This window comes from Pelobates fuscus, chromosome 5 (genome assembly GCF_036172605.1).
Source record: "Pelobates fuscus isolate aPelFus1 chromosome 5, aPelFus1.pri, whole genome shotgun sequence".
In the NCBI taxonomy this organism is placed as follows: domain Eukaryota; kingdom Metazoa; phylum Chordata; class Amphibia; order Anura; family Pelobatidae; genus Pelobates; species Pelobates fuscus.
Window position 1 is genome coordinate 313,913,633 of NC_086321.1, and position 288,358 is coordinate 314,201,990.

The 288,358-nt window shown below is 44.1% G+C and overlaps 1 protein-coding gene across 2 annotated transcripts; it reads right to left on the bottom strand.

The window, feature by feature from the left end:
* Nucleotides 1-34,890: 34,890 nt before the first annotated feature.
* LOC134611553 (calcium/calmodulin-dependent protein kinase type IV-like) lies at nucleotides 34,891-166,151 on the bottom strand. 2 transcript variants are annotated; one of them, XM_063455537.1, is made up of 12 exons: nucleotides 165,892-166,151; nucleotides 165,388-165,554; nucleotides 153,902-153,980; nucleotides 146,543-146,605; nucleotides 144,893-144,975; nucleotides 128,445-128,517; nucleotides 127,461-127,551; nucleotides 126,627-126,701; nucleotides 118,798-118,873; nucleotides 62,148-62,274; nucleotides 35,841-35,993; nucleotides 34,891-35,707 (listed from the first exon to the last, which is right to left on the bottom strand). In XM_063455537.1, the coding sequence occupies exons 2-12, from the start codon at nucleotides 165,489-165,491 to the stop codon at nucleotides 35,537-35,539; spliced, it is 1,095 nt and encodes a 364-aa protein (XP_063311607.1). In that variant the 5' UTR covers nucleotides 165,492-165,554; nucleotides 165,892-166,151; the 3' UTR covers nucleotides 34,891-35,536. The 2 variants fall into 2 exon arrangements, with proteins under 2 accessions (XP_063311607.1, XP_063311606.1); XM_063455536.1 differs by having other exon boundaries at nucleotides 62,130-62,274.
* Between the last annotated feature and the right edge of the window lie 122,207 nt (nucleotides 166,152-288,358).

The following is a 288,358-nucleotide window of genomic DNA, read 5'->3' on the forward strand; positions in this document are numbered from 1 at the left end:
AAAGTCTGTTTCTGTGTCCAGGGAGTAAAGAGTTTAGCAATGTTGGTTTTGGAGGTTCAGAGGTTTGGTACACAGCTTGGTATCACAGGGAGCTCAGAGGGCACTTAGTAACAAAATTAACCAAATTTACTGAGCACTTGAGATTACCTGCAGCTTCCTTGCAACACATGTGAGGGTGACATCAGAAGCATAGGCGGGCCTGATCAGTGAACCAGGAAGTGCTGCAGAGTGTATCTGCCGATCAGTAATCATAACAGTTCATCAGTTGTTTCAAACTGTCTAGACAGAGCATCTGCTGTGGTGTTGCGGTCACCAGGTCTTTAGGTGATGACATAATCGAAGCGTGATAAAAACTGAGACCACCTAGCCTGTCTAGAAGACAACCTCTTAGCTTTGCTTAACTAAGAAAGATTCTTATGATCCGTTAAAAATGATAACGGGATCCTTAGAACCCTCCAGAAGAGGTCTCCACTCTTTGAGTGCTACGATGATGGCAAGTAGTTCCAATATCGTAGTTCCTTTCAGCCCTAGACATTTGCTTTGAATAAAATCCACAAAATGCAATGGTTTGTCAGGGGACTCTCTTTGGGACAGAGCTGCTCCCATTCAACCTCCAGTACAAAAGACAAGGAAGGGATAGGAAGCTGAGGAATAGGAGCAGAAGCAAATACGGTCTTAAGAAAATTACATTAACATTCTTTTTAGTCAATCTGGCAATGGGTGCAATAATAGTTTGCAAAGCCAATAAATTGCTAGAGGGCTTTCAAACCATGTGGTAATGGCCAGTCTATAACTGCAGAAAGCTTTTTGGGATCCATACGAAAGCCATTAGCAGAAACTAGATAGCCCAGGAATTGCACTTCAGCTTGGTCAAACAGACACTTCTCGAGTTTACAGTAGAGGCAGTTGACAAGAAGAGTCTGAAACACTGCTGGGAATTACAGAGACCAAAGGGCATCACGGTGTACTCATAGTGACCACTCCTGGTGTTAAAGGTAGTCTTCCACTCACTTTAATACACACTAGATTGTAGGCACCCAGGAGATCCAGCGTAGTAAATACTGTAGCCTGTTTAAGTCTATCAAACAATTCCGTTATCAATGGAATGGGATAGGCACTTTTGATTGTGATTTTATTAAGAGTTCTGTAGTTGATACATGGTCTTAAATCACCCTCTTTCTTAGATACAAAAAAGGCTGCTCCAGCCAGAGAACATGATCTCCTGATAAACCCTTTCTGTAATGAATCCTTGATGTACTCCTCCATGACAAGGTTTTCTTGGGGAGACAAAGGATAAACTCTCCCCTTAGGAGGTATAGAGCCAGGTAGTAAATCTATTGTACAATGGTACTGTCTATATGGTGGTAACTTCTCTTTTGTCAAATACCGCTCTTAATGACATATACTGAGAAGGTATAACAGTAGACAAAGGAGGAGCTGTTGGTACATTAATAGAATTCAAAGGAGTTACTTTGGTGATACAAGACTCATGACATTTGGTACTCCATGATTCTACTTGACCTGACTCCCATTTAAGAGTGGGATTGTGTAAAAGAAACCAAGGATAATCTAATACGATTTGAGAAGAAGATGAAGAAATTACCTGGAACTTAATCATTTCGGTATGCAACAGCCCTGTAGATATATGCAGGAGTTCTGTTTCATGAGTAATCACTGGGAAACATAATGGATTACCATCTATGGCCTCAACGGCCAAGGGCGTTTCTTTCTCATGTATCTTGTATGTCTTTACAAAGTTGAAATAAATAAAGTTCTCAGCCGCAGCGGAGTCAACCAGGGTTAGAACATTCCCTATATCTATGAAATTGTCGTAACGCAGGGAAACTGGGAGATGCAGTCTATTTAGAGGCAAATGTGGGGACTCTGGTGTCACACCCAAGGCCGGTCCCCTGTGCGGTCTTAGGTGCAGGAGTTTTCTGGTTAAACGGGACATTCTCTTTGCATGTGGCCTTTTTTGCCACAGTAAAGACAGAGTCCTTCCTTCCTCCTATATAGTTTTTCTTCATCAGTAAGCTTGGTAACCCCTAACTGCATGGGTTAGGGCATATGTCAATATGGTGTCTATTTCTATTCCTGGTGTACTGTCTATCACGATTCCTATTGTCTATATCAATGAGGTAGTCGATAAGATCCTCCATGGCTACAGGGAGGTCTCTGGCCGCTACCTCATGCAATATAGCATCAGATAGACCTTCCATAAATGCTGTAATAAGCCCGCTGTTTGTCCAGTCTACCTCAGAAGCCAAGGTAAAAAACTGGATAGCGTAGTCAGCAACCGACCTGGATCCCTGTTTGATTCTCATTAATGCTTTGGCGACATTTTTAGCCCTGCTGGTAGTGTGAAAAGCTATAAGGAAACCTTGGAAATCATGAACCAGAGGACCATTAGCCTCCTATATGGGATTAGCCCACTTAAGTGCCTTATCAGTGAGCTGATGCATTAAGAACCCCCATCTTTGGCCTGTCGGTGGGAAAGGATCCAACATACATCTCGAAGTGGAATTCCACTTGATTTAGAAACACCTTACAAGTCTCAGCATCTCCTCCATATCTAGGAGAAGGAGTCAGGTGTGCTGATTCATCTCGTATGAGAGGTACAGGTTGAGATGGTATGGATGCCGGTGTCACAGGGACCAAATAAGCGGTTCCGGACAAAACTGTCTGAAGCGCCTGGGCCATCTGGTCCATATGGTAATTCTCCTCTTCAAACCTCGCCTCATAGATAGCCATTTGCTGTCCTAAACATGCATGGTCCATGGCCCTATCATAATGTCACAGTGTAATACCTCAACACGCAGAATTTAGGAGAGCAAGGGGCAAGATAAAGATATAACATTTTACCGGTGCTATGTTTCCGGAATGTGAGACAAAATGGAGGAACACAACTGCAGAATTAATAGGTACTATACCTTTAATAAAAGCAAAAAGCATTTACTTAGGATTTCTTGAGAGATTGAGAGATTTTATTTTATCTATAGTGAAATTAAGTTGAAGACAATTATTATCACTTAATTGCAGTTTGTCATGTAGTAAAAAAAATACTTTTGCCTAAATATTCTGGTTGCAACAAAAAAAGAAAAAAATAACAATTATGTAAGTAGTAGCAGAAGTTCTTAATAAATGTAACAATTCTGTAAATAGTAGCAGAAGTTCTTAATAACTTGACTAGTAGATGATAATTGGCACATAGAATTAGATTTAGCCGTATGTGCAGAGTTGCAGCAATATTAGTTTTGATAAGTGGCACATAGAATTAGATTTAGCCTTATATGCAGAGTTGCAGCAATAATTAGAATTGATAAGTGGCACATAGAATTTGATTTAGCCTTATATGCAGAGTTGCAACAAAAGGTAAATTGATAGAAGATATTTAGTGATACTTATGGTTTCTCTTGAATTTCCTGAAGATGAAGTTGAAGTTATTTGTAGAATTTGAAGGGATATTAGAAGATGATGACAGCATGGGATTGTATTCTAACAGGCGAGAGAAAAACTCAGTGAGGAGAACGAGGTCTTGGAAGCCTAATGAAGTAAGAGGTAGCTCAGCGTGGAGTCCGAGGTTGGTACAAAATCACTCAGCAATTTTGAGTTTGGCTCGGCTTCCCTATAAGGCAGGTGAGTAGAGCGTCATCTGAATGGGAGGAGCTTACTTCCAAACGCGGAAGTAACCTCGGTGGAACGGAGTCACGGTAAGTTATGACAACCGGGCCTTAGAATGGCCGGACTAAATGTCAGACAAAGCATAATCAGAGTTGAGACGAGGTCAGGGTAATGGAGACACAGCGAAAACGAGAACTAGCCAGAGTCAGGTACACAGGAATCAGTCAGACGGACAAACAACACAGGAAAGGATTAAAGATAAACTCAGAGTTAGGAACAAAGCCAAGGTCAATACCAGAATAAACACAATAGATCAAGAAACGCACTAAAGGGTACAGAAACAGAAACCACAATAGGGCCAGGGAAGTTTAAATAGCCTTTAAGTAACATTTAAATGGCCCACGTCATTCCTACACCCCCAAAACGTGCGTGTGTGGGGGTGCCATAATGACGTGGTCCAATGGGAGCCTGCTTCCAGTGCAAGGCGGCTGCGTAACCGCTCATTGTGGTCAGTGCACACGGCCCGCTCAGAAGAGGTGAACGCGCCGCAAGTGGCTCAAGCTGAGGACCCCGGCCGACCTCCGGATAAGATAAGTACCGCCACAAGAGAACAGGAATTTGGAATATACCGGGTAGTTTCGCTAATTGTTTGTTTGTTTAATTTTTGGTGGGATTATCAGTTTCTCTAACGATGTCTTGTAAAGAATCCATCACAAAGTTCATATCTCCTCCAATAATCAATCTGTCCTGGACATTTTTGCAAATGTTTGTGATAATTATTTTTAGTAACCAGTATTGCCCAAAGTTAGAGAAGTATATGTTTGCCAGAGTATAACCCACATCACCAATAGTTAATACAGGAAAAAGGGGAGCAGGTTTAGTGCTAATTAATCAAAATGAAGGCAACAAACCAAAAGAAGGGGATCCCTCTAAATCCTTCAAGAGATCAACAAGAACAACAAAGAAAATATGGCTGTGCCACAAAAGTGCAGGAATGACAATAAAGTGCTATTTTCAATAATATACAGAAGGTGTGGGTAAATAAAATAGTCCAAAGCAATCTTAAAAATAGTCTATAAATGAGGTGTGTCCAGGACGTAGACCGGAGCAGTTTCATGCTGTAGCTGCTCTTACCCAAATAGGCCATAAAATGGCGTAATTGGCTCAGGAAACCGGCCAGAACCGCCAATGTCGCAATCTAAAAGCAAACGGGTAACGGAGAGGGAGGAGAAAGGAATTTTTTTGGCTCTAAGGTGACTTTAGGCAGAAATTTGCAGCAGGCCAAGATCAGCTAAGATGGCACCAGAGGGGACTCGGACCTGTCCCAGGGCCCCACAGAACTTGATCTTGCACTTACCAGAGCATTGCTCCAAAAGCTGCTGGACAAAATTACATCCAAACTGATGGCAAACTTCCAGTCTGTGGTGAAAGGCCTCAGGAAGGATCTACAAGAGCTGGGCACCAGAACCTCTACTAATGAGGATAAAATTGTAGAACTTGCGAATGCCTATAATGATATGGCGGGAAAAATGGAGGGCCTTATTGCACGTATGGACCTCTATGAAATTAAACAGGCAGACAGCGAGGACCACGCCCGCAGAACGAGCTGACTGGGTATGTTACTGACTTCCTGCAAGCCCTGGCTTCAGACTTACCGAGAGATATGTTCCTGATTGACCGCTGATATTGCACTTTTAAGCCACAGCTCTGGACACTCACCGCATGCCATATCGCTGGGGGTACCCGATGAAGCTTCTGGTGCACAGGAACGGAAAGGTCGCCACGATAATATCACCAGCAGATGGCCTGAAGATGCTGAGGGGTTGGGGCCTGGAGCTTCCCGAGTTATCCTGGACCTCGCAAGCGGCAAGCAGACTATCGTCTGACTGGACAAAGACCCACAGACAGGACAGTTAAGAAACAGAGCAACCTGCAAACAACCGACCAATAAATCCAACTCTGCATGTATCCTTAACGCTACACTCCGCATGAATGGAGGATAGAGACTGCACAACGCAGACCATATAAGGTTGTATAGACTGTTATGAGGCTCATAGTATATATATGTGTTAGTTTGGGGAGTGGGGCTGGGGTGACGAGAGGGGAGATCAGATTTGGGCCTGGAGGCGCGAGGGGGTGGGGGAGGGGATGATGCTCTCTTTCATAGACTCAGCGGTCACATAGGGCATACTGGGATTACAGGTCACCACGCTTTGTCATCGGGGATTGGGGATCAGAGCCCGGCCATATAGCCCTGCTGATAATCAGGGACAGACACATATCCGTCCCTAGATAAAATAGAGCAATCCTCACGCTAGAGGAAACTCCCCTTGATTTCTTTGCAAATGTTGAGTGGTATTGAGTTTAATAAACTGTTGACATTACATGAGGTATACAATGTTCTTGATATGTATGAGAAGTACATCAGAATTCATTTTTTTTTTACTTTAAATAACATTCTTCCTTTGTGAGGCATATTTAGGCCCCTCACGTTAAGCGAGAAGCGTTTTAACACCATGTTAACAGCGCTATGGAATTTGCTGGGGCTACATAAATAATAAAATAATAATAATAATGTTAAGTGGTTATAAAGGAAAGGTGAATCAAAGAATAAGCTTGAGGAGCACCAAACACACCAGACAGTAAGAGATGAAACATTAAGTTGTGTGTAAAGAAAAAGATAATCATAATCCGTCTGACCGAAACAATGAATTACCAATAATAATAATAAATTTAAACAATAGAAATAGGAATGTAAACTTGGGTAAAAGTCCCATAAAAAGAAAAAAAACTAAAGAATTAAAGAGGTATATACAAAAAGATTGGCTTTAAGAGGGAAATTAAAAATGGTCCCTCTTTAACCCCTTAAGGACCAAACCTCTGGAATAAAAGGGAAACATGACATGTCACACATGTCATGTGTCCTTAAGGGGTTAAAATTGCACAGGCCCATTGAGGGAGAAAGAGTAGTGATAGGGGCGTGGCTTGAGCTCTGACCGGCATGGACGCTTGATTTGAGAGCTCCGACCCGCCAGCGCCCTAAACAGCCTGATAACCAGCCATAAACAGAATTCATGGGGCGCCACCGACGCACCGATAACCCCCACACCCCGAGGGGCACGCAAATGGGTCATCCGCACGGCCCCATGGACGGATTCCTCCAAACTCCGTCTGAAGCGTGCGAGGAGGCCGGCGGCTCCAATATGGCGCCGACGGCATCATCCCCCAGGGAACCGCATGGCGCTTCACTGGAGAGGATAGGGGAAGAACTCCGCAATATGGCAGCAGCTATGGCTACTAAAGCGGACCTGCTGGTACTCACCACCACCATACAGGACGCCCTACGTGCTGAGATGGCGGGACTCCGGACGGAGGTAACAGCGCAAGCAGGCCGCATCCAGGAACTGGAAATCACACAAGAGGCCCATGCTGCAAGGCACCAAGCAACTGATACAGCCCTCGCACGCTGCTACTGCACATGAGGAGGTCAGTTGAAGATTTAGACAATAGGGGGCGCAGTTGTAACATCAGGGTCTGCGGGGTCCCCAAAACGGAGGATGGGGGGGAAGATGCAGCAGGCATTTTAACAGACCTGTTCCGCCTAATATTGGGAGAGGCCGCACCCCAGACCCTCAAATTCGAAAGAGCACATAGAGCCCTGCGCCCCCGGTCCTTAGAAGACGGCCCGAGGGACTTAATTTGCTGCCTCCACTCTTTTACAGATAAGGACGCTATAATGAGGGCGGCCCGGTCCCGCCCGACTTGGGAGTTTAGGGGGACTTCTGTCTCCATATACAGCGACCTCTCCCCCATTACACTGGAGGCCAGGAGAGCCTTAAGACCCATTACCGCAGCCTTACAGGAGAGGAACATCCCTTATAGATGGGGCTTCCCCTTTGCCTTGTCAGCCCGCAACCAGAATGGATGGGTGTCGATCCGCTGGCCTGAGGAAATCCCGAGATTTCTCGAGGAGTTGGACTTACCCCCGATATCCGTCCAGGATTGGGTCTTGGGCCCCCTGGGAGGAAGACCCCGCCAACAACGGCCGCCCCGCAGACGCGGAGACAATCTGCCCAGAGGCCTGGCTCTTCACAGACGCATCAATCCGGAGGCACCTGAGTAAATGGTAGCCCCTCCGCGAACCCTCCCTCCCTCCCCCCCACCTATATTGGGCATCCTACTAGACACTTTACACTACACAGATGCCATGGCGGAGGTTTTTGTCACCCCCATACTCCCCTATACCCCCTCTGGATATGTCAACCCCACAGCTTATTCCCGGCTATGGCCTTACGCTCCTCCCAGAATGCTCTATACCCACGAGATGATTTGGATGGGGACGAGGAGCATTGTTTCTCCCCATAATGGACCGGAGACTACTGGACAGCTCACTTGCCTTACGTACTCCCTAAGTGTACGGCACCACGGAAGGCTCTTGGGGTGGGGGGCTTCTACTGGGTACTTTTGGCTTGGGGTGGGTCCTAAAACTAACTTCACGTTACAAGACTTCCATCTCCGGCACCAGAGGACTCTTTCACCCCTGATGGCACTGAACGCAACGGGACTACACCTACTCTCCTGCAGAACCCAGCTCTGGGTCTACGGTATGGGGTGATATCACCCGACATGCATCACTCATATCTCAACGGAAAGTTGCCTGACACGTTTCATATGTTTGTTACACACTATATACCGTACCTGTTCTACATGTTTTATGTAGCTGTTAAACTCATGATATGATGGTTACTGACTACCTCACCTACTGATTGCACACCTCCCTCCTAGACATACAGATTACTGAGACGACCTAAATCAACCTAGCACCTCATGACATGGGAGTTGACGTAACAGACAGGAAACCGCAGGCCTACTGACATAACTGACAGTGGGGAACATGTCTGTGGGTGGGGCTGAATGTAGACGGGAGCGATGCCAGGAGACCACATCCCCAGCCTTGTTCGGACACAGGACTTACTGTAGAGACCCTCAACCGAACTGCAGAATAAGGGGACACCTGGGGAGTTATACATTGGTTACCGCACACAAATGGAGGGGTGCATGGGGACGGGGGTGGAGGGGGTGGGCAGGGGGGCCATCAGTCATGGGCAGGATAGGACAGTCCAACTACATATGTATGCCTCATTGTTGTTGTTCTTGTATTATTATAATGTTGAAATGTTAATGTACCCATGTTACTACATACCACCCGTGCGGGTTGGCGCCCTGTGGTTTGGAAACTTCATATGGCACTAGGCTGGGGTGCTGGTGGGGGGGAACCTCTATTGGTATCAATCTCACTTTTCTCTTCTCCACCGGATAGGAGCGGAGCCACTGACTCCATCTACGGGTCGTGCAACCTTTTTAGACGACAGAACCCCTGGTGGACCACATCTCGGTCTGGTTCCTGGAGTGGCCCCGGCAGCTCTTGTCGTCGCACGACTACTACCTCCGTAGACTGAGGAGGTATTGAGGTGACCCTCTTCTTACCCTATTCCCCGTTTAACCCCTTAAGGACCAAACTTCTGCAATAAAATGGAATCATGACATGTCAGACATGTCATGTGTCCTTAAGGGGTTAAGGGGACACCTCCACTTGGGGTCTGGTCTTCGCGCCCCCATTTTTTTAACCTATCTCCCTTTACCCTCTACACCCAATACCACCTATACTTCCCTGGTGGCCCCTCACTGACTCTGTCACGGCCACGTGCCGCCTACACTTCAAGAGACCCAAGACTGGCGGGGGGAATAGCCCTTATACAGGACAACCCTAACATTAGTGACCTTGGCTTCGGAGCGGGGACGTACTGTCTGACCTTCCATTCCCGATACCACATTTCCACTAGCGCAGGACGGAGTACGCTAAAGGGTGGGATCCCCACGGGTATCAGCTGACTAGAGTGTGGAATTTGGGGATAGACGGAGAGGTCTCTGTGTGCCCTCGGGACCCTACCGGGATGTCCGCGCCCTACAGCAATGCTCCATTACGGGCCCTTACCCTTAACTGCAGGGGACTGAACGTTCCTGAACGCCGCACCCATCTACTACGTGACTTGAGGAAGTCGCAAATATCCGTTGCTATGCTTCAGGAGACTCACTTCTTAGAGGGATCCTCACCAAAGCTACGGAATCGGTACTTTCCCAAAAACTTCTTCAGCAACCATAACACTGCTCGTAAGGCTGGCGTTGCCATTATCTTGTCGGCTGACACAAACGAACGCAGCTTACTGACACGCAAACGGAACTGACAGACTCCCGACGCCAACTCAGGGACCTTATTACGCGGAAATATCACGATCCCTACAATACTCGAAAAATTTATTTTACACCCATGCCAACAAAGGGGGCAAATTCCTGGCACGTCTTCTGAAAGGCGATATCCTACACACGAGGGTATATAAGATCCGCCTCCTCTCGGGATCCACATCATCATTCCCTGAAGACATCGCGAATGAATTTCGCAAATACTATCTCACCCTATATAATCTTCCTACGCCAGATGGGGCGTCGCAAAACCACGCCGACCCCACACTGACTCAGACCTACCTTCTAGATAACGTACGCAGACGAATAAACTTAGACACGACAACCACACTGGACGAAATGATCAGCACAGAAGAAGTGGCCGCGGCCCTGAAGGCCACGAAGACGGGCAAAGCACCAGGCCCGGATGGATACCCGGCGGGATACTACAAACAATTCTCCTCCATACTCTTACCTTGGCTGACTAAGGCATTCAATAACATCACGGAAGGGGGATACTTTGGCGCGTAATCTCTGGCAGCCACTATCGCAGTCCTACTCAAACCCGGAAAGGACCCCGAGCAATGCGGCAGCTACCGGCCGATATCTTTACTAAACGTGGACTCAAAACTTCTTACGAAGGTGCTGGCCATCAGAATACGAGTACTACCGAGCATAATCCACGAGGACCAGACGGGATTCATCCCTGGTAGGGAGGCACGGGACAGCACACTTCGACTCTTTTCCATACAATATCGTGCACGGACCACACGGAAACGCCTTTTACTGCTATCCATGGATGCTGAAAAGGCCTTCGACCGGGTCAACTGGTCATACATGATACATACACTGAGGGCCATGGGCATGGGACCGAAGATAATGTCGTGGATATCTGCCTTGTACGATAAACCCACTGCAACGGTCAGAGTGAATGGGGCACTAACATCTAGCTTCGAGATTCACAACGGGACCAGACAGGGATGCCCCCTATCTCCCCTCCTGTTCGCCATGTCACTGGAACCGCTCTTGCAGGCCATAAGGCAGAACCCCGACATCCAGGGCTTCTCCTGGCAGGGGTCGGAACATAAAGTGGCTGCCTACGCGGACGACCTCCTCTTCTTCGTCTCCAATCCACGAATCACACTGCCCTGCTTGCTCCTAGAATTTGAACGATTCGGCAAACTCGCAGGATTCAAACTTAACCTGTCGAAGTGTGAGGTCCTCAATATTACCTTCCCACCGACTGAATATACAGCACTGAGCACCGCTTTCCCATTCCGCTGGTGCGAGGATAAAATGAAATATCTAGGCATCTGGGTGACGACCGATCCACGCGACCTTTACCAAAACAACTTTGCCACCATCTTACGACGGGTCACTTCGGATCTTGTCCGATGGGCATACCCACACATCACCTGGCACGGCAGGATAGCGGTCCTCAAGATGAACGTGCTACCGCGGATCTTATACTTGTTTCAAACTATTCCAATCTCACTACCGGCGGCCTTCTTCTCCAGCCTAAAATCAGCTATCATTCGATATGTTTGGAGAGGGGAAAGATCACGTCTCTGACATGAAACGCTCTGCCTCCCCAGGGCAAGAGGGGGCCTGGCTCTCCAAGACGTCAAAAAGTACCACCAAGCCACAACACTGCAACCCATATTGGAGTGGCATGCAGCCACGGACCCGAAACCATGGGTGACCCTGGACAGACGACACTCAGTGACCACGCTCAAGGCTGACGTGTGGAGGGAGGGGTCCGGATGGTGTGGGTCAGAAGAGGACGGCAACCCAGTAGCCCAGACACTGAAGACCTGGAAGTCGGCTAGAAGATTGGAGCAAGTCTCCCCGACCCCCAGCCCCATGCTCCCCACCACCCACAACCCCAACATCGGGGGAGGGCTCCCCTTTAGGACCTGGGCACATCTGGGGGAAAGGGGATATGTCCCACTATGCATGTTCCTGGAGGGAGGCCGAATCCGGTCCCTCAACTCATTGCTAGACGGCAGACCACAGACTCCCCTCTTGACCCTCCATTATTTACAACTGACACACTATTACGAATCCTTACCCCATAATGAACTTTTAAACAGAGATCTTACGTGGTTCGAAAGTATATGCCGCAGAGGTTCCAAACTCGAGAATGCGGTATCTACGCTCTACCAACACCTCCTGACAGGGAACACGTTGAACAATGATGTCTTCCAGAGGCGATGGGAGGTGCAACTTGGCATGCCTATTACGCCGACGCAATGGGGCACAGCGCTACTCTGGCAATATAAAAGCTCCTCTAGCTCCTATTACCAAGAGGTCAATTATAAACTGATCTCCATGTGGTACAGGACCCCGGTTGCACTGCAGAAGATTAGCCCAGAAGCGTCCTCACTCTGCTGGAGATGTCAGGAGGAGAGAGGTACCATACTACACTTATGGTGGGAATGCCAAGCCATCGCACAATACTGGGATCAAATCCACTCCGAGATAACAGAGATCCTAGGGGCCGACACAGAATGGTCTCGCGAATTAGCCTTACTACATATCACTTCACAATCTATTACCAGATATAAGAGATCAATTCTACGCCACCTGTTGGATGCTGCCAAATCTTTGATTCCAGTATACTGGAAGAAGTCAAATGTTCCCACACTGGCCGAGGATGTCTCCCCTTTGGTCTTCAGCCCGAGTGGGCTCTTCATGTGGTGTGGTATGTGTGCCTGATAAGGAGTGCCCACGGGGGACCTGCTCTTTTCCCACCCTTCTTTCCTCCGCTCACTTTCTCTTGCCAGTACATCTGGCTTCTCGAGGGGGTCAGCTGACTCGTCCCAGAGGCTGTCTAGTGCTGTAGCCAGGCGCTGTAGTGTGATCCCCAGTGCGGTCTGCTTTTTCTCACCAGTGAGCTGCGCATGTGGCTGCAGAGTGTCGGCCATCTTAGGGTGAACTGCCCGGTCCGTGTTCTGTCGCCTAGCAGTGCTTGGGCCCAGCTGGAAGCAGTTGTGGTCACTTGTGGGGACCGGGATAACCCCCACCGGTCCAAAGGGGGGGGGGACAGCTAGTCATCGGTCGGAGACCTGGGAGGGCAGCTGTCTCGTCCCAGCTCAAGCTCCGGTAGGCCTCGGGCCTCGATCGGGTGTCTGCGATGTCGTGCCAAGTCATATGTGGTATCTCTGTGTACCCTGTCTGCTGGAGAGTATTTTGGTCTCTGATGTGGGTCTGTGTCTGCTTGTGACTCTCCGTTAGTACCGATTTTCAGGCTCAGATGCGGGAGCTCAGACGAAGCACGTCTGATCTGATCAGTGATCAGACTGATGACGTAGGCGCCAGACGTCATGACGCAACGCAATCAACAGACGCTTAGAGATGACGAAAGCGGAAGATACAGGGGACGCCGACGAAAGGGCGCCAAATCCTAACATATTTAAAGAAGATTTCGGAGATGAGAAGATTAGACCACTTGAGAAAGGCTGTGAGTGCCGAAACGCATCGTGGTACACTGCTTTTAAGGACTTTTTACCTGTATTGGATTAAGAATTATTTTAACCAAATTATTTTATAATAAAGAAAATTTTATTTTGGATCTTGCCTTTTGGAGTAATTGGAAGAAGTATTTCCTAGTGCAGACCCAATATTATCGATACAGGACGTCCAAAGCTGAAGATTTTTCATCTCCAGACAAGCTTTAAGTCTGAGTCAGCTTGCTAAAGTGACTCAGAAATATGTGAGTTTTACCAGTCACATGCAATAATTTTATACCTTCTATAACAATATTACTCTATGTTTTTGTGTTTCATGTTTTACTGTTTTAGATACTCCCATCAGAACCAAGTCTGGTAAAATACTGCTTTTGCATGTTTTGAGTGCTCTCACCATAATTTTATCTTTCACTACATTGATTTCTTGTGTGTTGGAGTGGTTCACACTTGGTGATAGCAGCACCAAATTATACTTTGTATCCCAAATAACTTTTGACTTGTATAGTGATCAGGCTCCGCCTCCCCCCCCCCCCCCCCCATCGATCTAGACTTGTGTTCGGTATTTTTTTTAATTTTGTTAAAAAGACCACACATTTTTATTCACTCAAATAAAAACGAAACATCTATGTATTTAAATGTAGAATCATTAACGTTATCCAACACAAACATGTGAATACATGGATGTAATGTATGTTATGTATATGAATATATGAAGTTTATTAGGAATAAAACTATATTTGTATATTAAGTATTAATAAAGCTTATATATACAACAGAATAAATTATTATGTATGATTAGTGATGTTGCAAACATTAAATTTTCCGTTCGCAACGCCGAACGCGAACTACCGCAAATGTTCGCGAATGGGCGAACCCGGCGAACCGCCATAGACTTCAATAGGCAGGTGAATTTTAAAACCCACAGGGACTCTTTCTGGCCACAATAGTGATGGAAAAGTTGTTTCAAGGGGACTAACACCTCGCCTGTGGCATGCCGGAGGGGGATCCATGGCAAAACTCCCATGGAAAATTACATAGTTGATGCAGAGTCTGGTTTTAATCCATAAAGGGCATAAATCACCTAACATTCCTAAATTGTTTGTAATAACGTGCTTTAAAACATCAGGTATGATGTTGTATCGATCAGGTAGTGTAAGGGTTACGCCCGCTTCACAGTGACAGACCAAACTCCCTGTTTTACGCACCGCAAACAACTGCAAACAGTCCATTTGCACAACCGCAAACTCCTCATTTGCACAAGGTTGGATACCATGTCCCGTTCCTTGTCCTCACTGATGTCATTGAAGGTCTCTTCCTCCACCCAGCCACGTACAACACCAAGGGTCCTCGAAAGGTGACAACAAGCCCCCTGTATTTTATTTTTAAAATTTACACTACTGTTACACCAGATAATGTATAATAAACACAGGTTACTGGCTATGGGAGGATAATGTATAATAAACACAGGTTACTGGCTATGGGGGGATAATGTATAATAAACACAGGTTACTGGTTGTGGGGGGATAATGTATAATAAACACAGGTTACTGGCTATGGGAGGATAATGTATAATAAACACAGATTACTGGCTATGGGAGGATAATGTATAATAAACACAGGTTACTGGCTATGGGGGATAATGTATAATAAACACAGGTTACTGGATATGGGGGGATAATGTATAATAAACACAGGTTACTGGCTATGGGGGATACGGTATAATAAACACAGGTTACTGGCTATGGAGGATAATGTATAATAAACACAGGTTACTGGTTTTGGGGGGATAATGTATAATAAACACAGGTTACTGGTTGTGGGGGGATAATGTATAATAAACACAGGTTACTGGCTATGGAGGATAATGTATAATAAATACAGGTTACTGGTTTTGGGGGGATAATGTATAATAAACACAGGTTACTGGTTGTGGGGGGATAATGTATAATAAACACAGGTTACTGGCTATGGGGGGATAATGTATAATAAACACAGGTTACTGGCTATGGGGGGATAATGTATAATAAACACAGGTTACTGGTTGTGGGGGGATAATGTATAATAAACACAGGTTACTGGCTATGGGGAGGATAATGTATAATAAACACAGATTACTGGCTATGGGGGGATAATGTATAATAAACACAGGTTACTGTATATGGGGGGGATAATGTATAATAAACACAGGTTACTTGTTGTGGGGGGATAATGTATAATAAACACAGGTTACTGGCTATGGGGGGATAATGTATAATAAACACAGGTTACTGCCTATGGGGGGATAATGTATAATAAACACAGGTTACTGGTTGTGGGGGGATAATGTATAATAAACACAGGTTACTGGCTATGGGGAGGATAATGTATAATAAACACAGATTACTAGCTATAGGAGGATAATGTATAATAAACACAGGTTACTGGCTATGGGGGGATAATGTATAATAAACACAGGTTACTGGATATGGGGGGATAATGTATAATAAACACAGGTTACTGGCTATGGGGGATGATGTATAATAAACACAGGTTACTGGCTATGGAGGATAATGTATAATAAACACAAAAAAAAATGTATGCAGCTTCAGAATTAATCTAAATTGTATGCTGTCTAGGAGGTGGGAGGGTCTGGGAGGGAGGGTCTGCTGCTGATTGGCTGGAATGTGTCTGCTGACTGTGAGGTACAGGGTCAAAGTTTACTCAATGATGACGAATAGGGGGCGGACCGAACATCGCATATGTTCGCCATCCGTGGCGAACGCGAACACGCTATGTTCGCCAGGAACTATTTGCCGGCGAACCGTTCGGGACATCACTATGTATGATTATAAATTATAAACAAAAAAGCCCTTTTAAATATAGTATCCAACATAAAATATATTTGGGGGGGTGGGTCCGGGCCGCCGAGATGAGCGGTCGCAGGACAGCTCAGCTCCTGCAAACAGGGCCACAAATAGCCTACAAATCGCACTTTTGGGCAGAAATACCGGCAATTTCTTGCGACCCTCGATGTACCCGGGCTGCCCGAGCTGAGGAGAGGCTTGCTCTCGCAGTTCTAGTCCCTCGGACACGCGTGAAGAGCCTGCGGACCCGGTCCTGCTCCCCCCCACTGGACCGGGGGGGTGATCCCGGTCCAAACAAAGCCAAGCCAGACTCCACAGCTCTCTGAGACACCGCTGTCGTGTAGCCGGTGACCCGCACACAAGATGGCGGAGACCATGTGCGTACTACATGCAACCTCGAGCACAGGCCTACCAACTGCCTTCATTTATACCTGCACACGGGGTTATACCACACGGAGGCCCTCACACCCGGAGATACCCCTGGCATCTGGCACCCACCAACTACCACACCTGTGGATGCCACTGTCATGAGGCCCGCTCACTCTTCTTCTGAGCTGGGCGCTCGCAGGGAGGGAACCCCCCCCCCCCCCCCACAGCCTGCCATACACCCAGGGAGAAGCTTGGGACCCGGCGGAACCCTGGGCCCACGGACATGATGATGGGCCCAATGGCAAAAGGCAAGAGCACCTACACAGACCTCAGGCCGAAGACCAGCGCAGCCAACTGCAGATATCGACACTCTGAGGAGCGATGAACCCCTTGACTACTGGGTGTGCAGGATTGACCTGTGGCCTGAGCTATCACAATTTGTGATAGAACTTCTGGCCTGCCCCGCTTCAAGTGTCCTGTCAGAAAGGACCTTCAGTGCAGCAGGAGGTATTGTCACTGAGAAGAGAAGTCGCCTAGGTCAAAAAAGTCTAGATTACCTCACCTTTATTAAGATGAATGAGGGATGGATCCCGAAGGGACTGACACTGGGCGATACATTCGATTAAAAAAGGCCTGATGAGATGAGCTGCCTTGGGCTAAAAATGGTCCACACGCTGCTGTATTTTAGCTCTGAATGAGAAGACGCTTAGCTTAGTCAGGTTGCTACTTTGTTACTTAGAAGCTAGACTTAGGCTGGGATAGAACTTTTGATTTCCACTTTTATTTTGCGAAGTTTTACAGCCTAGTTAGGCATCTACTTTTCTACCAATACCTAGACTTAGGCTGAGCTCGTATTTTGTTTTGTTTTTAAAATACAAGGGGTTGGGAATAAGTGGGCATCTGAGTCCTGGCTGGATGGGAGACATTCCCTGCATCTGAGAGACAAGGGGCAGCTCCTGTGTCTCTGGGGAAAGCTCACAAACTAGCAACTTCATACTATTGTAACTTTGTATCTTTCCCTAATAGCACTACTCTGGGACCTTAGCGTTCTATCAATAAGCACTAACAGATCGTCCCAGCTACTTTGTCTACATTATTTTTGTATAAGCAATCCACTACCTTTGTAATTTGGGGCTGACTACTACTCAGTTAAATCGACCTACTTGGGTATCTTTACATACAGGGGGAAGTTTTCCAATTCTATTATGACTTCATTGTTTTTCCCCCACACTGTATGCCTTTGATCCCGATTTATCTCACCAGTGCAGTCAGCATCCCCACGGTTTACCATATACTCCAGGGAAGGACACCCTGGGGTCTAGGGTATCCCCCCCAGAATATACAGTTGGGCTACATTTTATGCAGACACTCTGACACTATAGGGTTGATCTGTGTTCTGGTGCTTTATACATTTAGGTAGATACTCTTTTACCGTATGCTAGTATGAGCAAATAGCCTCTAGGGGTTGTGGTACAGTACTCTCTACAGTGATCTGTCCAGTACCCCCCCCATCGTCAGTACAGCCATATGGACCAACCCCCACTCCTATACCCCATGAATTTTTTTTAGTCTCTGTACGTTTTTCTATTAAAGATTTATTATTTTCCTTACTCTGTACATCTATTACTCTGCACACCAAGGGAGTGAATACCCTATTGTGGGCACACCCTCAGTCGAGTGTGTTCTGGTAGATGGATTTTGCTTTCCTCTCCGAACACCTCAATTCTTGGGATTTATGCTATTTTCTAATACTTATTGCGTTGGGGTAAGCCCTTTAGTTGTTGCCCATTTAGTCCTTGCCTTGGCTCCAGAGCTGGACCTTTCTAGCTCTATAGCCATCTTCCTTTTCCTAATATAGCTCTGAATGACGTTTGACTTGCGTGACTTATCCGCCACCAACTAGGGTTCAAGCCGCCATGTTTTAGGGCACTTTCTGCCTGTGAAACAAACATCAATTTTTCTGGCCGCTGCTACAGCAGCGGCTGCAACAATACCAAATTTTGCAGGCATGTGTACATGCCTAATTTTTAGGTCCACTGGTGCAGCACTGTGGCTTCAAAAACCAAACCAAAAAAAAATCCTCCAAGATGGCACCAATATACCAGTGGTCTAAGCATCTTCCCACCTTGGCCTAAAAAGGGGAGGTGATTCCACAATTAAAAATCGCTGCCATATACACGTCCACTGATAGGAGACGCAGAAGGTATTAAACTGATATGAACAATACTAAACTCACCACTCCTATCTGGTGGCACATTAGCTTGCCCGCGCAGTGCCCCAAATTTAAAGTAAGAGGACCGACCAAGCATCTTCTTCCATCTCCCTGTTACATAAATCAATGCCATATCCATAGAAATTGTAGAGAATATCCAGGATAGTTTTACAGGGCCAAATCATGTCGCCTGTTGAAAGAGGTGACCTTACTCGGGTCCCAGGTGTGCGGTTCCTAAAATGGCTGCCATATACATGTCCACTGATAGGAGACGCGGAAGGTATTAAACTGATATGAACATTTACTAAACTCACCACTCCGAGTGCTGTTATTTATTAATTTTTTTTGTGGTGAGGCTTTACAGGACAGAGTGCTTCTCCACGGGACATGTTAACTCACGGGCAGCTGGCTCATCAAGGAACCAGAGCAGCTTGAACGAGGTGACCTTGCTCGGGTCCCAGGTGTGCGGTTCCTAAAATGGCTGCCATATACACGTCTACTGATAGGAGACGCGGAAGGTATTAAACTGATATGAACAATACTCCACTCCTATCAGTAGGTCCGTCCCATTGTGATTTATGCCCCCCACCCACCGCGCAGGGATGGGGGCCGGGGGGGAGGAAAGTCGGCCCCCCCATTGTGATTTATGGCCCCCACCAACCGCGCAGGGGTGGGGCCCGAGGGGGGGAGGACAGTAGGACGCCCATTGTGATTTATGGCCCCCACCCACCGCGCAGGGGTTGGGGAGGACAGTAGCTCCCCACAGTGTGTATCATGGGCTTTGAAGACAGGTGTCAATCCATACCTGCCAAGTGACCCTATGTAGGGGGAACAGTCCCTATTCTGCTCTGTGTCAGTGTGTATCATGGTCTCTGTGGACGGGGAACAGTCTCTATTCTGCTCTGTGTCAGTGTGTATCAGGGGCTTTGAGGACAGGTGTCAATCCATACCTGCCAAGTGACCCTATGTAGGGGGAACAGTCCTTATTCTGCTCTGTGTCAGTGTGTATCATGGTCTCTGTGGACGGGGAACAGTCTGTATTCTGCTCTGTGTCAGTGTGTATCATGGTCTCTGTGGACGGGGAACAGTCTCTATTCTGCTCTGTGTCAGTGTGTATCATGGTCTCTGTGGACAGGGAACAGTCTCTATTCTGCTCTGTGTCAGTGTGTATCAGGGGCTTTGAGGACAGGTGTCAATCCATACCTGCCAAGTGACCCTATGTAGGGGGAACAGTCTCTATTCTGCTCTGTGTCAGTGTGTATCATGGTCTCTGTGGACGGGGAACAGTCTCTATTCTGCTCTGTGTCAGTGTGTATCTTGGACTCTATGGACAGGGAACAGTCTCTATTCTGCTCTGTGTCAGTGTGTATCAGGGGCTTTGAGGACAGGTGTCAATCCATACCTGCCAAGTGACCCTATGTAGGGGGAACAGTCCCTATTCTGCTCTGTGTCAGTGTGTATCATGGTCTCTGTGGACGGAGAACAGTCTCTATTCTGCTCTGTCTCAGTGTGTATCATGGTCTCTGTGGACGGGGAACAGTCTCTATTCTGCTCTGTGTCAGTGTGTATCATGGACTCTGTGGACAGGGAACAGTCTCTATTCTGCTCTGTGTCAGTGTGTATCAGGGGCTTTGAGGACAGGTGTCAATCCATACCTGCCAAGTGACCCTATGTAGGGGGAACAGTCTCTATTCTGCTCTGTCTCAGTGTGTATCATGGACTCTGTGGACGGGGAACAGTCTCTATTCTGCTCTGTGTCAGTGTGTATCATGGTCTCTGTGGACAGGGAACAGTCTCTATTCTGCTCTGTGTCAGTGTGTATCAGGGGCTTTGAGGACAGGTGTCAATCCATACCTGCCAAGTGACCCTATGTAGGGGGAACAGTCTCTATTCTGCTCTGTGTCAGTGTGTATCAGGGGTTTTGAGGACAGGTGTCAATCCATATCTGCCAAGTGACCCTATGTAGGAGGAACAGTCCCTATTCTGCTCTGTGTCAGTGTGTATCAGGGGTTTTGAGGACAGGTGTCAATCCATATCTGCCAAGTGACCCTATGTAGGGGGAACAGTCCCTATTATGCTCTGTGTCAGTGTGTATCAGGGGCTTTGAGGACAGGTGTCAATCCATATCTGCCAAGTGACCCTATGTAGGGGGAATAGTCCCTATTCTGCTCTGTGTGAGGAGGAGGAACGGGAAATGAGTAGCTCGGCATCCAACCTTGTGCAAATGGGGTCTTTCATGCTGTCGTGCCTGTTGAGGGACCCTCGTATAAAAAGGCTGAAGGAGAACAACCTGTGCTGGGTGTCCACGCTACTAGACCCCCGGTCTCTATTCTGCTCTGTGTCAGTGTGTATCAGGGGTTTTGAGGACAGGTGTCAATCCATATCTGCCAAGTGACCCTATGTAGGAGGAACATTCCCTATTCTGCTCTGTGTCAGTGTGTATCAGGGGTTTTGAGGACAGGTGTCAATCCATATCTGCCAAGTGACCCTATGTAGGGGGAACAGTCCCTATTCTGCTCTGTGTCAGTGTGTATCAGGGATCATTAGGATAGGTGTCAATCCATATCTGCCAAGTGACCCTATGTAGGGGGAACAGTCCCTATTCTGCTCTGTGTCAGTGTCAGGATCGGGACAGGGATCCAACACGCAGCGTACAAACAGTAGCCAGATACGTATACCGGACCTTAGAATGGCCGGACTAACGTAAGTAGTACTGAGAGAATAGTCAAAGACAAGCCGAGGTCGAGGGTAACAGAAGGCAGGAGAGCGAGAGACAAGCCGAATCAAGGATACAGAGGTAAGCAGAGTAGAATAAGCAAGCCGGGTCAAAACCAAAGGGGATAAGCAGAACACAAGCACTGAGTGACTAGAACAAGCTAGAACCACGACAGGGCAATGAGCTGACGAGAGAAGCTCCGTTAAATACCCTGTTCCGAAAAGTAACCACGCCTCTGAGGCGTCCTGATTGGTCCTGCAGCATTTGACTGACAGGTCGTTCCGGTGGTGTCCTGACGTACTTCCGGACGTGATGCTGTAAAAGGAAGTCACTCCCTCGCGGCCGGCTTTGCACGACCGGATAGACCGCGAGGAAGGAAGCCATCAGGCCGTCCGGATGAAGGAACTGCTAAGTCTCTACCTCTTTCGGAGGTAGAGACCACAGGTACCCTGACAGTACCCCCCCTCTCAGATATGCCCACCGGGCGGAAGACACCAGGGCGAGAAGGGAAGCGAGAGTGGAACGCCCTGCGGAGACGGGGAGCATGCACCTCCTCCTGAGGTACCCAACTTCTCTCCTCAGGACCATAACCCTTCCAATCGACCAGATACTGCAGTCTCCCTCGGGAGACTCGAGAATCAACGATGGAATTGACCTCATACTCCTCCTGACCCTCCACTTGCACAGAGCGAGGAGGGGCGATCGCGGAGGAGAACCTGTTACATATTAGTGGTTTTAGCAAGGAAACATGAAATGAATTCGGAATGCGCAAGGCATTAGGCAACGCTAAACGATACGCAACTGGGTTAATTTGAGATAGTACCCTGTAAGGTCCAATATATCGAGGAGCAAACTTCATGGACGGCACCTTTAACCGAATGTTTCTAGTACTTAACCATACTCTATCGCCTGGAACAAACACCGGTGCTGCCCTTCTACGTTTGTCAGCGTGTTTTTTAACCAGCATGGAATTGTGCAGAAGGATTTGTCGAGTCTGATCCCACAACTTCCTTAAATTGGCAACATGAATATCCACCGACGGTACCCCTTGAGAAGAGGACTCCGAAGGAAGGATGGAAGGATGGAAGCCATAATTCAAGAAAAAAGGGCTAGACTGCGTAGAATCACAAATGAGATTGTTATGTGCAAACTCCGCCCAAGGAATCAAACCGACCCAATCGTCCTGGTGTTCAGAAACGAAACAACGTAAATATTGTTCAACTTTTTGGTTAGTACGTTCAGCAGCTCCATTGGACTGAGGATGATAGGCAGAGGAGAAATTCAATTTGATGCCTAGTTGGGAGCAGAAAGATTTCCAAAAACGGGAAACAAATTGGGAGCCTCTATCAGAGACAATTTGGGAAGGTATCCCATGCAAACGGAAAATCTCCCTAGCGAATATCTCCGCTAATTCAGGCGAAGATGGGAGTTTAGGTAAGGGAATGAAGTGAGCCATCTTAGTAAATCTGTCCACCACAGTGAGGATAACAGTCTGCTTTTTAGAGATAGGCAAATCAACAATGAAGTCCATAGCCAAACAGGACCATGGCTTTTCAGGGACCTCTAAAGGATGCAGAAATCCGCATGGAAGCGAATGAGGTTGCTTAGTCTTGGTACAAACCTCACATGCCCCTATGAATTCTTTAATATCCTTACGTAAGTCAGGCCACCAAAAATCTTTAGAGACCAGAGCATATGTTTTGCGGATGCCCGGATGCCCCGCCACTTTGCTGTTATGGAGACAGCGTAGCACCTCCAGTTGGAGAGTGGCAGGAACGAAGTGTCGATCCCCAGGAGTCTGTTTGGGTGCCAAATGCTGAGATTTTATGATCTCGGAAAGCAATGGAGAGTGAATCCTAAGATTCGTGTTTGCGATGATATTTCCCTTGGGAACTATGGAGGACAGGACTGGTTCAGTTATAGTGGATGGTTCATATTGACGAGACAAAGCATCGGCTTTAGAGTTCTTAGAACCAGGTCTATAAGTAAGTACATAATTAAAGTGAGTGAGGAACAAGGACCAGCGAGCCTGTCTGGCGGATAAGCGCTTAGCCTCCCCAATATAAGACAAGTTCTTATGATCCGTTAATATAGTAACAGGGTGTAATGTCCCTTCCAGTAAATGTCTCCACTCCTTTAAAGCCTTAATGACCGCTAATAGTTCCCTCTCCCCGATGTCAAATCTGCTCTCAGACCCAGATAATTTCTTAGAGAAGAAACCACAAGGGTGTAACGGTTTATCCACCCCTAACCTTTGAGATAGAACAGCCCCAACTCCTGTCTCAGAGGCATCGACCTCGAGCAAGAAAGGCAGAGTCGTATCAGGATGAACTAGAATGGGAGCCGAGGCAAAAAGTTCCTTGAGAGTTTTGAAAGCAACAAGAGCCTCCATAGACCAGACCTTAGTATCAGCCCCTTGTTTGGTCATATTGGTAATAGGTGCAATGATAGAGGAGTATCCCTTAATGAAGCGCCTATAGTAGTTGGAAAAACCAATAAACCTCTGGATAGCCTTGAGTCCTTTGGGCAAAGGCCAGTCTAAAATAGATTGGAGTTTTCCAGGGTCCATTTTAAAACCTTCCCCAGAAATCACGTACCCAAGAAAGTCTGTCTGAGACTGATCAAAACTGCATTTCTCCAATTTGCAGTATAGACCATGTTGCAGAAGTTTGTGTAATACCTTTCTGACCTGTATATGGTGAGTCTCAATCTCCTTAGAGTGTATTAGTATGTCGTCCAGGTAAACAATAACACAATCATGTTGAAACTCCCTAAGTACCTCATTAATCAAATCTTGAAATACTGCAGGAGCATTGCAAAGTCCAAATGGCATAACCGTGTATTCGTAGTGGCCATACCGGGTATTGAATGCCGTCATCCACTCGTGACCATGCTGGATTCTCACCAAATTGTATGCCCCTCTAAGATCTAACTTGGTGAAGATCTTGGAGCCCTTAAGACGATCAAATAACTCGGTAATCAGTGGGATAGGATAGGCATTTCTGACAGTTATTTTATTCAAGCCTCGGTAATCGATACAAGGTCTCAGCGTACCATCCTTTTTCTTAATGAAAAAGAACCCAGCCCCGGCCGGAGAAGAAGACCTCCTAATGAATCCTTTTTCTAAATTCTCCCGAATATACTCCTCCAGAACCGAGTTTTCCTGAACAGACAAAGGATATACATGGCCCCTCGGAGGCATCGTCCCTGGTAAAAGCTTAATCTTACAATCAAATGACCTGTGTGGCGGCAAAGAATCGGCATTCTTCTTGTCAAATACTGCCTTTAAGTCTAGGTAAAGGTCTGGTATTTGTCTTTCTGTGGACTGAGTAGGATTCTCCGGTATGTTAATATTAGCTAAGGGAGAAACCTTGCTTAAACACCTATCCTGGCAGCCCTGGCCCCACGAGAGTATCTCCCCTAACTCCCAATCAATAATAGGGTTATGTTTCTTCAACCATGAGTACCCTAGAACTATGGGAACGGAAGGGGACGAAATGAGCATAAGAGATAAATTCTCCACGTGTAGGATACCAACATTTAAATCAATGGGTATGGTTTCACGAAAGATAACAGGGTCTAGTAGTGGTCTACCATCTATGGCCTCAACGGCCAAGGGTGTCTCCCTTAGCTGGGTTGGGATGTTGTTTTTACTCGCAAAGGCCTGGTCGATAAAATTCTCCGCAGCACCGGAATCTATCAATGCCATAGCCCTTACTACTTCCCTCTCCCAAGTCAAGGAAACTGGTAGCAGAAGCCTGTGATCTTTATAATTAGGAGTAGAGGACAAAATCGAAACACCCAAGGCCTGTCCTCTAGAGAGACTTAGGTGCGAGCGTTTCCCGGACGGTTAGAACAGTTCGAGAGTAAATGACCTTTGGCTCCACAATACATACACAAACCCTCTCTTCTTCTGTACTGTCTTTCCTCCTCAGAGAGGCGGGTATACCCTATCTGCATAGGTTCAGGAAGCAAAGATACCGTGGAGTCAGGACTTGGAAAAGAGGGAGCTAACCTAAAAGAAGGTCTCCGATTCCTCTCTCGAGTGTTCTGTCTCTCTCTTAAACGTTCATCTATACGAGAGATGAACAAAATTAAATCTTCTAAATTCTCAGGGAGTTCTCTAGTAGCAACCTCATCAAGGATTACATCAGATAGGCCATTCAAAAATACATCCATATACGCCGGCTCGTTCCACTTGACTTCTGACGCCAGAGACCTGAACTCTAGTGCATAATCCACAAGTGTTCGGTTCTCCTGTCTCAGGCACAACAGTAATCTGGCTGCATTAACCTTTCTACCTGGAGGGTCAAATGTTCTTCTAAAAGCAGCTACAAATGCGTTATAGTTATATACTAATGGGTTATCGTTCTCCCATAGTGGATTGGCCCATCTCAGAGCCTTCTCAATAAGTAGGGTGATAATAAATCCTACCTTTGCCCTATCTGTAGGATAGGAGCGAGGTTGCAATTCAAAGTGGATACTAATTTGGTTTAAAAACCCACGACACTTCTCAGGCGCCCCACCATAGCGTACTGGGGGGGTAATGCGAGAAGAAGCACCCACTGTGGCTACCTCTAAACCTGAACTGACAGGAGAAATAGGGGTATTACGTATCTCCTCTGGTAGGTTATTGGCACGAGATAATAGTGCCTGTAGCACAAGTGCCATCTGATCCATTCTGTGATCCATGGCTTCAAACCTAGGATCAGGAGAAGCAAGCTGACTGTTTGTACTTGCAGGATCCATTGGCCCTGTCGTAATGTCAGGATCGGGACAGGGATCCAACACGCAGCGTACAAACAGTAGCCAGATACATATACCGGACCTTAGAATGGCCGGACTAACGTAAGTAGTACTGAGAGAATAGTCAAAGACAAGCCGAGGTCGAGGGTAACAGAAGGCAGGAGAGCGAGAGACAAGCCGAATCAAGGATACAGAGGTAAGCAGAGTAGAATAAGCAAGCCGGGTCAAAACCAAAGGGGATAAGCAGAACACAAGCACTGAGTGACTAGAACAAGCTAGAACCACGACAGGGCAATGAGCTGACGAGAGAAGCTCCGTTAAATACCCTGTTCCGAAAAGTAACCATGCCTCTGAGGCGTCCTGATTGGTCCTGCAGCATTTGACTGACAGGTCGTTCCGGTGGTGTCCTGACGTACTTCCGGACGTGATGCTGTAAAAGGCAGTCACTCCCTCGCGGCCGGCTTTGCACGACCGGATAGACCGCGAGGAAGGAAGCCATCAGGCCGTCCGGATGAAGGAACTGCTAAGTCTCTACCTCTTTCGGAGGTAGAGACCACAGGTACCCTGACAGTCAGTGTGTATCAGGGATTTGACTATCTTTATTCAGATTCAAAAATTACAATTCCAGGAAAAATTTAACAAACATTTACAAGAACATGTTATGCACATCATAGAAACAACGTGAACCTCTTTAAAGCCACAAACTTAAGACAAAAAATACGTACACACAATGTGTAAGGGTTTGAAAGAATATTCTGAATCCTTACATGTTTACTTTATCGTTTGTTTGATTTTTGTGAACCATATATAAACTACAAGCAGCGTGAAAACTATAAAAACTCAAGAGGCCATGCTGATCAATTTAAATAGTATGCTTTACACAGCGTATAAGGGTGATGTCACAGCACAACGGGAATCTAACAGGGGAAGAGGTGAAAGTCATCCTCCCACGACCCCGCCATATCTGCCAAGTGACCCTATGTAGGGGTAACAGTCTCTATTCTGCTCTGTGTCAGTGTGTATCATGGTCTCTGAGGAGGGGGAACAATCTCTATTCTGCTCTGTGTCAGTGTGTATCAGGGGCTTTGAGGACAGGTGTCAATGTTAGGTGATTTCTGCCCTTTATGGATTAAAAGCAGACTCTGCATCAACTGTGTAATTTTCCATGGGAGTTTTGCCATGGATCCCCCTCCGGCATGCCACAGTCCAGGTGTTAGTCCCCTTGAAACAACTTTTCCATCACTTTTGTGGCCAGAAAGAGTCCCTGTTGGTTTTAAAATTCGCCTGCCCATTGAAGTCAATGGCGGTTCGCACGGTTCGCCGGTTCGCGAACATTTGCGGGCGTTCGCGTTCGCCGTTCGCGAACCGAAAATTTCGGGTTTGCGACAACACTAGCATTAATATATCGGAAATGTAAATCACTGTTAATGCTGTATTAACCCTATATTGTTTACCACTCGTACATTTCCCTTTCTTTATTCTGTACCCACCTCGCATGCCTTAATAAAAGAAAGATTCACAAAAAAAATATATAACATTTATTGTATTAATTCTACTTTTCCCTTTTCTACTATTTATTGAAACACTAATGTGACTATAAAAAAAAATACATATAATATTTAACATTTTCATTGTGATGTCGATTGTTTTCTTTGCATTTTTCTTTGTGGCTGCGGAGTTGATGGTACTCTTGTTGGTGGACATTCCGGATTTTGTGGAGTTAGAGTATGTACTATTTCTAATTCTTCCTCTAGTGAGGTAATAAGGTAATTTTGGCCATTGTTGCAGAAAATAATTGTTTACTGGCAATCCCCAAAGATAGCAGATGTTACACTTGCTTTGTTCAGAGGTAAATTGCTGATATTCCTTGCGTTGTTAAATGGTATGGGATGAAAAGTCCTGAAAAACTTTGATGCAATGAAATAGGTAATGTAGTGTTTTGCAAATTAATCCTTTCATGTGGTAAAAGTGAATTTGTGCCATAATGTCATTAGGGACATCTTTTGGAATTGTGTCAGGTTGTGGGAGTCTGTTTATTCTGTCTATAGTTAATTCAGAGTCAGACAGATTTGGTTTCACTGATTTTATGATACCTTTTAGATAGTCTTCTAACTTATTCGGTTGTATAGTATAAGGAATCCTGTATATTCTAATGTTATTTCTATGAGTCCTGTCCTCTATGTTTGCCAATGTCTCGCTTGTGCTTTTTAGTTTATTTTTAGCCACACATAGTTACAGGAAGACAATCCCCCTCACACACAGCAGCAGGCAGCCAGTCACACACACAGTTACAGACAGACATACATACAGACAGGTACCTTTCTCCATTATGGTCTGGAGGGGGAAGAAGTGGAGGCCGTGCACTCCCTTCCTAGCTGTTGGGGAAACAGGGACTCCCTCCTGCCTCCCTCTCAGTGTGCAACGTTAAAAAAAGGGGAAAAAATGCTTTTTCAGTGGGTATTTGGCTAACAATGTTAAAGAGTCTCATTGGTGTTTGGGACACTGACAAAAGGAAATAACACAACACTCAGTGTTATAATCGTGACCACTTAGGAAAGTTAAAGTAACCAAAAGATTGCTCTGATCATTTGCCCATTCTCTAACTTTCCTATCCCTAAGCTAAACCTAAACACTAACCCTTAGGTCATAGACCTAAAGCTGTGAACTATACTGATAAATGTGACTGGTCTTCCAGAAAGGAACTTGACACAAACGTAACAAATTAAACGTTACTTAACTAGGATAACACAAAAGCTGTAAGCTAATTACAAAGACCAGAGATAATTTTTAGAATAGACATTGGATGGCGCTGTGATATATGTTTCTGCATATTGTTTTTAATACCCTCTCTTTAATAGACCTAAATCTGTGAACTATACTGATAAATGTGACTGGTCTTCCAGAAAGGAACTTGACACAAACGTAACAAATTAAATGTTACTTAACTAGGATAACACAAAAGCTGCAAGCTAATTACAAAGACCAGAGATAATTTTTAGAATAGACATTGGATGGCGCTGTGATATATGTTTCTGCATATTGTTTTTAATACCCTCTTTAAGGCCTCAGGAGGTGGTTTCCATAGTGTCAGGGTGTCATGTGGGAACAGCACTTGTTTGCTGCTGTGTGAATGCGAGGCCAATCATTAAGAAATGAATCTGACGCATCTGTTCCACATGGTCTTGTTAAGTGAAATATATCTATCTCCGTTATCTCTAAGTATTAAAGAAACACTACAAGGTATCAAAAGTAGGAAATGCATTAAAAGCATTTACCCCTTGGGTGTTACATCATCTTGAGAAGTTTGTGCACCAGGAAATTCAGATTACTCGTGGGGCACTGCCAGACATAGCACATAGGATAGCACATATTCCTCATGCTGCCATGGCAAATTCATTATATATTCGAAGGAAAATAAAATAGAGTAAGACATTTGGAGTAGAAAGAATGCAAAGGTAGGACCCTAGAAGGTGCCGCTCTGTAATACTAGATATCATATGTATGCAATCGTGAAGAAGATTCCCCATGGGCCACAGCACCGTGGCAACTGTGTGAAAGTTGCTTGTAATTTAAGCTATCTAGTAAGGCTGCTGACAATAATGAGGGAAATGAAAAACATCAAGTGGAGCCAAATACGTTTTGTGTGAGCACTGACTAAGGTCATTGTGAGTTAGGACAGAGATGAGGTAGATGATGTATTTATGACAATGAGTTGGGTATGCCATACAAGGTGAATATCTTTATCTATTGTTTTCCTCTCAGCCCTGTTTGTCTCATTCCCTAGAGAGCAGTGCTGTGTTGGTAATGAGCATATATTTAGTAATCTAAAGGCAGAGATTGTGTATAGAATCTGGCTGATAAAACCCCACTTTGAATGATGAAACACTGTATAAAGGAAATTTGTTTATCTTTTGGGTAGAAATCTTCCCTTAAGGACACAGCTTAAGGGAAGGGGGGGGGGGATAAAATATTTCACACATTTGGCAATAATAGCGTGTGCCTAATATGTCCAGCTTAGGAAAAGTAATTCAATAAATTCATTTATGTGTCTTGATTTATAGAGAACATAATATGTATAGGATTTCAGCTTATTTTGAATTTTACAGGTCACAAAATAAAAGAACTGAAATAAAATTTCAATGTGAAGCAATTTTAAAAGTTGGTATGTTAGTCTTGTAAGTTTAGTAGCCATCACAAAAAAAAATGCCACACAGAAGTATATATTTATATAAAGTAGACATCACAGGCGATTTACCTAAGGTTATTCTGACACTTTTTACGTAGCCGTTTCATTGCCAATCTCTGCTAAATATTGGAGTAAATTGTGTTTTTTCTCTATTTTGACATATACACATATAACAAGGTTTTTGTAACGTGTATTTCATAAAGCTGGTGTGTGCTATTCCTGCACAGAATTGTGTCCATCTACATCTGATGAGTATAACGATACCCCCATTGTATTCCTTTGGCACTATTCTGTGAAGCTACAATGGCACATAAGAGACAAGGCTATTTCAGGTTTTTTTGTTAGAATTTTTTCATAGATGGATTTGATGGGCCTGTCACATCCTGTTCAATTCTGCGGATATTTCTGGCCTTGGCTGATATCCAGTACTCTTTTTACAATACCTGTTTAGTTTTTCTTGGTTTTTCTGGTTTTCTATTCTGTCTGGTTTTCTTTATGCTGGGCTTTCTGGGCTCATTCCTTTATTCCGTTCCTGGAATTCCCAGACTACTGGATTCCTTTAAATGTTTGGTTTTTGTTGCCACACCCATTCCTTTTCCATTAATCCTTTTTTTTTGTCTGTTCCTGCAAGCAGTGGTCTCATTTCCTCTGCTCCTTTCTTTGCAGGTAAGTACTGTGTGTGTTTTATTGTTGTTTATTTAGTCATGCATATCTAGGCGGTTGCTTTCTGTCCTGCTCTGGTTCTGGGTTCTTCTAGTCTTGTCTTGTTTTCTTGTTTGGTGCCTGTCTTGCCTGTCTTACCTGTCTTACCTTGTTTCTAGTACTGGATATATATCAGAATATCATCTAGCTCCCGGCTTCCGCTGAGCTGCATCAGGGCTCTGGTATGTGACCGCACAAACCATAGTGCTCAACACCAGGAGGCGTGTGGTTACCCTGTACCAGACCCTGATTGTCCACTTCCACACTGAGACTCCTATCTTCATCATCAGGCACTCAGGGATCCCGGTCTTCGGACCGCCACCCGTGACAGGGCCTCTGTCTAATTTTTGGTGTATTATAGCAGTTTGACTGTTTAAATAACCCTTCAAAGGGCTTCCATTTGATAAAGCAGACACCCCAGAGTATCTTATATGGCGTATATTCTGCCTTAACTTGTCACCATTTTTTCACCAATTTATGCCAATGGTGAGAGGAAAAAAAATAATTTATTTTCTTTGGTTTTTACTGCATGTATTGAGGCTGATGTGTACTATGGCCGTTTCTGCCGCCCAAGAGTGACCAGAGTTTGAGTGCAGGACTTGTTTTTTTGTATTTGTATTCACTTTTTGTACCACACAGCTATGTTACAATGCTGCCGCCCATTCCATGTGTTCCGTATTAAGTGTTATTAAGTATGTAGGGGTGTATATAAAAACAATACCACTCTTTGCCTCTTAAGAGATATCTTTGCCAGAAGCTCAAGGAAGCAAGGTGAAAGGTTAGTGTAGGACCCACCTGAGAGTTTTGCCTTGACATGGCAGGAGGGCATTCCCTCCAATGGTCATTGGAATATTTAGAAAATTGTATGTGTGCTACGGCTGTATAATATTTCATATGCTGCTCAGCTATGTCGTCTGAGTACAACAATACCCCCGTATGTGTCTTTGCCAGGTATATGTAGATGTTGAGACGCAGCCATTCAGTTTTATTCTAACTTTGAAGTTTTACGCTGTGTCCATGTTCCATTTTAGAGTAGTTTAGCTGGTTTGGTATTCAAAGTACTCCACAAATGCATACTACTTTTAAAAGAATACACCCTGGGGTATTTCAAAAGGCATATGTTGAACCTTAGCATGGGATCATTTTTTCGCTAGTTTGTTCCAGGTGTAGTGGTAATGAGCATTTTTTTAAAGGTTTTTTTTACTCTTTTAAACTTTTTTTACTTTTTGAAACTTGTTTTTAAACTTTGTTTTAACTTATTTCTTTTTTTAACTTTTTTAACCCCTTAAGGACCAAACTTCTGGAATAAAAGGGAATCATGACATGTCACACATGTCATGTGTCCTTAAGGGGTTAAACTTTCTTAACTTGTTTTACATTTTAACATTTTTATAAACTTTTTTTACCTTTAACCTCTAACTAGCAGTAAGCATCACTAACAGTAAATTCTCCAATTTCCCATAACTTCCACCCACCCCAGCTAGCAAAATATATAATTTTAAAATATTTAAAAATATTTAAATGAATTAAATAAATTGAATCCCTGAGGGTTAAAAAGAAAATAAATGTTACCCCTCAGGGGTTAAAAAAAAAATCAGATCACAGTATAATACTGTGATCTGTATTTTGATCACTGTAGGCAGTGATCAACAGGCAGGAATTGGGGTTAATTTTTATTAGGACTGGGTAAAGGTGGGTGGGACTTTTTCTAAACGTTACTAAAACATTTTTGTAACTTTTTAAAGCTTTTTAAAAAAACTTTTTTAACGTTAACCCATAGCTAGCTAAACACCAAATTCCCCAGTTCCCCACTACCTTACACCCACCCCAGGTAGCTAAATATATCATTTTAAAATATTTAAATTAATTAATAAAATAAATTAAAAAAAAATCAGATCACAGTAAAATGTAGTCCCTGCCAACTGATCACTGTAGTCAGTGATCACTTGGCAGAGAAGGGGTTAATTTTATTAAAGCAGGGGAAAGGGGTGGGTGGGATTTAACTTTAACATTATAATTTATTTCTTTTGTACAGGAGAAGCAGATCAGCACTGATCCACTCCCTGCACTTTACACTGACCGCGGAAGCCCAGAAAGGCAGATCAGAAGTCCCTGCAGCACACAGGCTGTCAGAGCTATGACAGTCGCAGGGACAGTGCAATCGAGTGTTAGAATACCGCGATCTGGACTTAACTTTAGTAAATGACGGAAATTTTCCATCTTGCGTCCTTAACTGTAGGACAAGCATGACGGAAAATTTCTAACGTGTTTACAAAATTTCTAAATGTCTAGCGTTGTGAAGGGTTTACAATCAGAAAGACATTGGAGGATATCTTCGGAACCTCATGTAACCTTACAAATACTATTCCTCATTCTACAATTAAGAAGTAAAGATTAAATATAGACTTAGATAATTTCAACATAACAACAAAATACTAATTATATAATGTCTTTTAATTGTGAAAAGAGCGAGAAAAATATGAAATTTAAATTGAAATAGTAAGAAATGAAATATGATACTATAGGCTAATGGAAAGGGGTATTTTGTACATCTCAGAAATCAAACTAATTGAGGTTTTTTTTTTCTTTTCTTTTTTTCTCTTCTATTTATGTTATAATATGCACATATTCAATTTGTCCTACTACCTGTTGATAAAGGAAGTATTCTTTCTGGAGTAAATGGAACCATCTTCACATATAATACGCTATGTAAATACTGTTTAGATGTTGAAAATATGCTAGATATGATAACAACTATGAATAAACCATTTTAATTTTTGGATGTTATGTACCAATATATGTCTAAACTACTTGTTTAGTGTTTACAATAGTAGGGTTTACAATAATGCACAATACAATGAAAAACCAAAACGACAAATAAATTAAGTAGAAAAAAATAATATGGTAAATAAAATAAATAGCAATAAAATAAATAAACTTATGGTAAGATTTGCTTTGTACCGGATAAACATTTATTACATCATAATATACATGGTCTATGGGTTCCCACAGTATTTTGTTTTTGTAAGATTCATTTAGGATAAAGCTATAGTGGATTGTCACAGATGTTATAAGAGATGGGTCGACCTTGAGGTGGGTGGGGGAGGGAGGGGAATAGAGTTGTAAAACCACAATGTGTTAAGGCAGAGTAAACACCTGAATACCAGGGATGCCGGTACCTACTCTGCTAAAATGTACAGGGTCCACCAAGGATGAGTGGTGAGGTAGCTGTGAACAATATATGTATATGTCTGACAGTGAAAATCTAGTTTATGTGTGTCTAAGATTGTGTATTGTGTAGGTATATATTTGTGTGTGTCAGAAGGAGTTTGTCGCACAGATATATTTTTTAAGGGGCTCCTAGACTTCCGATGGCAGTGCTGTTTGAGAGTGTGTATGTAAGCGTGTGAGAGAGAAAATGTCTGTGTTTGATATAATGTATCAAACAAACAAAATTAAATATATTATTTATTTATTTATTTTGGGAGGTGGTAGGAGGTCCATGGGGGCACTGCAGGTGTAAGAGCCATGCGTGTTCTGTTCTCACACAGACACCCTGCATCCTGGGCATTGTGTTCATGGTATTACTGTGAGAGACACACAGTTGGAGAAAGTAGAGGGTGAGGAGTGTGTGACCCTGGATGTAATTGTGTGACTTATTAAAGTATTTCTGGCACACTTTTGCTTTTATGCCATAGATATATGACTGGAATGCCAGTACCACTCATCAAAAATATCCTATGCAAAAAAATTATTTATCAGAAACAGAAAAATGCCCAGATGAAAATGTTTTATTTATGTATGTTATAATTACATGTTCGACATTTTACATTTAACGTTATTATCTAATAAGATCTTGTTCTTTGACTAATGTCCACACCCTAGATGCAACACACAAACAAACTGATTTTTAAATCTTAAAATGCCATATATTTTATTACATGTCATTACATATGTTTGAAACTAATCAGTTTAAGCACGTGCACCAAATTATGTTGCATGAAAATGTAGCAATGTCAATATAATAAAGGATACCGCACTCTCCAGGTTCCCAGGGTGCAACCAGGCCTGAGGGTGGCTGAGCCTCGCTTAGACAGTTTGAAAACTCAACAATGATCGAGGCACTCAAGATAAACTCAGAAGTTGGTAGATTTATTGGACAAAATCAGCAGCAACGTTTCAACCCTTTCGGGTCAAGGGTAGAAAATTTGCTGTTGATTTTGCTCCAATATTTCTACCAACTTCTGAGTTCATCTTGAGTGCATGAAAATGAAGTTCATGCAGTTTTTATCCGAGATGACAATTTCCTTCAGTTTTTATTCACTGCTGACAGTTTGCAACATTACTTCCGTAAAGTTGCAAAAGAGGCTATTTCAGTGGAAGACCAAAGGATTGCATATTTAGCCCTTAACATGTCACTTGTGTGTTTAGTTATTCTGTCTGCTCAGTGTTGGATGATGTCAGAAGACTTTGTGGATCTGTTGACAAGCAGGAATCTTCTGGTCTCAAACCTAAACTCGCCGACTTTTGCACATTCCTTGGGTTTTCATGGTAAACATGATTTACCAAGCGACTTGATGCTACTACTGCTTTCATAGCTACCTATAAAGAAAACACAATTAAAAATACAAGTTGTGAAATGATACACAAAATGATTAAATGTTGTCTGTGAACATATCAAAAATGTTTTAATATTTATTGAGGAAATGGTATGTCTAATATAATTGCACATCACCTTTAATTTGCGCCGGGCATTGAATTCTAGAAGTTTCTTTTGTGTGCAATCCATATGGGAAAGCTTAGCTGCTTTTCCTTGCACCCATGGGTGCTGCAAAGCTTGCGAGACTGTCAATCTTTTTTGGGGGTCCAGCACAATCAGCTTCTGAACCTGTGTAAGAAGAGTGTTAGAGAGATTTAGAAAAACAGATCTTATGATTTCACACTTTTATATTCCAGTGTGACAAAACTGGCATATTTGCTAGTTATGGTCTCAGCTGCTTTGTATGTCCTAAGAAAAATAATTCCAAAGAATTGAGGCATTTCAACATGTGTAAAGTTTTTATTTGCATAGTAGTGGGGAGAACTATCATTTCCATTGGAATGTCTTGGGATAAGAAGAAAAGACCCCCCTGGGGATAATTAGCTAAAAAAAAAATTGCATCCCTCAGGCAGGAGGTCTCCCATCCCACATTGGTATTAACAAGTACAGCATAATTTCTGGCTCTCTATTTGGAAATAAATTTCCTTTGTGCTGTGGTCTTTAAGAAAGCTGGGAACTCCAGAATAAAGTTAGCTGCTGCTGCTTTATTCAAGAATGAAACTGGTTGTCTCTTCCTTGAGGTCTCACAAGATATCACTATTCATTGTCCTCTATAGAGTAATTACTAATACGAGTATTGACAGAAGAATAGATGGATAGAAGGTCATATAGTAACCAGATACTAGCGCAGTATAACCTGCATACGCCACCAAAGAGGAGTCCTAGCAAATAGTGGAAGAGTTAGTGGTGCAGGTTATTATTATTATTGTATTATTTATATAGCGCTATCAGATTCCGTAGCGGTGTACAATGGGTGGACTAACAGACATGTAATTGTAACCAGACAACTGGACATACAGGAACAGAGAGGTGGAGGGCCGTACTCATTGAGCTTACATTCTAGAGGATATGTAAAAAGAAACCCACAGACAATACCATTGCCTGAACTGGTACACCTTGCCAGAGACACCAGGGCCGCCGTGTCAGGTCCGGTAACAGACTTTATTGTCTGATTATTTATTTACTAAAAACTTTCAAACTCTTCTGTTCAGCAAAGCTTAGCAATTTACAGAGTAATTCCTCTTTCTATACCAGACTGTCTCTTTCTCACCTCACATAAAGTGCATGACAGGTGCATTGTCACCATCTGGGCAGGAGGAGAGACCCCTCACCACCCACACCCCACCATTTACCCCAAAATTCCAACCACTGAGTTATGGGTCAATATGTCCACAGCTTTATTGAACATTATGAAATATATATACAATGAAACATTTTAAAAGTCTTTGCCCGCCCCCACCCAACCATGCATCAACAATACATATCCCTTACATCATAAGTAATAAGGCCAAATTGTAAATATTCTTATAACAATATAACGACCTATAAATATACATATACAATTCAACATAAATATACACAAATCATATTTAACATAACTTAACGCCTCCTGGTAGGGGTATACCCGGATACCCTTTACCTTACCAAGGGCTCATAACACCAACATTATAACAACCAACTTAAACCACTCAGCCAAAACATCCTTAACTCCTCTGTAACTCCACCAGGGGCCCTTTTATCCCTATATTCCCCTAACTAACCCCGCCACAAGCTCAGACCTTAAGCTGTCTGAGCTCCACCACCCAGAAGAAACATGGCCCTGTGCAACCCCTCTTGCAGCCCCAGGCTGAAAATGTCCAACCCCACATCCGAAAGGTGAACCCCATCCTGTCTGTAATACCCAGGCAACCTATCATCCAGTGCCCTATGCCAAACCACCACTCCCCCCAATTTTTTTACAAACCAGGCCATCGACCCTTTGACCGTACCACGGCCGCATTGCATCGCGGTAGAAGCTCGTGCGTGCCACCACCGCAACCGAGGCACCATCTCTGACCACACCAGTTGCACCCCAGGGACTAGTGCCCGCAGCCTGTTCAAGTCCTGCTTCATCCACTTCACCAGTTGCCTTTGTAGGACGAGTCCCATGTCATTACCTCCAGCATGCAGTACTAACACATCCGGTCTCTTACCACTTCCCAGCATACCGAGGATCTCCCCACAAACGGCCTGCCACCTGTAACCCTGATATCCGATCCATTTCAACGCTATCTGGCCCTCAGGAAAGCCCAGCGGCTGACCCTTAAAACAAACTGCAGCCCTTCATTTGGCCCAGAAGATGGAGGAATGGCCCACAATCCACACCACTTGCCCTATGGAGACAAGAGGCAGTTAGGCTGCATCTTCAGAAACCCTAGACCCAGCCGCTTAAACCAGGCTCCCTAGCCACACTTAGGACCGGAACTGAACGGATTCCCACCTCCCAATTTTCTTAACGATCTCGTCACCTAAGCCCAATCTTGTCACCTCCGTAGCTGCACCTGTGCGAAAGGAGTGTGTCCCAAACTGGTTAGGCTGCAGTCCCAGCACCCCTAAGCCCATGTGAAAAACCCAGAAGAATTGGAAGCACAACAGTGAAAATCCACCCTAATGAACCAAGAAGGACACGTCACCCACCGGCCACTTCTCTAGGTAGCACTATGTCCACCCCCTTCCCCATGACATCTGTTTTTGACCGGGCCAGCCGCACCACCACTCTATCGGTTGACACCGAAACATCTCCCAGCCTCACGCCCCCTCTGCCACCCTTGTTGTCACTAACTAAGTCCCCGATGCAGAAAGGCACCAAAGATAGCCAAGACAAACACCAAACCGAACAACTGCGATTCGTATTTGTTGAAACAAATCCTGGGAAGCACCCACACCAAACCCACAGGTACGTGAAAGGAGATGGATCTCCTAGAGTCCTGCACCACGTGACCCTTCCGGAACCCCTTAAGAGCATGCCACACAATGAAACGTTTGGTAAGATCTTCCCAACCCCGAAGTTTGAACCAGAATGCCAATGCCGACATGTGCCTATAGTGCCAATAGTTGGCAGGTGTACCACAAGAATGCACCCAAGACTCCCACACCTTACAGTAAGCCGACCAGGTACCGGAAGCCAGCGATGACTTCACAAATCCAACAAGCACGTTGTCCCGAGCCGCTAGATCTCCTCCGAGCAGGCCTGCCCAGCTTCGTTCACCTCCGGCACCACCATCCGAAACCGAGACCCCTGCAAATGAGACAAGGCGTCAGCCACGACATTCAAGTTCCCCTGAAATGTGCCACGTTCAGAATACCACATTAAGAGACATACACAGCAGCACAAATTTGCTCATGAGGCATACCACCAGGGCGGAGACATTATTCACCGCATGTACCACAGCCATATTGTCCGAGTAAAATACCTTCTGGTCCCGGAGAAAATCACCCCACAATGCGAGAACCACCACCAATGGGAAGAGTTTCAAGAATGCAGTGTTACGGATTAGCGGGCTACGAGATCATGCCATCGGCCATGGCTCCGCACACCATCGCCCGAAATATGCCCCATATCCCACGTTCCCCGATGCATCGGTGTACAGCTCCAGCTTTTTGGCTGACACTGATGCCTTCCAGAAGATCACCGTGCCATTACAGAGTGTAAGGAATGCGTCCCACACTCCCAGGTCGGCCTTCATGTCAGCTGAAACCTGAATGAAGTAGTGTGGATCCCGCACCCCTACCATCGCCCGGGACAAGCTTTCCGATCAGAGACTGCAGCAGCCTCAGGGTAACCTTCTTAGCACCACACACCTTGCCCACTGCCCCCCGAAGCCCTGCCATCTTTTCCGGAGGAAGCCAACAGTCACCCTTGATCGAGTCAATCTCCAGTCATGAGAAGCTGAGACATTCGGGGGCCCCTCCGTTTTGCCCTCTGCCAATGGCACCCCAAATAGCCCCGCCAACCATTTGAGTGTCCGCAGGCACATGTGGGATCTGGCTGGTCCCACGCATAGAAAATCGTCGACCGATTCCCCACCTCCTATTGAACGACCCACTCCAAGAAGGTACTAAACTTCTTGAAATAGGAGCAAGAGATGGAGCAACGGTCCACAAAGTTCTGCCCTTCGAAGAAACAACCCAGCAAATGTTGACTATCTGGGTGCACCGGCAGCAGCCGAAATGCATTCAATGTCAACCTTCGCCATCAACGCAGCAGACCCGGCCTTCTTAACCAGCTTGACCGCCCGTTCGAATGATGCATAAGAGAATGAGCACAAATCTTTGTCAATGTCGTCATTGACTGACCCCCGTTTGGGAAACGAGAGGTGGTGGATGAGCTGGAATTTACCAACCTAGCGTCGATGGCCCCGCCATTCTTCCCAACTGAATCTCCTTTCTCAGCTTCTCCCGCACCACCTGAGGGAAATCTGCCACCGAGCGTAAATTGTGAAAATTCACAGGGAATTCCCGTTCCCAAAACGGTTTGATAAAAGCCTCAGAAAACCTGTCCCTCAACACTTCCGCGTTGGCTATATTACCATAGCGGTTTAGCCATGGAAGCATCGCGCCTAACCTCACTGGGGTTATGCCCCTGGGCAGCGGGTGCTGATCTGGCAGCAGCTGACCCTCTGGCAGTTCCGCTTTTTCTTTTATTGAAACACAGCTGAAGGGCATGGCTGCCCCTGCACCCGGAGCACTCGTGCTTAAACCTGCACGCTGCACCGCTGCACCCCTAATGGTACAACCAGCATATGCCTTTTATAACTGCGGCTGACGAAGAAGACCGCCCCCCAGCTTAAACCATAAGGGTAGGTCCATCCTGTTCCACCGCATCCCCGGGTTGGCCGCCAGCATCTGCCGGAACTGTTCGTCATACTTCCACCGTAGGCCTCCCAAATGCCGTCAAGATAGCAGAAAAGCTAGGAACAGATCCCTGGCATCTTCTCGCCAAGAACACTGGCCAATATGCAAAACGCCTGTAGCCAATTGACAAATGATTTTGGAATTTTCTTGTACCGCTTCTTTTTTTCCTCCTCCTTTTTGCCACCCCTCTTGTCATCCTCCTTAAGATCTATATACTCCTCCAGAAGCAGGAGGAAAACACCTCAACAAACTCACCCGTCAATATCTTATCCTTCACTTCCTGCTTTAGATGTACCCCCTACTGCCCAGAAAATGAGACGTAAACGTTTTGCCACGCCGCATCCGGAACACCACCTATCAGCACCGCCCTTTTCCTGTCACCGTCCACCGTTGATGCAGACCCGTCACCCCTTTCACCTCGGTGCCTGTGCCAACGACGCCAGACTTTTCGCCGTCCCAGCACCCAGACCTGACCCGCATCTGCGCTAGCCACCTTTCCTTTTCTCCACGTGTCAATCAGGTGTTGCAGTGTGTCAATTAAATGAATCCTTGTGTGGGTGTAGCAGGACCAGACTCACTGGCCAAACCCTCCGCTGCCGAAGGCATGTGGGCTGCTCCTCGAATCCTCTCCGGTCCGGCCTCTTCCATCACCATCCGGCGTAGCCACCCGGTACACCGACCTTACGGAATCAGGCCTGCCGCGGGACCTGGGGCAACAAGAAGGACTCCTGGGCAGCTTGTCATGTTCAGTCCCTGTACCTCCAACACTGCCCTGGGATCACTAGGGGATCACAGGCACAGGCCCCAGACCCACACTGATGATTGCAGCGGTCTGCCGTCCAAGCGCAGCACCCCACTGTCCGGGCTCTGCACTGCTGCCCGCCTTCGGGCCTCCAGGCCGCCGAATACCTTTCATGGCCTTCCCTCCTCCGTCCAGGACTGCCGCTGGCGCCGCAGAACCCCTGCCAGCCCCTCACTCCCCGGGTCCAAGATCGATCTTGCCGGGGGCCTCCTCTTCCTAGCCAGCCGGGCGGTCCCCATGGCTTCTTGACCAGCCACCATGAGCACCTTGCTGAGCCGCTCCTGCTTCCATGCAGACCCCTTGCTCACCACCGCTGCCACCCTGATCGCAGCGATCAGCGATTCCATCTGAAAGACACAAGAAGAAACCCCCACCAGGCCGAACCAGAGCAAAAAAACAACTCGAACTGGTCAGGAAATTAATGGTGACAGCAGCTAAAATGCCCTCAGCCCGCCTCCAAGCCCTGTCAGGGCCCTATTCCATTTATGCTGCTCAAGTTCCATGGGGCTACAATTTCACTGTCTTTTCTTTAAATTACTTTCTAACTCACTAAAGTGAAAATTGCCAGGAATTCAAAGTGAATTCAAAGAAAATTTCAAACTTAAGGTGCTTGCTGGTAAAATACTGCATAGAAAAAAGGGGAACTGGGAGCACACCAAGAACATACATTTCTCAGCAGTGGTGCTGTTGTAAAGACCAACATACAAAATACAGATAAAGGAACTGCACACAGACATAAAATACAGTTTTATATTTTACAAGGCCATTTCAAATCACCTATTTTAGCAAACAAGGGAGGAACTATACTTGTACATGCACAAATATGGCAAGTCTGCATTCTATACAGGCATCGTGGTCTGCGCCTTTTTTCTTTGTTTTTTCCATGGTCACATTTGTAACACAAAGTAATGTAACAAAACAGAATTCTAGTGAATCCAGTTAACAGACATAATACAGAATCGGTCGGAAGGTATAGATTCAATTCTTATGGTTGTACAATTGGTGTTGCATAACAGGGAAAAAGGGGTGGGGTAAGGGTCAGGTAGGTGGTGAGGGGGTCGCATAAGGACGGCACTTTAATAGCCCTAACGGCCTAGGTAGGTCAACCATGGCTGCCATGTTAGGGTGTATGTGGTATATTTATTTGAGTATGAGGCATCTAGTTCTTCCATGGTCCGTATGAATTCCACCTTCTGTATCCATTCTTAGCTTGCATTTAAAAACAAAAAATGTTTTTTCACTGTAATAGATTAATTAGCAGTTAGTTTTCTGCAAGCGTCTGTGTGTCAGGCCAACAGTGTGTACTCTGCCAACCCAACCTCGGCCAGTGCACATTGCCACTCATATCTGGTGTCACAATAGCGTGCATTTAAAACCAAAAAACTTTTTTCACTGTTATAGATTGAATAGCAGTTACTTGTCTTCAAGCGGGTGTGTCAGGCCTACAGCGTGTACTATGCCAACCTCTGCCAGTGCACATTGCCACTAATATCTGGTGTCACAATAGCGTGCATTTAAAACCCAAAAACTTTTTTCACTGTGATAGATTGAATAGCAGTTAGTTGTCTTCAAGCGGGTGTGTCAGGCCTACAGCGTGTACTCTGACAACCTCTGCCACTGCACAGTGCCACTCATATCTGGTCTCACAGTAGCTTGCATGCATAGTACCACTAATCCAAAAAAAAAAATGACAGGCAGAGGCAGGCCACCCCGCAGGGGCCATCGTGGTCGTGGTGCTGTGATTCCCTTTTGCCCTAGAATAATGCCCAGTTTTCAGAGGCCACGTACCCTGAACTTGAAAAGTTCTGAGGACATAGTTGACTGGCTAACACAGGACACCCGATCTTCTACAGCTTCCGCTCGGAACCTTGACGCACCATCCTCCTCCAGCTTAGCTTCGGGCACTTATCAAGATACCACTCACCCACCTGCAGCCACCACCAACACTAGCACCACACCGGCTTCACTTGGTATGTCAGAGGAGTTATTTACACATCCGTTTGAAGAAATTAGTGATGCGCAACCATTATTGCCAGAGGATGTAGATAACAGGGATATGTCTCAGGCAGGCAGCATTACACACATGGACGTACGGTGTGATGATGATGATGTTGTACCCGCTGCTGCTTCCTTTGCTGAGTTGTCAGATACAAGTGAAGCGGTTGATGATGACGATGCGTCCATGGATGTCACGTGGGTGCCCGCTCGGCAAGAAGAAGAACAGGGCGAAAGTTCAGATGGGGAGACAGAGAGGAGGAGGAGACGAGTTGGAAGCAGGGGGAGGTCGTCGCAAGGAGCTAGTGGCACAGTCAGACAGCATGCATCAGCACCCGGGGTCAGCCCGACAGCACGCCAATCAACGCATGCTATGTCCACCACCAGAATGCCGTCATCGCAGAGCTCAGCAGTGTGGCATTTTTTTTTGTGTGTCTGCCTCGGACAACAGTGATGCCATTTGCAACCTGTGCCAAAAGAAACTGAGTCGTGGAAAGTCCAACACCCACCTAGGTACAACTGCTTTGCGTAGGCACATGATCGCACATCACAAACGCCTATGGGATCAACACATGAGTACAAGCAGCACACAAACTCAAAGCCGCCATCCTCCTCTTGGTCCAGCATCTTCAGCCACATCAACCACTGCTGTCCTCCTTGCCCCCTCTCAACCATCAGCCACTCCGTCTCTCGCCTTGAGCAGTTCCCGCTCATCTGCCCACAGTCAGGTGTCTGTCAAGGACATGTTTGAGCGTAAGAAGCCAATGTCAGAAAGTCACGCCCTTGCCCAGCGTCTGACAGCTGGCTTGTCTGAACTATTAGCCCGCCAGCTTTTACCATACAAGCTGGTGGAGTCTGAGGCGTTCAAAAAATTTGTGGCTATTGGAATACTGCAGGGGAAGGTACCCAGACGAAATTTCTTTGCACAAAAGGCAATCCCCAACCTGTACTCGATTGTGAAAAAGGAAGTAATGGCATGTCTGGCACACAGAGTTGGGGCAAGGGTCCATCTGACCACTGATACCTGGTCTGCAAAGCATGGTCAGGGCAGGTATATCACCTACACTGCGCATTGGGTAAACCTGCTTATGGCTGCCAAGCATGGAATGCGTGGCTCTGCAGAGGAGTTGGTGACACCGCCACGATTTGCAGGCAGGCCTGCTGCCACCTCCTCTACTCCTCCTACTCCATCCTCTTCCATAACCTCCTCGGCTGAGTCCTCTTCTGCTGCTGCGTCTTGCTCCACATCAACGGTACCCCCCCAGCTCCCCAGGTACTATTCCACATCCCGGATAAGGCAGTGTCACGCCGTCTTGGGCTTGACTTGCTTAAAAACAGAGAGTCACACTGGACAAGCTCTCCTGTCCGCCCTGAACGCACAGGTGGAAAAGTGGCTGACTCCGCAGCAACTGGATATCGGCAAAGTGGTTTGTGACAATGGAACAAATTTGTTGGCGGCATTGAAGTTGGGTGTGTTGACACATGTGCCGTGCATGGCACATGTGTGTAATCTGATCATACAACGCTTTGTGCATAAGTACACAGGCTTACAGGACATCCTGAAGCAGGCCAGGAAGGTGTGTGGCCATTTCAGGCATTCCTACACGGCCATGGCGCACTTTGCAGATATCCAGCGGCGAAACAACATGCCAGTGAGGCGCTTGATTTGCGACAGCCCGACACATTGGAATTCAACACTCCTAATGTTCGACTGCCTGCTCCAACAAGAAAAAGCCGTTAATGAATATTTGTATGACCGGGGTGCTAGGACAGCCTCTGTGGAGCTGGGAATTGTTTTGCCACGTTACTGGACGCTCATGCGCAATGCCTGTAGGCTCATGCGTCCTTTTGAGGAGGTGACAAACCTAGTCAGTCGCACCGAAGGCGCCATCAGCGACATCGTACCATTTGTTTTCTTCCTGGAGCGTGCCCTGCGAAGAGTGCTGGATCAGGCCGTAGATGAGCGTGAAGAGGAAGAGGAAGAGTTGTGGTCACCATCACCACCTTATCAGCATCGCTCACTGGAAGAGGATTGTGAGGAAGAAGAGTCAGAGGAGGAATGTGGCTTTGAGGAGGAGGAGGAAGACCAACCACAACAGGCATCCTAGGGTGCTCGTTGTCACCTATCTGGTACCCGTGGTGTTGTACGTGGCTGGGGGAAGAACATACCTTCATTGAGATCACGGAGGAGGAGGAACGGGAAATGAGTAGCTCGGCATCCAACCTTGTGCAAATGGGGTCTTTCATGCTGTCGTGCCTGTTGAGGGACCCTCGTATAAAAAGGCTGAAGGAGAACGACCCGTCCACGCTACTAGACCCCCGGTATAAGCAAAAAATGGCTGAAATGTTACCAAATTACAACAAGTCGGAAAGGATGCAGCATTTGCAAAATAAATTAAAAAGTATGCTTTACACAGCGTATAAGGGTGATGTCACAGCACAACGGGAATCTAACAGGGGAAGAGGTGAAAGTAATCCTCCTCTTTCCACGACCACGCCGGCAAGGACAGGACGCTTTAAAGATGTGTTGTTGGAGGATATGCGGAGCTTTTTAAGTCCCTCAGAGAACGACTCAACTGACAGACTACCTCGCCTTAACTGCAGATATTGACACTCTGAGGAGCGATGAACCCCTTGACTACTGGGTGTGCAGGCTTGACCTGTGGCCTGAGCTATCCCAATTTGCGATAGAACTTCTGGCCTGCCCTGCTTCAAGTGTCCTGTCAGAAAGGACCTTCAGTGCAGCAGGAGGTATTGTCACTGAGAAGAGAAGTCACCTAGGTCAAAAAAGTCTAGATTACCTCACCTTTATTAAGATGAATGAGGGATGGATCCCGAAGGGACTGACAGTGGGCGATACATTCGACTAAAAAAGGCCTGATGAGATGAGCTGCCTTGGGCTAAAAATGGTGACCCTATGTAGGAGGAACAGTCCCTATTCTGCTCTGTGTCTGTGTGTATCAGGGTCCCTGAGGACAGGTGTCAATCCATATCTGCCAAGTGACCCTATGTAGGGGGAACAGTCCCTATTCTGCTCTGTGTCAGTGTGTATCAGGGATACTTAGGATAGGTGTCAATCCATATCTGCGAAGTGACCCTATGTAGGAGGAACAGTCCCTATTCTGCTCTGTGTCAGTGTGTATAAGGGTCCCTGAGGACAGGTGTCAATACCTATCGGCCAAGTGACCCTATGTAGGGGGAACAGTCCCTATTCTGCTCTGTGTCAGTGTATATCAGGGTCCCTGAGGACAGGTGTCAATCCATATCTGCCAAGTGACCCTATGTAGGGGGACAGTCCCTATTCTGCTCTGTGTCAGTGTGTATCAGGGTCTCTGAGGACAGGTGTCAATCCATATGTCAAGGTGTCAATATGTCATATGTCAGGTGTCAATCCATATCCATTGTGATTTAGGAATGTTAGGTGATTTATGCCCTTTATGGATTAAAACCAGACTCTGCATCAACTGTGTAATTTTCCATGGGAGTTTTGCCATGGATCCCCCTCCGGCATGCCACAGTCCAGGTGTTAGTCCCCTTGAAACAAATTTTCCATCACTATTGTGGCCAGAAAGAGTCCCTGTGGGTTTTAAAATTAGCCTGCCCATTGAAGTCAATGGCGGTTCGCCCGGTTCGCCGGTTTGCGAACGTTTGAGGAAGTTCGCGTTCGCCGTTCGTGAACCTGTAACCGCTGGCGGTTCCCTTATTTACCACTATAATGTCTTAAAGCATAGAACTTAGTAGGGCTAACCATACAGATATCTTAGCCATAATGTTATATAGTTAGTAAGAGATCCTCTATTTAACATATGTAAATAATTGAGAATACAATATAAAATAAGGATTGTCTTGGAAGCCATAGATTTTGTCTTTTAGATATTTATTATATAAAAATATAAATATAGACATATCAAATCCATTATAGCAGAGTTTATAAGATGAAATTAAATGCTTGCAAATACCATTAATAGGTTAACATACCCTTCTGAACATGTCATCATGTCAGCCTCTCAGTCATTTTAAGATGGAGCAGCGTCTGTCTCCAAGTCTCTCCTCTGTCTGTTAACATTTAAAAGTACACCTATTTATACCTTAAGTGTCGTCATTTTAGAGTCACCATAGTTCAAATATGAAAAAGTCCATAACTAAAAGCAAGTGCACACGTCATGGGAAACTCCCGGACCTGGGGAACTTCCATCAAGTTCAAGAGACAAGATGGCTTCCCAAAGTCTGAATAGCTTATCTGTTGTTTATACTAAGACGTAAGTGCACAGTCGTGGGAGATTCCGGATTTGGGGAAGTTCCATTAACTTGGGGTTACCACAGTATATTGTGTACTGAAAGAGTCGTAGTATAGCCTTGAAACTTGTTTATGCGTTATTGTTATTGTAATTCGTCTGGGACAAAATGGCGCAAACATATTATGCACTGAGGTTATTGCTTAAAGAAACATCTATGAAAAACAATATGTTCCATTTCTAACACCTTGTCAGTTTGCAATATCTCTTAAAGACAAAGTACACAGTTTAAGAAATACAACATTTCATTCTAAAACTTGTAATATTTGCATTTGCCCATAACACCCTCTCCATTAAACTGTGGACATTGTAGACCATTTCTTCCTTAAATTAGTGAACCAAAGTTCTCCAACAGTCTAGGTTTTTTTTGTGCTCCCAGCTTCTTTGATCATTGTTGTAACAGTAAAACATCCGTAGTGTGATCTTTGCCTGTAAAGGTGGTTGATTAAAATGAGCAAAGCTTTTGTCTAGGAAAGAATTGAAAAGAACACCAAGTTCCAGAGTAAGATATTCTCGGATGGATCCGGATACGAATTTTAATCCAAAGTTAAAAGTAGTAATTGTATTTGTAATCCAAAGTCTGTAAAGGCCTGTAGAAGTGTACATTCCTTAGATACATTGCTGGAGGTTATGTTTGTAGAATACCCGGGTATTTGTTTTAGAGTATAGATTGTAGAGTCCAGCTTTCCAAATATTTGGCTAGAATTGGTTGCAGATATTGAATCAGCATCATCTGTTATCACCGTGGTGATGGTGTTGGTATTTGTCTTTTGTTTTTTATTTAGTTTTTTTCATGAAACATTTTTACACCGTTTATGATGTGTATAGATTAGATACTCTCCAATATTCTTTTACGGAATAAATTAATTGACCGCATTTCCAAGACATTGTCTTAAGTGACATGGATCCCATTATAGTAAATGTTATGTTGATACAGCAATCGAAGTGGATTCTCAAGAATGCCTCTTTTTGCTGGATTGGAATCTTTGTAACATCTCAGTGATAGACATCTCAATGACATTAGGTGCTGTTGGGCTAAAAATGTTAACAGGTAAAATCTGTGGAAAAATCTTTACATTTGTTGTTATACTTTGTATAATAATGATGATAGATGAAATAGTAACAGTTAATCTTTATAGTGTTTTGTTTTAAAGATAAACCATTGTATATGATTTAGAGATATAAGGATAATATGAAACAGTATTTACCGCCTTTGTTCACAATGGTATGTAAAATTACATTCTCTTTAAATGATAAAAATACTCTTTTATTCAAAATGTCTCAATATATTTAGAATAGTTGATAATTGGAAATATGACATTATTCATCTTTCTTTGTCCTGTTAGGGAGAAGACAACTTATTCCCTAAGTTACGTTTTTTTAATATAATAACTACAGTTATTAGTGGCTTAAAATACCAGAAACACCCAAATATTGAATTTTTTTTTTATTTTTTTTTTTACCAAGATCTGACAGCCATTGTGGAAAGTCACGTTCGTAAGATTGGATGCTTAACAATGAGAATCTTAATTTTTTAAATATATTTACCAGCGGCTGTTGGGTGTAACTTAAGATGATTTGGATTTTTTATTATTTCTAAAAGTGAGTTAAGAAAGCACTTAGATGCAATATTGAAGGTATTTATATTTTAACTCTACCTTTGTATAGGTGGCTTTATGTACCTTTAACCATCAAAACCAAATAACATTTCCCTGGTATTTGAAAAACCGATAAAATATTTGATTACGTGTATTTTAATATATATACATAGAGTGGTATGGATGTTGAATTTATATCTTTGACATCTTTTCACCAGTTTGCAATAGGTGACCTAAATGATCAATTTCCAAACTCATCATGTTTATCAGCTGGACGGGTTAATCCATAATACTCTTTTACTTTCCATTGACTGGCCTTAGCTCTGGCAGACTGAATATGTTTATCATTATAAATAAACTTTATGATAGTTGATGTAAAGTTTCTGTCTGTCTTTCAGTTACATTTTAACTGTTGAAGTACTTCACTTATATTAATTATACCACTCTGCAAACTTAAACGAATATCGAGTAGTTTCTGATTTAATAAGAACACTTCACATTTTCTTCTAAAGTTTAAACGTTATTGCAGTTGTTATTGTAATCATATGATCTTTAACTATCAGGATTCAATTATTTATCTGGGTAATTAGCTGTTATGCTCTTATACTTTATCTAATATATTTGTTTGTAGGCCATACTGCAGCTGCATTTGGCATTTTAGCAATAATTTTCAATTGCGTTTCAGATATTCACAAAGTCTATCCACCTTTGTAATTAACACATTATGTGTTTATTTTATACCATTAGTTATAGTATCTGTATTATATTACACGTTGTCACTGACACATTTCTGATACAGGGAAAAAAGTAGCATGATTGCTTTAGTAATTATAATTTTTCTGTCCATGCACCACATTCCTGGAAGTCCAGAATATAGCAAAAATCCTTTGTCGTTTGATTCTATGGAGCCATTTAACGTTTTGATTGGTATAGTTATACCAAAAGAGCAAGGAGTACATCGGTAGATCACATCTGCAACAGAACCATTACAGATTCCTTGTTGTATCAATGTCTCTGTGTTTATGTTTACAGGAGTTCCTTGCTTTGCAGGTATGTACATAATATGTAGAGTTTAAGAAAAGCTGCAAATCGGGCTTTAGTACAAGTGTCCCATGATGTCAGGTTTCTGAAAGATTTTGCTGGCCTTTTATATTCCATTCTCTTTGCAGGGCATCTGCTCTTAGTAGGCCTGTGTTGTTATTATTTATTAATTGCATCGAGGTTTCTTTCGTTAATTGATATGTTTCTTCCGAATTCAAATTCATATGCCACCAAATGTCATTGTAAAGTTCATTGTTGCAGAATATTATTCCAGCATGGTTTTCACTCCAGTAGGAAATCTATATTCCTCTTCTTCTGCTCCTTCCTATTAACCACGTTTCCTGAGTTGTAGGCAACAATCTGTGTCTTGTACTGTGAGGCGCTTTGATAGTCAATCAGGTTTTCTCAGTACCATGTTCCATCTTGAGAAACAGCTGGGTGTTGACAATTATCAGCCTTTATTTCTTTTTCCGGTCATCTTCTGTCTGGATAATAGCAATGTCCAGAATTAACATAGCACTTCTTTTCAGCATAAGAAGGCTGTTTGCGGTAGTCATTCAATGATAAACTATATTGCATAGTCTTTTCTTACATCACCTTCATAGGTGCATCCAAAGTCTTTCACAAGCATCCGTCCCGTCTTTTTCTGTTTTCAGCATGCTTTGCCATCATCGTTGAGTCCATTATTAGGATTTGTAATAGTCCAATCACATCTTTCTCATGTATAATCGTTTTTTGGAATAATCTCAATAGGTTCCTTGTGAAATACCAGTGTAGGTCACATTAGCAATCATTGCACTGTGAGCGGTGTCTCTCCTTTTGAGATAGTTCTTGGAGGCAGTCCTCACGATCAAAGAACTTGTATAATGTGCAGTCCAAGTCAGTTCAGGTGCTTCCTGCTTGTTAACATAATCCCAATGCAGTTTTAAAACGACAGCTAGGGTTGATGTTATGATAATGCTGCAGATTGTAAGAAGGAGACACCATAACCAATTTTCTAGCATCCTTTTGCTTCCATCTTTGCATTTCTTTCTTACTGTATAAGATAATTCAGGTTCAGTCTGTTTTCTCCATAATGATGTTGATGATTCATTTTTCATACATTCCATATTAACTGTGAATGTATCACGTCTGTCGTTCATCCTTCTCCTTCACATTTGCAGGTTCAGATGTCAGATCATGATTCAGTCTGTTACGTGGCTATGATTCTAGTGGCTGTGTTCTGGTGGCATTTCTGTCATCCTCTGTTTGTTTTATCTTGTCATCTTTAACAGCATCCATTGTGTCAGTCAGTGGTTCTGTGAACGTCCTGTAAGTATTTAGCAGGTTGTAAAATATCAAAACTTACTGTTCTCGGTTGGCTCTGATTGTTCTCTGTAGTAAAAGTTCTCGGAGTCACCCTCTCCAGGACAAGCTGGCCAACAGTAAGAAAAAGTTGGTGGTGCAAGGTGAGGTGGGCTGAAAAAAAAATGCCCTAAATTTCTCTAATAGAACCAATGGTTCTAAGCTCTCCATGGTGCAGAAATATGATTGTCAGTGAAAAAACGTGTAACATTTCATATGGTGTCTCACCATTTGTATCATCAGGTATGTTGTGAATGCTCATCTGTACCATAGGAATAAATAGATACCACTGTGTGGGGCAAGCAACTGGTAACTTGGTTAATAATCATTTAACCTCAGCATTTTCCCAGACCACAACCCCACTACTTTGGGGGTGGTTGGGGCACTGAAATCCCAAAGTAACCCAAATGCGGTTGCCCAGTTTTAGGTTTCCTTTGCAGTAACTGCAGGACCACCATCCAAATGGATGGCCCTGGGATTATCAAATGCATACTAAGGAAGTGAGACTAGAAAACGTGGTATCAGAGGTGGCACTTCGCAGAGGATATATCCAAGTAAACCTGGTACATGCATCAACACATACAAAAACATATTTATAACCATGAGATGTTGGCAAACTTCCAATGTATAGTAATTCAAAAAGTACGTTAGATATTAATATTTCAATAAACAGTACATCAGTAATGTGGCAATAAGCAAATGCTTATGATTACTAAACACATGAATTACAGTATTTCCCATATTGGGCCACCAATATTCCTTTTCAGGAGTCAGAAGTACATTACCTCTCTCTATAAGAGCTTGTCCTAGCCATGAAAAAGCTTTTGGGCAAGTCTATCTTTCCTCTATAGGAAGAACAACCAACATATTACCTTCAATGGTTATTATGTAATTAACCCCTCTAAACGATAGATAGGAGTATTTATGTGGATACCAGGTGGATAAGGTCTGGATATCCTTGCAAGCATAAACTCTGCATCATGACTGAGAGATAGGGTATGCAATGTGATCCAGTGACCACAGACACATTGCATCAAAGTGCCTGTTGACGGCCAACTATATGAGGAGAGGGCCCATGCTTTGTTATAAGCATGTCCATACACGTATTACAATGCCAGGCTTTCAATTTGTTTCCACAAAGCAACATGCAGTTGTGGATATAAACACACGACGTAGCGTAAGAAAAACTATTTGAACACCAGACTGAGACTCGAGATCAGTGGACCAAAATAGATAAATTAAATCCTATCAATTAATATACTTTCAATATACTTTCTCTAAATTACTTTATCCTCTGTATTAACTATGAAATATTAAAGTTAAAACAATAACATTTAAAAGCCAACTTTTAGTGTGCATAGGAATTACAAGGCCGTTCGTAGCGTGAGATAAAGAACAGCTTTTTTAAAATCCGAATAGTCTGTGAACACAAAATGACCTTGCGCTGAATATTCACTTGCAGGGGAAAAAAACAAAACCTTTTTTTCTTTTCTTTAGTAAATTAATTATTTAATTAAACATAGTTAGAAACTCCCTCAAAGTCCCGATGACTTTGCAAGAAACATGTCTTCTTTAAATACTGGGTAAGTCTATTAAACAGTGAAATAGCATTTTTACCCTGTATATCATGTTGTCACAGCTATACTGTGCAGTATTACAAACTATTTTATGAGTGTTGTGCAAACTGTTCATTAAAAGCCAGTGGTCTAGCGAGCTATAGAACATTTATTTATTTATTCTTTAAAGCTCTGACCTCAATTGGCAAAGCAATATTGTAATGGTGTCCATTGCAATCTGCGATCTGTACTTGCTGCTCTCAAAAATTCTGAATATGTTCAGAGATTTCTCGGGCAATAATAAATCCCCCACTTTTCATTTATGCTAAACCTGCCTGTTGTAAATGGATTCGGTATATTTCTTGACATAAGTACTTGTACTTAAATCTGTTTAACAAAGCTGTTTATATTGTGGTAAAATATATATATTTTTTATTATTATTATTTATTTTATTTTTTAACATTGCTTAAATTTTTAAAAAGATACCTGCATATTTCATTAAATATCATTTATATGTCTTTAAGGCATAAAATATCTGCAAATTAAGATTATATACAAAAATGTTCTGGATATTCCCACAATACCTCTTCTATTATTATACATTTTTTTTATTTTATTTTTTGGTGTGAAATCTGATTCCTTTTAGGATGAGCACCCCAGTTTCAGAGGCTTCTTTGGAGGTGACCACAGAAAAGTATAGATTCTATAAAATAGATGTGAGGGGGCTTTGGACAGTAAAGTCACTTTAATTATACTTTTCATATAGCATATATGATATGTGATATTCAATGGAATTTACTATATCAGAGCATTATCACTTTAATTGACACTGCATTTTTTATGCATTCTTCTTTATGCATTATGATTTTTCTATTTTCTTAATTGTTAATGTCTGTTTAGAATATTGCAGGCTTTGCAATATCAAACTAATTTTGCATTATTATATTTACAATGCTCCTACAACTCATTATTATTATTATTATTATTAAAATTAGCCTCCTTCAGTATTAGCACTATCTACCACTGGAATTATTGCAAGATACACCAATATGTGGTGGAACTGAATCTCCATATATGAGATTTGAAACTGTATTTTTATTTCTACACTGTGCCCTAATCTGTATTTATATACACAATTGCGGCAGCATATAGCTTTTAAAGAAGCAATTATTGCACCCATCATGTGTGGTTGACTGTGGACTTTTTTTAAACCTATTCTTTATTTTTATTTTTTTATAAATCCGTTTCTGGCTCTGAGAGAGCAGGCTGCTGAATGCATGTAAATGCTCTTATTACCTGGTCTATGTACATTTATTTATAAACAACATTGGTGTATTTATTTTATTTTATTTTATGAAAACCTAGTTTATGAAATTTACTGAGATACATGTGTCTGATCTGATTACAGTCAGTAGTACAATATCATTGTTCTAATTTCCTTACTGCTAGCACTACAGGTACAGTGGGATAGTACCACTTATTTAAGTAAGCTTTCCCTTTTAAAATTGGTGGACTTTAATCCGTCCGCCATTGCAATAGACTAAAGACTGTACCTGAGTAAGCAAAGTCATTATGTGCAGGAATTGTGCACTTTAAATAGTAGAATACTTATGCTATTCTAGTGAATTGGGCTGGCTGCTTAACACATCATTTAGTATATTTTGGTCACATTTAAAGCTGTAAATGTATTTAACATTTTATTTAAATAAGCCTTTAATAATTTCAGTTTAAAAGTTATCAGAGATCCTGTATAGTTACAATTTTATTTTGCCCTGATTTATTTTACATATATATTATTTTTAATCATTTTATAAATATTTATTTTTGCAGAGCATTTAGAGAAGCAAAGGGTGTATAACCACCTGTTGCCCTTTTTTTCTAGGAGGGTAGTATAATTTCAACTCTGTTAAGGAAAAAATATGAGCTAGTTATCATATATTATATAAAATATATGCTGCAGTGTACTGCATTGTACTGCACTGAATGTATTTAAAGCCATGTCTTTTCTCTTTATGGCTGTAAGTAATAATGTTGTTCATAATTTGGAATATAAACCAACAACTTCTCAATTCCTTGGAATGTTTACATGTCTCCTATCTCCGCAACCTTGGCTGGAAATTCCAGACTCCAATAATAGTTATGCTGTTATAATTCCTGATTTTTAATGAACAGCTAGCGTAACTGACAATATGGAAATTATCGCTGTTTTATAAAACTTTTCTTATATAGTGGACATTAGAATCCAGAATGCAGTAATGCAATAATTAAAAATCCTGTCTGTCTGTCGCTTATGTGGCATGAATATTTTCATTAAGCCATAATGCAATTTTCTTTGCATTCTTGGAATTAGACTTCAAATTTCATCGCTCTCTGGCTTATCACTTTTCTTTTGACAACATTTTGCATTAATCTTTTTCCTGCGCATGCATACCAAGCAGCTACCAAGAGAACATATCCCCCTGCCTGCAATCCACTGTCCTGGAACGAATCCTGGGCAATGCTGTGCTGGTGTATTAGGCATATCAGGGAGTTTACCAAATATGTATATTTGTTCTCTTATGATATTAATTAAGATCCGCAAAATTTCAGCATTGTATGCTGATTACAATGTACCTGGCACCTGAACTTAAAGTGCCTTGTACAAGTTCACATTAAAATCATCTCTATTGATGAAGCTCTCTCTCTGAGTCTGGGCTACAAATAGCTCATTAGATTCTTGATATTTCAAGACTTGTGCCATGACAAAGTATTGTGTCTTCTCTTACGTATAAGAGGTTACATAGGTATTTGTTATTGTTTATTTAACGCTTCCAAGTACAAGTCCCTTCGTGGTCGCCAATTGTAACCGCTGGCGGTTCCCTTATTTACCACTATAATGTCTTAAAGCATAGAACTTAGTAGGGCTAACCATACAGATATCTTAGCCATAATGTTATATAGTTAGTAAGAGATCCTCTATTTAACATATGTAAATAATTGAGAATACAATATAAAATAAGGATTGTCTTGGAAGCCATAGATTTTGTCTTTTAGATATTTATTATATAAAAATATAAATATAGACATATCAAATCCATTATAGCAGAGTTTATAAGATGAAATTAAATGCTTGCAAATACCATTAATAGGTTAACATACCCTTCTGAACATGTCATCATGTCAGCCTCTCAGTCATTTTAAGATGGAGCAGCGTCTGTCTCCAAGTCTCTCCTCTGTCTGTTAACATTTAAAAGTACACCTATTTATACCTTAAGTGTCGTCATTTTAGAGTCACCATAGTTCAAATATGAAAAAGTCCATAACTAAAAGCAAGTGCACACGTCATGGGAAACTCCCGGACCTGGGGAACTTCCATCAAGTTCAAGAGACAAGATGGCTTCCCAAAGTCTGAATAGCTTATCTGTTGTTTATACTAAGACGTAAGTGCACAGTCGTGGGAGATTCCGGATTTGGGGAAGTTCCATTAACTTGGGGTTACCACAGTATATTGTGTACTGAAAGAGTCGTAGTATAGCCTTGAAACTTGTTTATGCGTTATTGTTATTGTAATTCGTCTGGGACAAAATGGCGCAAACATATTATGCACTGAGGTTATTGCTTAAAGAAACATCTATGAAAAACAATATGTTCCATTTCTAACACCTTGTCAGTTTGCAATATCTCTTAAAGACAAAGTACACAGTTTAAGAAATACAACATTTCATTCTAAAACTTGTAATATTTGCATTTGCCCATAACAAACCGAAAATTTAGTGTTCGCGACATCACTATTTGTAGGAGGTATAACACTTTAGGCAATGTATTCATCTTCAATATATTGCTCCTACAGAGGCAGCTAAAAACGGGTCTCTGCCAGCCTACAAGATCTTTTCATATCTCGGTTAGGAGTGGTAAAAAGTTTAGATCATAGGCATGCTTCAGATGCCTGGTTAGATGGACCCCTAAATAAGTGATGGACCTGTTAGCCCATGTGAAGGAGTATGCGGCTGTGAGCGTACTTTGTGTATGTCTGTCCAGTTGGAGGGGTAAGATTTCACTGTTTGTGTAATTGACCTTAAAGTTGGATAGTCTGGCATATGTCGTCAATTCGCCTAACAGCGGTGGTAGGGAGGTGAGCGGGTCGGTGATGGGAAATAATAAGTCATCCGCAAATGCAAAGACCTTAAACTCCTGTTGGTGAACTGTAAATCCGTGAACGGTGTTGTGGTCTCGTTCTCCCTGCAGGAGGGGTTCAAGAGAGAGGATAAAGAGTAGAGGGAGAGAGGGCACCCCTGTCTCGTGCCATTCCTAATGTGTGCTGGACCAGAAAGTTGGCAGTTTATTCTCAATTTTGCCGTTGGATTAGAGTATATGGCTCCCATCCATTTCATCCAATTTGGGCCGAAACCCATGGCCTGGAGGGTGGTGGTCAACATTGTCCAGTCTACTCTATCAAACTCTTTTTCAACATCTATAGATAATAGTAGGCTCTGCCTTTGCGTGGTTTGGGAGAGGTGGATGAGATTCAGTAGTGTTACGTTTGGCCTCACGTTTAGGGACAAAACCGGATTGATCTGGGTGAACTAAGGTGTGCAGTATAGGTTGTAGACGCATGGCTATGATTTTCGTGCATATCTTCAAATCTACATTGATGAGCGAGATTGGGCGGTAACTGCCACACTCAGTTGGGTCTTTACCTGGTTTTGGTAGCAGTGTGATGTGAGCTTTTAGTGCTGACGCTGACGAATGAGTGATAGCGTTAAATGCCCGTAGATATGGTTCTGCCAGAAGTGTGGAGAATCGTTTGTAGTATTTCGCCGTTAAGCCGTCAGGGCCAGGACTTTTGCCGAGTGGTGTGGATTTTATTGCACAGTTTAATTCTTCGGTGGTAATGGGAATATCTATGGAGTGGGCAACGGCTTCGGGGATTGTGTTTTTTAGCCTAGTTGAGAGAAACCTGGTTATTTCTGTTGTATCGGGGGGTAAGTCCCTGAGATTGTAGAGTTTAGTGTAGAAGTGTTGAAAGGTTTCTATGATGTCTGGAGGGTGTGGGATAAAGTGCCGGTTTGTGTCTTGATTTTGGAGATGTACGTGTTTTGCCTAGACTGTCGTAGGGTAGTGGCGAGTAATTTGCCACATTTGCCCCTCTTTGCATAGTATGAGTATCTGGTATGTAAGAGCTTTTTCTTGGCCTGTTGTTGCAGCAATTGCGTCAGTTCTGTGCGTTTGGCTATGAGGGTGTTGTAGGTCGTTAGAGAGCTGTCCCGGGTATGGGCGTGCTCAAGGATTCTAATTCCCGTGTGAGCGCGTCTATTCGTTGTGTTCTCCGTTTTTTGAGAGTGGCCGCGATTGCTAGGAATTCCCCCTATATGACGCATTTGTGTGCTTCCCAAGTGGTCATGGGGGAGATGGTTGGAAGCGTGTTCTCTTGGAAGTAATTGGTGAGTGCGGTTTCTACTCGTGTTACGACGGTGGGGTCATTAAGGAGAAAGTAATTGAACTTCCAATGCAAGGACGTTAATGGGAGTGTAGGGATTTGAATGGCAAGAGACAGGGGTGCATGATCCGACCAGGTGATTGGGTCGTAGGTGCAAGAGATGGCCAAATGTAAGTGATCTTGGGGAAGGTACATCATGTCTATTCTGGAGTATGAGCGTGAGGCCGAGGAGTAGAAAGAGTAGTCTCTACCTTGGGGGTGTGTAGTCCTCCAGCAGTCAAACAGTCTAGCCCGGTCAAGGAGGTGCGTTACCCGTTTCCTTGCCGCGGTCTGATATTGTGTGGATTGGGAGGTCGTGTCAAGGGTAGAGTCTAGGGACATATTTAGATCACCACCCATGATTAGCATGCCTTCCATAAAAGGTTCAATTATGTGGAGGTATTTCTTGAGGGCCTTACCTTGGTGTCGGTTGGGTAAATATAAGTTAACAAACATAAGTGTAGTCTGACCTATCTGGCCCTTCACTAGGAGCAGCCTGCCTTCATCAGTTTTATGATCCTTGTACGTGAAGGGTGTGTGTGCTGAGAAGAGTATGGCCACCCCCCTGGCCTTGGCCTCACAATAGTTACTGAAGAATCCTGAGGGGTATACCCTGCTCTTAAGAGTGGGTGCTTTGTCCTTTTTAAAGTGGGTCTCTTGTAGAAAGACCACGTCAGCTCATAGTTTGTGCATCTCTGTGAGGGCTATGGACCGCTTCTCAGGGGTATTAAGGCCCTTGACATTAAGGGTGACTATTCATACTGTAGCCATCAGGTGAGTATGTTTATGGGTGTGCCAAGAAAATTTGTTCTTTTATAGGGAAGAATGTCCTTGGAGAGGAGAGGGGGGGGAGGGTTTGGTTACTGAGAAGAGGGAGCAAAAAACACAACAATTAACTTACATACAAACAAGTATGCTATAAGTAAAACAAGTTAGTAACTATCCCCTGAGACTACGGGGAGGCGCAGGCTTAGCACCAGGCGTCGGCCGGTAGTCTGAGGGGAGAACCTCTGGTGTCGGACCCAGAGTGGAATGTCGCCACCTGGGGCTTTCGTGACACCGTGGTGTAGGTCGTATCGACCTAGTACAATAAAAGTCGTCAAATAATCATACGTTAATATGTAAATATTAGATATGGAGCGGAGGTGGTCTCGGGCAACTGAGGTCAACCAGTGACTCCCGTGGGAGAGCAGAAAGAGTATCAGTCATCAACAGTTGCCGCCAGAGCACACATCTGCATACATATTCCACAACACATCAAGTAGATAGACATAGTTGGAAGGGAGACTATAGAAACATAATAAACAACGTTATTCTATAATTTTTTTTCTTTTTTGGGTGACATGTTGATGGGTAGTCGGGCCAATAGGTAGGATCCCATTGATGCGCAACAACTATTTGCTGCCAGCTAAGTCATCAGGTCGGCATAGTGGGGGGAGAAAAGGGTGCATTAACTCAGGGCCGTATACCAGCTAACTATGCCACTATTGGGTATGGCCAGCGCTGTGAGAGGATAAGAGAGGTTGTTCGGTACAGTGACTTCCTCATAGAAATTAGTAAAATTAAGGTAGTTGGTCAGAAGATTAGCTTTTAGGGGATGGCTACTAGAACAGCGCTGCACTATATCATACCCCCGTAGAAATCATTATAAAGCGGTATAAGCGTAGCAGGTTATGGACACAGTCACCTGGGACATATAGGTGTCTTGAGAGCCTGAAGGAAAGGTGGCCCCGAGAGGTGTTACCAAGTCTCTAGCAGCATATTAGAGGTGTTCGGATCAGCAGGTCCCCTGAGCCATCTGGATTAAGCTTCGTTCAGCAGCTGGTTTCATGGAAGTGTCAGTAGAGGGTGAAATGATAGGCTTCAGAGCCCTAGCTGGCTGCATTGCGTGTTGTGTGCGCAGATTCGGGATTCGTTTAGCGTTGCGCCGGGTCCTGGCTGTCTGTTCTCTTTTTCTTGATTGTTTATTGCCATCGGGATCTCTGCGGCAGTTGAGGTGGAAGTGGCGTTTGCAGTGGTCCATACCAGTCCTGGATATGAGGGTCCGTTAAGTTGAGAGCCTGTGTGAAGAGTGGTATGTCTGCATGAGAATGTATTGTGTGCTGAGTGCCTTTATACGTGACACTTAGTGCTAGCGGGAATACCCACTGGTATCTTAGGTTTCTGGATCTCAATTGATCTGTTATTGGTTGTAGGATCCTTCTCGCTTGGAGGGTCAGCCATGAGAGATCAGGGTAAATGTTTATTGGAGCATCATGAAATAGTAGAGGTTGTGAGGTCTGTTTTAGCGTGTGTAGTATGTCTTCTCTGATAGTGGAGTCTGCAGATGACGCCTCTGGGTTTGTCAGTCGCTACACCTCTGGGTTTCAGTGCCCTGTGAGCTCTATCTAGTAAAATGTGGTTGTCTCTGGGCTTGCCCAATATTAAGTTGAAAAGTTTGTTTAATGTCAGGTAGACATCTTCTTGTTCATTTTCTGGGAGACCCCGGATCCTCAGATTGTTGCGGCGTCCCCTGTTGTCCAGGTCGTCAATAGACCTATGGAGTGTGGATAGGTAAGTGTTCTGATGCTCCACAGCTGCCTGCAAGGAGCTTATTTGTGTGTGCATGGTATCTCTATCCTCTTCCAGGGTGATTACCCTGTCAGTTACTTGGTGAATTTCTGTGCTAAATGCATCCATTTTGGCCTGGACTGAGGCCTCTAGCTGGGTCAGCATACCTGCAATGTCCTGTTTGGAGGGCAAATTCCGCAGGATGTCCCTTAGGTCTCCGTCTGTCAGAGGGCCTGAGATTTCTGAGTCTGCCGGGCTGAAGGGAGACATGCAGGGAGGTGATGAGTCCGCCGCCATATTGGGGCCTATCGCGCCTGCATTGCTGTCCGCCCGGTCGCGGAAATATTTGGTGAATATTTTGCTCAATTTCCCCGCCGGGGTCTTGCTGAAGGCTTGCTGCGAGGATGTTGCTCGTTTTGGGTGACCCATTGTGACTTAGTGGCCCGATCAGGTTAGATGTGTGTCTGGCGCGGTCGGAGCTGATTTAGAACGCGGCCATTCAGCAGCTCGGTCGGCTCCGCCTCTCTCTTTTATTACTTTCCTTATGTAGACCATTTCATTTCACGGGATACACAACATCCAAACATTTTTGCCTAGTTCACTTTTTAAACTTAGTAACTAAAGAAGCAGCGATCTGGTGTGTATAGATAAATGGTTATCTGCCAACACATTTCCTGATGATTTATCCAGTGAACACTGTCTTACTGTTGCTCTACCCTTAAAATTTAAAACTGATATGTTGATTAAGGTAGCTCAGTACTTCCTATTATAAAAAAGATAACATTATATACCATATATAATTTAAAATAAAATATAAATATTACATTTGAAATGTTCAAAAAAGACCTGTTAGCAAATCCATGAAAGCTAAATTTTGTTCATGGTTATGCATACCTTTATTTTAAAGCTTACCAAGTCCTTGGCATTCAGGGAGACATCATCCCACCATGGAGAAGTAAACTCGTAGTCACACTTCAATATCTTCCTGTACATGTACTGGTCTCCCCGGGGGTCAAAGAATGGTTCAAATCCACAAAGCCTAAAATAAGATATTTGTATAGGCATTTACAATTATTTAATATTTCACATTACTAAGGCTCTACAACATTCTACTCAACAGCAAGTCTAGTTAACCTAATAGCACAAATGCCAGGCCAGATGCACCGGGATTTGTACTATTAGGGTGAAAAGCTTTGATCTGCCCTTGTTCAATCTGCCCTTGTTCAATAAAAAGGATAATTTCATAAACATAATGCAAGCATGCAAGTTGAATTTAAATATTAAAAAACCAAAAAAACATTGCTTAAGATAACAGAGTTCTCAATAGCCAAGAGAATAAAAAACAATCGAAAATTGGCACTTTAAAAATAAACATAAGTAAACTTTAACCTTTAAACATAAGTAAACTTTAACCTTTAACTAAAGCTGCTTTAACCTGAAATAAATTAGTAACTCACACGGGTTAAAAAAAACAACAAATAATCAATATAGAGGGTGTTGCTACAAACAAATATATTATAAAAATGGTTAAAAAGACCCCCCCTCTCACCCACCCCCTCCTTCTCCCGGTTATCATCCACCTTCTTCCCAAGTTATCCACTGTAACCAAACCGCCATATCCAGAATATCTATACATTGACTAGAGGAAGGCCTGGCTATAATTTCCATACCTCTGACGCCATAACACTCCCTCTTCCCTACGAATGTAGATTCTGTATCATAATATGGCTATAATGTTGCCTTCTCTGTGGAATCTGGCTTAAGCATACCAATGTATAATGTTTATACTGTTTACTTGCTGTATATTTCTCCTTTGAGACACTGTGTAATACCAGTAAAGAAACAAATGATACGAAACAAAATATATATATATAAAAAAAAATTGGTAAAAAGTAAAATATAAATTTACATGCACCTGAGAGATATTTTTCACATATAGGGACATTGGTAATAAACCACTTATACCACTTAGGGGTTGCAATTTAATGCCGAAAAGAGAAAAAAGTAACTGATGCTCATATTGTAAAAGGCAACACTACGCCAAGCCAGATAATACAATTAGTAGACTTGGAGACTCATTTCGGGCCAAACTGCAATTCAGCTGAATCCGGGCTGCTTGAGTAAACAGCCAAAATTCTGATTTCCGAGTAGCCATGAAGGAGAATCTTCGCAAGCACAATCATGTTCAGTTCAGTTCTTGATTCAGAGTGCCGTTCCTGGCATCAGAAAAAAAAAAAGAGCAACGGAAAGAAGAGCTGTAGTGCTATATATGAGAACACTTACCCTTATGTTAAGGGGAATATAGTGATGCTAAAAATAGAGTTAATACAATATAGTGCATTAAATTATACAACTTACTGAGTAAGTACTAAATGATGAATGAACTCACATGAGACAGAGCCAAATAAGGATAGGCTCAAGTCACAACGTCAAGGGTACATAAGGTCACACCCGAACCTTTTATTTTCTTTAATCCTGAGGTACTTCAGAGAAGGGGATAAAGCAGAGTGGGAAGCAAGCCCCTAGTGTGATATTGTAAAGGCAATATATATACAGAATATGCAGTACAGGTTCTGCTAACCTATGTGAGAGCCAATGAACTGGGCTCTCAATAAAACAGCAAGTGTGCCACTATGAAGGGCACCTCCCTTCTTGGAACAAGCAAGTCTGTCTGGAAACTTAAGAGACTTGGTGTACTTTATTTTAACAATTCAACAAATTAAAATCTATAAAAAATAAATAAAATATTTCAAGATACCAAAGGTTGAATAATTGTCTAGAGTCTCTCCTGATCTCCAATCCAAAATGTGTTTCTCCGATATTGGCTTCCTCAGTTGGTAGCCTGCTTCTTCCAAGTGATGGTTTAAATGTCCCCCTCCTTCCTATCCACTGGAGGGTCAGTCTGAGATTTCTCCTATCAAGATCCTTCGTTTGGGGAAGGTTGTGCTTCACAGGTGTCTCTTGTTCCGCAATTACATGAAGTGGCACGGCAAAAATCTGCATCTTATCACTTCCGAAGTGCTGGCGGTCATCTTTGTTTTGGGCAGTGTTGAATTATAGTGTGTGATGCGGCCGTGTGCCCGCCTCATCATTTCCTGGTCGTCCAAACCTCTCCTTCCTATGATGTGGCGCGCACACTTGCCACATCACATCCGGATTGTGCCGGCTCAAAAAACAAAGTGTGCCCACATCTCCATTTCCATCCAAGAAATAACTCCTAAGGAGGTGGGGGATACATAGATACATAAGGTTATTCAGAGAGTAGGGACAACTCTTGATTATACAGAGATTAGTGTATATATATACATGCTTTGGCACACATATTATAATTGGTTACTAAAATGGGATCTAAATAAGGGTTAAAAAACTCTGATCGTAATAGTATACTATCTAATTAATATGCCAATTGGCTATCTTTTGTGAATACTTATTTCTTCAGAGTAAACCTTTTTTATTATAACCTTATATCTTGTTCCAAAACATGTAAATATGCACTTAAAACACATCTACCCTATACATAAATATAAATAAAAAAAAATAATAATTAAAAAAAAAAAAATATATATATATATATTATAAAAATTTAAAAAGTAAAATAAAAAATAAAAAAGTATAGTATATATATATACACAGTTGAGTGCAGGGCTTGTTTTTTTATTTTTATTCACTTTTGTATCACACAGCTATGTTACAATGCTGCCGCCCATCCCATGCGTTCCTTATTAGGGGTTAATAAGCATGTAGGGGTGTATATAAAAAATACCTCTTTCTGTCTCATTAGAGATATCTTTGCCAGAAGCTCAAGGAAGCAAGGTGAAAGGTTAGTGTAGGACCCACCTTAGAGGTTTGCCTTGATGTGGCAGGTGGACTAAAGTCTCTCATGGCCATTGGAGAAACTAAATAACCTTCATTAGTTTAAATATGCAGAGGGATTTGGGAAGAGCGCAGGTGACTTTTATCTTTGGTTATTACTGTATGCATTAGGGCTGATGTGTACTATGGTCATTGCTGCTGCCCAGGAATGTTGGGAGTTTGAGCGCAAGATTTGTTTTTTTGTTGAAAAGTTTCCATACCCTGGCAAAAAGTTTTAACATTTTGGCATTGATTTTGAAAATGTGACTGATCATGCAAAAAAAAATATTTTATTGAATGATAGTGATCATATGAAACCATTTATTATTACATCATTGTTTGGCTCCTTTTTAAATCATTATGATAACAGAAATCACCCAAATGGCCCTGATCAAAAGTTTACATACCCTTGAATTTTGGCCTTGTTACAGACACACAAAGTGACAGACACTGGTTAAAATAGCAATTCAAGTTTAATTTTCTATGCCTCTGGCTTTTTAAATTGCAATTAGTGTCTGTATAAATAGTCAATTAATTTATTAGCTCTCACGTGGATGCACTGAGCTGGCTAGATACTGAGTCATGGGAGCAGAAAAGCACTGTCAAGAGACCTGCGTAACAAGCAATGGGACTTTATAAATTTGGAAATGGATATAAAGGAGCACAATACAATGATACTTGAACAAAAAGGAGCTGCATGATTGAGTTGCCAGAAAGAAGCCTTTACTGCACCAATGCCACAAAAAAGCCAGGCTACAATATGCCTAACAACACCTTGACATATATCAAAGCTTCTGGCGCACTGTAATTTGGAGTGACAAGACCAAAATAGAGCTTTATGGTCATAACTAAACTGCTATGTTAGAGAGGGGTCAGCAAGACCTATAGTGAAAAGAATACCATTCCCACTGCGAAGCATGGTTGTGGATCACGGATGTTTTGGGGGTGTGCAAACTCTAAAGGGACGGGGAATCTTGTGATAATTGATGGCAAGATAAATGCAGCATGTTATCAGAAAATACTGGCAGACAGTTTGCATTCTTCTGCACGAAGGCTGTGCATGTGATTCTCTTGGTCTTTCTAGCATGGCAATGTCCCTAAGCACAAGGCCAAGTTAACCCTCCAATGGTTACTGCAGAAAAAGGTTAAGGTTCTGGAGTGGCCATCTGGAGTGGCCATCATCAAGCCACTCTGGAGAGATCTCAAACTTGCCGTTCATGCAAGACAACCAAAGACTTTGCATGACCTGGAGACATTTCGCCAAGATGAATGGGCAGCTATGCCACCTGCAAGAATTAGGGGCCTCATAAACAACTATTACAAAAGACTGCACGCTGTCATTGATGCTAAAGGGGGCAATACACAGTATTAAGAAGTAATGGTATGAAGACTTTTGAACAGGGGTCATTTAATTTTTTTCTTTGTTGCCATGCTTTGTTTTTATAATTGTGCTATTCTAATATGAATCCCATAAGAAAAAATATGAACCCCATAAGAAATAAAAGTAATGCGTTTTGCCTGCTCACTCATGTATTTTTTTTTTAAATGGTACATATATTACCAATTCTCCAAGGGTATGCAAACTTTCGAGTACAACTGTGTATATATGTATGTATATATATATATATATATATATATATATATATATATATATATATATATATATATATATATATATATATATATACACACACACATACACACATGTATGTATGTGTGTATGTATATATATATATATATACACATATATATATACATACACACATACATACATGTGTATATATATATATATATATATATATATATAAAATACATTCAATATATATATTTATCCATTAATTTTACATAATGATGTGATTATAATTATAATTTGAAGGACCTGTCTGACAACCCAGGCAGACAGTCCAGATAATTTAATTGCCAAGCCCTATATTTAACCCTGTAACATTCCAAAATACCATAAAACCTTTACAAGGGGGTACTGCTATACTCGGGAGACTTCTCTGAATACAAATATGAGTAGAACACAAGAAATAAGTATGGATATATATATATATATATATATATATATATATATATATATATATATACACAGTAAAACCGAATAGTGATAAAAATAACTTGGATATACTTAAAAATTCCCAGAGGAATAAAACAATGGTCTTTTTTCTATAAGCCTTTGAGGAGGTGATGCTTTAGTGTAGTTCAGTCAAAAGTCCTCCTTGGCGCTCAAATAAATTAGGTTTTGATTGAGGTAGGGAGTTCTTTTATTGGCATCTCATGTCAAATATAAGCAGAAAAGAAAAACCAATAGTGCAACCCAGTATGTTCAATATCTTTATAATGTGAAGAAAAATAATACACTCACAAGGATAGAGTCTCCAATCAGCTCTTAGATAAGGCTCTGAGTGGTATAATCCCCACTCAGGGATGAACCTGGAATTTTTCTCTTTGTGTGTTCACAGTGGAAGCAGCATATGAAAGAATAAAAACAGGATACAGTGCTCACTGTTTCAAACCAATAAAAGTGTGTGGAAAAGTATGAAAATTACTCACAATTTTAGGAGCACCTTATGCTCAATGATATCAGCTTAGGTGGAATGATCCCCACCAAGGATATATATGAGTAGAGGTAGAGGATGTTATTTTTCCCGGGCGAGGCTTCTTTACGATGATTGTGATGGATGGCCTGTTTTTTTTTGGCACAAGCCACAAGCTTGTGGCGCCATTTTTGTGGCCATTTCCATCTATCTTGATATCGCTATATTTTGTACCTGTATTATACATAAAGCAGTGTGTGTGTCTGTATATGCAGTTGTGGGTCGACAAAGGGGGGGGGGGCAGCAGCTCTATAAACTATACAGTATAGTTAGGTGTGAAATGTATTCTGTGGACTAATCAAGTTAAATGCTGCCATGTAAGTGACCACCTGCTGTGGGAGCCAGCAAGTCTATCTACTACAGCAAAGGGCTGTGTTCATGTAACCAGAGTTTGCTCTAAAGGGACAGTGGGTTCAATCAAAATAACCTTTTGTTGTCATGGTGTATTTTTTTAGAGATGGGAAATAATCATTTTCTATTTATTTGCTGTGGTTTCTGGTACAGTGGAGGTAATTGTTTTTTATAATTCACCATAATGTACACTCCACCAACCATTTCGCAGTATGACCTGGATCAAAGGAAAAAACATCTTTCTCTTTAAATGGGAGCCTATGATGGACGCAGGTCAATGGCAGTCATTACTCATTGGGTCTTTCTGGATGGAGGATCCTACTTAACTGTATGTTTTTTTTTTAATTCTTTATTTTTGTGGGCATATGATTCAGGTAGTCGCCATTGGTTACAAGTTACATGCATAAAGTCAAGGTTTGCATAGTTTACATACTTATCGTGTCCATTTTTGTAAATTAAACAAGAGAAAACCGTTTTGTGAGCTAACATAGATAAAACTGACTTTTTAAAATCTTGACAGGCAATTATGTTTACTAAAGCTGGGGTCAGCAGGAAAACATTCAAGTGTATCGATTAGTGGTAGTGTCAGTTTATGAACCCCCTACTGCGCTGTGTTCTGCTGAGTAAACACTTAGGTGTTAAAACGCGAGATGGGGAGGGAGGGGGTGTGTGGAGGGGACTTAGCTGAGCGTTGGGTGCATGGAAATGGTCTGGTGGGTGGACGATCCCTGAGTGCTAATCGCTTAAGGCGTTGAAGGTATGGCAGTGTGTAAAGGGTTAAGGGGCTGTTATCAGCTGTGTATGCGTGATAGTCATAGTCAAAACAAACAAAAAAAAACGAGAAAAATAAAGATCACAAGAACCAGTGGTAAGAGAGAGTAAGTCTCTGTGAAGTTAGGGACCTGGCTTTCAGCTCCTAGTCCATGTCACTTGTTCATGTCACTGCTCTGGATGACGATGGAGCCTGTGTAGATCGGGGGGTGAATTATTTGATCGCCACTGGATCTAGGCGAGAGTGAATAATTTTATAACAACATTTCTTAATTTCTCACACTTTTTTTTTTAGATTTTATTCATAGAAAATTATGTTTCATATATACATATTTTGATATAAAATTAAAGCCCTGTTTCTCCTGAACAAAATTGTATATGATAAGTGTGGGTGCACTTAATATGAAAGTTGAATTATGGTTGAACCACATATAGCGCAAATTCCAGGTTTTGATCAAATCGTGTACAATTACCTTCGTCCTTAATGCAATTGTATAATATATACAGGATAAACAGAAAATAAACAAAAAAACTGTGAAAAAATACTAAATTCAAACTGACCATATTGTCATAGAATAAACAACCAAAACAGCACATTCACCTTATAAAACAGTGCGGAAATTTAAAACGTTATTAAAACGTTAACCCCTTAAGGACTAAGCCAAATGTACACGTTGTGACCAAAACAAAACTTAAACAAAACCTGGAATTTGTTCTATATGTCTGTTGAACCATAATTCACCTCTTTCATATTAAGTACATTCACACCTTTTATATATCATTTTGTTCAGGGGAAATAGGGATTTCATTTTATAGGAAATATTTATATCTGAAACATAATTTAACATGAATAATATTAAAAACACTTTGAGAAATTAAGAAATGTTGTTATTTTTCAAGTCCTGCATGGCCTTTTAATTGTTAATATCATAATTTTGTTAGTTTTTACTGCAATAAATTACACATATTTGTATTCAGCGATGTCTCACAAGTACAAAAGTACCCCACATGTACAGATTTTATGGTGTTATGGAAAGTTACAGGTTTAAATATAGGGATTGTAAATTAAATTCAATGGACTTTCTGCCTGGGTTGTCAGGCAGGTCCCTTGAATTATAATGAAGACACTTAATTATTTAAATATAGTAGATAAATATACACGTTGTGTGTGTGCGCGTGTGTGTGTGTGCGTATATATATATATATATATATATATATATATATATATATATATATATATATATATATATTTGTGCTCGGAATTTAAATACGTAATGGATAGTAACTGTGAGCAAAGTTGGTTGTGGTGTGCCGAAACCAACGTACGAGTGGGCCTGTAAATAAAAGAGGGCCCACCGAGGAGAATGTAATTATAACAGGGTGTAGGTGGGTGGGAACAATCAGCTGAAAGGCAGAGGTGAGTAGGGGCTGGGAGTTTAAGTAGGGGACTTACTCCTCCCACAAATTCAGGCCTCCACAAGTTCAGGCCTTTTAACTTGTGCTCGGAATTTAAATACGTAATGGATAGTAACTGTGAGCAAAGTTGGTTGTGGTGTGCCGAAACCAACGTACGAGTGGGCCTGTAAATAAAAGAAGGCAAAAAGATAAATTCGAGAAATACACACTTAATTGCATTTTTTACAAAACCAAGTTGCTGAAAGCTTGGCGAAGCTCTTTCTCCGGCTGTGGAATATATGCAGTATATATGGAGGATTTCCACCGCCCCAGTCTCTTGATGATATGGACCGGTGTGTTAGTGCTAGAGGCTGCAGAGGCGGCTCTTATACGGAAGGAGTGCCTAGAGAATGCAATCGGGTTGTGTCCGAGCTTAGATAACAGAATTCTGATATGAACCATCAATTTTGCTGTGGTTAACGGGTGCCCTTGTAGTGTTAAGAGCGGAGAGTCCAGTAGGTGACCGTGCAGAGTTGACCGTAGGTGGTCTAGTACTTTTACCGGACACCAGGCATTATCAGTAGGGAAGAGAGGAATTATAGTAGGGTGTAGTGACCGGTTGGTTTTAGTTGTAGGGATCGAAAGTTGGTAGTGATCCTCTATTTTAGTGAGGTGTGATATTTTAAGTCTTAGCTTCGTATCTCCTTGAAAAATTACGGTGAACTCTCTAGGTCTGAGAAAACCGTAGAAAGCGAGATATAAAGCAGATTTGATCACCGTATTTGTGCCGATGTCGAATGGGGCTGTGTCAAGGAGATTGCTAAGTGACCTGAAGATAGGCCCATCTATAGGTAATCTAATGGTAGAGAGTGGAGGTGAAACCTTTGATATTCCTTTCAAAACCTTTTTGACGGGGTATGAAGACAGGAAAGGTGTGTTAGGAAAAAAAGGTGAGGCTGTGGTGCTGGACCCCCGTGAGATATAGTTTAATGGTGTTGTGAGATAGTTTAAGGTGTAGGTGGAAAAAAGAGGCAAAAGCCACCATGGTTTGAATAGAGAAGTCACCTTGTAAACCGAACTCTGCTGTGAATTTATTAAATATATTAAGAGCCCTATTGTAAGTGATAGCCGTGTTTGGTGAGTGAGTGCTCTAGCGTGGTTCAAGAGTGTGCTTAATCCAGGATTAGATCGTGGAACCGTGGTGTCCTGGATGGTTGTAGGTGAGCCGTTGGGAGTGCCTGAGAAAATGCCAGAAATTGAGAACGAGAAAGAGCGTCAGCGGCCGTGTTGTGAATACCCGGGATGTGAAAACAAACTAAGTGAAACTGGCCGGATGCTGCCAACCAGGTCAGCTTGCGAATCAGCCGCATGATGGTCAGGGAAGATGATCGCCCTTTGTTCACGATTTCGCAAGCTGCCGAGTTATCAGAGTAGCATTTGACTGCCTTGCCAGACCAGAGATGACCCCAGGTGTGTGCGGCCGCCACCATGGGATAAATTTCAAATAGTGCTGAGGTCTCTCTGAATCCTGGCAAGGCATCCGTATCAGTGGGCCAATGGCCCCTGAACCAGTGGTTCCCAAAAATGGCTGCAAAACCGGTATTGGCTGCTGCGTCTGTGTGGATGATGGGTGAAGAGGTGGAGAGAGGGGGAATAAACATGGAGATTCCATTCCAGTCCTTCAAAAACTTCCCCCACATAGCTAAGTCAGCCTTGGCGTGGGGGTCCAAAGAAACTGTGCCAGAGTCCGGAACTCCGTGCAGCAGGCAAAGGAGTCTGGATATGAAAGACCTTCCCTACGGAATGATGCGCATCGCAAAGTTCAGGGATCCGAGAAGGGACTGAAGTTCTTTTCTAGTGCAAACATCATTCCGCAGGAACAAGTCATCTCCCCTCTCAAACGTGACAGTTTGTCGTGGGGGAGGCTAGCTCTGAGGTTAACCGAGTCCAGTTCTATCCCCAGAAAGGTCAATTTAGTTGTGGGGCCTATAGTTTTGGCTGTGGACAAAGGGACTCCAAGTGTGGAAAATAGTGCAGTAGTGCTTCTGATTGCTGTGGGTGAAGGTGACCCTGGCTCTATTAGTAAAAAGTCGTCGAGGTAGTGGATAACGGAGTGACACCTGGTGACGTTCAGAAGCAGCCAGCATAGTGACTCTGCGAAAATGTCGAACAGTTTGGGGCTGCTTCGAGAACCGAAAGTGAGTCGTGTAGAGAAGTAATATTTCCCTCGCCATTTAACACCGTGTAAGTGCCAGAGTGAGGGGTGCATGGGTAGTAATTTAAACGCGTTTGTGATGTCCGTTTTGCTAAGCCAGGGTCGATTACCAGATGATATGATGGACTGTATGGCGTCGTCGATGGTTACGTACTGAAGTGAGAATTTGGAATGAGTGCGTTTATGCTTGGAACAAAAGAGGAGTGCGGTGCCGATAAATCAATAATTAGACTTTTTTTTTTTTTTTTATTAGAATATTTGTGAATAGCAATACCAATGGGGTTAGTGTGCCAGGAGGAGAATGGTGAAGAGGTGAAGGGGCCGATCATGAAACCGTTGGTGATTTCAGAGGCAATGAGAGTGTCTATGGAGACTGGGTCTAAACGTGCTGACTGGAGATTAGGGCATTCTAGTGTACCTGGGGGAATGGCTACAATACCCGTGAGAAACCCTTTAGTGAACCCTGTGGTGAGATAATCCACCAGATGATTAAGCCTGGGATCCCTTGTCTTGAGCACCACAGAGATATCACCATAATTGAATGCCTTGTTCTCAAGTACATCCTGTGAGGCTATGAGCAAGGACACCAGACACACATTCTTCCCGTCTAGGATCTCTTTCCTGATAGAGTCAGGGACGGAGTGTGCTGGTGACTCAAATGGTGTAATGGCTGTGCCCGGTGCTGGAGGGGGGAGTATAGGAGGGCATGTTGGTATAGTAGGTACAGCCGTGAAAGCGACTGGGACTACCGTGGTAGTACCTTGGGAGGAGATGGCGCTTTCCACCTTAGATAGCCTGCTATTGAGGGTCTGTAGATTGGCCAAGATCTCTGCCAGGGTATCCTGGGTGGCCGTGCTGTTGCTTGGTGGTTGTCCTTGAGAGCTAGTCCCTGGCCTGGGCTCGGGGGCTTGGTGAGTAAGTAGCCTATAAAGTTCAGCCTTCCTAGCTGTGGCCGGAAAGGGGATTCCCCTGAGCCTAAGCTCGGCCGTAATTTTGGGACTAGTCCATGCTCTCAAGGACGTGGGGGTTGAAAGAGTGAGTGATTCGCCTGGAGACCCGGGTCTGGTAGGCGTGAATGGAGTTTCTTCTGTCAATTCTTTGGTTGGAATAGGTTCTTGGGACATTCTAAAAGGAATGATTATGTGAAAGATATATTAGAAGGGGCGTAAGGTAAGTAGGCGGGGTATGTGGGGTGGTGTATATGGAAGAACTGGACTGTAATGCTAGATGCCAAAGCGAAAAACTTAACTGTTGAATGTTTGGATAGGTGAGGCCCTGCTAATGCCAAGTGGCGGTGAGAGGCTCTACCTATGATTTGGCTTATGACGTAGTTGCCACAGACGTGGTGGCGGGATGTTGGCCTCTCGGTGACAGTAGAGAGAAATCAAAACGTGTGGCCGTGACAGGTGAGGCCCTGACTAGCGCCCTCTAGTAGGGCATGCGAGGCTTGTAACTATGATTTGGGCGTGGGGCCGTACCTCTGTGTTGAGGTGGGGGGGGATGGAAGGCCTCGCTGGGACGAGTTTTCGGATAGGGTGCGCTAAGGCATTAGCCTAGACCCTGTAGCCAGTTCGATTGTATATTTAAGGATAAGGTGAGAGGACTGGAATGTTGTGTAGATACTAACCTTGACTTCTTGCGAATGGTATCTGGAACCTTCTGGTGGTAATAAGTGTGGTAAGTCTCGTCTTATGCGGTCCTTGAGGAAGAGTCCTGAGGCTTTAAGACAGATGTTGACGTATTTATGCGTATCGTGGTGGCGTATGATTTGAATTGGGAGTAGGTTGTTTGTTAGGGGCGCAACGTGAGATCCTGGGCTGAAATAGATATTTGTGAGAAGGCTGGATGAGGCCTTGGGGTGACGATTGGACGTATTTGGGTATAGACGTAAGTACCTGAAGGTATGGCTGAGTACCGGGTCAGGTTTTGGTGTTTTCCGGAGCCTGATGGCTGTATGACCGTATGTCTGAGTAGAAATAATAGTAAAGAATTAACGTACCGTGGGCGTAAGCCTGTGGAAAAGTAGTAATGAACTTGAGACCGTGATAGGTTTTATATGAGGTGTAGTAACAAACGAGTTGTGAACTATACCTTGGTTTGACATAAAGAAATTACGTTATGCGAAACGGTTTAACTGTGTAGAACCGGGGGAAGCCTAGAATAATACTGGAGCTAAGGGTTAACCGAAGAAAAATTCTATAGTTAACGACAGGTGTGGAGGTAAGTAATAAAACCCAATATGTAAACATTTTAGGCCTATGGCTTTATAATGCAAAGTGATAAAATACAATACCTGTTCCTGTAATAAAAGACCTTGAAATAAACAACTTTAGCGCAGAAAAAGCGAGAAACCGATGCAGTCTGTAAAGCCAAAAATATGTGACAGCGTGATTATATGGAAAATGAATAGTACAGACGTTTATGTGCCGGATATTGTGTTTATAAACAGTATTTATTAGTATATGTGACAAAATGAAGTGTTTAATAGGTAAATATGTGTTGTGGCAAGGTCATAGAGGCTTTCTATGTTAGTAATAGATTGGAGTGCTCTATTCCCAGCATGATGGGGTTAATTGGTGGGAGTCACCCCTTGAATGTTATATACCAGGTGAATGTAATTAACCAGCACTAGGGTTTTAAAAGGTTAGCCTCTGAAGACATCAGAGTCTAACAGCTGGGAGAGAGGAGGCAGTTAAGCCTGAGACAAAGGTACTGTGTGAAACCTGCTTAAAGTGCTGTATTTCATTTTGTTTAAAACTGGGAACTAGATTAGCTGGCCAGTTGGATAGTTAGTAACACTGTTGTTTAGTAAGTCTCCAAGTTGGAGTAGGATTTATTTTCTTTTTGTTTTATTTTGTGGGAGAGCACAACCTTGTATATATTGTGGAAAGTGACAATAAACTGCAGTACTATTTTATCCTGACTGTTGCATTTGAAGTTTGTGACGAGCCTGGCCATCCTGCCACAGTGTATAGAAACCGTACGTTTGATAGACGTGGATATTTTAAAAAGTAGTAAAACAAATTAACTGGTTAACATAGAAAGAAAATCACAAGGCAGATTTTTAAACAAGCTAATTATATCCCCAAACTGACAAAAAAGGTATCAGTAGCAATATGACCGAACAGGGAATATACGTAAAGAAAAGTAGAATTCGTGAAATAGAACTTAGTGCATACTGTAGCCTATTTGAATAAGAACTAGCCGAATATGGATTTAGAGCAAGGTGTTTTTGTGTTTTAATCGTACGAAATAGATTGGTCCTGGGTGACCAAACGGAAATAAGAGAATGCCCGTAATAATATTACTGTGTATATAAATAATAGATTCGGTAGCAGTGATAAAGTGCCGAGCGTTCGTCTGTTTTGGCGTGAACACTGAAATCGGTTAAAAAAGCGTGTATTTGTACGAATATGATAGAGGGAGCCTACCCCTACGTTTTTAGGCCCGAACGGCGGGAAATAGCGGGGCGCTATTTCCTACGCCTAACTTACGTGAACGTGCCGGTCTCGTGACCGAAAACCGGGTACCTTGACCGGGAACCGAGTGGAAGGCCTCAAACGGACGGAGGACTGGTCAGGACGTCTGACTGCTGGAAACAGGAAAAAATTCTGGAGGGAAGCTGGACAGGAAGTGCTGGTTGCTATGGGGACAAAACAATCAGCTGAAAGGCAGAGGTGAGTAGGGGCTGGGAGTTTAAGTAGGGGACTTACTCCTCCCACAAATTCAGGCCTCCACAAGTTCAGGCCTTTTAACATATATATATATATATATATATATATATATATGTATAAATATCAGAAAAAAGGATGCACTCACAGGTCTTTTCCGTGCAGTAATCGTGTTGTGTTTATTCCAAAATTACATAGTTCACAAAAATACAGTGATCGAAGTTTCGACCCCTTAGGGTCTTTCTCAAGATCAATGTGACCAAAATATAACAGTCTATATACAAGAAATATATATAAATTATGTGAAGTTTACTCACCAATGAAGAGTGCCTGTGTCCCTCGGATTGGTGCTAACCCGGAAGTGTGCAGAGAGTCATGTGACGTGATGTGAGAAACGCGATAGCGTGGTTGCTTGGTAGCAAAGTAAACAAAGTGCCGAAATTGATATCATATAACTAAAACACTGTGAAACATATACTGATTGCAATATAACATGGTATGAATGTGCTAGATTAATGTGAGGAGTAGTGATGTACCGAACGGTTCGCTGGCGAATAGTTCCTGGCGAACATAGCGTGTTCGCATTCGCCACGGCGGGCGAACACATGCGCGATTCGATCCGTCCCCTATTCGCCATCATTGAGTAAACTTTGACCCTGTACCTCACAGTCAGCAGACACATTCCAGCCAATCAGCAGCACACCCTCCCTAGCAGACCCTCCCACCTCCTGGACAGCATCCATTTTAGATTCATTTGGAAGCTGCATACATTTTTTTTTAAATGTATTTATTTATTTATTTTTTTAAATTCTTTATTTTTGTAGTGCATGGAGGTATAACAAATGAGCATGTGGTACCCCAACGGCATTCCTCATGCTTTTCAAGTAACAATTGTAACAATAGGGTATATGTTAATACCCTAGTCTGCGCGGAGCCCTCCATGGGTGAAGATGGATTAATTTTTTTTTTTGCTCTCGGGTTTTTTAGTCACCTTTGATGGGTTAGGAGGGGATTTTCATTTAGGGCCCCCACCCGCCGCTCAGGGGTGGGTGCCAGTGGGAGGACAGTAGGTCCCCCCCTCTTATTGTAACTTAGGACCCCCACCCGCCGCTCAGGGGTGGGGGCGGGTGGGAGGACAGTAGGTCCCCCCCCATTATTCTTTTATAGGGCCCCCACCCGCAGCTCAGGAGCCATGTTACTCTGTATATAGAGGGAGCCATGTTGACACTGTATATAGAGGGAGCCATGTTACTCTGTATATAGAGGGGAACCATGTTACTCTGTATATAGAGAGGAGCCATGTTTACACTGTATATAAAGGGAGCCATGTTACTCTGTATATAGAGAGGAGCCATGTTACTCTGTATATAGAGGGAGCCATGTTATTCTGTATATAGAGGGAGCCATGTTTACACGGTATATAGAGGGAAGCCATGTTACTCTGTATATAGAGAGGAGCCATGTTTACACCTTCTATAGAGGGAGCCATGTTACTCTGTATATAGAGGGAGCCATGTTACACTGTATATAGAGGGAGCCATGCTATTCTGTATATAGAGGGAGCCATGTTTAAACGGTATATAGAGGGAAGCCATGTTACTCTGTATATAGAGGGAGCCATGTTACTCTGTATATAGAGGCAGTGGCATACTAAGGGGGGGGCGGCGGGGGCGGTCCGCCCCGGGTACCACTCACTAGGGGGGTGCCCGGGGCGAACTTTCTCAGGGGCGGCGAAATGCCGCCCTGTGTCTTGTGTGATGGGACCGGCCGCTAATAAGACTATTTTACTGTTTAGAGAGGCCCAGTATTCTCCATGCTCGTTAATAAGACTATCTACCCGAGTTTCCCATCCAGCAGCAGCAGGGTACTCTGTTCTCGCGATCCGTGGGTTGCCATAGCAACGCTCTCGCGGATGGCGAGAACGTTGCCATAGCAACGCTCTCACGGATCGCGAGAACAGAGGACCCTGCTGCTGCTGGATGGGAAACTCGGGTAGATAGTCTTATTAACGAGCATGGAGAATACTGGGCCTCTCTAAACTGCCCAGTGATGCTGTGCCACTGGACCACCAGTCGAGGAGGATGGGAGGGACAGGTAAGTGGCAGCACTTATTCCACGCAACATACACACTACACACACTGCATACACTCTACAGACACTCTACACACTCTACAGACACTGCATACACTGCACACACTGCACACACACTATGCATACACTGCACACACTGCACACACACTATACACACACTGCATACACTTTACACACACTGCATACACTCTACACACACTTTACACACTCTACAGACACTGCATACACTCTACACACACTGCAAACACTGCACACACACTATACACACTATGCACACACTGCATACACACTGCACACAATATACACACACTACACACACTATACACACTGCACACACTATACACACTGCACACACTATACACACTGCACACACCACACACACTGCACACACCACACACTACATGCATTACACACACTGCATACACACTATACACACACTGCATACACCATGCACACACTATACACGCACTGCATACACTATGCACACACTGCACACTCTATACACACACACTCAATACACTATATACACTACACACACTGCATACACACTGCACACACTATGCACACTATACACACACTGCACTAACTATACGCACACTGCATACACCCTATACACACACACTGCATACACATTATACACACACTGTATACACACTATATACACACTATACACACTGCTTACACACTATACACACACTGCACACACTATACACACAATATACACACACACTGTACACACTACACACACTGCATACACTATGCACACACACTACACACACTGCATACACACTGCACACAATATACACACACTACACACACTTCATACACACTATACACACACTGTACACACTATGCACACACTGCACACACTATACACACACTGCACACACTACATGCACTACACACACTGCATACACACTATACACACACACTATACACACACTGCATACACTATACACACACTGCATACACTATACACACACTGCATACACTATGGACACACTGCACACTCTATACACACACTGCACACTATATAGAGGGAGCCATGTTTACACGGTATATAGAGGGAAGCCATGTTACTCTGTATATAGAGGGAGCCATGTTTACTCTGTATATAGAGGGAGCCATGTTACTATCTGAGGTGGTTAACTATGATTGGCCCTGGCATGTTTTTTAGTCTGGCCTGCATGGTTGTCTGGCATGAATAAAAGTAGCATGTTTCAACTATATTAGTAGTTAGACTTGTTTGCACTAAAACATGTGCAAATGGGGACTTTGCGGTTGTGCAAATGGACTGTTTGCGGTTGTTTGCGGTGCGTTAAACGGGGAGTTTGGTCTGTCACTGTGAAGCGGGCGGAACCCTTACACTACCTGATTGATACAACATCATACCTGATGTTTTAAAGCACGTTATTCCAAACAATTTAGGAATGTTAGGTGATTTATGCCCTTTATGGATTAAAACCAGACTCTGCATCAACTATGTAATTTTCCATGGGAGTTTTGCCATGGATCCCCCTCCGGCATGCCACAGTCCAGGTGTTAGTCCCCTTGAAACAACTTTTCCATCACTATTGTGGCCAGAAAGAGTCCCTGTGGGTTTTAAAAATCGCCTGCCCATTGAAGTCTATGGCGGTTCGCCCGTTCGCGAACATTTGCGGAAGTTCGCGTTCGCCGTTCGCAAACCGAATATTTTATGTTCGCGACATCACTAATCTTAGAACATAAAAATAACATCCGAAAAAAATATGACAAACACTCAGTCCCCATGCACTGTAATGCATGTCCTAATTTAATTGGAAACATTTCCACTATGTAGGTTTAGAAAAAAATAATCATTGGAGGGGTGGTAATCTTATTAAAAAACTAGCACAGCGAGAAACGTATTGGATAATTGTATTGAAAACCTTACAACCAGGAGGATTAAATGCAGACACTGATATGTGGTGCTTTTTGGAATAATCACTCCTTCCCTTTCTGCTTCTTATTTTCTTTTTCTCTGTCTTTTATTACGTATATTTCATTTATGTATATAAATTTGCCTATTTTTTCTACAACGATAGTGAACAAGCTAAGAGAAAGCAGTTTTTTCTGTAAAATATAGCCCCTAAAGGAGACTTATATATATATTTATAATTTAGTCTCTTAGGGGGATTGGGTATGTCCTAATTTATAATGTTCAATTTTTGATAGGTATTTGTACAATTAAAAGGAGATATAAGGAGATATTTTTTTTTATATTTTTATTTTAACACATAAATTATTTTAATATCTTTTTAGCATTTTGTATAATGTTTTTTTCATCCCTAATGGATTTGGTTTGAGCATGTTGGCTTGTACATATTATTCTATGCAGTGTGTCATTAAACAGACACACATGCATATAAGTATGTATCCATTTATGTTTCATCTTGGATGGTGTGTGTGCTTTTTTGTTTTTGTTAATAAAGCTTGTTTGTTACTATGGCTTAGTAACTCTTTTTAACTATTTTGTTACTCCCCCCTGTATATACCCCACCCATATTTCCATCTAGAAACAGCTTTTTTTGGACTTTATGCAAACATTTCAGCTTGCTGCCACTATATTTGCTAATAAAAACGAAGGTGGAATGCATGACGTCATCGTGCATGTCACGTGACGACATTGAGTGCCCGAAACCCGGAAGTAACTTGAATTGATCCAACAACGTGGAAGAACTATTGGGACTAATTGGGAGATGTATATAGGGAGGGTTTTTCTTTTTAGTATTGTATGCGTTTGTATCCAGCATTGTGTAAATGATTGTCCCTGAGGAAGTCCCTGACAGGGACGAAACGCGTTGGACCACTATTGAACATATTTTTCATTATCTGCTATTATTTACTTTGATGTAAGTAATAAATGCTGCTTTTTGTACTTTATCTACTCAGTTACTTCATTATTTTCTTGCATTGTTCTATCTTTTGTATGAGATTATCATCTATTCAGCATTGAAGCAAGAAGACACACACCAATATATTTCTGAAGGCACTTTATTTGATGTCAAAGTGTGAGTGACCACTTGGCATTTTATTTTATATCCAGTATTATTATACACAGTGTTGCTCTATGTTATATTTTTACTTTGCCTAGCTGGAATAGCCCTATACTTTACATGTGTTGAATTGAAGATAGGAGGAGATTTTCGGGCATATCCTATGCTATTGAGGGAAGTTGCTAATATTTATATTTTTCACTATAATCCCTTTTTTGGAGAAACAGTGTTATTGCATGTGGACACCAGAAACACTTTTTGTAAATTTGTGAGTTTGTGAGAGACACTATTTTATCAATTTCTTCGTATATAGCCTGTTATATTTTGGTCACATTGATCTTGAGAAAGACCCTGAGGGCTTGAAACATTGATCACTGTATTTTTTGTGAACTATGTCATTTTGGAACACAGTTACTGCACGGAAAAGACCTGTGAGTGCACCCTGGGAAGGCGGAGTTGTGCGAGGCGGAGTTGTGCGAGGGAATGATCCGGCCTATTTCAACTCAGACTTACCTCCATACCAGGCCGATGGTGATTGGTCACTTCTGCTTCCGATTTCCTAAGGACAGTCTCCCTCGTGGTCTACTTCCCTCGTGCAAACCAGGTTTTCCAGTGGGTCCTTGACCCAATCAAACGCCACCATGTTTTACCGCCACGTTCCTGGTACTTCTGCTGTACTTCCGGGTCAGCTGTCAAGCACCCGGAAACAATGAGTAAAACTTTACGAAACACTTTCAAACACATGAAATGCACCAACTCATCCGAACAGCTCTAATTACTTGAAAGAACAGTGCATACGAACGAACAAACTACACGAACTGTAAAAAAACCTCACGAAACGCCTTATTACACAAAATGACTTAAACTTCACGAAACGGCCAAACCACGTTTAACGGCTATTACACGAACGGCTAATACACGAACTGCAAAAAACTCATCAATGGCAAAACTCACGTACGGCCAACTCACTTAATAGGCCAATCACACGAACGGTTAGCTCACGGACGTTTATATGACACGAATAAAACCACATGAAAATTTCACCGCCATCTACTAGGAAAAATCATTCATTGCAACAACTACATAGGCAAACTAGAATAACTTCCTATACATGTTACGTTGAAATTGTCCTGTCAGGTTGAAATATCATGCTTATTTAAACAGTGTCTGTTTAGCGGGAACTTTTCTAATCATTCCAGCAGTTGTATTTCATGTTTACCCGCACCTGTTGCGCATGTTATTTTATGTTCTTCCAGATTTTTACTTCTACTCTCTGACTGTTAAGGCAAAGTTTCAAATTTCTATTCAGTAAAACGCGGTACATTATTAATAACAGTACGCTGGAAAATTACGGGGTCCTAATTGATATAAAGAGGAGGTACCATACCAACTTAATAACTGCTACGAGAAATACTCGGTCATGAGGTTCTAAATTTAGGCTGTCCCTATGTCGTGTCATTTCAGTTCGAAATTCTATCAATACAACTATTCCCACCCAGATGGGTATGCTAACTTCAACATACGCTTTCAATTCTACGACCAAACCCGTAAGTCACAGTCAATGCATCACAGATATGACCAATAATATAGAAACACCGTTAAAATTTCTACCATCATATGTTACTATCCTCTCATAAAACTCACAGCATAAAACATTAATATAAACGCGCCAACGGCTTATTAGGTCAAATAGTCAACTCTCATTTCAATCCCTCAATCCGCTAGGTCCAAGACACCAATAGTGTTACCACCCCTCAAGTGAAGGAGGTAGGTATGAAGGTAGGTATGAAAAAAAAGTGTATTTATCCTTTACATTTTATAAAAATACAATTCACTTTTAGGGTTCTACAGGCAATCGTGTCTATGTAGTCACATACTCTGTCACAGAATAAGACCCCTCATTAACTTTCAGGTATGCTCTCCTGTTACTTCATTTCAAACACGATTAACTGACAGGTAACCCCAAGCTCAGGCTAAATACTGTCACCTCGAGACCTACATCCATCCTCACACGAGGTATAAAATCATAGTCTTGCACACTCCACATGGGGTGCAGTTAAAACGGCACTTTTCGTATGTCATACCTGTCGGATCAAGGAGAGGACTTCTCATTGCCGGCTAGACCATTTACACCAACTGTAGCCCCAGCCAAAGGAGAAAACCTAGAGACGTCAAGCCCCTGTTCTATGAGGTCATGGACTATCCCAAAAATAGCCAATGAATTTAGGCCTAAAGGCGTTTCTTATCCAGCCACCGCCAGGAAGGCAGAGTTGTATAGACTGCTCATGGCCAACTCAGACAACCTCAACCATGGTCTAGCACGCAAGCCAACATCAGCGATACTTTAGCAGGGATTCAAGCCACTATGTCAGCAATACTGGCATCAATTAAAACTTAAACCAGAGAATGGAGAAGCTGGAATCCACAACCCCAGCTAACGTAACCTTCACAGAGCTCTCGGGAACCGTATCCACTGCACAAACTGCAGTCACACAGGGTAACGTCACCATCACGCCACCTTCACAGGGGTCAGATACGCACATCATCACTCCCGCACACATGGTCCCTCCCAACATCAAAAAGGATATTTTAGAGGGTAAAGACGTTAATTTTATGTCGCTACTGATAGCATCCCAGGAAATAATTGACAACAAAACGTACAATTACAGTGACTTGTCAGTTGTTCTTAAAGCCAAAGACCACAGATTAGATAAAACATTTTCCATCCCAGTAAACAAAAACAAGAGAGAGAGGAGAGTCTGTCACTCAAGATAGTAGATATAACTATGTGTGGTAGAGTAGGTAAGGCAGTTAAAAATAATACTTTATTAATACAAAAATGTATAGAGAATAAGCACAAACACATACATAATCATATAACCCTAACCATCGCTAACAGTCTAATATAGAGTATACGACCGTAATCAATAGAAGGGAAAGACAAATATAAGGGGGAGGGAAAAAGGGAGTAATAAAACTTGGCGATACAGAATTATCAATGCCTAGAGGAGTAAGTAGGAAAACTGTATACTAAGTAGACAAACGGTAATTACCTAGAAATATATCTGCGCAAAAGAAATGTATCCAAGAAATATATCAATCTCTAGTTACTGGTGAAACACTGGCAGTGTTCAGTCTGCTCATGATACTGAGAGTGTAACAATGTATGGCAGGTGGAATAGTAAACCTGCACCAGATACTATAAAGCAGCAGACAGGTTGATCTGATATAACCTAAAAATGTAGCTGCGCAAAAGAAATGTATCCAAGAAATGTATCAATCTCGAGTTACTGATGAGACACTGGCAGTGTTCAGTATGCTCATGAGACTGAGAGTGTAACAATGTATGGCAGGTGGAATAGTAAACCTGCACCAGATACTCTAAAGCAGCAGACAGGTTGATCTGATCCCAAGATCAGTCACTCTAGTAGGGGATAGTCAATTTCAATGTAACTTGCAAGTCAAATGTGACTTGCAAAAGTGCACAATCCGCACAGAAAGTAATAGTAGTATGAAAATATAACTGCTCGTGTGATACTAGGGACGGGGGCTACAATCATCAGTACCCATAGTCCCTAATTAGACATAATAACCTGACAATAATGAAAGGTTAGAGAGTGAGAAATAGATGGAATAGTGCCTTCATGGGCACTAGATATAGAGAAAAGCGTATGGAAAGGAGGTATTAGAGTAAGGTAGCTCTAAATAAATGCGTGATTATAAAGGAATCCTGGAGTAACAGAGTAGTCCAATGGCTAAGTCATAGGGATGACTGGGTTAACCATTAGAGATATAATGTCACAAGTGCTGATTGAAAGTTAAGCAATATATCAAAAAGCAAAAAGATGTGACAGAATCATAAAGAATGGTTAGAAGGGGAAACCATAGAAGCATTTTGTATTAGTAATTCACAATATAGTGAAAGAACTGCATATATTTAGAAAGAGTAACTGAATGAATATAGTACTCATGCCAATCTTAGAAGCAGTACACTAGTTGTGAGAATAGCCGGAACATAGATTATAAGGTATATTAATATTCATAATTAATGATAATAAGAGCAAACCCTAAAGTGATGGCTGGTTAATGTATAAATGCAGTGTAATTGAATTCCTCATTTAGACCAAGAGGAGCCAAGGTCTTAAATGAGAAAATCCATTGAGATTCTTTTTGTAAAAGGGACTTGTTAAAATCACCCTTCCTAGGACTGGGAAGTAATTTTTCAATTGCTTGAAATTTTAAACAGTCGGATTTGCCAGCATGGAAGTTCTGAATGTGTCTTGCCACTGGAGTAGGTGTAGTGATGTTGTTGATGGACGCTATGTGTTGTAAGATTCTGCGTCTGAACTGTTGATAAGTTTTTCCAATGTATTGGATTCCACAGTCACATGTGATTAAATAGATGATTCTAGTGGTGCTACAATTCACCAGAGCATTTGTAGTTATGGTGATGTGAATTTGTGTGGAGGTGGTTGACTTTGAAGGTAATATAAATTGGCAGGCCTTGCAATGACCGCATTTGTAGGTGCCCTTGATGTCTGATAGCCAGTTGGTGGCGGGTGAAGGAGATGATAGATAACTGTTAACCAGTTGGTCATGTAGATTGCGAGGTCTACGTGCTGTCACAGAGGGATAATCGGGTAGCACTTTGAATAGTACAGGATTGTGTAATAATATTGGCCAATTCCTCTTAAGAATCTTGGACATAGGTCCCCATCCTTGGTCAAAAGTAGCGATACAGCGTGGGGCCATTTGGTCCAATTTAGGCTTAATAGAGCGGAGACTTGAGTTTCTATCCACAGCACATACCCTCTGAAATGCCCTTTTAAAGACTCGGTTGGGGTAGCCAAGTTCCTTGAAACGCGATCTTAATATTTGGCATTCATTGTAGAAGGTTTGGTCAACTGAGCAGTTACGCCTCGCTCGTAAATACTGTCCATAGGGGTTGGAAGCTTTTAGTTTATACGGGTGATGGCTATCCCAGTGTAACAGACTGTTAGTGGAGGTGGCCTTCCTGAACAGTTCTGTTTGGATAGTTCCATCTTGTTGAATTGACCAATATTATTACACAATCCTGTACTATCCAAAGTGCTACCCGATTATCCCTCTGTGACAGCACGTAGACCTCGCAATCTACATGACCAACTGGTTAACAGTTATCTATCATCTCCTTCACCCGCCACCAACTGGCTATCAGACATCAAGGGCACCTACAAATGCGGTCATTGCAAGGCCTGCCAATTTATATTACCTTCAAAGTCAACCACCTCCACACAAACTCACATCACCATAACTACAAATGCTCTGGTGAATTGTAGCACCACTAGAATCATCTATTTAATCACATGTGACTGTGTATTGTTTCCAATACATTGGAAAAACTTATCAACAGTTCAGACGCAGAATCTTACAACACATAGCGTCCATCAACAACATCACTACACCTACTCCAGTGGCAAGACACATTCAGAACTTCCATGCTGGCAAATCCGACTGTTTAAAATTTCAAGCAATTGAAAAATTACTTCCCAGTCCTAGGAAGGGTGATTTTAACAAGTCCCTTTTACAAAAAGAATCTCAATGGATTTTCTCATTTAAGACCTTGGCTCCTCTTGGTCTAAATGAGGAATTCAATTACACTGCATTTATACATTAACCAGCCATCACTTTAGGGTTTGCTCTTATTATCATTAATTATGAATATTAATATACCTTATAATCTATGTTCCGGCTATTCTCACAACTAGTGTACTGCTTCTAAGATTGGCATGAGTACTATATTCATTCAGTTACTCTTTCTAAATATATGCAGTTCTTTCACTATATTGTGAATTACTAATACAAAATGCTTCTATGGTTTCCCCTTCTAACCATTCTTTATGATTCTGTCACATCTTTTTGCTTTTTGATATATTGCTTAACTTTCAATCAGCACTTGTGACATTATATCTCTAATGGTTAACCCAGTCATCCCTATGACTTAGCCATTGGACTACTCTGTTACTCCAGGATTCCTTTATAATCACGCATTTATTTAGAGCTACCTTACTCTAATACCTCCTTTCCATACGCTTTTCTCTATATCTAGTGCCCATGAAGGCACTATTCCATCTATTTCTCACTCTCTAACCTTTCATTATTGTCAGGTAATTATGTCTAATTAGGGACTATGGGTACCGATGATTGTAGCCCCCGTCCCTAGTATCACATGAGCAGTTTGCTGGAGGGAGTTTTATGTTGTTATATTTTCATACTACTATTACTTTCTGTGCGGATTGTGCACTTTTGCAAGTCACGTTTGACTTGCAAGTTACATTGAAATTGACTATCCCCTACTAGAGTGACTGATCTTGGGATCAGATCAACCTGTCTGCTGCTTTAGAGTATCTGGTGCAGGTTTACTATTCCACCTGCCATACATTGTTACACTCTCAGTCTCATGAGCATACTGAACACTGCCAGTGTCTCATCAGTAACTCGAGATTGATACATTTCTTGGATACATTTCTTTTGCGCAGCTACATTTTTAGGTTATATCAGATCAACCTGTCTGCTGCTTTATAGTATCTGGTGCAGGTTTACTATTCCACCTGCCATACATTGTTACACTCTCAGTATCATGAGCAGACTGAACACTGCCAGTGTTTCACCAGTAACTAGAGATTGATATATTTCTTGGATACATTTCTTTTGCGCAGATATATTTCTAGGTAATTACCGTTTGTCTACTTAGTATACAGTTTTCCTACTTACTCCTCTAGGCATTGATAATTCTGTATCGCCAAGTTTTATTACTCCATTTTTCCCTCCCCCTTATATTTGTCTTTCCCTTCTATTGATTACGGTCGTATACTCTATATTAGACTGTTAGCGATGGTTAGGGTTATATGATTATGTATGTGTTTGTGCTTATTCTCTATACATTTTTGTATTAATAAAGTATTACCTACTCTACCACACATAGTTATATCTACTATCTTGAGTGACAGACACTCCTCTCTCTCTTGTTTTTGCTTACTTACTTTATTAGGGTTACCCCCTTGTCTGTCCTCTTGGACATATCATTATCTGGCCAACTTTATCTTGTTTATATATTTTCCATCCCAGACTTCGTGTTAGCTTTCGGTCTGTACAGAGATGTCATTTGCCTCAACGTTCCACAGTGCAGAGAGGAATTAGACCTTTGTATGCACAAGTTGGTAGACCTGGGAAACAAGTACGGTGGCACAACTTTCTATGACTATCACAAGTCTTTCTCGGCCAAGGCGGCAGCAACTTTCGCTCTGTTTAACATCAGAATAAACTGGAGCCACATGGACACCGAACTGTTCTGCCGCCACTTCACTGCGCTATTTGCTCATACAATTCTCACACTACCAATTTGTGCTCCATCGAACCTAATTCAACCACCACTAGCTACAGTACTCCTAGCACTAGCACGTTTGAACAAGGAGGTTTAAAAGACAAACTGGGTAGACCGATAGTCTTCTTAGGGAAGGCTCAGGTATGCAACAACTTCGATGCAGGGGTTTGCAGTTTCAGTGCCAGTAGGTTGTTGCATGTCTGTGCCGTCTGTTTTAGAGCCCACGCCAAGACCATGTGCCATAATCGTCTCTTTCCTAAGAAATGACTAACGGAGGTACAAGTTGACATGCTAGCCTTTTACCTCCTCACACACCCATCCCAAGACCTAGTCAATTTCCTCATCACGGGCTTCACCGAAGGGTTCCACACAAGGTTAATTGCACTACCAATAGGTACGGTTGCATGTAATAACTTACAGTCAGCAACATCAGATCCCACTACAGTGGATACACTCCTCAGCAAGAAGGTAGAGAAAGGCTTCATGATCGGGTCATTACATACACCCCCATTCACTTGTTGGCGTACCAACCCTATAGGTATCGCTACTGGCAAGTACAACAATAAAAAACGGTTAATAATAGCTCTGTCGGCTCCTCATTCTGTCGTTACACCTAGCCTGAATGCACTCATACCTTCAGAAGAATTCTCCCTGCAGTATGCCACAGTAGACAATGCCATACAGGCGATATTGGAGGCAGGGGAAGTAGCTTGGTTGGGAAAAACTGACATTTCCAATGCCTTCAAACTGCTCCCAATATGCCCGTCGCTGTTGCATCTGCACGGAATAAAATTTAAAGGCTTATACTATTTTGCCGTCTGACTAACTTTTGAAGCAAAGAGCAGTGTAAAGTTATTCGATTTACTCGCAGAGACGCTGTGTTGGCTGTTGTTAAATATAAGTGGTTGTCCAGTTATCATCCACTATATAGACGACTTCCTGACCATAAAGAAACACAAGACCCTTCCACAAACCCATACAGTCCTCATCCTGGACTAAATTCACTCATGGCTCACGGCAGAATGCTAGCGCAATCGGCACTCTCTGCAAGTACCAGGCGTTACAACCGAGCCCTGACAATTTTCAACAGGTTAATCACAGAGTACAGAATCGCTAACCCGTAGTCATTAGATACCATGGTGGCATTTACATCTTTTTGCCACCTACACCTAAAACTGGCACACAATACGATAAAATTATACCTTACAGGTATACAATATCACCTCACTAACACGTATCCTAGTCACAGGACTTTCATGTCCACTAACCCCACCAAAAAAACTTTACATTAAAACAATACATTAAACAAACAATGCAAAACAAACAATACATTAAAAATGGCTATTTATCTAGCCTTTCTACGGGTTCTTGAGACCAAACGTGTTCACCACAGAACAAACCACTCATACCACCAACATACTGAAAATGGCGGACCTCAACAAAATAGGGGACCACTATGTTTTGACACGTCCACACTCCAAAACTAATCAAACAGGATCTCCCGACAAAATACCTCTATACCCCACAGGTAACAAATGGTGCCCAGTACAACTATTTAACCAATAAGATAAGAACGCCCCCCCCCCCTACTAAATTTACACGGTAACCTGCTGACAAAGTCCAAATTATGGTATACGTACAAACTCTTTTTACAAAAATAGGGTGTGACCCATCAGCTTTCACCGGTCATTAATTCCGCATAGGTGCAGCTATTGCCGCTTCAAGCCAGAACGTCCCAGCACACATTATTAAAAAACTAGGACGTTGGAAGTCGTCCTCTTTCAACCGGTACATACCCCAACCGGAAAAAGAAATGAGGAAACCATTTAAGGATTTAACTAAATAAGATGTACATATTGAACACAAATCTGGTATTCTACTGTTACGTATTAAAGATGTTTGCCCTTACCTTTTTGCCCTCTTTATTTTCCAGGCCTGCCCGTACATTCGGTTTCGACACACCACAACCGAATTTAGCTAATAACACAATCTACGCTTACTCTGCTAATTTCCCTGACAACAAATGGGATGGCGGAGCCTGGAGTTGTGGGAGGGGGTGATCCAGCTTATTTACACTCAGACGTACCTTCTGTGACAAACTGCCATTTGCCACTGGGCATTGGAGAGGACTTGCTAGCCTCCTGCCCTGTGACTATGGCCCTGCAGTTCAAACCTGTTATTTTCCCTGCCGAAAGGTTTATTTGTGCCTTTCTGCGGACTGTTAAAGCCATGCTACCCCAGATAGCTATGCCATGGAGCCCAGCCGTATACTGAAAGACTGTATGAAAGACTTTGGCTCCATGGCGATTGAACAGTATGTATTTTTATGTATTTTATTGTCCTTTGACTGCCATGTGGCTAATGGAGTTTTGCCTCTGTCCTTGGAGATAATTGGATTAATTCTCAATTATCTCCAGGATAGAAGACTCTAAAACTGGTTTGGGCCGGAAAGCCATGCTGGCAGTGGGTTTTAAAAATACTTTTGCTAACTTTTGAACCCCTGGTCTGATTCGTGCCATTTTTTAATATGTTGTTCCCCTCAATGGATTGATTATGAAAATGTATGTTTTATATTTGTGACATGTATATTTTAGAAGTTATAGAAATGTATAAAAATGTAAGTTTTAGAGCTTGAACTCAAACCTGAACAGACGCCATATTCCTGAGCTCTCCCTGAACGACCCTTAATCCACCTGATATCGCCTAAAATACTGTCGATCCGACCCTACAACTCGGAGAACCTAAACAAGCTAGCGGGGCTGAACCGGCTGATGCCTTTTTTCCAGCCGCAAAAGCAGCGCCGCCGAGTTGAGGCCTACTGCCCGTTGACAACCACGGACCTCGAGGCACTCCTGAGGAGCAGCTACGCAGGACACCCAGGAGCAGAAGTGCCGACACACGAACCGGCTATGGGCCGAAGGTCGCAGAAACCGGCTGCGGGGTCCGATACCAGAGATATCGGGACCATGCTCCAGCGGCCGGAGCAACACAAATCCCATGTATCATCGGAGGAAATCCAGAGTGAGGCCGAAACCAAGCCGCACAGCCAAGAGGCGGAGACAGCACCAGCCTCTCGGACATCAACGACCCTAATTGCGGATGACTCAGACGACACCGCTCCGTCCACTAAGGGTGATCTGAAAATTCTTCTAACCAATATCCACAAACTGCTAGAGGCGGACTCAGCAAAGCTCAAAACCGAGCTCAAGGAGGTTAGGGAGAAAGTGGGAGCGGTAGAAGATGGGGTAACAGAGGCACACAACAAGATCAACGTGGTGCAGGACACGGTCCTCCAGCTGCAACAAAACCAAAGAATCCTGATGGGACGGCTCGCAGTTATGGAGGACCGACACCGCCGGCTAAACATAAAAATCAAGGGGGATCCCGACCACAGTGTCCGCGGAGGAATTGCCCCACTATATAAGACGCCTCCTCGCAACTCTATTACCCCCAGCAGCAGCCCGCAAAATGACTCCGGACGGGGTATATCGCCTCCCCTCGACAACCCACACGAAACCTAACCTGATCCGAGATGTCATCCTGAGATGCCGCACAGTCCAGGAAAAGATTCAGGTCATGCAAGCCATAAGAGACAAAACGCCACTTACCTTCGAGGATTCCACCCTGTTGTTTTTTCAGGATCTTTCCAGGGCTACGCTGTTATGGAGAAAATCCTGCAGCCCCGTCACCATCCAATTATGATCATCTGGCCTACCATACAGGTGGGGAGCAGACAATTCTATCCAAGTCACGTGGGCTGGAACCACGCACGTCCTACAAGCCATGGACGAAGCTATGTCGTTCCTTCAAAAACTGGGACTGCCTACTACGACAACAACTCCAGGACTACCCACAAGCACCTGGGACCCGACCACAGTGACACCCTTTATGCTGCGTTCCAGAGCCACACCGCCACCAGACCCGTAGTATACCAAGCTGCCCCCTGCCCCCCCTCCCACAAAGGGGCACCTATCTAACCAGCCCACAGAGGGGAGACGGAAGGAGCACACACACACATAAACCCTAAGGTCCGACGACCGAACAACCACCCTTACAAGGGCATTACCTGGACCCATGCAACATATGGCATCAATACCTCCCTCCCCCGTAGCCCCCTTAGGTTAGGGGCACCGCACTTTCCCACATTAGTATTTTATTTTGTGAGATTGTTTTAATAGTCAACATGTCAGGTTAGCCCAAACACACTCACCACACTAAACGTCAACCTAAACTCCGCTTTAACCTGACGAATAGTACCCAGCGGCTACTAAGCTACAGAAATAATACTAGTTTAGCATGTTACAAACCGTTCTTTCCACATTGCAGCCTACATAATATGTCTCTAATATGCCTGCTGCCATCTCATTATCTGACTTGTTCCTGCTTGTTTGCTACCTTTTAAAAAAAATAAAAAGTGCAGTTTTTCCTATATGCCACAGTGCTATGCATCTTGAAGTGCTTGTATTTTATGTAATGACATAACAAGTCTGCCTGTCAAACTTTTGCACAACCAAAATAAAGAATATAAAAAAAAAGTTAGCTTGGAGATAATTGAGTAGATACAGTAGGAAACTCAATTATCTCTCAAGCAGAGGGGAGGCAATATGTGGGATGTAACCGATATGTGATTGGTTAATGCCTAATTGCCTGTGGGCGCCTCCCTTGCAGGGGAGCACTGCATAAAAGCAGAGTCCCTGTCATTAGACTTCTTCTTGACCCTCAATACGTAGCCTTGTCTAGTTATTGGAGGGAACTGCTATATCACACTGGGGATTGCTATGCTCTGCATACTCCCTTGAGCTTTAATCACTTAGTTCTTGTTCCTGATACCCTCTCCTGGAGGAGAGGTCTTTCCCACATGGTCCTGAATGCTGGAGGTTTATTCAGGGTGGAAGGAAGACGGCACGGCTCCAGTTAAGCTACGACGGTTGTGGAGTCTGCGGTGGTTGGGGTGTCGTCTGCAGTGCTGGGAGTCCTCAGGAAGCGCTAGGAGCATCCGTCAACGGAAGGTGTCCGTTACACCTTCATACCAGGCCGACGACGATTGGTCACCCCACCCACCGCTCCACATTTACACACATCTGCAAATTCAATACTTGGCGGGCCCTCTTTATTTTACAGGCCTGCCCGTACATTCAGTTTCGGCACACCACAACCGAATTTAGCTAATAACACAATCTACGCTTACTCAGCTAATTTCCCTGACCACAAATATATATATATATATATATATATATATATATATATATACCCCAACAAGGCAGATAACATTTGAAACAACAAGAAGGGTGAGTGCCAAATATTTGCAAATATATTTATATATTTTGATAGAATATATATATATATATATATATATCAAGATACGCTTATGACATTAAAACTTTTGCCATTTTTATTTTACGTATATTTTTTAATATATATATAATATATTATAAGTTAATTAAAACATCCGATTAGCATATTATACATATATAATACATATAATTTAATTCTAAGTGTATTTTGGTATTAATATATAGATTAATACCAAAATATAGTAAGAATTAAATTATATATGTATAATATGCTAATCGGGTGTTTTAATTAGCTTATAATATATTATACATGTATAAAACATGCATAATATATTATTTCAATGCGTGAGCTTAACCTTTTTTTTATTTCAGACACCAGGGCCCCCACTGCAGGCAGTCTCATAGACTGATTTGCAGCCATGTGATTGAGACGTCCCTTGCGATCACATGGTCCTGGAGGCAGGCCCCCGGACCAGGATTGACGCGGATCGACGATCCAGCTAAGTAAATTGCGGCCGGGTAGCTAGCGATCGTTAGGGCGCACTATGACGCCCTAACGGCGTTTAGGCTCATAAATGCGGGGTGGCATAGTACGCCCTAACGGCGTTAACTGGTTAAAATATTGTAGAAAACATAACGATTCCTCTGGAACTCCTCAAAATACAAATACAAGAACAGACTGTATCTACAAAATAAAAAAGACCGCGACCAAACATAGAATAGTATGTAAAGTACACTTGGCAACTGTAATTCAAGGTCACAAGTGTATAGTAAAATACCCGCCAATCACAAATTGTCAGTGGTATCGGTAGACAAGACTCTTCAGTTTTCTCAAAAGTACATATAAGAAAAGAGCAGTGGAAAAAGTATAGTGCAACAATAATGCTATAAAATACTGAACAAGGCTGCTTTATTATACACACTTACAAAATCAATGATGGTAAAAAGCCCATCAACAAAATCTCAGAGGTAGCTGGATCAACAGTAAAGTTCTAGTGCTCTGTACCTATGACCTTCCTTAACTCCAGATAAAATTGGTGACAAGGTGGCATTCAAGATTTAAAATAACAAAATAATAACAAAATATTGCAGTCAGTAAAGCACATATAACAAACCCTTTGCATTTTGTCTCATAAGAGACTTTCCAGGGGTATTAGTTGTCAATATGTCCACAGACAAAAGTCTGAATAAAAGTCTTTTAAAGGTATTAAGATCTGCCTCTGTATTGCCATAAGCCTATCCTGGCTTCTTTCAATCAGCTGTTCCTAGTTGAGTTTTGAAACCCTTTGGATTCCTCAATCGGATTGGACCAGTTCAATGGAATGCACGTGCATTACATTCGTATCCTTCTTACGCCATTGTGCGACTGAACAAGTTCATGGAATGCATATGCGTTCCACCTACGACGTCCGGCTTCCTCAGCATTCGGGTGGGCTTATGCTGGAAAGCAAATCAAATGCGTTTCAAATGTCTTTGTCCTCTTTCCCAGAGTCCCAGGGTAGCCACCAATAAAATGTCCAAATATCGTTTCACATAGCATATAGGAGGAAAAACATGCAATCTATGATCCCATATATATGAAGAATACATATAATCTGTATATGTATGTATGTATATATATATATATATATATATATATATGTATGGTAAAAGTGTCAGTCATGGAGGAGATAGCTTGAATGTAAAAAAGTAGAAATGGGTACGCTAAAAAATTGGAGTGCCTGTATACTTGATGTGATAAAACAATAATAGATAAGTAAAAATATAAACTGACTCATCAAACCAACATGTTAATATTAAGTGCATAATCAAATGTAAATAAAAATAAAAAGGAAATAATAATGAAATAAAAATGGAAATAAAACTATAGAAAAAATATATAAAATTAAATAAGATAAAATCAAAATTAAGTAAAAATAAATGTGAAAATAAATATAAATATAAGAGTAAATAAGAATAAATATATAAAAGAAAAATAACAAAGAAAGGGAGGAAAGATTAATATAAAAACTGGACAATGGTTGCAATGCACAGGAACTGAATGCAATGTTATGCATTTTATAATATTATTCTGGTGTTCCAGAAGTCTGACCTTGGCTTCTCTTCCCGTCCTCCCCACATACTGCGCACCACACTGACAAGGAAGGAGATACACAACGTGTGTTGAGGAGCAGGAGATATGACCCTTAATCTTAAAAATCTCTTTAGTGGAAGTGCTTTGGAACGACTGTGTGACTCTGGGTAAGAATTTGCAAGCCTTACAATGTCCACAAGCATAGAAACCCTCTTTGTCATATAAAGCAGGTAGGGTTCCTTGATTTTTACTCCGAAAAGTGCTGGGTGCTAGGTGGTTCATTAAATTTTTTCGCTTCCTGAAGATTACATTTGGGTTGGGTGGTAACACTGGACCCAAAATATTGTCCACTTGTAGTATAGGCCAATATTTTGCAATAATGTGTTTAATTTGGAATGCTCTCGAATTATACCTAGTGTTAAACGAAGATTCAAATCTCTTATTCTGTGCATTTGAGCGTCTCTTATCATTAGTTAGCAACAGTTCTTTTTTTTTTTTTCTATTCTTCTTATCTCTTCCACTTCAATTCTTAATGCATTGGCCGAGTAACCTATTTCTACAAATTTGGCTGTCAATACCGATGCCTGTTCCAAACATTGGGTTGTATCTGTGCAATTACTTCCAAGTCTGATGAATTTTCATCTGGGTACACCAGACAACCATCTGGGATGGTGGTCACTTGTGGCATCAATGAAACTATTAGTATCAGTTGGTTTGAAGTAAGTCATAGTTTTAACAGTTAGATTTTCTGTATAGATAGTCAGATCTAAAAAGTTAATCTTCTGTTTGTTATTTCTGGAGTAAAGATTTATGAGAGTGAGTTAATTAATATACTCAATACATGTTTTTTAAATGTTCCTTGGTGCCGTTCCAAATCACCAATATGTCATCAATATAGCGCCACCAGAGCACCAAATCCTCCCCATATGGATTATTATTCCAAATTGATGTTTTCTCCCAGTAATCCATAAAAATATTGGCATAACTTGGAGCGAATTTGGTGCTCATGGTAATGCCCTTGCTTTGTAAGGAAAAATCACCATTAAAACTAAAATAAATTATGATTAAGAATGAATTCAATAGCTCTGATTAAAAAGCTACCAAAGTCAACATCTAAATCAACATCTTGGTCTACACAGGTTTTAACTGCAGAAAGTCCTTATTGGTGAAAGAGAACTCACATCAAAAGTTGCCCACATATATTCTTCCTTCCATTCTATGATTCTAGTTCTTGCAGCAAATGTTTGGTATCCTTAAGATATGACTGGGCCAACTGAGCATATTTATGTACAAAAGAATCAATAAACTCTGATAGTTTGGCGCTTAGGGATTCGATTCCACTAATCGGCCGTCCCAGGGGATGTGTTCTTGATTTGTGTATCTTAGGGAGGAAGTAGAATGTAGCTATCCTTGGGAATTCTTGAAATAATAACAAAAATAAATCTTTATTGATAATTTGTTTATTTTTGGCCTCTTCTCACTGAAGTTTTAATGCTTCATTAAAGGTTTTATTGGGATTGAATGGAAGTCTCCCATATGTAGACATGTGCAATTCGTTTCGGTCCAAATGTGAATTTGGACGAATTTCGGGCAATTCGGACATTGGGGTACTTCCGAATGTCCAAATAGATGAATTGCCAAATTGTCGAAGTCCCGAAGTTCCGAAATTACAGAATTTCCGAAGTGCTGAAGTGCCGAAGTTCTGAAGTTGCCGAAGTGTCGAAGTGCCGAAGTACAGTATTGCCTAAGAACTAATATACTTACCCAGTGGAAGAATGAAGAATGTTACAATGTACACAATTTTAAATAAAAAGTATACAAACATAGCCAGGATTCAGCTGTAAGCATTTGCAACACTTACAACAATCAATTAACATACATTCATACAGTTGCAAGAAAAAGTATGTGAACCCTTTGGAATGATATCGATTTCTGCACAAATTGGTCATAAAATGTGATCTGATCATCATCTAAGTCACAACAATAGACAATCACAGTCTGCTTAAACTAATAACACACAAAGAATGAAATTTTGCCATGTTTTTATTGAACACACCATGTAAACATTCACAGTGCAGGTGTAAAAAGTATGTGAACCCTTGGATTTAATAACTGGTTGAACCTCCTTTGGCAGCAATAACTTCAAGCAAACGTTTCCTGTAGTTGCAGATCAGACGTGCACACAGGGCCACCATCAGGGGGTGACAACCGTGACAATTGTCACGGGCCCGGCGGCCCTGGGGGGCCCGGACTGCTCTGGCAGTCCTGGGCCCCACTTTCTTTCTCTGCACACATAGATAGCGAATATCGCTATCTATGTGTGCAGCCGCGGGCCCCCTGCTCCCTGTTACCGCAGAGGGGGCCCAGGCAGCACACAGCCTCTTCTCTTCTCCTCCCTGCTAATAACTCTCGCGAGACCCGGTTGCCATGGCAACGCTCCGCGGGTCTCGCGAGAGTTATTGTAGTAAAGAAGAGGAGAAGCTGTGTGCTGCCTGGGCCCCCTCTGCGGTAACAGGACGCCGGGGGGCCCCACCATGCCACCGGACCACCGGGGATGGAATCTCCCCCCTCCCTAGACACAGGTAAGCAGGGAGGGGGGAGAAACAATTTAATTAATTAAATTATTATTATTTTTTTTTAAATAATGTTAAAATGCCCCACCTCCCCCTCCTCGTTGGACATTTACACACACACACACTATATACACTGACACAACACACACACTATATACACTGACACAACACACACACTATATACACTGACACAACACACACACTATATACACTAACACAACACACACACTATATACACTAACTCAACACACACACTATATACACTAACACAACACACACACACTACATACACTGACAACACACACACACACACACTACATACACTGACACAACACACACACACTGCATACACTGACACAACACACACACACTGCATACACTGACACATCACACACACACACACACACTACCATACACTGACAACACACACTGCATACACTAACACAACACACACTGCATACACTAACACAACACACACTCTGCATACACTGACACAACACACACACACTGCATACACTGACACAACACACACACTGCATACACTAACACAACACACACACTGCATACACTGACACAACACACACCGCATACACTAACACAACACACACACTGCATACACTAACACAACACACACACACACTGCATGCACTAACACACACTGCATACACTAACACAACACACACTGCATACACTGACACAACACACACACTGCATACACTAACACAGCACACACTCTGCATACACTGACAAAACACACATACTGCATACACTAACACAACACACACACTGCATACACTAACACAACACACTCTCTGCATTCACTACACATTAACACTCTGCATTCACTACACTAACACAGACTCTGCATCCGCTACACACTAACACACTCTCTGCATTCACTACACATTAACACACTCTCTGCATTCACTACACTAACACACTCTCTGCATTCACTACACTAACACACTCTCTGCATTCACTACACTAACACACTCTCTGCATTCACTACACTAAGACACTCTCTGCATTCACTACACTAAGACACTCTCTGCATTCACTACACATTAACACACGCTCTGCATTCACTACACATTAACACACACTCTGCATTCACTACGAATTTACACACACACTACATTCATTACACTGACACACTCTGCATTCACTACACCCTAACACACACTCTGCATTTATTACACACTAACACACACTCTGCATTCACTAAACTATGCACACACTCGGGATTCACTATACTGACACACACTCTGCATTCACTACACTAACATACACTCTGCATCAACTGTACACACAGCATCCACTACACAAACATCCTGTATTCACAGTACACACACTACATCCACCACAAATTGAAACATTCTGCATTCACTATACACAGACACTGTGTCTAATACACACACTACATCCACTACAGACACTGCATCCACTAAACACATTTCATCTAGTACATACAAACACTACATCCACTACACAAACACACACTACATCACTGTACACACACTACATCCACTACTCAAACACTCTCTGCATTCACTACACATTAACACTCTGCATTCACTACACTAACACACACTCTGCATCCGCTACACACTAACACACCCTCTGCATTCACTACACATTAACACACCCTCTGCATTCACTACACATTAACACACACTCTGCATTCACTACACATTTACAAACACTCTGCATTCACTGCACTAACACACACACTACATTCATTACACTGACACACTGCATTCACTACACACTAACACACACTCTGCATTCATTACACACTAACACACACTCTGCATTCATTACACACTAACACACACTCTGCATTCACTAAACTATGCACACACTCTGGATTCACTATACTGACTCTGCATTAACTGTACACACAGCATCCACTACACAAACATCCTGTATTCACAGTACACACACTACATCCACCACAAATTGAAACACTCTGCATTCACTATACACAGACACTGCGTCTAATACACACACTACATCAACTACAGACACTGCATCCACTAAACACATTTCATCTAGTACATACAAACACTACATCCACTACACAAACACACACTACATCACTGTACACACACTACATCCACTACTCAAACACACTCTGCGTTCACTATACACACTGCATCCGCTACACTAACACACTCTGCATTCACTGCACAAACAGTATCTAATACACACAAACACTACATCCATTACACACATTCTAATTCACTTCCACTATACACACCACATTCAGTCCCGCATCATTGTCAGCGGACTAGGTAGGGCATGGGCGGGCCCGGGAGGGAGGGGTCGGGCGGGGTCGGGCGGGGTCGGGGGGGCCCAGACCTTGTGCTTTGTCAGGGGCCCCAAAATTTCTGATGGCAGCCCTGCGTGCACAACGGTCAGGAGTAATTCTTGACCATTCCTCTTTACAGAACTGTTTCAGTTCAACAATATTCTTGGGATGTCTGGTGTGAATTGCTTTCTTGAGGTCATGCCACAGCATCTCAATCGGGTTGAGGTCAGGACTCTGAAGTGGGCCACTTCAAAAGGCGTATTTTCTTCTGTTTAAGCCATTCCGTTGTTGATTTACTTCTATGCTTTGGGTCATTTTTCTGTTGCAACACCCATCTTCTGTTGAGCTTCAGCTGGTAGACAGATGGCCTTAAGTTCTCCTGCAAAATAACTTGATAAACTTGGGAATTCATTTTTCATTCAATGATAGCAATCCATCCAGGTCCTGATGCAGCAAAGCAGCCCCAAACTATGAGGCCCCCACCACCATACTTCACAGTTGGAATGAGATTTTGATGTTGGTGTGCTGTGCCTCTTTTTCGCCACACATAGTGTTGTGTGTTTCTTCCAAACAACTCAACTTTGGTTTCATCTGTCCACAAAATATTTGCCAGTACTGCTGTGGAACATCCAGGTGCTCTTGTGCAAACTGTAAACGTGCAGCAATGTTTTGTTTGGACAGCAGTGGCTTCCTCTGTGGTATCCTCCCATGAAATCCATTCTTGTTTAGTGTTTTACGTATTGTAGATTCGCTAACAGGGATGTTAGCATTTACCAGTGACTTTTGTAAGTCTTTAGCTGACACTCTAGGATTCTTCTTCACCTCACTGAGCAGGCTGCGCTGTGCTCTTGCAGTCATCTTTACAGGACAGCCACTCCTACGGAGAGTAGCAGCAGTGCTGAACTTTCTCCATTTATAGACAATTTGTCTTACCGTGGACTGATGAACAGCAAGGTTTTTGGAGATACTTTTATAACCCTTTCCAGCTTTATGCAAGTCAACAATTCTTAATCGTGGGTCTTCTGAGAGCTCTTTTGTGCGAGGCATCATTCACATCAGGCAATGCTTCTTGTGAAAAGCAAACCCAGAACTGGTGTGTGTTTTTTATAGGGCAGCTGTAACCAACACCTCCAATCTCATCTCATTGATTGGACTCCAGTTGGCTGACATCTCACTCCAATTAGCTCTTGGAGATGTCATTAGTCTAGGGGTTCACATACTTTTTCCACCTGCACTGTGAATGTTTACGTGGAGTGTTCAATAAAAACATGGCAACATTTCATTCTTTGTGTGTTATTAGTTTAAGCAGACTCACATTTTCAGATCACATTTTATGACCAATTTGTGCAGAAATCCATATCATTCCAAAGGGTTCACATACTTTTTCTTGCAACTGTATAAAATGTAAGTTACTTGGCCAGTCAATGTAATGACAGGAATGAATAAGTAGATAACTCCCTAATTTCCACCGTACTAGGGAGCTATCTACTGAAAGGCTGAAAGACCTAAATTGGTCTTTTAGACAAATTTACTAATACTAAGTAAAGATTACTTAGTATTAGTAAATTAAGCCCCTACTCGCTATACCGCGAGTAGGGGCATGTCTATTAAATCTCACTGTAAAAAAAAAAGTCCCCCCTCCTGAGCCCTAAGGTAAAATAATGGGGGGGACCTATTGTCCTCCCCCCCGGCCCCCACCCCTGAGCGGCAGGTGGGGGCCCTATATCAGAATAAGGGGGGGATCTAATGTCCTCCCCCCTGGCCCCCACGCCTGAGCGGTGGGTGGGGGTCCTAAATTATAATAAGGGGGGGACCTAATGTCCTCCCCCCTGGCCCCCACCCCTGAGCGGTGGATGGGGGCCCTAAATTAGAATAAGGGAGGGGCCTCCCCCCTGACCCCACCCCTGAGCGACGGGTAGGGACCCTAAAGTAAAATGATGGGGGGGGGACCTATTGTCCTCCCCCCGGCCCCCACCCACCGCCCTAAATTAGAATGTTCACATACTGAGTGGTGGCCCCCACCCCTGAGTGGTGGATGGAGGCCCTAAATACTAATAAGGGGGGGGGACCTAATGTCCTATCCTGCATTACAGAGGGGCAGACTAAGTATGTCACATAATACTGTGACACACAGCTACAGGCAGACAGTCACACAAACACACACACACTCAGTTACAGGCAGACAGTCACACACACACACTCAGTTAACTGTATACAGTCACACACACACAAGTACAGGCAAACAGTTACAGGCAGACAGTCACAAACACTCAGTTACAGGCAGTCACACACACACGCACACTGTTACAGGCAGAAAGTAATACATGCTCAGTTACAGGCAGACAGTCACAGAAATAAAAACACACAGTTACAGGTAGACAGTCACACACAGTTACAGGCAAACAGTCAAACACGCTCAGTTACAGGCACACGGTCATGAACAGTTACAGGCAGACAGTCACATACTCGGTTACAAACAGACAGTCACACACACTCGGTTACAGGCAGGCAGACACTCACGCACACAGATAGGCACACACACTCAGTTAAAGGCAGACAGTCACACACACAGTTGCAGTCACACACAGTTGCAGTCACACATAGAAGCACACACAAAGGCACAGATACAGCCACACACAGAGGCAGACACACACACTCACTCAATTACAGGCAGACAGTCACACACACACTCAGTTGCCTGTATACAGTCACACACACAGGTACAGGCAAACAGTCAAGCAGACAGTTAGACACGCTCAGTTACAGGCAGACAGTCAGAAACACTCAGTTACAGGCAGTCACACCCCCGCTGCCATCCTCTTTTCTTTCATAGTCCCGGGTGGAGCATAATTAATCCTCCATCTGGGTACCTGCTCAAGCTTTCCCCTGCACTCCTGTCTCCCGGCCATGTGTGAACTGTGTCGGCCGCATGGCACCCACTGCTCCATGGTGCCATGTGCGGCAGTACAGCTCACCCACCCACCCATAAGGCCGGCCCTGGATTCAGCCGATACTATATCTCATGGACACCACCCTCAAGCCCCTTTTATTCCAGAAGTTTGGTCCTTAAGGGGTTAAAGGAAAGCACCAAGCATCAGCGGGCTGTAGTGGTTAGAGTGCATGGAGTTCCCTACTGCCCTCACAGGATAAGTAGTCAAATCTTCTGAGACAAGGCACTTCTACCTGCGTGCTTGGAAGCTCCTGCATTGAGCTAAACCAGCAGTCCAGTGGGCACTAATATTAGGGAGTTCAATAATTAATGTTCTTATAACCAAGGCACATATTTGCTAAACATTTTCAGAGTTATTCACTACAGTATGACTTGAAAATTAATAAAAAAATTTAAGGAGAAAATAGCCAAATAGAAAGCATAGCTGACTTGGAGAATGTTTCCATTTCAGCCTTTTGGCCTCAGATGTAAAATTTACTTTGAATTCCCAGTGCATAACCCCAAAGGAAAACATACAGGTGATACTCGAAAAATGTGAAAATCATGCAGAAGTTCATTTAGTTCAGTAATTAGTGATGTCGCGAACATGACATTTTCCTTTTGCAAACGGCGAACGCGAACTTCCGCAAATGTTCGCGAACGAGCGAACCCGGCGAAACCGCCATAGACTTCAATAGGCAGGCGAATTTTAAAACCCACAGGGACTCTTTCTGGCCACAATAGTGATGGAAAAGTTGTTTCAAGGGGACTAACACCTGGACTGTGGCATGTCGGAGGGGGATCCATGGCAAAACTCCCATGGAAAATTACATAGTTGATGCAGAGTCTGGTTTTAATCCATAAAGGACATAAATCACCTAACATTCCTAAATTGTTTGGAATAACGTGCTTTAAAACATCAGTATGATGTTGTATCGATCAGGTAGTGTAAGGGTTCCGCCCGCTTCACAGTGACAGACCAAGCTCCCCGTTTAACGCACCGCAAACAACCGCAAACAGTCCATTTGCACAACCGCAAAATCCCCATTTGCACAAGGTTGGATACCAAGCTAGCCATGTCCCGTTCCTTGTCTCCACTGATGTCATTAAAGGTCTCTTCCTCCACCCAGCCACGGAAAACACCAAGGGACCCCGAAAGGTGACAACAAGCCCCCTGTATTTTTTTTTAAATTTACACTACTGTTACACCAGATAATGTATAATAAACACAGGTTACTGGCTATGGGGGGGGGGGGGGGGAGGATCAGGGGCGGCAGGGCCAGATTAAGAGCCCAGTGGGCCTGGTGCTGACAATTATGACGGGCCTAATTACAGAATCATATTGACCAAAAACACTAAAACACTCCCAAGCGTCATGTATCTGATGGAGATGGTGCTGAAGAGAAAGAAAACAGCAGCTATAAGAAAACACATACCCTAGGCTAATCTCTCACTAATTTATGTTTTCATCTTTCAAGTAAATCCATAACCCCTAACAGCAGTGTCCAGTCAAGCAGGAAGTCAATGGAAATGGTAAAAGGGTGGGCCACTGACACAAATCACGTAGCCTGCCAAAAGGGCCGAACATGTCCAAAAAGAGGATATGTCTGCCCAAAGAATTAGAAGGCCAGCCTGGCAGCTGGCCAACTAAGGGCATACTATGCATACTGCACCCTGAGCTTGGCATAATTGCATCTAATGATGCGCTCGCTCAACGCTTTTTAAGGACTGTCCCCTAGCACTCGCTGGTCCACTTGTCTCCTTACCTTCTTACTAGCAGGCAGAAGCTCCTGGTATATAGTCTGGGACAGAGAAAAGCTGTATGTAGTGAGTGTAGAAGAAAGGGGACATGCCATAGTGTTAGAGAGACCAAATCCTGCATTACCTTAAAGGATCACTATAGGGTTAGGAACACAAACATGAATTCATGACCCTAGAGTGTTAACACCACCATCTGGCCCCCTTGTGCCCCTCATGCCTCCATAAATATAGCAAAATCTTACTGTTTTAAAGCCTGAAGCTGTAACTCTGCATGCTGTTAGACTCAGAAAAACAAGCAGTCTGCTGACATCATTAGAAGTGGTGGCCTGATCCAATCACAGTGCTTCCCCATAGGATTGGCTGAGACTGACAAAGAGGCAGATCAGGGGCAGAGCCAGCATGATTCAAACACAGCCCTGGCCAATCAGCATCTCCTCATAGAGATGAATAGAATCAATGAATCTCTATAAGGAAAGTTCAGTGTCTGCATGCAGAGGGAGGAGACACTGAATGTTTGGATGCATTTTAGGCAGCCATGACCCAGGAAGGATCTCTAACAGCCATCTAAGGAGTGGCCAGTGAAGTTATCACTAGGCTGTAATGTAAAGACTGCAATTTCTCTGAAAAGACAGTGTTTACAGCAAAAAGCCTGACGGTAATGATTCTACTCACCAGAACAAATTCAATAAGCTGTAGTTGTTCTGGTGACTATAGTGTCCCTTTAACTATATTCATTGTCAGCCAGTCCACACAAGTTTTGTTCCCATACATCCCTCTTAAGTTTCCATACTTAAGTAAGAGTATGTGAAAAGTAGTTAGGGTTGACACCTTTCTTGGAAAAACATACCGGCCTTGCTAATTTGCATAATTAAATATGTATGGGTGACATCACCAAAAAACTACTTAGTTTGATTCTGCTGTATAGATGGATTCCTCCCAGTGCCCCCATGTGTCTATACTCCAGGTCTCCCAGTTATCCTATGTATCATAGTGTCTCAATGCCCCATGTGTCCCTGTGTCCCCATGTATCCCAGGGTCCCCATGTCACTAGGAAGATGGGGAGACCTGGGGACACAGGGAGACCTAGGGACACGGAGACACCAGTGACACTGGGAGACTAGGGGACTCTGGCTGGGACACATGGGGACACTGGGAAAATAGGGGACACTTGAAGACATGGGGACACAGACACCAGGGACACAGACACTAGAGACACTGGCTGGGGGACATGGGGACATTGAGACATAGGGGCACTGGGAGACATGGGGACACTGAGACACCAGGGCCACAGACACTAGGGACACTAGCTTGGAGACATGGGGACATTGAGACACTTGAGGCACTGGGAGACATGGAGGCACTAGGAGACATGGGGACAGTGAGACACTGGCAGACTGGGGGCACTGGGAGACTAGGGGGCACTGAGACACCAGGGACACTGGCTGGGAGACATGGGGACACTGAGAGACATGGGGACACTGTGTGCCCATGTGTCTGTGTCATAATGTCTCCCAATGCCCCTTAGTGTCACAGTGTATGTCTCATTGCAGCATTTTCCACCATCCCTTACTACCCTGAGCTGTAGGCTGTCTCTGCAGGGTGGAAGTTGCTGTCTGGACTCTCTGTAGCTGCACCCCTGCAGATCAGTGAGTATAGATAGGCAGGGAGGGATATGCTGGAACTTCCTATCCCTGCCTGTTTCCACACACAGTGACCCCTACTGGCCAGTGCTGGTATTGCATAGTAATCTCTTGTTTATACTGAGAAAAATATCAGCATTTGTATTGCCAGTATCACTGTAATATTGGTACCAGCCAGGCAGCCTCACATACTGGCTGTGCCGATAAAATAAAAGCCAGGTGGAATCCCTAAGAGTAGTGTGTGAAAAAAAAAATGTAAAAACATTTTTTTTTTGTTTTTCTTTTTTTAAATCAATGGGCCTATTCCATGGGCCTGGGCCTGGAGCTGCAGCTCCATCAGCCCCTATGTTAATCCGGCCCTGAGGGGCGGACTGACCACTAGGGCACTTCGGTCAAAGACCGAGGGCCCGTGGCAGTCAGGGGCCCGGGTGCAGTAGAAGTTATGGACCAAATGGTAAGATCAGCAGATCATCCCAGACAGCCCTGTATTTTTTTTAAAACTCCGTTATAAAATGCAGCCTGTCACAGTGTATGTGGATGGAGGCGGGGATAGGATTTTACATCATATCCCCGCCTCTGCCATGCGGAAAGGAGCCTGAACAGAAGGGAGGACAAGCAGTTTAAGGTAAGAAAAGGGAGTTAGAAGAAACAAATGGGGAAATTGTAAAAAAACTGTGTACTAACGCTGTAGGTCCAAATGCTGCCAGCTCCATACTCTGCCCAGCTCCCGGTGGCTTGCTCTCTCACTGCAGTCACAGTGCAAGCTGCTCCTAGAAGGCTGGCTGTGCTCCTCCTGTGATATCAGAGAACCCCAGGGATCAAGACTGCAACAGGTAAGTATAACTATTTTATTACAGGATAAACCGTGAGAGGACTTATTAGGAGGGTTAGCTAGGACTTTGGGACACCAGGACACTTCAAAAGGCAATATTAACCATTTTAGGGCCAGAGGATTAGGCATCCCCTAGCCCCTGGTATATAAAGAAGTTAACCCCTTCTTGATTTAATTACTTGGCAACTATAATATAATTAACTCCTTCTGGGCCAGGAATGTATGGGTTAACCCTATATAGGAACAATATCTGATATGCTAGTGGTTTGGGCCTTGTTTTTTGTTTTGTTTATTGAATGTGTGTATGTCTGTATGTGTAAGATTGTGTATTTAGGCAACATATTGTATATGTGTATAGGTCTGGGTATATGTGGTGTGTGCATCTCTGAGTATGTGTAACAGTTTGCATGTATATGTTGTGACAAAAGTACTCCTTTCCCTTTGGTACCTTGTCATGGGATTGAGATGTTACACACAGTCTTTTCAGGCTTTAGAGACACTTCACACGCTGGATGAGGTAAAACTGTGCATTTATTTTGGAACCACAATAAAAGACTTGCTCTTTTATTGTGGTTCCAAAATAAATGCACAGTAAGGTATAAAAGTAACAGAAATATATAAACCAAAATCCTTGCTCTTCTGAGCACTAACTAAACAAAATAATTAGCTAACTGGGTTGGATGGCTTGTCCATTTCCCAACATAAACAACCTTACTGTTTCAGGGTTTTCAGCTCTCTGTTTCCACTCACAGAAACCAAACACAATCTCCCTCCTTCCTTGGCAGGGGAGTACTTAATAGCACTGCGAATTGACAATACTTTTCAGGTGAGTTAGATTAGGTTTCAAACTCTGGAACTGGTCTTCTCACCTGTAGGTTACAAGCAACTTCCAAAATGTGGAGTGGAGCACTGGCCCTCCCTACTCTCCAAGTGCTCCACCCCAGGGCCCAAATATACACATATTTAAAGTGCAACATTCATTATAACATAACACATTTCCCTGGGGCTAATTACACAAAGTAAGAACCTTGCAAAATCTGGGGAGGTATATAGGTTCCTTCCAGCACAATTCCTTGCTTTCGGTCACACATCCTCCCCCCCAGCTCAGACCTATTGGGTCGAGCGACCATGGACATTAGCGAGTGCATCCGCGAAAGACCATCTGCATTTCCCTGTTTATTCCCAGCCCTATGCTCTATGGAGAAATTATACGGTTGCAAGCTAAGGAACCAGCGGGTTACTCTACTATTTTTCTCCCTGTTTTGGCTCATCCAAGTAAGGGGTGCATGGTCTGTCACTAGTCTGAATTTTCGTCCCAAGAGATAGTATTTAAGTGTGTCTACTGCCCACTTTATAGCCAGACACTCCTTCTCAACAATGGAATAGTTATTTTCTTGGGGATTAAGCTTCCTGCTTAAATATAATATGGGGTGCTCCTCACCCTGAATTTCTTGAGAGAGAACAGCACCAAGTCCTACATCAGATGCATCTGTCTGTAAAATAAATTCTTTAGAAAAATCAGGTGTTACCAACACTGGTTGGGCACAAATAGCTTCTTTAAGCTTTCTGAATGATTGTTCCATCCCTGGGGGGCCATTTTACCACTACTGGAGCATTAGCTTTAGTAAGGTCAGTTAATGGGCTTCCAATTGTAGCAAAATTGGATATGAATCTCCTGTAATAGCCAATGAGGCCAAGAAATGTTCTCACCTGTTTCTTAGTCAGTGGTCTCGGCCAATTTCGTGTGGCTTCAATTTTAGCAACTTGGGGTTTCACTAGTCCCCTACCAATAGAGTAGCCCAAATATTTTGCTTCCTCTAGGCCAATCGTACACTTATTAGGGTTAGCAGTTAAGCCAGCGTTTTGTATTGAGTTAAGGACAGCCTGTACTTTTGGAAGGTGAGATTCCCAATCCTCACTGTGTACTACAACATCATCCTAGTATGCAGCTGCATAGCGCACATGCGGCTTTATTATTCTGTCCATCATTCTTTGGAATGTGGCAGGGGCACCACTCAACTGAAATAGGCCATCAGGAGTAGAAAATGCTGTCTTTTCTTTTGCTCGCTCTGTGAGTGGTACTTGCCAATAACCTTTGGTTAAATCTAGTGTAGTGAGGTACCGAGCTCTCCCAAGTTGTTCTACTAGCTCATCAACTCTAGGCATGGGGTATGCATCAAACGTAGAAATAGCATTCAGTTTGCGATAATCATTACAAAACCGTACTGTATTATCAGGCTTTGGTACCAGCACAATTGGACTGCTCCAGTCACTTTGTGACTCCTCAATGACTCCAAGATCTAACATTTTCTTAACCTCTGCTCTGATAGCTTTTCTACGAGCCTCAGGTATTCTGTATGGTTTGAGATTGACCCTTTTTCCTGGTTCTGTTAAAATGTCATGTTTAATCATGCTAGTCCTTCCTGGGACTGGGGAGAATACCTCTTTATTTAATCTAATAAACTCCTTAACTTCCCTTGTCTGGTGTATTGACAGGGTCTCTGAGATATTTACTTCGGGGTCAATATTACACTTATCAGGGAAGGTTAAAGCCTCTGTAGTAACCAGAACTTCCCTTTCTTTCCATGGTTTTAGCAAATTGACATGGTATATTTGCACTTCCTTTCTTCTACCTGGTTGCCTTATTTTATAATTTACCTCTCCTACTCTTTCAATAATCTCATATGGCCCATGCCAAGTTGCCAGGAATTTGTTCTCTACTGTGGGAACCAGGACTAATACTCGGTCTCCTGGTTGAAATACTCATGCATGTCTCACAAAAACATTCTTGCACTCACTAACACAGTCCATACAAATATTCAATAACACTGCATCTGCACACATTATTATTACACACAACTATTCTTATGAATTCACACATCCCTAAATACATTGACGCTCTATACAAAATACAAAATCACTACTGTATTCCTACAATGCACACAAATACACATCTGGTCCATAAAGATATTTTTGTTTCACGCACAGTTTTTGTTTCACGCACAGTTTTTGTTTCACGCACACTTCCGCTACATGTAAATATAAACAGTGGCACTACTCACACAAACACAACCTTGGATTCACAAAACACAAAAATGAATTCTTTAGTGCACACACCCATGTATTTTTCTACATGTACCGTATATACTCGAGTGTAAGTCGAGTTTTTCAGCACATTTTTTGTGCTGAAAAACCCCAACTCGACTTATATTCGAGTTAATGTCTGTATTATGGCAGCTTACATTGCCATAATACAGACCAGGACCGCTGGGCTCATTACAAGCCCGGCGGTCCTGTTGGGGGCTGGCAGAGAGCTGTAACTTACCTTTACAGCAGCTCCTGTCGGCTCCCTTCCCTCACCTCCGGTCCGTGCAGCTCCCTTCTCCTCCACTGTAAGTCTAGCGAGAGCCGCGGGGTCAGAGCGTTGACCCGTGGCAACGCTCCGTGCAGCCGCAAGACTTACACTGGAGGAGAAGGGAGCTGCACGGACCGGAGGTGAGAGAAGGGAGCTGACAGGAGCTGCTGTAAAGGTAAGTAGCAGCTTCCTGCCAGCCCCCCTCCTACACAGCCCATCCACTGGACCACCAGGGAATGAGAGCCCCCCCTCCCTGGCCAGCTAACAAGCGGGGAGGGGGGACGAATACAAATTTAAATAATAATAAAATAATAAAATTAAAACATTTAATTAAATTAAAAATATAAATAATAATATAACAAAAAAAATATTAAAATAATAAAAATGCCCACCCCCCACCAAGGCTCTGCATCACACACACACTGCATTCATACACACACACACACTGCATTCATACACACACACACTGCATTCATACACACACACACACACACACACTGCACTCATACACACACACACACTGCATTCATACACACACACACACACTGCATTCATACACACACACACACACACTGCATTCACACACACACACACACACTGCATTCACACACACACACACACTGCATTCATACACACAAACACACACACACACACTGCATTCATTATATAGACACACTGTAAATAAATATTCAATTAATATAATTTTTTTGGGATATAATTTTATTTAGATATTTACCAGTAGCTGCTGCATTTCCCACCCTAGTCTTATACACGAGTCAATACGTTTTCCCAGTTTTATGGGGTAAAATTAGGGGTCTCGACTTATATTCGGTTCGACTTATACTCGAGTATATACGGTACATATTGGATTATAGAGGGTGCCCAGGGCCTAGGTTTGCCCGGGGACCCAGACTGATCTCAGTCCGCCCCTGGGGGGGATAATGTATAATAAACACAGGTTACTGGCTATGTGGGGGGATAATGTATAATAAGCACAGGTTACTGGCTAAGGGAGGATAATGTATAATAAACACAGGTTACTGGCTATGGGACGGATAATGTATAATAAACACAGGTTACTGGCTATGGAGGATAATGTATAATAAACACAGGTTACTGGCTATGGGTAGCATGGGTAGCATGGGTAGCCCCCCCCCCCCTTTATCCTTATTTACTGAATATTCCCCTGTATAACAATGCTTGGCATTTAGTGAATATTCCCTATTCTGCTCTGTGTCAGTGTGTATCAGGGTCTCTGAGGACAGGTGTCAATCCATATCTGCCAAGTGACCCTATGTAGGAGGAACAGTCCCTATTCTGCTCTGTGTCAGTGTGTATCAGAGTCCCTGAGGACAGGTGTCAATCCATATCTGCCAAGTGACTCTATGTAGGGGGAACAGTCCCTATTCTGATCTGTGTCAGTGTGTATCAGGGTCCCTGAGGACAGGTGTCAATCCATATCTGCCCAGTGACCCTATGTAGGGGGAACAGTCCCTATTCTGCTCTGTGTCAGTGTGTATCAGGGATCCTTAGCTTAGGTGTCAATCCATATCTTCCAAGTGACCCTATGTAGGGGGAACAGTCCCTATTCTGCTCTGTGTCAGTGTGTATCAGGGATCCTTAGGATAGGTGTCAATCCATATCTGCCAAGTGACCCTATGTAGGAGGAACAGTCCCTATTCTGCTCTGTGTCAGTGTGTATCAGAGTCCCTGAGGACAGGTGTCAATCCATATCTGCCAAGTGACCCTATGTAGGGGGAACAGTCCCTATTCTGATCTGTGTCAGTGTGTATCAGGGTCCCTGAGGACAGGTGTCAATCCATATCTGCCCAGTGACCCTATGTAGGGGGAACAGTCCCTATTCTGCTCTGTGTCAGTGTGTATCAGGGATCCTTAGCTTAGGTGTCAATCCATATCTGCCAAGTGACCCTATGTAGGGGGAACAGTCCCTATTCTGCTCTGTGTCAGTGTGTATCAGGGATCCTTAGGATAGGTGTCAATCCATATCTGCCAAGTGACCCTATGTAGGAGGAACAGTCCCTATTCTGCTCTGTGTCAGTGTGTATCAGGATCCCTGAGGACAGGTGTCAATCCATATCTGCCAAGTGACCCTATGTAAGGGGAACAGTCCCTATTCTGCTCTGTGTCAGTGTGTATCATGGTCTCTGAGGACAGGTATCAATCCATATCTGCCAAGTGACCCTATGTAGGGGGAACAGTCTCTATTCTGCTCTGTGTCAGTGTGTATCAGGTATCCTTAGGATAGGTGTCAATTCATATCTGCCAAGTGACCCTATGTAGGAGGAACAGTCCCTATTCTGCTCTGTGTCAGTGTGTATCAGGGATCCTTAGGATAGGTGTCAATCCATATCTGCCAAGTGACCCTATGTAAGGGGAACAGTCCCTATTCTGCTCTGTGTCAGTGTGTATCAGGGATCCTTAGGATAGGTGTCAATCCATATCTGCCAAGTGACCCTATGTAGGGGGAATAGTCCCTATTCTGCTCTGTGTCAGTGTGTATCAGGGTCTCTGAGGACAGGTGTCCATCCATATCTGCCAAGTGACCCTATGTAGGAGGAACAGTCCCTATTCTGCTCTGTGTCAGTGTGTATCAGGGTCCCTGAGGACAGGTGTCAATCCATATCTGCCCAGTGACCCTATGTAGGGGGAACAGTCCCTATTCTGCTCTGTGTCAGTGTGTATCAGGGATCCTTAGCTTAGGTGTCAATCCATATCTGCCAAGTGACCCTATGTAGGGGGAACAGTCCCTATTCTGCTCTTTGTCAGTGTGTATCAGGGATCCTTAGGATAGGTGTCAATCCATATCTGCCAAGTGACCCTATGTAGGAGGAACAGTCCCTATTCTGCTCTGTGTCAGTGTGTATCAGGATCCCTGAGGACAGGTGTCAATCCATATCTGCCAAGTGACCCTATGTAAGGGGAACAGTCCCTATTCTGCTCTGTGTCAGTGTGTATCAGGGATCCTTAGGTTAGGTGTCAATCAATATCTATCAAGTGACCCTATGTAGGGGGAACAGTCCCTATTCTGCTCTGTGTCAGTGTGTATCATGGTCTCTGAGGACAGGTGTCAATCCATATCTGCCAAGTGACCCTATGTAGGGGGAACAGTCTCTATTCTGCTCTGTGTCAGTGTGTATCAGGGATCCTTAGGATAGGTGTCAATCCATATCTGCCAAGTGACCCTATGTAGGAGGAACAGTCCCTATTCTGCTCTGTGTCAGTGTGTATCAGGGATCCTTAGGATAGGTGTCAATCCATATCTGCCAAGTGACCCTATGTAAGGGGAACAGTCCCTATTCTGCTCTGTGTCAGTGTGTATCAGGGATCCTTAGGATAGGTGTCAATCCATATCTGCCAAGTGACCCTATGTAGGGGGCATAGTCCCTATTCTGCTCTGTGTCAGTGTGTATCAGGGTCTCTGAGGACAGGTGTCAATCCATATGTCAAGGTGTCAATATGTCATATGTCAGGTGTCAATCCATATCCATTTTGATTTAGGAATGTTAGGTGATTTATGCCCTTTATGGATTAAAACCAGACTCTGCATCAACTGTGTAATTTTCCATGGGAATTTTGCCATGGATCCCCCTCCGGCATGCCACTGTCAAGGTGTTAGTCCCCTTGAAACAACTTTTCTATCACTTTTGTGGCCAGAAAGAGTCCCTGTGGGTTTTAAAATTCGCCTGCCCATTGAAGTCAATGGCGGTTCGCTCGGTTTGCAGGTTCGCGAACGTTTGGGAAAGTTACCATTCGCCGTTCGCGAACCGAAAATGTTGTGTTCGCGACATCACTAATAATGTATAAAAAACACAGGTTACTGCCTATGGGGAGGATAATGTATAATAAACACAGGTTACTGGCTATGGGAGGATAATGTATAATAAACACAGGTTACTGGCTATGGGGGATAATGTTTAATAAACACAGGTTACTGGCTATGGGGATAATGTATGCAGCTTCAGAATTAATCTAAATTGTATGCTGTCTAGGAGGTGGGAGGGTCTGGGAGGGAGGGTCTGCTGCTGATTGGCTGCGATGTGTCTGCTGACTGTGAGGTGCAGGGTCAAAGTTTACTCAATGATGACGAATAGGGGGCGGACCGAACATTGCATATGTTCGCCGTCCGTGGCAAAAGCGAACACGATATGTTCGCCAGGAACTATTCGACTGCGAACCGTTCGGGACATCACTATCAGTAATGCAACGTAAAAGGGGAAACTAATATATGAGATAGATGCACTACATGCAAAGCAAGATAGTTCAAGCCGTGATTTGTCATAAGTGCAATGATTATGGCTTACAGCTCATGAAAACCCCAAATCCACAATCTCAGTAAATTAGAATATTACATGCAATCAATAAAACAAGGAGTGTACATAGAACAATATAGTACCACTGAAAAGTATAAACATGCATATGGACTCAGTACTTGGTTTGGGTCCCTTTTGCAGCAACTACTGCCACAATGCGGCGTGGCATGGAAGCTATCAGCCTGTGGCACTGCTGAGGTGTTATGGAAGACCAGGTTGCTTCAATATCAGCCTTCAGCTCTTCTGCATTGTTCGGTCTCATGTCTCCTCTTTCTCTTGGCAATGCCCAATAGATTCTCTATGGGGTTCAGGTCAGGCGAGTTTGCTGGCCAATCAAGCACAGTAATCCCACGGTCATTGAACCAGGCTTTGGTGCTTTTGACAGTGTGGGCAGGTGCCAAGTGCTGCTGGAAAATGAAGTCAGCATCCCCATAAAGCTCATCTGAGGAAGGACACATGAAGTGCTCCAAAATCTCCTGGTAGACGGCTGCATTGACCCTGGACTTAATGAAGCACAGTGGACCAACACCAGCAGATGACATGGCTCCCAAATCAACACAGACTGTGGAAACTTCACACTGGACTTCAAGCATCTTGCAGTGTGTGCCTCTCCATTCTTCCTCCAGACTCTGAGTCCTTTGTTTCAAAATGAGATGCAAAAGTTGCTCTCATTAGAAAAGAGGACTTTGGACCACTGAGCAACCGACTAGGTCTGTTTTTCTTTAGCCCAGGTAAGACGCTTCTGACGTTGTTTGTTGTTCATGAGCGGCTTGACAAGAGGAATACATCTGAAGCCCATGTCCAGGATCCGTCTGTGTGTGGTGGCTCTTGATGCACTGACTCCAGCCTCAGTCCACTCCTTGTGAAAGTCCCCAACACTTTTGAATGGCCTTTTCCTGACAATCCTCTGCAGGCTGCGGTCATCCCTGCTGCTTGTGCACCTTTTTCTTCCACACTTTTCCCTTCCACATAACTTTCTATTAATGTGCTTCGAGCACTACAGCACTTTGGGAACATACAACTTCCTTCACAATTACCTTTTCAGGCTTTCCCTCCTTATGGAGGGTGTCAATGATGGTTTTCTGCACAACTGTCAGGTCAGCAGTCTTCCCCATGATTGTGATTCCTACTGAACCAGACTGAGAGACCATTAAAGGCTCAGAAACCCTTTGCAGGTGTTATGGCTTACTTAGCTGATTAGAGTCGGACACTGTGAGCCTAGAATATTGCGCCTTGCTTTTTAAATATTCTAATTTACTGAGATTGTGGATTGAACTATGAACTATCTTGCTCTGCATGTAATGCGTCTATCTCATATATTAGTTTCCCCTTTTATGTTGCATTACTGAAATAAATGAACTTTTGCACGATATTAATTTTTAGAGTATCACCTGTACTCACTTTCTGGCTGAGAAGCATCTTTTTTTATGAAATTATTATCAGAGCAAGGTGCCCCATATGTATGTGGAGTAGCAATGAAAATCATAAATGCTTCAGCCGAAATACCCTTAAGTTATGTACATAGCCGTTACTGTACTCAGAAAACATTTATGTTTATTGCTACTCTAAATAAATGTGGAATGAAACTAGTCCATCCATAATATGCTATTAGCACTTTTATCTATTTGTCCTTGCTTCATACTGTAAATTGCAATGCAAGAATCAAACATTGCTACTGCTAATGACTATTTGGCGGCAAAGGGGCAATTGTATTTTTCAGGTACCACATTCACCTACTCTATTTTTCATTTTGAATTGACATGTCAATTATTGTAATACATTTTTGAAATGTAAATTGCAAGGAGTGAATTATCATTTTAAAGTTGAGGGAACTATATGCAGGGCTGGCCCATCAATAGGTCCCGGTGGTACCATGGCTTCAGACGGCACCTGAACACACGCACACGTACAAATACTGCTGAATACACACACATACACACACAGACTGCTGAATACACACAAACGGGCTGCTAATTAAATGCAGAGACTGCTGAATACACACACATAGACGGTTGAATATACAAATATACAGACTGCTGAATACACACACAGACTGCTCAATAAACACAGACTGATGAATACACACACACAGACTGCTAAATACACACACAAACACAGACTGCTAAATACACACACAGAAGGCTGAATATACACACACACATACATGCAGACTGCTGAATACACACACACACACACACACACACACACAGACTGCTGAATGCACACACAGACTGCTAAATACACACACAAACACAGGCTTCTGAATACACACACACACACACACTGCTGAATACACACATAGACCCCATTTATCCTACCTAAAATGTAGTCTCCTGATACAGATTGGGAGCTGCTGCAGCATTTGCTCTGTGGCTCTGTGTATCTCCTCCCACCCACTCCTCCCATGAGAATTCTATCTGTGGAAAGGGCAGGGACATGCTGTGACTTGCTATCCCCGACATCTCGCCACAAACCTCACAGCTCAGGCACCAACAAGTCTTCCTTGCTCGGCCTGAGAACACACAACCTGGTGGCCAGTGCCAGTATTGCAGAAAATCTCCTGTCAGAAAAATACCTGCATTTGTAATGTCGGTATTTTTGCAATACTGACACCGTCCACACAGCCTCACATACCGGCTGTCACCCAGGGATCGTGTGAGCTGTGTCACCCACATGGCCCTGTCACCTAGGGATTGTGTGAGCTGTGTCACCCACCCCTGCTGCCATGGCACGCTGTGCAACCGCACAGCTCGCACACTCCTCAGACCGGTCCTGAACAGATCATACAGTGTTTGGAGTAGGAGAGCATCATTCTGAGGAATGACACAGCAAGTTTGCTTTATAAAAAAAAGGTGCTTGATGGAGCTGCATGTTCTCCAGAAAGTCACCAAGATGGCATAGTGTGCATTTAATGCTTACACTGACTCCTATCAAGTGCTGACATTTCAGTAAAAAATGTATACATAGGTATCCATATTCTGCATTTTTTTATTCTTTAAGAGCGTTTGTCCCAAGCACGTACACTAGAAAAATATTTTTGGTATTGGTTCATTCTACTGTAAAGTAGCATAATCATGAATTTGCAAACTTAGTATAACAAACAAATAAATCTGAGAACTGTATAAATCAAGTAACTTACAGGATGTATGTAATTACTCCAACAGACCACATGTCGACTTCTGGTCCATATGGGGATCCATGAAGAATTTCTGGTGCTAAAATCAAAATTGTGGTTAGATCATTTGCAAGATTCTTTCATTGCTATCACAGCTTTATCTTATTTTTCTGTTTTTGTGTTTGCTACTATGGACAATGAGTTCCACCAAAAGAAGACATACAGTTGTGCTCAAAAGTTTGCATATCTTGGCAGAAATTGTGAAATTTGGGCATTGATTTTGAAAAAATGACTCTGCAAAAATATGTATTTTATTGAAAGATAGTGATCATATGAAGCCATTTATTATCACATAGTCATTTGGCTCCTTTTTAAATCATAATAACAGAAATCACCCAAATGGCCCTGATAAAAAGTTTACATACCCTTGTATGTTTCACTTTGTTAATGACACTCAATGTGACACACACAGGTTAAAATGGCAATTAAAGGTTAATTTCCCACACCTGTGGCTTTTTAAATTGCAATTAGTGTCTGTGTATAAATAGTCATGAGTTTGTTAGCTCTCATGTGGATGCACTGAATAAGCTAGCTAGATAGTGAGCCGTGGGGAGCAGAAAAGAACCATTAAAAGAACTGCGTAACAAGGTAATGGAACTCTATAAAGATGGGAAAGGATATAATGATATATTCAAAGCCTTGAAAATGCCAGTCAGTACTGTTCAATCACTTATTAAGAAGTGGAAAATTTGGGGATCTCTTAATACCAAGGTCAGGTAGACCAAGAAAGATTTCAGCGACAACTGCCAGAATAATTTTTCGTGATACAAAGAAAAACCCACTGGTATACTTAGGAGAAATAAAGGCTGCTCTGGAAAAAGACAGTGTGATGTTTCAAGGAGCAGAATACGACGATACTTGAACAAAAATGACCGAATTGCCGGAAAGAAGCCCTGTTACAATATGCCTGACATGCCTCAAAGCTTCTGGCGCACTGTGATTTGGAATGACAACACCAAAGTAGAGCTTTATGGTCACAACCATAAGCGCTATGTTTGGAGTGGGGTCAACAAGGCCCCCACTGTGAAGCATGGTGGGGGCTCACTGATGTTTTGGGGGGGGGTGAGCTCTAAAGGCATGGGGAATCTTGTGAAAATTGATGGCAAGATTAATGCAGCATGTTATCAGAAAATACTGGCATCCAATTTGCATTCTTCTGCACGAAGGCTGCCCATGGGACGCTCTTGGACTTTCCATCATGACAATGACCCTAAGCACAAGGCCAAGTTGACCCTCCAGTGGTTACAGCAGAAAAAGGGGAAGGTTCTAGAGTGGCCATTACAGTCTCCTGATGTTAATATCATCGAGCCACTCTGGAGAGATCTTAAACTTGCTGCTCGCGCAAGATGACCTGGAGGCATTTTGCCAAGAAGGAGGCATTTTGCCAAGAAGGCGGTTCCAACGCTGGCCGCTGTGCTCTGCCCTCTTTTATGATGTGGCACAAGCTAGCCGACGTCATGATGCTAATTACGTCATCATGTCGCGTGCGAGCCGATGCCATGACACTGATGACGTCACAGCCCACCAAAATGTCCGGACTCAAAAGTTTGGGGTTTGGCTTCCAATTTAAAGAGCCAACCGATAAAAGGCTGGTTCACACATAGGACTTTGTCTTATTGTGGTTCTTTTGTTAGTTCCCAATAGTGCGTTATATCTGTTTGTTCTATTTAGTATTTTGACTTCGGCTAACTGATTACTCTCCATTCTCCTAATATTGATTTGGCTCATGTACCATTTTCGTGATTCCTGGCTCCCTCGACCATGGCTTGTTCTTGACTATTCTCTATCTTTTTAACGTAGTCCGGCCACTCTAAGGTCCGGTTTATGTTTTTCTATTACAACCTGCGTGTTGGGTCTCTTTGGACTCCTGACAGTATGCAGACTTGTGAACAGAGGTCATTTCATTTTTTTTTTGTTTGCTGCCATGTTTTGTTTTATGATTGTGACATTCTGTTATAACCTACAGTTGAATATGATTCCCGTAAGAAATAAAAGAAATGTGGTTTGCATGCTCAATCATGTTTTCTTTAAAAATGGTACACATATTACCAATTCTCCAAGGGTATGCACACTTTCAATCACAACTACAAGTCCTAAGTCATTAACAAAAAGAAACAATTGAAATAATCCACAACTGATATGGTCACCTGAATATTTTTCATTATTACTTGTCATGTTTTCTTTTAGTTTAACAGACTTTTAGGATTTGAATAATTATCTCTAAGTATCTCTTCTTTTTACAACAAAATACAGCAGGAACCCGCACACAAAAGAGTTTTCTATTCAGTTTGAGTTTTATTGTAGATAAATCTCTTATTCCGAACATTTTAAATTGTAGATTTAATTAGAACATACTTTTTATTTAATTATTTTGTTTGCCATTTGTAATAATGTAAGAAAAAAATTAAGAAAAAAGTGCCTTGTGTTGGTGACTGTGAAAAAACAAAAAGTGACAAAGCTAGAAGTAGCTATAAACTCAATAAGGTATAGATGGACACAACAGTGTAGAAACTAAACAGAAAATACTTATTATAGGATTAGTCTAAATATCAGAAATAATTAAGTAATCACTGATGTTAGACTGCCTGCAGGTTAGCCTAACTCCTTCATATAATACAATGTCCATAGAATCACCAACACATTTTAAATAGTCACTATGAAATATCGTGAGAAACCAGATTTCTCACTATATTTCATAGTGACATATATTTATTTTAATTCCTTAAGAGATTAGTGACCTCTTTCTCCTGTTTTGAGCTTTTTTTCAGTTTTTATTATCCTACTACCCTTATCAGTTTTTTTTTTGTTTGTTTTTTTAAATTCTTTATTTTGTCATGCTGCTTGTGATTAAAACAATTAATTACAATATTCTTTGTTTAAATGCGGTAACAGAAGAAAAAACAGGCAGCATGAGTTTTTTTTTTTAAAGAGAAAATGGCATGAATCAGACCAGGGGTTCAGAAGTTAGTAAAATATCTTTTGGGCCCTGACTGGCACATGGCTATCTGGCCCAGACCGGTTTCAGAGTCTTTTATCCTGGAGATAATTGAGAAGTAATTCAATTATCTCCCAGGACAGAGACAAGACTCCATTATGCACATGGTGAGCACAAAGCATTAAAATACTATAAAATACACAAAGTCACATTTTATACATAAAACACAGACATGTCACATATCCCCAGATAGCTGGGATCTGAGCGCACAAAACTACCAAATAGCGCTCAGATCCTATTCACACAGTTCAATTGCCATGGAGCCGAAGTCTTTAACTAGACGAATGGGCTCCATGGCATAGCTATCTGGGTTAACAAATTCACATAAAGTCGGGTCCATAGTCCAAAGGCAAGAGGCGGGCAAGCAGCCCCCTCCAAGGACACGTGGCGAGGTCAGTTTCGCCACAGTGACTGAATCTCATGATTTCAGAGTCAGCTTTGTGCTGCTGTTGTGGTTTAGGTGATGCTCCTTCACCCAGGTCGATAGTGAACTCCTCTGAGGAGTATGAGGAAAGGTCATCAGGCATCGCCATCTTACTCCATGTGGCCTGGAGGGCGCTCCACAGCAGATCTCCTATGTCTCTACTGGATGGCCCTTTTTCAATTTTCGATTTTTTGGTTTTTCGCCCTATGTGCATTGACTGGTGCAAGATGTGTGTCCAAATCTGAGCACAATTTCCACCTTAACACTCGTTTTCATCGCTGTATGCACGGAGCACAGAGAAATGCATCCTCTCTGTTCCCCTGTTAGCTCCGCCCCCCCTTATCAGTTTTTAACTTCACAAATAGCGTTTATTGTTGCACGTGCCATTTGGTGTTTTTTCTGGTATCCTTGTATTATAAATAAGGGCAAGGGCAATTCATAAAGGGCAATTAACAGAGCATAATGGGGAAAAAAATCATCAACAAAATGTTAGAACAAAAAGATCTATTGTCAACCAATAACACAGAGTATTTGTACAATTTGTCTCAATTTAATTGCTCAATTTAATTGCTGAAATAATTCCAAAAAGAAAACTAAGTTGTGCACAGAAAAGAGCAATTACAGTTGCATTGTAAAAATCCCCACAAAAACCAAAAGAAAAATCAGAAACTGCAAAATGTAGAAATCTCACCTGATTTTTGAGGAATGTGCACAATTGTACTGTGGTACCTATCCTGAAAAAAAACATCTCTTGACCCGTCTTCCCCCTCTAACTATCGTTCCTATATCCCTACTCCCTTTTTCCTCAAAGCTTCTGGAAAGACTTGTCTTTACCCGTGTGTCTCACTTCCTCAATTCCAACTCTCTCATTGACCCTCTTCAATCTGTCTTCTGCCCTCTCCACTCTACTGAGACTGCACTTATCAAAGTTACTAATGACCTACTCGCAGCTAAATCCAAAGGCCACTACTCCATACTAATTCTTCTTGACCTCTCTGCTGCCTTTGACACCGATGATCATACTCTCCTTCAAACTCTTCAATCACTTGGTCTCTGTGACTCTGTCCTCTCGTGGTTTTCCTCTTACCTCTCCCAACGCTCGTTTAGTGTCTCCTTTTCTAATAATACCTCCCCTCGTCCTGTCTCAGTTGGAGTCCCCCAAGGCTCTTTCCTTGGTCCCCTTCCATTTTCTCTTTATACTGCCTCTGTTGGCACACTTATTACCTCTTTTGGATTCCACTACTACCTTTATGCTGATGACACCCAGATATATCTCTCCTCCCCAGACTGCTCTCCTGACGTCCTGCAATGTGTCACTGCTTGCCTTTCTTCCATCTCTGACTGGATGTCCTCCCACTTTTTCCTTGTCTTTCCTCCTCCTAATACTGATCCTCCTCTTTCGCTCTTCCTTCAAGTTAGTGGTATCCACATAAGTCCATCCTTGCAAACTTGCTGTCTTGGCATCATACTTGATTCTGGCCGCACCTTTGAGACTCACATCCAGTATGTTGCCAAATCCTGTAGATTCCATCTTAAAAACTTAGCCCGCATCTGCCCCTTTCTTACGCAAGATGCTACCAAGGAGCTTGTCCATGCTCTAGTAATTTCCCGCATGGATTATTGTAACCCTCTCCTGATTGGTCTTCCCAAAAGCCATATTGCACCAATACAGTCTGTAATGAATGCTGCTGCCAGACTGATTTTCCGCTCTAGTAGGTTCTCTCACACCTCACCCCTCTGTCAGTCCTTATATTGGCTTCCTGTATTCTATAGGAGTCAATTCAAGGTACTAATTCACACCTATAAAGCATTAAACAATTCTAGCCCCTCTTATATCTCTTCACAGATCCATAGGGATGACCCTTCCCGGTCTCTCCACTCTGCCCGTGACCTTCTCCTGTCCATTGGTTGCACCCATACGGCCACCTCAAGCTTGCAAGACTTCTCACGGGCGGCTTCCTTCCTATGAAATAGCCTGCCTACCAACATTAGACTCTCCACTAGTCTTCAATCCTTTAAGAAGTACCTTAAAACTCATCTCTTTAGGAAAGCTTCCCAGAGTTAGTGAAGCTACTCTACTCTCTTCCAGCTCTGCTTCACTCTCATCTTGGTGGGCGAAAGCAAGCTTGAACAACTTCACCCCCCAAGTCCAAAGAACTTACGCTTTATCACGCACCCACAACTGCACTTACCTCTAAATTAGAGGCATCTTACTATGTGAGAACTTTTATTCTTGGGACTATATCCTTTATATCTTGATTTATACTTGTTATTTCAGATTGTCTCTTGTTATTGTGATTTTCTATGGCGCAGCCTTTCTCTCTGTTTTTTTTGTGTCATTTCTTTTAGATCTTTTATAGGGTTGAGAGGGATCCCCTTTTATTATCATGTTATTATGTTATACTTTATTTAGTGCTAACAAATTCCGCAGCGCTTTACAGTGGGTGGACGAACAGAAATGTAGTTGTAACCAGACAAGTTGGACACACAGAAACAGAGGGGTTGAGGGCCCTGCTCAATGAGCTTACATGCTAGAGGGAGTGGGGTAAAGTGACCCAAAAGGTAAGGATAGTATTAGACTAATGACAATTGTAAGAGAGGAATCAGTTGGGAGCTATTAACAGTTTAATTGATACGCTTTCATGGTTACCTTTTAGGGTTACTGCCTCCTTACAACTGTTTGGTTATTTATTTAGCACTGACCCATTTGTGTGTTTTGTAACAGTATACTGGATGAACAATCCTCTGTGCAGAAGATGAGCCATCTGTCAGTAGGTACAAAACCAGGTTTCCTGGTAGCAGCCAAATGTAAACACCAGCAGCTACACATGTGGGCCCAGCCCCAGACAGTTCTTCAACATCCTGCCGGTGTAAGCATCTGACTTTTGTGTGTATTCGTTCTGTATTGTTGTTTATATGACTATTGTAAATACTAGTAGAGTGTTCTTGCTTGGATCCATCACCTATCCTACACTTTATGATTAGGTTGGGCAGTTTAGTATATTGTTTTGAAACTCTTCTTTCTAGCAAGGACTGGAATCAGATAATAATGCTTGGGGCGAATTCATTAAACAAAACAAGCTTTAGTTATCCATCTTAGACGTAGGCCTCAATTAAATTAGAGTTTATCAAATCTTGTGGAGCACAGGACACAAAGTCACCAAACCAATAGAAACAATAAATAACATAGTAACACTCCCACATACAGTCAGCAAGCCCTCCCCTCTGCCTGTGATACAATTAACTAGCTAATGGAATAACTTAATTACCCACAGGCAGAAAAAACATAAATTTTTACAAACCCCAAAAAGTATCCCAAAATACAACACATCCCCATGTTATATCCCTAGATAATCCTGATCTGGGTGAACAACATATCCAAAAATCACCCAGATCAGAGCAGGGGTTCGAAAGTTCCATGGAAGTCACATTTGACGAACCGCACGCACATTTTCATGCCTAAAACAGTTCGAGAATTAGGCTGTGCGGCCGGTCTATTTCCAATGTTAAATTCCGTTCAAATAGATGAACAGCAACCGTTCGTGCAAACCGTCGAATTGTCGCGTATCCGATTTGAGTTCCATGAACTCGACGACCAAACACCGCTGAAAGGCATTTGACTAAACAAAATGGCCGCCGCATGTTCGTATGTCAAATGGCGGCCACTTCTACTACTTCGGCACTTCGGCTGCATTTGACATGCCACTTCAAAAGTGCAGAACTGTACCAGTACAATTTGAAGGGGCAGAAACAGTGCTCCAAAATACAACAGGCACAAATAGAGTTTTTAAAGGGCAATAAACCCTAGGGGCCATAGTCACAGGGCAAGAAACTGGCATGCAGGCCTTTCCAAAAGCCAGTGGCGAAGTTAAATTCGTCACAATGCTACATGCTACTGATTTTTATAGTACAAACATTAAAACATACTTTGTTCTTCATTTCATTGTTAATCTTAAAAAAAAAAAAAAAAGAATCAAAACACAAAATGAAAGCTATGGACAGTTCCTATCTATATATTTTCTTCCTCTTCATTCCTTAGAACCTGCACATTCCTTTCCCCTTTCCATTCCCCTTCACTCATTCCCCACCCCCACTCTTCTGTTAAACTCTCCATGAATGTTCACATGGCCATCTTAACAATAAGCAATGTGGTCTTATTTTGAAAGTCACTTTTTGATGACCTGTAGGGAACATTTACTGAATTATACAATATCAAATCATACTGTAAAGTTGTTTCTGTAATTAAATCTTGTAAAATTGAAAAGTTACTGTTTCTTGTTTCTAATTAAATCTTGTAAAATTGAAAAGTTGCAAATGAAGAGTTTATAAAAAGGAAACATTTTCTTTAATAAAGTGTCTGTTGATGGAACTTACCACAGTATCCTGGTGTACCACACACAGTCTTCATGGATACCTGGTCATCCACAATATTGGATAATCCAAAATCAGCTTTAAAAAAAAGAGATTAGTGATTGATATAATATATATATTTGTTACACAAATAAGTATGTTCATGAATAGCCTTTTATATCATTATCTGTTTATTAATAAAATACCAGTATATAAAGCAAAGCTGTACAACAGATAGGCAGGACATGCAAGTTACAGGATGAGACAACAAGCAAAACTCTTTCAACAAGTCTAGCGAGAGCTAGACAAGTGAGCTTATATTTAAGTGGAAGCTACATATATCAAATGTAAACACGCCATTTCAGTAAAAAAAACATTAAAATAGTTCAAATTTTTTTCTAAATGCCATATTCTCAGTCATTGCATCTTTGGTTACAATAGTGCTCTCTTACTGTATCATTTTAGAAATAAAATAGAATATATTGTCTCTGAATTTTATGGTATATGTCGTTAAACCCAGTGGCTACTGGATTCCATGCTCTTGCACAACTACAAAAGGCTGACAAAGCATAATGGGAGTTCTACTTCCTTGTCAAACCTTATTTAGGATTTAAAAAAAATCATTAACACAATATCACCCCTGGTCTTCATAACAAGAATCTATCAAGTTTCTACCGAATTGCATATTTCCTAAAAGCCCGTGAGAAACTCGTATATAAACAATGGAAGTTCTCTTTTGAAAATCAGACGTTGATATAAAATACATTTATTTTGCCCTTTCTACACGCTAGCTCTAACACAGGTTTCTGTTCTCACTTAGAGCGTTAAGCTAAGATAGAATGTATGACCCGTTATTACCAATTTTAAGAATGGAATCTGGGCTTTTTTCAGCATAGAGAAGATTTTCTGGCTTCAGGTCACGGTGAACAATGCCATTGCTATGTAAATACTTAAAATGAGAAAATAGAATATTAGTTTCCCATTAACATAAAAAAATTCAAACAATACTTGAATCCAAATTAGAATGTCAGAATACAAAGTGAATTTCAAAATTAAGTCAGCTATGCTTCCAGTTCATCTACATTGGCCTAAAATTAAAATTTCACTTTGAATTCTCACTTTAGTTAAATAACCCTGTCTGCGTTTGCAGAAACAGTGCTTGACTAAAAACCAGATTGTAAAATGTTTTATTAAAAAAGCAATCACTATTTTACATTATCATTTGTACAGCTGCACATTACATAGTCTTATAGATGCTGGTCAGCACAGATTGTTCCAAGCATCAGGTTCTTTTCCTAGCTATACCTTTGTTACCATAAAGTTTAGAATGCACAATAAGTTTTGTGTAACTTAATTAAATAATTAAATGTTTAGATAATAATAGCCGAATTTGAAGGGTTGCCCAGTCAACTATGTTTTCCAGTCAACTATTTTGGCTTTGAATATTTAAATATACCTTGAATCAAATTAGAATTCTTGACAATTAAAACATTAGTGAACTACCCTAACAGAGTAAGATTTACATTTCACTTGCATTTGTGTTAGCCGCCCAACAATAATTTCTTAGAAAACAATTTTGTTTAACAGTTTTTACAATGTAGAGCTACAAATATCACATAGCTGTAAATCAGAATACAAAATGTTGTTGGTTAATCGAGTCTGCCTGTAAGGTACCTCCAAAAGCATTGTGTTTTAACTAAACAGATGCAAAATACAAATCATGGAAGATTGTTTAGAAATATACAGGAAATAAAATTCATGAATTGTCAGAAGGATCTAGGTTATTAATATTACAAGTTGGGATAAGCCAATGTACTTCAGTTAGTATAATTATAAACTCACAAAGACTGCTTCCAGAATCTGTTGCACAACACAGGCTGCATCCTGCTCGCTGTAATACCCACGCTCAACTATCCTAGAGATTTCAACAGAAAACTAGTTTAGAGTTTTGCAAACATCTGGCATGTTAGAAAAATAAAAATAGTAAGTAGTCAACTGCACAAGAACGGTTGCACCGTCCTTTTATACCATTATATCATACTTAATATTATGATTAAAGAGAGTACTAACGCAGAATTGATACAATTAGCAAAAACAAAAGACATGACATTAACAGAGAAAATGTTAAAGGGAAAATCTAAGCACTGTATTGGTTATGGCACTTTAAATATAAAAGAGCCTGCTCTTTGTGTTTTTGTCTACCTATTTTATAAGATGTTTTGCAAAACAAAGGCCCTCTTGACCTAAATTTCCCTGTTACTCGGTTGCTACAGATAACAATTGTTATGGTGTACAGAGAATGTACTTTCTATGCATTCTCTGTACAAAATCTTTCAGTCTTGATTAGTGATGTACCGAACTGTCCGCCGGCGAACAGTTCCCGGCGAAATTAGCGTGTTCGCGTTCGCCGCGGCGGGCGGACACATGCGCAGTTCGATCCGCCCCCTATTCATCATCATTGGGCAAACTTTGACCCTGTGCCTCTCGGTCAGCAGACACATTACAGCCAATCAGCAGCACTCCCTCCCTTCCACACCCTCCAACCTCCCTCCCAGCATCCATTTTCGATTCATTCGGAAGATGCATGCTTAGTGAGAGGAGGGAAAGTTTAGCTGCTGCTGATTACATAGGGAAATTGATAGCTAGGCTAGGGTATTCAGTGTCCACTACAATCCTGAAGGACTCATCTGATCTCTGCTGTAAGGACAGCACCCCAAAAAGCCCTTTTTAGGGCTATAACATCAGGCTGCTTTTTTTTTTTTTAGAAGATCAGTTAGTTGTCTGCAAGCATCTGGGTGTCAGGCCTACTTCAGCGTGTGCTCTGCAGACCTGTGCCAGCGTGCTTTGACAGTTGCCAATCATATCTGGTGTCTCTTTAGCGTGCTTTTACAAAGAAAAAAGGTTTCCAGTGTAAGCTAATAGCAGACAGTCAGTGTCCTTCAAGCGGCTCTGTCAGGCCTTCCTTCAGCGTGTGCCCTGCACAACCCTGCCAGCGTACTTTGACAGTTGCCACTCATATCTGGTGTCTCTATAGCGTGCTTTTACAACCAAAATTTTGTTTCCACTGTAATAGAAGAGCAGTTGCCTGCCTGCCAGCTTCTGTGTGAGGTTCACATTGGATACTGTGCCTACTTGCCCAGTGCCACCACTCATATCTGTTTTAACAATTGGTTAAGCTTTACATTTAAAATAAATATTTTTTTTTCACTGTAATAGAAGAGCAGTTGCCTGCCTGCCAGCTTCTGTGTGAGGTTCACATTGGATACTGTGCCTACTTGCCCAGTGCCACCACTCATATCTGTTTTATCAATTGGTTAAGCTTTACATTTAAAATAAATATTTTTTTTTCACTGTAATAGAAGAGCAGTTAGTTGTCTGCAAGCGTCTGGGTGTCAGGCCTTCTTCAGCGTGTGCTCTGCAGACCTGTGCCAGCGTGCTTTGACAGTTGCCACTCATATCTTGTGTCTCTATAGCGTGCTTTTACAACCAAAATTTTGTTTCCACTGTAATAGAAGAGCAGTTGCCTGCCTGCCAGCTTCTGTGTGAGGTTCACATTGGATACTGTGCCTACTTGCCCAGTGCCACCACTCATATCAGTTTTAACAATTGGTTAAGCTTTACATTTAAAATAAAAAAAAAAATTCACTGTAATAGAAGAGCAGTTAGTTGTCTGCAAGCGTCTGGGTGTCAGGCCTACTTCAGCGTGTGCTCTGCAGACCTTTGCCAGCGTGCTTTGACAGTTGCCACTCATATCTGGTGTCTCTTTAGCGTGCTTTTACAAAGAAAAAAGGTTTCCAGTGTAAGCTAATAGCAGACAGTCAGTGTCCTTCAAGCGGCTCTGTCAGGCCTTCCTTCAGCGTGTGCCCTGCACAACCCTGCCAGCGTACTTTGACAGTTGCCACTCATATCTTGTGTCTCTATAGCGTGCTTTTACAACCAAAATTTTGTTTCCACTGTAATAGAAGAGCAGTTGCCTGCCTGCCAGCTTCTGTGTGAGGTTCACATTGGATACTGTGCCTACTTGCCCAGTGCCACCACTCATATCTGTTTTAACAATTGGTTAAGCTTTACATTTAAAATAAATATTTTTTTTTCACTGTAATAGAAGAGCAGTTGCCTGCCTGCCAGCTTCTGTGTGAGGTTCACATTGGATACTGTGCCTACTTGCCCAGTGCCACCACTCATATCTGTTTTAACAATTGGTTAAGCTTTAGATTTTAAAGAAATCATTTTTTTTCACTGTAATAGAAGATCAGTTAGTTGTCTGCAAGCGTCTGGGTGTCAGGCCTACTTCAGCGTGTGCTCTGCAGACCTGTGCCAGCGTGCTTTGACAGTTGCCAATCATATCTGGTGTCTCTTTAGCGTGCTTTTACAAAGAAAAAAGGTTTCCAGTGTAAGCTAATAGCAGACAGTCAGTGTCCTTCAAGCGGCTCTGTCAGGCCTTCCTTCAGCGTGTGCCCTGCACAACCCTGCCAGCGTACTTTGACAGTTGCCAATCATATTTGGTGTCTCTATAGCGTGCTTTTAAAACCAAAATTTGTTTTTCACTGTTATAGATTGAATAGCAGTTACTTGTCTTCAAGCGGCTCTGTCAGTCCTTCCTTCAGCGCGTGCTCTGCAGAACTGTTCCAGTGCACATTGCCAATCATATCTGGTCTCACAGTAGCTTGCACGCATAGTACCACTAATCCCCAAAAAAATGACAGGCAGAGGCAGGCCACCCCGCAGGGGCCGTCGTGGTCGTGGTGCTGTGATTCCCTTTTGCCCTAGAATAATGCCCAGTTTTCAGAAGCCACGTACCCTGAACTTGAAAAGTTCTGAGGACTTAGTTGACTGGCTAGCACAGGACACCCAATCTTGTACAGCCTCCGCTCGGAACCTTGACGCACCATCCTCCTCCAGCTTAGCTTCAGGCACCTCTCAAGATACCACCACCCGCCTGCCGCCACCACCAAAACTAGCACCACTGCCGCTTTACTTGGTATGTCAGAGGAGTTATTCACACACCCGTTTGAAGAAATGAGTGATGCGCAACCATTATTGCTAGAAGATGTAGATAACAGGGATATGTCTCAGGCAGGCAGCATTAACCCCTTAAGGACACATGACATGTGTGACATGTCATGATTCCATTTTATTCCAGAAGTTTGGTCCTTAAGGACATGGAGGTACGGTGTGATGATGATGATGTTGTACCCGCTGCTGCTTCCTTTTCTGAGTTGTCAGATACAAGCGAAGCGGTTGATGATGACGATGCGTCCATGGATGTCACGTGGGTGCCCGCTAGAAGAGAAGAAGAACAGGGCGAAAGTTCAGATGGGGAGACAGAGAGGAGGAGGAGACGAGTTGGAAGCAGGGGGGGGTCGTCGCAAGGAGCTAGTGGCACAGTCAGACAGCATGCATCGGCACCCGGGGTCAGCCCGACAGCACGCCAATCAACGCATGCTGTGTCCACCACCAGAATGCCGTCATTGCAGAGCACAGCAGTGTGGCATTTTTTTTGTGTGTCTGCCTCTGACAACAGCGATGCCATTTGCAACCTGTGCCAAAGGAAACTGAGTCGTGGGAGGTCCAACACCCACCTAGGTACAACTGCTTTGCATAGGCACATGATCTCACATCACAAACGCCTATGGGATCAACACATAAGTACAAGCAGCACGCCTAATCTAAGCCGCCATCCTCCTCCTGGTCCAGCATCTTCAGCCACGTCAACCACTGCTGTCCTTCTTGCCCCCTCTCAACCATCAGCCACTCCGTCTCCCGCCTTGAGCAGTTCCCGCTCATCTGCCCACAGTCATGTGTCTGTCAAGGACATGTTTGAGCGTAAGAAGCCAATGTCACCAAGTCACCCCCTTGCCCAGCGTCTGACAGCTGGCTTGTCCGAACTATTAGCCCGCCAGCTTTTACCATACAATCTGGTTGAGTCTGAGGCGTTCAAAAAATTTGTAGCTATTGGGACACCGCAGTGGAAGGTACCCGGCCGGAATTTCTATTCACAAAAGGCAATCCCCAACTTGTACTCGATTGTGCAAAAGGAAGTCATGGCATGTCTGGCACACAGTGTTGGGGCAAGGGTCCATCTGACCACTGATACCTGGTCTGCAAAGCATGGTCAGGGCAGGTATATCACCTACACTGCGCATTGGGTAAACCTGCTGACGGCTGACAAGCAAGGAATGCGTGGCATTGCAGAGGAGTTGGTGACACCGCCACGAATTGCAGGCAGTCCTGCTGCCACCTCCTCTACTCCTCCTACTCCATCCTCTTCCATAACCTCCTAGGCTGAGTCCTCTTGTGCCGCTGCTTCTTGCTCCACATCAATGGCACCCCCCCAGCTCCCCAGGTACTATTCCACATCCCGGATACGGCAGTGTCACGCCGTCTTGGGTTTGACTTGCTTGAAAGCAGAGAGTCACACCGGACAAGCACTCCTGTCCGCCCTGAACGCACAGGTGGAAAAGTGGCTGACTCCGCAGCAACTGGATATCGGCAAAGTGGTGTGTGACAACGGAAAAAATTTGATAGCGACATTGAAGTTGGGCAAGTTGACACATGTGCCGTGCATGGCACATGTGTGTAATCTGATCGTACAACGCTTTGTGCATAAGTACACAGGCTTACAGGACGTCCTGAAGCAGGCCAGGAAGGTGTGTGGCCATTTCAGGCGTTCCTACACGGCCATGGCTCACTTAGCCGAAATCCAGCGGCGAAACAACATGCCAGTGAGGCGCTTGATTTGCGACAGCCCTACACGTTGGAATTCAACACTCCTAATGTTCGACCGCCTGCTCCAACAAGAAAAAGCTGTTAATGAATATTTGTATGACCGGGGTGCTAGGACAGCCTCTGGGGAGCTGGGAATTTTTTTGCCACGTTACTGGACGCTCATGCGCAATGCCTGTAGGCTCATGCGTCCTTTTGAGGAGGTGACAAACCTAGTCAGTCGCAACGAAGGCACCATCAGCGACATCATACCATTTGTTTTCTTCATGGAGCGTGCCCTGCGAAGAGTGCTGGATCAGGCTGTAGATGAGCGTGAAGAGGAAGAGTTGTGGTCACCATCACCACCAGAAACAGCCTTATCAGCATCGTTTGCTGGACCTGCGGCAACGCTGGAAGAGGATTGTGAGGAAGAGGAGTCAGAGGAGGATTGTAGCTTTGAGGAGAAGGAGGAGGAGCAAGACCAAACACAACAGGCATCCCAGGGTGCTCGTTGTCACCTATCTGGTACCCGTGGTGTTGTACGTGGCTGGGGGGAAGAACATACCTTCAATGACATCAGTGAGGAGGAGGAACGGGAAATGAGTAGCTCGGCATCCAACCTTGTGCAAATGGGGTCTTTCATGCTGTCCTGCCTGTTGAGGGACCCTCGTATAAAAAGGCTGAAGGAGAACGACCTGTACTGGGTGTCCACGCTACTAGACCCCCGGTATAAGCAGAAAGTGGCGGAAATGTTACCGAATTACAACAAGTCGGAAAGGATGCAGCATTTGCAAAATAAATTAAAAAGTATGCTTTACACAGCGTATAAGGGTGATGTCACAGCACAACGGGAATCTAACAGGGGGAGAGGTGGAAGTCATCCTCCTCCTCCTCCTCCCACGACCACGCCGGCAAGGACAGGACGCTTTAAAGACGTGTTGTTGATGGAGGACATGCGGACCTTTTTAAGTCCTATGCATCGCCACAGCCCTTCGGGATCCACCCTCAGAGAGCGACTCGACCGACAGGTAGCAGACTACCTCGCCTTAACTGCAGATATCGACACTCTGAGGAGCGATGAACCCCTTGACTACTGGGTGTGCAGGCTTGACCTGTGGCCTGAGCTATCCCAATTTGCGATAGAACTTCTGGCCTGCCCCGCTTTAAGTGTCCTGTCAGAAAGGACCTTCAGTGCAGCAGGAGGTATTGTCACTGAGAAGAGAAGTCGCCTAGGTCAAAAAAGTCTAGATTACCTCACCTTTATTAAGATGAATGAGGGATGGATCCCGAAGGGACTGACACTGGGCGATGCATTCGATTAAAAAAGGCCTGATGAGATGAGCTGCCTTGGGCTAAAAATGGTCCACACGCTGCTGTATTTTAGCTCTGAATGACGTTTGACTTGCGTGACTTATCCGCCACCAACTAGGGTTCAAGCCGCCATGTTTTAGGGCACTTTCTGCCTGTGAAACAAACATCAATTTTTCTGGCCGCTGCTACAGCAGCGGCTGCAACAATACCAAATTTTTCAGGCATGTGTACATGCCTAATTTTTAAGCCCACTGGTGCAGCACTGTGGCTTCAAAAACCAAACCAAAAATTAAAATCCTCCAAGATGGCACCAATATACCAGTGGTCTAAGCATCTTCCCACCTTGGCCTAAAAAGGGGAGGTGATTCAACAATTAAAAATCTCTGCCATTTACACGTCTACTGATAGGAGATGCGGAAGGTATTAAACTGATATGAACAATAATAATTGTTAAACCTATGCTTAATTTCATAGTATTTATTGTAAAGCTTATAAGTATAATTCATAAAGATAATGGTATTTCATCAGATTGGCACATAATTCATCTTATATACACAAACTATGTACAAATATCTGTCTAGACACAGTATCTTCCTATGTGCAATGAATAGTTCAAAAAAGTGAAAAAAGTGAAAAAAATGGAAAAAATTGAAAAGAGAAAAAGAGTCAAAAAAGATAAAGAAAAAATGAAAAAAAGGCAAAAAAAAGAAAAAAATGAAAAAATGAAAAAAATGAAAAAAATGAAAAAATAATGAAAAAATGAGAAAACTGCAAAGAATGAAAGAGATGAAAAAAATTATCAAATATAAAAGTCCTAATAAGTGGCAGTCCAGTATATAGTGCACTATATGTTTGCCCACTATCTGTGGGTTGATCTCACCAATGTCGTCTATTTCTTTATGCTGTATCCTGTAGGAAGGTGCTGTAGTCTGTGAGAGATGGTCTGGATGGAAGGGATGAAACGATTTCCTGATGGTAGAAAAAGTGATCACCACTCTGTATCTGCTGGTGGCTGATCAGATCTGTTGTAGTCAATGAAGTCAATCGGCAGTCTAAGGCTCCTTTGGAGGTGGACTGAAGTTGATAGAAGGGCTTTCCTTGTGAGCTTTCCTTGTGAATGGGCTGCGCGCTCGGGACATATGCGTCCCTTCGGATCCCCCTCTGGCATGCCACAGTCCAGGTGTTAGTCCCCTTGAAACAACTTTTCCATCACTATTGTGGCCAGAAAGAGTCCCTGTTGTTTTTAAAATTCGCCTGCCCATTGAAGTCAATGGTGGTTCGCGCGGTTCGCCGGTTCGCGAACATTTGCGGAAGTTCGCGTTCGCCGTTCGCGAACCGAAAATTCCGGGTTCGCGACAACACTAGTCTTGATGTACAATGATAGGCTATGAGCTCTGAGGATAGCTCAGCGCAGTGCTCACAGCTAATTATTTCTGTACAAAGTTGGATGGATAAACTTGGGGAAAAGAAAATGTGGGAATCACAATCCAAGACTTCTTGTACAAAAAACAAAATAAAAAGCTGAGTGTACTATTTAAAGGTATATTTTACTTTGATTTAAACCATGTGTATGTTGAGGTGAGTGTTTTTAAACTGATATGTGTATCTCAAATGGAACTTTACCCATATCTCAACAAACACTATCCCTGTATGAAGTATGGTGGTTGCAGCTTCAGTTGAGGCTAGTCCATAGGGGTTTCAAGAACACAAATTTGAATATCCTACAATAGAATCCTAACCTTGGTTCTATTGATAATCCATTGTACTATTTGAAAACTGCAGTCCACAGCTGGCACCCAAAGAACCTGAATTGTATTAAAGAGCATGTAGGCTTATTTTATGCTTTATCCCATTCTTTATTCTTCAGCAGCAAAGAAAGGGTACTGTCATATTCATAGAAAAAAAGCTTTAAACATGTACCCACAAATGGTTAACACATAACTATACGTCCAATAAGAATGATTTCTGCATCATAAACCCCCATGTGACCCTAAGCCACTCCTCTTTCTTTGCTGCTGCATCCTCAACTAAGTACATTTCAATTTCTCTCTGTCAGATATCAGTTATTTTGGTGTAATTTGTGTAATATGTGTTTTTATTTGGCCTAAAAAAATATATAGGTGTGCTGTGTCTTTCAGACTATTACAAATGTAAAATATTCACTTCTATGGTTTAAAATAAAGTAAGTGGGTTTACACTATTTTAAATTTGTAATAGTCTGAAAGACACAGTGCACCTATATTTTTTTATTGGATTATTGGAGTGTATACATAGGGGCTATTGCACTGTAGGTGCTGTTTTTGTATGCACATTTTTGCAAATTTTATAAGAAATTTGCTTAGACATTATTATAGCGCCATTTGTTACTTGTTGTTTTATGCGTTTTTATTTGGACTGTTTACCCAGTCAGTGTGTATCCCTTTTGGTTTATACTGTGCTTGTGTATATTTTCACAGTTCCTCTTCTCCCTCCCTTCCAGGGCCCCCCCCCATAGTCTACTCCCCACCATACGTTGCCCCCCCCCCACATGCAGACAAACAGATACACATGCAGACACACACATAGACACACACACACACACACACACACACACACACATATACAGAGACACACACATACAAGCACACATACATACAAACACACACACACACACAAAGACAGACACACATACATACACACAGACACAAAGACAGACACACATACTATCAGGATAAACTAATACTCAACACGCAGAACTTAAGTAAAACATAAAGAAAACCCTAAGATGTATTACTGGGCCTTAGAACGGCCGGATTTAACGTATAAATAAAAAAAAAACACAAGACGGGCTGTGGACAAGAACACAGAAATAGAGGAAACTTTAAGCAAGCCAAAGGTCGAGGAATATAGAAGTCAGACTAGTCAGGAGCCAAGCCAAAGGTCAAGGGATACAGAGATCAGAATAGTCAGTAGGAAAGTCGAAGGTCAAAATACACAAGAAACAGTACCAGAAATGCACTCTCGGATAACCAGTAGGTTGATTAACCCTTCCTGTAGCCCCGTTTGTCTGGGGGTGATATGATAAGGAAAAAGACAACGAAACCCCAAGTTCAGAACAAAACTTCCTCCAAAATTGTGATATAAACGGTGTCCCTCTATCAGATACAATTTCTTGTGGCAACCTATGTAATCTATTTATCTCTTTAATAAAGATCTGGGCCAACTCAACAGAGGTAGGCAGTTTACAGAGAGGAATTAAATGGATAATTTTCGTGAAACAATCTACCACAGTTAAAATGGTGGTATGTCCCTTAGATGGTGGTAGATCTACAATGAAGTCCATTGCAATGTGGGACCAAGGTTCTTCAGGGACAGGGAGTGGCTGTAAGAGACCACAAGGTAGTTTACGAGGGGTTTTGGTCATAGTGCAAACAGTCCATGCCTGAACATAATCAGTAACATCTGCATGTAAAGAAGGCCACTAAAACTGTCTAGAAATGGAGGACAAGGTTTACCAAATCCCAGGATGGCCAGCTGATTTGGTATCATGATTCAAAGAGAGTATTTCTATTCTCTCCGTAGGTGAAATATACAATTTATTGTTGGGTTTATTGTCAGGGGCCTGTGTTTGGGCTGCATGTACTTTGTCCATCAAGGAGGAGGACATTGGTTAATATATTGGTAGCCACTATACGTTCCGGTGGTATAATAGGAACGATTACTAGATCCTGATCAGAGTCGGTTTCGAATTGTCCGCCTTAGTGTTACGAGAACCAGGCCTATACTTGATAATAAAATTAAAACGAGAAAGAAACAAGGGCCATCTTGCTTGTCTAGATGAAGCGTTTTGCCTCACTTATGTAAGCCAAATTCTTATGGTCAGTGATGATCATTATGGGTACTTTAGCTTCCTCCACCAGATATCTCCACTCTTTCAATGCTAGGATTATGGCCAAAAAAACCCTGTTCCCTATATCATAATTAACTTCTGCAGGGGATAACGTTTTGGAGAAGAAGCCACAAGGATGAAGTGGAGTGTTTTGAGACTGTTGTTGAGAGAGGACAGCTCTTACTCCTGTCTCAGAAGCATCAACCTCTAGCACAAGAGGCTTGGAAGGAACAGTATGTATGAAAGGGGCAGTAGAAAAGAGGGATTTACGTTGATCAAAGGCAGACAGGGCTGCAGGAGGCCAGACATGAGTTTCAGCACTTTTACGTGTGAGACTAGCAATGGGAGAAATGACAGAGGAGAATCCCTTTAAAAACCTGCGGTAGTAATTAGCGAATCTGATGAACCTTTGAATGGCTTTAAGACCCTTAGGTCTGGGCCATTGCAAGACTGCCTCTAGTTTTTTGGGATCCAATTCAAAACCTTTGGCTGAGATAATTTCTCCAATTTACAATATAAGCAATTGCGTAACAGCGTAGTGAGTACCTGAGAGACATGAACATAGTGAGTGGTAATGTCTGGAGAATAAATGAGTATGTCATCTAAATAGACTAGAACACACAAATGGATATACTCCCTTAAGACATTATTTATCAGGTCTTGGAAAACCGTAGGAGCATTACACAACCCAAAAGGCATTACAAGATATTCGTAATGCCCACTTCTTGTGTAAAACGTGGTCTTCCATTCATGATTTTCCTTTATCCTGACCAGATTGCACACACTCCTAATGTCCAATTTGGTAAACACAGTGGCCCCTTTAAGTCTATCAAATAATTCCGTGATAATGGGAATAGGATATACGTTCCTTATAGTAATCTTGTTAAGAACTCTATAATCAATGCATGGTTGTAGATCTCCCTCTTTCTTTGACACAAAGAAAAACCCTGCATCTGCAGGAGAGGAAGATCTATGTATGAAACCCTTGGAAAGAGCGTTCTGTATATACTCTTCCCTGATTTCACTCTCATGAGGGGACAAAGGATACACCCGGTCTCTGGGTGGCATAGTACCTGGCAGAAGGTCTATAGCACAGTCGTAAGGTCATAAGTCATAAGCAACTACTGTGGATAAAGGATCAGTCGTTGGCACGTTAATACAACCTATAGGTTTGACGGAGAAAAGACATTGATCCTTGCAGCTAGTTCCCAAGTATGAATTTCACCCATAACCCAATCTAAGACCGGATTATGCCGCACCAACCAGGGAAACCCAAGAATGATAGGACATGATGGGGTTGAAATGACTTGGAGAGCAATATCCTCCCTATGTAACATTCCTACGGGCAAGGATAGCGGAAGGGTCTAATGGGTTATACGGGGTGTCTGGAGGGGTCTACCATCTATGGCCTCAATGGCCAAAGGTGTGGATCTCTCCCTCAGAGGGATAAGAAGGTTGTTAACAAATTTTTTGTCTATAAAGTTCTCAGTGCCTGAATCGACAAGAGCTTTGCAAGGAATGTTATGGACACCCCTATGCATGATAACCGAGAGGAGGAACCTGTTATGAGGCATGAAAGAGGACGATCTCATTACACCTAAGGCCGGTCCTCTAACGGTACTTAGGTGCAGAGGTTTTCCGGACATATTGGGCAGTTTAGACTTAAATGTCTCTTTTTACCGCAATACAGGCATAAACCCTCAGCCCTACGATACTGTTTCTCAGGTTCCGAGTCATACGAGGAGTCGGGGAAACAGGAACAGATAGTCCATGTTTTGGTCTTAGCCCTCTCCCTAAGGTGATTATCTATATACACCATATAAATAATATAGTCTTCCAATAAATCAGGTAGGTCTTTTGCGGCTGTTTCATCTAATAAAGCCTCAGAGAGCCCTTCTGAAAAAGCTGTTACCAAAGCACTATTTGTCCAATCTACCTTGGCCACTAGTGTGCGGAATTCTATGGTGTAGTCTGCAACGGATCTATTGCCCTGTTTTTTTTTTTTTTGTTTGTTTTTTTAGTCAATCTTTGTTTTATTGAGGCATATTAGGTTTCGGGTACAGAATAAAGAAGGGAAGACAATAATAAGTTGTACATGTCGGGAATGTCACATCGCAATACATATTATCTTAGAGATTCGTCAGCCTCATTTTTTTTTTTGTATGTGAAGAACAAATATATAACGGCATAACAAATTTAACCAAAAACAGTGCCTATCTAGGTAAGTTATTAATATAAAGAGTCTGTAAGCTATATAACACCGTAGGCATGCTGTAGGCGATTAAATCGACAGGTTGGAATAGCATGTATAATGGATTAGTTAAGAGGGTAGCTCTGCAAAAACCATACGGTTAATCTTGAAACGTGAGTGGCTTACAGGTTTAGACAGCAAGTTAATTGCTTGTCAGTCTGTGGGTTAGGCAGGTGGGTGCTTGGTATTATGGCTAGGTGCGATCCTGGTCGCAGAAATTAAAAGAATGGGCGCAAGCATGGAAAAATGGTTATACGTCTGCCTAGTCTACTGAAAGTTAGCTTAGTTTTAGTCTGGATGCAGTAGCAGTCCAACATATTTACCCCCAGTAATATGCCTATTTGAGCAGATCAGGGGTGCGTCTCTTACGATTACAGCGGAAAGATACTGGGAAATGCCACCTGGTGGCTGCATGATTAAATTACACAGCTTAAATAACTAGTAAAAACCTAAGTGTAGTAATTGGTAACGCAAAATATGAGGACTATCATGTCCCTTAAGTAGGTTGCCGGGGTAATATTGCGCCATGTTGTAAGTGTCCGTCAGCTTGTGGTCTGGCCTATTATTTCTGAGGTCTTGGAAGCATTCAGCCGATTCCGGTCAGGATCAAGGTTGGTGTTGGACGGAGGGATGGTCGGTTGTTCAGCAGCGGAGGTGTCAGGTGGGTGAACGTGAGGGAGGATTGAGTGCGGTGTGAAGCTTCTCCCCAGCTCCAGGCTTTACATTGGGCCCACACCTCGTGTCCACAGACTCGGGTACCTCTCGGGGCTGGGTCTTTCCCGTTGTGGGCGCTGTGGAGGGCCCTGATGGTTCTCCGCCGCCGGCGGCGGTCGACCCTCCTGCGGTGTGGTCGGTGTTTTGGAGAGAATCTCCTGTTGGGCCCCAGCCTAGAAGGGCACTCCGCCAGTGAGTATATGGCGGCCATGTCCGGGGTCTGCCTTCTCCGGCTCGCGGCCACCCGCTTCCCCACTACTGCAGGTTGGTTGGGGGTTCGTTGTACTTGCCGCTGCTCCAGTTTCTCCCAAAAACTGTTCAATAGAGCCTCCAGGCGTTTGTGAAGGGGCTGAGTGTATGCAGGCTCTGCGTTAAGGGTTGTGGTCGCCATTTTGCGGTATACAGCTTGCTGGTGCAGAACATGCTGTGGAGTGTCGTCGGTTTTTGCATCATTTGTGGGCTGATGATACATGCTGATGGGGACCGGGATAACCCCGCCGGTCCTGGGGGGGGGAGGGAGGTCCGATACTGCGGGTGCTGTGAGGTTTGGTGAGCTGGGAGAGCGGCCGTCTCTCTCCAGCTCTGCGAGATGTAGGCCTCGGCCCTCCGGTTCAGCATCACAGCGGGTATGTAGGCTTTCAAGGTGTCCCCCGGTACCCCTGCCCCTGTGTGACAAGGCAAGGTGAATTGGGGTGCAGGGATTGTCGATTATCCACTGATTTCTGCCGAAAACCGGGCTCAGGCTCAAGAGCTCTCAGTAAACGTGTCTGTTCAGCTCCCCGGTCAGGCTCCGCCCCCCTATTGCCCTGTTTTATCTCCATTAACGCCTTGGCTGCCTTCTTAACTTTCCCAAGAGGTTCAAATGATCTCTTGAATTCAGTAATGAGTTCCTAGTAGTTGTGTCACGGTAATATACCCCAACACGCAGGAATAGTCCAGATAGTCAAGAGACAAGAAAACAGGATTCGTCTTACCGGACCTTAGAATGGCCGGACTTAGACGAGTACAAGAAAAGACAGAGTACAGAACAAGCCGAGCTCAAGGGAACGGAGAGACAGCGTAAAGTAGAACAAGCCAGGGACTGGTACACAGGAGAGCAAACCGGCGGATAGACAAGCAAGGATAAAGAGAGAACGGAGTCAGGAACAAAGCCAAGGTCAAGCACCAAAAAAACAACTGAACGATACAAGCACTAAAGGGAACTGAACAGAAACCACGATAGGGCAAGGTACAAAGGAAACAGGTGAGTATAAATACCCTAGTGTTCACTTTGATTGGCCCCTGTCATTTCCACGCCCCCAAAACGTGAGTGTATGGGGAACGTGGCATGACAGGGGCCAATGGGAGACTGATTCTAATTTGGTCTACCACTGTCCCTTTAAGAGTGCGCCCGAGACACGCGGCACACTCTTAGTGTCAGGCGGAACACGTGACCGCTTCTCGCGGTCACTGCCCGCCTTCCTGATCACGTTGTCGGATGAGCCGCGCGCGCGGCGAGAAGAGAGGACCCCGGCCGGCCCCTGGAGAGGGTAAGTACTGCTACAAGTTGTAAGCTACAGTCCTACCACTTTCTCATAAGGGATTGGCCCATGCTAGGGCTTTACCGGATAGTTGGTTCATTAAATATCCGATCTTCACCCTGTCAGAAGGGAAAGAACCAGGGGATGCCTCAAAGTGGTATTCTATTTGGTTTATAAAACCCCTAACCTTAAAAATTCACTAAAACTGTTTAGTGAATCTTTTCCTTTCTAATCTTGTTGAGAGCAGATCCCCATCCTGGGATTGGACTAGATAACTGTATTCTATTACTATAAAACAATGGGAAATGGGAGTCTGATTCATATTCTTTAGAGGAATTATTGATACTCCCATTACGTTAATAGACACCCTAATTTAATTGGTAAACAGAGAGTTTAATTTGTAAACAGAGAGTACACTTTATGTCCGTTTTCATTTTGGCAACTAATAAATAAAGCCAAATACATTACTGAATAAGCAACAAAGTGAATTACTCTGTTACCAAATTGTATCTATTTCCCTTCATTCTATCACGGCTGCATTCACTCTTAGGACTGTAAAGTGTTCCTTATAAATATCAATCTAGGGAAATCCTTTTGAGATCTTTTGAAATCTAATCATTCTAAGTTAATTAGGGTTAATCTCTAGGGTGGAATTTGTACCACCAATGCTGACCAACCCTTACTAGTAGTATAAACTGGATAATAGGGGTTTCCTAGTAATTTTTGAATATATGTCTGCTGAACTGTCTCAAAGCATATGAATCTAGGACTTCTCTAAATCGTGAACCATCACGTCAGGAATTATTTTTGGCACTTCCACAACCTTATCATTATGTTTCTATAGTCACTTTATCTCATTGGGTCAAATGGATCATGATGTCGGCTGGCATCGACACTTCAGCGTATGGGGAATGGCATCTAAACTTTCGCCAAGGGATGCAGACTAGAAGACCTCCTCCGGGCTGCTGATTGGTCCCGTGAATCCACTTTGAGAATTTTATTTTCGTCCAGTTTCTTATTTTTCTGTTTGTATGTCTGTCTTTAAAAAGGGGGTCATTAAATATTGGTAGTTTCACAGCTTTGAACTAGCGTAATATGAACCTCTGTGTCCTTTAATAAAATTAACAGATTGTACTAATTTCATGACATAAAGTCATGATTTTATTAAGGAAACAGAGGCGATTATTATCCCACCCGATTTATGTTTGTGCCCTCCCTCATATGTTTCTTTTATTTCTCCTGGAATTATAATACTACGGGGGATGCACTTTTTAAAAGTTACTATTCTGCTTATTACTCTATTTAATAACGTATCATATATTTTGCTGTCCAGAAACATATTTTACCAGTTGTTTCTCTGTTCCTTTCAGCTTCATAATCGGATTTGGCACCATTGTGCATTGGTTCTTTTCATGTTCTAACGGAGGACTACATCTCCCACGGAGTTCCGGTTCATCTGCCCAGGGAGTTGCTGTTTCGGCTCCATGTTGACCATAGGTTCTTGCACGGAGATGCTTGATTAACAGCCATGAGGTGTTCCATAATTTGTTTATATAAGTTCAGATTTCTCATAAATATCGGCACTTTTATAAACTGGGCTTAACATAGGATATGCTACATCCATAAAGCACCGCAGTGTTTTTGGGTGTGAATTGGTCCTTTTAAAGCTGTTATTACAGCTAAAGGTGGCTAGATGAAATAATTAATATAATTACTTCTGCAAGCACCACAATTCAGTTTTTTCTTTTAAATATCCACTCATAAATGCCTTATACTGGATTTATAATGTACTCTTAGAGCATTAGTTTGCAATAAAATAGTGTTTGGGCATTTGCGAGATTGCTTCATTATGAATAAAAAACAACAACAATAATTACCAACATGTGATCTCATATTTAATACCTTCAAAATTAATATTTACCTGTCAAATAATTCCCCTCCAGTCACTAGTTCAAGAATAATTGCTATTTCTAAAGGTGTTTCAAATATATCCTTCAGCTTAATCTGAAATAGATATCACAATGCTTAAATAAAACTCTTATGGTTGTTAGAGCAGACACATTTCTAAAGAAGCTTAACAGCACTTTCTAAAAATAATTTCTCATGGGTGTCCAATGCAGAAATAATGAAAAGTAAATGTACATGTCTTTGTCTGTATGTACCTGTCTGTATCAGTGTTTGTGTGTGTCTGTGTGTACTTCTCTGTGTCTGTCTATCCCTGCCTCTATCTGTCTGTGATTGTGTGCACCCATCTGTATATGTGTGTTTGTATGTCTGTCTTTAGAAAGGGGGACACCAAATATTTTTTAGTCTCAAGCTTTGGGCATCTCTTGACAAGCAACACCTCTAAAAACAAATATCTCAGTTCTTACAAATGGGAAAATTTCACCACTCCACTGTGGGATTGTGTAATGTTATATTCCCTCCGACATTAGAAAAGCTATGTAACTACCGGATTCCTGCCACAGCAATAATATAGTTTCACTTTTGACTACTTAAATCCTGCTGAAGAAATTATAGTGAGTGCAGAGTTACCTATTAGTTAATTATTTAGTTATTACCTGTGACGGTAGTCACCATCACTGGGAACATAGGATTGGCACTTCAATTAGATCCCTGGATTACTCCTATGTTTAAGTCACCCTGTGCCAATTGTAGGTGCAGGGTATGTGTAATGTATGTGTATTATGTATTTATTGTTAATTGTTTGTGTGCTCTCCTGTCCTGCTGATGCTTACTAAAGACTAGGGGGATTTGGCTATGGAGGCTGTGTAGTGCTGTCTGTTTGTAACAGCTATATGCACTACCTAAATAGCAAGGCATGCTAATTTGCATATTATGGTAGATTTGCATATTACTAATTCTGCAGACAGGAGAGATATTTTGTTTTAATTATCTTTCCCACCCTCTTATAATTATGTAATTATGTTATAATAAGTTGTTGTATGTTGTCTGCTATGATTTGGTTATTTGGTTATTTTATTTAGGTTGTCACATCAATCTACATGTCTATTAGTCTATGGGCTAGTCCCGAGAAAAATTAAGTTTTGTTATCAGTTCCTTTTGGAATTTATGTCCTGTTTGGATTTTTAGGGATCCCAGTGACAAAGTCTTCGGACGTCTTTGGTTGCAGGATCCATCTAGCCCTGGGATAAATCAAGAGAGCTCAGCCTGAGAGATGCAATTGCCTTTGTAAAAAACAATAACTATAGTCACTGTAAGGAGAGCTTCAATGGAATTTAATCTGGGAGTGATGATGATCTGAGATGTTGCTGTGTAACTTGCCAATGTGCATTTAATAGTGATGAATAATAATAGTGAATAATTGATGCAAAATGTGAGGTTTGGGCTAAGCGGGTAAAAGAGTATCTGTGACTCGGGTGTCATGAAAATACGAATCAAGGAAGTTCTATTTTGGGATGGATACTGGCTTCTGGCATTTAAATATGGCTTATAGAACAAGATTACATTTATCAAACTTTGCTTCACTGAGTAAGAATACACAAGAAACCATACATCAAACTGCATAATAGTAAAAAATCTGGCTTAAATTATGAGCATTCTTACTTACAATATTTGGATGTGAGAGACGAAGTAATACTCCGATTTCTGTTCTTACAATCTTTTTATCAATCTAAATGGAACAAAATACAATATTTGTAAGTGTACAAATAAGCTAGCATAACTAGACTATGTGTTATCATTTGTTAAAATGTATAATAAATGCACCATTATAAAATGACAATCTTTTTTACATCCTAGTTTGCTTCTCCATGACCCCAGGTGTCGTTGACTGGGTCTTTCTGATTCTTTCAGTATGACCAGTGAAACATACATTTCAAGACTCACAATTTTAAAGGAATACAGCAAGCCAGGGGGTAGGCAACCCTCGGCATTGTCCCTGATGCTTTGCCAGGCCTCTAGGTGATGTATTGCACAAAAGAGTTCCTGGAGTCCCCATGTGCTGTTCCAAAGTTCAGAATTTTGTTTTCTTTTGGTTGAAGGTCCCCAGGAGCCTGTTTCCATTCTGTGACGCTCAGGGTAATGCTTTTGTATTAGCACAAGCAGTGATTGCTGCCAGTGATTGGCTGCAAGTGTCAGCTGATCACCCTCAACCTATCATAGCCGCCCATCGCTAGTATGAATTGTAATGGCTAAGCTTTTAACCCTGCCACCAGTGAACAGTGAATGGAGGACAGTGCAAGTGGATTTGAGGCACTATAAAATGTGAGATGAAGTGACCAGAGTGTCCCTTTAAGGAAGGTGGATAAAGACACTGTTCCCATAAGTCATCAAGGTCTATTTTCTTAGTTTTATGTGATTAACACCTTCATCATTATTCAGGGCAGCTACTCACAAGGGAGTGCAAGAGCTATTTGTTCACATGATGATGCAACTGTTGATATCTATATCATGGCATGAAAGTCAGCTCTTTCCCTTAGATACATACACATATTTAATCTAATTGAATGAGAGCGTGTGCCCAGTAAGGAAAAGGAACAAATGAGTAATTTGTTACTTGTGAGTGTACAGAGGAAGAGGTTTTATTTCAACTGTCAAAAGTAAAGATAAATAGGTCAATGGGGCCTAATGGAATACACCCAAAGTTATTAAAAGAGCTTAGTCTCAATCATTGTTAATGGGAGTAGTCCCAGAAGATTGGAGATTAGCGAATGTTATGACTATTCACAAGAAAGGTAGTAGGGAGGAGTCGGGCAACTATAGGCCAGTAAGCCTTAATTCAGTAGTGGGAAAGTAATGGAAACCATTTAAAAGATAGGATTTTTGAACATCTAAAATCACACAGATTTCAAGATCAGAGACAACATGGGTTTACTTCAGGGAGGTCATGCCGAACTAATCTCATTGATTTGTATGATTGTGTAACTAAAATAATAGATGAGGGTGGTGCAGTAGACATTGCCTACCAAGATTTCAGTAAGGTTTTGACATTGACTTATTAGAAAACTGCAATCTTTAAGTTTGGATTCCAATATTGTTAAATGAGTTAGGCAGTGGCTGAATGACAGGCAACAGAGGGTTGTAGTCAATGAAGTATATTTGAAGCAAGGTCTCTTTAATATTTTTATTAGTGATATTGCAGAAGGTCTTGATGGTAGGGTATGTCTTTTTGCTGATGATACAAAGATATGTAACAGGGTTGATGTTCCTGGAGGGGTAAGCCAAATGGCAAATGATTTAGGTAAACTAGAAAAATGGTCAGAGCTGTGGCTGATGTTTAATGTGGATAAGTGCAAGATAATGTATCTTGGAGCTAAAAACCCAATGGCATAGTATAGAATATTTGATAGAGTCCTAACCTCAACATCTGAGGAAAGGAATTTAGGGGTAGTTATTTTAGATAACTTAGAGGTAGGCATACAGTGTAATAGAGCAGCAGGAATTTCTAGCAGAATGCTTGGTTGTATAGGGAGAGTAGAAAGAGGGAAGATTGCAATGAAAGTGAAGTAGAGATGTGAACTGTCCTGATTGTAACACTCTTATAATTAACCCCTTAAGGACCAAACTTCTGGAATAAAAGGGAATCATGTCATGTGTCCTTAAGGGGTTAAAACATAACATTTATTGTATGTAATTAAAATACTAAATAAACCTTAAACCAGGTGAAAAAAGGTCCCGATCTTCACTGATTTATTTTTTCAGCTTATTTAATACTGTATAGGTATTGAGGTTAGTAGGTAAATGTGTAGATAGTTTAATGTGGAGTGATATCAGATATCAGTTATCAGGTTGCAACCATCCTAAGTTCACTGTATTGCAGCGATTTAGATGCCCTCGATGACACCGCTTTAGGGTTTATTTACAAGACAGATTATCTCAGATTATTTAGGATATAGATATAAGGATATAAGATTCCTATTATAGGTGCCCTCGAAGACACGGATTATGTTTGTACCCAATTTATCTTAATATGGCTTCTCTTATGCACTCCATTAGTATTAACATTCACTCTTTGTAATAGTTATACTGGTGTCCTTTAGGATATTCACCCTTTGACTAAGAATCTTATTTATTGAGGATATTGATATAAGACATCACCAAACGTAACAAAAAAAACAGCAAAAAAAAAACAAAAAAACAGCACAAAAAAAAGACAGATCTAAGTTCCCCGCGGGAAAGGGGGTGGGGGGGGGGTGAAAAATAGTGTTGGCCCAGTAATATTCAAAGATGAAAACACAAGATGAAAAGTTTGCCGCTTAGCGTCATAGGAGGGTATTTTTAACTTGTAATTTCTCAACCTGTTCCAACCACTTTTTATACACATCATATGATTTTTTGCAAAAGGGTGTTATTTATGGGTTAGTCTCCCCAGCTATGTCTGCGTATCTATGTAGTACTTTCCGTGTGTCCTCAAGGGAAGGGCACTCTGAGCTCTATAGAGTAAGAATTGCTGACAGGTATACAAGGTTAACTTATATACAGTTCACTTAAGAAATAAAACAAATAGATACAATATGAAAGTTAGCAATACGATCAGACAGTGAGCATGGTGCTATGTAGTATTGGTCTAAACATGAAATACAAAGTTAGACGTTGTGAAATTGTAGATATCTGCGTACATTCATCAATAACAGCCTTAACAGAATCTGTAAGTATCGTGGTCCCCTTTTAGCAGGGATGCAAATTATGGACTAAAGAGATAATGTGGATTATATCTCTTAGAAATTTCTCTAAGATAATGTAATGTCTTTATCTCTGTGCAGGAGACTGAGCTATATATATATTGGGGAAAAAACGTGGCGGTGGAGAAACCCTCTGATTTAGTTCTGAAGTTTTAGGAGATATGTCATTGGTTGAGGAGGGGATTGAGGGGAGGGGAGTAGGGGGAGCGGGAGGGGAGGAGAGTGGGTAGTGGTCCCGATCACAGAATCGTTCGCACCATTTCTGCATGTAAGACATTTACCATCTGAGTACAACAATATTGTCCCTCCCTGTTATATACTGTGTGCATTTTTGTATACAACCTGCGGGGTGTCCAAGCCTCCCATCTAGGCCGAAGACCCTCCTTGAAGCTGAGTAGAGAGTTCGAGAGGCGAAAGAGACCAAGGGAACTCGCTGCAATTGGACTTTGTTATAGATGTCTCAGGTTGCCTTGGCTACTTCGTTGAGAGTCTCACTTTGTGCATAGTTCTTTACATTTGAAGGATTTGTATTTGTATTCCAGTGGTGAGGACTTCATGTAAGACATTTACCCTCTGCGTACAACAATATTGTTCCTTCCTGTGATATGATGTTTGCATTTTCTGTGGAGTGTCCTAACCACCCCTCTAGGCCAAAGACCTTTCTTGCAACTGAATGGAGAGTTTGTGATGTGGATGAAACAGCGGTAGCTCGTTGTAGGCGGACTTCCTTGGAGACGCCTCCGAGCGCCTTGGCTGTTTCGTTGAGGGTTTCATGTGATGCATGGTTCTTTACATTTGAAGGGTTTGTATTTGTATTCCAGGGATGTGGGCTTACTGACTGGTGCAAAAGGAAGAAACTGACCTAAAAGGTCAGAAAAGACAGGGCGCCCCCTGGTGGATAATGGTAAATACACATAAAATATAACTTTTAATAGTTTCTAATTGTAAAATATATAATTGAAAAGGGTGCAACACAACAAAAAATAATAAAATAGAAAATAGAGAGGTGAAGTATTAACTCCTTATTAGGGATACTAATCCTAAAGGTATCACTTGGATAGAAGTGATACAATCTTGAAAGGAAAATGAATCCCTATAGTCTGCTTGTACAGTAGCAACTTTGTTTGGATGCTCCCTATTTGCTCTTAGATATATGTAGTATATCCCCAACAGGACCCTGGTTGATAAACACTAGGGAGAATTCTTGCATTGTCCAGTGTAGCAAGGTTAAATGATATCTGAGGGAGAAGAATAAATAAATAAATATCCCATCTGGAGCAGAGAGAGGGGAGTCTGTAATAAAGTCGCTAGTATAGCTCAGCTTAATAGTAATTCCGGAAAGGAATGATACAAAGTTAATTGTCACTCTGTAATAAATGAAATCTTAGGGTATAGCTCTGCTGAATTGTAATTCCGAAGAAAAATGATACAAAGTTAACTGTCACTTTGTTGTAGGTGAAATTCTGGTATATAAGGTAGGTATAGTAGGGACGGATTAATCTAACCGAGTCCCCCACACAGGCAATAGAGAACGGATTCACATGCCCCACACCCGAAACCAGAACCCCTAAAAATCTTAACCCAAATATTTCATAGCCCTAACCCGGCAAAAGAAAAGTACTAATACAGATCGAGAAAGCTGGCTAAATATAACTAAAGCTACTGCAGGTGGAGTATATACACCTCTCTGATCTAGCTACCTTTGGCGCCAAAGGTAGCTAGATCAGAGATGTGTATATACAACCACAAAATTGCTGGGTTTTTTTTATATTTATATGCAACCTGTGCATCCTATGCATCTCACATTTCAAAAATATATTTTTACGATTTTTTTTGTTTTTCAAACAAATAATGAATATGCCTTTTTTTCTTTAAATAGTCCTACTTAGCATTTAAAAAGTTTGTTTGAGTTTAGATTTGTATAGCTACTCTACTGCAAAACATTGTGCGGGGACCACTGCTACTTTAGTAGTTAAAGGGACACTATAGTCACCAAAACAACTTTAGCTTATTGAAGCAGTTTTCGTGTATAGAACATTTCCCTGCAGTGTCACTGATCAATTATCTGCCATTTAGGAGTTAAATCACTTTACTTATGCACCCTAGTCATCCCCCCACCCCCGCATGTGACTTGCACAGCCTTCCTAAACACTTCCTGTAAAGAGTCAGCTAATGTTTACAGTTCCTTCATTGCAAATTCTATTTAATTTAAAATGTATGATCCCCTGCACAGTTGATAGCTTGCTAAACCCCACAGAAGCGTTCTGTGTATAACTAAAGTTCACTTTAGAGAGCAGGCAATAGGAACTTTTAAAGTAAGTTACATCTAATTGAAAGTGAAACCATTTTTTTTTCATGCATGGTGTGTGAGGCACAGCCAGGAGAGGTGTGACTAGGGCTGCATGGACAGAAACAAAAGAGATTTAACTCCTAAATCGCAGAGATTTGAGCAGTGAGACTGCAGGATCATGATCTATACACTAAACCGGCTTCCTTAAGCTAAAGTTGTTTTGGTGACTATAGTGTCCCTTTAACAGAAAAAAATATACATATTCTACAGATAAAGAAAATGTCAAAATGTCAGCCTTTGTTATAGGGTGGGTCAACTTTTGTGCTGCTTTATTAAGCCATATAATTCGAAATTGGAATCCTATTACTTGATTTTATCTTGCTCCTGTTTGTACTTTTTCGTTTCAAACCTTTTACTTCTAAAACTCTACTCTATAAAAAATATAATTGCAAAAAAAGTTCCCAGTTTTTTTGTTTCATATTCTTCAGTATGTCAGTTCATGACATCATTTCCTATAAATAAGCTGATCTAAATTGATTGGCATGTCACACAGCAATAACATATCTGAAGTAGTAAGAAATGTTAAAGATGAAATACATGTGCAGATAATTACACTGATTAGGGAATAATCATTGTAACGGATCACCTGGCACCCCGACTGGGTACCTCCGTTGAAAGATGCTCCTAGCGCTTCCTGAGGACTCCAAGCACTGCAGCAGACACCATAACCACCGTAGACTCCTCCAGAGAACAGAACCGGAACAAGCAGAACAAGAGCTTAGCAGTGATTTAGCAAGGGAGAATGACAAGCATAGCAATCCCTTGTAGCAGATTCCCCCAATAAGAGACGGCACTCCAAATTGAGGGTAAAGTAGAACTCAGGTTTAATGACACACATTCTGCTTTTATGCGATTCTCCCCTGCAAGGGAGACGCCCACATACAATTATGCATTACCCTATCACACACTGGTTACATCCCACAGATTCCCTCCCATTAGCCTGAGAGGTAACCCAATTAGCCGTACAATTTAAACATACTTTTTACCCAACTTTCATAACTCTAAAACCATACATCCAATATTAATAAAAGTTACATATTATTAATCATCACATTCCAAATACAAACATACCCAAAAATCATTCGAATCCGTCCAGCCGTTCGGGAGTTAAGTATAAGTCACTTTTGACCGACCGCAGGCACATTTTCATGCCCAAAATGGTTCCATGGATTTGGGCTGTGCGGTCGGTCTATTTTACACCGAGAAAACGACTAAGTCCCATTCGAACGAGCGTTCGAATCTTCGAACGGGACTTAGTCTCCAGCCGCAGTGTTGAAGAAGGTACGGGTCAGCGGTGTTCTTGCATTTGGGTAGCCGCAAACAGTTCCATAGATTTGGCTGCACACACCGCTGACCGCGTTCGAATAAGTTAAAATGGCCACCGCCATGTGTTCGTTTGTCGAATGGCGGCCACTTCTATGATTTCGGCATTCAAAGTGCCAGTTTAACAGCATTCAAAAATCCATTGTGCCCAAATACACTTCTTAAAGGGTTAATACACCCCAGGGCCATAGTCGCAGGGCAGGAGGCTAGCAACCAGGCTTCTCCAGTTCACAGTGGCGAGGTTGGTTTCTTCCACAATCATGTTTGACTGCACATGAAACATGGGAGGAATAATGAGTACATTTACTCCAAAATGACAAAGTCTCTATTCATCTGGCAATTACAATGTTTTAAGACATATTTTTGCAAGTAGCATCTGTCAAACTGTTAATTAAAATAAACTTTGATTATTATTACTCTTTAAATAGAAGCAACATCCCACTGTGAGATGGGAGGTAGTATAATTACATAATATGAATTGGTAGCCCTTTATAAATGTAAAAAAAATGTTATTCACTAAAAACTAAAAAGCTGAATTCCTCTATTCTTGATATGTTTTGCAGTGATGAAACAACGTTATTGCATAGGCTGGATTCTGGTATTCTATACTCACTGTTTTTTTTATTATTTTTGCTGCGTAAGGTTTTTGAGTTCCTTTTTCTTCACATTGAAAAACTGTTGCTGTGGCTCCCCTGTGAAAACAAAAACAAAGATTACATTGTTTTCTCCTGCAGCAGCTCATCAAGTGGTACCTGAAACAGCAGCTAATTGAACAGTCATCTGGGTTGGACAATTACCGGCATTTATTTTTCCTTTCCCTTTTATTTCTCAAATAAGGTCTAAAATGTATTGTTTAGGCATTATCTGATAGCATTTTACTACCCTGCTAAACTGAGCAGTCTAAAGAGTCACCAAAACAACTTTAGTTGTTAGACGGTAGGCATACTATGCCATCCTAGAAAGGGAGGCCTTAAATGCCGGAGGGAGGTATAGTACACCCAACAGTCCTCCTGCCTTCCTGGCCTCCTGGACTTACCTGGACCGGCAATCCATTGCGATCCCGGTGGGGGGGGCTGCCTGAGAGCTTGCTTAGCATTCCCCTTGCAGCTCCAGCCACTCCGGCACACATGGCTGCAATAGAAGTCTATGGAGCTGCAGACAAAAATAGGACCTTCCCCGGGTGCCAAATGCTCTAGGTATGCCCCTGGATACTGCCAACACGATATTGTTTTATGTGACCGGTTGCTTACACCATCTTGTACAAGTCATGTGTGGCATGAGAAAAATTAAGAATTTAATTTAAAAAAGTGCAAGAAATGTGAGATGTAGAATTTGTGAAAAAAAAAATTGAGTAGCAGATTAAGGTGAGTGACGAAGGAGAACCAATAAGACCAATTTACTGAGGCAGATTTTTTTCAAACAACTTTTGTTGGACTCATTCAGATGTATACCTGATTTATAGGCATTGGGTCATGTAGCATAACTAGTGACAGCACAAGCTGAGGTTAGGTCACTAATGAATAAGGTATGGATTGGTAGCAGTCAAGAGTTAGAATAAAAAAGGCAATGTTTGAGTAGATTAGGATTAAGATAGTATTTAGCTTTAGGGTTAGGGGAGTTTAGGCTTGGAGTGGGGCAGTTTAAAGGGTTATAAGGTCATGTGGTTAGGGTTAAGGATGATTCAAGATTAGTAGATATCACTAAGTCCCCTAACCATGAGAAAAGTAAACCTACCACCTCTAAACCTACAATATTGAGTACACTGCTGTACCCAATGCCATTACAGCATTAGGCACAGCAATACAGGTGCAATGACAGTTATGGCCAGGGCTGCCATCAGAGATATTGGGGCCCTTTACACAGCTCAAGGTTTGGGGCCTGCCCGGAGTCCGTCTATAGGACTTACCCCCCATTCCACCACTGTCTTAAAGGCACTTAGGGCATGTAGTTTGTCTTTGTAAGGGATGTAATGTCTGTGTATGTGTAGTGTGTGGTGTGCGTATCTACCTGTCTTTGTGGGGATTGGATGGTATATTTTGTATGATTTTCCCTTCTCCCTGTCTCTTACCTGTGTCAGGGAGAGGTAACACACATTTCCTGGTGGTCTAGCAAGTTCTGTTTGCACGCTTATGGCTGCCCAGGCTCTTATCGTGAGTCCCAGCAGAGTGCAGTGTCGGAGTGTCGCCGTGGTAACATGAGGCAAAGCTCTGATAGCTGAGCTCGCAAGAGAGGAAGGGCCTGGGAGGATACAGACAGCTATGGCCGCAAAATGGAGCAGTCACAGTCATGTGTGCATGCTTAAGAGGTGTTTCCCATATCCCATGAATCTATTGGCACCAATGACAAGTGGCATGTGTCAACAATTTCTTGAACACTGTCTCATTTTACCATGTGGTCACTTGTAAGCATATCTAGAAACATCACATATGCCTATTAAAGTTTGGCTGTCTGCCTTCATAAACTGCAGCCACCTAGGCAATATCCCACTTGCCTGCACAGCTCTGGAGAACATTGAACTTGAAAATCACCAATGCATGCACAAACTCAGTCCTTAGCTGGCAAGGAAGTACTGATTCTGCCTTCTGTCTCATTCCTTCATTAATGTGCAAACAGAGATCAAGGCATCACCTAATATTTTAATATTCAGAAGAATTGGGTGAGGCTGTAGCCCACCTTTGTATTCTAGTGTCCTAAGATGTTCGTTCCCCTTTCCAGTGCTCCCATGACTGAATGCAGTGGCATACATACCGCGGTTGCAGGGGTCGCATCTGCGACTGGGCCCGTCACTCTAGGGGGCCTGGTCGCAGGGGTCCGCAGGGCGGCCACCGGGCTGCAACCATCTTTTGTGCCCTTGGCCCGCGCGGTTATCTGCCGGGGCCGCCGTCCAAGGGGTCCATCGGGTGGTCGATGCTGTTAGGGCCACCCGTTGGGTATGGATTGTCAGGGGGCCCAGTTAGCGTTGAGCGCTTTAACAGCGTGACCGGGCCCCTTGTGATGATCCCACGGATCAGTTTCGCACCGGTCCCCATGGATTGTGTGTAAGACACTGACTGAATGTGACCTTTTTAACATTGACTTTTCCGAGTTGACTTTTAATCCAATGTTTTAATCCAAACCTATTGACGTTGAATATTTCTGGGATCCTGACCCGGCTTGTTTATTTGTATATGCATATTTCTCTAATCCTGACTGTGGCTATTACTGACTTTGTCTCTATCTTTAAATGACATTAAGGCCAGGTAATATGTCTATTTTTTGATCCACCAGTTCTCAGTTTTTTTTTTATTATTCTTTATTTTTGTAGTGCTTTGCATGGCAGTCAAGGGTACACAAACATGTCTCAAAAGGTACATAACAAGCCAATAAAGAAGTGTGGAATAGACATATTAGGAATAGAGCAAACTTTTATATACCTCAATACTTTACCTAGGTAGGAGCAGACAAAGAAAAACATAGATTAGCGAGAGACTACATGAGTAAGAGTGTGGATTCATCTGTCCTATGGGGTCAAAATGATCAAGACCAAGAAACATGCACATACAGAATAGGGAGGGACAAACACTCCCTCCCCCCAAAAAACCTACATTCCCTAACTGTATAGAGTAAGGAACAGAAGAGAGGAAATTCCAAAAGCAATTAAAAGACAATTTCTTATTGCTGGACACAACTCCAAGTTTGCCACGAGCTCCTGGAGGAGCCTGCTTGCCAGCCTCCTGCCCACAGACTATGGACCCTGTGAAAAAATAATGTAAAAGTCTCTGTTCGTGCAATTGATTATATGGTTCGTTTACCGAACAACCGCATGAACTAGAAACCACCCTGGAGCTTGTTCTAATTGTTCATCTGGGTGGCCACAATTCCTATAGACAACCACAAGGTTGCAGCCATCTTGTTCGCATGAATGCAGGCAGCGGTGTTTGGGCATGAATCTCCTGGAACTAAAATTGGATACAGAAGCTCCCGAACACCGCTGGACTTCCATCATTGCCTGCGTTCGATTCTATTCAACTTAGAAGGGCACTGTTCAGTGAGTTAATTTGTCTGGATGAAGGGAACAAGCTCCAGTGTAAGACTGTTGACTCTGTTCGGTAGTTTGTTCGTTTTCAAACTACCGAACTAGACCGACCACAAGCCCTGATTCTCTTTAACTGTTTTGGGTATGGGACCATGCCTGCGGTCAGTCAAATAAATGACTTCCATAGAATTTCTGAACCCCTGAACTGATCTGGGTGATTTTTGGATATGTTGGTCACCCAGATCAGGGCTATCAGGGGATATCATGTGTTTTGGGGTATTTTTGGGACTTTTTAGAAATGTGTGTTTTTTCTGTCTGGAGATGATTGGGTTAATGCAGTATCTGATCCAATTATCTCCAAAGCAGAGGGGAGGGATTGTATGCCTTGTGCGCGAGTGCCTTACATTATAAATGTGTTATTATTGGTTTGAAAGTGTGTGTCCCTGTCCCCAGCAAGGTCCATGTGTGTGTACCCCTTGCTTGGGGGCATAAAAGGCCAAGTGTGGCACCATTAAAATCTATTCCAGCTTGCACTCCAAAACTGTGTGTCGTCCTGTTATTGGAGGGAAGGAAAATTTACCCCTGTGTCTGCTGTTCCAGCTTGCAGGGGATTCAATGGGGAAAGTACTTGTAAGGACTAGAGCTCTAAGGACTGAGTGTTGACCAGTGCCTGGGGGTTTCTAGAGTGAATTCCCCAGGAGAGAGCCGTTCCAGGGCCCTAGTCAAGCCACGGCGACTGTGGGCAGAAGTGCTGCGGTTTTTCCCCTGTTACAGCTAGGAAGCGCTCCTTAGTGGAGGTACCCAATCCGGTTACAGGGAACTCCGTTACAGTTAGCATTATGATTTAAGTTAGTCTTATTATTATTTTTCTTTTCCTTCTGGGAAGCACAAGGGTATGTAATTTATTTTGCTGGAAAGAGGTTTAGAGTTTGAGATTGTATCGATGATGCAGGGTTAGGATTGACAGTGAGGAGATTGCAGCCCTATACCTTTTTTTCAGCTTCTAATCTTAATGTGGTATGTAGGGATCTTTTATCCCGAAGGTATTAGGTGGTTACATTTGTTTCTATATTACTATTACCCAGTACCTCGAGGACCTTATTCCTTCAATAACGTTGTTGTACTTTATGTAGCATCTCCTGAAAATGAGAGAGAGAGAGAGAGAGAGGGAGATAGGAAGGGGGGGAGGGGTTTGTATAATTTAACAATGTTATTCAGTTTCTTATTACATTGAGGACCTCCAACACTCCAACTACACCTTGTTCCAAATTATTATGCAAATTATATTTTTCTGATTTACCTAAATAATTGATAATAATTCTCATGTTATCAACTATTAAGAGTACAATTCAAATTTTATTGAACAAACCTTCTAATGATAACAGTATTTTTTTGAAACATAAAAAACGTAAAATGCACTGTTCCAAATTATTACGCACAGTAATAAAATCACTTTATAGGTTGTAAAGAACTGAAAATTTTAATTTGTTGTGTTTGCAGCATATTTACTGAAATCAAACGCTATTTCAATCAAACTTATAACAACATTTTAACTATTTAAACATTTTAACAGGTCACGTTACATTTTAACATAGGACCCCTTATTTGATAGCAGCTTCACAAGTTTTGCATCCATTGAACTTGTGAGTTTTTGGACAGTTTCTGCTTGAATTTGTTTGCAAGATGTCAGAATAGCCTCCCAGAGCTGCTGTTTGGATGTAAACTGCCTCCCACCCTCATGGATCTTTTGCTTGAGGATACTCCAAAGGTTCTCAATAGGATTGAGGTCAGGGGAGAATGGAGGCCACACCATGACTTTCTCTCCTTTTATCCCCATAGCAGCCATTGATGCAGAGGTATTCTTTGCAGCATGAGATGGTGCATTGTCATGCATGAAGATGATTTTATTACGGAAAGCATAGTTTTTCCTTCTATACCAGGGAAGAAAGTGGTCAGTCAGAAACTCCACATACTTTGCAGAGGTCATCTCCGCCTTGCTGATGTCGCAGCCTTGTTGGAACAGGCTTGCCGTCCACCAACCATCCACTACTCCATCTATCTGGACCATCCAGGGTTGCACAGCACTCATCAGTGAACAGGACTGTTTGGAAATTGGTTAGTGGTGGCCGAATAGAAGGTTTATGCACAGTTGCATGACTCTGGAGGACTCTACACCTTGATGTCCGTGGGACTCCAGAGGTACCAGCAGCTTCAAATATCTGTTTCCTGCTATGTAATAGTATTTTAGCAGCTGCTCCCTTGATCTGATGCATGGATCTGGCAGAAATCTTCCTCAATGTGCCTTTATCTGCACAAACCCGTCTGTGCTCTGAATCAGCCACAAATCTTTTAATAGTGCGATGATCACGCATAGGTTTTCATGAAATATCTAATGTTTTCATACCTCGTCAAAGGCATTAAACTATTTCACTCTTTTTCGTTTTCTTCCCCATATTGCATGAAAATGGTTCTCTGCTTAAAGGGACACTATAGTAACCTGAACAACTTCAGCTTAATGAGGTTGTTCAAGTGAGAACTATAACTCCCTGCAGCCTTTCTCATGTAAACACTGTATTTTCTGAGACAATACAGTGTTTACATTGAAAGCTAGGAACACCTCCAGTTGCAGTCACTCAGAGTGAACCAGAGGTACTTCTATGTTGATGGAGGCATAATATGCCTCCATCCACTCAGATCTGCTGTGCACAAGCATCCTGTGATTCAGTATCTCCTTCCACTGCATGCAAACACTGAACTTTCCTCATAGAGATTCATTGATTCAATTAATCTCTATGAGGAGATGCTGATTGGCCAGGGCTGTGTTTGAATCATGCTGGCTCTGCCCCTGATCTGCCTCTTTGTCAGTCTCAGCCAATCCTATGGGGAAGCACTGTGATTGGATCAGGCTATCACATGTCAGCAGACTGCTTGTTTTTCCTGAGTCTAACAGAATGCAGATTTACAGCTTCTGGCTTGAATACAGTAAGATTTTTACTATATTTATGGAGGCATGAGGGGCCCAGGGGGGCTAGATGGTCGTCTTAACACTATAGGGTCAGGAATACATGTAGTTGCACTGGTGACTATAGTCTCCCTTTAATTATGTGAAACACCCTCCTTTAGTAGTTGTTCCTTAAATTGGGCTCACCTGGGAATCTAATTATCACAGGTGTCCAAGATTGTTGTCAGTGATCAAAAGAGCCCTGAGACACAATCACATCCATGAGTTAAACTGAAAAACAAAATATTTAATCTTTGTGACACTTAACCCCTTCAGGACCGCTGACGGTTCAGGACCGTCAGCGGTAAAACGTGCGTTTGGACCGCTGACGGTCCTGAACCGTCATAACAGTTTGGGGCTACTTACCTGATCGCCGTCGGTCCCACGGCGGCGATCAGCTCTCCTCCCGGTCCAGGGGGGTTGCCTGTCTGCCCGGGCAGTCCCCCCTCGGCAGATCAGGACCCCACGGCCATGTGATCACTCGATCACATGACCGCAATAGGTGTCTGTGTATCTGCCTGCAGGGCGACTGTCTGTGCTGACAAACAGTCTCCCTGCAAGTAAAAAATCAAAAATAAAGTTACAAAAAAAAAACAATCCGTGTAAAAAATATATAATATGTATATATATATACGATATATATACATGTATTATATCTTTAGATACCTATATATAATATATGTATATATATCATATATATAATGTCATAATAAGTGTATTTTTATATTTATATATATGTATATTAATATAAAAATACACTTATATTTAAATTGCACACGAATATATACAATATATATAATAACTATATATATGGTATATATATTATTATAAAATACAAATAATATGTTAATAAAAATAAATAACAAAAAATAAAAATAATTTTTAATAATTAAAAAAAATTATATATATGCAATTTTATTCTAACAGTATTTTGATATATATATATATATATATATATATATATATATATATATATTTATATCAAAATACACTTAGAATGTAATGATATATATATCTATGTATAAATAAATAAATAAAAATGATACGAAATATACATATGTCCACATACATAATTACATAAATAATTTCATAAATATACACGTCAAATATATAAATATGTATATATATTAAAATTATACGTGCGTATTTATGTAATATTTTTACCTAATTAAGTAATTTTAATGATTGCAATTTGAGGGACCTGCCTGCCAACCCAGGCCGAAAGTCCAGATAATTTAATTTGCTAGCACTGTGTTTACCCCTGTAACTTTCTATGACACCCTAAATCCTGTACATGGGGGTACTGTTTTACTCGGGAGACTTCGCTGAACACAAATATTAGTGTTTCAAAACAGTAAAACATATCACAGCGATGATATTGTCTGTGAAAGTGAAGTTTTTTGCATTTTTCACACACACACAGCTCTTTCACGGAGGATATTATTGCTGTGATATATTTTACTGTTCTGATACACTAATATTTGTGTTCAGCGAAGTCTCCTGAGTATAACAGTACCCCACATGTAGAGGTTTTATAGTGTTTGTGAAAGTTACAGGGTCAAATAAGGCTTGATTTTACTTTTTTTTTTTATTGAAATTTGTCAGATTGGTTAGGTTGCCTTTGAGAGCGTATGGTAGCCAAGGAATGAGAATTAGCCCCATGATGGCATACCATTTGCAAAAGAAGACAACCCAAGGCATTGCAAATGGGGTATGTTCAGCCTTTTTTAATAGCCACCTAGTCACAAACACTGGCCATAGTTAGCGTTTTTTGCATTTTTAACACACAAACAAATATAAATGCTAACTTTGGCCAGTGTTTGTGACTAGGTGGCTACTAAAAAAGACTGGACATACCCCATTTTTAATACCCTGGGTTGTCTACTTTAAAAAAATATGTACATGTTAGGTGTGTTTCGGGGATTTATGCCAGATAACGGTGTTACAATGTCACTATTGATACATTTAAAATATATATATATATTGAAACAGCAATTTCCTACTTGTATTTATAGGCCTATAACTTGCAAAAAAAAAAGCAATAAAGCATGTAAACACTGGGTGTTTTTAAACTCGGGACAAAATTTTGAATCTATTTAGCAGTTTTTTTCATTAGCTTTTGTAGATAAGTAAAAGATTTTTCAAGTAAAAGTCCAAAAACATGTTTTTTTTTTTTAAATTTTTCACCATATTTTTTTATTTTTTTTTTAAATACAATATATGACATAATACAAATAATGGTATGTAAAGAAAGCCCTTCTCGTTGTGAAAAAAACAATATATAACTTGTATGGGAACCGTAAATGAGAGAGCGGAAAATTACAGCTAAACACAAACACCCCAAAAGTGTTAAAACTGCTCTGGTCCTTAACGTACAAACATCGCAAAAACAGGCCGGTCCTTAAGGGGTTAAATAGAATTTGCATAATAATTTGGAACAGGGTGTACTCTGCTACTCCATAAGCAACATTGAAAGAGACTACAGGTTTCTGCCTTTCTGTGCCAATAACCACTGATCTTTGATGAGAGGGGCTCTCTATCCCCACCCTGGTATATATTTGAATCTCTACTACCTGCATGTTTCCCATTCCCCAACCTTTTTTCTCCTAGTAGAGATTAAGTTAATAGACCACTTTTTTTGATGCACTAGCTTAATAAGGAACATCCATAACAATAGAGACTTAATATAAGTGGAATTTTATCTTACATCTCTTACCTATTAGGTACTTTCTATTTATAATTGCACACTTGGATCTTTTGTTCAGCAATAGGAAAAACTACATTTTAGAGGTTTAGTTAATAGAACACTTTCGATGCCCTAGCTTAAAAAAGGAAATATCCATAACCATAGAGGCTTAATATAAGTGGAATTTTATCTCACACCCAATCTCTTACCTATTAGGTATTGACATAAATAATTCCATACTTGGATTTTGTGTCCAGCAATAAGAAATTGTATTTTAATTGCTATGGGAATTTCCTCTCTTCTGTTCCTTACTCTATACAGTTCGGGACTGTAGATTTTCGTTTTATCTTTTTTGGTTATATATATATATATATAGTGTTATGCCCTAATTTGGAAATTCATCCCAAGAGAGACCTCTTTTCCTCTTTTTTGCACGAGAATAGGGAGGGAGGATGCATATAGGACAAAGATGGGTCCTGGTACTGGTACATATATTAAGAAAGTGCACATGCTGGTTAATTTACCAATCAGGTAATGGTGGTGTGGAGGGGAGGGGGGGGGAGGGGATAAAAAACATTACGAAAATGTAATAGAGCTATTGTGCCCATATGATGTGTGTACAGTCTTGTCTGGGACGCCCCAGGTATATCAACGTGAAACCTATTTGAAGGTTGAGCAATAAAATTTACATCTGACATAATATTACTAAATTGTATTACTTAAAGACTTTAGGTTGAAACAAAATAATCATTGAGAATTTATGCCTAAATTGCAGATAGGCAGCCAACAGATGTATGTGGAGGTTGGGTGAAGGCTGTCGCCTACATCTGTCATGGCACCGGGCTTTGGGAACTGTCAGGATCCAAAAATCTAAATTCTGAACTTTATTCATTTTTCTTAAATTCATTCCTACAGCGACTAATATTTGCCTCTAGTGGCCTCCCTAACCACTAGCACAGATATTTCCATCTCTACTTCACCTACAAAAGGCCACACCCGTCTCAATACTGGGCCTTTGCATTGAAGTTGTTGATTTTCCTGAAATACTTCAGATCCTGGCTCCTGTGAACCAACCTGTGGACTTACCATCTTGCATCAATCCTATTCACTTCCAAACCTACTCAATACCAGCCTGAACTACTCCTCAATCCTGCTTACTTCCAAACCTGCTCAGTACCAGCCTGAACTACTCCTCAATCCTATTTACTTCCAAACCTGCTCACTACCAGTCTTAGCTACGCTTTATCTTACCTACCTGATTTCTACCAGCCTGATCCATACAACTTATCTGCTCCATACCTACCTGCATAACACCAATCTGGACGCTGCCTGACCTGACCTGATCACGACCCGGTGGGCCCACTGGGTGGTCTAGATCCTTTTACAGCTGTATCAGCAGTACCCCCCTGCTCATACAAACACATACTAAGACACTCAAACAAACATAAAGGCACAAACTTAGTTACTTTATTAAATACATACCCAGATAAAAATACATATCTGATGCACAATCTCTGTTATTCCTACCAATATCAATTTTTCTAATTTTGAATAGAAATTATTGTCTAAGATTGACACTCCACTCCATAATTAATGAATTCCTTCAAAGTTGGACTACATATGATATCTCTAAAGTGTAAGGAAAACTTTGTCTTTAGAAGTGGGATCTGTGAAGGGTTGTACCACAAGTGCACATGTGACCCATGTAAGTCTTAAACTGTACATTTGTCAGACTCAAGGCCACAAAAAGTACAAAGTACAAGTATAACGAGTTTATTTTAGTAGCACATTATTCTTTAGGGTTATTGGAGACCCCTCTATTATGGGGAAGAGTCTAAAGAAGGGGGTTTAGAGTATAAATCTATCATAGTGGTTATCGTGTCAGAAATGCCCTGGTACTCTGGAAAAATAATCAAATTGTTTGCCTGGGGTCTCAGCCAATGAGCTGTATCTGGAGCTGTTCCTTAGTTGTAAGTTATTAGACCATTCTTAAACATTTTGACTAGTTAATCTGGGATGGTGCCAGGGCATTCTCAACACTATAACTACAGTGGGCAGCAGTAGTTGTGGTGTTTAGAGTGTTCCTTTGAGAACCGTTTGAGTTTTAACAGACACAGATGATCGGAATTTTCCAATCCCTAACCCACAAGCCTAAACATTAAACGTCTAACACTAACCACACCATTAACAATGGTATTAAAGACAATTATATAATTGCAGCTCCATTTAAAAAAAAAAAAAAATTAAAATCAGTTTTGACAACTCCTTTTAAAATGATTTGGATTTTGAAAGCAATATTGCATTCAAAAGATTTGAAGGAATTATGTGTGTTTTTTTTAACATTGCTATCCAGGAGTTATCTTGTGTTTTCTATTCACCCAAGATGTTTCATGTTACCTTCCAAGCTCTGGACCCATTGTGTAGAAATTTGCCAAGTTGTTCTCACGGCGAGAGCCATCAATCCAATACATCTCTTCTGGATCGTAGGTTGGTATTTTCATAAAAACAGCAACAGGAAGTATTTAGAAGAAGTCTGGGAAAATCTGTTTCCCTTTTTCAAACATCTAGAGATAAAATAAAATACAAATACAATATTACAGCTTGTTCTAAACTCTAACCCAGAAAGTAAAGCAGGATTTAATTGATACTCTTATCTTCCAGCTGTTCTAATATTGCAAGGATAACCATCACAATCCCTGGAGTGAGATTATTTTACAAAACAAAGCAAGAGCCAGATGCGAGCTAGACAATTAAATGAATATAAGCAGAAAAAAGATCTCTTCTCCCGAAATAAAAATACTTGATATTTTCTTTTTATACCATAACATTTACTTGCAGTTCAAAATTAAGATATTTTCTGTATACATTTTAAAATGAGCTATGTGAATGTATGTTACTTACTTGTCTTTTTCTTATGATTCTGAGCTGTAATCTCACATGTGTTGCTCTCTCCTGAATTCTGTCACGCCAGTTCTGAAACCTTGGAAATCGATTCTTATCTTTTCAATGCCATCTTCATCCACAAAGAAATGCACTTTATTCTTTTTTCACATCACCATTTCTTAGAAAATGTCTGTCAATAATCCATTGTTATTGTATATAGCAGATTAACTAAAGATTCTATTATTTCCATGACATTATGACCACAGCATGAACATGTCTCCAGCCTAACACACCCTAGGTACCCCTCCCACTACCACAATAAAGTGATTGCTAAAAAATAAAATTAGAGGTAATAGCTCCATCTAGTGTATTATAGTGGTAAACAGTTCACTTTTCTTTCTGGGGTAATGATGTTTTTCTTCTTCTTTTTTTTTTTTTTTGAAGGGTTCACCTGTAATGATGCTAAAGTGAAAACAAATACACAAAAATAAGTCCTGTGCTCAAACTCCCACTACTCCTGGGCGGCAGCAACGACCATAGCACACATCAGCCCCAATACGTACAAAATAAGAAAGAAACAAAAGTTACCTGCACAGTAACCCAACTTCCTATGCATATTTAGATAAATGGAGGTTATTTAGTAACTACAATGGTCATTAGATGCAAACCTCTTAGGTGGGTCCTACACTAACAATTCATCTTGCTTCCTTGAGCTTCAGACCTTAATTTATTTAAATATGCCTAGGAATTGGGCTAGTGCACAGGTAACTGTTTTTTTCTTTGCTTTGTTTTGTATGTATCAGGGCTGTTGTGTATGTATCAGGGCTGTTGTGTATGTATCAGGGCTGTTGTGTATGTATCAGGGCTGTTGTGTGCTATGGTCGTTGCTGCCGCCCAAAGTTAGTGGGAGTTTGAGCGCAGGAGTTATTGTGTATTTGTATTCACTTTTCATCACGCAGACATGTTACAATGCGGTCACCCAGGGCCGCCATCAGGGGGTGACAACCATGACGGTTGTCACTGGCCCGGCGGTCCTGGGGGGCCCGGACTGCACAGGTAATCCTCTGCATGCCCGGGCCCCCAGCCCTTCAATCTGCATATATATATAGCGAGTACCGCTATGTATATATGCCTCTGCGGGCCCAGGATATACTTACCTTCCCCTCCAGCACTCTCGCAAGTCACAACAGTAAAGCGTTGCCGCGGGTTGTCATGACAACGCTCCGCGGCACGCAATGCATGCTTGGCTCGCATAGAGCAGTGGCTGGCAGGAGGGAGAAGGTGGAGGGAGTCTGCTGGGCTCCTCCTTGCTGGCCCAACAAGCTGAGCCACCGGACCACCAGGGAATCCAGTGTCCCCCCTCCTGGCTACAGGTAAGAGGCAGGCAGGGGGGAATACATTTTTTTTTTTTAATTATACAAATTCTACATAAAAAAAATACCTCCCAGCAGCATTTGTCACACATCCACCACACACACACACACACACACACACACACACACACACACACACACACACACACACACACACACATACACACGCACACACACACACACACACACACACATCAAACAGACAAACTGCATCCACTACACAACCACACACATAATCCACTACACAACCATACACATCATCCACTACACAACCATACACATCATCCACTACACAACCACACACATCATCCACTACACAACCATACACATCATCCATTACATAAACACACAAACTGCATCCACTACACAACCATACACATCATCCACTACACAACCATACACATCATCCACTACATAAACACACAAACTGCATCCATTACACAACAACACACATCATCCACTACACAACCACACACATCATCCACTACACAACCACACACATCATCCACTACACAACCATACACATCATCCACTACACAAACACACAAACTGCATCCACTACACAACCATACACATCATCCACTACACAACCATACACATCATCCACTACACAAACACACAAACTGCATCCACTACACAACCATACACGTCATCCACTACACAACCATACACATAATCCACCACATAAACACATAAACTGCATCCACTACACAACCATACACATCATCCACTACACAACCATACACATCATCCACTACACAACCATACACATAATCCACTACACAAATACACACACTGCATCCACTACACAACCATACACATCATCCACCACATAAACACACACACTGTATCTACTACACAACCATACACATCATCCACTACACAACCACACACACATCATTCACTACACAACCACACACACATCATCCACTACACAACCATACACATAATCCACTACACACACTGCATTCACTACACACATAATCCACTACACACAGCATCCACTACACAAATACACACTACATCCACTATACACACACTACTTCCACTACACAAACACACACTCTGCATTAGCTATGCGAACACAAACACACACTCTGCATTCACTATACACACAATACATCTACTATACACACACTCTGTCCACTACACAAACATACAATCTGAATCCACTATAAACAGCGTATCCACTTTACTCACGCACTTTGTATCCACTACACACATTCTATAGCCACTATACACACACAAACAAACAAATTCAGTACACACACACTTCATCCTTGTGGGTGGACTTAAGATGGGCCATGTGGGTGGATTTGGGGCGGGTCATGTGGGCGGACTTGGGGCAGGTCATGTGGACTGACTTGGCGGCGGGCCCCGGGGGGCCCAGACCGTGGGCTGTGTCAGGGGCCCCAAAATTTCTGGTGGCAGCCCTGCGGTCACCCATCCCATGTGTTCCCTATTAAGGGTTAATAAGTATGTAGGGGTTTTGAAAAATACTCCTCTCTGTCTCATTAGATATTTCTTTGCCTGAAGCTCAAGGAGGCAAGGTGAATTATTAGTGAAGGGCCCACCTAAGAGGTTTGTCTTGATGTGGCAGATGGGCTTACGTCTAATGGCCATTGGAGTTACTGAATAGCCTCCATTTATTTAAATATGCATTGGGAGTTGGGCTAGTGCACAGGTAACTCTTTTTTTTCTTTACCTTTAATGCCTACCCAGAACAAAAACATTTGAGGGTTACAGGGCTGACCTTAACAATACAGGATTTATTGTAAAGATAAGTTGTGTATGTGAGATTGACAGACTTCCTCGAATCCAACTCTCTGCTTGACCCGCTTCAGTCTGGATTACACACTCATCACTCTGTTGAAACAGATGTGACCAAAGTATCCAATGATTTAATCGCTGCTAAATCTCGCGGCCATTACTCTATCCTAATTCTCCTTGATCTTTTTGCTTCCTTTGACACAGTTGATCATCAACAGCTTCTTCTCATTCTTCATAATCTCAGTCTATGGGATACTGCTCTCTCCTGGTGCTCCTCCTACCTCTCTCAGTTTTTTTCAGTGTATCTTTCTCTGGCTCTGCCTACTCTCCCCAACCCCTCTCTGTTGTCGTTCCCCAAGGTCCTGTCCTTGGTCCCCTACTGTTCTCTATATATACTGCCTCCCTTGGTTAACTCATCAGCTCCTTTGGCTCCCATAATTATCATTTATATGCAGATGACACACAAATCTACCTGTCCTCTCCTGATCTCTCTCTGCCCGTCTCTGACTGCCTTTCCACGATTTCCAACTGGATGGCTGCTCACTTCCTTAAACTCAACCTGTCCAAAACCGAACTTCTGGTCTTTCCTCCCTCAAGTGTTGCTACTCCCGTGTCTGTCTCCCTCCAAGTCAACGGCGCCACCATCACCTCTACCTCGCAGGCTCACTGCCTAAGTGTTCTCTTTGACTCTGACCTCTCCTTCACACCTCATATCTAGTCAATCGCTAAATCCGGATGAGAGCTCAAAAACATAGCTCTCGAGGGCGTGGCCGAGCTGCGGAACGGAATGGTCGCATAATCGCATCGCTCCTCCGAGCACACCCGTGAAGCCCGAGAAAGCTGACCCCAATCCCCGAAATGGGGAAACATTCAAAGACCGGGAGCACCCCCAAACCCTCGGGTACCCGCCAAGCGCTGGTAAATTCCTCGATGCGGCAATACTTAGCCGCGACGCCGGACCTAACCTCCCAGGCGGCGTCTGAGGCCTACACACAGTCGGGAGCCTCCACCCCTAACTCCCACTCCCCGGACAGGGGTGAACACATGGCGACCCCACCAGCAGACTGGCTTAACCTGCTGATGGCTCTTCCCACCCGAGATGATCTGACTAACGCCACCACGGCCCTCCAGACATCTATTAGGGCGGACATTCAAATGATGAGAGCGGACATACAGGGCATGGCCGACCGCATGGCCCAAATTGAGGCTGACCACGACAACTTAACCGCGGCACAGGCGGCCCACTCAACGGCCCAGTCACAACAACTGACTCAAATGCAGGCTATGGCACGCCACGTCGAGGACCTAGATAACAGAGGCCACAGGAACAACCTGCGGATACGCGGCCTAAAAGAAGGAGAAGAAACACCCGCACAGCTGGTAACCATCATCTCTACCATATTCAATGGCCTCCTGGGACGCCCGGGTGAGTCTCCCATCGCATTCGTCCGGGCTCACAGAGAACTCGAACCACCCATTCATGTTACAATTCAGGTACAGACAACTGCAATTATTCACTCAACCATTACTTCAGATCCACAACACCACTAGAACACTGACACAATTCGAAGAACTCTGTATGGACCCAATCCCCTTATCCAAAGGCCTCACCACCCTCTATGGCATACTCACGCGACAGAGAAGACAACCACCCCCAAGCTTCATGGGGAAATGGGAACAAACTTTAGGCACAACCTTCACACCACCTCAATGGGACAAAATTTGCACCCTCTCGCTCCACTGTGCGCTGTCAAGCGGAACGCAGGAAACGGCCTATAAAATTCTAGCCCTCTGGTACCGCACCCCACTCCAGACCCACACATACGACCCCACTACAGACGACACCTGCTGGAGATGCACTAGACACACAGGCACATACCTCCACATCTGGTGGGATTGCCCACTCATCCAACCCTACTGGGAATCCATATATCTAATCATTAAGAGATTTACCGACTGCCCCCCACCGAAGGACCCTGCAACATTCCTCATACACCATACCAAGACACAGTCATCTGTTTACAAAAAATCCCTCACAATCCGAATACTTAATGTGGCTAAAAGTCTCATTCCCATCTACTGGAAAAAACAAATTGCACCGCCCATAGACATCTGGTACCGACGCATGGAGGAACTCAGAACACTAGAGGAGCTATCCCTGATGGCAGAAGGGAAATCCCAGACTTACCTGACGATTTGGACACACTGGCTGCTAACCACTGCACACCCGGACTTCCAAGCCTTGCTCCACTGACCTAGACAAACAGACTTAGTCTATACTGTGGGACTGAAGGCGAGGACGCGCGACCGCTGGGAGGATAACCCACGGTAATATGGCTAGGCAAGTCTGGCACGACACGTAAAAAGGTAGCACACGCAAGGTTGGAGAAAGGAGACCTGGAACAGGGACAACTCACACAGGCCTTCGAGCCTGACTCAGATACACCTTGATGGTTACGAGGCATTTAACACTGCCGCAGGCACACAAGCAGTAGCCCACGAGACAGGGGGGCCAGAGAAGGGTATGAGGAGCGGAGACCCCCAACAACGATAGGGCAGGCACACCCACTAGGGGTAAGCAGACACACACCCAGGGCACAGGGCACGGAACCCCCCCTACGGGGAGGAACACATTACAACCCTAGCATCCACCCTCGTGGACCCCCTAGATTCTGGGTGCCACTACCACCAATATGGCAGCACTCCTCCTAGTAGAAACACAAGAAACGCACTAGCCCGTTATGGCTCAGGTGTCAGGGAGACCCCAACAATTGCCTTGGGCCACCACCTAAGGCATACATACTGCGGGCCCTGCGAATCCCGCCAATATATATACCACACATGTCATAGAGGGACCCGCAAGTCACCAAGGTTTGCATTCGAGACAAATGTTCCAGGGGTTAAATTCCCTTAGAAGACCTTACCAACCTGCGGGACCTGCGAGTCCACGGCGATAAAGTGCCATATTGTCATGACGTTGAAAAGTACTTAATATACAGGATAACCATGAAAACAAAAAAAAAAAACAACAAGGGTGAGACCTGCGAGTCTCAAAACTATTGAGGCTCACATACCTGATGAAACCTGCGAGTTTCGAAATGTTCACTTGACATGTTGACGCAAACGGATACATTTTGGAGACCTGCGAGTCTCAATGTTTCTTAAATTTTGTTTTGAAAACGAATAAACAGATATTTACAAAAAAAAAAAAACATAGCTCTCATCCGACCCTATTTAACAGCAGACGTGGCTAAGGTGCTGGTCCATGCCGTTGTTCTTTCTCGCCTTGACTACTGCAATCCCCTTCTCAGTGGTCTTACGTGTTCCCAGATTGCACCACTGCAATCTATAATGAATGCGGTGGCAAGGCTCATTTTCCTGTCCGCCCACGCCTCCCTCCTCTGTCAGTCCCTACATTGGCTTCCAGTTAGATATAGGGCTCAATTTAAGATTCTGGTGCTTGCTTAGAAGTCCCTACATAATGCTGCTTCAACCTACCTATCCTCCCTAATACACAAATATGTCCTGTCGAGGCCCCTGTGCTCTGCCGAAGACCTACGCCTATCCTATGTCCGTACTCCCACATCTGATGCTTGCCTCAAGACTTCTCCAGGGCTGCACCTTTTCTGTGAAACTCCCTTCCCTTTTCCATTAGACTTTCACCCAGTCTCTACTCCTTCAAAAAATCTTTGAAAAAAACACTTCTTAAGGAAATCATATAATTTAAACCGTTAGCGGGTTTTCATTTCCTTCCTCCCCCCATGAATCCTCTCCTGCAACTGTCAAAAATAACCCAATACTTTTCTAGCAGCCCATTTCATTACCACTATTTACCATTTGTGTCACTATACCCCCTCCCTCTAGCATGTAAGCTCATTGAGGAGGACCCTCAATCCCTCTGTTCCTGTGCGTCCAATTGTCTGGTTACAATTACGTGTCTATTAGTCCACCTATTGTACAGCGCTAAAGAATACTATTAATAATATGTAACTGATTAACATATTTACTTGATTATTATTATTACCATTTATATAGTGCCAACATATTCTGCAGCGCTTTTCAATTATAGAAATGGGAAGAGGTGAAGATTGCCCTTCGTAAACAAGCTTAAAATATATGTGTAAAGGGTGATGCACAAGATGGTAATATAGCCTACATAGCCAGAGGTGTAACCAGAAACCCCTGAGTCCCCACCGGGTATATGTCTCTTCCCCCCTACCCCCAATGTGTCTCATTTCTTACCCCCCAGCTCCTCCATGTGTCCTATCTCTACCCCAGTCCCTACATGTCTCACATACCCGCTAGCCCCTCCATGCGTCTCATCCCCCCAGCCCTTCCATGTACCCCATAACCCCACCCCCTTTATGTGTCTCATCCCTCTGCCCTTAGACCCTCTGTGTGTCTCATTCCCTCTCCTCCAGACCCTCCATGTGTCTCATTCCCTCCCACCAGTGTCTCACCCCCTCACCAATTAATGTTTCTCATTACCCCCCTTTGTGTCATATTCCCTCTCCTCTAGCCCCTCCATGCGTCTTTCCCCCTTCCCCTCCTGTACCTGCTCATCATTCTGCTCTCAGTGAGCTCTTCCTGTCAGATCGCAGTCCGCTCGGCCATGCAACACACAGTGGTAGGTAGGGAGAAACACAGCACGCCCCTCCTGCTGTTCACCTGGCAACCAAGGACCCTTTAGTTATGGTGGTGGGGTCAACAGTGCGGCCAGGCCCAGTCGTGGCTGAAAATAAATGCTAAAATAAATTTAGAAGTATGCCTGGTGTATTAAAGTGGCAAACAGTTAATTTTTCTTCATAGGGTAATGCTGTTTTCTTCAGTTGGTGAGATGCATGATAGAGAATGTGTACAGAAAGATCTCTTAGCTTGTCAAATACAAATTTACAGGATTTCGGATCATCGGTGGAATGCACCATGCATTTCAACAGTCTTTGTCACATCCAATGATGTAAGGCAGGGTGGGTCCCCCGTTCATACTGGACATGGGGAGGGTGCAGGTAGGGGTGCCCAGGGGAAGGAGGAGAGGTGCCCAGCGCCACAGGAGGAGAGGGTCTGCCAGGGTAGGTACTTCCGGCTAGGGGGAGGCGGGTGGTCCTGGGAGGTAGACGGGTTGGGGAGACCACGCTTCGGGGCTGAGGGATGGCGGCCTAGAAGGGAGGTATGTAGACAAGGGGGGTAGGATTTGTCCCATGGCAACGGGCAGCGGGGCAGGCGTAGGTCTAGGGGTAGGTCCTCTTCAGGATAATGAAGTGGTAACCCTTATACAGGGTTTGGGGGCACTCATGGGAGGTCACGGCAGCACCGGTCTGCCTCCAGTAGCTCGGCTGGGGATCGGGCTAGGACCCCCAGGCATGGTCGACAGGGTAGGTCATCTGGAGGGGATTGTAGAAGTCGTAGTCCCAGGGGCGGGGCTATCCAGGCCTCAGGGGAGAAGTGACATGTCAGCGTGTGATGGGAGGCTTTGGTTGCAAGCAGGCGCTCCCAAGGGCAGGACGGGAGGGTGGAACAGGAACAGTACACCCTGCCCAGGACTTCTCCTGCTTGTTTCAGGTCTTGGAGCCGCTCGTCATCAGTGTTTTCACGGCACCGAGTGGGCTCCCTGGTTGGTGGGTAGTCGACGGATGGTGCACATCCTGGACACGTGGCGGTTGGCGGTGCAGCCCTAGGAACATTTGAGACGAGGGGCTTGGCCGGTGAGTCCGAAAAGTCGCTACACTCCAATACGTTACTGCACACATTACAATCACTGCTTAACTCGTTGGGGCGGGGAGAAGTCCAGGGTATGGCGTGGGCCAGGGAGTGACTCGGGTGGGGTTGTGGGGGCCACAGTTGGTCTGGCGGAAGCCGGGAGCGAGCGGGCTGAATTGACAGAGGGTCCTGGACGCGGCACGGCAACATGCGTACGTGTCGTTCGCAGGTCTGCTGGGGATTCGCCTTAAACAGGATATGAAGGAGAAGATATGGAAAGGGGAGTTCTGCGAAATATTTTTGCTTCTCCCCTTGGAGGACTTTATTGACCTCAAGGAGGAGGATAAGAAGGATGAGAAGAAGGAGGAGGAGGAGAAACGGAAGTGGTATTGTAAGATACCGAAGTCTTTCAGTAATTGGTTGAGGGCGTCCTGCGTACTGGCCAATGTCTTGGGCGAGAAATCACCGGGATTATGCTCATCGCTGTTTTGCTACCTGGACGGGATTTGGGAAGCTTACCGCACATACGGCGGGCTGGCATGGTGGTGGTAGGACGAACAGTTCCGGCAACGGCTGGCAGCCAATTAGGGTATGAGGTGGGATCAGATGGACCTGCCTATCTGGATGAAGCTGATGATGGCGCAGAAGTTGCAGCCCTTTCAGCAAATGGCTGGCGTAAGGGGGCAGTCCACTTTGTCGGCCACCTTCTAAAAGGGCTTATGCTGACCTTTGGATGATATGCGGTTCTCCCCTCTTGGGGTGTCCCCAAGAAGGATCCTGGGAAGTTTAGGCTCATTCACCACCTCATCTACCCAAAATTATTTTGTTGTCTTTTATGTAAATATTGAGATCCAAGTATGTAATTTCAGTATTGCTTATGTCTGCAGTTAAAAATATTCCCTCTTCATTGGAATTTAAAAAAGCTAAAAACTTGTGCTGCAGTGACTGATCCTCTCCAAATAAAAAGGAGACCATCAATATGTCTTGAGTTGGACACCAGGTTTTGTGCCCAGCCATGTCCACTCCAAATATGCCTCTCTTCCCATTCTGCCATGTAGAGATTTGCATATTTGGGCGCAAACCTGGTGCCCATAGTTGTGCCTCCCTTTTCTAGATTAAAAACAATCTTTAAACCAAAAATAATTGTTTTCTAAAATCAAGTTTATTCCTATGATTAAAAATTAATTTGATCCTGCATCATGGAGTCATCCTTCTCCAATATTGATTGTACTGCGTGACATCATTTGTTGTGTTGAATGATAGTGTACAATGATGGTACATCACAAGTAATAAAAAAAAATTATTCTCCCAAGTAATTTTTTCTAATTTTGTAAGATTTTAAGGTAAGATTTTTTCTTAGCAACATAGAGCTGTAGTAGGATATCTATATATTCTGATAAATTGGAAAGATGAGATCCAATACCGGAAACAATTGGTCGTTAAATTCTTATGGATTTTTGGCAGGAAATCCGGGGTCTTGGGATGTTGATGTAATTACATTCTTTTTCCAAGATCCCTGCTTCCATTCCCTGGTCCAAATAATCTCTAAATTTTCTTTTAATATCCAATGTAGGATTATGTGTTAGTTTTGTCACAGTTCTCACCATGACATCCAGCCACGGTCACCCCAGAAGTGCCCAACAAGGGATTTGAACCTGGGTACTTTGCGGTCCTGGACCTGCTGTTTCTCCTCTGAGCCACTATACAGCTCAAGTATTAGCCTGAAGTCCGATCTTGCCTTGTATCCAGCACTGGGGGCTGGAATTTACCTGAGACTGCTCCTGTCAATTATGGTCGACCTGTAGCGTATGCCTCATTAGCCAGGTATAAGACACTGCCTCTCCCTGAGGGCAGTGTCAGTTCATTGACTCTGGTTTCTGTGTTGGTGTTTGTGTTCCAGTGTTCTTCAGTTGGCTCCTGACCTTGGCTTTCTATTCGTGTATCCTGACTACTGGCCCCCTCTGACCTTTGGCTTATCCACGACGATTCTCCTGCTTGTGTCCTTACCTGTACTGCGACTTGGAGCATTATCCTGCACAGACTCACAGTCCAGGTGAATTCTTACCTGACCACCTTGGCCTGTGTTTAATTGCAAGGGTGAGCACATATCTCTGCATACCGTACTCCCGCTAAGGCAAGCCGTGACAAGTTTAATGTATTTATTTAGATCATTCAACTGTTTATAGGCTTCTTCTTCATATTTTTCTTTTGATAAAATGACGAGCCCTCCGCCCTTATCGGCGGGTTTGATTATCATTGATTCATCATTGTATAGATCTTTTAATGGAATGAAAGACAAATATTAAAAGATCTATACATTGACGAATCAATAGAAAGACTGAGAACTACTTTCAAATCAAAAAATACTGGTAAAATAAACAATATCAAAGATACCATCACCTACAATAGTAAAAATTTTATTTATTTATTGGAGTGCCCATGTGGCCTCCAATATATCGGACGCAATATTAGGCCACTAAAAATCTGAATAGCAGAGCACTGCAGGAATATAGAGAAAGGATATACCAATCACTCGGTGTCATCTCATTTCTGTGTGCATTAAAAAAATTCTAAATATCTCACTTTTATTGGCATCTCTATTGTAAAAAATCACTGGAGAGGTGGAGATTTCGTTAAAACATTTGGACAAACAGAAATGGAATGGGTCTATTATATGGATACTCTACATCCAAATGGACTAAATATAGAATTTGATTTATTACATTTTTTTTTATAACCAAGACATTTTTTTTTACCATCTTTGATCTAATATTTATTAAGAATCTTTATTATTTTTTCAGTATATTTTCTGATATAACACCCAGTTTCCATTTCTGAATACCAACTAATTGTAGATTATGCTAGCTTTAGTGTACCTATAATCTTAATTTTATTAATGACAGGAGGCGAGTATTTGCTTAAGTCTCTCTTTACTAGAACTCCACGGCAGCACAGAAAAAACAACCAATCAGAAAAAAGTTAGGTACTATAAAACTCCCCTCCCCATGCATCATTTCCTCTTTCAAGCTGCGACAAAACAGAATAAAAGGCAGAGAACATCATGGGGAAGAAACAAAGTCCTAGATACGATGAATATAACGATGTCCACCATCCGAGAGTAACCGTCAAACTAGATAGTGTTGATGGACTGTAAACTGAAACGAGAGAAAAAACTGAAACGAACAGGTAGATTATCCAATGAAATGTACTCAGAATAAACATGTAGGTACCCAATGTAGCAACAAAATTAACCTTAATATGAAGATATCCCAACCCTACTTATGAAAAAAAACACAGACATAAGGAACAAGCGACAGGTATCAGAGACAACAAACAGAGTTGCATACGTACCTGATAATCTAAACTACAACATTAAACAAGGGAGGGACAAGAATGGGTGGGAAATACTCGCCTCCTGTCATTAATAAAATTAAGATTATAGGTACACTAAAGCTAGCATAATCTACAATTTTATAACATGACAGGAGGCTTCGTATTTGCTGTTTTAACGCTCAATTCACCAATACAACGCTGTTTGTGTCGCTGGTATCTATTCCAGGAAATATCAGAGTAATCCTAATTGGACATTCCAAGTACGATAACTGACAGTAGACGGATCAAAGAAAATGCCAGCCGACGAAGCATCTCAATTACGGAAAAAAGTACCATCCTCTGGTAAATCCATTGTATGTGGTTGCGACCTGTTTCCTAGCAGCCGGTCCATGAGCTGGCAAACTGACCTATCAGCCACATTCCTGTAGTTGTAATATCGAAGGTCAAGTTCGGACTTGGGGACGCGAGAAGAAACTGTCCCCATGTCTCAACTCATGATCCGTAAGGCGGTTCCTCCGATCGTGCCAGGGACATTCGGCGATGTGGCCTTGCAGGTAGATCTCCAATCTCAAGGAATGTGCCCAAGTCCACTACCAAAAATCACACTAGAAACCGAGGAGGATCTTTCGTTCCTTCCAGTCCTACCCGGTGAGATGTCACATCCGAGAATAAATTCATAATGCAGGCAAGAGTGTAGCCAAACTAGCCGTATTCTAAGTGATTCCAAGATTCCAAATGGACTGTGTAAACCTTGGACGCAGTAGAGAAAGACTCCAAAGGACGTCCATTCCGGGTTCCGAACTGAACTTGTGTGGAAGGACGGTGGTCGACTATTCTGGAAATAGTGAATGCTGGAAACCTTCAAAGGAAAGGGAAATGCCAACCGGAACGCAGATTTCCATCCAGCAATGCCCTCGTCAAAGAGTGAAAGATGTCTGTAGGAGTCGGGGCACACCAGGTACCTCCGTAAAGTCTCATAGATCTCCTCGACAGTAGTTGAAAAGGAGGTTAAAAAAGACGGCTCCCGTGAGGGATGAATAGAGTATAGACGAAGGGTCCTCCATCTCCGAACCATGTTCACCAGGTATGCGCTCCGAGGAGACGGGGCAGTCACGCCATCTTATCCCAAGATCGGAAAGACTGGGGAAGACAAGACAACCGGTGATTCCTGATTTACCATGTGACCCATTCATACGGTTTAACCTTCAGACCGGGTAATAGGCCTTCCTTGCCTGTTTTCTCCATGGAGGTCTCCGTATCTCCTGACATCTAGACATGGAAGAAACTGTCTGCGCAGTTTGCTCGTAATGGTCTGGATATCCAAAACAGAAAGCAAACTCTGTATTATATGGTGCAGAATATGCCAAAAACCTGCACTCTCAAAATACCGGAGGACCATCCGTTAGCGTACCATCTCCAGGAGTGTGTGTAAATAAGTGGGAGACTCCCCCCGTTATACCTATGAGTATTTCTTGCGTGTTTTACCGCGGCCCGGATCCAGTAGATCCATCACAGGAGATAGAATAGAGGGATCTAGTCTAAACATGTAATTCTTGCATGACCAGGCAGTCATCTAAAACGAAGTCAGTAGCGTGGATGTCAGCTCTAATTGAATGCAGGAGGGACGCCCTTCCATGTAGTCATCAATGTCTTGCACAGGCACAAGCCTGTGTGATGAACAAATGGCCGTACTGTAGAGCGTCGAGTGTATGAGAGAGCCGCGCTCTCTACTACTGTGATCGCATACCGTGAGCGTCCGGCTTCCAGCCTGAGCGGGCCGCACCGGTTAGTAACCAACAGCAGAGTCTACATCCGAGACCGGTTCTCCCTATGAGAATGGGTCCACCCAACTTGTCCTCTGTATCCAGCCCAGTATCTGGTTGAGGACGAGTGAGGGGCTGGGCCCTCTAATAACAAATCAGTATCCGGTTCCGTATGAGAGGGTTCGCCCTCTGTTCCTGAAAATAAATATACTCGGATCGAGATGATGGAGGGCCGCACCCTCCCGTGGTGCAAACTAGAGTCCCTAGAGATTCAGGGTGACCAAACTGTAGGGCGCACCAATTATAAATGTCAGCCTAAGGCTGAGGGCAATCTGGTAAACAAGGAATGGAAAACTATCAACCGACTATCCGGATCCCGTGCGCGCGCGGGCTCCTGGTAGACCGTTGGTAGTCCGAGGAAAGCTGGAGACGTTCTCCGCAATCCACGAGTGCCCGGGAGGTCGGAGGAGGCCAGGTCAGGCCTCACGACGACCCGAGCGAATAGGAAAAGGAAGTCATGAAAAAACAAAAAAGAGCAACAATAACGTAGATAAGAGAAAATACACCCATTCTATCTCGGATAGAATGTAAACAGCAGGCCGAAAGGCAAGAAAAATAAATCCCACTGGACATGGCCAGGAGCTAACCTAAGGCAGGAAAAAAACTACCGAACCCATAAAGACTCCGGGAGGCAGATACAGAGTAGCCGCTTTCTCCTGTAGGAGTGAGTACCGGTCCCTGCCAGTGCGAAGTTCTCCTTGGAGATGTGCCGTCGCCGGTTTGGAGTAAACCGTGGATGTGTCCGGGTCTTCATAAGAAACTTTGCCCTTCAGGCATGAGGTTTAGGGCCTTCACCCTTCCCACCTTATTCAGATGGCCGTATACTGGTGTCCTCTTGAACACTATGGCAATGGTGTTTGCCTGGACACCTGCCTATCTCCAGGTCACTGGTGTGCACTGGGTTTTCCTCAGTGATATTACCCCAGGCCTGCGGCCAAAAAGGGGTTCGGTACTGTAGCGAAAGCCACTTCGCCACTGTGTTTTGGAGGGGGCTGCTTGCCCGCCTCTTACCGTGTGACTACGGTCCCTGGGCGATTTGGCCCTTTATGCACGGTATTTGGGCATACTGTGTTTTATCGTGCGGCTACTGGCCCTTTAAGCACAGTGAATGGACTTTTATTGTACTGTGCTGGCCTTTTAAAAACAGTGTATGGACATACTGAAACTTTTTGGACACTTCCTCTTCCCCTCCCCCGGATCCATTGTTCTCCAGCAGGGTGTTGTCCCAGGGACAAGGAAAAGCCATGCTTGCAAGTGAAAACAAAGGACTTCGACCTAACCGTTAAACCCCTGAACCTATTCAAGTGAATTTTGGATATGTTTGTCCCCAAGTTATACTGGTTAAAATAATATAAGTTTTATGTATGTACGATGTTAACTCACAAAGTTATAAAAATGTATAAAAAGTGTAACTTTTCAGCTTGGAGATAATTGAGTAGATACAGTAATTGACTCAATTATCTCCTAAGCAGAGGGGAGGAATATGCTGGGTGTGTTTCTATTGTCCCATTGTGTCTGATTGGCTGCTGTACTTGCATTGTATGTGTTGTAATGTGTTTATTGGTTGTTCTGCAAAACCCTGTGAGCAGTACTAGGTTTTGTGGATTGTGAATAAAAAGGGCTGCAAGCTAGCAGCCAGGGAGTTCTATTTTTACCCTCAACTTGAGTCCTGTCTCTTATTGGGGGAATCTGCTACAAGGGATTGCTATGCTAGGCATATTCCCTTGCTATAATCACTGAGCTCTTGTAAGAGCTTGTTCCTGCTTCGTTCTGAAGGGAGATAGCTGCAGCCTGCGGTGCTTATGGTGTCTGGTGGAGTGCTTGGAGTCCTCTGGAAGCGCTAGGAGCATCTTTCAACGGAGGTACCCAGTCGGGGTGGCAGGCGATCCGTTACATTGGTGGCAAGCGGTGGGATGGCGTCCTAGTGCGAGGAGAAGCAGCTCAGAGACACCGGTAACTTGTGGAGTTGTGCAGCGTCCCTATCTTCAGCAACATAATGGAACCAGCAGTGGCTACAGCAAGCATGGCGTATAGCTACTCCGTACTAGAGTTTGGCACGATGGTAGGGTTGCGCCTGAAGTTTTACGGACCCAATCCAGAGGAGAAATACGTGCGGTTTGTGTGGGACATGGTGACCCGGAACCTACAACACAGGGCGTTGAGGGAAGGCCAGTGGGCACGTTGGGAGAAACTCCAGCCACAGGTAGAGTGGGACGAGGAAGAAACCGAGGTGGCCGGTGGAGATGGGACCGAGGTCTCTCTACCGGCCCTACAGGGATGCTGGGCACCCGGCCCAGATCCCCAGCGGCAGTATGTTTTACAGGGAGGGGAGACAGTCGGTCTCACTCCCCAGCGGCAGAATGTGTTATTGGAGGAAGAGACAACCGGTCTCCCTCCCCAACAGCAACCAGAGGTACCCGAGGTAGAGGACCTCATAGACTGGTCCTGGGAGGACCCCCTGCAGGCAGGTGGAGATGGGACCGAGATCTCTCCACCGGCCCTACAGGGATGCTGGGCAACCGGCCCAGATCCCCAACTAGAGCTGGAGTTACAGAAAGTGGAGAGCATCGACCTCCCCCCCCAGCAGCAGCCGGAGTACCAGGGGGAGGTAAGTGATATTTCTCCTCCCCAGTCAACTCCTTTGTTCCCTGACCCCCCAGCAGAAGAGCTGGCAACTGGGCAGAGCGCCGCTGGCCTCTGTCCTCCCTTGTTTCCTTCCCCTGAGCCTGACTTTCTACAGGCTGCCTCAGCGGAAGAGCTGGCAACTGGGCAGAGCGCCGCTGGCCTCTGTCCTTCCTTTTTTCCTTACCCTGAGACTACCCCAGCTCTGACCCCGGAGCAGAGCACATCGGGCATCTGGCCCCCAAGTACTCACAGCCATTTGCCCAGCGAGGCCGAGGGTGCCACAGTTTCACCCCACAACTTGGGACCTACAGGCCAGTATGACTTATTGTTGGGGGGCTATTCTGTGAATTCTTTATTGTGGGGGGGCTACACTGCTAAATTTGTTTTGTGGGTTAGACCCTCTGTGAACTATGTACCGTGGGTGGGCCATTCTGTGAATTCTTTATTGTGGGGGGGCTACACTGCTAAATTTGTTTTGTGGGTGGGCTACTCTGCTAATTTTGTTTTATGGGTGGGCTGCCCGACTAATCTAGGTACTGACCGGCAGAAGGTCAGGTACCTGGTTAGTCTACCCCCGAATGGGAAGATATGTAGCGAAAGCCACTTCGCCACTGTGTTTTGGAGGGGGCTGCTTGCCCGCCTCTTACCGTGTGACTACGGTCCCTGGGCGATTTGGCCCTTTATGCACGGTATTTGGGCATACTGTGTTTTATCGTGCGGCTACTGGCCCTTTAAGCACAGTGAATGGACTTTTATTGTACTGTGCTGGCCTTTTAAAAACAGTGTATGGACATACTGAAACTTTTTGGACACTTCCTCTTCCCCTCCCCCGGATCCATTGTTCTCCAGCAGGGTGTTGTCCCAGGGACAAGGAAAAGCCATGCTTGCAAGTGAAAACAAAGGACTTCGACCTAACCGTTAAACCCCTGAACCTATTCAAGTGAATTTTGGATATGTTTGTCCCCAAGTTATACTGGTTAAAATAATATAAGTTTTATGTATGTACGATGTTAACTCACAAAGTTATAAAAATGTATAAAAAGTGTAACTTTTCAGCTTGGAGATAATTGAGTAGATACAGTAATTGACTCAATTATCTCCTAAGCAGAGGGGAGGAATATGCTGGGTGTGTTTCTATTGTCCCATTGTGTCTGATTGGCTGCTGTACTTGCATTGTATGTGTTGTAATGTGTTTATTGGTTGTTCTGCAAAACCCTGTGAGCAGTACTAGGTTTTGTGGATTGTGAATAAAAAGGGCTGCAAGCTAGCAGCCAGGGAGTTCTATTTTTACCCTCAACTTGAGTCCTGTCTCTTATTGGGGGAATCTGCTACAAGGGATTGCTATGCTAGGCATATTCCCTTGCTATAATCACTGAGCTCTTGTAAGAGCTTGTTCCTGCTTCGTTCTGAAGGGAGATAGCTGCAGCCTGCGGTGCTTATGGTGTCTGGTGGAGTGCTTGGAGTCCTCTGGAAGCGCTAGGAGCATCTTTCAACGGAGGTACCCAGTCGGGGTGCCAGGCGATCCGTTACAGGTACCAACAGTGTAGGCCCGTCAGTAGGGCATAGGCCCAGCAGGCCAAACGAATGGACACAGAAAGGTTAGCCAAGCAAATAGTCACAGACATAGCCGGCTATTCAAGTAGGCACCGACATAGCAGGCTATTCAATGGGGCACAGACATAGCAAGCCGTTCTCATGGGCACAGGCATAGCAGGCCGTTCTCATAGGCACAGGCATAGCAGGCCGTTCTCATAGGCACAGGCATAGCAGGCCGTTCTCATAGGCACAGGCATAGCAGGCCGTTCTCATAGGCACAGGCATAGCAGGCCGTTCTCATAGGCACAGGCATAGCAGGCCATTCTCATAGGCACAGGCATAGCAGGCCGTTCTCATAGGCACAGGCATAGCAGGCCATTCTTATGGACACAGGCATAGCAGGCCGTTCATATGGGCACAGACATAGCAGGCCAATCTTATGGGCACAGACATAGCAGGCCAATCTTATGGGCACAGACATAGCAGGCCAATCTTATGGGCACAGACATAGCAGGCCAATCTTGTGGGCACAGACATAGCAGGCCAATCTTGTGGGCACAGACATAGCAGGCCGTTCTTATGGGCACAGACATAGCAGGCCTTTCTTATGGGCACAGACAAAGCAGGCCAATCAATGGGGCACAGACAAAGCAGGCCGTTCTTATGGGCACAGACAAAGCAGGCCAATCGATGGGGCACAGACAAAGCAGGCCAATCAATGGGGCACAGACATAGCAGGCCAGTCAATGGGGCACAGACATAGCAGGCCAATCAATGGGTTGTGTATTACCATAATATCATTATTAACATGAATTTTTATAGCGCCTTCTGATTCCGTAGCGCTTTACAGTGGGTATTGAATGAGTAACGGGGACCTCTGCGTTCGGGTAGAGGTCCCTAAAAATTGTAGATCCTCAGGGCATCTCGTGACCTAGGACCCTTAGACAATCAACCCTTTGAAACAGCGTAATGCTGTGTGAGTAACTTGAACCGGGACTGGCAGTCCCTATGTGCCCAGCAGTCAAATACTGGTATTCCAGCTGAATTGGGTATAAGCGGAAGTATTCCAGTGACCATCATGTCCATGAATGTAAGGTACACTGAGCGCTACTGTCCATGAACTGTGGATAGGTATGCACATGCACACACGGATTTATATGAATTACCTTAGCATATATAGATTACCATCCTCATACCACGTGAAGGGTATTGTAATCACGGACACCTCAAGGAGTAGGGTTAAACAATAGCCAACTCAATGACTCTCCCCAGGAACCTGATAAAATGTATGATATTAGCGTAGACTCGTCTCCCATATCAGATTGAGTCAGAGCCAGGGCTGTATCTTATATCTACGCCATGGGCAGAGAATTCATACCAGAGTAGTCCCCTCTGAGACCTCATAGCTGGGCCAGAAAAAATATACACTGAGAAGGACATGAATCCAAGAGCTAACTGGCACTGTACACACCCTGTACCAAGCCTGTATAACTGCGTTCGTATACACCTGTTACTCGCAGAAATCTGAGATATACCCCGACAGAAAGCACGGTAGTCAGCGATATACACTGTCAGCAAAACTCACGTCAGTAGTAAAACTCACAGCAGTCTGTGATACACGCTGTCAGGAAAACTAAAGCTCGAAGTACACTGTCAGTACAACTAAATCTGTGATCTACACTGTCAGAAAGCGCACAGCAATCTGTGGATATACTGTCAGCAAAATCTGCAGTAATCTGTGATACACACTGTCAGTAAAACAGACAACAATCTGTGAGATATACTGTCAGCATGATACACACTATCAGTAAGATTCACAGTAATCTTAAGAACCTATCTAGTGAGGCAAAAGGATAGGAACAGAAGAACAATAGATGAATAGTGCAAATTACTTCTAAAACCTATCATATAGAAACACATAACAAGCTAGAACCATGGTAACCAGTTGTCATAAAAATATAAAAATGTGTTTACCCCTTATCTAAGTGGCGAAACTGGCTCTGCATGCTGAGAGTCAGAATCCAGCGTGGAAAAAAGACCATGCGGTCCACCTACCGAGGGTGGAGGAGGGGCCGCGAGCAAGTGCTGGTCGGGTGCACGTGGCTCCTGAAGTAGCCGGCCGCGGCGAGGCGGCCATGTGCGCGAGCAGGTCCGCCGCCGGGTACTCGCGTCTGACCGCGAGCAACCCCGCGCGGTGACAGGCTCACACCGGAGCTCGGGGAGTCAGAGGAGACAGCCAAACGGCTAGTCTCCTGACACCCTGAGCTAAAGCGCCCGCTGGCAGGGAAGGGCGCAGGAAAGAGGGGGGGGGGGACAAAAGGGGGGAGCGACACTGGCAGCATCCCCAGAAACCCCCAGAAAACCCCCACCGAAGGAAATCAGCCCCAAAGAAACAGGGGTCAACTAAACCAATACAATAAGTTATAAAGCATAATAAATAGAAAAGAAACGCAACATGATAACTAGGTAAAAACCTACATATAACAAAAATAAAATATAAAATAAATATATAATCTAAAAACTAAATAAGAGCAAATAATATATATGTACATAATATGACAAAAAAAAAGGTATATAATATATAAAATAAATAAATAAAGTAACTATAAACAGTGAATATCAATCCTAATAAATCACAATAAATCCCAAAGCCACCCACTATAAGCAGGAGGCAGTGGTACTCTGACCTGTACTGTCTGCAGAGCAGCAAAGAAAGAGGAAATGATGCATGGGGAGGGGAGTTTTATAGTACCTAACTTTTTTCTGATTGGTTGTTTTTTCTGTGCTGCTGTGGAGTTCTAGTAAAGAGAGACTTAAGCAAATACGAAGCCTCCTGTCATGTTATAAAATTAATATTTTACAAATTTTTGTCCATTTCATCTATAAAATTAGAAGTAGGAGGAACAGACGTGCCGAGACACAGCTCCTGAGCCAAATCATCTTTTTATGGGGTAAAACCCATGCAACGCGGCACGTCCTACTCCAAGTCAGCTCTTAACAAGCGGGGTACACCCAGGTGAATAACCAGATACCAAAAATGAGCAGTTCGACAGTCGGGTGCCCCAATCCACCTACTGAGGCCTGCTGACACACCGCACGGCACCAACATGCGGCCTGCTCACACAGGCAGCGCAGGAGAGACGGCCGCTCTCCCGCTGCCTTCATATGGGCTGATTTACAGCTTAGCCCATGTTCCCCCCCCTATGGACCAGTGGGGGTCATCCCGGTCCACATTACACAGGGCCACAAGCTCCCACAAACTCCTGCGATCGCAAGCAACCCGCAACTGGAAACCAAAATGGCGCCCGCCATCCACGCTCCAGGGCCTACATTCACCAAGTCTCCACAAGTGAGACCAATAAGTGGGATCCCCCATGAGGACAGTATAAAAGCAGCATTTGACCAATTTTGGGAGCAGCTAAGGGCCATGCTGGCACAGACCCAAACAGCCGTGCGACAGCCAAGCACCCCCCCCCCCCCACCGCACATAAACCAGCTCTGAAAAGCACCACGGAGCTACTAAACGAGAAGAAGCGGGAGAGCAGAGCGAGGGCTACCCCCCGACCAGGGCCGGATTAACATAGGGGCTGATGGAGCTGCAGCTCCAGGCCCAGGCCCATGGAATAGGCCCATTGATTTAACCCCTTAAGGACACATGACGTGTGTGACACGTCATGATTCCATTTTATTCCAGAAGTTTGGTCCTTAAGGGGTTAAAAAAAAAAAAGTTCAAGTTTTTTTTTTTCTATTTTTTTTTTCACACACTACTCTTAGGGATTCCACCTTTCTTATATTTTATTGGCACAGCCAGTATTTGAGGCTTCCTGGCTGGTGCCACTATTGCAGTGATACTGGCAATGCAAATGCTGGTATTTTTCTAGTATAAACAAGAGATTACTCTGCAATACCAGCACTGGCCAGTAGGGTTCGCTGTATGTGGAGACAGGCAGGGATAGGAAGTTCCAGCATATCCCTCCCTGCCTATCTTTACTCACTGATCTGCAGGGGTGCAGCTACAGAGAGTCCAGACAGCAACACCCACCCTGCAGAGACAGCCTACAGCTCAGCGAAGTAAGGAATGGGGGGAAAGACTGCAAGGAGACATACACTGATGCACTAAGGGACACTGGGAGACATTATGGCAGACACTGAGACACTAAGGGACATTGGGAGACATTATGACACAGACACATGGGGACACAGTGTCCCTAGTCTCCCAGTGACCCCTAGTCTCCCAGTGCCCCCAGTCTGCCAGTGTCTCACTGTCCCCATGTCTCCTAGTGCCTCCATGTCTCCCACTGCCTCAAGTGTCTCAATGTCTCCAAGCGAGTGTCCCTGGTGTCTCAGTGCCCCCTAGTCTCCCAGTGCCCCCAGTCTGCCAGTGTCTCACTGTTCCCATGTCTCCTAGTGCCTCCATGTCTCTCAGTGCCTCAAGTGTCACAATGTCCCCATGTCTCCAAGCTAGTGTCCCTAGTGTCTGTGGCCCTGGTGTCTCAGTGTCCCCATGTCCCCCAGTGCCACATTTCCCAATGTCCCCATGTCCCCCAGCCAGTGTCTCTAGTGTCTGTGTCCCTGGTGTCTGTGTCCCCATGTCTTCAAGTGTCCCCTATTTTTCCAGAGTCCCCTAGTCTCCCAGTGTCACTGGTGTCTCCGTGTCCCTAGGTCTCCCCGTGTCCCCAGGTCTCCCCGTCTTCCTAGTGTCCTAGTGACATGGGGACCCTGGGATACATGGGGACAAAGGGAGACATGGGGCATTGAGACACTGTGATACATAGGATCACTGTGAGACCTGGGGACATGACACTAGGGGACACTGGGAGACATGGGGCACCGAGACACTGATACATAGGAACACTGAGACCTGGAGTAATCAACACATGGGGCACTGAGTCATGAAGGCAATGGGAGACATGGGGGGCACTGGGAGGAATCCATCTATACAGCAGAATCAAACAAATTTGTTTTTTGGTGATTTTACAGCATTTTCTCTTATGTCACTCCTTGTGATTTACATCATGTGATGTCACCCATACATATTTAATTATGAAAATTAGTAAGGCCGGTATGTTTTTCTAAGAAAGGTGGCAACCCTAACTACTTTTCACATACTCTTACTTATGAATGGAAACTTAAAGGACCACTCTAGGCACCCAGACCACTTCAGCTTAATGAAGTGGTCTGGGTGCCAGGTCCCTCTAGGATTAACCCTTTTTTTTTTATAAACATAGCAGTTTCAGAGAAACTGCTATGTTTATACTGAGGGTTAATCCAGCCTCCAAAACCTCTAGTGGCTGTCTCATTGACAGCCGCTAGAGGCTCTTGCGTGATTCTCACTGTGAAAATCACAGTGAGAGCACGCAAGCGTCCATAGGAAAGCATTGCCGCGCATTCAGCCGAGGACGTCGCAAGGAAGAAGGAGAGGAGGAGGAAAACTCTCCGCTGGAAAAAGAGGTAAGTTTAACCCCTTCCTCTCTCCAGAGCCCGGCGGGAGGGGGTCCCTGAGGGTGGGGGCACCCTCAGGGCACTATAGTGCCAGGAAAACGAGTATGTTTTCCTGGCACTATAGTGGTCCTTTAAGAGGGATGTATGGGAACAAAACTTGTGTGGACTGGCTGACAATGAATATAGTTAAAGGGACACTATAGTCACCAGAACAACAGCAGCTTATTTAATTTGTTCTGGTGAGTAGAATCATTACCGTCAGGCTTTTTGCTGTAAACACAGAGTCTTTTCAGAGAAAATGCAGTCTTTACATTACAGCCTAGTGATAACTTCACTGGCCACTCCTCAGATGGCTGTTAGAGATCCTTCCTGGGTCATGGCTGCCTAAAATGCATCCAAACATTCAGTGTCTCCTCCCTCTGCATGCAGACACTGAACTTTCCTCGTAGAGATTCATTGGTTCAATTCATCTCTCTAAGGAGATGCTGATTGGCCAGGGCTGTGTTTGAATCATGCTGGCTCTGACCTGCCTCTTTGTCAGTCTCAGCCAATCCTATGGGGAAGCACTGTGATTGGATCAGGCCACCACTTTTATCTGAGGCAAACAGCATGCAGAGTTACAGCTTCAGGCTTCAATATAGTAAGATTTTGCTATATTTATGGAGGCATGAGGGGCCCAGGGGGGCTAGATGGTGGTGTTAACACTATAGGGTCATGAATTTATGTTTGTGTTCGTGACCCTATAGTGATCCTTTAAGGTAATGCTGACTTTGGTCTCTCTAACACTATGGCATGTTCCCTTTCTTCTGCACTCACTACATACAGCTTTTCTCTGTCCCAGACTATATACCAGGAGCTTCTGCCTGCTAGTAAGAAGGTAAGGAGACAAGTGGACCAGCGAGTGCTAGGGGACAGTCCTTAGAAAGCTTTGAGCGAGCGCATCATAAGATGCATTTATGCCAAACTCAGGGTGCTGTCTGCATAGTATGCCCTTTGTTGGCCAGCTGCATGATTGGCAGGCAGCCTGACATGCATTCATGCCAGGCTGGCCTTGTAATTCTTTGGGCAGACGTCCTCTTTTTGGGCATGTTCGCCCCTTTTGGCAGGTTACGTGATTTGTGTCAGTGGCACACCCTTTTACCATGTCCATTGACTTCCTGCTTGACTGGACACTGCTGTTAGGGGTTATGGATTTACTTGAAAGATGAAAACATAAATTAGAGGGAGATTAGCATAGGGTATGTTTTCTTATAGCTGCTTTTTTCTTTCTCTCCAGCACCATCTCCATCAGATACATCAGATACAATGTAGGAGTGTTTTACTGTTTTTGGTCGATATGATTCTGTAATTAGGCCCGTCATAATTGTCAGCACCAGGCCCACTGGGCTCTTAATCTGGCCCTGCCCCCGACCCTTAGGCTGCAGACCATGCATCAAACACGTCCTACCTGGGCCTCGACACGGGCAGAGGGCCCACACGCAGGGCCCACTGCTGCTCAAACTAAAGAGATACACCTGGGGGGGGGGGCAACCTTAGGCCGGCTAGCGTACCACAAGCGGGGGAACAGAGGTGGAGGCCTCATAAAGCGTCCGGACGCAAATCTGACCAGGGGGCGCACTCAGCTCCACACCACATATCTGACAAGCGGCGGAGACCACCAACAGTTCCTAAAGCGGCACCTACATCGGCAAAATTGAAGAAGCAGCAGAACCACCTGAAGGTTGCCACCTACCACAATCCGCTCAACACCCGCTATGAGAATAGCACACAAAAAAGAGATCAGGACACTGCCTCCCTGCACATGCCGCGCAAACAGAGGATCATCCGCCGTAAACGGATACCTCCACGAGGGAAGGACCGAATGACACAGCATATCGCTACTACAGCTAAGCCAGTGAAAAAGAGGAACAGCTGCCGAGCCAGGGTGCACAGATCAGCCACAACCCTCTGCCTATCTACTCCATGTGCCGAACAAATGCAGCAGCCCAAAGGATTTCTCGGTGAGATGCTGACACTTACCTCTCAGGACACTGCCCCAGTCCCTGCCTCAAAGGCATATTGCACACAGGACCAACGGATTGACATTGCAGGCATTGGTTGAACCCAAACGGCAAAGTAGACTTTCCCACACTGTAATACTACAGTGTCGGGGACGGCTCCTGTATCACTAATTGTTCACAACATGCATACTCAAATATGTGTTCCAGACAGTTAAACAACCACTCTAAGCAAGTACTGAACTGATCCTTCCTATTACTATTATACCTTTACACTTTTCTCACCAGCTATGCCCTCCTTAACTCAGGTTAATATAATCTTAGAGCACACAGTGCTCATGATCAATCTATGTACTTTTTTCGCTAAGAATGTGTTCCTATAATCACTTGTTTTTATATTGGAAATCTTATTGCAATAGCATGTCTACATCTATAGCACTGTAAACCGGCATTACCCGTCTTGACCATGGAACGGTCAGAATGTATAACCTAATGTGATACCAAGCTAGGATAACTGCTCACCTAAGCAATGTTAGCACCTTTAAGCCTGAATAGCAATGCCTTAATCTTTAGACGTAATCTCATGTTATCTCATTTTATGTTGCTCTCTTTATTATTGATGCCTTCTCAGATTAACACCCGTTGACCTGTTGAGCATGCATTTGTATTATTTGGTTATTTGACCTTAATGTCAGTCTGCATTCCGGTCTCCCACGTTTTACGTTGCCTGTTTTACTGACATAGCTACTGTTTAACTTTAAACCAAGCATGAATAATATATTAAAAAATGTGCAAACGTAATCCATGTTTATTAGCACAAAATGGTCGGCTTCTGCTGTCGTGGCAGTGCCGGCATGTTTGTCATCATTATGCATGTCAAAATAAAGATAAAAAAAAAAAATTAGAAGTAGGAGGCATGCATTAAGATTTTAATATATACAACTATGTTTCACCCTTAATCTTAATGGAAATTATGTTATTCTGCCTTTTTAATAATGGTTCCATTACATGGTTACATAGTTACATAGGTAAGCACAATTTTGCAACAAGCTAGGAAAAAAATCCTTCCTGACCCCAGAATGACAGTCAGATTTATCCTTGGTTTAAGCAGTTATTACCTACATTAAAATATTATATCCTTGAATATTCTGTTTTTGCAAGTATGCATCTAGTAGCTGTTTGAACATCTGTATGGACTCTGATAAAACCACTTCTTCAGGCAGAGAATTCCACATCCTTATTGTTCTTAAAGTAAAAAAACCTTTCCTGTGCCTCAGATGAAATCTTCTTTCTTCCAGTCTAAGCGCATGACCTCGTGTTCTATGTAAAGTGCGGTTTGTGAATAGATTTCCACTCAATGGTTTGTATTGGCCCCGAATATATTTGTATAATGTTATCATATCCCCTCTCAGGCGACGTTTTTTTAAACTATATAGGTTTAAATTTGTTAACCTTTCTTCATAGCTGATATGTTCCATTCCTTTTATTAATTTTGTAGCCCGCCTCTGCACTTTTTCTAGTGCCATAATATCCTTCTTTAGAACATGCCCAAAATTGCACAGCATATTCAATATGTGGTCTTACCAGTGATTTATAAAGAGGCAAAATGATATTCTTGTCCTGTGAATGAATGCCCTTTTTCATGCATGACAATACCTTACTGCAGTGGTGTATCCTGGTTTTGTGCTGCCCTAGGCAGGACAAAACTCAGGCACCCCCCCTCCCTCCACGCCACCCCCACCCAACCTTTCCCCCCGCCCCGCATTCTAAATACACACACACACATTCACTGACAGATACGCATACACTAGCTAACAGAAACACACACTCGCTAACAGAAACACACACACACACTAACAGACACACTCACACTCAGTAACAGACAAACACTCACTAACAGACACACACTCACTCACTAGCAGACACAAACTAGCAGACACACACACTCACTAACATACACACACACTCACAGGCAAACACACACTAACAGACACACACACACTAACAGACACACACACTAACAGACACACACACTAACAGACACAGACAGAAACACTAACAGACACACACACTGACAGACACACACACTAACAGACACACAAACACTAACAGACACAAACACTAACAGACACACACACTGACAGACACACACACTGACAGACACACACACACACACTGACAGACACACACACTGACAGACACACACACTGACACACACACTGACAGACACACACACTGACAGACACACACACTAACAGACACAGACACACACTCACCCACCCACATTAACACATTTTTTTAAATTTATTTTTAACACATTTTTTTAAATTTATTTTTCACACATTTTTTTTTATTTATTTTTCACACATTTTTTTTAAATTTATTTTTCACACATTTTTTGTTAATTTATTTTTCACAATTTTTTTTGTATCATTAAACACCCCCCCCCCCCCCCGCCTCCTTACCTTTGGGAATGCTGGGGAGGGGGGGTGTCTCTTCCTCCCTGGTGGTCCAGTGGCTGCTGGGCGATCGGGCGGCACTGCCTGGCGGGCGGGCGGCCGGCGAGGGAGCACTTCCCCTGAGCTGTCTGCTCAGCTCCCTCGCGCGCCTCAGAGTGAGGCTGGGAGCCGGAATATAACGTCATATTCCGGCTCCACCTCCCAGCCTCACTCTGCGGCTGGCGAGGGAGCTGAGCAGACAGCTCAGGGGAAGTGCTCCCTCGCCGGCCGCCCGCCCGCCCGCTCACCAGGCAGTGCAGCCCGATCGCCCAGCCTTAATCCGCCCGGTACATAGGTTAATAGCGGAGCGAACTTTGATAAAGTCGGTGGCGTAGGTTCTAGATTTCAGGGCAAATAGTAGCTCACAATCCGTCTTGAACATCGGGAAAGCAGAACGGGAACCGTCGAACCTGTCAGGCATAATGACATACGGTTCTGGGTATACATGTTCCGGGAATGGAAGTGTTGCTCCTTTAAATGCCAATGAACGTCTCTGCAAATCCATAACATTCTGGGACAGGTTGGAGACTTGCTCGGCCAGGGAGGTGAGTAATTTGTATAACTCTGCGGACTTCATTGGTCGGTTCATCTGTAATGAGTCTTACCTGATCGGGAGTCCAGCTCGCAGAGTTATACGCTCACCCTTGCAAAGTAGACACAGACCAGGGTGACCAGGTAAGATACCACCTGGCCTGTGAGTCTGTGCACGGGGGCTTTCCTGGAAAAGTGCTCCAAGACGCTGTACAGTAGGGATTAGCAGAAGCGTAGTCAAGGGAAGCCAAAATCAGGGAAGCCAGAGATCAGAGTAGTCCAGTTGGAAAGCCAAGGTCAGAAGCCGGAATTAGACAGGAAACACTGGAACGCAGGTACGGAGAAACAGGAACCAAACAAGGGAACCAGAGTCAATGAACTGACAACCCTCCTGGGGTGACCTCGTCTGGCAGACTGGATGTCGCGGCGAGAACTGTGACAGTTTGAAATGCCACACGTTTACTACTCCTCCCTGATATAGTGTATACTTTCCCTTTCCCACATATTGCCCCCTTTCATCATGGCAGAATACACACTTCCGGTACGCGAGGAGCATAACAGATGGATAAGTGATGTCACTTACGGTGGCTGTCACGCCTGGACGGAAACCAAACGATCGCATTCAATAAGAAGGCAATCCCTTATTCAATGCAGTAAAGACATTCCCACAGACTTCACTCTTATGAGACTTACTCACACTATGATGATATAACCCGATTGGAACGCAGCGGCACCATTATGGCTCTGTATGCGTTCCAAGCTAGAACACATAGAATACCATACTGGAAAACGCTGCATCACTTCCGGTATGCCGCGTGTGTTCCAGGATGGTTACAGGAAGCCACCTGTCAGGATCCTGCGGGCGGCTGCGAGGGGAGGCTGCAGTCTGCTCGCGGCACTCACCCTCCAGCCATCCGCGGGTTCTTTACCGGCATACGCTCGCTGGGCGGCATCCTCCCAGCCTCGGATGCCGCCCGCGTCCTCCTCTCCGTCCCCCAGCTAAACGCTGGGGGACCGCCCACTCTTGTACACGCCACGGTCAGTCACCTGACCCGGCGTTAAAGGCACAGTGCCTCAATCACAGTGGGAGGTATACATATCTCCCACGTGTGATTACTAATTCTGATTGGAAATTATCCAATCAGAATTAATCTAATGGTTTATATACTTACCTTTCCTGTTTCTCCCTGCCCTGTTGTGGTCTTTGCTTACTACTATTGCTACTGAACTTGTGTTTCTGGTTACGTACTCTCTGGCTTGTTATACTGACTTTTGTGACTTTCTCCTACCCTTTGACCTCGGCTTGTTTCTCGTTATTCTGTCTTCTGGTTCCCCTTACTCGGCTTGTCTCCTGACTATTCTTTGTGTGCTTAGCCCGGCCACTCTAAGGTCTGGTACTGCACCTTTTCTGTGTGTGTGTGTGTTAGCGTGTTGGGTTCCCCGAATCGTGACACCACCAACCACACACACTAGGAAGTAATTGATTATTAAACTGCTTACATTAACGGAACTCATGAGGACTTCACCACACTTTTGAATAAGCTTTGGACAGGCAAAACGCGTCAGTGGAACGCTTTGAAGTTACCTGCTATTGTTTTTAGTACTTATGTATAATAAATAGAAAATTTTACTTTATATTTACCTATTTATTTTTACTTCCTGGCATCATCAGATTCTTAAGTGGGGATTATACCACCCATGGTGTACACACTACAGTAAGTTCTGCTCTAGTAAATGTAAGTACATTACTTGCTTTTTCTTTTATACCTAATAGTACTTACTTCACCATAGGAGTATCTTTCTGTATTTTTATATATGTCCTGCATACTGCACCCTATTTGAGATATCAGAGACGTCTACATCTACCTACATCCTTAGACGGGGATTATTCCGTCCATGTGTACTACAGCTGAGCTCTAAGTTACCTCTAACATATGTGAGTGCTATCAAATAAGATTATCTCATCACCTTTCACCAACTATACTGTACTGCACTATGGTATTATTGTAGTTTTTTCTTTGAGGTCAAATGTGTGTACAATTATCAAAAGAATTGTGTACGTATATAGTTTTATATATTTCATATATATTGTTTGGGGCACGGTCTCCTTCTACCTTTTTTCACATTCTGATATTATTTTTAAACTTTTGCCCCTCTAATTTAAGTCCTTTTGTTGCGGTAGTTTTTCTTCTTTTAAATATGGTCTCCTCCTTTACTGTGTTGGTTCCCTTTATGTATTTAAATTTTTCTATCATTCTATCATATTCCCCCTGTCTCTTCTTTTCTCCAAGCTATACATGTTAAGATCCTTTAACCTTTCCTTGTAAGTTTTATCCGGCAATTCATGAACCTGTTTAGTAGCCCTTCTCTGAACTCTTTCCAAAGTATTAATATCCTTCTGGAGATACGGTCTCCAGTACTGCGTACAATACTACAAGTGAGGTCTCACAAGTGTTCTGTACAATGGCATGAGCACTTCCCTCTTTCTACTGCTAATACCTCTCCCTATACAACCAAGTATTCTGCTAGCATTTCCTGCTGCTCTATTACATTGTCTGCCTAGTCACTTGAAATAATTACCGTATATACTCGAGTATAAGCCGACCCGAATATAAGCCGAGGCCCCTAATTTTACCCCAAAAAACTGGGAAAACTTATTGACTTGAGTATAAGACTAGGGTGGGAAATGCAGCAGCTACTGGTACATTTCTAAATAAAATTAGATCCTAAAAAAATATATTAATTGAATATTTATTTACAGTGTGTGTATAATGAATGCAGTGTGTGTATAATGAATGCAGTGTGTGTGTATGAATGCAGTGTGAGTGTATGAATGTCGCGTGTGTATGAGTGCCGCGTGTGTGTATGAGTGCAGTGTGTGTATGAATGCAGTGTGTGTGTGTATATGAGTGCAGTGTGTGTGTGTATGAGTGCAGTGTGTGTGTGTGTGTGTGTGTGCAGTGTGTGTTGCAGAGCCTTGGTGGGGGGTGGGCAATTTTTTTTAATTTTTTTTTATTATTTTAATTTTTTTATTATTATTTTTATTTCATTTCATTTTTATTTTTTATTATTATTTAATGTAATTATTATTATTATTATTAATATATATTTTTTTCGTCCCCCCTCCCTGCTTGATATATGTCAGGGAGGGGGGCTCTCCTTCCCTGGTGGTCCAGCATTGGCAGTTCAGTGGGGGCTGTGGGGGCTGTGAGAGAGCGTTACTTACCTTTCCTGCAGCTCCTGTCAGCTCTCTCCTCCTCCGCGCCGTCCGGTCAGCTCTTCTGTCAGCTCACACTGTAAGTCTCGCGAGAGCCGCGGCTCTCGCGAGACTTACACTGGGAGCTGACCGAGGTGCTGAACGGACGGCGCGGAGGAGGAGAGAGCTGACAGGAGCTGCAGGAGAGGTAAGTAACGCTCTCTCACAGCCCCTGTCTGTATTATGGCAATGCAAATTGCCATAATACAGACTATTGACTCGAGTATAAGCCGAGTTGGGGTTTTTCAGCACAAAAAATGTGCTGAAAAACTCGGCTTATACTCGAGTATATACGGTACTCCTAAATCCCTGTCAAATATTCTGAACTCTGTCCTTGGGTTTTTACATCTTTCACTTATCCACATTAAATGTCAGTTGCCACAACTGTGACCATTTTTCTAGTTTACCTAAATCATTTGCCATTTGGCTTACCCCTTATGGAACATCAACCCTGTTACATATCTTAGTATCATCAGCAAAAAGCCATACCTTACCATCAAGACCTTCTGCAACATTACTAATAAAAATATTAAAGAGAATGGGTCCAAGTAGAGATCTCTGAAGTACCCCACTGGTAACAAGTAGAGTTGAGCGTACACCTGGATGTTCGGGTCCGGCGGGTTCGGCCGGACTTTGAAAAAAAGTCCGGGTTCGGGCTTGAACTTGATCCCGAACCCCATTGAAGTCAATGGGGAACCGAACTTTTGGCCACAACAATGGCTCTAAAAAACTCCTGGAAAGGGCTAGATGGCTGCAAAAGGAAGTAAAATGGGGGTAAGAGTAGGACAAGTGCCCTGCAAACAAATGTGGATAGGGAAATCACTTAAAAATAACATAAAATAAGCAGCCGCTTAGTAGATAACTCCCTAGTTTACACAGTATTAGGGAGCTATCTACCAAAAGGCTGAAAGACCTAAATTGGTCACATAATTGGTCTTTTAGCCACATTTACTAGTACTAAGTAAAGATTACTTAGTATTAGTAAATTCAGCCTCTACTCGCTATACTAGTGACAGTGCCAGTTGCTGCTCACTGTAAACCCCCCCCAAAAAAACTATTGCCCCCACCCCTGTGGACAGGTGGGGGCCCTAAATAAGAATAAGGTGGGACCTAATGTCCTCCCCCCAACCCCCACCCCTGCACGGCGGGTGGGGGCCCTAAATAACAATAAGGGGGGGGACCTAATGTCCTACCCCCGGCCCCAACCCCTGTGGTGGGTGGGGGCCATAAACAAAAATCCCCCCCCCAGGTGACTAGGGGTCCCCAAACCCCTAGTCACCCCCCAAAAAAAAAAACTAACCCCTACCTACCCCCCTCATCCTAAAACTAATGAGGGGGGACCCTTGTCTAAATACCTGTAAAAAAAAAATAGACTTACCATTTGATGTCTTCTTTCTTCTAAAATCTTCTTTTTTCAGCGCCCTTAAAAAGGCCAAATAAAAATACATAATAACCGATGCACTTAAAAAAGCGAGCGAAAAAAAATAAATACATTTTCACCCATGGAGGGCTCCGCGCAGACTGAGCTCTGCTGGGCGGGGGAAGGCTTATAAAGCCTTGCCCCGCCCTGCAATTAGGCTCACACTGGTGGGTTTAAGCCATCCAATCAGAGTGCTCTGACAGGTAAATGAAGAGACTGACAGGTCAGTCTCTACATTTACCTGTCACAACACTCTGATTGGTTGGCTTGAAATCCACCAATCAGAGTGCTCTGTGTCATTTTACACAGCATGGGAAAATTCAAAAAACTTTCCCACGCTGTGTAAAATGACACAGAGCTAGACCTTTATCCTCTTCTACATACCTTCCTTCTTCTATTTTTTTTTTTTTTAATTCTTTATTTAATTGTGCGAAAGTGGTACAATTGAACCTATCCTGCCACAACAGCGGGAATAGGTATTTGATCAGGCATACATTTGTGTGACATAGAAACATAACAGGTTTTAATCAGCACTTTTTTGGATATCTACTGCGTTTGATAGGGCATGTCAAAGATTAGATCTGTGTCTGTCAGGTTAAATAGGACATGTCAGTACTCAAGAAAGAGATTTAAGCGTTGGCTTGTGGGTCTGAGATCATGAAGGTGCCTATGCTGGTGTTGAGTGTAGGTTCAGTGCGTTGTAGGCTCAGGCCCTAGTTTTTAAGGGACAATAACATGCTAGATCCCAGGATAGGAGTGTCGCCAGTGAGGGTGTTGTAGTCTACGTTTGTAAGTCATGAGGGTTGGGGGCGATTTTGCTGTCCCACTGACTGCTCTCTCATCCCTGTGTGCTGCATAACGACATTTGTTTATCGTCAAGCTTTTTACCCCTAACCTTGGGGGCAGCGGGTGGGGGGGGTTTGATATCTTGCAGTTATTTTATCGGGCACGGGCGCCCTAAGAGGGGGTCCCAGTCCATCAGAGGGGTCAGGTAGGAGACCCTATCTCTCAGGTTAAACTTATTCTGCACTAGGGTATTTAACTTGTAAACAATTTAAACATTTAAAATGAGTTCAGGACTAATGAGGACTAATCATCTAATGAGGTCAGTAACTTATAGTCACCATGCAATGTCCCGTGAAGTTGTTCCTCCTGCTGTGTTCAGATGGTCATGCGGGGTGTCTGGCTGGTGCCTGGAGCCGGGAGAGCGCTTCCCTCCAAATCTTCCGGTCCCTCAGAGGTTTGTGCATCAGTGTTTTTTAGCCCTAGCGTTGCAAAGAATGACGGGGCTTCCTCGAGTGATGTGAGTGTGTGGGTAGTCCCATTGTGTGTCGTTAGTAGTGAGCCCGGTGCTCCCCATCTGTACTGTATGTTAGCGGCCCGTAGTTGTTGGGTCACAGGATGGAGTGAACGGCGCCACTGTAGTGTGGCCCTCGTTAGGTCCTGATAAAAGGGGAGGCTGGAGTCTTCAAACGTCAGTGGGGTCTTGCCCCGCAGTGCCGCCATTATTAGGCCTTTATCTGAAGAAGACACACAGCATAATATGACATCTCGAGCTGTTTGTGTGGTGGCTCTTTGGGGACCTGCAATCCGATATATTCCATCTATCACCAGTTTTCTTGTCGCCGCCGGAGGTAAAACAGTTGCTAAAAGCCGTCTTGTGGCAGTTCCTGTGTGGTGACACTTGGGGATACCATGTATTTTTATGTTGTTGCATCTATGGCTATTCTCAAGGGCATTCAGGTGTAGGGCCATGTTATGGTGGGATTTTTGGAGCTGTTGTACAGAGTCTTGTACCGTTGTTAGGTTGGTTATGACTTCGGTCACTTCAGCCTCCGTCGCGTGTACCCGGTCTTTTGTGGTTTGTAAATCCGCTTTAAGTCCTGCTAGTTCCTTCGACAGGATTTTATGGAAGTCCTGTGAAAGTATTTGCAGGTCGTGTTTCGTCGCTGGAGGCGATCCCTCCGGGGGTGCTGGTATCATGGTGCAGAGGTCATTCCTCTCTGCTTGATGAGGCTGAGTGTTTTGATTAGTGGTAGGCTGAGTTTCCTCTGGGGTCAGTTTGGGCCTTGCAGGCCGCTGGAACATGGCCCCAATGTCTCTTCCTTCTGTCTGTATACTGGCTTTCTGGGAGCGTCGCCCCATGGCTGGCATGTGGACCCCGGGGTTGGAGAGGGGTTCAGTGGCAGGAGTGGTTCCCTGATAGATTTCGCCGAGGAGCGCCTTCAAGGTAAGTGGTGCGAGCGTGGAGTAGGCCCCGGGCTTGCTTTTCCTCTTTGGTGCCGTCTTTTTCATAAAGAATGGCATCTATCGGTGCAGTTCGGGTTCCCGGGTCAGGGTATATGTTTGGAGCGGTAGGATCAGGCTGGATTATCAAGATTGAGGCAAAATATTAGGGTGAGTGTCGGAGCTGTCAGAAATGGCGTCCGATCAGCTCGGTAGTTGGCTCCGCCCCCCTCCTTCTTCTATTTTTAATCTAACTAATCCTTGTTTTACTTTCATTTTCTTATTTATGTATCTAAAACATGATTTTGTCCCCATTTTTTTTTTTTTTTACTGACTGCTATTTTGTGTGATTTGGAAGCTCTTATAATTTGCTTAGCCTCTTTCTGCCTAATCTTATAGAGCTAATGAAATGCAAATAGGTCAGGAATCTAGCTTGTATCACTAAAACATAAACATAAAATACAACATAGCGTAATTGTAACAGATCCCCTCTGGACTCATTTGTGGGATCTGTACTTTATGTGAACTGTACGTGAACTGTATGTGAACTGGTGTTCGAATCTTCGAACGGGACTTAGCCTCCAGCCGCAGTGTCGAAGGGTACAGGTCACCGCGTTCGACTGGATTAAAATGGCCGCCGCCACGTGTTCGACTGTCTAATGGCGGCCACTTCGACGACTTCGCCACTTCGACGACTTCGCCACTTCGACGACTTCGCCACTTCGATGACTTCAGCACTTCGATGGCTTCAGCACTTCGACGGCTTCGGCACTTCGACTGCATTCGAAGTGCCAGTTTAAAAGTACAAACCCTTGTACAACACAGTTAAAGGGCCAGAAACAGTATACCAAGATCCATTAGGCCCAAATGCAAGTCTCAGAGGGCAATACCTTCCAGGGCCATAGTCGCAGGGCAGGAGGCTAGCAATAAGTCCTCTCCAATGCCCAGTGGCAAATGGCAGTTTGTCACAGTAGCTGTGTCTCGTTATTAAAAGGGAACCTGCTATATATCACTAGCTCTTCTCAGAGCTCTGCCTCTCTACTCCTCCAGGGATTTAGCTGATGGGACTTCACCTCTTCAGGAGTAGTAGACCAAGCACCTGACCTGGGAAAGGACGTCTCCAACGGCAGATACCCCTCTCCACTCTGGGTAGCAGCGATGGGATGGTCCTTTCAACCACCGAGCAGGTGCTGAATGGAGAGCCAGTATGCTAAGTTGAAACAACTTACCCTGAAGGATCTGCTAGAGAGTCGAGGACGGAGCGCCAGTAACGACCCCGGAGGGAGCTGATTGCCGAACTACTAGAGTTAGATGAGATGGAGCGGTCCATGGAATTCACTGAATCTCGGCCTTCACTTCCAGGAACATCCGATCAATCCATTCTTCTGACGGGGCTGGATACATGGCTAGCCTTTCCTGAATGATGCGATTGATTTCGGCGTCCTCACTGTGGGGTAGATTGCAGCCGCCCATTGCCTGGAGGCCGAGCTGGGCCCCGAGGAGGGCATCCTATATGAGGTTGACCCCATCCAAGCTGCCTCCCCAGACAACCGTCAGCATCATCGCCAGGAGGTACGGGTAAATGGTCAGGTAGCCCAGGGCCTGAGGGATACAGGTGCTACCATCACTCTGATGCAAAGACATTTGGTTAAACCAGAACACTTATCCAACCACACCGTCGCTGTACGTGTTGCCCGGGTACATCTGGATTGGGGCGCCGGATCAGGAAAAACCACCGTAGGAATTATGGATAATTTACCTGCAGAAGTCGTGCTGGGCAACGACATCGGTCCTTCGGCGTCTGCATAGCACTGCTGCGGCTTGTCCAGTAACCACTCGATCACAGACCCGTAATGAGGGGGACACTACTCCAGGCTGGGAGACCCAGGTAAGCACACCCCCATCCCTTTCCCCGACCGTAACTACTAGGCCCATAGCTTGGGATACCCCGGCAGAATTTGGGAGGGAAACTAGAGAGGACCCGTCCCTTCAGAAATACCGGGAGAAAGCCGAGACTGGGGGGGATGAGCAAGAAAGGTTTGTCTGGGACAAAGACAGATTACATAGGTTGACGGAAGGTAGGAAGAGAGAGTGTGCCCCTTCTCAGAAGCGCCAACTTGTGGTACCCCGTAAGTACCAGTTGGAACTTCTCCGAATTGGACACGACATTCCATTAGCTGGACACTTAGGTGGTAACCGCACGACCAATCGGATTACCGAGACATTCTTTTTGCCAGGGATCTCTAAGGCCGTGCAACATTACTGTAGCACATGTGACGTTTGCCAGAAAGTAGGGAAGCGAGGGGACCACCCCAAAGCTCGACTGTCACCTATGCCCGTGATCGAGGAACCGTTCAGTAGGGTGGCAGTCGACCTGGTGGGGCCTCTAGCGAATCCCAGTCCCTCCGGTAAGAAATACATTCTTACTGTGGTGGACTACGCTACCCGCTACCCAGAGGCTGTCACACTGACAAATATTCAGGCGGATACTGTCGCCATGCCCTAGTCGGGATATTCACCCGAGTGGCGTTCCCGAAAGAAATTGTGTCCGACCGGGGGACCCAGTTTACCTCCGATCTGACACAACAACTATGGAAGGTCTGTGGGGTCAAGCCCCTTCTCAGCTCCCCTTACCACCCCCAGACTAACGGTCTCTGTGAGCGCTTTAACGGTACCCTGAAGCAATTGCTCAGGACTTTTACAAGCGAGTACAGAGACTGGGAGTGATTCCTGCTGCATCTCTTGTTCGGTTATTGGGAGGTGCCCCAGGAATCCACTGGGTTTTCTCCCTTTGATTTGCTATATGGACGGAGGGTGCGAGGTCCCCTCGACCTCATTCGTGAGCACTGGGAGGGGGAAATGGAACATGAGGGAGTACCGATTGTGCCATATGTTCTGGAACTACGAGACCGCATGGAACAGCTAGCCAGGATGACCAGGGACCATCTCCATGTGGCCCAGGGTAGACAGAGGCTGTGGTACGATCGGGGCACCCACCACCGGACGTTCCAGGTGGGACAGAAGGTCCTGGTGCTTAGGCCGGTGAAAGAGAATAAGCTCCAGACCTCCTGGCAAGGCCCTTACAAGGTGGTAGCGCAGGTTTGCGATACTACCTATGTAATTGCCAGCGACAAAGATGAGAGGATCCAAAAAGCCTTTCATGTTAATCTTCTGAAGGCATACCAGGAAAGACCAGAGGAAATAGCCGCTATCTGTAGTCCCGCAGCGGAAGACCCAGATAGTTTACCTATACCAGACCTATTAGCCGCCCCGTCCCAAGGTAGTTTGCTCAATACCGTTCAGCTAGGGGAGCGCTTAAGCCCTGCCGAAAAGGGACAACTCCGACAACTGCTTACTGAAAAGGCCTTCTCCCAGGAGCCAGGTTACACAACACACCATGTAGAAACACCCGGACAGGCACCCCTCCGACAACCCCCTTACCGAATCCCAGAGTCCGTTAAAGAAGGGATGAGGAAAGAAATACAAGAAATGCTTAGGTTAGGGGTTATAGAACCATCTGACAGTCCATGGGCGTCCCCCGTAGTTCTAATACCTAAAAAGGATGGGACTACCCGGTTCTGTGTCGACAATAGACGCCTTAATGACTGTACTGTGACAGATGCTTATCCGATGCCTCGTGTGGACGAGCTATTAGACCATATTGCCAGGGGACATTACCTGACCACTATCGATCTGTGCAAAGGATATTGGCAAAGCCCCCTGGCTAAGGAGGTGTCAGGGTACCTGAGGCCTCTACCTCTAAGGGAGGTAGAGACTTGGTGGTGTATCCGTCCAGGCGAGCTGTTTCCTCCGTTCCTCGCGGTTCATCCAGTCACTTAAACACCGGCCGCGAGGAATCCACGTCCTTTTCTAGCAGGACGCTCAATACGTGACGTCATGACGCTAGCACGAGCAATCTGTCACTCAAGTGTCCGATATCCAATCGGTACTTGTCAGAGGCGTGATTTCCATCCAGAGCCAGGGTATTTAAGCTTACTCCTTACTTCAGCTCATTGCCCTGTCGTGGTTCTGCTTGTCTAGTCACTCAGTGCTCTGGTATTCTAGTTTGCTCTATTGGTTTTGACTCGGCTCGTTGTACTTCCCTGTTTCTCTGTTATCCCTTGACCCGGCTTGTCTCTCGCTTATCTGTCTTCTCGTTCCCTCGACCTCGGCTTGCCTCTGACTATTCTTTACTCTCGGTACGTTAGTCCGGCCATTCTAAGGCCCGGTATACGTACCTTTCCACTCTTTGTACTCTGCGTGTTGGATCCCTGTCCCGATCCTGACATTACGACAGGGCCAATGGATCCTGCAGGTACAAACAGTCAGCTTGGTTCTTCGGATCCCAGGTTTGACGCCATGGAACATAGGATGGATCAGATGGCTTTGGCACTACAGGCACTTTTGTCTCGTGCTAGTAATCCACCTGAGGAGACACGTACTCCTATCTCTCCTGCAGTCTCAGGTCTAGAGGTAGCCACTGTAGGTGCTTCTTCCCGTATTACCCCACCAGTACGTTATGGCGGGTCACCGGAGAAGTGTCGTGGCTTTCTAAACCAGATTAGCATCCATTTCGAACTACAACCCCGCTCTTATCCTACAGATAGAGCAAAGGTTGGATTTATTATTACTCTGCTCATTGAAAAAGCTTTGAGATGGGCCAATCCTTTATGGGAGAATGATAATCCACTCGTCTATAATTATAATGCCTTTGTAGCTGCGTTTAGAAGAACTTTTGACCCTCCTGGCAGAAAGGTCAATGCAGCTAGATTAATGTTGCGCCTTAAACAGGACAATCGAACACTTGTGGATTATGCACTAGAGTTCAGATCCTTGGCGGCAGAAGTTAAGTGGAACGAACAGGCTTATATAGATGTGTTTCTGAATGGGTTATCAGATGTAATTCTTGACGAGGTCGCTACTAGAGAACTCCCTGAAAATTTGGAGGATTTAATTTCTTTTATATCTCGTATTGATGAACGCTTAAGAGAGAGGCAGAACACTCGAGATAGGACCCGTAGACCCTCCTTTAAACTAGCGCCTACCTTTCAAATCTCTGAGTTCGAAGACTTACGTATTCCTGAACCTATGCAGATAGGCAGTACTCATCTCACTGAAAGGGAGAGACAGTACAGGAGAAGGGAGGGTTTATGTATGTATTGTGGAGTCAGGGGTCATTTACGCCTAAATTGTCCCAATCGTTCGGGAAACGCTCGCACCTAAGTTCCTCTAGAGGACAGGTCTTGGGTGTTTCTACTTTGTCCTCTATTCACAACTACAAGGAGCTCAGGCTTGTGTTACCCGTTTCTTTAAAGTGGGAGAAGGGAGTAGTTAAGACTATGGCACTAATCGATTCTGGAGCTGCTGAGAGCTTTATAGATCAGGGTTTTGCTGCCAAGCATGCTATTCCATCCCAGTTAAAAGAGACACCTCTGGCTGTTGAGGCCATCGATGGTAGACCGTTACTTGAGCCTGTTATTTTTCATGAGACCATACCGATTAACTTGACTGTTGGCATCCTGCATAAAGAGGATATATCCTTGATGCTCATTTCTTCTCCGTCTATTCCCATAGTTCTGGGGTACTCCTGGCTGAGGAGACACAACCCTATTATTAATTGGGAATCAGGGGAGATAGTTTCGTGGGGAGAGAATTGTCAAGAAAAATGCTTGCGGAAGGTCTTACCTCTTGGATTAACTAATACATCGAATACCTCTGACAATCCTACAGAGACACAAATTCCGCCTCAGTATTTAGATTTAAAGGCAGTATTTGACAAAAAGAAAGCCGATACCTTACCCCCACACAGGTCCTTTGATTGCAAAATTAACCTACTCCCTGGTACCATGCCTCCCAGAGGTCATGTATACCCATTATCTATAAAGGAGAACTCAGTCCTAGAGGAATATATTCACGAGAATTTAGACAAGGGATTCATCAGGAGGTCCTCCTCCCCTGCCGGGGCTGGATTTTTTTTTGTTAAAAAGAAAGATGGTTCTTTGAGACCTTGTATTGATTATCGAGGCTTGAATAAGATAACCATTAAAAATGCCTACCCGATTCCCTTGATCACCGAACTCTTCGATCGTTTGAAGGGCTCTACAATTTTCACCAAGTTAGACCTCAGAGGGGCATATAACTTGGTGAGAATCCAGCAGGGACATGAGTGGATGACGGCATTCAATACTCGATATGGCCACTATGAATATACTGTCATGCCTTTTGGGTTATGCAATGCGCCAGCAGTATTCCAAGATCTGATTAATGAGGTTCTTAGGGAATTTCAGCAAGAGTGCGTCATTGTATACCTAGATGATATACTCATTCATTCTAGTGACATTGAGATTCATCACAAACAAGTCAGGAGGGTTTTGCACAAGCTTCTCCAGCATGGCTTGTACTGCAAGTTGGAGAAATGTAGCTTTGATCAAACCCAGGTAACCTTTCTCGGCTATGTGATCTCTGGGGAGGGATTTAAGATGGATCCGGATAAGCTCCAATCCATTCTAGAGTGGCCGTTACCCACAGGTCTTAAAGCCATACAGAGATTTATTGGTTTTTCCAATTATTATAGGCGCTTTATTAAGGGCTATTCTTCCATTATTGCACCTATCACTAACATGACCAAACAGGGGGCTGACACTAAGAATTGGACTACTGAAGCTCTCCTTGCGTTCAAGACTCTCAAGGAGCTTTTCGCTTCCGCTCCAATTTTAGTTCACCCTGACACTTCTCTGCCATTTTTGCTCGAGGTAGACGCATCAGAGACTGGTTTAGGTGCTGTTCTATCTCAAAGGTTGGGTGTTGATAAACCATTACATCCATGTGGATTTTTCTCTAAAAAATTGACCGGTACTGAAAGCAGGTATGACATTGGTGACAGAGAATTACTAGCGGTTATCAAGGCTTTGAAAGAATGGAGACATTTATTGGAAGGTACATTACATCCTGTTACCATCCTGACAGACCACAAAAACTTGTCCTATATCGGAGAGGCCAAGCGTCTGTCCTCCAGGCAGGCTCGTTGGTCGTTGTTTCTTACCCATTTCAATTACGTTCTGACTTACAGACCTGGGTCAAAGAATTCTAAAGCCGATGCGCTATCTCGCCAATATGAACCCTCTGCTTCAGTTGAACCACTTTTGTCTTCCATTGTACCCAAATGCAATATTATTGCTAATACCAGTCTCAAAATTCATTCCCCGCTACTTGACCAGATCTTGAAGTCACAACATCTAGCTCCCGGAAACACTCCTGAGGGAAGAAACTTTGTTCCTCCTGAACTTCAACTGGAGCTCTTACAATGTTTTCATGAGAGTAAAATAGCTGGTCATCCTGGTATTCGCAAGACGTACTCTCTGATATCCAAGGATTTCTGGTGGCCTTCACTTCGTAAGGATATTGAGGAGTTCGTCGCAGCTTGTGAGACTTGTGCCAAGACTAAACTATCTCATGCATCCCCATGTGGCCTGTTACACCCCTTGGACATTCCTGAGAAACCTTGGTCCTGTTTGTCCATTGACTTTATCGTTGATTTGCCTGCTTCCAAAAGACAGACTGTTATTCTCACGGTGGTGGATAGATTTACCAAGATGGCCCATTTCGTGCCATTACCTAAACTTCCGACTTCTCCTGAATTGGCGGAGATTTTTGCGAGAGAAGTTTTTCGCCTACATGGGATTCCTTCAGAGATTGTTTCTGATAGAGGTTCTCAATTTGTCTCACGTTTCTGGAGATCCTTTTGTTCTCAAATGGGCATCAAATTGAACTTTTCCTCTGCCTATCACCCTCAGTCTAACGGAGCTGCTGAACGTACTAATCAAAAGATCGAACAGTATCTGCGTTGCTTTGTTTCCGAACACCAGGACGATTGGGTCGGTCTGATTCCTTGGGCGGAGTTCGCACACAATAACCTTGTTTGCGATTCAACTCGCTCTAGCCCTTTCTTCATGAACTATGGCTTTCATCCTTCGATTTTTCCTTCGGTTTCCTCTTCTCAGGGGATACCGTCGGTTGATGATCATGTCGCCAACCTGAAGAAATTATGGGATCAGACTCGACAAATTCTATTACATAGTTCCTCGCTGTTCAAGAAACACGCTGACAAACATAGAAGAGCGGCTCCTGTTTTTGTTCCTGGGGATAGGGTATGGTTGAGTACTAAGAATATTCGCCTAAAAGTTCCGTCCATGAAATTTGCTCCTCGTTACATAGGCCCTTACAGGGTTCTCACTCGTATCAATCCGGTTGCGTATCGCCTTGCTCTGCCACCTGCCTTACGCATTCCTAACTCTTTTCATGTCTCCTTGTTGAAACCCCTCATTTGCAACAAATTCTCCTCTAAGGTCTCCTCGCCTCGTCCTGTTCAGGTGGAGGGTCGGGAGGAGTACGAGGTCAGCTCCATCATTGACTCCAGAATTTCAAGGGGAAAATTGCAATATCTGGTCAACTGGAGGGGATATGGTCCTGAGGAGAGGAGTTGGGTACCTCAGGAGGACGTCCATGCTTCTCGCCTTCGCAGAGCATTTCACCTTCGCTTCCCATCTCGCCCCGGTTCATTCCGCCCGGTGGGCGTATCTGAGAGGGGGGGTACTGTCAGGGTACCTGAGGCCTCTACCTCTAAGGGAGGTAGAGACTTGGTGGTGTATCCGTCCAGGCGAGCTGTTTCCTCCGTTCCTCGCGGTTCATCCAGTCACTTAAACACCGGCCGCGAGGAATCCACGTCCTTTTCTAGCAGGACGCTCAATACGTGACGTCATGACGCTAGCACGAGCAATCTGTCACTCAAGTGTCCGATATCCAATCGGTACTTGTCAGAGGCGTGATTTCCATCCAGAGCCAGGGTATTTAAGCTTACTCCTTACTTCAGCTCATTGCCCTGTCGTGGTTCTGCTTGTCTAGTCACTCAGTGCTCTGGTATTCTAGTTTGCTCTATTGGTTTTGACTCGGCTCGTTGTACTTCCCTGTTTCTCTGTTATCCCTTGACCCGGCTTGTCTCTCGCTTATCTGTCTTCTCGTTCCCTCGACCTCGGCTTGCCTCTGACTATTCTTTACTCTCGGTACGTTAGTCCGGCCATTCTAAGGCCCGGTATACGTACCTTTCCACTCTTTGTACTCTGCGTGTTGGATCCCTGTCCCGATCCTGACAGGAGGCTATCCCCAAGTCGGCCTTCGTCACTCCATTTGGCTTATACCAATTTAGGGTGATGCCATTCGGAATGAAGAATGCCCCAGCTACCTTTCAGCGCTTGGTGGATAGACTCCTTGATGGCTTCCAGGACTTCGCATGCGCCTACCTGGATGACATTGCGGTATATAGTGAGACATGGGGGGAACATCTGAAACATATCGAAGCCATACTGGATCAGATTCGGGCTGCAGGCCTGACTCTGAAACCAGAAAAAGGACACTTGGGCATGGTATAAGTCCAGTACCTGGAACACCGGATAGGGTGTGGGACTCAGCGTCCAGAACCCGCCAAAGTTGAAGCCATAGCCAACTGGCCCACACCCCACACCAAGACCCAGGTACTGGCCTTTTTAGGGACCGCAGGGTATTATAGGAAATTCGTACCCAACTACAGTTCTATCGCTAAGCCCCTGACGGACCTAACCCAAAAAAATCTTCCTAGAGTAGTCCTGTGGTCTCCAGCCTGTGAAACAGCCTTCCAGACACTAAAGAATGCTTTGATCAACACTCCTGTATTATCTGCCCCCGTCCCTAACAAACGCTTTGTCGTCCATACAGATGCTTCCATGTACGGACTGGGGCAGTTCTAAGCCAGATCGGGGACGATGGATCGGAGCACCCTGTCGCGTACATTAGCCGGAAATTATTACCACGGGAAGTGAGTTACGCGGCAGTGGAAAAGGAGTGCCTGGCCCTCATCTGGGCACTGAAGAAACTGACCCCCTACTTATATGGACAAGAATTTACCATTGTCACCGACCACAATCCCCTGGTCTGGCTGAATCGAGTGGCAGGGGACAACGGCCGGCTCTTGAGGTGGAGTTTGGCTTTCCAACCCTAAAACTTTTCTATCCAGTATCGACCAGGCAAGAACAACGGCAATGCGAATGGACTGTTCCGACAAACTGAACTTATCCCATCTTAGCAATCCGGACATCCCCAGGCTGACCTGAAAAGGCTCAAACCGGGTATGCCGGGGTGTTCCACAAGGGGGAGCCATGTAACAGATCCCCTCTGGACTCATTCGCGGAACTGTACTTTATGTGAACTGTTCATTCGTTTAAAACCACTGTACAACCGATTGCCATAGACTATAATACGAACTGTCCAAAATACCGAATTAAATACAGAACACCGGACCACCCTGATGCTTAATTGTACTTCAATTTACCTCCCTGTGCGACTAATTGAAAACCGCAAACGCTTTGTTCAAGTCCCTGGGTGGCCGCCATTTCGGGAGTTTTACACGTGGCGGCGGCCATCTTAAACACCCGAACAGCGGTGTTTTGCCGTCGAGTGTCTGGAACTAAAATCGGACACTCGACCAAGCAAACATTGCTGAGACCTCCAGACTTCCAGAAATTCGTGCTGCAACTACCGAACGTTCCGCCATTCGGTAGAAAGACTAAGTTAAGTATGGGGATTCATACGAACCCCAGGAGACCCATGGATGGCAAGCAGTTCGGGACTTTTAGCACACAATCAGAGACCGACCGCAAGGCCAAAACTTATGGAACTGTTTTCGGATACTTTACCTGTGCGGTCGGTCAAAACTTTAAACCCTCATAACTCCCGAACCCCTGGCCCGATCTGGGTGATTTTTAAATATGTTTCTCACCCAGAGTAGGGCTATCAGGGGATACTACTTTGTGAGGGTACCCCAGATATATGGGGTACATCCAGAATCTTGGGGAAAAATGTGTGTTTAATAATTATGTTAATGCTTATCTAAGGGGAGGAGATGTGTGGGATGTAACTTGTGTTTTATTGGTTACTGTATAATTGCTTGTGGGTGTCTCCCTTGCATGGGAGCACCGCATAAAAGGAGAGCAATTGCCATTAAAGATCAGTTCTACTTTACCCTTCAAAACGTAGCTGTGTCTCGTTATTGAAAGGGAACCTGCTATATATCACTAGCTCTTCTCAGAGCTCTGCCTCTCTACTCCTCCAGGGATTTAGCTGATGGGACTTCACCTCTTCACCTCAACCAAGCACCTGACCTAGGAAAGGACGTCTCCAACGGCAGATACCCCTCACCACTCTGGGTAGCCATTACAGTAATATTGTTATAGCCTTATTAATCGCCCAACGCTTCAAGGTTACACTCACAGATGTAAAAATTAAGCCTTCAGGGTGCCTCCCCTATGATTAGGGGTGTATGTCCTGCTGTTAGTAGTAGCTTCAATCTGGAAGCCAGGAAGTTCACACACTCCAAATGGTTGGATGTAGAAAAAGATCAATTTATTGGCATATTAAAAAATATATATATATAATTAAAAAACGGTCCTACGTGTTTCGTTCCCTTATGGAAACTTCCTCAGGGACCAAAATTAAAATACATGCAATAAAATACACTGATTGGACTCCTTGTCCATTGGTAATTTGCCTCCGTGTGTTATCTCAGCTGTTTCTGTTTGCCGATCCGTTTTTCACGGGAAAACGAGGATGTCTCTCTTTGATGATTCACTTCCAGTGCGAATGGATGTCCCCTTTTGATGACGCACTTCCGTGCGTTCTACCAGTTCTTTGGATTAAATATGGCCATGCGTTCCATTATATTCCAATCTCAATGTGCTTTTTGTTGACATCTTGTGGTCACCAGAATATTGCAATAGTTCTTAGCACTTAGTGCAATTCAATCAATGGTTTCAATTCATATAGGGGAATAGAAAACACACAATAGTTGGTTCTACACATTTATGATGAGGTTACATATTCAAATTTCGTTCCCATTGTATTCACCAACATGCAATTATCCATTTTAACTATAATTGCATGTTGGTGAATAAAATGGGAACGACAATTCCCTTTTTCTATAGCGTTTGACAAGGGCCAGAGCATCAGTGTTGGAGACTTCGGAGCCCACAGTGTTCTTCTCACATTGAGGCGTCATGCCTACTGCTTGGGTAGATACCTCAGAAGGAGGCAGGGTGAGGATTTTGGAGAGTGCCTTCCCCATTGACGTTGCCATTGCAGCATTTATCTTAGACTGGAAGGTTGAGTTGTTGAGTCACTCATGTCAGAGTGTTTGAGTCCTGCACGAGAGAGGACCAGAGGTTAGTAGCCAGTCTTATGTTATCTGGCCTGACGTGTAGTCCCCTAGAGTCAGTACAATCGGGGTTCGCCCGTGTAATTACCAATGTCACACACCACTGAGACACAATTAGATAGGTGTTGTAAAGAGGAGTGCGGGTTCACCCATCACTGCTGGTAGTTATAAGCAGCGTCTATGTCAGGGGCTGACATCCTGAATTAGGATGAGGGATAACCCAATGCAGTATGACTGGGTAGATATCAATTGTAATCGGATCACAGTAATCGGTGTATAACAATGTGTGGGCAATCCCTTGGAGAGGGTTAATGGTACCTAAAATAGGGTGTACATAGATGTGGCTCCTTCCTTATGTTGTGTACTGGAACAAGGGGGTTGCACTATCAGACAAGGCATATTACGTATAAAATCAATCCTCACAGTAATCACAGTGAACAGTATCACAGATATCCACAATAACCATACTGTGTAAGTATAATGTAGAAGCACCTTGTGAGTAAGTGAAATCCTTCAGGGTCCTGAGAGCAGGGATTTCTGAGAGGCAGGAGCCTTGGTAAGTCTGTGACAGGTGTTGCTGAACTAGCAGGGGGCCGTTCGTGAGAAGGCCGCGTTCTGTAATACAAGAAGATAGCTGCTGTGAATCTCGCGAACAACTCCCGCGATGCTGGTCACAGGCCAAAATAGAGCAGATAAGCCAGAAGTCAGACCTTTGCTGCTGGAGTTTTACAGTAAATAAAGTTATGCAAAATATGAAGCCTTGTGTCATGTGGTAAAATTCAAGATTTTTGTGATCTGTATAAACCACTTTGGGTTTCTCGTTAACCTCAAGTAGAGGATTCCAGTTTTTGAACGAGGCTTTAATTCCCAATAATTCTTTCTCTCGAATAGTTTCAGCTGAGGATTGTGTTCTAGAATAAAAAGTAACAGAATGTAGAGGATTTTGAGGGTTTGCTTGTTGAGAAAGAACAGTCCCTATGGCATTGTCCGATGCGTCGACTTCTAGATTAGGCATTTTAAATACAGGAGCAGATGTAAATCACTGTTTTAAATAGTTAAAAGTTTTTTGTTTGTCATTATTCCATTTACAAGGAGTATTTTTTCTCCTTTAATGGGAAGATCATAGGATTAAATTATCAGCTATGGTGGACTCTGGTGCTAGCGGGTGTTCTTGATATTGCTCTAGCAAATACCTTGTCTATACCCATGCATAACAAGGTTGCACCTCAGTTTATTTAAATGGCTTATGGCAGCCTTACAAAGTCTGGTCATTTGGTAAAGACTATGCCCCTGAAAGTCTTGCTTGGAAAAGGACATACTGAAACACTATGTTTTGATTTGGCTCCCTCTTCTTTGTCTCCTGTGATCCTGGGATTACCCTGGCTTTGCTTCCTTGACCCTGTAGTCAAGTGGTGGTCTGCTACTGTGTCCTTCTCATGTGATCATTGCCGGAACTTTTTTTTTTCTTACCAGTAGAGACTCCTTAAGTGCCTTTGATGCAATTCCTGAAATCTATGTTCAGCAGGTGTGGACATTATCCTACCAAATGTTTCTGAAATATGCAAAGATTTGTCTAATAAAGAAACAATAGTGGGACTTCCTCCAAAATGTATCTATGATTGCCCAATTGATTTATTCCCTAATGTATCTGCTTATGTGTACACACCGCCAAAGTACACAACCCTGCTTTGGTGAGGACTTCCCATGAATTTCCAAGTCCAACCTTTGGGAGCATCCGGAGTCTACACCTTAAAGGGGGGATTATGTCATGGCACACCAGGAGAGGCTGGTGCACTGGGCTTACTCACCAGACACCACATGGATTTTGGTGTCCTGGGAGTGGGGGATACATCAAGCCTTCCTTCCAGCTGCCAGCTTATACCACAGCACTTCAGCAGTGTGCCATGACACTCTCCTTATGCGCTGGCCACTCCATGTGGGTTGGCAGGCACAACCTGTCTACCCTTATGCCTACCTCTCCTCCTGTGGGCATGTTGGGTGATATGTGTTGTGTGTTGCCCATGCTGCCCCAAGATCTCCTCAGGCTGACAAATCTCTGGGAATCCAGCTCAGCAAGCATGGAAGCAGCATGGAGTTTTGCAAATTAAATGAACAAACGGACATAGCGGCCCGCACACATAGGGAGGTGTGGAGCCTTCCAAATATATACGCCCTGAGACCCCTCCTTGTGGGAGTGCTCCTATTACCTCTCCCCTTTTTAAAGTACAGACCCCCATAGGTTCTGTGCTCAGTTGTTTTGTTTTCTCCCTAGAGTACAGAGCCAGATTCTGCCTGAAGTTATTTGATTATCCTCAACTGCGTGGATTTCCTGAATTAACTCCTGCCTGCTTGGACTTTGTTAATACTCTGCTTCCTGAATCAACCTTTGGCTGCCTGGACTCTGGTTAACCCCTGCAATCCTGTTCCTGCGTGGGTTAATGCCAGCAATCCTGTTCCTGTCTGGGTCAACCCTGTTCCTGCCTGGGTTAACTGCTACATCTTTAATCAAGCCTTTCATCATTTGTCCAATGCTGAAACTCTGGTAAAAGAGTTTATTTTATCTTAAAGACTTTTATTTCCTATGAAGATATTGCCTTATTTCACGCTCCTATTTTGCATATGGACTCTTTCATTAGACTTATTATAAATAAAGACCTTCAATTTAAAGACGGTGTCCAAATCGGTGTCCAAATCTCTGCATACTGAGCCCATTCACCCCAAACCCGTGACAAAGAGGTTGCACAATCTCCAAGACATTTCTAATACACTTTCAATAGATTTTGGAAAAACCTAAAAAACTTTGGACTTCTTTTACAGTAGTATGAATGGGCAGGTGAGGATACACTGTATTTTTGAATCATCCATTTTGATGCCTTGAGGTGAGATAACATTACCAAGGAAGGTAGTTTCAAATACCTCTAAAAACATTTTTCTGGTTTAGAGTAGAGACTGTGTATTCTTAGTCTTGAAAGAACCCATCTTACATGTTTTCTATGTTCATGGAAGTTATCTGAGTAGATGAATGTGTCGTCCAGATAGATTATAACACATACATCCAAGAGGTCACAAAATATATCATTAATGAAATGTTGAAAAGTGGCGGGGGTTTTGCATAATCCGAATGGCATCACGAGGTACACTTACAATTCGTATGTATTACTAAAAGCAGTTTTCCACTCATATCTATGTTTTATTTTGATCACGTTATATGCTCCACAAAGGTCTAATTTTGTATAAACAGTTGCAGTGTTTTAGCTGTTCAATCAGTTAATGTGTTAATGGAAGGGAAAATCTATTTTGTATTGTTGTTTTAATTCACGATAATCAATTATTGGACGAATAGTTTTATCTTTGTGTCTAACAAAAAAATATTCCAGAAGCAGCAGTGGAAGTTGAAGGTCTAATAAAACCTTTATGGAGATTTGCATCTAAGTATTCTTTGAGAATTTTTAATTCAGGTCGGAGAGTGGGTAAATATGGAAACAGAAGGAACAGAAGCACCGGGAGGAAGTGCCCAAATAAAAACAGAGCCCTGGAATGGTCACTGAATTAATTTAAATGTATCACCAGTTTTATGTTTCCTGCCTTGTGTTAGCCTATTGTTAGCAGCAGCCAGTAACGCCATGCTATTTGAGTAGGAGTAGCCAATAACTACCTGCTACCGTCATGTTGCCTAGAATAGCCCCTACTCATTAACATTAGCAACAGGTATGGTAGTAAGTAGTGGCTGGTTGCTAAATAAATAGTGCCATGGATGTTGAAAAAATATTTCTATCACTAGGCAGTCCAATAGTTAAAATTCTGTACACTTTATTTTGACTTGAAAAATAATATAATGGATATCACAGTCTCATACAATGAAGCACAGTAAGTGGTTAAATTGAGTTACACATGCATTTCTGCATTAACAGTTCAGGTCAGGCATTTTGTTTTTTTCTTGCCCAGAAAGATGTAAAAACCAGCTTTAAGGAACAATTTGCTTCCAATTTGTTCTTTAGCACAGATTTGCTAGATAAGTGAGAAATCAGCCCAATGAAATAATGCATAGGGAGGGACAACTGCAGCTGTGACAATTGGAATAACTGGTGAGCTGAAAATAGGACCATTTAGCCTGCAGCGAGAGATTAAACCACAGAACTACATGCCGACTGTGTCTCTTTATCCTTGCACATCCTGACAAAATAGCACTCAGCGAGAGAATACTTATTCTCTCTGTCCATTTTCTTAGAGAGATAGGATATTGTTTTAATATTTGATCTGCCTGCTTGTTATACTCCATTAATTCCACAAGATACAGATATGTGGGCTCGGAGTTAGCTCTGTTGGTGGGCAAAAAAAAACAGCCAATCAGGAAATTATCATCCATTTTACTATTCTATGACACCCATTAAAATGCCCTAGCACACTGTAAAAACACCCATCAGCCACCGCAGGAGATTTACTTACATATAAATCCAGGGTTAAGAAAATAGAGAGGAAAGAAAAAAAACCCATTCAGTGCTAAACCTATTGTCGGACAAAAACCTATACACCAAATAGTACACTGTGTATAATGCATTTAATTATACTTTTAACATAGATTAAAAAAAAGCAAAAAAAAAAAGCTGCAACACACTTTAGTGAGTATCTCTCACCCACTACAAAACAACAATATACACAAAAAATATAGGATAGCAAGGATTAGGAGAATGGCCAGTCCTATGCTAGCTATAAATGTGGAGCGCTAAAACAAATAAGAGGTATACACTAACCCCAAATATATTTAAATGTTGGGTAGACCTATATCGAGAAATCAAAGAAAAAGATAATATGGCGTAAATCTGTGTTTACAAACTTAAATCCTATGTATGTACGTAGTGGGCATTGGATAGCATTCCCTTCATCCCCCATAAAACCATAACTTACCCCTTCAAATAACGACAGACAACTTCTTGGAGAAAACAGGCCACAGCATTTATTAACACAACCAAATACTGTATAACTCCTTTTAACATATAACGAAATAATAATTATCATAAATTAACATAAACAATTTGCATATAGTCATACAGTAACCAAAGAAACCGTCCTTGCCAATCTAACTTCCCCATGGCTCTCACCTCCCCCCCTCGGCATAATAAAAACATCTTCCTTTTCAGGGCTCCCCACCCACTCGGTGGGGCCCAACCATAATGCTCCCCACTGGTCGACTTACAACCCAGTGGGGACACGTCCAACCTGGTACCTCCTCCAGGTTCACCATAAGAGACAGGGGGAGGATGAGACCCGGCCATTATCCCCCTTTTTCATCTAATCTACCAAACCATCCCTTATTTGGCAAGGACACACCCCCGCCACAACCCCGCTGTTTTAAGCCTAAAATCAGCGGGGGACCCCAAACAAACCAACCATGGCCTGTTCCACCGTCTCTCGAATGGCCAGATTAAAACGGTCGAGCCCGACCGGCAGACAAATGAACCCCATCCGACCGCAACCAATCTGCCGCCTCCTTCTCAAAACCTGATGAAATGGGCATCCCCCAAAACCCGTATAATGAATCATGAAACCCAACAGATGAACCCTTCGAGGCAGCACTCCAACGCAGATGTATGCTTGCCGCCAATGGTTCCTCGTCGAGTGCTCAATCATCCGCCCCGAAAAGGAAAAAACAATCAACGGAGCAAAACAGCGTCCCGCACACCGGAACAAATCTCCTAGAGTCCCACCTTCCTATCCTCCGCACATCCCGATTCAGCATACCCAGCCGAGAGGCCTCCGTCACAGTGCCAATGCGGAAAGAATGACCGCCAAACAAATTGAAATGGGAGAGGAAGTTCCCCTCCTCGTACACCACGATTGGGCCAGCCAGGTACGGCTGCACCGTGGACTCCCTTATCGCCCAGACGAGCCAGGCATCCAATCCTGGGACCGCTGCCAACGGGACCCACCTGCCCTTGCAAAGGATGCCGGTCTTGTATGGACGAGTCTTGAAGGACACCAGGTCCTGACCATCCCGGACATCTGCAAACAGAATCCTCCCCTACCTGCTGACCAGTTCGGACCCACCAATACCCCAATCCTCATGGCCCCAAAGAAATGAAGAAACGACGAGGCATACCTCTGGGAGCACCTGGCACAATTGTGCCCATAGGGCCCCCAAAATTGGCCTCTTTGGATCCACAAAAACCGACCCCTGCACGGGCCCTACACCACATGCCATACCAGAAACCCCGTGGCAACAGCCACCCAACCCTGGGACTTAACCAGAAAACTAAACTGGGCACGCGCAAGGACACCCCGGAGGACGACATATCCGCCGAAACCCAAACGCTCCAGCAGTCACAACAGACCTTGTAACGAACAGGCGAACCCGCAAATACACCCACCTCTGACTCCCGCGCCTGCCATTTCACCCATACCCTGGAGTACTTTGGCCCAAGTGGAACCGGACCTACACGACACATGAAGACACGGGCACCGGAGCACCAGACGCTGGAGCAGGGGAAGTGCCAAAAGAGAAACAGGGGGGGGGCCGAGAGCTGGCTAATCACCTGGACAACCCCGAGGTTGGTACAGTGAATAAGACCCGACGGTCCTGTAGCTCCCGACCCCACAAATCCAATGCCACCACAATGGAAAAGCTCCAGGAAGGCAAGAATTCCTGGTCAAGTCGGAGGCGGACCACGCCTCCAACCATGTCAGCACACCAGCGCGATCCCAGAATCGCCCCAACCAGACAGAGCAAGACAGAGCCAGCCCAGAATCGCCCCAACCAGACAGAGCATCCAGTCACCCGCGTCCGTTTAGAGGGGCAAGTCCGAACTGGACACCTCCGGCGCCTGCCAAGGTGACCTTCCAATATACTCGGTCAGGAAGAAAACCCAGACCTCCAGAGCCGGATAAAATACTGCGGTCCCGGTAGTAACGGCCACCAGGCGCCTGCGGGACAATTGCCCCATGGGCCTGATCTGGCAGCACAAGATAACCTCTCTAACAGGGACTGCAGCTTGCACAGCTGCATCCTCCCCAGACCCCGAGCCATCGCCACACCCTCTCAACCTCAACACGCGGCAGCCAGCACTCCATGGCCACAGAGTCAATTTCGATACCCAAGGAGCCAAGGCACGTCACTGGGCCCCACTGTCTTATCATGCTCCAAGAGGACCCCAAAGCTCCACTGAGTCGAGCAAGAGTCAACAAGTCAGCAAAGGCCCACACACAAAAGCCATCAAGGTAACGCAGCAACGAGCCAATCCTTGCCTCCTGCCGCACCACCCACTCCAGGAAAGCGCCGACGCACTCATCGTAAAAGCAGGTAACGAACAACCCATCGGGAAGCACGTATCCACATAATACCGACCACAAACCCACCACCCAGGAGTTGATGACAATCCAAATGAACTGGCAACAAGTGAAACGTGGCTCCGACGTCGGCCTTCGTTAGCAAAGCCCCAGGGCCCACTGCCCCGACCATGCGTACCGTAGCATCGAAGGATGCCTAGGACGCCCGACATCTTTCACCAATACCCCTTGAGGGCAGGGCAAACGATGAACAGACGAAAATCCCCTGCCTCCCACTTGGGCACCAGGCCCAAGGGGGACCTGCAACTTGGGGAGCGACAGGGCCTCAACTGACCCCGCGAACCACCCCAAAGCTACCTCCCACAGGAGCTTATCCAGCACCATCTGCGGGAAGTCGAGCACAGACTTAGAAACATAACATAGAATGTGACGGCAGATAAGGACCATTCGGCCCATCCAGTCAGCCCAATTTCCTAACCACTGACATTAGTCCCTGGCCTTATCTTATAGGTAGGACAGCCTTACGCATATCCCACACCCACTTAGACTCCTCTACTACTTCAGCAGGAAGGCTAGTCAACGCATCCACTACCCTTCCGTTAACGTAATACATCCGAGTATGATTGTGAAACCTTCGCCCCTCTAATTTAAGATTATGTATGCTTATTGCGGAAGTTTTACTTCTTTTAAAACATAGTCTCCTCCCTACTGTATTGATACCCCTTAAGTATTTAAACTGTCTATCATATCCCCGTCTCGACTTTCACCAATCTATACATACAAAGATCTTTTAACCTTTCCTTCAAGGTCCACACCGCCCCGAAGCCAGGCGCTCCGAGAAAGGGATCCCGAAGCCTCGGGTGACCCCCTCCAGCAGGAGCCCCATGGCCTGCCAATTCCAGTTGCGGTTGAGCCATGGGCACATCGCACTTACGAGCACTGGCGTCGCTGCCCTGCGCCCCCATGTCCCCTTTTTCCCCGTACTTACCCCTCTTGAAACAGCAGGAGGCAGAGTGAGCCCCCACCACGATGGGAGCATTTGAGCTTAAAACAGCATGACCCACCCCACTGGTGTATAATCTGACGTTCAACTCCCTGCAACAACCTGGCTGTTGCTGCAAGGCCGCTGGGGCGGAGCCGCCCCCCAGGAAAGGAGGACAAACCCCCTTTATGCGCCGCCGGGTGGCTTACGATGGAGAGCCAGGGGCCTAAGTCCATCTGATCCCACGCTACAGAGAGCAAACCACAAGGCGCTGAAGAAATGTTTTTCATAGCGCCACCAACCCAGGCCACCATAAGTATGACATGCAGCCCAAGTGGTGTCCTGGTAACAAAACAGCGCCACGCTGCGCAGCTCGCTCCCCAACCACGCTCTCCAAAATAGTGAACCCCACACCCAATTCCCAATATATTAGGAATTTCCCATAACGGAACTATAGATCATTGCCGCCCGAGTCCTACCCCCCCTAGTGCCCCAAGGGAAGAGCATCCCCCCCAAGGGCCAAAGGGGAATACCTTGCGCGAGTGCGCAGGGGAGAGGTGGCGCAGTCCCCAATGAGGAAGAGGCCCAACTCCCCTCCAATTGCCGCGCTGAGGACCAAGCGCACTGCCCCCGCCCACCGGTGGACGCACCGTCGCGCCAGTAGAGTACTACACTGAGTGCGGCTGACTGCTACTCTTTGATTTTTTTCTTTTCTTTTTTTTTTGTTGTTTAGGTTTTAGAAAATTATATATATATATATTTTTTTTTAATAAACCCAACATGAACCAGCATAGCGCAGGCGCCCCAGCCAGCGCAGGAAAACATTACTTACCTGACGGCACCCCAGGAACCGCTGGCGGCACCATAGAAGAGACAGCAGCATGAAAAAAGGAGTCCATCACCTACAGCGCAGTTCCAATGGCAACTGGAGCTTCAGACGCCACCTGCTGGACGGATCCGGCAACTGCACCCAAAGCCTGAAGCAGCAGTGGAGAGAGGAAGAGCCAACGCTCCAGGACAGGAGGCTGCCGAGACAGGTAAGGAGAGGGGGGTGGGGGGGGGAGAGAGGGGTGGGGGGCAAAGAAGGACAGCAAGGAGGAGGGGGGACAATAATAGGGGGGGGAACAACACAGAAATAAAGGGGGACACAGAAATAAAGGGGGGAAAGTAATAAAGGGGGGCAGTAATAAAGGGGAGGACAGTAATAAAGGGGGACGCAGAAATAAAGGGGGACGCAGAAATAAAGGGGGGACGCAAAAATAAAGGGGGGACGCAGAAATAAAGGGGGGACGCAGAAATAAAGGGGGGAAACAATAATAATAGAGGGGAGGGAGGGGGAGGGAGCAAGTATAGCCCCTATACTCCAGGACCCCTCCCCACCCGGCGGCAGTGGCCGAGAGCCACCCTGCGTGCCCCACAGGGGGCCCACTTACCACTGCCGGACGAGAGGGGAGGACATCAGGCGTTATCCCACACGCCGCCCGGGTCGATTGCCGAGCTTCCGCCCCCCCATTACCTCCAGGGGGGGCGCGGTCCACTTCAGATGCCGCCGCCCAGACAGCAGGGGCGGCGGAAGGACCAGGCCACGTGGTCCAGGCGCGCGGCCCAGTTGAAGACTTGGGCTGCAGATCCTGCCCGAGGAGGAGAGTTGGGGCACACAGAGCCCATGGAGGGGGCCACTGGGAGGGAGCCAGAGAGGGAGCCCAGGGTGGGAGCCACAGGCAGGGAGCCACTGGGAGGGAGCCACTGGGAGGGAGCCACTGGGAGGGAGACACTGGGAGGGAGACCCATGGAGGGAGACCCATGGAGGGTGTCCAGGGAGGGAGACACAGGGAGGGAGCCACAGGCAGGGAGACACAGGCAGGGAGACACAGGCAGGGAGACACTGGGAGGGTGTCCAGGGAGGGAGACACAGGGAGGGAGACACAGGCAGGGTGCTCATGGGGAGCCAGACCGCTGGGGAGGGGAACCTCACCGCCAGGCTGCTGGGGAAGGAGGAGGCCACCGTCTGCAGCAGCACCAGTACCAGCCCTGAGGGCAGACAGGATGGCTGTAACAACCAGGATCCAGCATCCAGGGTCCAAGGCAGAAAATCCAGCAGGCCCAGCAACATGAGGAGGCAGGAAACTTGTTGCTGGCCCGGCTCCTAAGTGGCACTGAGGTCAGTCTAATCTGTCACCACCCACTTCCTCACATCTCACACTCCCACATGTAGCATATAGCCAATCATGCTTTATCCATCCCACACTCATATATGTGCCCCTGCGCGCTAAGCTGCGCACTCTCCCTGGGGCCTAGAATAGTGTCAAGAGAAACAGGTTGCACCAAATATAGTGAGGGTTGTATTTGATAATAAGTTTCAAAATTAATATCATATCTAATACAAATACCAAGAGTCCCAAAGTCTATATAGGTTGAGCAGCAGGGGGTCTTCATGGAGGGAGACCCATGGAGGGTGTCCAGGGAGGGAGACACAGGGAGGGAGCCACAGGCAGGGAGACACAGGCAGGGAGACACAGGCAGGGAGACACTGGGAGGGTGTCCAGGGAGGGAGACACAGGGAGGGAGACACAGGCAGGGTGCTCATGGGGAGCCAGACCGCTGGGGAGGGGAACCTCACCGCCAGGCTGCTGGGGAAGGAGGAGGCCACCGTCTGCAGCAGCACCAGTACCAGCCCTGAGGGCAGACAGGATGGCTGTAACAACCAGGATCCAGCATCCAGGGTCCAAGGCAGAAAATCCAGCAGGCCCAGCAACATGAGGAGGCAGGAAACTTGTTGCTGGCCCGGCTCCTAAGTGGCACTGAGGTCAGTCTAATCTGTCACCACCCACTTCCTCACATCTCACACTCCCACATGTAGCATATAGCCAATCATGCTTTATCCATCCCACACTCATATATGTGCCCCTGCGCGCTAAGCTGCGCACTCTCCCTGGGGCCTAGAATAGTGTCAAGAGAAACAGGTTGCACCAAATATAGTGAGGGTTGTATTTGATAATAAGTTTCAAAATTAATATCATATCTAATACAAATACCAAGAGTCCCAAAGTCTATATAGGTTGAGCAGCAGGGGGTCTTCATACGGTAAGTATACTCAGCTAGTAATCCAATATTTTAACCAACTCAAATCAGTTCCATAATATGAAATAAAAAAATAGGAAAAACAAGATCGTAGAATATTGTTTGCGTCAAAGGAGAAAATGAAAGATGATTGAAAATATACCCACAAAAATTGAGCTTTCTATTAGCTCTCATATGTTAGTATTTGACAATACAATCCTTGTCACGGTATATGGAGTGGATAATCAGTCACGGCTGCCTAGAGGGTGCACATCTCACATGGAATATATACAAAAGAGCCAATAGTACAATCTAGTAATATGATCTTAAAATATTTGCTAAAATAAAGTAAAATACACTCAAGTAAAGAGCTTCAAATTTAGCTCTTAGTATAGGCATGAATTGGTATAATCCCCGCTCATGGATGTTTCTTTGGGTGAGTATTCTTCCATATTCAACAATAGGCATATAATAAAAAGAAACAAAAATTAGTGCTCTCTGTATATAAGAATGTTCTGTAAGTATTTAGTGGAGCACACATATGCTTGTTCGAAACAGCGTGGGTGGTACAATCCCCAGTTGGGATATGTAAGGACAAATAGTAAAAAGTGCAACTGTGCCAGTTGAAGACTTCCAGATTATAAGTAAAAAAATAAATAAAAAAATACAAAATATATATATATAGATAAGTAAAATATTTCTCGATTGGCATATATATATACTAATTAATTGCTCACCTTGTTCAGAGCCAATGAAACCTGTCTCTGAGTATAAACACTTGCATGCGTGTAAAGGGGGCACTACCCTTCTTTAACAACAGGTTGCAGGTAGAGCCAAAGTGGATTCATCAAATGATATATAGCTCCAAATTGTCCTAAAAGGCTTTTCTGTCCGAGATGTGTTTCACTGAGCAGTCTGGGTGAAATGCATCTTAGGACAATTTGGAGCTATATTTTATTTGATGAATCCACTATTTTATTTTAATTATTTGTGTTTTTATATTGTCAAGTTAATAAATCTTGTTAAGTCCACTTTGGCTCTACCTGCAACCTGCTGTTAAATAAGGGTAGTGCCCCTTTTATAGGCACTCAAGTGTTTATACTTAGAGCCAGGTTTCATTGGCTGAGGCTCTAAACAAGGTGAGCAATTGATTGCACTAAGTTATATATATTTTTGTCAAGATATATTACACCAGAAGCTTTTTTTGCTTCCTGTTTATTTTTTTAGCTCATTTTCCTAAATATATACTCCTTGGAGGTGAAGAGGAACAGTGTAACCATATGATACTACTGCTGTTGTTATTTGAGCATGTCCTCTGAGACTCTTATCCATATGAATTGACTTACACTATTCTTAGGACATAAGTTTGTAAACACAGATTTATGCTATATTATCTTTTTCTTTGATTTCTCTATATACGTCTACCCAATATTTGGGTAGTCTCTTATTTGTTTAAGCGCTCCACTTTTATAACTAGCATAGGACTGGGCATTCCCCTAATCCAGACAAAAACCTGACTACAAAAATAAGGGTATCCAAGAACAATAACTAGCACATCTTTTGAAGTGGTTATGCTATGCCAAGGTTATAAGTGGAGTCCCTATAATTTTGTCAAACTATTTTCAACTGATTAAAGAAAAGGGTGATCCTTGGGCAAGCCTAGCCCAATCCCCCTGTTCAAAACTCCATAATGAATTTTGTTTGCTTCCAGTTATAGCGTAACTTACAAACTAGGTGGGCAGGACCACTGAGCTGAGTGGCGGCCACCCATTCGAGCTCCAGAACAGAGCTGAAAACCCATTCACAGACCGCCTTCACCTCCGCTTTCCTGACTGAGAAACTGTCCTAGCTTTCTGTGGATGTCAATTTGGAGCCAAAAGCACCAAGAGAGAGCTAGCTGTCCGTACTTCTGGCCTAATCGCAGCCTGTGGCATGACTGCTATGTCCCGCAGGTAGCTAGGACTGCTCAATCTGATCTTGCCTCATAAGATACAGTAGGGGATGGTTCCCCTGACCCTGTCCCCCCCAGCAGGTGGGAGTTATCTCAGCAGGTATATGGAAATTGAGCCTCTGGCTGCTAATGAGTGAGCTGGCTAGGACTGAGCTTCTTCTATGAATGCTGGCTACTTACTTGCATGAACAATAGCCCTGTTGATGGTGGGATTGTGGAGGTGTCTGTCTCCACAATCCCAGTGACCCGCTTCTTGCTGCACCCATACCCTAGGGAGCTGCTGACCTGAAGCTTTCCATCCCTGGCTGTCTGATGACTTAAATATTGATCCTTCGACCTAGGGGCTACGGGAGGCATGGAGGGAAATGTCCCTGCTGCCGTGAGCCCAGTGGGGCTGAGTTGTGCATCCCTGTGGCAGACTGGTGTCTGTGGGAAGATGCACTTCTGCCCTGAGAATGAGGCCGGTGTCTGGTGAGACGTGTGGAGGCATCTGCTGCATCAGAGCTTTGGTGAAGCAGGGGATGGTTGGTAGCGGACTCTTTGACAGTGGGGTCTACTAGTCTGGCTTGGCCTCAGAGTACCCACTGCACCACTTAGTGCTCTGAGGAGATGGACAAGGGCCCTATGTACTAAAAAGCTGAAATACCAAAATTGGTCTTCCAGCCTACTTTATCAATACTAATTACAAATTATTAGTAAATAAAGGTGTTTAAAATCTCCCTGCTGACCCTACTTGCTATGCTGCGAGTATGGGGCATGTCTACTAAACAGTAAGCAACAATTAGCCCCTACCCGTCGACAATGGGAGGGGGTTGGTGGGGGACAATAGGTCCCTTTTGTCACTTAGGGACACTATCTGCCACTCATGGGTGGGTGCTGCCACTTAAGGGCCACCACACACCACTCATGGGTGAAGGCCAGGGGGTGAGACACTAGGTCTCCCCCTTTGTCACTTTTTGTCACTTAAGGCCCCCCACACACGGCTCATGGGTGGGGCCCAAGGAAGGGGAGACAAAGGTCCCCCCCTTTTGTCACTTAGGGTTCCACTTTGATACAACTTTTCCATATTATCAGTAATCTTTTAATACTCCCTAGATTAATGGTAGACATTTAGTAGATATGCCATGTTGCACCTTTCCAAGCATCTAATAAAGGAATTTTCCTAATTTTACTAGCATTTGCAGTGTTAAAGTGTCATTACCTTTTAGTACTTTCTCTTACCTTTTGATATAATATGAATAGAATGTATTTTAATATAGGGCTTTTTCGTGTGAATTCTAATTTGAACTTATTTTGAGGCACACGTATTACTTTTTAATTGAATGCGGTTAATATTCAGGGATTCTCATATTTCTACAGTCTCTTTTATAGGGGCTTTAGCATTATTCTGTATATACAGTGCAGCTTTAAAGGAACACTATAGTCCCCTAAACAGCTTTAGCTTAATAAAGCAGTTTTAGTGTATAGATCATGCCTCTTTACTGCTCAATTCACTGCCATTTAGGAGTTAAATCACTTGTTTCTGTTTATGCAGCCCTTGCCACACCTTCCCTGTCCATGATTGACACAGCCTGCATGATTAAAAAAAAAAAACTGTTTTCACTTTCAATCAGATGTAATTTACCTTAACCCCTTAAGGACCAAACTTCTGGAATAAAATGGAATCATGACATGTCACACATGTCATGTGTCCTTAAGGGGTTAAACAACTTTATCTCTTGCTCTGTAAAATTAACTTTAATCACATACCGGAGGTTCTTGCAGGGTCTAGCAAGCTATTAACATAGCAGGGTATAAGAGAATCTAAAATAAACAGAACTTGCAATAAAGAAAGGATAGACTTTAGATGACTCTTTACAGCAAGCATGTCAAACCCGCGGCCCACAAGGACCATCTTTGCGGCCCAGCGAGCCGCGAGTACATGCCTAATGTTCCAAGCAGAGTAGGCACCTGCTTTCCCCATATTGCAGGTGCCTACTCTGCTAACATTTACCCGCTCAGTGTTCCAGCTCCTTACTGCTCCCTCGTGCGCGCCAACTGAAGTGAAGCCGGGCACCGGAATATGACGTCATATTCCGGCATCACTAAACCGCGCGCAGGAGCAGTGAGGAGCAGAAAGGACCCCAGGGAGGAGCAATAATGAAAAGTATGTGTCACGTCCTGCTCTGTTCTGTGGAGATGTCTGGCCTTGGCTTCTAGTATCCAGTACTCTTGTTACAATTCTTGTTTAGTTTTTCTTGGTTTTTGGTTTTCTATTCTATGTCTGGTTTTCTTTATGCTGGGATTTCTGGGTCCATTCCTGTAATCCATCCCTGGATTTCCCAGTCTCCAGGTTTCCTTTAAATGTTTGTTTTATTTGCCACACCGTTTGTTTCCATCTTTCATTATGTTTCAGTGTTCCTGGAGGCAGCTGCTCACTGCTTCTGTCCTTTCTTGCAGGTAAGTGCTATATATGTGTTCTGAATCTGTGGTTGTTTTAGCATACATTAGGCAGTGTAGGACCTGCCAGATATGGGGTACATTGGCGTTGTTGGCAGGCTTATGCAATGTATGATCATATAGTGTGACTAAATCCCCATGATTTTCACGTGTAGTACTTAGTTATCTCCTCTTGTTTTGCCTATGTCATCCTGTCTTGTTTTAGTTTGTATACCCAGTCCTGTCCAGTCATGCCCATGTTATGTTCATGTTTTCCTCATGTCTTGTGTATATGTTCTGGGTTTAGCTTACTATCCTTCTCTGGTTCTGGGTTCTATTAGTTCTGTCTTGTTTTCATGTTTGGTGCCTATCTCTAGTCTTGCCTTGTTTCTAGTACTGGATACAATCTTGCTGCAGAGCCTCCCTATTCAGCTCCTGGGAGGTCTGCTTAATTTCCTTGCTCCTAGTTCCTGGTATCCGCTTAAGCTGATTCAAGGTATTGGTATGTGGCTGCACAAACGCTGGTGCTCAACACCAGGGGGCGTGCGGTTACCCTGCATAGTGATGTACCGAACTGTCCGCCGGCGAACAGTTCCCGGCGAACTTAGCGTGTTCGCGTTCGCCGCGGCGGGCGGACACATGCGCAGTTCGATCCGCCCCCTATTCGTCATCATTGGGCAAACTTTGACCCTGTGCCTCTCGGTCAGCAGACACATTCCAGCCAATCAGCAGCACTCCCTCCCTTCCACACCCTCCAACCTCCCTCCCAGCATCCATTTTCGATTCATTCTGAAGCTGCATGCTTAGTGAGAGGAGGGAAAGTTTAGCTGCTGCTGATTAGATAGGGAAATTGATAGCTAGGCTAGGGTATTCAGTGTCCACTACAATCCTGAAGGACTCATCTGATCTCTGCTGTAAGGACAGCAACCCAAAAAGCCCTTTTTAGGGCTAGAACATCAGGCTGCTTTTTTTTTTTCTTTCCTGTGTAATGTAATTGCAGGTGCCTGCCTGCCAGCTTCTGTGTGAGGTTCACATTGGATACTGTGCCCACTTGCCCAGTGCCACCACTCATATCTGTTTTTACAATAGGTTAAGCTTTAGATTTAAAATAAATAATTTTTTTTCACTGTAATAGAAGAGCAGTTCTGTCTGCAAGCGTCTGGGTGTCAGGCCTACTTAAGCGTGTGCTCTGCAGACCTGCCTGCCAGCGTGCTTTGACAGTTTCCAATCATATCTGGTGTCTCTTTAGCGTGCTTTTACAAAGAAAAAAGGTTTCCAGTATAAGCTAATAGCAGCCAGTCAGTGTCCTTCAAGCGGCTCTGTCAGGCATTCCTTCAGCGTGTGCCCTGCACAACCCTGCCAGCGTGCTTTGACAGTTGCCAATCATATCTGGTGTATCTTTAGCGTGCTTTTACAAAGAAAAAAGGTTTCCAGTGTAAGCTAATAGCAGCCAGTCAGTGTCCTTCAAGCGGCTCTGTCAGTCCTTACTTCAGTGTGTGCTCTCCAGAACTGTTCCAGTGCACATTGCCAATCATATCTGGTGTCTCTATAGCGTGCTTTTAAAACCAAAATTTGTTTTTCACTGTTATAGATTGAATAGCAGTTACTTGTCTTCAAGCGGGTGTGTCAGGCCTACAGTGTGTGTGCTCTGCAGAACTGTTACAGTTCACATTGCCAATCATATTTGGTCTCACAGTAGCTTGCACGCATAGTACCACTAATCCCCAAAAAATGACAGGCAGAGGCAGGCCACCCCGCAGGGGCCGTCGTGGTCGTCGTGCTGTGATTCCCTTTTGCCCTAGAATAATGCCCAGTTTTCAGAAGCCACGTACCCTGAACTTGAAAAGTTCTGAGGACTTAGTTGACTGGCTAACACAGGACACCCAATCTTGTACAGCCTCCGCTCGGAACCTTGACACACCATCCTCCTCCAGCTTAGCTTCAGGCACCTCTCAAGATACCACTCACCCGCCTGCCGCCACCACCAAAACTAGCACCACAGCCGCTTTACTTGGTATGTCAGAGGAGTTATTCACACACCCGTTTGAAGAAATGAGTGATGCGCAACCATTATTGCTAGAGGATGTAGATAACAGGGATATGTCTCAGGCAGGCAGCATTAAACACATGGAGGTACGGTGTGATGATGATGATGTTGTACCCGCTGCTGCTTCCTTTTCTGAGTTGTCAGATACAAGCGAAGCGGTTGATGATGACGATGCGTCCATGGATGTCACGTGGGTGCCCGCTCGGCAAGAAGAACAGGGCGAAAGTTCAGATGGGGAGACAGAGAGGAGGAGGAGACGAGTTGGAAGCAGGGGGGGGGGTCGTCGCAAGGAGCTAGTGGCACAGTCAGACAGCATGCATTGGCACCCGGGGTCAGCCCGACAGCACGCCAATCAACGCATGCTGTGTCCACCACCAGAATGCCGTCATTGCAGAGCTCAGCAGTGTGGCATTTTTTTTGTGTGTCTGCCTCTGACAACAGCGATGCCATTTGCAACCTGTGCCAAAGGAAACTGAGTCGTGGGAGGTCCAACACCCACCTAGGTACAACTGCTTTGCGTAGGCACATGATCGTACATCACAAACGGGATCAACACATGAGTACAAGCAGCACGCCTAATCTAAGCCGCCATCCTCCTCCTGGTCTAGCATCTTCAGCCACGTCAACCACTGCTGTCCTTCTTGCCCCCTCTCAACCATCCGCCACTCCGTCTCCCGCCTTGAGCAGTTCCCGCTCATCTGCCCACAGTCATGTGTCTGTCAAGGTCATGTTTGAGCGTAAGAAGCCAATGTCACCAAGTCACCCCCTTGCCCAGCATCTGACAGCTGGCTTGTCCGAACTATTAGCCCGCCAGCTTTTACCATACAATCTGGTTGAGTCTGAGGCGTTCAAAAAATTTGTAGCTATTGGGACACCGCAGTGGAAGGTACCCAGCCGGAATTTCTTTTCACAAAAGGCAATCCCCAACTTGTACTCGATTGTGCAAAAGGAAGTCATGGCATGTCTGGCACACAGTGTTGGGGCAAGGGTCCATCTGACCACTGATACCTGGTCTGCAAAGCAAGGTCAGGGCAGGTATATCACCTACACTGCGCATTGGGTAAACCTGCTGACGGCTGACAAGCAAGGAATGCGTGGCATTGCAGAGGAGTTGGTGTAACCGCTACGACTTGCAGGCAGTCCTGGTGCCACCTCCTCTACTCCTCCTACTCCATCCTCTTCCATAACCTCCTCGGCTGAGTCCTCTTGTGCTGCTGCGTCTTGCTCCACATCAACGGCACCCCCCCAGCTCCCCAGGTACTATTCCACATCCCGGATACGGCAGTGTCACGCCGTCTTGGGTTTGACTTTCTTGAAAGCAGAGAGTCACACCGGACAAGCACTCCTGTCCGCCCTGAACGCACAGGTGGAAAAGTGGCTGACTCCGCAGCAACTGGATATCGGCAAAGTGGTGTGTGACAACGGAAAAAATTTGATAGCGGCATTGAAGTTGGGCAAGTTGACACATGTGCCGTGCATGGCACATGTGTGTAATCTGATCGTACAACGCTTTTTGCATAAGTACACAGGCTTACAGGATGTCCTGAAGCAGGCCAGGAAGGTGTGTGGCCATTTCAGGCGTTCCTACACGGCCATGGCTCACTTTGCCGATATCCAGCGGCGAAACAACATGCCAGTGAGGCGCTTGATTTGCGACAGCCCTACACGTTGGAATTCAACACTCCTAATGTTCGACCGCCTGCTCCAACAATAAAAAGCTGTTAATGAATATTTGTATGACCGGGGTGCTAGGACAGCCTCTGGGGAGCTGGGAATTTTTTTGCCACGTTACTGGACGCTCATGCGCAATGCCTGTAGGCTCATGCGTCCTTTTGAGGAGGTGACAAACCTAGTCAGTCGCAACGAAGGCACCATCAGCGACATCATACCATTTGTTTTCTTCCTGGAGCGTGCCCTGTGAAGAGTGCTGGATCAGGCTGTAGATGAGCGTGAAGAGGAAGAGGAAGAGTTGTGGTCACCATCACCACCAGAAACAGCCTTATCAGCATCGCTTGCTGGACCTGCGGCAACCTGAGTCAGAGGAGGAATGTAGCTTTGAGGAGGAGCAAGACCAAACACAACAGGCATCCCAGGGTGCTCGTTGTCACCTATCTGGTACCCGTGGTGTTGTACGTGGCTGGGGGGGGGAAGAACATACCTTCAATGACATCAGTGAGGAGGAGGAACGGGAAATGAGTAGCTCTGCATCCAACCTTGTGCAAATGGGGTCTTTCATGCTGTCCTGTTAAGGGACCCTCGTATAAAAATGCTGAAGGAGAACGACCTGTACTGGGTGTCCATGCTACTAGACCCCCGGTATAAGCAGAAAGTGGTGGAAATGTTACCGAATTACAACAAGTCAGAAAGGATGCAGCATTTGCTAAATAAATTAAAAAGTATGCTTTACACAGCGTATAAGGGTGATGTCACAGCACAACGGGAATCTAACAGGGGGAGAGGTGGAAGTCATCCTCCTCCCACGACCACGCCGGCAAGGACAGGACGCTTTAAAGACGTGTTGTTGATGGAGGACATGCGGACCTTTTTAAGTCCTATGCATCGCCACAGCCCTTCGGGATCCACCCTCCGAGAGCGACTCGACCGACAGGTAGCAGACTACCTCGCCTTAACTGCAGATATCGACACTCTGAGGAGCGATGAACCCCTTGACTACTGGGTGTGCAGGCTTGACCTGTGGCCTGAGCTATCCCAATTTGCGATAGAACTTCTGGCCTGCCCCGCTTCAAGTGTCCTGTCAGAAAGGACCTTCAGTGCAGCAGGAGGTATTGTCACTGAGAAGAGAAGTCGCCTAGGTCAAAAAAGTCTAGATTACCTCACCTTTATTAAGATGAATGAGGGATGGATCCCGAAGGGACTGACACTGGGCGATACATTCGATTTAAAAAAGGCCTGATGAGATGAGCTGCCTTGGGCTAAAAATGGTCCACACGCTGCTGTATTTTAGCTCTGAATGACGTTTGACTTGCGTGACTTATCCGCCACCAACTAGGGTTCAAGCCGCCATGTTTTAGGGCACTTTCTGCCTGTGAAACAAACATCAATTTTTCTGCCCGCTGCTACAGCAGCGGCTGCAACAATACCAAATTTTTCAGGCATGTGTACATGCCTAATTTGTAGGCCCACTGGTGCAGCACTGTGGCTTCAAAAACCAAACCAAAAAAAAATCCTCCAAGATGGCACCAATATACCAGTGGTCTAAGCATCTTCCCACCTTGGCCTAAAAAGGGGAGGTGATTCCACAATTAAAAATCGCTGCCATATACACGTCCACTGATAGGAGACGCGGAAGGTATTAAACTGATATGAACAATACTAAACTCACCACTCCTATCTGGTGGCACATTAGCTTGCCCGCGCAGTGCCCCAAATTTCAAGTAAGAGGACAGACCAAGCATCTTCTTCCATCTCCCTGTTACATAAATCAATGCCATATCCATAGAAATTGTAGAGAATATCCAGGATAGTTTTACAGGGCCAAATCATGTCGCCTGTTGAAAGAGGTGACCTTGCTCGGGTCCCAGGTGTGCGGTTCCTAAAATGGCTGCCATATACACGTCCACTGATGGGAGACGCGGAAGGTATTAAACTGATATGAACAATACTCCACTCCTATCAGTAGGTCCGTCCCATTGTGATTTATGGCCCCCACCCACCGCGCAGGGGTTGGGGAGGACAGTAGCTCCCCCCAGTGTGTATCATGGGCTTTGAGGACAGGTGTCAATCCATACCTGCCAAGTGACCCTATGTAGGGGGAACAGTCCCTATTCTGCTCTGTGTCAGTGTGTATCATGGTCTCTGTGGACGGGGAACAGTCTCTATTCTGCTCTGTGTCAGTGTGTATCATGGTCTCTGTGGACGGGGAACAGTCTCTATTCTGCTCTGTGTCAGTGTGTATCATGGTCTCTGTGGACGGGGAACAGTCTCTATTCTGCTCTGTGTCAGTGTGTATCATGGTCTCTGTGGACAGGGAACAGTCTCTATTCTGCTCTGTGTCAGTGTGTATCAGGGGTTTTGAGGACAGGTGTCAATCCATATCTTTATTCAGATTCAAAAATTACAATTCCAGGAAAAATTTAACAAACATTTACAAGAACATGTTATGCACATCATAGAAACAACGTGAACCTCTTTAACCCCTTAAGGACACATGACATGTGTGACATGTCATGATTCCATCTTATTCCAGAAGTTTGGTCCTTAAGGGGTTAAAGCCACAAACTTAAGACAAAAAATACGTACACACAATGTGTAAGGGTTTGAAAGAATATTCTGAATCCTTACATGTTTACTTTATCGTTTGTTTGATTTTTGTGAACCATATATAAACTACAAGCAGCGTGAAAACTATAAAAACTCAAGTGGCCATGCTGATCAAATTAAATAGTATGCTTTACACAGCATATAAGGGTGATGTCACAGCACAACGGGAATCTAACAGGGGAAGAGGTGAAAGTCATCCTCCCACGACCCCGCCATATCTGCCAAGTGACCCTATGTAGGGGTAACAGTCTCTATTCTGCTCTGTGTCAGTGTGTATCATGGTCTCTGAGGACGGGGAACAGTCTCTATTCTGCTCTGTGTCAGTGTGTATCAGGGGCTTTGAGGACAGTTGTCAATGTTAGGTGATTTCTGCCCTTTATGGATTAAAAGCAGACTCTGCATCAACTGTGTAATTTTCCATGCGAGTTTTGCCATGGATCCCCCTCCGGCATGCCACAGTCCAGGTGTTCGTCCCCTTGAAACAACTTTTCCATCACTTTTGTGGCCAGAAAGAGTCCCTGTTGGTTTTAAAATTCGCCTGCCCATTGAAGTCAATGGCGGTTCGCGTTCGCCGTTCGCGAACCGAAAATTTCGGGTTCGCGACAACACTAACCCTGCACCAGACCCTGCTAATCCACCTCCACGCTGAAGACCCCCACTTAACATCAGGCACATTGGGTCCCGGTCCACGCGCCACAGCCTGGACACTGTGTCTGGGTTCCGGGCACCGGACCGCCACCCTGACAGTATGTGTGTGTGTGTGTGTGTCTGTCAGTCAGTGAGTGTGAGTGTGTGTCTGTCAGCAAGTATGTGTGTGTGTGTCTGTCAGCAAGTGTGTGTGTGTGGCTGTCAGCAAGTATGTGTGTGTGTGTGGCTGTCAGCAAGTATGTGTGTGTGTGTGGCTGTCAGCAAGTATGTGTGTGTGTGTGGCTGTCAGCAAGTATGTGTGTGTGTGTGGCTGTCAGCAAGTATGTGTGTGTGTGTGGCTGTCAGCAAGTATGTGTGTGTGTGTGTGGCTGTCAGCAAGTATGTGTGTGTGTGTGTGGCTGTCAGCAAGTGTGTGTGTGTGTGGCTGTCAGCAAGTGTGTGTGTGTGTGTGGCTGTCAGCAAGTGTGTGTGTGTGTGGCTGTCAGCAAGTGTGTGTGTGTGTGTGGCTGTCAGCAAGTGTGTGTGTGTGGCTGTCAGCAAGTGTGTGTGTGTGGCTGTCAGCAAGTGTGTGTGTGTGGCTGTCAGCGTGTGTGTGTGTGTGGCTGTCAGCGTGTGTGTGTGTGTGGCTGTCAGCAAGTGTGTGTGTGTGGCTGTCAGCAAGTGTGTGTGTGTGTGGCTGTCAGCAAGTGTGTGTGTGTGTGTGTGGCTGTCAGCAAGTGTGTGTGTGTGTGTGGCTGTCAGCAAGTATGTGTGTGTGTGGCTGTCAGCAAGTATGTGTGTGTGGCTGTCAGCAAGTATGTGTGTGTGGCTGTCAGCAAGTGTGAGTGTGTGTGTCTGTGAGTGTGTGTGTATGTGTGTCTGTGAGTATGTGTGTATGTGTGTCTGTGTCTGTGAGTATGTGTGTGTCTGTCTGTGAGTATGTGTGTGTCTGTCTGTGAGTATGTGTGTGTCTGTCTGTGAGTATGTGTGTGTCTGTCTGTGAGTATGTGTGTGTCTGTCTGTGAGTATGTGTGTGTCTGTCTGTGAGTATGTGTGTGTCTGTCTGTGAGTATGTGTGTGTCTGTCTGTGAGTATGTGTGTGTCTGTCTGTGAGTATGTGTGTGTCTGTCTGTGAGTATGTGTGTGTCTGTCTGTGAGTATGTGTGTGTCTGTCTGTGAGTATGTGTGTGTCTGTCTGTGAGTATGTGTGTGTCTGTCTGTGAGTATGTGTGTGTCTGTCTGTGAGTATGTGTGTGTCTGTGTCTGTCTGTGAGTATGTGTGTGTCTGTGTCTGTCTGTGAGTATGTGTGTGTCTGTGTCTGTCTGTGAGTATGTGTGTGTCTGTGTCTGTCAGTGAGTGTGTGTGTGCGGCCCACCTAAACTTAAACCTTGTTTATGTGGCCTGTGCCACACTTTGAGTGCTTGCTTTACAGGAAGTGTTTAGGAAGGCTGTGCAAGTCACATGCAGGGAGGTGTGACTAGGGTTCATAAACAAAGGGATTTAACTCCAAATGGCAGGGAATTGAGCAGCGAGGCTGCAGGGGCACGTTCTATAAACCAAAACTGCTTCATTTAGCTAAAGTTGTTTTGGTGACTATTGTGCCCCCTTAAGATCTGAATTGTTTTAGCTGTTCATCTAAATTTCCTGAAGACCCTACCAGTCATGTAGTCATTTATATCTGCTACAGATTTACAATGTTTTCATATTTGATTTAATTCTGGATTTTTTCTACGTTGATTTTAAGCTTGCCTTCCAAATCTTCAAATTTTCGTTAGTTTTCACATTTTTTTAATGCTCTCTATTTCCTTTATATTCTTTTTTTTTTTTTTGTAAATATATTTTTATTGTTATTTCTGTAAGCATGTAAACCTTGGGACACACAGGTCTCTATCAACAGGAAGAGATTACTTTGTTGAGTCTGAGAGGGTGTATCAAAGCGTTTATACATTTGGACTCGCAGGTCCCCATTCACCAGAATACGACACTTCATACAATCAAATATGGTATTGCAATGCACTTTTACATTAGAGCACGCAGGTCCCCAGTGACCAGATCAGGATACTTTGCTTGGTATAGTATGGTGTTTCAAAGCAGGTAGACAATGGGATGCATATGTCCCCATTAAACGGAATAGCAACCGTTTCTTCGTTGAACAGGGTAGCATAACTGATGTACCGTGGGACACGCAGGTCCCTAACAATAGGATTATGATTCATTATCTGGTTAAGGAGGGTATTTTAGAGCGATTATACAATGGGGCTAGGGGTTCCTCATTACCCAAAGGGGCAGGCAGAGCTGACATGATGCCCATCGTGAATATCATAATATGCATTGGAACACTTTATTTGTGTCTCATGTATGTGTGAAGCATCTATCCAATACCACTGCCAACCTCATGATGCCCTCTGGGTAAACAGACCTCAGTCCTTGCCTGTCATAACGGGTTGGATCTTCCCCCTTCAGCGTGTCCACCAGCTACCAGAGCCTGTACAGCAGGCGCTGCCCATGGTAAGTAACCTTGAAATCTCCTTTGCGTATGAAATAGCCCCTCATCACACATTTGTGCGTTCCCATAAGAGTGTGGGGAGGTCTGGTCCGGGGTGTTGTCTGTAAAATAGTCTTGAAGCGTTTGTCATGCATCCGTCAGAATGTCCTGTCTGGAAAGCAGGTAGTCAGTCCGCCTCCATTTAGTCTTAGTGAGCCTAAATAAGGGGGATGTAAGTGTGATTATCATTGGGGCATGGTCTGACCAAATTGTAGCGTCCAGGTCAGTGTGAGTTAAGGAGATGGTAATGCGTCATGAGAAAATAGTCCAGTAGAGAGTAAACTTTGTGGGGGTGAGAGAAGGAGTAGTTCCTTTCCTCTAGGTGGTGAGCTCTCCAACAGCCAATTAGGTGATGTCTAGCTAAAAGGGCCGTAATGGCCGTAAGGTGTTGTGTAGGAACATGCAAGACCCCCGATGATGAGTCCCACCTCGGGTCAAGAGACAAATTAAAATCTCCCCCCCACTATCAGGATATCAGTGAAAGCCTTTAACCTGCAAAGAGTTTGGGAGAAGAACCTATAGTGTCTCTGATTCAGGGTGTACAGGCTAGCAAAGGTGTATCTGTGGCCCCCTATCGTGCCTTTCAGGAATAGGAACCTTCCGTTTCCATCCATCATGACCGCCTCATCCACAAACGGTATCCGCCTGTGTATGAGGATTGCTGTGCCTGTGGATTTGCCCCCTTGATAGTCGCTAAAGTATCCCCGTGGGATATGGTTATTTGTAATTTTGGGTCTGGACCCCTCCCGAAAGTGCGTTTCTTGGAGAAAGACGATTGAGGCCCCCCTGTCGTGGAAATCCCTTAGCGCCCCTATCCGTTGGTTTATTCAAGCCCCTAGCGTTTATGGACAGTATGGTTAAGGAAGCCGGTATCAGTGACATGATAGCAAGAGGAGTGTGCGTGCCAGTCCAATAGTCATGATATAATTGCAGCAGGCATCACTGAGAGTGGAGATAGTCGGTCTCACTACCCAGTAACATACAGCATTGCAGGGAGTGGGGACAACTGGTCCCACTCCCCAGTGACAGGCAGCATTCCAGGGAGGGGAGACAACTGGTCTCCCTCCCAGCGGCAGATTGGGTTCCAGGGAGTGGACACAGCCAATCTCACGCTCCAGCAACAGATTGGGTTCCGGTGAGTGTAGACAACCGGTCTCACGCCCCAGTGACAGTACGTACAACAGGGAGCGGATAGTTTCTTCCTCTCTCCCCAACAATCCCTGTGTATCCCCAAGAGAGGAGAATAGTGTGTGTGTCCCCACCCCAGCGACAACATGGTGCATCAGGAGTGAATTCTAGCAGTCACCCTTCCCAGAAGGACCCTGGATGTATAAACTGGAGCTTGTGGCAGAAAGCCCTCTGGATCACTGAACCTTTTGGAAAAGGTAAATTTAGACTAACACAGACTCAGACTGATTAGAGGTCTGGGGTCTGGTTAGTCTCTGTGATGGTATATTACCCCCAACATGCATGGTATATTACCCCAACTTATTAATTTTTGGCAAATTATAAAAAACAGGAATTCTGGGGTGAGCTACATTTAAAAATATGAATTCTTTCTGATTTTAAAATTTCCAAACTTTTTCCTTCTTCTATAAGTTTATTGTATTCTGTTTTTATTTCTTTAGTTCGATCTTTACTTACAACTTTGAAGGTGTTTTCGTCACAGAGAAGTCTAATTGCCTCTTGTATATAATCTTCACTGTTTAAAATAACAATCCCCCCTCCCTTGTCAGCTGGCTTAATTAATGCAGTTTTATCCTCTCTAAATTCCTTAAGTGCCTGTCTCTCTCCATAATTTAGATTATATGGACTTTGATGTGTTTTTATTTTTTTTATTTTATTGATATCCCTCATGACAATTTTCTCAAAAGTGGTAATTTCCTCAGATATACAGAATCTGGGAAAGAAAGTAGAATTATGTGTGTACAAACTCTGTATTTTCTATGTCATTTTGCATCCTTTCAATTGAATTTTTTAGAAATTATTTTTGTAAACCTATTTTTCTTTTGAACCTATTTAGGTCAACATATATACTGAATTTATCTAGGGGTTGAGTGGGTGCAAACTTTAATCTCTTTTCCAACAATTGTGCTTGTGATGTGGATAATGTTTTCTTGGAGAGGTTGAAAATGCCTTTGCTTTTTATTGCCTGTCTCTCCTTTCTCTTTTGTAAGTGTATCCCTCCTTTATTTCCCCTTCTTTTCCCCAGTTGGATGTGGTTTCTTTGAATCAACCTCTCATGTGGCCGTACCAAAAATCCTCATCTGTCTTTAATGTGTTTAGTTTACTGAACCTATTGTGTATTAGGAGATCAACTGGTCTTATACTTCGTCCATTTACTAGTCTGATTTTCCTAGGTGTTCTATTGTGTATCCGTGTCTTCGTTTGTTGGTAATTTGTTGTTTTATATTCTTTTCTCCTAACAACCATCTCAGGTGTTTTCTTCACCTCTCTAAATTGACAAAATTTACAAATCAGGCCATCCATCACAGTGTTTCCTTCTCCCTTAAGGGTATCTTGTATGACTTTACAAAGTTGGAATCAATAAAGTTCTTAGTCGCACCGGCGTCAACCAGGGCTAGAACATTTCCTATATCTATGAAATTGTCAAAGAGCAGGGAAACAGGGAGAAGTAATCTATATAGAGAATAGCATTTTTAGCCCTATTGGTTGTGTCAAAGGTCCTGCAAAAAGCTATAGTGAAACCTTGGAAATCATGAACCAGAGGACCATGAGCCTGCCATATGGGATTAGCCCACTCACATGCCTTATCAGTGAGTTGATGCATTAGACTTGTCGGTGAGAAAGGATCTGGGATACATCTCAAAGTGGAATTCCACTTGATTGAGAAACCCCCTACAAGTCTCAGCATCTCCTCCAGGTGTGCTGATGCATTAGTCAGGTTAGATGCCTCTGGAATGGCAGGTACGGGTTGAGATTGTACGGATACCGGTGTCTCAGGGGCCAAATAAGCGATTCTGGACTGAAGTGTCTGCAGTGTCTGCAGTGTCTGCAGTGTCTGCAGTGTCTGCAGTGTCTGCAGTGTCTGCAGTGTCTGCAGTGTCTGCAGTGTCTGCAGTGTCTGCAGTGTCTGCAGTGTCTGCAGTGTCTGCAGTGTCTGCAGTGTCTGCGCCATATGGTGATCCTGCTCTTCAAACCTCGCCTCATAGGTGGCCATTTTTTGTCCTAAACCTGCAGGGTCCAAGGCCCTATTGATACCGGAGAAACTGACGGAAGCCAAGCACAGAGAGATGGACACAGGTTTCTTCAGGAAGGAAGAGATTCTTTATTGGATCACCGATCGGGACTCAGAGGGACTAGCGTCACCAAAATACAGCAAAGTCTGAGTACTGAATACATAGAGTACATTCCTTATATAGCACTGTAGCTCCTCCCACAATTAACTACACCCACACATACCCTTAACCTATTTAATGAATAGAGTCTAAACTCATCCATCCGGTCTAACCACGTGGCTCATCTGATACAAAGGAGAGGGACGCGTAATTCCAGTTCTTACATTCCTGCACCTGGTCAGTACAGTGATGACAGTATCTTAGCTACGTGTTATTAACTAACTGATACTACAAACACATATACATACATATGCCTTGTGGCAATCTTAGCCTGCTAAACTTGTATTTTACTGGAATTACATCACATTCCCCCCTTTGATGCCTCTGATATTTCACAATTACTTGAGGCATCACTTAACCTTGGTTTGCATATACCTCAGGTTACCATGAACCAGACCAGACTTATCTTATGATGTGAATCTTCAACATTCATCTTCTTGCATTGGTTCTCCCTGATCTAGAGCCTTATACTTATATATCGCCATTATCTGTGCAGCAGCCTTCCTCTCTGCTATACTTCCTATCAGGCTTTGCACAGACCTAACTACTAAGGGTATAAGACACGGTAGGAGTAGACACAACAGTAAAATCAGTAGGACTCCACCTACCACTGCCTTAAGCCCTCCAAACCACTCATACCAGCTACCAAACCAACTACTTGGATTATACCCTTTCCATACCTGAGTAGGCACATGCGCTAGTTTAACCATATGGCTAGTAAGCTCAGCTATTGCTTGCCCTTCGTCATCTATTTGAAGACAGCAATTGCTCAGGTTAAACTTCCCACATACACCTCCCTCTACTGCCAAAAGGTAATCCAAGGCTAATCTATTTTGGTAGACTGCTGTCCTCATCCTGGTGTTATGCTTCGCTAGAAGATTGAGCGCTTGTGATGTCTCATTTGTGATAATCTCAACCACCGCCTGTAATCTTATAATACGGTTGAGCATATAAATAGGGGTTCTATAACCAAAGGTACCATCCTCAGCCCACGTGGCTGGCCCATAGTAATCTATAATACGCTGGGGAGGCCATTCATCATCTTCCCAGGCGCCTATCTCTATGGGTCCCCTTTTCTTCCTATGATTCACATCATACACTTTAACACCTAAAGTCTCACCTGTTTCAATCGGTAACAAGAAGAAGGATGGTTTGAGCATACCCAACACACATGCCCCTTCCCAGTCCTGTGGCAGCTCCGAATAGGCTTTCTTACCACAGATCCAGTACAAATTTGCTGGGGCTCTCCAAGTAGATGTGATGGATAGATCAAACCACACATCCTTTAAATTGGCATATCTAGCAAACGGGTTAGATGGTTCTGAGACATTTGAAGCCGACCACCAAGTTGTATTCTTTGTATCATCATCATAAGCTTTTTGCCCTAGACAAGTTAATTCTCCTACAGAAGTATTATACATTATTCCTTTCCTTGCTATGCAAACATAACCTATGATGGAGGTCTTTAATCTCCACTCAGATTTACCTCTAACACTCATATGATAATCGGCTTGTGTAGATATTAATTGGTCAACTGCCTCAGAACCGGACATTACCTCCTTTGCTTCCCAAGGCCATTGGTCTCCCATGTTAGTACCTCCACACACATAGCAGTTGGTAACATTAAGACTACCGGCAATACTTTCAGCTAAATCGATGAACAGGTTTTTAGCATTATGGGGGATCTTATTATCTATACTCATCTCTTCGTAAAAGGAATGGTATACTTGATGAGTCTGGGAGGATACCGTATCAGTCTCTATTCCTATAAACAATAATGTCCCAGGATCTAAACCCGTCCCGTATATTTGAAACCCAAATAAATTTCCATACTTATCTAAGAACTTGTCGGGGTTATTAATGAGTATATGGACTGGGTTGCATTCCATAGACTTACAATAAGGGCTAGTCGGCAACTTAGTCACTATCATGTCTTTGTCTACTGTCTGTCCCCAAGTCGCCCACCCCACACAAGACCAATATGGACAAAAGTTATAGTCTTTATTTGGGCATCTAGGACTTACATATTTATTTTTGCTACTGGGACAAATATATTTATCGTTAGACCCATACGTCCTCTCCCATCTAAGATCCCCACATACATTCCACGGCTTTCTACCACTCGATATCGCTTTACACGCATCAAATAGCAGAACACCCGAAGAATGTACGGATTCTAACACCGTTTTATTAATTAGGGTCCCCTGAGGATCTCCATTCCTGAGAGTCAACCAAATTGTACGAGGCTGATACTCCGGACTGAAGCACTTAGGTTCTCCTACTCCTAAATGGCACACACTATAATCTATATTTAAGTATCTACATCTCGATACATCTCCTTTACATTCGTATTGTGAATGCCAAATTAGGGTTTGGGAAATATGGTTACCTGTTCTCGTAGTCTTAATGCATACCTCACAGCTAGGAGTGTCGGTACCTCTACCTTCCTGAATATAAAAACACATATAAATAAACACTATCAAAAGCACATCTTTCGCCGTCATCCTCAGTCTTCGTCCGTGCGATGGCGCCTCAGCTTCCAGGATGTGAGGGGCTGCAGGGAATGGAGTTCTGCTCATCTTCACAGGTGTCCCTTCGAGACTTTCCTGGCTTATACACTATGTGATGGTAAGCGGACAGGCTTTATTATGGCCTTCTCACTCACACCTGTAACAATAAAATTTGTAATCCACAATAATTCCTCGTTACTCCGACTGAGTAGTGCGTTTTAACCGGATCTTGCAGGGATTCTCTGGATCTGCTGTAACTTGCCAAGAATCGACTGCTGCTGGTTTAACCCTGGAGTGATGTATCCACGGAGTCACTTCTGCTACTTTTATCGCTGTAGGGGTAGACAAAAGAACAACATAAGGACCTCTCCACTTGGGCCCTAACGGTACATTATTCCACTCTTTAATCCACACTTGATCTCCTGGATGATAACTATGAACAGGGGGATAAATATTCACAGGTAATCTATCTTGTACCCATTTCTGTACCTCCTCCATAGTCTTACCCAACTCTACAACCTGCTGCCGGGTAATTCCTTCTCCCAACTGACTCAAGTCCCCCCTTAAGTTACCAAGTACGGGAGGTGGTCGCCCATACATGATTTCAAAAGGAGAGAGGCCCATCCTTCTGGTAGGGGTACTGCGGATTCGCAATAAAGCTATGGGTAAGAGAACGTTCCACTTAAGTTGGGTTTCCTGACACATTTTAGCCAACTGGTTCTTTATAGTTCTATTCATTCTCTCTACCTTACCAGAACTCTGGGGTCTATATGCAGTATGAAGCCTCCACTTTATACCAAGCATATGAGTCAGTTGTTGTAGGCACTGGTGAACAAAAGCTGGACCATTGTCCGATCCTATAGAACAGGGTAGTCCATATCGGGGTATTATTTCTCGTAGCAGGAATCTCACAACTTCTCCTGCTTTCTCTGTACGAGTAGGACATGCTTCTACCCAGCCTGAATAGGTGCACACAATTACCAGCAGGTAACGATGTCCACCCGATTTAGGCATCACTGTAAAGTCTATTTGTAGATCGGACATGGGGAGTCCCCCCATAAACTGAACTCCTGGTGGCTTTACTGGTCCTTGTCTTGCATTATTCTTAGCACACGTTACACATCTGCGTACAATGGCCTGAGTCAAGTTGGACAATCTTGGTATGTAGAAATGTTTTCTAAGAGATTCTTCAGTACTGTCTCTCCCAGAATGTGTCCCGTTGTGATAATTTTGGACAATTTCTACCGCTAGCGATGCTGGTATAACTATTCTTCCATCTTCTAGCTGATACCACTTGTTCTCCAGATACTTTCCCGGTTCAGTCTTTAACCACTCCTCTTCTTGAGCTGTATAAACTGGAGTCCATTGGGACAGTGGAGTTGGTATAAGAGCAGCTATATGCCCTACATACTCCTGTCTTCCTGATTCAGCAGCACGCTTAGCTGCACTATCTGCCATCCGATTTCCCTTGGTTACATCACCATCTCCTCTCAGATGCGCTCGACAATGTATGATACCGACTTCTTTCGGCTCCCACACTGCTTCCAATAGTTGTAGGATTTCAGCTGCGTACTTGATTTCTTTGCCTTCTGAATTCAGTAGTCCTCTTTCTTTATACAAAGCTCCGTGGGCATGAGTGGTTAAAAACGCATACTTAGAGTCCGTATAGATATTTACTCTTAAACCTTCAGCCAATTGTAACGCTCGTGTTAGTGCTATTAATTCTGCCTTTTGTGCTGATGTTCCTTTCGCCAATGGCCGAGCTTCTATCACCTTGTCTATGGTTGTTACTGCATATCCTGCATAGCGGATCCCTTCTTTCACATAACTACTGCCGTCTGTATAATATTGAACATCGGGGTTCTGGATGGAAAAATCACGAAGATCTGGTCTACTTGAGAATACTTCATCCATTACTTCCAAACAATCATGTTGACTTTCAGTAGGTTGTGGCAAAAGGGTAGCTGGATTTAAGGTGTTTACAGTCTCTAAATGCACTCTTGGGTTTTCACACAACATTGCTTGATACTTGGTCATACGGCTATTACTAAACCAATGATTTCCTTTGTAATCCAACAACGTCTGTACTGCATGTGGGACTCGTACATAAAGTTCTTGACCCAGAGTGAGTTTATCGGCTTCAGCTACTAGCAGGGCGGCTGCAGCTACGGCTCTTAGACAAGGTGGAAGTCCGCTGGCCACTGCATCCAATTGTTTAGACATGTAGGCAACAGGTCTTTGCCATGATCCCAAGTACTGTGTCAATACTCCCACAGCCATTCTTCTTTGCTCGTGTACATACAGGTAGAATGGTCGTGTGTGATCAGGTAGACCTAATGCTGGGGCACTCATCAAAGCCTTCTTCACATCTTCAAATGCCGTTTGCTGTTCTTGGGTCCATAGGAAGGGGTCGTGCTCTGTACCTTTGATAGCTGCGTACAGAGGTTTTGCCAGTATCGCATAGCTGGGAATCCATATCCTACAGAAGCCTGCTGCCCCCAAGAATTCTCGCACTTGTCTTCTATTCTTGGGTACTGGTATTTGGCAGACAGCCTCTTTTCTCTCTGGCCCCATAATTCTTTGACCTTCAGAGATATGGAATCCCAGATACTTGACAGTTGGCAAACACAACTGAGCCTTCTTTCTAGACACCTTGTATCCTGCCTTCCAGAGAATGTGTAGTAGATCGTGCGTTGCTTGCTGACAGATTTCTTTTGTAACTGCTGCTATCAACAAGTCATCTACATATTGTAACAATACACACTCTCCTGGGATGGACTCGAAATCCAATAGATCTTGACTTAGGGCTGAACCAAATGGGGTAGGTGAATTTTTAAACCCTTGGGGCAGTCTTGTCCAAGTCATTTGGCGTTTTGAGCCCGTTACAGCGTTCTCCCATTGGAAAGCGAAAATACATTGACTTTCTGCGGCAATTCGGAGGCAAAAGAAGGCATCTTTGAGATCTAAGACTGTGAAGTAAGTAGCCCCGCCCGGAATTAAAGCAAGCAGGTTATATGGATTGGGTACAACTGGATGTATGCTAACAACCGCATCATTGACTGCTCTTAAGTCCTGCACAGGTCGATACTCATCTGTGCCGGGCTTTTGAACAGGCAGCAATGGGGTGTTCCAGGGGGAAGTACAGAATTTTAGGATACCATACCGTATGAACTTATCCAGATAGGATTGGATGTTCTTCTTAGCCTTCTGCGGAATGTGATATTGTCTTAGGCTCACTGGATAAACCCCATGTTTCAGTTCAATTTTTATTGGTGGAATATTGCGGGCCAGTCCTGGTGGGTTGTTCTCTGCCCAAACTCCTGGTATGTTAAACAATGTCTCATCACTCCTAGGGTTTTGCCTAGTCAACACTGTATAAAGTCGCCACTCTTCTTCCTTTGGTACGGATAAAGTCATAATACCTGAAGGTCCATTAAACTTTAAAGATGTTGTTCCATCTGGTAGGAACGTAATCTGCGCTTGTAATTTGGATAGCATATCACGTCCCAGCAATTGGACTGGACATTCAGGCATATAAAGGAATTGGTGTTTTACTACGTGGCCTCCCAATGTACAGAGTCGACTTTTAAGAACCGGTCTTTCAGCACTTCTTCCAGTTGCTCCTATCACAGTAATAGTCCTTCCAGATGGAGGAGCAACTAGATTAGTCACCACTGAATGTTCAGCACCAGTGTCGATCATGAACGCACTCCTTTTCCCCCCTATTGATACATCGACCATAGGCTCCGCTCGACCAAGGGGGATGGAGCCCGGTCGGTATCAATAGTCCTCCATGACCGTGTCAGCCAATCCTACGAAGTCCCTACCTTCTCTATCGCGGGACCTTTGCGCTGCTGGAATATATCTGTCTTCCCTAACACTTCCTCTGTTCCCATTACTCCCTCTATAACCATTACTCCCTCCGGGACCTCCTCTACCTCTCGCTCTGCCTCTAAAGTTTCCGTAGCCTGCCCTGGGTTGGTCTCTCTCGTACTGCTCTCTTTGCGGACATTCGTTCCTCCAATGCCCTTCTTCCTTGCAATACGCACACTGATCCCTACTCAAAGGCTCCCTACTCCATCTATTATTGCCTCTATCTGGGCCCCGTTTATCTACGCCTGCGATCGCTACCGCTAGCATATCAGCCTTTTTACGCATCTTGCGCTCCTCCTCTTTCTTGCTTTCTGTTTCCCTATTCATATAGACCTTATTAGCTACCTCCATTAGTTGGGAGATTGACATACCTGCAAACCCTTCTAACTTTTGTAGCTTGCGCTTAATATCTCCGTAAGCTTGGCTGACAAAGGCGGAGTTCACCATTCGGGAATTGTCTGCGTCTTCCGGATTAAAGGGGGTGTACAAGCGGTACGCCTCCAATAATCGGTCATAAAAGACACTGGGCGCTTCATCGCTTTTCTGGATCACCTCAACTGTCTTCGACATGTTAATGGCTTTCTTTCCTCCGGCTTTCATGCCAGCAATTATAGCGTCTCTATAGGCTCTGAGTTGAACCATATCAGCACCATTTACGTTCCAATCGGGATCAGTGTTGGGATAATGTGTTGCGGCCCATGCTGCTGGATTAGCTTGGTTCAAAGCACGGGCTCTATCCTCTAATGCTTTAATGGCTGCTTGATTTATTCTTGTCCTTTCCTCATTGTTAAATAAAGTCATTAATAACTGCTGGCAATCAGCCCATGTCGGATTATGTGTCTGTACTATTGAGGTGAACAGATCAGTCATGGCTTGTGGTTTCTCAGTATACGAGGAATTATGGGTCTTCCAGTTTAAAAGGTCGGTAGTGGTGAAAGGGACATATACGAAGACAGGGTCAGCGTGTGCCATTTGACCTGCGGCATCGATATAAGCTGACCCGGGATTTAAGCGAAGAGGCATCTGATAGTGCTTTAATTGTTGGGCACCAGTCAACTGTCGGGTTTGGATGGGGCTACGTAGGGAAGCGTCAGTCATGGGTTCCGGTCGGGGAGATATAGGGTATGGGGATGTGGGAGGTTGGTTTTGGGAAAAGGTAGTGAATAGAACACTTCGGGCCGAGCTAGATGAAGCTTGACCGGAAGTCTGAAGTGGCGCCAAATCAGGATATTCGTTTCTAATGGGGGTGGGTTCTGGTTCCGGAAGGGGAGATTTAGTACGAGGGGGGGTGGATCCTGTACTGGAGGAGGAAGCGGAAGTGGATGGGGGTAGTGAGGGAAGGGTTACAGGACTTCCTGTATTTGCGTCACTTCCTCTTACCGGAAAGTAAGGGGGCGGCAAAGGGATCTCGGACTCAGGGGGCGTGTCCAAAATGGGCCTAACACCAGCCCTAGTGGACGAACAAGTCCTAGCTACCATGAGGCGACACTGTTCCTCGTGGCATGTCCGGAGCCATTTTGGCGAGTCATTTACGGCCTGTCTCCAACAATCAATATAAGGAAACTGGCCGTAAAGTTCAGGCCTACCTGATACAGCCACGTGTAAGCGCTGTACCAGAGTTGGATCCAAACTGCCACGTGGCGGCCATGCCGCAACCAAAGTAGGCCACTCCCTAGTGCACAAAGTGACCAAACGTACAGGGGACATCTTAACCCCAAAATCACAAACTTTGAATCCCTTTTTAAAATTCTTAACCATACATCCTAAGGGATCCGGAATCGTTGACTGCGACGCGCCCATATTTAACAGTGGAACGTCGTCGACAACGATTACTATACACGCGTACTATTCAACAGTCACACCCGTTTCCTCTGGCAACAGCACCACGTGGTACGGTTACCAAGTGAAACGTACACAATAACAATAAACACTCAGGGAATTCCCGTACACACACAGCTGCTACACCAGTCACTATATAATCAATATTATGCCCTTTGGCGTAACTACACAGTCACCCACGCTATAATTCTCTATATACGAATTACCCGTCTATAACACACCCCAGTAACATCGTCTTTTACAAATAGCGGTTACAGTACGGTTAGCATAGGTCAAAGCACAAGTTAAGGTCACAATACAATTATTAGTGGTTATGGTGTTAAACATGCAATGGACGACAATGATTAGTACTTATTATATAATGTCAGTAAATATACAGGGTTATGGTACCGTGCACTATAATACAGCAACACACTATTAACACTCTCGCTAGACGGCTGAGCTCGCGCTATCTAACAAGATATACACTTTACTAAAACAATCGTTAACACATTTACAATTCCCAACTAAACTATTGGCCAGTACCTTGAATGGACTACCTAAAACTATATACACCCGTTTTGGTTAGCCACACTGCCCAATCACCACATATACATAGCGAGCTAGAGAACCGAATTTACACAGGCGCCTCTTAGTCGCACTATACAACGAGCTAGAGATCCGAATTTACACAGGCGCCTCTTAGTCGTACTATCAAAAGTCTAGTGGGTTCCAAATTTACACGCCTTCCCACTTAGCCCAGATAGGATGAGAACTAGCGAACCGAATTTACACAGGCGCCGCTTAGTCTCCCGGTCCCTCCGACCTAGCGAACGTAATATACACCCTAGAACGCTAGTCTAGACAAGACACCGGTGTCCGGCTAGGGCTATTTACACCAGGACCCCGCCTGACTAACCAAATCAAACGGTCTGACTAAAGAGCGTTCGATCGAGCGGTGCGCCTTCGCTCCTTCCCTCCGACAGAGGGGGCAGATACAGATTCAAAAACCCCTTTGGGCCTACCGCACAATCGGTATACCCCTAGCGGGTCCTGCCGTCTAAAACAGCAGTTATCTTACCTCCTCGTTCCTGAACCTGAGTTCACACTCATCGACGGGGACACCCCAGCACTTCTCACGTAGAGGCCGATGATCTCCTGGACAACAGACCAGTGGCGCCGAGACGAAGGGAGGTCCACGCAGAAGTTCAGGGGTGCAGCCGTAGAGAACGTGGGCAAAGATAGACCGTCTCACGCCTCTGCCTCTCAGCTACCGTTGAACGATGAGCTTCCCGGCCAATGCACCAAATGATACCGGAGAAACTGACGGAAGCCAAGCACAGAGAGATGGACACAGGTTTCTTCAGGAAGGAAGAGATTCTTTATTGGATCACCGATCGGGACTCAGAGGGACTAGCGTCACCAAAATACAGCAAAGTCTGAGTACTGAATACATAGAGTACATTCCTTATATAGCACTGTAGCTCCTCCCACAATTAACTACACCCACACATACCCTTAACCTATTTAATGAATAGAGTCTAAACTCATCCATCCGGTCTAACCACGTGGCTCATCTGATACAAAGGAGAGGGACGCGTAATTCCAGTTCTTACATTCCTGCACCTGGTCAGTACAGTGATGACAGTATCTTAGCTACGTGTTATTAACTAACTGATACTACAAACACATATACATACATATGCCTTGTGGCAATCTTAGCCTGCTAAACTTGTATTTTACTGGAAATACATCACACTATCGCAATGTCACGATATGTTACCCCAGAGTTTAGGATAGCAAGGTACAAGACTAGGATATAACGTATTACTGGGCCCTAGAATGGCTGGACTAAAGTCAGACAGAGATAAAACAAAATCAGAGACGAGCCGAGATCATGGCAATGGAGAGCATGCAAAAATGAGAACTAGCCTTAATCCGGTACACGGTAATCAGTCAGATGGCAAACAAGACAGGAAAGGGTTAAAGATAAGCTCAGAGTCAGATACGAAGCCAAGGTCAATACCAGAATAAACACAATAGATCAAGGAACGCACTAAAGGGTACTGAAACAGAAATCACGATAGGGCAAAGTGGATAGGGCTAGAAAAGTTTAAATATCCTTAACTAACATTTTATTGGTCCACATCATGCCTACACCCCCAAAACATGCCTGTGTGGGGGTGCCGAAATGACGTGGGCCAATGGGAGCCTGAATCCACTTTTAGAAATGTATAGAAAAAGTAAAGCGCAAAATTACTTGTACAGATGACTGTCAGAAATGGTCAGGATAATCTCATCAGCATGGGAAGAAAAAAGGGAAATATTGTATTTCTGCTATAGAATCATATACCACTATATTTCAAAGATGGTGAAACAATTTAACACATTTATTCCATAAACATTAAATCTGCAATTGAATCTCAATGTATTGCACAAACACCTATATTGCACATATAATTGTATTGCAATATGCACATGCAAAATATATGGCACATAGATTTATATTGCACATGCAGATATATAACTTAAAGGTACACTATAGTCACCTAAATTACTTTAGCTAAATAAAGCAGTTTTAGTGTATAGATCATTCCCCTTTAATTTCACTGCTCAATTCACTGTCATTTAGGAGTTAATTCACTTTGTTTCTGTTTATGCAGCCCTAGCCACACCTCCCCTGGCTATGATTGACAGAGCCTGCATGAAAAAAAAACTGGTTTCACTTTCAAACAGATGTAATTTACCTTAAATAATTGTATCTCAATCTCTAAATTGAACTTTAATCACATACAGGAGGCTCTTGCAGGGTCTAGAAAGCTATTAACATAGCAGGGGATAAGAAAATCTTAATTAAACAGAACTTGCAATAAAGAGAGCCTAAATAGGGCTCTCTTTACAGGAAGTGTTTATGGAAGGCTGTGCAAGTCACATGCAGGGAGGTGTGACTAGGGTTCATAAACAAAGGGATTTAACTCCTAAATGGCAGAGGATTGAGCAGTGAGGCTGCAGGGGCATGTTCTATACACCAAAACTGCTTCATTAAGCTGAAGTTGTTCAGGTGACTATAGTGTCCCTTTAAAAAATACATATATAACATAGGAGGTGAGTTATACTGCCTCTTATTAGGGATTGCTGGTAAGGCTCAAATCTCCAGTCAATTGAAATAATCCAGGGCACGTGTGTGATGTGGTCCCCTCTTTAGAAGAGAAGCTCGCTCAAGTATACCTCCACTGCCGTTCTAGTACAAATCTCGTGGACTTCTGTCTCCGCCCACTGTGTGGCGTCACTACGCACAGCTACGAGTTTCGCCTGCGGCTTCATCAGAACATGAGTATGATCCACTTTTGGCTCCCACTGCCCCTTTAGGAGCATGCTCGTGACGCAAGCCTTGCTCCTAGTGCCAGGCGGGCTGTGTGGCCAATTATTGTGGTCAGTGCATGCGGCACGCTCAGAAGAGGAAATCGAGCTGCGCCCGGCTCGTGTGAAGGCAGGAGTGCACAGCTCAAGCTGAGGACCCCGGCCAGCCCCAAGATAAGATAAGTACTGCCACAGTACCCCGCCCTGAAAACATGCCCACCGGGTAGGAAGGACCAGGCTTGGCAGGAAAGCGGGAATAGAGTGAATGTAGAAGACTGGGGGCATGAACATAAGCCATGGAAACCCAACTGCATTCCTCTGGGCCATACCCCTTCCAATGTACCAAGTATTGACCTATACAAGATGACCCCTAAGGACATGGGAATCTAGCACAGCAGCCACCTCATACTCCTCCTGGCCCTCAATGTGGACCCCTGCCACCCCCCGGTTAAGGTAAGTACCGCCACAGTCTCCCCACGACGGGGAAGATATGTGACAACACTCCTTACCTTGGACATTTGCCACAAACTCCTGGGGGAGTGTGGAAGCTGGCCTCCTGCCCACCGACTATGGGCCATATATAATGTGACACACTTACTATTTATTCTTTTCGCAAAACCGTTCCTAGTTCGTGGTATAAAGTTACCTGAAAACAAATACATTTCCCGAGTTCGGCAGCTACAATCTACCGAACACTGACCACCCCCCTGGCTCATTAACTACAAACAAACCACAAACTCAAGTGCTCTCCTTATGTGGCCAGCGTTCGTATAACCGAGAAAACTACTTCCATCTTGTCGCAGGAACGCAGGCAGCGGGACTTGGTTGTCGAATTTCTGGAACTATAAGTCAGACACTCGACCTCACGAACACCGGTGATTTTATACGACCACCAGCTTTTTTTCCTGGCAAGACAGGAGAGCACTGTTCAGTAGGACTGCTCGCACGAACTAGGCGAACAATCTCTACCTATCAAATATCATTGGATATTTCATTAGTTTCTGAACTCCTGAAAGTGACCGATCGCTACCTCTATTTCTCTGGAACTAATTTAGGCAGACGCCATGTGTGTTCTGAGTGCTATTTTGGATATTTTGGGCACTCAGATCCAAGCTTTCCGGGGATATGATAGCGGGGGTTAAGATATATGTTAAGGGTATTTTTTTATGATTTTTATAAATATTTTGTAACTCTAGTGCCTGGGAGAATTGGTACCGGGGAATTAGATTAGATTAAGCAAAAGCTAGCTCTCATCTCCCAGACACAGAGGAGCCTGGGCGGGCTTACTCTACAAATGAATAGACATGTGCAATTCCTTCCGAATGTCCGAAGTGTCAAATTGCTGAACCTAATTTCCGAAGTGCCGGTTAGGGGTAGGGTTGGGGTTAGGGGTAGGGTTAGGGAATTGCCGAATTCCCGAGTTGCCGAACTCCAGAATTTCAGAAGTGCCGAACCGATTTTCGGAAGTCCCAAATTTCGGAAGTGCCGAACCGAGCCAAATTTTTTGCCCATGCACATCCCTACAAATGAATGGAGACCCCATGCTAGGAGTCTGTGTATTTAAGTAGGCCACTAGGCTATAATAAATTATTTCATTGTACCCTTCATCAAGTCTTGGCTGATGTTTGGGTAGCTTAGAGTTATAATCACTGCATGACTTCGGGACCTGGGAGACTTCAACGGATATACTCAGTCGGAGTGTAGGGGATCTGTTACAGTCTGTATGTCTGTATGTTTGTGTGTGTGTATGCATGTGTTTATTTGTGGGTCTGTATGTATGTGTGTATCACATTGTGTGTATATGTGTGTCAGTATGTATGTCTGTGTGTCTGTTTCAGTGGGTGTGTGTCAGTATGTGTGTGTATGTCAGGAATGTCAGTGTGTGTCTGTTTATCATGTATCTGTGTCTCCTTTTGTGTCAGTGTGTTTGTGTGTCAGAGTGTGTGTATTCTGTGTCAGTGTGTATGAATGTGTATGTGTGTGTTTATATCTGTGTTTAACTATGTGTCATTGTGTGTGTCTGCACGTGTATTGGCATGTCAGTGTGTGTATCTGTGTGTCTGTGTATCTTTGTGTGTATGTGAATAAGTCTGTGTGTAAGTGTATACATTACACAAAAACTTTCCTACATTCAACACCAATATTCACATACATACTCCACACCAAAACATGCTTACATTTATTTTATTTTTTTTTAAATTCTTTATTTTTGCACACGATGGGTAAGGCAAGATTCATACAGCTTGGAGGCTTGCGCAGAAGCCAAAATATACACAAACAGTTTCGTAAATGCGACAATGCAACAACAGCATGTAGCACAAGCCACCTTGATAATTCTATTCAACCTGCCCCCCATCGGGGGTTTTTAATTGTGTATATAGCATAAGTATCAAAATTCCTCACTTTTGCCCGAGGGTGTCATAACAAGAACGGTACTATTGTGTGTCCTGCTTATAAGCCTCAGTGGAAGAGATCGGTCTGTGGAAAACAGTCTTAACGACAGCTGTCCCCCAGACACGCTTATCCCTAGTTTCCGTGGCGCCGGATCCCCATCGGGGATTTGGATTTATGCCGTACTTTTTGGCTGTTGTCTTCCATCATCTATTCGGATAAAGGGCCAGGAATGTAATGTAACGTGTCCGGTTAGCGTGAAACCACATTAGTGATACAAGAGGTCACCTAATAGCCATAGCCAAACCATCCCGAGCTTCCCCGTACAGGTCGTCACAGTCAGCTGCCTCTAGTTGGAGGAAGTGTATATGACTCGGGGAATTACCCATTATCCCACAAGGTGTCTGGCAGGAAAAAGGCATCCAGAGAATATGGTATCTCCGCATTCCCCTATCGCACCGATCGTATCTGAGGAGATGTTGGGTATACAGGCAAAGTGAGGAACCAAGAAGGATGAGACCTTCAATAAAAAGAGAAAGCCTACCCCCGAAACCCGATGATGAGAAATCCGGGGTGGTTATAGGAGAGAGAGAAGTAAAAGATCAGAAGAAGAGAAAAAGAGGTGAGGTGCTGGAACCGGGACGCAGCGAGTGCGGGGCAACCAACCAGGGGCGCCACGCGACCGGCAACATGCTTACATTTAAACACAAATTGTGTGTATGTGTATAATATACACATTGCATCCATTACACACACATGCACTGCATCCACTACACACTAACACACACCATGTCCACTTTACACACGCTGCATCCAATATACAAACACACCCTGTATCTACTTTACACACACTGCTGACTTGGAGGAGGCCCTGTGGGTGGGCTTGGAGGTGGGACCCCGGGGGCCCAGACTTGGGCTGTGTTAGGGGCCCCAAAATCACTGATGGCAGTCCTGAAAGTCCATAGCAAATATAAAAAACAGAATTGAAACGATGAATGAAATAACTCTGTATCAATATGCTGAAGAACTGGAACAGAAGGTAAATTTGATCAGGAAGAAACAAGGCCAAACCCAGGAAGGCCACAAGTTTATGAACCAGAGCAGATTAAGCTGAAAGAAGACACAAAATGTAAACTAAAAATACATATCATCACAGTACAATAAACCATAAGTATATGCCATCAGAGAGCATTTAAATCATAACTATATACCAACACAGTATACTAAACATTCCTAAGGCATGAAATAATTGTCATCTCATCAATGGTAATGATTATTATTATTATTATTGCCATTTATATAGCACCAACAGATTCCGTAGCGCTTTACAATATTAAGAGAGGGGGGATGTAACTATATAATTAGGACAATTACAAGAAAACTTACAGGAACAATAGGTTGAAGAGGACCCTGCCCAAGCAAGTTTACAGTCTATAGGAGGTGGGGTATAAGACAAATTAGGACAGGAAATATCAATCAAATAAGGTGGGAGTGAAGCAGAGCTGGAGGAGAGAGTAAAGTGCTGCCATATAGGAGAGGGCAAGAGACAGGTATGTAAGGTAGAGGTTACTCTGGGAGGCCATAAGCTTTCCTAAAGAGATGGGTTTTATGGCACTTCTTAAAGGATTGAAGACTAGGGGAGAGTCTGATGGAAGTAGGCAGGCTATTTCATAGGAAGGGAGCCGCCCGCGAGAAGTCCTGCAAACGCGAGTTGGCCGTACGGGCAGCGGTCAGGAGGTGGTTATGGGCAGAGCGGAGGGAACAAGGAGGGGCATACCTATGGATCTGTCAAGAGATAAGAGGGGCTAGAATTGTTCACTGCTTTATATGTATGGGTTAGCACTTTGAATTGGCTCCTATAGAATACAGAGACTGGCAGAGGGGTGAGATGTGAGAGGACCGAGTAGAGTGGAAAATCAGTCTGGCGGCAGAATTTACAGACTGTAGCGGGGCAATATGGCTATTGGGAAGACCAATTAGGAGAGGGTTACAATAATCCATGCGTGAAATTACTAGAGCATGGACAAGCTCCTTAGCGTTTTGTGTAAGAAAGGGGCTGCAAGCTATGGTTTTTTTTTTTGTTTTTTTTTAAATTCTTTATTTTGGATTTTTCAATAAAAGTTGGGGTAGGGTACAGAAAGTAAAATTGGGGGATAAGGTTAGGTTCACAGAATTCATGGTTTGTAACAGCTTTTTCCTAAGCAGTTATAGAGAAGAAGTGATCAGACAACAAATGGCTTATCATTGTTGTTACAGTCGTTTGCTGTCCCTCTATGATTCTGTTCCTGTTAGGGAGGTGGTTCTAAAGCGTTCCTTTAGAGGGGGGAAACTGTATTTTACAAAACATCGGTGTATGTTAACAGTAACAATAACAAGGTTGGTTTTAGTTCAAAAGGGGGTGGGTGCTGGAAGTGATGGGATGGGGTGGAGGTAGAGTATTGGTAGGAGTACTGGTTCCGTTGTCTTGTGTGTAATCCTGATGTCCTGTGGATTCCAATGGCATGGTATGAGTATTGTTAGTGATTGCTTCATCGAGGTAGAGTGCTGTTGGTCCGAGCTTGTCTTTTGCCCTTCCTATACTCTGTGTGTGTGTGTGTGTGTGTGTGTGTGTGTGTGTTTCTGTTGAGGCCATCTCCTAGAATAGGGCGTGTTGGTTTGGGCCTCTTTGGGTGTTACATGGTCGTTGGTGTGAGGGTGGTCGTCTGCCATTTTCGTTTGTGGTCTGGGTTTGGTGGGTTTACAGCGGCCTCCAGGGGTCATTGGTTCTGGTGCCGCAAGGGGGGTATGTGCGGTAAGGTCTGTAGTTCGTTAGCTCTGTGAACAGCGGTGGGAGAGAGTTAAGCGGGTCCGTGATTGTGAGGAGAACATCATCCGCGTACGCCGCGATCTTATAAACGTCATCCCTAATACAGACTCCTTGTATGTCGTTGTGGCTTCGGAGGACCTGGAGTAGTGGTTCCAGCGATAGGGCGAACAGTATTGTGAGAGTGGGCATCCCTGTTGTGTGCCATTCTTAATTTGGAAGGAAGGGGGTGTAGATGAGTGCAGGAGGAGGGTGGCTGTGGGAGAGGAGTATAGAGTTCTCAGGGTGTTGGTGAAGGGCATTGGGAAGCCAAATTTCTGTAGTGTTGCAAGTAGAAAGGGCCAGAGTAGTCTGCCAAATGCTTTTTCCGCGTCGAGGGATATAATCAGGGTTGGGATGCGTCTGCGGTCTGCGTACCAGATGAGGTCAAAGGTTCGTCTAGTGTTGTCACTGGCCTGTCTGTTCGGAATGAATCCCACTTGGTCTGAGTGAATGAGTCGGGGCAGAAGGGGATTGAGTTTAATGTCGACATTTAGTAGGGAAATCGGTCTATAATGTCTGGGATCCAAGTGGGATTTGCCCGGTTTTGGTAGGAGGCATATGTTTGCCCGCAGCATGTCTGGGGGAGAGGGGGTCCCCCTGTAGTAGCGAGTTAAAGAGATTGCTGAGGTATGGGAGTAGAGCTGTTGCGAAGGTTTTATAGTATAGACCCGAAAAGCCATCTGGGCCCGGGCATTTATTTGGTTTCAGCGTTTTAAGCGCGGCGGCTATTTCTTCTAGGGTGATTTCTTCTGACAGTTGGCTAGCTCCTACACTAAAATGTGGGGGGCAAATAAATAGTAATAGTGTTAAAAATAATTGCTTTCATCACATATGTTTGTATACTCACTATGCTCTTACCAGTATTTAATTTAACACTTTTATTTTTAACACTATTACTATTTATTTGCCCCCCACATTTTAGTGTAGGACCCACCAATAATGGGGTACTTTGAAAGTAGTGGTGGGCTTAACAACATATGGCCATATGGTGGAACCAAATCCCCATATTTATACTTAGATAGGCATTTTAGTAGCCTTCTTTGTTCTCTTTGTAGTCTGAGTGCGCCGCAACTATTTATTCTCTCATTCATGAAGTTTTGGTCACAGCGGCAGCACCTTTCATACAAAAGTAGGTCTCGGGAGTGCCCCCTATCCTCTCTGTTGGCTAGCTCCATCTGGTGTCAGTGAGGGCAAGGTGACAGTCAAGGTATGCCTTGATTTTGTTCGTGAGCGGTATGGGATCGTGTCTGTGTTGGGGGCTATGGTCGTACAGCTCTGAAAAATATTCGTGGAATACAGTTGCTATCTGGTCTGGTGATTCCTGGGGTTTCCCGTCCTTCGAGTGGATTGTAGTGATCTTTTTGTGATCGGCTCTGCGGTTGAGTTTACGGGCTAGTAGTGTGTCTGCTTTGTTAGATTTTTCATAAAGCTGGCGGGTCCATTGGAGGGCCTTGGTTGTGTCGGCTGACATGAAATCTTTTATAGCCGTCTGGTGTTGTTGTATTTTGGTGTTGAGGTCCGGCGTGGGTTGTTTTTTGAAGGCTACCTCTAACAGGCGGAGTTCTTTTAAATTGTGTTCTAGGTTTGCCAAGCGCTGTTTTTTGTGGTAGGCAGCCTGGCTTATCAGGGTGCCCCTAATTACTGTTTTATGTGCCGCCCATAGCATACCCGGCGAGGTGACGGAATTGTTTAGGGAGAAATAGTCTGTGATGGCCTGTGAGGTGGATTCTTGGATGGCAGGGTTATGTATTAGTGTGGGGTTCAGACGCCAGGACCATTGGCAGGTTGTGTCTGGTGGGTCTAGGGTGAGCGATATTTCAGCGTGGTCCGACCACGTGATCGATCCGATGGCTGTGGCTTTAGTCATGGGTAGCCCGGATGGGGAAGTCAGAAGTAAGTCTATGCGTGAGTGAGATTGGTGTGGGTGAGAGTAGAATGTGTAGTCCCGGGAGGCCGGGTGTTGGGTTCTCCATACGTCTACGAGGCGGGTTCGCAAAAGAAAGGATTGGAGAAGTTTATCGGCTTTCGCGGTGTGGCTGCTGGATTTCCTTTGGGATCCCGCTTTGTGCCTGTCCATTGCTGGGGATGGAGTGGCATTGCAGTCCCCTCCCACAACTAGGTGGTGTGAGGAGAATAGTGGCAGGTGTGCTTGTAGTGTCTGCCAAAAGGCGGCTGAAGGTGCGTTAGGGGCATAGATCGAGGAGAAGGCGTTTTTCTGAGCGCCTATCTTCCCTGCTACTGTTACGTATCTCCCTTGGGGATCTGCGTCAATTTTGTCCACTGTGAGGGGGCATGCCTTATGTAATAGGATCGCCACTCCGTTTTGTTTGCCTGTTGGTGAGGTAGCTAAGAAATATCTATTGAAGTTTTGGTTTTGTAACGGGAACGTCCTGTTTTGTTGGAAGTGGGTTTCTTGTAATAAAATGATTTGGGCTTGGGTTCTACTTGCCCAGCGCATGGTTGGTGGCGTTTGAGAGGGCTATTGAGGCCCTTGCAGTTAATGGAGATACACTTCAAGGTGGGCGCCATGTATCTTCCCCCCCCCCCTGTATTCCTTTTCAGGAAGTAGTACCACTAGTTGGCGTGTGGTGGGACCAGGCGGGTGAGTGGGGTGGGAGGGGGAAGTGGTGGGGACGAGGGTGGTGAGGGAGCGGGCGTGTTGTGTGAGGGTGTGGTGTGGCGGCTGACGTGAGTGATAGTATGGGCTATGGGTAGCAAGCAAACCTGGTCTTACCAATAAATAGCCAGGGTTGTCAGGGGCGGAGGTTTGCCCCGCCTTTGCGCGGGGACAATGGACGGTCTGGGGTTAGGTGTGGGAAATGAGTTTGAGAGTGGTGGGGTCGAGAAGGTCGGTATGTCCCGTGCCTGTAATGCATCTAAAGGCGTGTGAATGGGTTGTTGTGATAGTTGTGTGAATGCATGAGGGGTGAGGTTATTGTCTCACAGTGTTCCTTGGGGGTTTGGATCCACCTGTAGGTTTGTCGTTGGGCCCGAGTCGGCCTTCTGGTCATGTATTCGGGTCGATCAGTGTCTGCTATGGTCCCTTGTGGGTTGTGTTGTCCGTCATTCGGTCTAGAGGTGGACTTCCTGGTAGTTTGGGTGAGCCGGTTTTGTATAATTGTGGAGCTGGGGGTCTCCTATAGTGGGTGTGGCCTATATTGCGGCTCAGTGGGGTTTCTGTCCCCTGGCATCGTTTGAGGCCGGGGGCTGCGTGGAGCTGGATTGCCTGTGTTGTGTGCTGCTTGGAAGTATTGGGTGAAATTGGGGGGTCCTAGTCCTCCCATTCTGTTTGGTATGTACAGTGTGTGGTGGGTAATCCTTGCCCTCTTTCCGGCGCAGATGAATTTGTCTATATGTGTTTGCAATTGTTTGAAGTCAGAGGCGATTATCGGGATATTTGATAGCCGTTGGTTGGTAGATGAACGAGTGTTTTGTTTGTAGTGTGTATAGGGTAGGTTGGTCTATCCGTATCGGTAGGGCTTCTGTTTTTTCCAAGTTAAGTTTATACCCGGAGATGTTCGAGTAGTTCGTTAGCTCTGTGAACAGCGGTGGGTGCCGTGGGGTAGCTGTTAGATGGTAGATGTTAGATGGGGGGGCTAAGTGTCCCATTTATGGTGGCGTGCGTCAGTGGCTGCGTAGGACTGATACCAGTTTGGCATTGAGATAACACTTCACCTTGAGTGTGCAGTGTGACAGTCTGATTAACGCTGTTGGTACCTCTGGGTTCCTGTGGGGTACTTGTCCTGTGTGCATGGTCTGTGTGGTCGAGATCCATAAGGAGGAGGGCTTTCTTCGTCAGAGGGTGGTACTCTTCATCTGTGGTCGTTGCTTGGGAGAGGGATGCAATGCAAGTCATTGAGGGTGGGGCGTTGTGTCAGCATGGGGGCCAGCTCGGTTATGGTCAACTCCCCTGTGTTATCCGTCATTCGTAATTGTGTTGTGTGGAGCCCTAGTTGTCTTTTCCCGCCAGTTTGGGGTGTGAGAATAAATTTCGTGCCCGTGCGCCATCAGTAGCATATAGTATTAAGCAAAATATTACAGCATAACATTTAGCATGGAACATAACATTTAGCATGGTCCGTCTCTGGGAATCTTAGTGGGTAGCTAGTGTGGCTGGTAGCTGGCACTATTGTACATCCTCCCTCCCTCCCTTGGTGTCTACTCATTTTGTCGCCTATGGAATTGTGTTGTGTCGAGCCCTAGTTGTTTTTCCCCCTGTCAGTTTGGGGGGTGAGAGTAAACTTCGCACCTATGCGCCATCAGTAGCACATAATATTAAACCAGACATAACAGTATAACATTGAGCATGGAATATAACGTCTAGCGTGGTCCCTCTCTGGGAGTCCCAGTGGGTAGATGGTGTGGCTGATAGCTGACACCACTGTACATCCTCCCTCCCTCCCTTGGTGTCCACTCATTTTGTTGCCTTTGAAGTGCGTACCCGTGCGTCCATAAGGTGATGCAGACTGCTTCCCCTCTCGTAGTGGTAGCTTTTTTTTTTTTTTATTATTTAGGGGGGGCTCCCGGAGATATAGTAAGGCAAGTGGGTAAGGTCCTCTCGGGTCTATCTACACCGAACCCCCATTGGCCGCCTTGCAACTGTTTAGTTAAGCTTTACGTTGAGTGGATTCGGGCCACCCCAGTGAGAGGTATTAGGGGTAAGGTAGGTCTGGGGAGCGGGTCTCCACTCCTCTCTGCATGCTATCTTGCCGTGCCTTCCCAGAGACCGGGCCCGTCTGGCCTGTCAGAATGTTGGCGTCTGAGCCCCTGAGGGGCACCGGGGAGCTGTTGTGTGTTCTATGGGGGGTGGACACCCCGATGTGGGGTCCTATCAGGCTGGTGCTTTGGCTATTGCCTGGGTGGTTAGTGGTCTACTCCCGGCACCCCCTGAGGGCCGCGTGGAGGTTAGGCCCCCAGCCCCGGGGCGGTCGGGAGGGCCCGGAGTGGACGAGGCCCCTCCGCCGTGCGGAGCCCCCCTCCCCCGGCCCCCAGTAGCGCGGGCGTTGGAGTGATTAGGCCTCCCGCTGAACCCTCCCCCGATCGGATGGCGAGGGGCACCCCCTCGGTCTGGTTAGGATGGTATTGGGAGGGGTGATACAGGAGGGGAGAATAGTGACCCTGAGGGGGATGTGATGAGGGAGAGAGAGGGCAGAAAAAAACCTGGTCAGTAGTCCAATGTAAAGTTCAGCTGATGTGGCTTGCGGTGTTCCTCTTGTGAGTGTCAGGGTACCTGTGGTCTCTACCTCCGAAAGAGGTAGAGACTTGGCAGTTCCTTCATCCGGACGGTCTGATGGCTTCCTTCCTCGCGGTCTATCCGGTCGTGCAAAGCCGGCCGCGAGGGAGTGACTGCCTTTTACAGCATCACGTCCGGAAGTACGTCAGGACACTACCGGAACGACCTGTCAGTCAAGTGCTGCAGGACCAATCAGGACGCCTCAGAGGTGTGGTTACTTTTCGGAACAGGGTATTTAACGGAGCTTCTCTCATCAGCTCATTGCCCTGTCGTGGTTCTAGCTTGTTCTAGTCACTCAGTGCTTGTGTTCTGCTTATCCCCTTTGGTTTTGACCCGGCTTGTTTATTCTACTCTGCTTACCTCTGTATCCTTGATTCGGCTTGTCTCTCGCTCTCCTGCCTTCTGTTACCCTCGACCTCGGCTTGTCTTTGACTATTCTCTCAGTACTACTTACGTTAGTCCGGCCATTCTAAGGTCCGGTATACGTATCTGGCTACTGTTTGTACTCTGCGTGTTGGATCCCTGTCCCGATCCTGACAGTGAGCTTCTGGTTATGCGATTTTTCTTCGGAGTCTGCGGTGGTCTGTTCCTCTGCGACAGGCGCAATGATGTTGCCTCTTCCCTGCGTGATGGACGGTTCAGGCGTTGTGGGCTCCTGTCGGTGGGCGCTGAAGGTTGAAGGAGAGGGACACCAATATGATTGGCAAAGTCCAGCATGTCCGCAGGATGGTGGAGGGTGTAGGCGTTGTTGTCTTTCCGGACCATCAGTTTAAACGGATGGCCCCACGTATATTTCCAGCCATGTTGGGCCAAGGAGGTAGTGAGGGGTTTTAGTTCCCTCCGTTTCCGTAAGGTGCTAGGTGCTAGGTCCTGGAAAAATTGTAGCTGGTGCCCCTGGTGTGTCGGTGGGTTCGTGCGGGCAATCACCATCAGTTTTTCTTTAGTGGTGAAAAGCAGTAATTTTACTATTGCATCCCTTGGCATGGCCGGATTGGGCGTGGGAGGCTGCAGTGCCCTGTGCGCTCTTTCAATTGTAAGGTCGCGGTCTGATGCCTCTGGCCAGAGGGAGAGGAAGATCTCCTTAACATTGGTGAGGACAGCCTCCGGAGGCACGGATTCAGGTAGGCCCCAGATTCTGAGGTTGTTCCTACGGGATCTGTTATTAAGATCTTCGAGACCATCCTCCAATTGCAGTATTCTATCTTGCATGGTGAGGATGTCTTGGTGTTGGGATAGAGTTGTGTTATTTAGGCCCGTGATGTCTTGTTCGGCCTGCGTGGTGCGCGCTGTGAGCGTGTCGATGTCGCTTCTGAGGCCCGCCATTTGCTTTTCAAGTTCTGCTGCTGTGTAGGCCTTAATGTCGGAGGACGTTTCTCTGAGCAGTTTCCTCAGATTACCCATCGTGAGGGGAGCCAAGTTGTCGTCGGGTATTTCGCTTTCCTCCGAGTCTGAGACGGAGGTCTGTGTATTCCGACTCGAAGATGGCCGCCTTTATTCTGGGGCGCGAAACAGCGTGGCCACTGATGGGGTTAATTCTCTCCGTTTCTTGTTGCCTCCCATGGTGATTTCACAGTGAGGTTTGTGGTGGCACTGCGTGGTGCTTGCGTTTTGCGGTGGATGGCCTGTTGATGTCGCTGATGGTAGCGAATTTTGTGCTCGGGGGTGAGGGAACTCAGGGATCACCAGGGGGAGCTCCTTGCCAATGGCTAAAGAGAATGGATCCAATCTGCATACAGGGTTTACATATTTAGGGGTTGGCAACAGAGTACATAAGCAAAAAGGGGAATACAGTAAGTTAATTATTTTGCAGAGTCAGATACTGCTGATCAAGCTGATGTACTTTTAGAACCAATTCATAAATGCTCATTAGTGATGTCCCGAACGGTTCGCTGGCGAACATAGCTTGTTCGCCACGGATGGCGAACATATGCAATGTTCGGTCCGCCCTCTATTCGGCATCATTGAGTAAACTTTGACCCTGTACCTCAGTCAGCAGACACATTCCAGCCAATCAGCAGCAGGCCCTCCCTCCCAGACCCTCCCACCTCCCGGACAGCATACAATTTAGATTAATTTGAAGCTGTATTCTTTTTTTATTTATTTATTATTTATTTATTTTTTTGTGTTTGTGTTTATTATAAATTATCCCCATAGCCAGTAACCTGTGTTTATTATACACTATCCCCCCCATAGCCAGTAACCTGTGTTTATTATACATTATCCTCCCATAGCCAGTAACCTGTTTATTATACATTATCCTCCCATAGCCAGCAACCTGTGTTTATTATACATTACCCCCCCATAGCCAGTAACTTGTTTATTATACATTATCCCCCATAGTCATTTATCGTTGGACCTAGGCAGCATGATTTCTTAGGCCGGCCCAGAGAGTGAGTGAGTGAGTGAATAATATAATATATATGTTCAGAAACATTTTAGTAATATATGTAAATCGGGTTCATGCAAAGAGGGTGAAAAGGTGAAAAACACACGTATTGCATCAAATTTACAAAGCCAAACTTTTAAAAGCTTTCCTCATTTCTTTCTCGGGATGAGGAATATATCGGTTGTAGACTGAGGATTTCCATCTGCCCAATCTTTTAATAATATGCACTAGAGTGTCAATGTTGAAGGAGACCGAAGCTGCCCCTATTCTAAATGAAAGACCCGAGACATGGATACAACCCAATCTTAGGAGTAGTGTTCTGATGTAGAAGATTAATTTAGCCGTAGTCAGAGGGATTCAGTGAGAGTAGTGGTGATGGTGAAATGTGTGTGGCATGACTGAGTGTGGGTAAGTAAGAGTCAAGCATTTTAACTGGGCACTAGTTCTAGGTGGGATAAAGTGGTATAGCGGAAGGATGAGTAGTTTGGTTAGTTTTAGAGGTTTGTAGAGAAAGTATATAGTGATCATGATTTTTAGCGATATCCAATATTTTTAAGGTGGTCTCAAACAAACATAAAATGCTATATAAAATTTGTGGGAATATCGAATAGTCATGTACAGTAAATCAGAGAGGGCTCAGAATATCGAACCATCGATCGGTAACCTGGATGAAGTAGGGGGTCTATCTGTTTTATTAAATACGCGGTAATATGCTTTTAATGGGATAGGACGTTAGGAAAGGTGTGATTGGGATAAGTGGTTGTGGCTGTATTTACCTTATCCTGGGACCGACCTGGCTCCTAAGCTTGAGCTGTGCGTGGCTGGATCACTCCTGCCTCCACACGAGCCACATGCGGCTTGATCTCCTCTTCTGACTTAGCCGCGTGCACTGACCGCAGTGATCGGTCACGTGGTCCGCCTGGCACTAGGAGCACGGCTCGAGTCACGAGCTCGCTCTTAAAGGGGCAGTGGGAGCGTAGGCATGACGTGGGGGCATAGGCATGACGTGGGCCAATCAAATGTTAAAGGATATTTAAACTTCCCTAGCCCTATCCACGTTGTCCTATTGTGGTTTCTGTGTCAGTACCCTTTAGTGCGTTCCTTGATCTATTTTGTTTATTTTGGTATTGACCATGGCTTTGTTCTTGACTCTGAATTTATCTTTAACCCTTTCCTGTCTTGTTTGCCCGTGTGACTGATTACCATCTACCTGACTCTGGCTTGTTCTCATTTTCGTAGTCTCTCTGTTACATGACCTTGTCTCGTTTCTGATTATCTCTGTCTGATGTTTAGTCTGGCCATTCTAAGTCCAGGTAATAAGTCATATCCTAGTCTTGTCCCTTGCTATCCTAAACTCTGCGTGTTGAGCGGTATTACATCATGACATTATGATAGGACCATGGACACTGCAGGTTTAGGACAGCAAATGGCCTCCTATGAGGCAAGATTTTAAGAACAGGATCACCGTATGGACCAGATTACCCAGGCCCATCAGACACTTTTGTCCAGAAATGCTTATTTGGCCCCTGAGACACAGGTATGCGTACCATCTCAACCCGTACCTCCCATTCCAGAGGCATCTATCCTGACTAGAGATGTCCGAATAGTTTGCTGGCGAATAGTTCCTGGCGAACATAGCTTGTTCGCCACAGATGGCGAACATATGCGATGTTCGGTCCGCCCCCTATTCGTCATCATTGAGTAAACTTTGACCCTGTACTTCAGTCAGCAGACACATTCCAGACAATCAGCAGCAGAGCCTCCCTCACAGACCCTCCCACCTCCTGGACAGCATCCATTTTAGATTCATTCGGAAGCTGCATTATTTTTTTTGTTTTTTTTATTATTATTTTTTTTTTTTTAGACAGAAGTGTGTTATATTTGAGCATGCTAGGCTGAACGTGTGTATATCATGGCTAGTTGCACTGAGGGTATGAGTATATAGCAGTACATAGTTGTTAAAGATGTGTATTTATATCAGCAGCTCCACCACTAGTTATAAATCAAGTGTGAGTCGCCCCATGAGATGAGACTAGTGAATAACATAATACATGAACGGTTAAGGTAAAGGCATGTAAGGAACTACGACAATAAACTCTTTAGGAGGTGAAATAATGACATGTTTAAACGCTTGCTACTTTACGATTAGTTAATGTGCAGAGAGCAGTTCATGTGAGCAAAGGCATGGTGTGGAGGATTGGCTATAGTGGGACATGCTTGGCAGGCTGCTGTTTACTGCTTGTGCTCATCCGATCCCTTCTAGGCACCAGCTGCAGACCCTGGGAGTCCCTGATACCTGGAACAACAAAGGCAAGTCTCTGGCTGAGTGCCGGGTTCGCGGCTTGAGGTGGTGGAAGCTTGTTTTGTCGGGTGGTCGGATCTGTCCCGGTGGTGCTTCACGTCCGGTGTGGGATTGTGGTGGCTTAAGGTGGAGGCGAGTGCTTGACGTGGGGCAGGCTCTGCATTTCTGTTTGTGCCTCCGGTCCCGTCTTCGACGCCTTTTGCGTTGGTGGATATTAATGGGGACTGCTTCGCTTAGCTGTGGTGGAGCTTGTTGGGGCTGTAGTGGAGCTTGTTGGGGCTTCCTGCTTGTTATTTGCTTCCAAAATTGATTAAAGAGTCTGTCCAGCTTAGACTCAATATCCTGCCATGCTTTACTGGTACCAGGAGGACACGCGGCTGCCGCCATATTGGGAGAGTCTCAGATGAGTATGTCAGCCTGGGCGGCTGTGCTCTGTGCGTCCATTAGCTCCAGACAGCCTCTCAGGGGTGGACCAGGATAACCCCCACCGGTCCGAGGGGGGGGTAACAGAGCTCCTGCCGGGAAGTAGCTGTTCCTGGGCATCCCAGGATCGGGAGATCGGCCTCCTCTCCTGCCTGGTGAGCACCAGGCCACACTTGCCACGCGGAGGTAAGTAAGACTCTGTTGAGTTGCTGACCGCTATTAAGCATGTCGGGTCGGTCAGGTAGGAGCAACATTGCTGGGTCATCCCCTTCTGGGGTGAAATTCGCTTGTTGATAGCTGCTTAAAGTGAGATATTGAGGGAGCTCACACGAAGTGCGTCTTTCCTCCATGACAGCTAGGCCCCGCCCCCCGGAAGCTGCATTCTTAGTGAGAGGAGGGACAGTGTAGCTGCTGCTGATTTAAAAGGGAAATCGATAGCTAGGCTAGTATATTCAGTGTCCACTACAGTCCTGAAGGACTCATCTGATCTCTGCTGTAAGGACAGCACCCCAAAAAGCCCTTTTTAGGGCTAGAACATCAGTCTGCTTTTGTTTTTTTTTCTGTGTAATCTAATTGCAGTTGCCTGCCTGCCAGCGTGTGTGTCAGGCTCACAGCGTATACTGTGCCCACTTGCCCAGTGCCCTGGTGTCACAATAGCTTGCATTTAAAAAAAAAAAAAAAAACTTTTTTGACTGTAATATAATAGCAGTCAGTTTCCTTCACACGTGTGCGTTTCAGGGCCTGCCAGGGCACAGTGTCACACCAGTGCAACTCATATCTGGTGTAACAGGAGTGTACATTTAAAAAAAAAAAAAAATACAGGGGGCTTGTTGTCACCTTTCGGGTACCCTTGGTGTTGTACGTGGCTGTGTGGAGGAAGAGACCTTCAATGACATCAGTGAGGACAAGGAACGGGACATGGCCAGCTTGGTATCCAACCTTGTGCAAATGAGGAGTTTGCGGTTGTGCAAATGAGGAGTTTGCGGTTGTGCAAATGGACTGTTTGCGGTTGTTTGCGGTGCGTAAAACGGGGAGTTTGGTCTGTCACTGTGAAGCGGGCGGAACCCTTACACTACCTGATCGATACAACATCATACCTGATGTTTTAAAGCACGTTATTCCAAACAATTTAGGAATGTTAGGTGATTTATGCCCTTTATGGATTAAAACCAGACTCTGCATCAACTATATGTAATTTTCCATGGGAGTTTTGCCATGGATCCCCCTCCGGCATGCCACAGTCCAGGTGTTAGTCCCCTTGAAACAACTTTTCCATCACTATTGTGGCCAGAAAGAGTCCCTTTGGGTTGAAAAATTCGCCTGCCTATTGAAGTCTATGGCGGTTCTCCCGGTTCGCCCGTTCGCGAACATTTACGGAAGTTCGCGTTCGCCGTTCACGAACGGAAAATGTTATGTTCGCGACATCACTAATGCTCATCAATAAAGAACAAGGAAGTTTCAGCTACTGGTCTGTCCTATCTTGCAATTTCACTGTCTGTCCTCTTCTTGGAGTGATATTGATCAACTACCTTCCACAGAAACCACTAAGTGAGAAACAAGAATATTAAAAATTAAATCCTTACAAAAAAACAAAAAAAAAAAATTTCTCATGGGGTGAGCTGTCTGGGTCTGATTGGAGTTGTACAACTCAGATACATGATCCTCGGGAGATAGGGTCCTTAGGTGGCATGGGGGTTTTATTATAGTGAAAGGTATCATCTGATTTTGGACTTTCTCTGGCTCAGAGTGCATGCTGTGAACTGGGGACAGGAGGGAGGCATTTTTAATTTAGAAAACAATACAGAAGTAAAGTAATGGAAGAGACGGAAGAAGGCACTAACAGCAGATTTTATATATACACAGAATTGACATTAGACTATTAAAAATTAAGTTTGGATGTGCAGTGTTTCAAGCAAAAACACTGCACATCCAGACTCCTATCACCATGATTACTTTAAATAGGCACTGTAGGCACCCCGACAACTTTATCACATGGCAGTGGTCTGGATGCAGTGTCCTAGTATTCACTCACTTACTGTCCCCATAACAACAATTGCATTGAGATTAAGTTGTTTTGGAGGTTGAAGACACAGCCTCAGTAGAAAAAAAAAAGGGAAACAGAATTAATTTGTTGCAAGAAATATACATTATTTTGTTAAAACCAGACTTTTTATTTCGAAGATTTATTTACAGTGAGTAAATGCAGGCTTGTTTCTTTAGCACACAAACATGTAATAATGCTTGCTATAAATACTGAGCTGAAATTAACTGCTTATTTGTTGTTTGGAGTCTCTATTCTGCATTTTCATTTGAAGAACCATCTGCAGATGGCTGAGTTGTGCATTTGTGCTGGTTTTCAATACCTCTAATGGAGTGTTTACTTTAAGACCATGCAAAATAACCGCTGCAAGACGTTTTCTAGGAGGATGTGTGCCAGATTTCACTGATTAGGTTCAATGGCTAAAATGTCTTGTATCACTCATCAGTATTACCAAACTACTTTAGAAGAATTCATTGTTTTGTATCAGGGAAAGGTGCAATGGAAACTGCATATCAAAGTTACCTTTTTATATGTATACTCAGATAATATTTTTCAAAAAGAATTGGATCCTGACCTTGATTTCTGATGGGAACTGATATATATATATATATCTCATACTCTTAGGATCTGACACTCTGAATATTTTATGTCATACCCAAGGACATTTATCTGATTAGCAAAACACGTTGGCAGGCAAGAAATTAATAATTGCATGCATTGTATCCAAGCACGACAGCCGCCCTCACCAGGGGCACTGATTCTGGCATCTCTGCTCCCAGCCAGCTGACAACTCCTCATATATGACAACCTGCAACCATCTGGACTGAACTGGTACAGTGTGTTACTAGACTGGCATATCGTACAATTACTCTCACTAAATACCACATATTAAATGCCATCTGCTTTGGCATGGAGAGGTTGGAGGGAACGTAGAAGGGGTCTTAGGGTTGGAATGGTATATTACTATGCACTATTGGATTGAACTGTACATAATTAAAATATATTAATAAATAAATCAATCAATTTAAAAACAAAATCAACTGACGTCCTGCAGTTTGGATAATGTCTGGGGGAACTCGCTGACAAATGTCAAATGAACACATATGAATTCAATGAATATAAATTGCCATCTCTTCTGATTATGTAAGGAATAATTGACGACAGGCCGTTGAATTATTAGAAAAAAACACCCGAGGTGGTAATGCGGTCACAACGTGAAGCGGAGTGGCCATTACACCTCAGGTGTGCATTATTTTTTTCTGATAATTCAATGGCCTGGAGTCAATTATTCCGCTTATACTACAGTTACCACACCTCGAAACATTGTTCAGATAATGTATTCCAAGACGATTGTCAAGTTTTTGTCATTAAAACGCTCTCGTATGTAGGACTAATTTCTGACGCAACTGTAATACGGTCAAGACCTGTCTGGAACTACTTTAGCCGTGCGTCTCCCGGAAAATAACGCACACCTTAGAACGTTCGTCAACCAATTAGATTGAAGCATTCAACGGCCCTGTAGTAAAATAGATATATACACTGATCAATCACAATATTAGAACCACCTGCCTAATAGCGTGTAAGTTGTGCTGCCAAAACTTTTCTGATGTGTTGAGGCATGGTCTCCACAAGATTTCTGAACATGTCTTGTGGTATCTAGCACAAGACATTAGCAGCAGATTCTTTAAGTCCTGCAAATTGTGAGGCAAAGTCTCCATGGATCAGATTTGTTGTTTCAGCACATCCCACACATGCTCAATCAAATTGAAATCTGGGGAATTTGGAGGTCAAGACAACACCTTGAACTCTGTCATGTTCCTCAAACTATTCCTGAACAATTTTGTGTGGCAGGGTGCATTATCCTGCTGAAAGTGGACACCGTCATCAGTAAACACCATTGCCACTACGGGGTGTTTGTTGCCTGGAATATGTGAGGAAGGCTGAACTTGATGGACGCAAGTCTCTTTTCAGCTATGTTACTATGTAACTATGTAACAATCTCAAGGTAGGTGGTACATGCCAAAGTAACATCCACATGAATGCCAGGGCACAAGTTTTCCCAGCAGAACATTGCCCAGAGCCTGCCTTTTTATATAGTGCATACTGCTGACATCTCTTCCCCAGGTGAACAATGAACATATACCCAGCCATTCACCTGATGTAAAAATGTAATTCATCAGACCAGGCAACCTTCTTCCTTGGTTCAATTCTGACACTCACATCCGCATTGAAGGTGCTTTCGGCAGGGGTCATCATGAGCAATCTGACCAGTTTACCACTACTTTGTGATGCACTATGTGTTATGACACCTTTCTATCATGGCCAGCATTAACTTTTTCAGCAATTTGAGCTACATTAGGTCTTCTGTGTGATCAGACCAGAAGGGATAGCCTTCGCTCCCCACATGCATCAATGGGGTGTCAATGACGCTGATGCCAGTTCACTGGTTGTTTCTATCTAAAACAAAAAAACACACACGCATAACTTGTGTGTTCACTGAGTAATGAGTATAATAATAAGGATGGAAAAGGCAAGCTGAGGTTTTGGGACACAGAGTGAGAGTAGACATAGGAGGTTAGAAGAATAGAGGTTATTTAAGTACAGACATGTACAAAGCAAACAGGGACACAGAAAATATGGACTGAGGGCACTCACACAGAAAGGGTGACAGAGAAATGCAGGTCTATGGTACTCACAGGCCAGTCATGAGCAGGACAAAATTACTACCAATCCATGACATGATACCCCAACCGGGAACATGTTGATAAAATCCTTGCCTGGAAATTATAGACCTGTGAGCTTAACTTCTGTGGCTGGTAAAATATTTGAAAGGTTATTAAGGGATAATATTCAAGAATTCCTTGAGAAGAATATGGTTATCAGCAAAAATCAGCACGGTTTTATGAAGCACAGGTCATGTCAAACTAACTTGATTGCTTTCTACGAAGAAGTAAGTAGAAGTATAGATCAGGGTGTTGCAGTGGATGTGATCTATTTGGATTTTGCCAAGGCATTTGATACAGTTCCACACAAAAGATTAGTGTTCAAACTCAAGGAAATCGGTCTCGATGAAAATGCTTGTTCTTGGGTAGAACATTGGCTTAAAAACAGAATACAAAGAGTTGTCGTTAATGGTAAATTTTCAAGCTGGACAGAGGTGGCAAGTGGTGTCCCTCAGGGGTCTGTTCTGGGACCCCTTCTATTTAACATTTTTATAAATGATCTTGAAGACAGCATTGAAAGTCATGTTTCAGTGTTTGCAGATGACACAAAACTTTGTAAAATAATACAATGTGAGCAAGATATTACTTTGCTGCAGAAGGATTTAGATAGACTGGGGGACTGGGCACTCAAATGGCAGATGAAATTTAATGTTGAAAAATGCAAAGTTATGCACTTCGGCGTAAAGAATACACAAGCAACGTATACCCTTAATGGAAGCGAATTAGGGATAACAACACACGAAAAGGACTTGGGAATTGTTATAGACAACAAACTATGCAACAATGTGCAATGTCAATCAGCAGTGGCCAAGGCCAGTAAGGTATTGTCATGCATGAAAAAGGGCATTCATTCTCGGGACGAGAATATCATTTTGCCTCTCTATAAATCACTGGTAAGACCACATATTGAATATGCTGTGCAATTTTGGGCACCTGTTCTAAAGAAGGATATCATGGCACTAGAAAAAGTGCAGAGGCGGGCTACAAAATTAATAAAAGGATTGGAACATATCGGCTATGAAGAAAGGTTAACAAATTTAAACCTATTTAGTTTAGAAAAACGTCGCCTGAGAGGGGATATGATAACATTATACAAATATATTCGGGGCCAATACAAACCATTGTGTGGAAATCTATTCACAAACCGGACTTTACATAGGACACGAGGCCATGCGTTTAGACTGGAAGAAAGAAGATTTCGTCTAAGGCAAAGGAAAGGTTTTTTTACTGTAAGAACAATCAGGATGTGGAATTCTCTGCCTGAAGAAGTGGTTTTATCAGAGTCCATACAGATGTTCAAACAGCTACTAGATGCATACTTGCAAAGACAGAATATTCAAGGATATAATCTTTCAATGTAGGGTAATAACTGCTTGATTCAAGGATAAATCTGACTGCCATTCTGGGGTCAAGAAGGAATTTTTTGTCCTAGCTTGTTGCAAAATTGTGCTTCAAACTGGGTTTTTTTCTTTTCTTTTGGATCAACAGCAAAAAACAGGTGTGAGGAAGGCTGAACTTGATGGACGCAAGTCTCTTTTCAGCTATCTAACTATGTAACTATGTGACGGCAATAGCATCAGTAGCTTCCAAATAGAAATAACAGCAACGCATAACTCAAATATCAGATTCCACCTAAGCAACATGTATTTACTACATTAACGACTACATCAGAGTATGTGGGTCAATTTAATATTTACATAGTTACATAGTTACAAAGCTGAAAAGAGATTTGCGTCCATCAAGTTCAATCTTTCTCACACATATTTTGAAAAATGATTTTTTGAAATATATTTGAAATATTTAGACTTTCAACTTAATTTCATATCTAGAGTTGAGCGAACCTGGACTGTAAAGTTCGGGTTCGTACCGAATAGTTACATTTTTTTTGGACCCCGGACCTGAACACGGACATATCACTGAGTTCGGTGTTCGGCGATTTAATGGCACGTTTTGAAAGGCTGCAGGGGAGCCAATCAACAGGCGTTTGACTCGTATGCCCTAAGAAGCCATCACAGTGCAGCATGTGACCCATTCTCTATATATAAGCTGGAGTCGCGTAGCGCCGCACGCACATGAGGTCTTATTAGTGTAGGGAGAGGATGCTGCCGCTGTGAGGGACAGCTTAGGAAAGAAATCTGCAACCTAGTACATTAGGGGGGTGCACTTTATATCTGAGAGTCAAATAGAAGCGTCAAATACTGCTGTCACATTGCAGTTTTAAAACTAATGTTTTGGGTGCTAATCTGCTAAATAGTACATTTTGGGGCCTGCTCTTTATAACTGAGAGTCAAACAGGAGCGTCTAATAGTGCAATTACAGTGCAGTTGTAAACATTCTAATTGTTTTGCTGCTAAATTGCTGCTTACATTGGAGTTTTAAAAAGTAATTTTTTTTTGGTACGAAATAGTATATTTGGGGTGTGCACTTCATATCTGAGAGTCAAATAGAAGCGTCAAATAGTGCGCTTACTGCTCAGTTGTAAAAATTCGAATTGTTTTGCTGCTAATCTGCTAAATAATACATTTTGGGGGTGCTCTTCATATCTGAGAGTCAAATAGAAGCATCTAATAGTGCGCTTACTTACTCAACGTATATGAGAGGGGACAGAGTCCGGAACGATCCGAGGTCAAGGGCACAAAGAGACAGCGTAAACCTGGACTAGCCGGGGTCTGGTACACCGTAAACAGCAAGCCGGCAAACAGAACAGATAAGGATAAAGAGATAACGCAGTCAGAAACAAAGCCAAGGTCAATACGAAGGAACACAACAAGCGCTAAAGGGAACTGCAACAGAAACCATGATAGGGCAAGGACTAAGGGAAAAAGGTGAGTATAAGTACTTTCTAAATTAATGTGATTGGCTCCTGTCATATCCACACCCCCAAAAGGTAAGTGTATGGAGAGTGTGGCATGACAGGGACCAATGGGAGGCCTTTTCCAATTTAGGCTCCCGCTGTCCCTTTTAGAGCGCGCCCGAGACCCGCGGCGCGCTCTTAGATTCAGGCGGGACACGTGACCGCTTCTCGCGGTCACTGCCCGCCTTCCTGTTGCAGCCGTCGGATGAGCCACGCGCGGCTCGTGCAGCAGCAGGACCGCGCGCGGCTCGAAGAGAGGATCGCGGCCAGCCCCTGGATAAGGTAAGTAACGCTACACTCTCCTGGTTATTTATACTATCTTTGAAGAGGTCTCTATAAGGATTGAGGGCTTTCTGTTTGGTGGTTTAGTATCTACAATGTCGCCCTTACTATTTCCCTGGTCATATATACCTACCTGTCCAATGGTGGTTTTCACTTATCAAGACAGTGTGTCTCTGGTTTCCACCTTCCTCATAGTTGTCCCTAGACAATTGTTTATCACATTGCATGTTTAGCTACTTTAGGTACTTTTTATATATATGTAACAAAGTTAAGATCTCCTCCAAAGTGCTCCCCCATTGCACTCCCTGTGAGTGGAGTGCATTGGGATTTCATTTTCCCATTACATTATTTGTGGTGGACCCCCTCCCAGGGAGCACAGTGGTCTAAGGTGAAGTGAAATGAGCTGAAGTGGTCTGGTTGCCTATAGTGTCCCTTAAGGATTAATATGAATTTGTCATGGCGCAGGGGGTCTGTATCAACGTGGCTGCACATGAGCAGGGCAGTCGCAGTGAAAAGGGAAAACTTAACTTACCTGGATCACGGCGGAGTGCCGCACGATTGTCCAAGAAGATGGGGCCCGGCTGGTGCGGCGTTCTAAGGGTCACTAGCCGCTGCGGTCCCGTTCTTACTGTTAAAGGGCGCACTGCCCACATTAAAGATGGCACCGGCATGCGTTTGAAGTCACGTTATCGACGCACTTGCATGTTTTGGGGTCAATGGCCATGTACTAACCAATTAGAGCACTGAGAGACATATATTTAAACCCTGTAATGCCTTCTCTCAGTGCCCTGGCATGGTTTCCACTTGTTGGTTGTCAGAGAGCACGTTCTTGGTATATTTTTCTGTTTATTGACTTTGGCTGTTGTTTTTTACTTTCCCGACTCCTGGTATCCTGACCCGTGGCTAGTTCTTCGTATTGTCTCATTCTGTATCCCTGACCTTGGCTTGTTCTTTGACCATTCTCTTTTATGTTAAGTCCGGCCATTCTAAGGTCCGGTATACGTTGTTTGTGTTAATATAGTTTTGCATGTTGGGTCACAAAGTAATCGGACATTACGACAGGGCCATGGATCCTACAGAATTGTGTCAACACATGTTGGTTTGCGAAAAGAGACTGGAGGAAAATGATCACCGCATGGATCATTTTGCCCAGGCCTTCCAAATGCTTCTAGCCCGATTCACCATCAGTTCCTACCCCTCCTGTTGTGAGTATTCCTATTGTCTATAAGGCTCCTTCGATATCCTAATCACCTCCTCCTCATTTTGGAGGCAATGCTCGGGAGTGTCGTGGATTTCTTCAAATCAAATAGAATGTCACTTTCAGAGGCGGCTCTCTAATTAGGCGATTTTAGGCGGCCGCCTAAGGCCTCGCGCTGATGGGGGCCTCGCGGCCGCCTAAATCGCCTTAGGGCAGTGTGACAGGTCGGGTCCTCGGTCAGAGACCGAAGACCCGACACAGGAGGGGGCCCGGCGGCTTGCTCTTAATGCCGCCGGGTGCGAGGCCCCTCCTATGCCTGCCCGGGAGAGAGCCAGCCTGTCTGCAGCTCCGCCGAGTGCAGAGCTGCAAACTGAGTGGGTCTCACGATCTCACCCAATCAGAGCGTTGCCGCGGGTTACCACGGCAACGCTCTGACTGACTGAGATTGCGAGACTAAACTCACCACGTGGTCTGCAGCTCTGCACCCGGCGGAGCTGCAGACTGTAAAGGGCGCCCACCGGACCACCAGGGAAACATAAGGTATTTATGCCACCCCACCACCCTCTGCCCCAACCACCCACAGCCACCCCACCACCCTCTGCCCCAGCCACCCCACCACTCTCTGCCCCAGCCACCACACCACCCCCAGCCACCACACCACCCCCAGCCACCACACCACCCCCAGCCACCCCACCACCCTCTGCCCCAGCCACCCCACCACCCTCTGCCCCAGCCACCCCACCACCCACAGCCACCCCACCACCTTCTGCCCCAGCCACCACACCACCCACAGCCACCCCACCACCCTCTCCCACAGCCACCCCTCTGCCCCAGCCACCCCACCACCCTCTGCCCCACCCACTACACCACCCACAGCCACCCCACCACCCTCTGCCCCAGCCACCCCACCATCCACAGCCACCCCACAACCCTAAGCCCCAGCCACCCCACCAACCACAGCCACCCCACAACCCTAAGCCCCAGCCACCCCACCAGCCCCAGCCACCCCACCACCCTCTGCCCCAGCCACCCCACCAGCCACCCCACCACCCACAGCCACTCCACCACCCTCTGCCCCAGCCACCCCACCACCCACAGCCGCTCCACCACCCTCTGCCCCAGCCACCCTACCACCCTCTGCCCCAGCCACCCTACCACCCTCTGCCCCTACCACCCTCTACCCAGCCACCCTACCACCCTCTGCCCCAGAAACCCTACCACCCTTTGCCCCAGAAACCCTACCACCCTTTGCCCCAGCCACCCTACCACCCTCTGCCCTCCTACCACCCCACTACCCTGTCAATGTCCTCCTACCACCCTCTGCCCCAGCCACCCTACCACCCTCTGCCCAGAAACCCTACCAGCCTCTGCCCCAGCCACCCTACCACCCTCTGCCCTCCTACCACCCCACTACCCTGTCACTGTCCTCCTACCACCCTCTGCCCCAGCCACGCTACCACCCTCTGCCCCAGCCACGCTACCACCCTCTGCCCCAGCCACGCTACCACCCTCTGCCCCAGCCACGCTACCACCCTCTGCCCCAGCCACGCTACCACCCTCTGCCACAGCCACCCTACCACCCTCTGCAACAGCACCTTATACACACAATGCAAATCCTATTTTTAACTTTAGATGTTAGTGGGAGCCTCATGTTTGAGTTTCGCCTAAGGCCTCACAAAGTCTAGAGCCGCCACTGATCACTTTGAGGCATCTCCTGGATCATTCCCTTCTGATAGATCTAAAATAGGTTATCTAATGAACCAATTGACAGGTAAGGTCACTATTTTGCTTGTGCCAAGAACCTTTATATACTCATCACGTGACATTTTACACTTCTGGACTCCAAGTAATCCTTGGTGGCGATTTTTCCACCTACGCTGTCATCAAGGAGCAGTCAGCCTGCTCCACCTTTGTGAGTACCATTTCATTTATTTATTTTATTTTCCTACTGCTTTTATACAGAGAACACTATTGTTTTTTATTTTCTCTTTGAGTGGCACTTACCCCTGAAGAAAAGGAAATCTCATTGTATCCCATAAGCGGGGATTTATACCGCTGTACGCTTTCTACACTAGAGCTGGTTATAGCTCTATCAAATGTGAGTGCAATATCATTCTCTTTTTATATTATTATTTTATTATATTTTAGAGAACATATTACACTATTTTGGATATTTGTTTTATCTTTTCATATTATTGGATTCACCAAGGACTACGAGGATACCACCATTGTAGAAATTATCTTATTTAAAGAAGATTCATCCAGCTAAGACTGACTTTTATTTCATTTTTGGACTTCTCTTATTTGGACTAATTTATTTTATTATTTCTATTTTTATTACTTTGTTTGGCGCAGCTTTGACTTTTATTTTTACCTATTGTACTTTAAGGGTTTTGAGGGATTCCCTTTTTAAAGTTGCTGCCTTGTTTTGTTTTGTTTTAAAGCGCTAACCCTCTTCTTTCCTAATACATCCCAGGGGTCATAGTCACATGGCAGGAGGCTGGCAATCAGTCTTCTCCAATTCCCAGTGGCGAGGCTGGTTCCGCCACACTGTCTTTTCAGAGAAACTTCCTAGTGACACCTCTAGTGACAGTCACTCAGACGGTCACTAGAGGTGCTTCCTGTGTCAGTGCTGCACAGTGTGCAGCACCTACAATCAAGCCTCCATGCTCTGGAGGTGCTGAACGTTCCCCATAGAGATTCATTAATTCAATGCATCTCTATGAGAAGATGCTGATTGGTGTAGCGTTTTTCAGCCAATCCTATGGCAAAGCATTGGATTGGCTGAGATCATCAAGCCATAGAGGCAGGGCCAGTCGAGGAGAGTGTGGAAAAAAAAGGTGAGTAAAAACACTATTTTTAAACACACACATACACCATGACAGACACAAACACACATATACCATGACAGACACACACACACAGACACCCCATGACACACACATATACCATGACACACACCCCATGACACACATATATCATGACACACACCCCGTGACACAGACAGACACACACACACACACCATGACACAGACAGAAACACACACACCCCATGGCACACACACACCTTGACAGACACACACCATGACACAGACAGACACACACACACACCATGACACAGACAGAAACACACACACACACACCATGACACAGCATGACACACACACCATGACACAGACAGAAACACACACACACACACACACCATGACAGACAGACAAACACACACACCATGACACAGACACACACACGCACACACAGCATGACACAGACAGAAACACAGTAAAAATTAGGACAGGTAGGCACACTCAAAAGTGCTGATATGAAACAATAACCAAACAAAACTGAACAGTCTAGTCATGGGTGCTCACTCGTATAAGGCCATATTCCCAAAGGCCAACAGAATGACATCTATTACTTAGACAAGGAGCACAACCACAAAATGTGTATGACATTTTTTTTTATTAGATGGGTCACAATAGTAGGCTATCTCATTAACTATATCACTGAATGAAAAAGATATACAATGTCAAATAAAAAGAACAATGTAACACATACAAGTGTTAGAAAAGCCTATAAGCAGACTGAACAATGCATAAATCTCCGAATACAGATATCCAAAATAGCTATATGAGAAATCAAACAATTGTAATAATAAACCCAAAAATAGTTGTATATACAGAAAAAAAAGCATACCAGACCAAGTGAGAAGAAGGACAAGAGTCAACCAAAAAGCCCCCAACTTTTCGGCAAAACTGCCTTTATCAAGGGAGCCTGAGGCAGATTTGCCGAAAAGTTGGGGGCTTTCATTATAGTTAGATCTATAGATCTGCCTGGCCCCAGGTGCTGACGACCCACTGGGAAATATCCTGGTATCCCGGTGGGCCAATCCGGCCCTGTTTGTATGTCTCGGGACCATAGTGGTGTGATTCTATTTAAGTGTTTCTTATTGAAGAATAGGTGTACATATCTTTGATATAACCCTTTATAATCCCTGGCTTGCATACCCGGCAGGAATGCTCTATTTTGCAGTATTGGCATAAGCAGGGAGGGGAGTTCTCCCAGGGAGCATTTTTGCCTAAATTTGTCCCAGAGTTGTATTGTGTTAAGTATCGCGGGGCAAGACGTTTTCAAGATGTCTCTGGGTCCTGGGGATCCATATATAGAATTGGGGGAGATCTAAACATGTCATCAGGGACTCAATGTCCACCGATCGTCTTTTGTCTGGTGATGAGTGCCAGTGGATGTCACGGTTCTCACCGCGACATCCAGACTGCCAGATGAGGGATTTGAACCTGAGTACTTTGCAGTCCTGGACCTGCTGTTTTGCCTCTGAGACACTATTCAGCTCTAGTAACTGCCTGAAGTATAACCTTGCCTTGTATCAGCACTGGGGGTTGTATGTTATTCTGTGGCTGCTCCAACATTCTCAAGCACACCTGAAGCTGATGACCTCATTAGCCAGGTATAAGACACTGTCTCTCCCATGGTTCTCGTATTGTTGTTTCATGTTCTCTTATTGATTCCTGACGATTGTCTTGTTATTTCGTGTATCCTGACTTCTGGCATCCTCTGACCTCGGCTCTCTACTCGTTTATCCTGATTTCTGGCACCCACTGACCTTTGGCTTACCCACGACGATTCTCCTGTTTATGTCCTATCTGTACTGCGACTTAGGGCATTAACCTGCACAGCCCCCATGCACAGACTCAAAGGCCAGGTGAGTTCTTACCTGACCACCTTGGCCTGTGTTTAATTGCAAGGGTGAGCATATATCTGCGCTGCAGACTCCCAACCAAGGTAAGCCGTTACAGTGGATAAGTTGTGTCAGTTGTGCTGCCAGATAATACTAGTGTAAGTTCGGTAGGCCCAGTCTTCCCTGCGTCTTAGGTCGATATTATAAGCTACGTGCCAATCTGGGGCTTTATTTTTCAAAATGAATGTGTCAAGTGCCCTCTGCGTTCCCGCTAGGTCTCACTTTGTGACCCCCACCGGTAGTGCCTGGAATAGGAAGAGTAGTCTTGGGAGTATATTCATCTTAACAGAATGAATGAGTCCCAGCCATAAGATCGGCTTGTCCGTCCATTGCTCCAGTTCCCTTGTGAGGAACTGGAAGAGGAGAGGGTAGTTGTGGTGATACAGGAATTTTGGGTCTGCAGTTAGGCGGATACCTAGATAGGTGAAATCCTTCTGGGAGATCTGTAGGTGGTGTGTTGTGCACATTAGTGCTATGTCCCGAGCCAAGAGATGAAAGGGCATAGCAGTGGATTTGGTGAGGTTGACTTTATATCCGGACAGTGTTCCATATTGTTGCAAGAGTGTGGTTACGAGTGTTAGGGATGTCAGTGGGTCCCCAAGGGTCATCAGGACATCGTCTGCGTATGCGGAGACTTTGAATTGTTGGCCCATTATTCTCAATCCCTGTATGTGCAGGTCTGAGCGGATGGCAGTTAGTAGTGGTTCTAGGGTAAGCGCAAACAGGGGGGAAAGTGGGCAACCTTGTCATGTCCCATTACCTAAGGGGAAGGGAGTTCTGTTTGCGCCCGTAATAAGGGTCTGAGTCTGGAGGTTGGAGTATAGTGCCTTGATCGTTGTCACAAACATAGAAACATAGAAACATAGAAACATAGAATGTGACGGCAGATAAGAACCATTCGGCCCATCTAGTCTGCCCAGTTTTCTAAATACTTTCATTAGTCCCTGGCCTTATCTTATAGTTAGGATAGCCTTATGCCTATCCCACGCATGCTTAAACTCCTTTACTGTGTTAACCTCTACCACTTCAGCTGGAAGGCTATTCCATGCATCCACTACCCTCTCAGTAAAGTAATACTTCCTGATATTATTTTTAAACCTTTGTCCCTCTAATTTAAGACTATGTCCTCTTGTTGTGGTAGTTTTTCTTCTTTTAAATATAGTCTCCTCCTTTACTGTGTTGATTCCCTTTATGTATTTAAATGTTTCTATCATATCCCCCCTGTCTCGTCTTTCCTCCAAGCTATACATGTTAAGATCCTTTAACCTTTCCTGGTAAGTTTTATCCTGCAATCCATGAACCAGTTTAGTAGCCCTTCTTTGAACTCTCTCTAAGGTATCAATATCCTTCTGAAGATAGGGTCTCCAGTACTGTGTACAGTACTCCAAGTGAGGTCTCACCAGTGTTCTGTACAATGGCATGAGCACTTCCCTCTTTCTACTGCTAATACCTCTCCCTATACAACCAAGCATTCTGCTAGCATTTCCTGCTGCTCTATTACATTGTCTTTCTACCTTTAAGTCATCAGAAATAATCACCCCTAAATCCCTTTCCTCAGATGTTGAGGTTAGGACTCTATCAAATATTTTGTACTCTACCCTTGGGTTTTTACGTCCAAGATGCATTATCTTGCACTTATCCACATTAAATGTCAGTTGCCACAACTCTGACCATTTTTCTAGTTTACCTAAATCATTTTCCATTTGGCTTATCCCTCCTGGAACATCAACCCTGTTACATATCTTAGTATCATCCGCAAAAAGACACACCTTACCATCAAGACCTTCTGCAATATCACTAATAAAAATATTAAAGAGAATGGGTCCAAGTACAGATCCCTGAGGTACCCCACTGGTGACAAGCCCAAGCTTCGAATATACTCCATTGACTACAACCCTCTGTTGCCTGTCACTCAGCCACTGCCTTACCCATTCAACAATATTGGAATCCAAACTCAAAGATTGTAGTTTATTGATAAGCCTTCTATGTGCAACAGTGTCAAAAGCCTTACTGAAATCTAGGTAAGCAATGTCTACTGCACCACCCTGATCTATAATTTTAGTTACCCAATCAAAAAAATCAATAAGATTAGTTTGGCATGATCTCCCTGAAGTAAACCCATGTTGTCTCTGGTCTTGAAATCCATGTGTTTTTAGATGTTCAACAATCCTATCCTTTAACATGGTTTCCATCACTTTCCCCACTACTGAAGTAAGGCTTACTGGCCTATAGTTGCCCGACTCCTCCCTATTACCTTTCTTGTGAATGGGCACAACATTCGCTAACTTCCAATCTTCTGGGACTACTCCTGTTATCAATGATTGGTTAAATAAATCTGTTAATGGTTTTGCTAGTACACCACTAAGCTCTTTTAATAGCTTTGGGTGTATTCCATCAGGTCCCATTGACTTATTTGTCTTTACTTTTGACAGTTGAAATAGAACCTCTTCCTCTGTAAACTCACGTGTAATAAATGACTCATTTATCCTTTTTCTTAACTGAGGTCCCTTTCCTTCATTTTCATCTGTAAATACCGAACAAAAATATTCATTGAGGCAGTCAGCTAGACCTTTATCCTCATCTACATACCTTCCTTCTTTTGTTTTTAATCTAACTAATCCTTGTTTTACTTTTCTTTTCTCATTTATGTATCTAAAAAAAGTTTTGTCCCCCTTTTTTACTGACTGTGCTATTTTCTCTTCTGTGTGGGATTTGGAAGCTCTTATAACTTGCTTAGCCTCTTTCTGCCTAATCTTATAGGTCATTCTGTCTTCCTCACTCTGGGTTTTTTTATAATTACTAAATGCTAACTTTTTGTTTTTTACTATTTTGGCCACATCTGCGGAGTACCACAGTGGTTTCTTGAATTTTTTGCTTTTACTGACAAGCCTAATGCAATTTTCTGTTGCCTTTAGTAGTGCAACTTTTAAATAATCCCATTTCTTTTGGACTCCATATAAATTGCTCCAGTCTGATAATGACTCCTTTACACATATTCTAATTTTAGAAAAGTCTGTTTTTCTAAAGTCTAAAACTTTTGTTTTTGTGTGGTGTGACTCAGTCACTGTTCTTATATTAAACCACACTGACTGATGATCACTGGATCCTAAACTTTCACCTACAGTAATATCTGATACCAAATCTCCATTTGTTAACACTAAATCTAGTATGGCCTCTTTACGAGTTGGCTCCTCAACGACTTGTTTTAGAGACAATGCCAGTAGGGAGTTTAGAATATGTGTGCTCCTGGCACAAGTAGCTATTTTTGTTTTCCAATTCACATCAGGAAGATTAAAGTCACCCATGATGATAACTTCCCCCTTCATTGTCATTTTAGCTATTTCTTCAACTAGTAGATTATCTAACTCTTCAATTTGTCCTGGGGGCCTATAAATCACACCTACACGAGTTACTGTGTGATTACCAAATTCTAACGTAACCCAAACGGACTCTATGTTCGCCTCACTAACCTTTATTAGGCTAGATTTTATGCTATCCTTTACATACAGGGCCACCCCACCCCCTTTCTTGCCTTCCCTGTCTTTTCTATATAAAGAGTACCCTGGTATTGCTATGTCCCAGTCATTTTTCTCATTATACCATGTCTCAGTAACAGCGACTAAATCTACATTATCAGTTGCCATTATTGCCACAAGTTCATGGATCTTATTCCCTAAACTGCGAGCATTTGTAGACATGACTCTAAGCTTATCATTTTTTAACACACTTGCTACAGGCACCTTCTGTCCTTGTTTTGGGGGACAATTGGATTGATGTTTTATCACCCTTTTGCCCCCCCCTCCTAGTTTAAAAACATCCTAGCAAAACCTCTGAACTGCTCACTGAGAACATTTGTTCCCTTTTGAGAAAGATGCAAACCATCTTTTTTGTACAGTTTATTTCCATTCCAAACAGAGCTACCATGAGCAATAAAGCCAAATCCTTGCTCCCGACACCATTCACCAAGCCACAAGTTAAACGGCTCTGGGATTCCCTGTGAGTGTAGTAGGTCAAATAAGAATGGCCAAATGACCCGATCGAAGGCTTTCTCAGCATCTAGGGAAAGGGCCAGAGACTCTGTCATCCACCAAATCAGGTCTGCTCCTCGGTGGGTATTTTCATACAGCTGCCTGCCTGGTCAGGGTGTATGAATTTGTTTAGTAATGGTGTTAACAGGATTTTTGTGAAAATGTTTAGATCTGAATTGATTAGTTAGATTGGCCTGTAGCTTGGGGCTAGTGTTTCGTCTTTGTCAGGTTTTGGGATGAGGACTATATTGGCAGTGGCCATGTCTGCATTAGGTGTGCCCCCTTGCAAAAAATAGTTGTATAGGGAAGTGAGGTGAGGGGATATTTCTTCCATAAATCTTTTTTTAGTATGAGATGTCATATCCATTAGGTCCAGGGGCTCGGTTCCCCTTAAGGGCTATGCTATGGCCGGTGCCACTTCGTCTGAGCTAATGGGGGCCTGCAGGGTCGTGGCCTCCGTCCCTCTCACTTTCGGCATTGGTAAGACAGCTAGGAATTCCTGTAACATTGTAGTGTAGTCTGTGTTGTCAGCGGATAGGTGTGGAGAGTGATTATATAATGTCCTATTGTACTTCGTGAACACTTAATTTATGGCATCAGGGGTAGTAGCTGTAGTAGCTTGTCAGTGCCAGTGCGTATTTTAACAATTGAATTTTGGTGCTGTCTGGCACACAGGGCCCTAGCCAGTAGAGTGTCCATTTTGTTGGATTTCTCGTAAAATAATCTTTTGGACCATAGCACCAAACAAGCTACCTCCCCTAGCGATATGTCTTTGATGGAGTGTCGCATGGCTGTGAGTTCTGTAAGTTTGGTTGCTGTGGGGTTGGTCTTATGTTGCTGTTTGGCCTTCCGAAGGGCGGATTGTAGGCCTGCTAGTAATCTAATCTTTGTAAGCTTTTATGTATGGCTGCCCCAATGAGGTGCCCTTGTATGACCGTCTTATGAGCTGCCCATGTCATGGGTGGGTGTACGTCAGGAGTGGTGTTGGTGAAATAGTCTAATATGGTGGTTTTGGAAGAGTGTCTAATATTGTCATCGTTAAGGAGGCTAGTATTAAGCTTCCAGGACCATGTGGTGGTAAAGTGAAGTTTGCCTAGAGTGACGGTGATAAAAAAAAGAACAACTCACAGGCACTCCGAATTCAAGC

Coding starts and splice junctions, on each gene's coding strand:
- LOC134611553 (XM_063455536.1), bottom strand. CDS start 165,491: ATGAAAATACCAACCTACGATCCAGAAGAGATGTATTGGATTGATGGC. Junction 144,976..146,542: donor GTCTCTCACATCCAAATATT/GTAAGTAAGAAT, acceptor TATCTATTTCAG/ATTAAGCTGAAGGATATATT. Junction 62,275..118,797: donor GGAGTAATTACATACATCCT/GTAAGTTACTTG, acceptor ATCTTATTTTAG/GCTTTGTGGATTTGAACCAT.